This window comes from Natator depressus, chromosome 2, assembly GCF_965152275.1.
Source record: "Natator depressus isolate rNatDep1 chromosome 2, rNatDep2.hap1, whole genome shotgun sequence".
Classification (NCBI taxonomy): Eukaryota; Metazoa; Chordata; order Testudines; family Cheloniidae; genus Natator; species Natator depressus.
Genome location: NC_134235.1, coordinates 142,218,972 through 142,507,329, shown reverse-complemented (window position 1 = coordinate 142,507,329; position 288,358 = coordinate 142,218,972). Strand labels below are relative to the sequence as shown.

The window sequence follows — 288,358 nt, the reverse complement described above, 5'->3', positions numbered from 1 at the left end:
CTCATGGACCGAAAGACCTTTTAGCTACACTCCTGGTCATTTGGTAGAGACAGTTGGTGTAACTTACTCACAATGAGACATGCAATATTAATGAGTGCTAGCGATTGACGTCTCATGCACTCTTCCTCTCATCGCCATTCGGATTCTCGCCTGACCATGTGCTTAGAGAGCGGTTCGAGAGTTACTGGTAATGAGAAAGTCATTTTTGACAAGTCCAAGTGAAAACTTACTCCAGGAATGAGTCGTCAAAATGCTTTCGAGTCTCTGCTGGTGACTGGAAGAGTTCAGTTCGAGAAATGTTCTGAGAATGAGAAATTCACGCTTGAGGTGTACCAGGGATAACTAGGAGTCGGCATCTTCGTGAGAGCCCCTAGGATTCATTTCTCGTCATACGCTACTGATCGTTTCGTGAAAATTACTCCATCTGTGAAAGTCATTCCTCTTCAGGTCTCCTGATATAGTTCTCATAGACTCATCCGCCAAAAACCAACTGCGTGCTCTCTTGGGGATTTGGAAGCGTTCGGTTGGTTACAATTACCCAATTCATCATTGACAAGTCACGTGATCAAGTCTCCAGCAATCATCTTCCGCCAAACGTTTCCGTTCTCGGCTGGTGAGTTGGAAGAAATCATTTCGTGAACATTTCTGCAAGTGAGCACTTTATCATTGAGATGTGCGCCTGCTAACTTTCTCAAGGCATGTTTGGGACATCCGGTACAGCTCAGTTCGTGAAAATTACTAAAAAATGAGAAAGTGATTTCTCATGAGGGCTTCTAAGAAGTTTCTCGTGGTGTCATCCGACAAAGCCATAAGGTGTATTCCTGCTCGTTTGGTAGAGATCAACTGGCGAAAAGTGCTAAAATTGAGACAAGTATTACTGATCATTCGTAGTAATTGACTCCACGTGCACTCATCGTGCAAAAGCCTTTCAGATTCGCTTCTAGTGAATTGCCAGTGATCGATTCATGGAAAGTCCAAAGGATGAGAAATCATTTACCGGCTGGGGTAATCAGTCATTCCTCGTGATATCATCCTCTATCGTGCATTCAGATTCGCTCCTTGGAAGAAATGGGCTTGTGACAACGCCGAATAACGACAAGGAATTCCTCATCGGGGTTTCGAGTAAATTTCTCTTGACGACACGTGACATATTCCTCAGGTGTATCCCCATGTCATTTGGCAGACACCGGTTCGTGAACATTTCCAAAACCCAGCAGGTTATTGCTGAGCACGGCTGGTAATTTAACGCCATATGCAAATCATCCCCCAAAATCCTTTCCGATTCTCTCCTGGCGAGTTGGAGAACTAGCGGGTCGTGCAAAATTGCTAATCGTCAGCAGTTCATTCCTCCTCATTCTCGTGATACTTTCTCATGCAATCATCCACCAGAAAGCCAATTGCAGTCTCTCCTCGTCGTGAGGCAGGGATCGGTTCGTGAAAATGACTCTAAATGAGAAATTCTGGCTTGACAAGTGCTAGCGTAAAATCTCCAGCTTCCACCAAACTTTTCCGTTCTCTGCTGGTGACTTGGAAGAACTCGTTTGGTGAACATTCCTGAGAATGAGAACGTCATCATTGTTGTGTGCGACTGAAAACTTTCTCAAGGAATCTTCCTGAGAGCCCGTGGCAGTCTTGTTTGGTCATGGTGGTGGTGAGATTGTAACAATTACTACAAAATGAGAAAGTAGTTCCTCCTTCTAAGAAATTTCTCAGGGTGTCCTCGGACAAAGCCATCTAGCATTATATCCCCCATGATCATTCGCTAGATAGCGGTTACTGCCAATCACTCAACAGGAGACAGTTGCGACTGAGGACCGCTAGTAAGTAATTCCACGTTCGAGCATCCTCCAAAAGCCTTTCAGATTCATTCCTGGCGATCTGTTAAGGATCGGCTCATGAAAAGTCTGAAAGATGAGAAATCACGTACCGACTAGTGGTAGTCATTCATGCCTCAGGTAATCATCCTCTATAGTCCCCTCACAGTTGTTGCTGGTGATTTGGAAGCCCTCGGTTCGTCAACATTCCTAAGAAGGAGAAACTCAGTCCTCATCAGGTCTTCTGAGACATTGGCAGGGAATCATCCACGGAAAAGCCCATAGGAGTCTCTCCTGGCCACTGGGTAGCGATTGGTTCGTGATCATTACGAAAAATCAGACAGTGATTACTGCTCAGTGGTAGGAATTCGCAGCTCATGGACCGAAAGACCTTTTAGCTACACTCCTGGTCATTTGGTAGAGACAGTTGGTGTAACTTACTCACAATGAGACATGCAATATTAATGAGTGCTAGCGATTGACGTCTCATGCACTCTTCCTCTCATCGCCATTCGGATTCTCGCCTGACCATGTGCTTAGAGAGCGGTTCGAGAGTTACTGGTAATGAGAAAGTCATTTTTGACAAGTCCAAGTGAAAACTTACTCCAGGAATGAGTCGTCAAAATGCTTTCGAGTCTCTGCTGGTGACTGGAAGAGTTCAGTTCGAGAAATGTTCTGAGAATGAGAAATTCACGCTTGAGGTGTACCAGGGATAACTAGGAGTCGGCATCTTCGTGAGAGCCCCTAGGATTCATTTCTCGTCATACGCTACTGATCGTTTCGTGAAAATTACTCCATCTGTGAAAGTCATTCCTCTTCAGGTCTCCTGATATAGTTCTCATAGACTCATCCGCCAAAAACCAACTGCGTGCTCTCTTGGGGATTTGGAAGCGTTCGGTTGGTTACAATTACCCAACTCATCATTGACAAGTCACGTGATCAAGTCTCCAGCAATCATCTTCCGCCAAACGTTTCCGTTCTCGGCTGGTGAGTTGGAAGAAATCATTTCGTGAACATTTCTGCAAGTGAGCACTTTATCATTGAGATGTGCGCCTGCTAACTTTCTCAAGGCATGTTTGGGACATCCGGTACAGCTCAGTTCGTGAAAATTACTAAAAAATGAGAAAGTGATTTCTCATGAGGGCTTCTAAGAAGTTTCTCGTGGTGTCATCCGACAAAGCCATAAGGTGTATTCCTGCTCGTTTGGTAGAGATCAACTGGCGAAAAGTGCTAAAATTGAGACAAGTATTACTGATCATTCGTAGTAATTGACTCCACGTGCACTCATCGTGCAAAAGCCTTTCAGATTCGCTTCTAGTGAATTGCCAGTGATCGATTCATGGAAAGTCCAAAGGATGAGAAATCATTTACCGGCTGGGGTAATCAGTCATTCCTCGTGATATCATCCTCTATCGTGCATTCAGATTCGCTCCTTGGAAGAAATGGGCTTGTGACAACGCCGAATAACGACAAGGAATTCCTCATCGGGGTTTCGAGTAAATTTCTCTTGACGACACGTGACATATTCCTCAGGTGTATCCCCATGTCATTTGGCAGACACCGGTTCGTGAACATTTCCAAAACCCAGCAGGTTATTGCTGAGCACGGCTGGTAATTTAACGCCATATGCAAATCATCCCCCAAAATCCTTTCCGATTCTCTCCTGGCGAGTTGGAGAACTAGCGGGTCGTGCAAAATTGCTAATCGTCAGCAGTTCATTCCTCCTCATTCTCGTGATACTTTCTCATGCAATCATCCACCAGAAAGCCAATTGCAGTCTCTCCTCGTCGTGAGGCAGGGATCGGTTCGTGAAAATGACTCTAAATGAGAAATTCTGGCTTGACAAGTGCTAGCGTAAAATCTCCAGCTTCCACCAAACTTTTCCGTTCTCTGCTGGTGACTTGGAAGAACTCGTTTGGTGAACATTCCTGAGAATGAGAACGTCATCATTGTTGTGTGCGACTGAAAACTTTCTCAAGGAATCTTCCTGAGAGCCCGTGGCAGTCTTGTTTGGTCATGGTGGTGGTGAGATTGTAACAATTACTACAAAATGAGAAAGTAGTTCCTCCTTCTAAGAAATTTCTCAGGGTGTCCTCGGACAAAGCCATCTAGCATTATATCCCCCATGATCATTCGCTAGATAGCGGTTACTGCCAATCACTCAACAGGAGACAGTTGCGACTGAGGACCGCTAGTAAGTAATTCCACGTTCGAGCATCCTCCAAAAGCCTTTCAGATTCATTCCTGGCGATCTGTTAAGGATCGGCTCATGAAAAGTCTGAAAGATGAGAAATCACGTACCGACTAGTGGTAGTCATTCATGCCTCAGGTAATCATCCTCTATAGTCCCCTCACAGTTGTTGCTGGTGATTTGGAAGCCCTCGGTTCGTCAACATTCCTAAGAAGGAGAAACTCAGTCCTCATCAGGTCTTCTGAGACATTGGCAGGGAATCATCCACGGAAAAGCCCATAGGAGTCTCTCCTGGCCACTGGGTAGCGATTGGTTCGTGATCATTACGAAAAATCAGACAGTGATTACTGCTCAGTGGTAGGAATTCGCAGCTCATGGACCGAAAGACCTTTTAGCTACACTCCTGGTCATTTGGTAGAGACAGTTGGTGTAACTTACTCACAATGAGACATGCAATATTAATGAGTGCTAGCGATTGACGTCTCATGCACTCTTCCTCTCATCGCCATTCGGATTCTCGCCTGACCATGTGCTTAGAGAGCGGTTCGAGAGTTACTGGTAATGAGAAAGTCATTTTTGACAAGTCCAAGTGAAAACTTACTCCAGGAATGAGTCGTCAAAATGCTTTCGAGTCTCTGCTGGTGACTGGAAGAGTTCAGTTCGAGAAATGTTCTGAGAATGAGAAATTCACGCTTGAGGTGTACCAGGGATAACTAGGAGTCGGCATCTTCGTGAGAGCCCCTAGGATTCATTTCTCGTCATACGCTACTGATCGTTTCGTGAAAATTACTCCATCTGTGAAAGTCATTCCTCTTCAGGTCTCCTGATATAGTTCTCATAGACTCATCCGCCAAAAACCAACTGCGTGCTCTCTTGGGGATTTGGAAGCGTTCGGTTGGTTACAATTACCCAATTCATCATTGACAAGTCACGTGATCAAGTCTCCAGCAATCATCTTCCGCCAAACGTTTCCGTTCTCGGCTGGTGAGTTGGAAGAAATCATTTCGTGAACATTTCTGCAAGTGAGCACTTTATCATTGAGATGTGCGCCTGCTAACTTTCTCAAGGCATGTTTGGGACATCCGGTACAGCTCAGTTCGTGAAAATTACTAAAAAATGAGAAAGTGATTTCTCATGAGGGCTTCTAAGAAGTTTCTCGTGGTGTCATCCGACAAAGCCATAAGGTGTATTCCTGCTCGTTTGGTAGAGATCAACTGGCGAAAAGTGCTAAAATTGAGACAAGTATTACTGATCATTCGTAGTAATTGACTCCACGTGCACTCATCGTGCAAAAGCCTTTCAGATTCGCTTCTAGTGAATTGCCAGTGATCGATTCATGGAAAGTCCAAAGGATGAGAAATCATTTACCGGCTGGGGTAATCAGTCATTCCTCGTGATATCATCCTCTATCGTGCATTCAGATTCGCTCCTTGGAAGAAATGGGCTTGTGACAACGCCGAATAACGACAAGGAATTCCTCATCGGGGTTTCGAGTAAATTTCTCTTGACGACACGTGACATATTCCTCAGGTGTATCCCCATGTCATTTGGCAGACACCGGTTCGTGAACATTTCCAAAACCCAGCAGGTTATTGCTGAGCACGGCTGGTAATTTAACGCCATATGCAAATCATCCCCCAAAATCCTTTCCGATTCTCTCCTGGCGAGTTGGAGAACTAGCGGGTCGTGCAAAATTGCTAATCGTCAGCAGTTCATTCCTCCTCATTCTCGTGATACTTTCTCATGCAATCATCCACCAGAAAGCCAATTGCAGTCTCTCCTCGTCGTGAGGCAGGGATCGGTTCGTGAAAATGACTCTAAATGAGAAATTCTGGCTTGACAAGTGCTAGCGTAAAATCTCCAGCTTCCACCAAACTTTTCCGTTCTCTGCTGGTGACTTGGAAGAACTCGTTTGGTGAACATTCCTGAGAATGAGAACGTCATCATTGTTGTGTGCGACTGAAAACTTTCTCAAGGAATCTTCCTGAGAGCCCGTGGCAGTCTTGTTTGGTCATGGTGGTGGTGAGATTGTAACAATTACTACAAAATGAGAAAGTAGTTCCTCCTTCTAAGAAATTTCTCAGGGTGTCCTCGGACAAAGCCATCTAGCATTATATCCCCCATGATCATTCGCTAGATAGCGGTTACTGCCAATCACTCAACAGGAGACAGTTGCGACTGAGGACCGCTAGTAAGTAATTCCACGTTCGAGCATCCTCCAAAAGCCTTTCAGATTCATTCCTGGCGATCTGTTAAGGATCGGCTCATGAAAAGTCTGAAAGATGAGAAATCACGTACCGACTAGTGGTAGTCATTCATGCCTCAGGTAATCATCCTCTATAGTCCCCTCACAGTTGTTGCTGGTGATTTGGAAGCCCTCGGTTCGTCAACATTCCTAAGAAGGAGAAACTCAGTCCTCATCAGGTCTTCTGAGACATTGGCAGGGAATCATCCACGGAAAAGCCCATAGGAGTCTCTCCTGGCCACTGGGTAGCGATTGGTTCGTGATCATTACGAAAAATCAGACAGTGATTACTGCTCAGTGGTAGGAATTCGCAGCTCATGGACCGAAAGACCTTTTAGCTACACTCCTGGTCATTTGGTAGAGACAGTTGGTGTAACTTACTCACAATGAGACATGCAATATTAATGAGTGCTAGCGATTGACGTCTCATGCACTCTTCCTCTCATCGCCATTCGGATTCTCGCCTGACCATGTGCTTAGAGAGCGGTTCGAGAGTTACTGGTAATGAGAAAGTCATTTTTGACAAGTCCAAGTGAAAACTTACTCCAGGAATGAGTCGTCAAAATGCTTTCGAGTCTCTGCTGGTGACTGGAAGAGTTCAGTTCGAGAAATGTTCTGAGAATGAGAAATTCACGCTTGAGGTGTACCAGGGATAACTAGGAGTCGGCATCTTCGTGAGAGCCCCTAGGATTCATTTCTCGTCATACGCTACTGATCGTTTCGTGAAAATTACTCCATCTGTGAAAGTCATTCCTCTTCAGGTCTCCTGATATAGTTCTCATAGACTCATCCGCCAAAAACCAACTGCGTGCTCTCTTGGGGATTTGGAAGCGTTCGGTTGGTTACAATTACCCAACTCATCATTGACAAGTCACGTGATCAAGTCTCCAGCAATCATCTTCCGCCAAACGTTTCCGTTCTCGGCTGGTGAGTTGGAAGAAATCATTTCGTGAACATTTCTGCAAGTGAGCACTTTATCATTGAGATGTGCGCCTGCTAACTTTCTCAAGGCATGTTTGGGACATCCGGTACAGCTCAGTTCGTGAAAATTACTAAAAAATGAGAAAGTGATTTCTCATGAGGGCTTCTAAGAAGTTTCTCGTGGTGTCATCCGACAAAGCCATAAGGTGTATTCCTGCTCGTTTGGTAGAGATCAACTGGCGAAAAGTGCTAAAATTGAGACAAGTATTACTGATCATTCGTAGTAATTGACTCCACGTGCACTCATCGTGCAAAAGCCTTTCAGATTCGCTTCTAGTGAATTGCCAGTGATCGATTCATGGAAAGTCCAAAGGATGAGAAATCATTTACCGGCTGGGGTAATCAGTCATTCCTCGTGATATCATCCTCTATCGTGCATTCAGATTCGCTCCTTGGAAGAAATGGGCTTGTGACAACGCCGAATAACGACAAGGAATTCCTCATCGGGGTTTCGAGTAAATTTCTCTTGACGACACGTGACATATTCCTCAGGTGTATCCCCATGTCATTTGGCAGACACCGGTTCGTGAACATTTCCAAAACCCAGCAGGTTATTGCTGAGCACGGCTGGTAATTTAACGCCATATGCAAATCATCCCCCAAAATCCTTTCCGATTCTCTCCTGGCGAGTTGGAGAACTAGCGGGTCGTGCAAAATTGCTAATCGTCAGCAGTTCATTCCTCCTCATTCTCGTGATACTTTCTCATGCAATCATCCACCAGAAAGCCAATTGCAGTCTCTCCTCGTCGTGAGGCAGGGATCGGTTCGTGAAAATGACTCTAAATGAGAAATTCTGGCTTGACAAGTGCTAGCGTAAAATCTCCAGCTTCCACCAAACTTTTCCGTTCTCTGCTGGTGACTTGGAAGAACTCGTTTGGTGAACATTCCTGAGAATGAGAACGTCATCATTGTTGTGTGCGACTGAAAACTTTCTCAAGGAATCTTCCTGAGAGCCCGTGGCAGTCTTGTTTGGTCATGGTGGTGGTGAGATTGTAACAATTACTACAAAATGAGAAAGTAGTTCCTCCTTCTAAGAAATTTCTCAGGGTGTCCTCGGACAAAGCCATCTAGCATTATATCCCCCATGATCATTCGCTAGATAGCGGTTACTGCCAATCACTCAACAGGAGACAGTTGCGACTGAGGACCGCTAGTAAGTAATTCCACGTTCGAGCATCCTCCAAAAGCCTTTCAGATTCATTCCTGGCGATCTGTTAAGGATCGGCTCATGAAAAGTCTGAAAGATGAGAAATCACGTACCGACTAGTGGTAGTCATTCATGCCTCAGGTAATCATCCTCTATAGTCCCCTCACAGTTGTTGCTGGTGATTTGGAAGCCCTCGGTTCGTCAACATTCCTAAGAAGGAGAAACTCAGTCCTCATCAGGTCTTCTGAGACATTGGCAGGGAATCATCCACGGAAAAGCCCATAGGAGTCTCTCCTGGCCACTGGGTAGCGATTGGTTCGTGATCATTACGAAAAATCAGACAGTGATTACTGCTCAGTGGTAGGAATTCGCAGCTCATGGACCGAAAGACCTTTTAGCTACACTCCTGGTCATTTGGTAGAGACAGTTGGTGTAACTTACTCACAATGAGACATGCAATATTAATGAGTGCTAGCGATTGACGTCTCATGCACTCTTCCTCTCATCGCCATTCGGATTCTCGCCTGACCATGTGCTTAGAGAGCGGTTCGAGAGTTACTGGTAATGAGAAAGTCATTTTTGACAAGTCCAAGTGAAAACTTACTCCAGGAATGAGTCGTCAAAATGCTTTCGAGTCTCTGCTGGTGACTGGAAGAGTTCAGTTCGAGAAATGTTCTGAGAATGAGAAATTCACGCTTGAGGTGTACCAGGGATAACTAGGAGTCGGCATCTTCGTGAGAGCCCCTAGGATTCATTTCTCGTCATACGCTACTGATCGTTTCGTGAAAATTACTCCATCTGTGAAAGTCATTCCTCTTCAGGTCTCCTGATATAGTTCTCATAGACTCATCCGCCAAAAACCAACTGCGTGCTCTCTTGGGGATTTGGAAGCGTTCGGTTGGTTACAATTACCCAATTCATCATTGACAAGTCACGTGATCAAGTCTCCAGCAATCATCTTCCGCCAAACGTTTCCGTTCTCGGCTGGTGAGTTGGAAGAAATCATTTCGTGAACATTTCTGCAAGTGAGCACTTTATCATTGAGATGTGCGCCTGCTAACTTTCTCAAGGCATGTTTGGGACATCCGGTACAGCTCAGTTCGTGAAAATTACTAAAAAATGAGAAAGTGATTTCTCATGAGGGCTTCTAAGAAGTTTCTCGTGGTGTCATCCGACAAAGCCATAAGGTGTATTCCTGCTCCTTTGGTAGAGATCAACTGGCGAAAAGTGCTAAAATTGAGACAAGTATTACTGATCATTCGTAGTAATTGACTCCACGTGCACTCATCGTGCAAAAGCCTTTCAGATTCGCTTCTAGTGAATTGCCAGTGATCGATTCATGGAAAGTCCAAAGGATGAGAAATCATTTACCGGCTGGGGTAATCAGTCATTCCTCGTGATATCATCCTCTATCGTGCATTCAGATTCGCTCCTTGGAAGAAATGGGCTTGTGACAACGCCGAATAACGACAAGGAATTCCTCATCGGGGTTTCGAGTAAATTTCTCTTGACGACACGTGACATATTCCTCAGGTGTATCCCCATGTCATTTGGCAGACACCGGTTCGTGAACATTTCCAAAACCCAGCAGGTTATTGCTGAGCACGGCTGGTAATTTAACGCCATATGCAAATCATCCCCCAAAATCCTTTCCGATTCTCTCCTGGCGAGTTGGAGAACTAGCGGGTCGTGCAAAATTGCTAATCGTCAGCAGTTCATTCCTCCTCATTCTCGTGATACTTTCTCATGCAATCATCCACCAGAAAGCCAATTGCAGTCTCTCCTCGTCGTGAGGCAGGGATCGGTTCGTGAAAATGACTCTAAATGAGAAATTCTGGCTTGACAAGTGCTAGCGTAAAATCTCCAGCTTCCACCAAACTTTTCCGTTCTCTGCTGGTGACTTGGAAGAACTCGTTTGGTGAACATTCCTGAGAATGAGAACGTCATCATTGTTGTGTGCGACTGAAAACTTTCTCAAGGAATCTTCCTGAGAGCCCGTGGCAGTCTTGTTTGGTCATGGTGGTGGTGAGATTGTAACAATTACTACAAAATGAGAAAGTAGTTCCTCCTTCTAAGAAATTTCTCAGGGTGTCCTCGGACAAAGCCATCTAGCATTATATCCCCCATGATCATTCGCTAGATAGCGGTTACTGCCAATCACTCAACAGGAGACAGTTGCGACTGAGGACCGCTAGTAAGTAATTCCACGTTCGAGCATCCTCCAAAAGCCTTTCAGATTCATTCCTGGCGATCTGTTAAGGATCGGCTCATGAAAAGTCTGAAAGATGAGAAATCACGTACCGACTAGTGGTAGTCATTCATGCCTCAGGTAATCATCCTCTATAGTCCCCTCACAGTTGTTGCTGGTGATTTGGAAGCCCTCGGTTCGTCAACATTCCTAAGAAGGAGAAACTCAGTCCTCATCAGGTCTTCTGAGACATTGGCAGGGAATCATCCACGGAAAAGCCCATAGGAGTCTCTCCTGGCCACTGGGTAGCGATTGGTTCGTGATCATTACGAAAAATCAGACAGTGATTACTGCTCAGTGGTAGGAATTCGCAGCTCATGGACCGAAAGACCTTTTAGCTACACTCCTGGTCATTTGGTAGAGACAGTTGGTGTAACTTACTCACAATGAGACATGCAATATTAATGAGTGCTAGCGATTGACGTCTCATGCACTCTTCCTCTCATCGCCATTCGGATTCTCGCCTGACCATGTGCTAGAGAGCGGTTCGAGAGTTACTGGTAATGAGAAAGTCATTTTTGACAAGTCCAAGTGAAAACTTACTCCAGGAATGAGTCGTCAAAATGCTTTCGAGTCTCTGCTGGTGACTGGAAGAGTTCAGTTCGAGAAATGTTCTGAGAATGAGAAATTCACGCTTGAGGTGTACCAGGGATAACTAGGAGTCGGCATCTTCGTGAGAGCCCCTAGGATTCATTTCTCGTCATACGCTACTGATCGTTTCGTGAAAATTACTCCATCTGTGAAAGTCATTCCTCTTCAGGTCTCCTGATATAGTTCTCATAGACTCATCCGCCAAAAACCAACTGCGTGCTCTCTTGGGGATTTGGAAGCGTTCGGTTGGTTACAATTACCCAATTCATCATTGACAAGTCACGTGATCAAGTCTCCAGCAATCATCTTCCGCCAAACGTTTCCGTTCTCGGCTGGTGAGTTGGAAGAAATCATTTCGTGAACATTTCTGCAAGTGAGCACTTTATCATTGAGATGTGCGCCTGCTAACTTTCTCAAGGCATGTTTGGGACATCCGGTACAGCTCAGTTCGTGAAAATTACTAAAAAATGAGAAAGTGATTTCTCATGAGGGCTTCTAAGAAGTTTCTCGTGGTGTCATCCGACAAAGCCATAAGGTGTATTCCTGCTCGTTTGGTAGAGATCAACTGGCGAAAAGTGCTAAAATTGAGACAAGTATTACTGATCATTCGTAGTAATTGACTCCACGTGCACTCATCGTGCAAAAGCCTTTCAGATTCGCTTCTAGTGAATTGCCAGTGATCGATTCATGGAAAGTCCAAAGGATGAGAAATCATTTACCGGCTGGGGTAATCAGTCATTCCTCGTGATACCATCCTCTATCGTGCATTCAGATTCGCTCCTTGGAAGAAATGGGCTTGTGACAACGCCGAATAACGACAAGGAATTCCTCATCGGGGTTTCGAGTAAATTTCTCTTGACGACACGTGACATATTCCTCAGGTGTATCCCCATGTCATTTGGCAGACACCGGTTCGTGAACATTTCCAAAACCCAGCAGGTTATTGCTGAGCACGGCTGGTAATTTAACGCCATATGCAAATCATCCCCCAAAATCCTTTCCGATTCTCTCCTGGCGAGTTGGAGAACTAGCGGGTCGTGCAAAATTGCTAATCGTCAGCAGTTCATTCCTCCTCATTCTCGTGATACTTTCTCATGCAATCATCCACCAGAAAGCCAATTGCAGTCTCTCCTCGTCGTGAGGCAGGGATCGGTTCGTGAAAATGACTCTAAATGAGAAATTCTGGCTTGACAAGTGCTAGCGTAAAATCTCCAGCTTCCACCAAACTTTTCCGTTCTCTGCTGGTGACTTGGAAGAACTCGTTTGGTGAACATTCCTGAGAATGAGAACGTCATCATTCTTGTGTGCGACTGAAAACTTTCTCAAGGAATCTTCCTGAGAGCCCGTGGCAGTCTTGTTTGGTCATGGTGGTGGTGAGATTGTAACAATTACTACAAAATGAGAAAGTAGTTCCTCCTTCTAAGAAATTTCTCAGGGTGTCCTCGGACAAAGCCATCTAGCATTATATCCCCCATGATCATTCGCTAGATAGCGGTTACTGCCAATCACTCAACAGGAGACAGTTGCGACTGAGGACCGCTAGTAAGTAATTCCACGTTCGAGCATCCTCCAAAAGCCTTTCAGATTCATTCCTGGCGATCTGTTAAGGATCGGCTCATGAAAAGTCTGAAAGATGAGAAATCACGTACCGACTAGTGGTAGTCATTCATGCCTCAGGTAATCATCCTCTATAGTCCCCTCACAGTTGTTGCTGGTGATTTGGAAGCCCTCGGTTCGTGAACATTCCTAAGAAGGAGAAACTCAGTCCTCATCAGGTCTTCTGAGACATTGGCAGGGAATCATCCACGGAAAAGCCCATAGGAGTCTCTCCTGGCCACTGGGTAGCGATTGGTTCGTGATCATTACGAAAAATCAGACAGTGATTACTGCTCAGTGGTAGGAATTCGCAGCTCATGGACCGAAAGACCTTTTAGCTACACTCCTGGTCATTTGGTAGAGACAGTTGGTGTAACTTACTCACAATGAGACATGCAATATTAATGAGTGCTAGCGATTGACGTCTCATGCACTCTTCCTCTCATCGCCATTCGGATTCTCGCCTGACCATGTGCTAGAGAGCGGTTCGAGAGTTACTGGTAATGAGAAAGTCATTTTTGACAAGTCCAAGTGAAAACTTACTCCAGGAATGAGTCGTCAAAATGCTTTCGAGTCTCTGCTGGTGACTGGAAGAGTTCAGTTCGAGAAATGTTCTGAGAATGAGAAATTCACGCTTGAGGTGTACCAGGGATAACTAGGAGTCGGCATCTTCGTGAGAGCCCCTAGGATTCATTTCTCGTCATACGCTACTGATCGTTTCGTGAAAATTACTCCATCTGTGAAAGTCATTCCTCTTCAGGTCTCCTGATATAGTTCTCATAGACTCATCCGCCAAAAACCAACTGCGTGCTCTCTTGGGGATTTGGAAGCGTTCGGTTGGTTACAATTACCCAATTCATCATTGACAAGTCACGTGATCAAGTCTCCAGCAATCATCTTCCGCCAAACGTTTCCGTTCTCGGCTGGTGAGTTGGAAGAAATCATTTCGTGAACATTTCTGCAAGTGAGCACTTTATCATTGAGATGTGCGCCTGCTAACTTTCTCAAGGCATGTTTGGGACATCCGGTACAGCTCAGTTCGTGAAAATTACTAAAAAATGAGAAAGTGATTTCTCATGAGGGCTTCTAAGAAGTTTCTCGTGGTGTCATCCGACAAAGCCATAAGGTGTATTCCTGCTCGTTTGGTAGAGATCAACTGGCGAAAAGTGCTAAAATTGAGACAAGTATTACTGATCATTCGTAGTAATTGACTCCACGTGCACTCATCGTGCAAAAGCCTTTCAGATTCGCTTCTAGTGAATTGCCAGTGATCGATTCATGGAAAGTCCAAAGGATGAGAAATCATTTACCGGCTGGGGTAATCAGTCATTCCTCGTGATACCATCCTCTATCGTGCATTCAGATTCGCTCCTTGGAAGAAATGGGCTTGTGACAACGCCGAATAACGACAAGGAATTCCTCATCGGGGTTTCGAGTAAATTTCTCTTGACGACACGTGACATATTCCTCAGGTGTATCCCCATGTCATTTGGCAGACACCGGTTCGTGAACATTTCCAAAACCCAGCAGGTTATTGCTGAGCACGGCTGGTAATTTAACGCCATATGCAAATCATCCCCCAAAATCCTTTCCGATTCTCTCCTGGCGAGTTGGAGAACTAGCGGGTCGTGCAAAATTGCTAATCGTCAGCAGTTCATTCCTCCTCATTCTCGTGATACTTTCTCATGCAATCATCCACTAGAAAGCCAATTGCAGTCTCTCCTCGTCGTGAGGCAGGGATCGGTTCGTGAAAATGACTCTAAATGAGAAATTCTGGCTTGACAAGTGCTAGCGTAAAATCTCCAGCTTCCACCAAACTTTTCCGTTCTCTGCTGGTGACTTGGAAGAACTCGTTTGGTGAACATTCCTGAGAATGAGAACGTCATCATTCTTGTGTGCGACTGAAAACTTTCTCAAGGAATCTTCCTGAGAGCCCGTGGCAGTCTTGTTTGGTCATGGTGGTGGTGAGATTGTAACAATTACTACAAAATGAGAAAGTAGTTCCTCCTTCTAAGAAATTTCTCAGGGTGTCCTCGGACAAAGCCATCTAGCGTTATATCCCCCATGATCATTCGCTAGATAGCGGTTACTGCCAATCACTCAACAGGAGACAGTTGCGACTGAGGACCGCTAGTAAGTAATTCCACGTTCGAGCATCCTCCAAAAGCCTTTCAGATTCATTCCTGGCGATCTGTTAAGGATCGGCTCATGAAAAGTCTGAAAGATGAGAAATCACGTACCGACTAGTGGTAGTCATTCATGCCTCAGGTAATCATCCTCTATAGTCCCCTCACAGTTGTTGCTGGTGATTTGGAAGCCCTCGGTTCGTGAACATTCCTAAGAAGGAGAAACTCAGTCCTCATCAGGTCTTCTGAGACATTGGCAGGGAATCATCCACGGAAAAGCCCATAGGAGTCTCTCCTGGCCACTGGGTAGCGATTGGTTCGTGATCATTACGAAAAATCAGACAGTGATTACTGCTCAGTGGTAGGAATTCGCAGCTCATGGACCGAAAGACCTTTTAGCTACACTCCTGGTCATTTGGTAGAGACAGTTGGTGTAACTTACTCACAATGAGACATGCAATATTAATGAGTGCTAGCGATTGACGTCTCATGCACTCTTCCTCTCATCGCCATTCGGATTCTCGCCTGACCATGTGCTAGAGAGCGGTTCGAGAGTTACTGGTAATGAGAAAGTCATTTTTGACAAGTCCAAGTGAAAACTTACTCCAGGAATGAGTCGTCAAAATGCTTTCGAGTCTCTGCTGGTGACTGGAAGAGTTCAGTTCGAGAAATGTTCTGAGAATGAGAAATTCACGCTTGAGGTGTACCAGGGATAACTAGGAGTCGGCATCTTCGTGAGAGCCCCTAGGATTCATTTCTCGTCATACGCTACTGATCGTTTCGTGAAAATTACTCCATCTGTGAAAGTCATTCCTCTTCAGGTCTCCTGATATAGTTCTCATAGACTCATCCGCCAAAAACCAACTGCGTGCTCTCTTGGGGATTTGGAAGCGTTCGGTTGGTTACAATTACCCAATTCATCATTGACAAGTCACGTGATCAAGTCTCCAGCAATCATCTTCCGCCAAACGTTTCCGTTCTCGGCTGGTGAGTTGGAAGAAATCATTTCGTGAACATTTCTGCAAGTGAGCACTTTATCATTGAGATGTGCGCCTGCTAGCTTTCTCAAGGCATGTTTGGGACATCCGGTACAGCTCAGTTCGTGAAAATTACTAAAAAATGAGAAAGTGATTTCTCATGAGGGCTTCTAAGAAGTTTCTCGTGGTGTCATCCGACAAAGCCATAAGGTGTATTCCTGCTCGTTTGGTAGAGATCAACTGGCGAAAAGTGCTAAAATTGAGACAAGTATTACTGATCATTCGTAGTAATTGACTCCACGTGCACTCATCGTGCAAAAGCCTTTCAGATTCGCTTCTAGTGAATTGCCAGTGATCGATTCATGGAAAGTCCAAAGGATGAGAAATCATTTACCGGCTGGGGTAATCAGTCATTCCTCGTGATATCATCCTCTATCGTGCATTCAGATTCGCTCCTTGGAAGAAATGGGCTTGTGACAACGCCGAATAACGACAAGGAATTCCTCATCGGGGTTTCGAGTAAATTTCTCTTGACGACACGTGACATATTCCTCAGGTGTATCCCCATGTCATTTGGCAGACACCGGTTCGTGAACATTTCCAAAACCCAGCAGGTTATTGCTGAGCACGGCTGGTAATTTAACGCCATATGCAATCATCCCCCAAAATCCTTTCCGATTCTCTCCTGGCGAGTTGGAGAACTAGCGGGTCGTGCAAAATTGCTAATCGTCAGCAGTTCATTCCTCCTCATTCTCGTGATACTTTCTCATGCAATCATCCACCAGAAAGCCAATTGCAGTCTCTCCTCGTCGTGAGGCAGGGATCGGTTCGTGAAAATGACTCTAAATGAGAAATTCTGGCTTGACAAGTGCTAGCGTAAAATCTCCAGCTTCCACCAAACTTTTCCGTTCTCTGCTGGTGACTTGGAAGAACTCGTTTGGTGAACATTCCTGAGAATGAGAACGTCATCATTGTTGTGTGCGACTGAAAACTTTCTCAAGGAATCTTCCTGAGAGCCCGTGGCAGTCTTGTTTGGTCATGGTGGTGGTGAGATTGTAACAATTACTACAAAATGAGAAAGTAGTTCCTCCTTCTAAGAAATTTCTCAGGGTGTCCTCGGACAAAGCCATCTAGCGTTATATCCCCCATGATCATTCGCTAGATAGCGGTTACTGCCAATCACTCAACAGGAGACAGTTGCGACTGAGGACCGCTAGTAAGTAATTCCACGTTCGAGCATCCTCCAAAAGCCTTTCAGATTCATTCCTGGCGATCTGTTAAGGATCGGCTCATGAAAAGTCTGAAAGATGAGAAATCACGTACCGACTAGTGGTAGTCATTCATGCCTCAGGTAATCATCCTCTATAGTCCCCTCACAGTTGTTGCTGGTGATTTGGAAGCCCTCGGTTCGTGAACATTCCTAAGAAGGAGAAACTCAGTCCTCATCAGGTCTTCTGAGACATTGGCAGGGAATCATCCACGGAAAAGCCCATAGGAGTCTCTCCTGGCCACTGGGTAGCGATTGGTTCGTGATCATTACGAAAAATCAGACAGTGATTACTGCTCAGTGGTAGGAATTCGCAGCTCATGGACCGAAAGACCTTTTAGCTACACTCCTGGTCATTTGGTAGAGACAGTTGGTGTAACTTACTCACAATGAGACATGCAATATTAATGAGTGCTAGCGATTGACGTCTCATGCACTCTTCCTCTCATCGCCATTCGGATTCTCGCCTGACCATGTGCTAGAGAGCGGTTCGAGAGTTACTGGTAATGAGAAAGTCATTTTTGACAAGTCCAAGTGAAAACTTACTCCAGGAATGAGTCGTCAAAATGCTTTCGAGTCTCTGCTGGTGACTGGAAGAGTTCAGTTCGAGAAATGTTCTGAGAATGAGAAATTCACGCTTGAGGTGTACCAGGGATAACTAGGAGTCGGCATCTTCGTGAGAGCCCCTAGGATTCATTTCTCGTCATACGCTACTGATCGTTTCGTGAAAATTACTCCATCTGTGAAAGTCATTCCTCTTCAGGTCTCCTGATATAGTTCTCATAGACTCATCCGCCAAAAACCAACTGCGTGCTCTCTTGGGGATTTGGAAGCGTTCGGTTGGTTACAATTACCCAATTCATCATTGACAAGTCACGTGATCAAGTCTCCAGCAATCATCTTCCGCCAAACGTTTCCGTTCTCGGCTGGTGAGTTGGAAGAAATCATTTCGTGAACATTTCTGCAAGTGAGCACTTTATCATTGAGATGTGCGCCTGCTAGCTTTCTCAAGGCATGTTTGGGACATCCGGTACAGCTCAGTTCGTGAAAATTACTAAAAAATGAGAAAGTGATTTCTCATGAGGGCTTCTAAGAAGTTTCTCGTGGTGTCATCCGACAAAGCCATAAGGTGTATTCCTGCTCGTTTGGTAGAGATCAACTGGCGAAAAGTGCTAAAATTGAGACAAGTATTACTGATCATTCGTAGTAATTGACTCCACGTGCACTCATCGTGCAAAAGCCTTTCAGATTCGCTTCTAGTGAATTGCCAGTGATCGATTCATGGAAAGTCCAAAGGATGAGAAATCATTTACCGGCTGGGGTAATCAGTCATTCCTCGTGATATCATCCTCTATCGTGCATTCAGATTCGCTCCTTGGAAGAAATGGGCTTGTGACAACGCCGAATAACGACAAGGAATTCCTCATCGGGGTTTCGAGTAAATTTCTCTTGACGACACGTGACATATTCCTCAGGTGTATCCCCATGTCATTTGGCAGACACCGGTTCGTGAACATTTCCAAAACCCAGCAGGTTATTGCTGAGCACGGCTGGTAATTTAACGCCATATGCAATCATCCCCCAAAATCCTTTCCGATTCTCTCCTGGCGAGTTGGAGAACTAGCGGGTCGTGCAAAATTGCTAATCGTCAGCAGTTCATTCCTCCTCATTCTCGTGATACTTTCTCATGCAATCATCCACCAGAAAGCCAATTGCAGTCTCTCCTCGTCGTGAGGCAGGGATCGGTTCGTGAAAATGACTCTAAATGAGAAATTCTGGCTTGACAAGTGCTAGCGTAAAATCTCCAGCTTCCACCAAACTTTTCCGTTCTCTGCTGGTGACTTGGAAGAACTCGTTTGGTGAACATTCCTGAGAATGAGAACGTCATCATTGTTGTGTGCGACTGAAAACTTTCTCAAGGAATCTTCCTGAGAGCCCGTGGCAGTCTTGTTTGGTCATGGTGGTGGTGAGATTGTAACAATTACTACAAAATGAGAAAGTAGTTCCTCCTTCTAAGAAATTTCTCAGGGTGTCCTCGGACAAAGCCATCTAGCGTTATATCCCCCATGATCATTCGCTAGATAGCGGTTACTGCCAATCACTCAACAGGAGACAGTTGCGACTGAGGACCGCTAGTAAGTAATTCCACGTTCGAGCATCCTCCAAAAGCCTTTCAGATTCATTCCTGGCGATCTGTTAAGGATCGGCTCATGAAAAGTCTGAAAGATGAGAAATCACGTACCGACTAGTGGTAGTCATTCATGCCTCAGGTAATCATCCTCTATAGTCCCCTCACAGTTGTTGCTGGTGATTTGGAAGCCCTCGGTTCGTGAACATTCCTAAGAAGGAGAAACTCAGTCCTCATCAGGTCTTCTGAGACATTGGCAGGGAATCATCCACGGAAAAGCCCATAGGAGTCTCTCCTGGCCACTGGGTAGCGATTGGTTCGTGATCATTACGAAAAATCAGACAGTGATTACTGCTCAGTGGTAGGAATTCGCAGCTCATGGACCGAAAGACCTTTTAGCTACACTCCTGGTCATTTGGTAGAGACAGTTGGTGTAACTTACTCACAATGAGACATGCAATATTAATGAGTGCTAGCGATTGACGTCTCATGCACTCTTCCTCTCATCGCCATTCGGATTCTCGCCTGACCATGTGCTAGAGAGCGGTTCGAGAGTTACTGGTAATGAGAAAGTCATTTTTGACAAGTCCAAGTGAAAACTTACTCCAGGAATGAGTCGTCAAAATGCTTTCGAGTCTCTGCTGGTGACTGGAAGAGTTCAGTTCGAGAAATGTTCTGAGAATGAGAAATTCACGCTTGAGGTGTACCAGGGATAACTAGGAGTCGGCATCTTCGTGAGAGCCCCTAGGATTCATTTCTCGTCATACGCTACTGATCGTTTCGTGAAAATTACTCCATCTGTGAAAGTCATTCCTCTTCAGGTCTCCTGATATAGTTCTCATAGACTCATCCGCCAAAAACCAACTGCGTGCTCTCTTGGGGATTTGGAAGCGTTCGGTTGGTTACAATTACCCAATTCATCATTGACAAGTCACGTGATCAAGTCTCCAGCAATCATCTTCCGCCAAACGTTTCCGTTCTCGGCTGGTGAGTTGGAAGAAATCATTTCGTGAACATTTCTGCAAGTGAGCACTTTATCATTGAGATGTGCGCCTGCTAACTTTCTCAAGGCATGTTTGGGACATCCGGTACAGCTCAGTTCGTGAAAATTACTAAAAAATGAGAAAGTGATTTCTCATGAGGGCTTCTAAGAAGTTTCTCGTGGTGTCATCCGACAAAGCCATAAGGTGTATTCCTGCTCGTTTGGTAGAGATCAACTGGCGAAAAGTGCTAAAATTGAGACAAGTATTACTGATCATTCGTAGTAATTGACTCCACGTGCACTCATCGTGCAAAAGCCTTTCAGATTCGCTTCTAGTGAATTGCCAGTGATCGATTCATGGAAAGTCCAAAGGATGAGAAATCATTTACCGGCTGGGGTAATCAGTCATTCCTCGTGATATCATCCTCTATCGTGCATTCAGATTCGCTCCTTGGAAGAAATGGGCTTGTGACAACGCCGAATAACGACAAGGAATTCCTCATCGGGGTTTCGAGTAAATTTCTCTTGACGACACGTGACATATTCCTCAGGTGTATCCCCATGTCATTTGGCAGACACCGGTTCGTGAACATTTCCAAAACCCAGCAGGTTATTGCTGAGCACGGCTGGTAATTTAACGCCATATGCAAATCATCCCCCAAAATCCTTTCCGATTCTCTCCTGGCGAGTTGGAGAACTAGCGGGTCGTGCAAAATTGCTAATCGTCAGCAGTTCATTCCTCCTCATTCTCGTGATACTTTCTCATGCAATCATCCACCAGAAAGCCAATTGCAGTCTCTCCTCGTCGTGAGGCAGGGATCGGTTCGTGAAAATGACTCTAAATGAGAAATTCTGGCTTGACAAGTGCTAGCGTAAAATCTCCAGCTTCCACCAAACTTTTCCGTTCTCTGCTGGTGACTTGGAAGAACTCGTTTGGTGAACATTCCTGAGAATGAGAACGTCATCATTGTTGTGTGCGACTGAAAACTTTCTCAAGGAATCTTCCTGAGAGCCCGTGGCAGTCTTGTTTGGTCATGGTGGTGGTGAGATTGTAACAATTACTACAAAATGAGAAAGTAGTTCCTCCTTCTAAGAAATTTCTCAGGGTGTCCTCGGACAAAGCCATCTAGCGTTATATCCCCCATGATCATTCGCTAGATAGCGGTTACTGCCAATCACTCAACAGGAGACAGTTGCGACTGAGGACCGCTAGTAAGTAATTCCACGTTCGAGCATCCTCCAAAAGCCTTTCAGATTCATTCCTGGCGATCTGTTAAGGATCGGCTCATGAAAAGTCTGAAAGATGAGAAATCACGTACCGACTAGTGGTAGTCATTCATGCCTCAGGTAATCATCCTCTATAGTCCCCTCACAGTTGTTGCTGGTGATTTGGAAGCCCTCGGTTCGTGAACATTCCTAAGAAGGAGAAACTCAGTCCTCATCAGGTCTTCTGAGACATTGGCAGGGAATCATCCACGGAAAAGCCCATAGGAGTCTCTCCTGGCCACTGGGTAGCGATTGGTTCGTGATCATTACGAAAAATCAGACAGTGATTACTGCTCAGTGGTAGGAATTCGCAGCTCATGGACCGAAAGACCTTTTAGCTACACTCCTGGTCATTTGGTAGAGACAGTTGGTGTAACTTACTCACAATGAGACATGCAATATTAATGAGTGCTAGCGATTGACGTCTCATGCACTCTTCCTCTCATCGCCATTCGGATTCTCGCCTGACCATGTGCTAGAGAGCGGTTCGAGAGTTACTGGTAATGAGAAAGTCATTTTTGACAAGTCCAAGTGAAAACTTACTCCAGGAATGAGTCGTCAAAATGCTTTCGAGTCTCTGCTGGTGACTGGAAGAGTTCAGTTCGAGAAATGTTCTGAGAATGAGAAATTCACGCTTGAGGTGTACCAGGGATAACTAGGAGTCGGCATCTTCGTGAGAGCCCCTAGGATTCATTTCTCGTCATACGCTACTGATCGTTTCGTGAAAATTACTCCATCTGTGAAAGTCATTCCTCTTCAGGTCTCCTGATATAGTTCTCATAGACTCATCCGCCAAAAACCAACTGCGTGCTCTCTTGGGGATTTGGAAGCGTTCGGTTGGTTACAATTACCCAATTCATCATTGACAAGTCACGTGATCAAGTCTCCAGCAATCATCTTCCGCCAAACGTTTCCGTTCTCGGCTGGTGAGTTGGAAGAAATCATTTCGTGAACATTTCTGCAAGTGAGCACTTTATCATTGAGATGTGCGCCTGCTAACTTTCTCAAGGCATGTTTGGGACATCCGGTACAGCTCAGTTCGTGAAAATTACTAAAAAATGAGAAAGTGATTTCTCATGAGGGCTTCTAAGAAGTTTCTCGTGGTGTCATCCGACAAAGCCATAAGGTGTATTCCTGCTCGTTTGGTAGAGATCAACTGGCGAAAAGTGCTAAAATTGAGACAAGTATTACTGATCATTCGTAGTAATTGACTCCACGTGCACTCATCGTGCAAAAGCCTTTCAGATTCGCTTCTAGTGAATTGCCAGTGATCGATTCATGGAAAGTCCAAAGGATGAGAAATCATTTACCGGCTGGGGTAATCAGTCATTCCTCGTGATATCATCCTCTATCGTGCATTCAGATTCGCTCCTTGGAAGAAATGGGCTTGTGACAACGCCGAATAACGACAAGGAATTCCTCATCGGGGTTTCGAGTAAATTTCTCTTGACGACACGTGACATATTCCTCAGGTGTATCCCCATGTCATTTGGCAGACACCGGTTCGTGAACATTTCCAAAACCCAGCAGGTTATTGCTGAGCACGGCTGGTAATTTAACGCCATATGCAAATCATCCCCCAAAATCCTTTCCGATTCTCTCCTGGCGAGTTGGAGAACTAGCGGGTCGTGCAAAATTGCTAATCGTCAGCAGTTCATTCCTCCTCATTCTCGTGATACTTTCTCATGCAATCATCCACCAGAAAGCCAATTGCAGTCTCTCCTCGTCGTGAGGCAGGGATCGGTTCGTGAAAATGACTCTAAATGAGAAATTCTGGCTTGACAAGTGCTAGCGTAAAATCTCCAGCTTCCACCAAACTTTTCCGTTCTCTGCTGGTGACTTGGAAGAACTCGTTTGGTGAACATTCCTGAGAATGAGAACGTCATCATTGTTGTGTGCGACTGAAAACTTTCTCAAGGAATCTTCCTGAGAGCCCGTGGCAGTCTTGTTTGGTCATGGTGGTGGTGAGATTGTAACAATTACTACAAAATGAGAAAGTAGTTCCTCCTTCTAAGAAATTTCTCAGGGTGTCCTCGGACAAAGCCATCTAGCGTTATATCCCCCATGATCATTCGCTAGATAGCGGTTACTGCCAATCACTCAACAGGAGACAGTTGCGACTGAGGACCGCTAGTAAGTAATTCCACGTTCGAGCATCCTCCAAAAGCCTTTCAGATTCATTCCTGGCGATCTGTTAAGGATCGGCTCATGAAAAGTCTGAAAGATGAGAAATCACGTACCGACTAGTGGTAGTCATTCATGCCTCAGGTAATCATCCTCTATAGTCCCCTCACAGTTGTTGCTGGTGATTTGGAAGCCCTCGGTTCGTGAACATTCCTAAGAAGGAGAAACTCAGTCCTCATCAGGTCTTCTGAGACATTGGCAGGGAATCATCCACGGAAAAGCCCATAGGAGTCTCTCCTGGCCACTGGGTAGCGATTGGTTCGTGATCATTACGAAAAATCAGACAGTGATTACTGCTCAGTGGTAGGAATTCGCAGCTCATGGACCGAAAGACCTTTTAGCTACACTCCTGGTCATTTGGTAGAGACAGTTGGTGTAACTTACTCACAATGAGACATGCAATATTAATGAGTGCTAGCGATTGACGTCTCATGCACTCTTCCTCTCATCGCCATTCGGATTCTCGCCTGACCATGTGCTAGAGAGCGGTTCGAGAGTTACTGGTAATGAGAAAGTCATTTTTGACAAGTCCAAGTGAAAACTTACTCCAGGAATGAGTCGTCAAAATGCTTTCGAGTCTCTGCTGGTGACTGGAAGAGTTCAGTTCGAGAAATGTTCTGAGAATGAGAAATTCACGCTTGAGGTGTACCAGGGATAACTAGGAGTCGGCATCTTCGTGAGAGCCCCTAGGATTCATTTCTCGTCATACGCTACTGATCGTTTCGTGAAAATTACTCCATCTGTGAAAGTCATTCCTCTTCAGGTCTCCTGATATAGTTCTCATAGACTCATCCGCCAAAAACCAACTGCGTGCTCTCTTGGGGATTTGGAAGCGTTCGGTTGGTTACAATTACCCAATTCATCATTGACAAGTCACGTGATCAAGTCTCCAGCAATCATCTTCCGCCAAACGTTTCCGTTCTCGGCTGGTGAGTTGGAAGAAATCATTTCGTGAACATTTCTGCAAGTGAGCACTTTATCATTGAGATGTGCGCCTGCTAACTTTCTCAAGGCATGTTTGGGACATCCGGTACAGCTCAGTTCGTGAAAATTACTAAAAAATGAGAAAGTGATTTCTCATGAGGGCTTCTAAGAAGTTTCTCGTGGTGTCATCCGACAAAGCCATAAGGTGTATTCCTGCTCGTTTGGTAGAGATCAACTGGCGAAAAGTGCTAAAATTGAGACAAGTATTACTGATCATTCGTAGTAATTGACTCCACGTGCACTCATCGTGCAAAAGCCTTTCAGATTCGCTTCTAGTGAATTGCCAGTGATCGATTCATGGAAAGTCCAAAGGATGAGAAATCATTTACCGGCTGGGGTAATCAGTCATTCCTCGTGATATCATCCTCTATCGTGCATTCAGATTCGCTCCTTGGAAGAAATGGGCTTGTGACAACGCCGAATAACGACAAGGAATTCCTCATCGGGGTTTCGAGTAAATTTCTCTTGACGACACGTGACATATTCCTCAGGTGTATCCCCATGTCATTTGGCAGACACCGGTTCGTGAACATTTCCAAAACCCAGCAGGTTATTGCTGAGCACGGCTGGTAATTTAACGCCATATGCAAATCATCCCCCAAAATCCTTTCCGATTCTCTCCTGGCGAGTTGGAGAACTAGCGGGTCGTGCAAAATTGCTAATCGTCAGCAGTTCATTCCTCCTCATTCTCGTGATACTTTCTCATGCAATCATCCACCAGAAAGCCAATTGCAGTCTCTCCTCGTCGTGAGGCAGGGATCGGTTCGTGAAAATGACTCTAAATGAGAAATTCTGGCTTGACAAGTGCTAGCGTAAAATCTCCAGCTTCCACCAAACTTTTCCGTTCTCTGCTGGTGACTTGGAAGAACTCGTTTGGTGAACATTCCTGAGAATGAGAACGTCATCATTGTTGTGTGCGACTGAAAACTTTCTCAAGGAATCTTCCTGAGAGCCCGTGGCAGTCTTGTTTGGTCATGGTGGTGGTGAGATTGTAACAATTACTACAAAATGAGAAAGTAGTTCCTCCTTCTAAGAAATTTCTCAGGGTGTCCTCGGACAAAGCCATCTAGCGTTATATCCCCCATGATCATTCGCTAGATAGCGGTTACTGCCAATCACTCAACAGGAGACAGTTGCGACTGAGGACCGCTAGTAAGTAATTCCACGTTCGAGCATCCTCCAAAAGCCTTTCAGATTCATTCCTGGCGATCTGTTAAGGATCGGCTCATGAAAAGTCTGAAAGATGAGAAATCACGTACCGACTAGTGGTAGTCATTCATGCCTCAGGTAATCATCCTCTATAGTCCCCTCACAGTTGTTGCTGGTGATTTGGAAGCCCTCGGTTCGTCAACATTCCTAAGAAGGAGAAACTCAGTCCTCATCAGGTCTTCTGAGACATTGGCAGGGAATCATCCACGGAAAAGCCCATAGGAGTCTCTCCTGGCCACTGGGTAGCGATTGGTTCGTGATCATTACGAAAAATCAGACAGTGATTACTGCTCAGTGGTAGGAATTCGCAGCTCATGGACCGAAAGACCTTTTAGCTACACTCCTGGTCATTTGGTAGAGACAGTTGGTGTAACTTACTCACAATGAGACATGCAATATTAATGAGTGCTAGCGATTGACGTCTCATGCACTCTTCCTCTCATCGCCATTCGGATTCTCGCCTGACCATGTGCTAGAGAGCGGTTCGAGAGTTACTGGTAATGAGAAAGTCATTTTTGACAAGTCCAAGTGAAAACTTACTCCAGGAATGAGTCGTCAAAATGCTTTCGAGTCTCTGCTGGTGACTGGAAGAGTTCAGTTCGAGAAATGTTCTGAGAATGAGAAATTCACGCTTGAGGTGTACCAGGGATAACTAGGAGTCGGCATCTTCGTGAGAGCCCCTAGGATTCATTTCTCGTCATACGCTACTGATCGTTTCGTGAAAATTACTCCATCTGTGAAAGTCATTCCTCTTCAGGTCTCCTGATATAGTTCTCATAGACTCATCCGCCAAAAACCAACTGCGTGCTCTCTTGGGGATTTGGAAGCGTTCGGTTGGTTACAATTACCCAATTCATCATTGACAAGTCACGTGATCAAGTCTCCAGCAATCATCTTCCGCCAAACGTTTCCGTTCTCGGCTGGTGAGTTGGAAGAAATCATTTCGTGAACATTTCTGCAAGTGAGCACTTTATCATTGAGATGTGCGCCTGCTAACTTTCTCAAGGCATGTTTGGGACATCCGGTACAGCTCAGTTCGTGAAAATTACTAAAAAATGAGAAAGTGATTTCTCATGAGGGCTTCTAAGAAGTTTCTCGTGGTGTCATCCGACAAAGCCATAAGGTGTATTCCTGCTCGTTTGGTAGAGATCAACTGGCGAAAAGTGCTAAAATTGAGACAAGTATTACTGATCATTCGTAGTAATTGACTCCACGTGCACTCATCGTGCAAAAGCCTTTCAGATTCGCTTCTAGTGAATTGCCAGTGATCGATTCATGGAAAGTCCAAAGGATGAGAAATCATTTACCGGCTGGGGTAATCAGTCATTCCTCGTGATATCATCCTCTATCGTGCATTCAGATTCGCTCCTTGGAAGAAATGGGCTTGTGACAACGCCGAATAACGACAAGGAATTCCTCATCGGGGTTTCGAGTAAATTTCTCTTGACGACACGTGACATATTCCTCAGGTGTATCCCCATGTCATTTGGCAGACACCGGTTCGTGAACATTTCCAAAACCCAGCAGGTTATTGCTGAGCACGGCTGGTAATTTAACGCCATATGCAAATCATCCCCCAAAATCCTTTCCGATTCTCTCCTGGCGAGTTGGAGAACTAGCGGGTCGTGCAAAATTGCTAATCGTCAGCAGTTCATTCCTCCTCATTCTCGTGATACTTTCTCATGCAATCATCCACCAGAAAGCCAATTGCAGTCTCTCCTCGTCGTGAGGCAGGGATCGGTTCGTGAAAATGACTCTAAATGAGAAATTCTGGCTTGACAAGTGCTAGCGTAAAATCTCCAGCTTCCACCAAACTTTTCCGTTCTCTGCTGGTGACTTGGAAGAACTCGTTTGGTGAACATTCCTGAGAATGAGAACGTCATCATTGTTGTGTGCGACTGAAAACTTTCTCAAGGAATCTTCCTGAGAGCCCGTGGCAGTCTTGTTTGGTCATGGTGGTGGTGAGATTGTAACAATTACTACAAAATGAGAAAGTAGTTCCTCCTTCTAAGAAATTTCTCAGGGTGTCCTCGGACAAAGCCATCTAGCGTTATATCCCCCATGATCATTCGCTAGATAGCGGTTACTGCCAATCACTCAACAGGAGACAGTTGCGACTGAGGACCGCTAGTAAGTAATTCCACGTTCGAGCATCCTCCAAAAGCCTTTCAGATTCATTCCTGGCGATCTGTTAAGGATCGGCTCATGAAAAGTCTGAAAGATGAGAAATCACGTACCGACTAGTGGTAGTCATTCATGCCTCAGGTAATCATCCTCTATAGTCCCCTCACAGTTGTTGCTGGTGATTTGGAAGCCCTCGGTTCGTGAACATTCCTAAGAAGGAGAAACTCAGTCCTCATCAGGTCTTCTGAGACATTGGCAGGGAATCATCCACGGAAAAGCCCATAGGAGTCTCTCCTGGCCACTGGGTAGCGATTGGTTCGTGATCATTACGAAAAATCAGACAGTGATTACTGCTCAGTGGTAGGAATTCGCAGCTCATGGACCGAAAGACCTTTTAGCTACACTCCTGGTCATTTGGTAGAGACAGTTGGTGTAACTTACTCACAATGAGACATGCAATATTAATGAGTGCTAGCGATTGACGTCTCATGCACTCTTCCTCTCATCGCCATTCGGATTCTCGCCTGACCATGTGCTAGAGAGCGGTTCGAGAGTTACTGGTAATGAGAAAGTCATTTTTGACAAGTCCAAGTGAAAACTTACTCCAGGAATGAGTCGTCAAAATGCTTTCGAGTCTCTGCTGGTGACTGGAAGAGTTCAGTTCGAGAAATGTTCTGAGAATGAGAAATTCACGCTTGAGGTGTACCAGGGATAACTAGGAGTCGGCATCTTCGTGAGAGCCCCTAGGATTCATTTCTCGTCATACGCTACTGATCGTTTCGTGAAAATTACTCCATCTGTGAAAGTCATTCCTCTTCAGGTCTCCTGATATAGTTCTCATAGACTCATCCGCCAAAAACCAACTGCGTGCTCTCTTGGGGATTTGGAAGCGTTCGGTTGGTTACAATTACCCAATTCATCATTGACAAGTCACGTGATCAAGTCTCCAGCAATCATCTTCCGCCAAACGTTTCCGTTCTCGGCTGGTGAGTTGGAAGAAATCATTTCGTGAACATTTCTGCAAGTGAGCACTTTATCATTGAGATGTGCGCCTGCTAGCTTTCTCAAGGCATGTTTGGGACATCCGGTACAGCTCAGTTCGTGAAAATTACTAAAAAATGAGAAAGTGATTTCTCATGAGGGCTTCTAAGAAGTTTCTCGTGGTGTCATCCGACAAAGCCATAAGGTGTATTCCTGCTCGTTTGGTAGAGATCAACTGGCGAAAAGTGCTAAAATTGAGACAAGTATTACTGATCATTCGTAGTAATTGACTCCACGTGCACTCATCGTGCAAAAGCCTTTCAGATTCGCTTCTAGTGAATTGCCAGTGATCGATTCATGGAAAGTCCAAAGGATGAGAAATCATTTACCGGCTGGGGTAATCAGTCATTCCTCGTGATATCATCCTCTATCGTGCATTCAGATTCGCTCCTTGGAAGAAATGGGCTTGTGACAACGCCGAATAACGACAAGGAATTCCTCATCGGGGTTTCGAGTAAATTTCTCTTGACGACACGTGACATATTCCTCAGGTGTATCCCCATGTCATTTGGCAGACACCGGTTCGTGAACATTTCCAAAACCCAGCAGGTTATTGCTGAGCACGGCTGGTAATTTAACGCCATATGCAAATCATCCCCCAAAATCCTTTCCGATTCTCTCCTGGCGAGTTGGAGAACTAGCGGGTCGTGCAAAATTGCTAATCGTCAGCAGTTCATTCCTCCTCATTCTCGTGATACTTTCTCATGCAATCATCCATCAGAAAGCCAATTGCAGTCTCTCCTCGTCGTGAGGCAGGGATCGGTTCGTGAAAATGACTCTAAATGAGAAATTCTGGCTTGACAAGTGCTAGCGTAAAATCTCCAGCTTCCACCAAACTTTTCCGTTCTCTGCTGGTGACTTGGAAGAACTCGTTTGGTGAACATTCCTGAGAATGAGAACGTCATCATTGTTGTGTGCGACTGAAAACTTTCTCAAGGAATCTTCCTGAGAGCCCGTGGCAGTCTTGTTTGGTCATGGTGGTGGTGAGATTGTAAAAATTACTACAAAATGAGAAAGTAGTTCCTCCTTCTAAGAAATTTCTCAGGGTGTCCTCGGACAAAGCCATTTAGCGTTATATCCCCCATGATCATTCGCTAGATAGCGGTTACTGCCAATCACTCAACAGGAGACAGTTGCGACTGAGGACCGCTAGTAAGTAATTCCACGTTCGAGCATCCTCCAAAAGCCTTTCAGATTCATTCCTGGCGATCTGTTAAGGATCGGCTCATGAAAAGTCTGAAAGATGAGAAATCACGTACCGACTAGTGGTAGTCATTCATGCCTCAGGTAATCATCCTCTATAGTCCCCTCACAGTTGTTGCTGGTGATTTGGAAGCCCTCGGTTCGTCAACATTCCTAAGAAGGAGAAACTCAGTCCTCATCAGGTCTTCTGAGACATTGGCAGGGAATCATCCACGGAAAAGCCCATAGGAGTCTCTCCTGGCCACTGGGTAGCGATTGGTTCGTGATCATTACGAAAAATCAGACAGTGATTACTGCTCAGTGGTAGGAATTCGCAGCTCATGGACCGAAAGACCTTTTAGCTACACTCCTGGTCATTTGGTAGAGACAGTTGGTGTAACTTACTCACAATGAGACATGCAATATTAATGAGTGCTAGCGATTGACGTCTCATGCACTCTTCCTCTCATCGCCATTCGGATTCTCGCCTGACCATGTGCTAGAGAGCGGTTCGAGAGTTACTGGTAATGAGAAAGTCATTTTTGACAAGTCCAAGTGAAAACTTACTCCAGGAATGAGTCGTCAAAATGCTTTCGAGTCTCTGCTGGTGACTGGAAGAGTTCAGTTCGAGAAATGTTCTGAGAATGAGAAATTCACGCTTGAGGTGTACCAGGGATAACTAGGAGTCGGCATCTTCGTGAGAGCCCCTAGGATTCATTTCTCGTCATACGCTACTGATCGTTTCGTGAAAATTACTCCATCTGTGAAAGTCATTCCTCTTCAGGTCTCCTGATATAGTTCTCATAGACTCATCCGCCAAAAACCAACTGCGTGCTCTCTTGGGGATTTGGAAGCGTTCGGTTGGTTACAATTACCCAATTCATCATTGACAAGTCACGTGATCAAGTCTCCAGCAATCATCTTCCGCCAAACGTTTCCGTTCTCGGCTGGTGAGTTGGAAGAAATCATTTCGTGAACATTTCTGCAAGTGAGCACTTTATCATTGAGATGTGCGCCTGCTAGCTTTCTCAAGGCATGTTTGGGACATCCGGTACAGCTCAGTTCGTGAAAATTACTAAAAAATGAGAAAGTGATTTCTCATGAGGGCTTCTAAGAAGTTTCTCGTGGTGTCATCCGACAAAGCCATAAGGTGTATTCCTGCTCGTTTGGTAGAGATCAACTGGCGAAAAGTGCTAAAATTGAGACAAGTATTACTGATCATTCGTAGTAATTGACTCCACGTGCACTCATCGTGCAAAAGCCTTTCAGATTCGCTTCTAGTGAATTGCCAGTGATCGATTCATGGAAAGTCCAAAGGATGAGAAATCATTTACCGGCTGGGGTAATCAGTCATTCCTCGTGATATCATCCTCTATCGTGCATTCAGATTCGCTCCTTGGAAGAAATGGGCTTGTGACAACGCCGAATAACGACAAGGAATTCCTCATCGGGGTTTCGAGTAAATTTCTCTTGACGACACGTGACATATTCCTCAGGTGTATCCCCATGTCATTTGGCAGACACCGGTTCGTGAACATTTCCAAAACCCAGCAGGTTATTGCTGAGCACGGCTGGTAATTTAACGCCATATGCAAATCATCCCCCAAAATCCTTTCCGATTCTCTCCTGGCGAGTTGGAGAACTAGCGGGTCGTGCAAAATTGCTAATCGTCAGCAGTTCATTCCTCCTCATTCTCGTGATACTTTCTCATGCAATCATCCATCAGAAAGCCAATTGCAGTCTCTCCTCGTCGTGAGGCAGGGATCGGTTCGTGAAAATGACTCTAAATGAGAAATTCTGGCTTGACAAGTGCTAGCGTAAAATCTCCAGCTTCCACCAAACTTTTCCGTTCTCTGCTGGTGACTTGGAAGAACTCGTTTGGTGAACATTCCTGAGAATGAGAACGTCATCATTGTTGTGTGCGACTGAAAACTTTCTCAAGGAATCTTCCTGAGAGCCCGTGGCAGTCTTGTTTGGTCATGGTGGTGGTGAGATTGTAAAAATTACTACAAAATGAGAAAGTAGTTCCTCCTTCTAAGAAATTTCTCAGGGTGTCCTCGGACAAAGCCATTTAGCGTTATATCCCCCATGATCATTCGCTAGATAGCGGTTACTGCCAATCACTCAACAGGAGACAGTTGCGACTGAGGACCGCTAGTAAGTAATTCCACGTTCGAGCATCCTCCAAAAGCCTTTCAGATTCATTCCTGGCGATCTGTTAAGGATCGGCTCATGAAAAGTCTGAAAGATGAGAAATCACGTACCGACTAGTGGTAGTCATTCATGCCTCAGGTAATCATCCTCTATAGTCCCCTCACAGTTGTTGCTGGTGATTTGGAAGCCCTCGGTTCGTCAACATTCCTAAGAAGGAGAAACTCAGTCCTCATCAGGTCTTCTGAGACATTGGCAGGGAATCATCCACGGAAAAGCCCATAGGAGTCTCTCCTGGCCACTGGGTAGCGATTGGTTCGTGATCATTACGAAAAATCAGACAGTGATTACTGCTCAGTGGTAGGAATTCGCAGCTCATGGACCGAAAGACCTTTTAGCTACACTCCTGGTCATTTGGTAGAGACAGTTGGTGTAACTTACTCACAATGAGACATGCAATATTAATGAGTGCTAGCGATTGACGTCTCATGCACTCTTCCTCTCATCGCCATTCGGATTCTCGCCTGACCATGTGCTAGAGAGCGGTTCGAGAGTTACTGGTAATGAGAAAGTCATTTTTGACAAGTCCAAGTGAAAACTTACTCCAGGAATGAGTCGTCAAAATGCTTTCGAGTCTCTGCTGGTGACTGGAAGAGTTCAGTTCGAGAAATGTTCTGAGAATGAGAAATTCACGCTTGAGGTGTACCAGGGATAACTAGGAGTCGGCATCTTCGTGAGAGCCCCTAGGATTCATTTCTCGTCATACGCTACTGATCGTTTCGTGAAAATTACTCCATCTGTGAAAGTCATTCCTCTTCAGGTCTCCTGATATAGTTCTCATAGACTCATCCGCCAAAAACCAACTGCGTGCTCTCTTGGGGATTTGGAAGCGTTCGGTTGGTTACAATTACCCAATTCATCATTGACAAGTCACGTGATCAAGTCTCCAGCAATCATCTTCCGCCAAACGTTTCCGTTCTCGGCTGGTGAGTTGGAAGAAATCATTTCGTGAACATTTCTGCAAGTGAGCACTTTATCATTGAGATGTGCGCCTGCTAGCTTTCTCAAGGCATGTTTGGGACATCCGGTACAGCTCAGTTCGTGAAAATTACTAAAAAATGAGAAAGTGATTTCTCATGAGGGCTTCTAAGAAGTTTCTCGTGGTGTCATCCGACAAAGCCATAAGGTGTATTCCTGCTCGTTTGGTAGAGATCAACTGGCGAAAAGTGCTAAAATTGAGACAAGTATTACTGATCATTCGTAGTAATTGACTCCACGTGCACTCATCGTGCAAAAGCCTTTCAGATTCGCTTCTAGTGAATTGCCAGTGATCGATTCATGGAAAGTCCAAAGGATGAGAAATCATTTACCGGCTGGGGTAATCAGTCATTCCTCGTGATATCATCCTCTATCGTGCATTCAGATTCGCTCCTTGGAAGAAATGGGCTTGTGACAACGCCGAATAACGACAAGGAATTCCTCATCGGGGTTTCGAGTAAATTTCTCTTGACGACACGTGACATATTCCTCAGGTGTATCCCCATGTCATTTGGCAGACACCGGTTCGTGAACATTTCCAAAACCCAGCAGGTTATTGCTGAGCACGGCTGGTAATTTAACGCCATATGCAAATCATCCCCCAAAATCCTTTCCGATTCTCTCCTGGCGAGTTGGAGAACTAGCGGGTCGTGCAAAATTGCTAATCGTCAGCAGTTCATTCCTCCTCATTCTCGTGATACTTTCTCATGCAATCATCCACCAGAAAGCCAATTGCAGTCTCTCCTCGTCGTGAGGCAGGGATCGGTTCGTGAAAATGACTCTAAATGAGAAATTCTGGCTTGACAAGTGCTAGCGTAAAATCTCCAGCTTCCACCAAACTTTTCCGTTCTCTGCTGGTGACTTGGAAGAACTCGTTTGGTGAACATTCCTGAGAATGAGAACGTCATCATTGTTGTGTGCGACTGAAAACTTTCTCAAGGAATCTTCCTGAGAGCCCGTGGCAGTCTTGTTTGGTCATGGTGGTGGTGAGATTGTAACAATTACTACAAAATGAGAAAGTAGTTCCTCCTTCTAAGAAATTTCTCAGGGTGTCCTCGGACAAAGCCATCTAGCGTTATATCCCCCATGATCATTCGCTAGATAGCGGTTACTGCCAATCACTCAACAGGAGACAGTTGCGACTGAGGACCGCTAGTAAGTAATTCCACGTTCGAGCATCCTCCAAAAGCCTTTCAGATTCATTCCTGGCGATCTGTTAAGGATCGGCTCATGAAAAGTCTGAAAGATGAGAAATCACGTACCGACTAGTGGTAGTCATTCATGCCTCAGGTAATCATCCTCTATAGTCCCCTCACAGTTGTTGCTGGTGATTTGGAAGCCCTCGGTTCGTCAACATTCCTAAGAAGGAGAAACTCAGTCCTCATCAGGTCTTCTGAGACATTGGCAGGGAATCATCCACGGAAAAGCCCATAGGAGTCTCTCCTGGCCACTGGGTAGCGATTGGTTCGTGATCATTACGAAAAATCAGACAGTGATTACTGCTCAGTGGTAGGAATTCGCAGCTCATGGACCGAAAGACCTTTTAGCTACACTCCTGGTCATTTGGTAGAGACAGTTGGTGTAACTTACTCACAATGAGACATGCAATATTAATGAGTGCTAGCGATTGACGTCTCATGCACTCTTCCTCTCATCGCCATTCGGATTCTCGCCTGACCATGTGCTAGAGAGCGGTTCGAGAGTTACTGGTAATGAGAAAGTCATTTTTGACAAGTCCAAGTGAAAACTTACTCCAGGAATGAGTCGTCAAAATGCTTTCGAGTCTCTGCTGGTGACTGGAAGAGTTCAGTTCGAGAAATGTTCTGAGAATGAGAAATTCACGCTTGAGGTGTACCAGGGATAACTAGGAGTCGGCATCTTCGTGAGAGCCCCTAGGATTCATTTCTCGTCATACGCTACTGATCGTTTCGTGAAAATTACTCCATCTGTGAAAGTCATTCCTCTTCAGGTCTCCTGATATAGTTCTCATAGACTCATCCGCCAAAAACCAACTGCGTGCTCTCTTGGGGATTTGGAAGCGTTCGGTTGGTTACAATTACCCAATTCATCATTGACAAGTCACGTGATCAAGTCTCCAGCAATCATCTTCCGCCAAACGTTTCCGTTCTCGGCTGGTGAGTTGGAAGAAATCATTTCGTGAACATTTCTGCAAGTGAGCACTTTATCATTGAGATGTGCGCCTGCTAGCTTTCTCAAGGCATGTTTGGGACATCCGGTACAGCTCAGTTCGTGAAAATTACTAAAAAATGAGAAAGTGATTTCTCATGAGGGCTTCTAAGAAGTTTCTCGTGGTGTCATCCGACAAAGCCATAAGGTGTATTCCTGCTCGTTTGGTAGAGATCAACTGGCGAAAAGTGCTAAAATTGAGACAAGTATTACTGATCATTCGTAGTAATTGACTCCACGTGCACTCATCGTGCAAAAGCCTTTCAGATTCGCTTCTAGTGAATTGCCAGTGATCGATTCATGGAAAGTCCAAAGGATGAGAAATCATTTACCGGCTGGGGTAATCAGTCATTCCTCGTGATATCATCCTCTATCGTGCATTCAGATTCGCTCCTTGGAAGAAATGGGCTTGTGACAACGCCGAATAACGACAAGGAATTCCTCATCGGGGTTTCGAGTAAATTTCTCTTGACGACACGTGACATATTCCTCAGGTGTATCCCCATGTCATTTGGCAGACACCGGTTCGTGAACATTTCCAAAACCCAGCAGGTTATTGCTGAGCACGGCTGGTAATTTAACGCCATATGCAAATCATCCCCCAAAATCCTTTCCGATTCTCTCCTGGCGAGTTGGAGAACTAGCGGGTCGTGCAAAATTGCTAATCGTCAGCAGTTCATTCCTCCTCATTCTCGTGATACTTTCTCATGCAATCATCCACCAGAAAGCCAATTGCAGTCTCTCCTCGTCGTGAGGCAGGGATCGGTTCGTGAAAATGACTCTAAATGAGAAATTCTGGCTTGACAAGTGCTAGCGTAAAATCTCCAGCTTCCACCAAACTTTTCCGTTCTCTGCTGGTGACTTGGAAGAACTCGTTTGGTGAACATTCCTGAGAATGAGAACGTCATCATTGTTGTGTGCGACTGAAAACTTTCTCAAGGAATCTTCCTGAGAGCCCGTGGCAGTCTTGTTTGGTCATGGTGGTGGTGAGATTGTAACAATTACTACAAAATGAGAAAGTAGTTCCTCCTTCTAAGAAATTTCTCAGGGTGTCCTCGGACAAAGCCATCTAGCGTTATATCCCCCATGATCATTCGCTAGATAGCGGTTACTGCCAATCACTCAACAGGAGACAGTTGCGACTGAGGACCGCTAGTAAGTAATTCCACGTTCGAGCATCCTCCAAAAGCCTTTCAGATTCATTCCTGGCGATCTGTTAAGGATCGGCTCATGAAAAGTCTGAAAGATGAGAAATCACGTACCGACTAGTGGTAGTCATTCATGCCTCAGGTAATCATCCTCTATAGTCCCCTCACAGTTGTTGCTGGTGATTTGGAAGCCCTCGGTTCGTCAACATTCCTAAGAAGGAGAAACTCAGTCCTCATCAGGTCTTCTGAGACATTGGCAGGGAATCATCCACGGAAAAGCCCATAGGAGTCTCTCCTGGCCACTGGGTAGCGATTGGTTCGTGATCATTACGAAAAATCAGACAGTGATTACTGCTCAGTGGTAGGAATTCGCAGCTCATGGACCGAAAGACCTTTTAGCTACACTCCTGGTCATTTGGTAGAGACAGTTGGTGTAACTTACTCACAATGAGACATGCAATATTAATGAGTGCTAGCGATTGACGTCTCATGCACTCTTCCTCTCATCGCCATTCGGATTCTCGCCTGACCATGTGCTAGAGAGCGGTTCGAGAGTTACTGGTAATGAGAAAGTCATTTTTGACAAGTCCAAGTGAAAACTTACTCCAGGAATGAGTCGTCAAAATGCTTTCGAGTCTCTGCTGGTGACTGGAAGAGTTCAGTTCGAGAAATGTTCTGAGAATGAGAAATTCACGCTTGAGGTGTACCAGGGATAACTAGGAGTCGGCATCTTCGTGAGAGCCCCTAGGATTCATTTCTCGTCATACGCTACTGATCGTTTCGTGAAAATTACTCCATCTGTGAAAGTCATTCCTCTTCAGGTCTCCTGATATAGTTCTCATAGACTCATCCGCCAAAAACCAACTGCGTGCTCTCTTGGGGATTTGGAAGCGTTCGGTTGGTTACAATTACCCAATTCATCATTGACAAGTCACGTGATCAAGTCTCCAGCAATCATCTTCCGCCAAACGTTTCCGTTCTCGGCTGGTGAGTTGGAAGAAATCATTTCGTGAACATTTCTGCAAGTGAGCACTTTATCATTGAGATGTGCGCCTGCTAACTTTCTCAAGGCATGTTTGGGACATCCGGTACAGCTCAGTTCGTGAAAATTACTAAAAAATGAGAAAGTGATTTCTCATGAGGGCTTCTAAGAAGTTTCTCGTGGTGTCATCCGACAAAGCCATAAGGTGTATTCCTGCTCGTTTGGTAGAGATCAACTGGCGAAAAGTGCTAAAATTGAGACAAGTATTACTGATCATTCGTAGTAATTGACTCCACGTGCACTCATCGTGCAAAAGCCTTTCAGATTCGCTTCTAGTGAATTGCCAGTGATCGATTCATGGAAAGTCCAAAGGATGAGAAATCATTTACCGGCTGGGGTAATCAGTCATTCCTCGTGATATCATCCTCTATCGTGCATTCAGATTCGCTCCTTGGAAGAAATGGGCTTGTGACAACGCCGAATAACGACAAGGAATTCCTCATCGGGGTTTCGAGTAAATTTCTCTTGACGACACGTGACATATTCCTCAGGTGTATCCCCATGTCATTTGGCAGACACCGGTTCGTGAACATTTCCAAAACCCAGCAGGTTATTGCTGAGCACGGCTGGTAATTTAACGCCATATGCAAATCATCCCCCAAAATCCTTTCCGATTCTCTCCTGGCGAGTTGGAGAACTAGCGGGTCGTGCAAAATTGCTAATCGTCAGCAGTTCATTCCTCCTCATTCTCGTGATACTTTCTCATGCAATCATCCACCAGAAAGCCAATTGCAGTCTCTCCTCGTCGTGAGGCAGGGATCGGTTCGTGAAAATGACTCTAAATGAGAAATTCTGGCTTGACAAGTGCTAGCGTAAAATCTCCAGCTTCCACCAAACTTTTCCGTTCTCTGCTGGTGACTTGGAAGAACTCGTTTGGTGAACATTCCTGAGAATGAGAACGTCATCATTGTTGTGTGCGACTGAAAACTTTCTCAAGGAATCTTCCTGAGAGCCCGTGGCAGTCTTGTTTGGTCATGGTGGTGGTGAGATTGTAACAATTACTACAAAATGAGAAAGTAGTTCCTCCTTCTAAGAAATTTCTCAGGGTGTCCTCGGACAAAGCCATCTAGCGTTATATCCCCCATGATCATTCGCTAGATAGCGGTTACTGCCAATCACTCAACAGGAGACAGTTGCGACTGAGGACCGCTAGTAAGTAATTCCACGTTCGAGCATCCTCCAAAAGCCTTTCAGATTCATTCCTGGCGATCTGTTAAGGATCGGCTCATGAAAAGTCTGAAAGATGAGAAATCACGTACCGACTAGTGGTAGTCATTCATGCCTCAGGTAATCATCCTCTATAGTCCCCTCACAGTTGTTGCTGGTGATTTGGAAGCCCTCGGTTCGTCAACATTCCTAAGAAGGAGAAACTCAGTCCTCATCAGGTCTTCTGAGACATTGGCAGGGAATCATCCACGGAAAAGCCCATAGGAGTCTCTCCTGGCCACTGGGTAGCGATTGGTTCGTGATCATTACGAAAAATCAGACAGTGATTACTGCTCAGTGGTAGGAATTCGCAGCTCATGGACCGAAAGACCTTTTAGCTACACTCCTGGTCATTTGGTAGAGACAGTTGGTGTAACTTACTCACAATGAGACATGCAATATTAATGAGTGCTAGCGATTGACGTCTCATGCACTCTTCCTCTCATCGCCATTCGGATTCTCGCCTGACCATGTGCTAGAGAGCGGTTCGAGAGTTACTGGTAATGAGAAAGTCATTTTTGACAAGTCCAAGTGAAAACTTACTCCAGGAATGAGTCGTCAAAATGCTTTCGAGTCTCTGCTGGTGACTGGAAGAGTTCAGTTCGAGAAATGTTCTGAGAATGAGAAATTCACGCTTGAGGTGTACCAGGGATAACTAGGAGTCGGCATCTTCGTGAGAGCCCCTAGGATTCATTTCTCGTCATACGCTACTGATCGTTTCGTGAAAATTACTCCATCTGTGAAAGTCATTCCTCTTCAGGTCTCCTGATATAGTTCTCATAGACTCATCCGCCAAAAACCAACTGCGTGCTCTCTTGGGGATTTGGAAGCGTTCGGTTGGTTACAATTACCCAATTCATCATTGACAAGTCACGTGATCAAGTCTCCAGCAATCATCTTCCGCCAAACGTTTCCGTTCTCGGCTGGTGAGTTGGAAGAAATCATTTCGTGAACATTTCTGCAAGTGAGCACTTTATCATTGAGATGTGCGCCTGCTAGCTTTCTCAAGGCATGTTTGGGACATCCGGTACAGCTCAGTTCGTGAAAATTACTAAAAAATGAGAAAGTGATTTCTCATGAGGGCTTCTAAGAAGTTTCTCGTGGTGTCATCCGACAAAGCCATAAGGTGTATTCCTGCTCGTTTGGTAGAGATCAACTGGCGAAAAGTGCTAAAATTGAGACAAGTATTACTGATCATTCGTAGTAATTGACTCCACGTGCACTCATCGTGCAAAAGCCTTTCAGATTCGCTTCTAGTGAATTGCCAGTGATCGATTCATGGAAAGTCCAAAGGATGAGAAATCATTTACCGGCTGGGGTAATCAGTCATTCCTCGTGATATCATCCTCTATCGTGCATTCAGATTCGCTCCTTGGAAGAAATGGGCTTGTGACAACGCCGAATAACGACAAGGAATTCCTCATCGGGGTTTCGAGTAAATTTCTCTTGACGACACGTGACATATTCCTCAGGTGTATCCCCATGTCATTTGGCAGACACCGGTTCGTGAACATTTCCAAAACCCAGCAGGTTATTGCTGAGCACGGCTGGTAATTTAACGCCATATGCAAATCATCCCCCAAAATCCTTTCCGATTCTCTCCTGGCGAGTTGGAGAACTAGCGGGTCGTGCAAAATTGCTAATCGTCAGCAGTTCATTCCTCCTCATTCTCGTGATACTTTCTCATGCAATCATCCACCAGAAAGCCAATTGCAGTCTCTCCTCGTCGTGAGGCAGGGATCGGTTCGTGAAAATGACTCTAAATGAGAAATTCTGGCTTGACAAGTGCTAGCGTAAAATCTCCAGCTTCCACCAAACTTTTCCGTTCTCTGCTGGTGACTTGGAAGAACTCGTTTGGTGAACATTCCTGAGAATGAGAACGTCATCATTGTTGTGTGCGACTGAAAACTTTCTCAAGGAATCTTCCTGAGAGCCCGTGGCAGTCTTGTTTGGTCATGGTGGTGGTGAGATTGTAACAATTACTACAAAATGAGAAAGTAGTTCCTCCTTCTAAGAAATTTCTCAGGGTGTCCTCGGACAAAGCCATCTAGCGTTATATCCCCCATGATCATTCGCTAGATAGCGGTTACTGCCAATCACTCAACAGGAGACAGTTGCGACTGAGGACCGCTAGTAAGTAATTCCACGTTCGAGCATCCTCCAAAAGCCTTTCAGATTCATTCCTGGCGATCTGTTAAGGATCGGCTCATGAAAAGTCTGAAAGATGAGAAATCACGTACCGACTAGTGGTAGTCATTCATGCCTCAGGTAATCATCCTCTATAGTCCCCTCACAGTTGTTGCTGGTGATTTGGAAGCCCTCGGTTCGTCAACATTCCTAAGAAGGAGAAACTCAGTCCTCATCAGGTCTTCTGAGACATTGGCAGGGAATCATCCACGGAAAAGCCCATAGGAGTCTCTCCTGGCCACTGGGTAGCGATTGGTTCGTGATCATTACGAAAAATCAGACAGTGATTACTGCTCAGTGGTAGGAATTCGCAGCTCATGGACCGAAAGACCTTTTAGCTACACTCCTGGTCATTTGGTAGAGACAGTTGGTGTAACTTACTCACAATGAGACATGCAATATTAATGAGTGCTAGCGATTGACGTCTCATGCACTCTTCCTCTCATCGCCATTCGGATTCTCGCCTGACCATGTGCTAGAGAGCGGTTCGAGAGTTACTGGTAATGAGAAAGTCATTTTTGACAAGTCCAAGTGAAAACTTACTCCAGGAATGAGTCGTCAAAATGCTTTCGAGTCTCTGCTGGTGACTGGAAGAGTTCAGTTCGAGAAATGTTCTGAGAATGAGAAATTCACGCTTGAGGTGTACCAGGGATAACTAGGAGTCGGCATCTTCGTGAGAGCCCCTAGGATTCATTTCTCGTCATACGCTACTGATCGTTTCGTGAAAATTACTCCATCTGTGAAAGTCATTCCTCTTCAGGTCTCCTGATATAGTTCTCATAGACTCATCCGCCAAAAACCAACTGCGTGCTCTCTTGGGGATTTGGAAGCGTTCGGTTGGTTACAATTACCCAATTCATCATTGACAAGTCACGTGATCAAGTCTCCAGCAATCATCTTCCGCCAAACGTTTCCGTTCTCGGCTGGTGAGTTGGAAGAAATCATTTCGTGAACATTTCTGCAAGTGAGCACTTTATCATTGAGATGTGCGCCTGCTAGCTTTCTCAAGGCATGTTTGGGACATCCGGTACAGCTCAGTTCGTGAAAATTACTAAAAAATGAGAAAGTGATTTCTCATGAGGGCTTCTAAGAAGTTTCTCGTGGTGTCATCCGACAAAGCCATAAGGTGTATTCCTGCTCGTTTGGTAGAGATCAACTGGCGAAAAGTGCTAAAATTGAGACAAGTATTACTGATCATTCGTAGTAATTGACTCCACGTGCACTCATCGTGCAAAAGCCTTTCAGATTCGCTTCTAGTGAATTGCCAGTGATCGATTCATGGAAAGTCCAAAGGATGAGAAATCATTTACCGGCTGGGGTAATCAGTCATTCCTCGTGATATCATCCTCTATCGTGCATTCAGATTCGCTCCTTGGAAGAAATGGGCTTGTGACAACGCCGAATAACGACAAGGAATTCCTCATCGGGGTTTCGAGTAAATTTCTCTTGACGACACGTGACATATTCCTCAGGTGTATCCCCATGTCATTTGGCAGACACCGGTTCGTGAACATTTCCAAAACCCAGCAGGTTATTGCTGAGCACGGCTGGTAATTTAACGCCATATGCAAATCATCCCCCAAAATCCTTTCCGATTCTCTCCTGGCGAGTTGGAGAACTAGCGGGTCGTGCAAAATTGCTAATCGTCAGCAGTTCATTCCTCCTCATTCTCGTGATACTTTCTCATGCAATCATCCACCAGAAAGCCAATTGCAGTCTCTCCTCGTCGTGAGGCAGGGATCGGTTCGTGAAAATGACTCTAAATGAGAAATTCTGGCTTGACAAGTGCTAGCGTAAAATCTCCAGCTTCCACCAAACTTTTCCGTTCTCTGCTGGTGACTTGGAAGAACTCGTTTGGTGAACATTCCTGAGAATGAGAACGTCATCATTGTTGTGTGCGACTGAAAACTTTCTCAAGGAATCTTCCTGAGAGCCCGTGGCAGTCTTGTTTGGTCATGGTGGTGGTGAGATTGTAACAATTACTACAAAATGAGAAAGTAGTTCCTCCTTCTAAGAAATTTCTCAGGGTGTCCTCGGACAAAGCCATCTAGCGTTATATCCCCCATGATCATTCGCTAGATAGCGGTTACTGCCAATCACTCAACAGGAGACAGTTGCGACTGAGGACCGCTAGTAAGTAATTCCACGTTCGAGCATCCTCCAAAAGCCTTTCAGATTCATTCCTGGCGATCTGTTAAGGATCGGCTCATGAAAAGTCTGAAAGATGAGAAATCACGTACCGACTAGTGGTAGTCATTCATGCCTCAGGTAATCATCCTCTATAGTCCCCTCACAGTTGTTGCTGGTGATTTGGAAGCCCTCGGTTCGTCAACATTCCTAAGAAGGAGAAACTCAGTCCTCATCAGGTCTTCTGAGACATTGGCAGGGAATCATCCACGGAAAAGCCCATAGGAGTCTCTCCTGGCCACTGGGTAGCGATTGGTTCGTGATCATTACGAAAAATCAGACAGTGATTACTGCTCAGTGGTAGGAATTCGCAGCTCATGGACCGAAAGACCTTTTAGCTACACTCCTGGTCATTTGGTAGAGACAGTTGGTGTAACTTACTCACAATGAGACATGCAATATTAATGAGTGCTAGCGATTGACGTCTCATGCACTCTTCCTCTCATCGCCATTCGGATTCTCGCCTGACCATGTGCTAGAGAGCGGTTCGAGAGTTACTGGTAATGAGAAAGTCATTTTTGACAAGTCCAAGTGAAAACTTACTCCAGGAATGAGTCGTCAAAATGCTTTCGAGTCTCTGCTGGTGACTGGAAGAGTTCAGTTCGAGAAATGTTCTGAGAATGAGAAATTCACGCTTGAGGTGTACCAGGGATAACTAGGAGTCGGCATCTTCGTGAGAGCCCCTAGGATTCATTTCTCGTCATACGCTACTGATCGTTTCGTGAAAATTACTCCATCTGTGAAAGTCATTCCTCTTCAGGTCTCCTGATATAGTTCTCATAGACTCATCCGCCAAAAACCAACTGCGTGCTCTCTTGGGGATTTGGAAGCGTTCGGTTGGTTACAATTACCCAATTCATCATTGACAAGTCACGTGATCAAGTCTCCAGCAATCATCTTCCGCCAAACGTTTCCGTTCTCGGCTGGTGAGTTGGAAGAAATCATTTCGTGAACATTTCTGCAAGTGAGCACTTTATCATTGAGATGTGCGCCTGCTAACTTTCTCAAGGCATGTTTGGGACATCCGGTACAGCTCAGTTCGTGAAAATTACTAAAAAATGAGAAAGTGATTTCTCATGAGGGCTTCTAAGAAGTTTCTCGTGGTGTCATCCGACAAAGCCATAAGGTGTATTCCTGCTCGTTTGGTAGAGATCAACTGGCGAAAAGTGCTAAAATTGAGACAAGTATTACTGATCATTCGTAGTAATTGACTCCACGTGCACTCATCGTGCAAAAGCCTTTCAGATTCGCTTCTAGTGAATTGCCAGTGATCGATTCATGGAAAGTCCAAAGGATGAGAAATCATTTACCGGCTGGGGTAATCAGTCATTCCTCGTGATATCATCCTCTATCGTGCATTCAGATTCGCTCCTTGGAAGAAATGGGCTTGTGACAACGCCGAATAACGACAAGGAATTCCTCATCGGGGTTTCGAGTAAATTTCTCTTGACGACACGTGACATATTCCTCAGGTGTATCCCCATGTCATTTGGCAGACACCGGTTCGTGAACATTTCCAAAACCCAGCAGGTTATTGCTGAGCACGGCTGGTAATTTAACGCCATATGCAATCATCCCCCAAAATCCTTTCCGATTCTCTCCTGGCGAGTTGGAGAACTAGCGGGTCGTGCAAAATTGCTAATCGTCAGCAGTTCATTCCTCCTCATTCTCGTGATACTTTCTCATGCAATCATCCACCAGAAAGCCAATTGCAGTCTCTCCTCGTCGTGAGGCAGGGATCGGTTCGTGAAAATGACTCTAAATGAGAAATTCTGGCTTGACAAGTGCTAGCGTAAAATCTCCAGCTTCCACCAAACTTTTCCGTTCTCTGCTGGTGACTTGGAAGAACTCGTTTGGTGAACATTCCTGAGAATGAGAACGTCATCATTGTTGTGTGCGACTGAAAACTTTCTCAAGGAATCTTCCTGAGAGCCCGTGGCAGTCTTGTTTGGTCATGGTGGTGGTGAGATTGTAACAATTACTACAAAATGAGAAAGTAGTTCCTCCTTCTAAGAAATTTCTCAGGGTGTCCTCGGACAAAGCCATCTAGCGTTATATCCCCCATGATCATTCGCTAGATAGCGGTTACTGCCAATCACTCAACAGGAGACAGTTGCGACTGAGGACCGCTAGTAAGTAATTCCACGTTCGAGCATCCTCCAAAAGCCTTTCAGATTCATTCCTGGCGATCTGTTAAGGATCGGCTCATGAAAAGTCTGAAAGATGAGAAATCACGTACCGACTAGTGGTAGTCATTCATGCCTCAGGTAATCATCCTCTATAGTCCCCTCACAGTTGTTGCTGGTGATTTGGAAGCCCTCGGTTCGTCAACATTCCTAAGAAGGAGAAACTCAGTCCTCATCAGGTCTTCTGAGACATTGGCAGGGAATCATCCACGGAAAAGCCCATAGGAGTCTCTCCTGGCCACTGGGTAGCGATTGGTTCGTGATCATTACGAAAAATCAGACAGTGATTACTGCTCAGTGGTAGGAATTCGCAGCTCATGGACCGAAAGACCTTTTAGCTACACTCCTGGTCATTTGGTAGAGACAGTTGGTGTAACTTACTCACAATGAGACATGCAATATTAATGAGTGCTAGCGATTGACGTCTCATGCACTCTTCCTCTCATCGCCATTCGGATTCTCGCCTGACCATGTGCTAGAGAGCGGTTCGAGAGTTACTGGTAATGAGAAAGTCATTTTTGACAAGTCCAAGTGAAAACTTACTCCAGGAATGAGTCGTCAAAATGCTTTCGAGTCTCTGCTGGTGACTGGAAGAGTTCAGTTCGAGAAATGTTCTGAGAATGAGAAATTCACGCTTGAGGTGTACCAGGGATAACTAGGAGTCGGCATCTTCGTGAGAGCCCCTAGGATTCATTTCTCGTCATACGCTACTGATCGTTTCGTGAAAATTACTCCATCTGTGAAAGTCATTCCTCTTCAGGTCTCCTGATATAGTTCTCATAGACTCATCCGCCAAAAACCAACTGCGTGCTCTCTTGGGGATTTGGAAGCGTTCGGTTGGTTACAATTACCCAATTCATCATTGACAAGTCACGTGATCAAGTCTCCAGCAATCATCTTCCGCCAAACGTTTCCGTTCTCGGCTGGTGAGTTGGAAGAAATCATTTCGTGAACATTTCTGCAAGTGAGCACTTTATCATTGAGATGTGCGCCTGCTAACTTTCTCAAGGCATGTTTGGGACATCCGGTACAGCTCAGTTCGTGAAAATTACTAAAAAATGAGAAAGTGATTTCTCATGAGGGCTTCTAAGAAGTTTCTCGTGGTGTCATCCGACAAAGCCATAAGGTGTATTCCTGCTCGTTTGGTAGAGATCAACTGGCGAAAAGTGCTAAAATTGAGACAAGTATTACTGATCATTCGTAGTAATTGACTCCACGTGCACTCATCGTGCAAAAGCCTTTCAGATTCGCTTCTAGTGAATTGCCAGTGATCGATTCATGGAAAGTCCAAAGGATGAGAAATCATTTACCGGCTGGGGTAATCAGTCATTCCTCGTGATATCATCCTCTATCGTGCATTCAGATTCGCTCCTTGGAAGAAATGGGCTTGTGACAACGCCGAATAACGACAAGGAATTCCTCATCGGGGTTTCGAGTAAATTTCTCTTGACGACACGTGACATATTCCTCAGGTGTATCCCCATGTCATTTGGCAGACACCGGTTCGTGAACATTTCCAAAACCCAGCAGGTTATTGCTGAGCACGGCTGGTAATTTAACGCCATATGCAATCATCCCCCAAAATCCTTTCCGATTCTCTCCTGGCGAGTTGGAGAACTAGCGGGTCGTGCAAAATTGCTAATCGTCAGCAGTTCATTCCTCCTCATTCTCGTGATACTTTCTCATGCAATCATCCACCAGAAAGCCAATTGCAGTCTCTCCTCGTCGTGAGGCAGGGATCGGTTCGTGAAAATGACTCTAAATGAGAAATTCTGGCTTGACAAGTGCTAGCGTAAAATCTCCAGCTTCCACCAAACTTTTCCGTTCTCTGCTGGTGACTTGGAAGAACTCGTTTGGTGAACATTCCTGAGAATGAGAACGTCATCATTGTTGTGTGCGACTGAAAACTTTCTCAAGGAATCTTCCTGAGAGCCCGTGGCAGTCTTGTTTGGTCATGGTGGTGGTGAGATTGTAACAATTACTACAAAATGAGAAAGTAGTTCCTCCTTCTAAGAAATTTCTCAGGGTGTCCTCGGACAAAGCCATCTAGCGTTATATCCCCCATGATCATTCGCTAGATAGCGGTTACTGCCAATCACTCAACAGGAGACAGTTGCGACTGAGGACCGCTAGTAAGTAATTCCACGTTCGAGCATCCTCCAAAAGCCTTTCAGATTCATTCCTGGCGATCTGTTAAGGATCGGCTCATGAAAAGTCTGAAAGATGAGAAATCACGTACCGACTAGTGGTAGTCATTCATGCCTCAGGTAATCATCCTCTATAGTCCCCTCACAGTTGTTGCTGGTGATTTGGAAGCCCTCGGTTCGTCAACATTCCTAAGAAGGAGAAACTCAGTCCTCATCAGGTCTTCTGAGACATTGGCAGGGAATCATCCACGGAAAAGCCCATAGGAGTCTCTCCTGGCCACTGGGTAGCGATTGGTTCGTGATCATTACGAAAAATCAGACAGTGATTACTGCTCAGTGGTAGGAATTCGCAGCTCATGGACCGAAAGACCTTTTAGCTACACTCCTGGTCATTTGGTAGAGACAGTTGGTGTAACTTACTCACAATGAGACATGCAATATTAATGAGTGCTAGCGATTGACGTCTCATGCACTCTTCCTCTCATCGCCATTCGGATTCTCGCCTGACCATGTGCTAGAGAGCGGTTCGAGAGTTACTGGTAATGAGAAAGTCATTTTTGACAAGTCCAAGTGAAAACTTACTCCAGGAATGAGTCGTCAAAATGCTTTCGAGTCTCTGCTGGTGACTGGAAGAGTTCAGTTCGAGAAATGTTCTGAGAATGAGAAATTCACGCTTGAGGTGTACCAGGGATAACTAGGAGTCGGCATCTTCGTGAGAGCCCCTAGGATTCATTTCTCGTCATACGCTACTGATCGTTTCGTGAAAATTACTCCATCTGTGAAAGTCATTCCTCTTCAGGTCTCCTGATATAGTTCTCATAGACTCATCCGCCAAAAACCAACTGCGTGCTCTCTTGGGGATTTGGAAGCGTTCGGTTGGTTACAATTACCCAATTCATCATTGACAAGTCACGTGATCAAGTCTCCAGCAATCATCTTCCGCCAAACGTTTCCGTTCTCGGCTGGTGAGTTGGAAGAAATCATTTCGTGAACATTTCTGCAAGTGAGCACTTTATCATTGAGATGTGCGCCTGCTAACTTTCTCAAGGCATGTTTGGGACATCCGGTACAGCTCAGTTCGTGAAAATTACTAAAAAATGAGAAAGTGATTTCTCATGAGGGCTTCTAAGAAGTTTCTCGTGGTGTCATCCGACAAAGCCATAAGGTGTATTCCTGCTCCTTTGGTAGAGATCAACTGGCGAAAAGTGCTAAAATTGAGACAAGTATTACTGATCATTCGTAGTAATTGACTCCACGTGCACTCATCGTGCAAAAGCCTTTCAGATTCGCTTCTAGTGAATTGCCAGTGATCGATTCATGGAAAGTCCAAAGGATGAGAAATCATTTACCGGCTGGGGTAATCAGTCATTCCTCGTGATATCATCCTCTATCGTGCATTCAGATTCGCTCCTTGGAAGAAATGGGCTTGTGACAACGCCGAATAACGACAAGGAATTCCTCATCGGGGTTTCGAGTAAATTTCTCTTGACGACACGTGACATATTCCTCAGGTGTATCCCCATGTCATTTGGCAGACACCGGTTCGTGAACATTTCCAAAACCCAGCAGGTTATTGCTGAGCACGGCTGGTAATTTAACGCCATATGCAATCATCCCCCAAAATCCTTTCCGATTCTCTCCTGGCGAGTTGGAGAACTAGCGGGTCGTGCAAAATTGCTAATCGTCAGCAGTTCATTCCTCCTCATTCTCGTGATACTTTCTCATGCAATCATCCACCAGAAAGCCAATTGCAGTCTCTCCTCGTCGTGAGGCAGGGATCGGTTCGTGAAAATGACTCTAAATGAGAAATTCTGGCTTGACAAGTGCTAGCGTAAAATCTCCAGCTTCCACCAAACTTTTCCGTTCTCTGCTGGTGACTTGGAAGAACTCGTTTGGTGAACATTCCTGAGAATGAGAACGTCATCATTGTTGTGTGCGACTGAAAACTTTCTCAAGGAATCTTCCTGAGAGCCCGTGGCAGTCTTGTTTGGTCATGGTGGTGGTGAGATTGTAACAATTACTACAAAATGAGAAAGTAGTTCCTCCTTCTAAGAAATTTCTCAGGGTGTCCTCGGACAAAGCCATCTAGCGTTATATCCCCCATGATCATTCGCTAGATAGCGGTTACTGCCAATCACTCAACAGGAGACAGTTGCGACTGAGGACCGCTAGTAAGTAATTCCACGTTCGAGCATCCTCCAAAAGCCTTTCAGATTCATTCCTGGCGATCTGTTAAGGATCGGCTCATGAAAAGTCTGAAAGATGAGAAATCACGTACCGACTAGTGGTAGTCATTCATGCCTCAGGTAATCATCCTCTATAGTCCCCTCACAGTTGTTGCTGGTGATTTGGAAGCCCTCGGTTCGTCAACATTCCTAAGAAGGAGAAACTCAGTCCTCATCAGGTCTTCTGAGACATTGGCAGGGAATCATCCACGGAAAAGCCCATAGGAGTCTCTCCTGGCCACTGGGTAGCGATTGGTTCGTGATCATTACGAAAAATCAGACAGTGATTACTGCTCAGTGGTAGGAATTCGCAGCTCATGGACCGAAAGACCTTTTAGCTACACTCCTGGTCATTTGGTAGAGACAGTTGGTGTAACTTACTCACAATGAGACATGCAATATTAATGAGTGCTAGCGATTGACGTCTCATGCACTCTTCCTCTCATCGCCATTCGGATTCTCGCCTGACCATGTGCTAGAGAGCGGTTCGAGAGTTACTGGTAATGAGAAAGTCATTTTTGACAAGTCCAAGTGAAAACTTACTCCAGGAATGAGTCGTCAAAATGCTTTCGAGTCTCTGCTGGTGACTGGAAGAGTTCAGTTCGAGAAATGTTCTGAGAATGAGAAATTCACGCTTGAGGTGTACCAGGGATAACTAGGAGTCGGCATCTTCGTGAGAGCCCCTAGGATTCATTTCTCGTCATACGCTACTGATCGTTTCGTGAAAATTACTCCATCTGTGAAAGTCATTCCTCTTCAGGTCTCCTGATATAGTTCTCATAGACTCATCCGCCAAAAACCAACTGCGTGCTCTCTTGGGGATTTGGAAGCGTTCGGTTGGTTACAATTACCCAATTCATCATTGACAAGTCACGTGATCAAGTCTCCAGCAATCATCTTCCGCCAAACGTTTCCGTTCTCGGCTGGTGAGTTGGAAGAAATCATTTCGTGAACATTTCTGCAAGTGAGCACTTTATCATTGAGATGTGCGCCTGCTAACTTTCTCAAGGCATGTTTGGGACATCCGGTACAGCTCAGTTCGTGAAAATTACTAAAAAATGAGAAAGTGATTTCTCATGAGGGCTTCTAAGAAGTTTCTCGTGGTGTCATCCGACAAAGCCATAAGGTGTATTCCTGCTCGTTTGGTAGAGATCAACTGGCGAAAAGTGCTAAAATTGAGACAAGTATTACTGATCATTCGTAGTAATTGACTCCACGTGCACTCATCGTGCAAAAGCCTTTCAGATTCGCTTCTAGTGAATTGCCAGTGATCGATTCATGGAAAGTCCAAAGGATGAGAAATCATTTACCGGCTGGGGTAATCAGTCATTCCTCGTGATATCATCCTCTATCGTGCATTCAGATTCGCTCCTTGGAAGAAATGGGCTTGTGACAACGCCGAATAACGACAAGGAATTCCTCATCGGGGTTTCGAGTAAATTTCTCTTGACGACACGTGACATATTCCTCAGGTGTATCCCCATGTCATTTGGCAGACACCGGTTCGTGAACATTTCCAAAACCCAGCAGGTTATTGCTGAGCACGGCTGGTAATTTAACGCCATATGCAAATCATCCCCCAAAATCCTTTCCGATTCTCTCCTGGCGAGTTGGAGAACTAGCGGGTCGTGCAAAATTGCTAATCGTCAGCAGTTCATTCCTCCTCATTCTCGTGATACTTTCTCATGCAATCATCCACCAGAAAGCCAATTGCAGTCTCTCCTCGTCGTGAGGCAGGGATCGGTTCGTGAAAATGACTCTAAATGAGAAATTCTGGCTTGACAAGTGCTAGCGTAAAATCTCCAGCTTCCACCAAACTTTTCCGTTCTCTGCTGGTGACTTGGAAGAACTCGTTTGGTGAACATTCCTGAGAATGAGAACGTCATCATTGTTGTGTGCGACTGAAAACTTTCTCAAGGAATCTTCCTGAGAGCCCGTGGCAGTCTTGTTTGGTCATGGTGGTGGTGAGATTGTAACAATTACTACAAAATGAGAAAGTAGTTCCTCCTTCTAAGAAATTTCTCAGGGTGTCCTCGGACAAAGCCATTTAGCGTTATATCCCCCATGATCATTCGCTAGATAGCGGTTACTGCCAATCACTCAACAGGAGACAGTTGCGACTGAGGACCGCTAGTAAGTAATTCCACGTTCGAGCATCCTCCAAAAGCCTTTCAGATTCATTCCTGGCGATCTGTTAAGGATCGGCTCATGAAAAGTCTGAAAGATGAGAAATCACGTACCGACTAGTGGTAGTCATTCATGCCTCAGGTAATCATCCTCTATAGTCCCCTCACAGTTGTTGCTGGTGATTTGGAAGCCCTCGGTTCGTCAACATTCCTAAGAAGGAGAAACTCAGTCCTCATCAGGTCTTCTGAGACATTGGCAGGGAATCATCCACGGAAAAGCCCATAGGAGTCTCTCCTGGCCACTGGGTAGCGATTGGTTCGTGATCATTACGAAAAATCAGACAGTGATTACTGCTCAGTGGTAGGAATTCGCAGCTCATGGACCGAAAGACCTTTTAGCTACACTCCTGGTCATTTGGTAGAGACAGTTGGTGTAACTTACTCACAATGAGACATGCAATATTAATGAGTGCTAGCGATTGACGTCTCATGCACTCTTCCTCTCATCGCCATTCGGATTCTCGCCTGACCATGTGCTAGAGAGCGGTTCGAGAGTTACTGGTAATGAGAAAGTCATTTTTGACAAGTCCAAGTGAAAACTTACTCCAGGAATGAGTCGTCAAAATGCTTTCGAGTCTCTGCTGGTGACTGGAAGAGTTCAGTTCGAGAAATGTTCTGAGAATGAGAAATTCACGCTTGAGGTGTACCAGGGATAACTAGGAGTCGGCATCTTCGTGAGAGCCCCTAGGATTCATTTCTCGTCATACGCTACAGATCGTTTCGTGAAATTTACTCCATCTGTGAAAGTCATTTCTCTTCAGGTCTCCTGATATAGTTCTCATAGACTCATCCGCCAAAAACCAACTGCGTGCTCGCTTCGGTATTTGGAAGCGTTCGGTTCGTTAAAATTACCCAATTCATCATTGACAAGTCCTAGTGATCAAGTCTCCAGCAATCATCTTCCACGAAGAGATCGCCGGGAAGGAATCTGAAAGGCTTTTGGAGGATGCTCCCATGTGGAATTATTTAGTCGCTGTCATCATTCACAACTGTTTCTTCTTGAGCGATTTGCAGTTACCAATATCTAGTGAATGATCAGGGGAGATAATGCTAAATGGCTTTGTCCGAGGATACTTTGAGAAATTTCTTAGAAAAACCTTAGAATGGCTTTTAGAGGAAGAGTGCATGAGACATCAATCGCTAGGACTGATTAGTATTGAATGTCTCATTGTGAGTCATTTACACAAACTTTCTCTACCAAATGACGAGGAGTGTAGCTAAAAGGTCTTTTGAGGATGAGTCCATGAGCTGCAAAATTCCTACCATTGAGCAGTCATCACTGTCTGATTTTTCCAATAAATTTATAAATCTTAGATTTTTTCTTAAATTTCTTCATTCCTTCTTATTGTAAAATTACTTAAAAAATGAGAAAGTAATTCCTAATCTCACCACCTGACCAGAGAAGACTGCCACGGGCTCTCAGGGAGATTCCTTGAGGAAGTTATCAGTCTCACACAACAATGATGAAGTTCTCACTATCAGAAATGTTCACCAAACGATTTCTTCCAAGTCACCAGCAGAGAACGGAAAAATTGGGGGAAGGTGATTGCTGGAGATTTTACTCTAGGTCTTGTCAATCCTGAACTTCTCATTTGGAGTCAGTCTCATGAACAGATCTCTTCCTGACGACGAGGAGAGACTGCAATTGGCTTTCTGGTGGATGATTGCATGAGAAAGTATCACGAGAATGAGGAGGAATGAATTGCTCATGATTAGCAATTTTGCATGACCCGATAGTTCTCCAAATTGCCAGGAGAGAATCGGAAAGGATTTTGAAGGATGATTCCATATGGCGTTAATTACCAGCCGTGCTCAGCAATAACCTGCTGGGTTTTGGAAATGTTCAGGAACCGGTGTCTGCCAAATGACATGGGGATACACCTAAGGAATATGTCGTGTGTCGTCAAGAGAAATTTACTAGAAACCCTGATGAGGAATTCCTTGTCGTTATTCGGCGTTGTCACAAGCCCATTTCTTCCAAGGAGCGAATCTGAATGCACGATAGAGGATGATATCACAAGGAATGACTGATTACCCCAGCCGATAAATAATTTCTCATCCTTTGGACTTTCCATGAATCGATCACTGGCAATTCACTAGAAGCGAATCTGAAAGGCTTTTGCACGATGATTGCATATGGAGGCAATTACTACGAACGATCAGTAATACTTGTCTCAATTTTAGCACTTTTCGCCAGTTGATCTCTACCAAACGAGCAGGAATACACCTTATGGCTTTGTCGGATGACACCACGAGAAACTTCTTAGAAGCCCTCATGAGAAATCACTTTCTCATTTTTTAGTAATTTTCACGAACTGAGCTGTACCGGATGTCCCAAACATGCCTTGAGAAAGTTAGCAGTCGCACATCTCAATGATAAAGTGCTCACTTGCAGAAATGTTCACGAAATGATTTCTTCCAACTCACCAGCCGAGAACGTAAACGTTTGGTGGAAGATGATTGCTGGACACTTGATCACTAGGACTTGTCAATGATGAATTGGGTAATTTTAACCAACCGAACGCTTCCAAATCCCCAAGAGAGCACGCAGTTGGTTTTTGGCGGATGAGTCTATGAGAACTATATCAGGAGACCTGAAGAGGAACAACTTTCACAGATGGAGTAATTTTCACGAAACGATCAGTAGCGTATGACGAGAAATGAATCCTAGGGGCTCTCATGAAGATGCCGACTCCTAGTTATCCCTGGTACACCTCAAGCGTGAATTTCTCATTCTCAGTACTTTTCTCGAACTGAGCTCTTCCAATCAGCAGCAGAGACTCGAAAGCATTTGACGACTCATTCCTGGAGTAAGTTTTCACTTGTACTTGTCAAAAGTGACTTTCTCATTACGAGTAACTCTCGAACCGCTCTCTAGCACATGGTCAGGCGAGAATCCGAATGGCGATTAGAGGAAGAGTGCATGAGACATCAATCTCTAGCACTCATGAGTATTGCATGTCTCATTGTGAGTAATTTACACCAACTGTCTCTACCAAATGACCAGGAGTGTAGCTAAAAGGTCTTTCGGTCCATGAGCTGCGAATTCCTACCACTGAGCAGTAATCACTGTCTGATTTTTCGTAATGATCACGAACCAATCGCTACCAAATGGCCAGGAGAGAATCCTATGGGCTTTTTCGTGGATGATTCCATGCCAATGTCTCAGAAGACCTGATGAGGACTGAGTTTCTCCTTCTTAGTAATGTTCACGAACCAAGGGCTTCCAAATCACCAGCAACAACTGTGAAGGGACTATAGAGGATGATTACCTGAGGCATGAATGACTATCACTATTTGGCGTTGTCACAACCCCATTTCTTCCAAGGAGCGAATCTGAATGCACGATAGAGGATGATTTCATGAGGAATGACTGATTACCCCAATCGGTAAATGATTTCTCATCCTTTTGACTTTCCATGAATCGATCACTGGCATTTCACTATAAGTGAATCTAAAAGGCTTTTGCACGATGATTGCATATGGAGTCAATTACTACGAATGATCAGGAATGCCTGTCTCAATTTTAGTACTTTTCGCCAATCGATCTCTACGAAACGATCAGGAATACACCTTATGGATTTGTCAGATGACACCATGAGAAACTTCTTAGAAGCCCTCATAAGAAATCACTTTCTCATTTTTTAATAATTTTTAAGAACTGAGTTGTACCGGATGTCCCGAACATTCCTTGAGAAAGTTGTCAGTCGCACATCTCGATGATGAGGTTCTCTCTTTCAGAACTGTTCACGAAACGATTTCTTCCGACTCACCAGCTGAGAACGGAAACGTTTGGTGGAAGACGATTGCTGGAGACTTGATCACTAGGACTTGTTAATGATGAATTGGGTGTTTTCACGAACCGCACAATTTCAAATCCCCAAGAGAGAATGCAGTTGGTTTTTGGTGGATGAGTCTATGAGAACTATATCAGGAGACCTGAAGAGGAATGACTTTCACAGATGGAGTAATTTTCATGAAATCATCTGTACCATATGACGAGATGTGAATCCTAGGGGCTCTCTCGAAGATGTCGACTCATAGTTATCCCTCGTACACATCACTCATGAATTTCTCATTTTCAGTACATTTCACAACTCCAAATGAGAACTTCATCATTGTTGTGTGCGACTGATAACTTTCTCAAGGAATCTTCCTGAGAGCCCGTGGCAGTCTTGTCTGGTCATATGGTGAGTTTGTACAAATTACTAAAAAATGAGAAAGTAATTCCTCATCAGGGCTTCTAAGAAATTTCTCATGGTGTCCTCCCAAAAAGCCATTAGCATTATATCCCCTGATCATTTGCTAGATATCGTTTACTGCAAATCACTCAAGAGGATACAATTGTGACTGATGACCGCTAGTAAATAATTCCACATGGGAGCATCCTCCAGAAGCCTTTCAGATTCGTTCTTGGCGATCTGTTAAGGATCGGCTCATGAAAATTCTGAAAGATGAGAAATCACGTACCAATTAGTGGTAGTCATTCATGCCTCATGTGATCAGCCTCTGTAGTTCCTTCACAGTCGCTCCTGGTGATTTGGAAGCATTCGGTTCAGGAACATTACTAAGAAGGAGAAACTCAGTCCTCATCAAGTCGTCTGAGACATTCTAATGGAATCATCAATGAAAAAGCCCGTAGGATTCTCTCCTGGTGATTTGGTACTGATTGGTTTGCGACCATTACTAAATATCAGACAGTAATTACCGCTCACTGGTAGTAATTAGTAGTTCATGGACCCATCCTCCAAAGTCCTTTTAGCTTCACTCCTGGTCATTTGGTAGAGATAGTTTGTTTAAATTACTAAGAATGAGAGATTCATTACTAATGAGTGCTCGCGATTGATGTCTCATGCACTCTTCCTGAAGAAGCTATTCGGACTCTCGCCTGATAATTTGGTAGACAGCGGTTCGAGAGAATTACTCCTAATGAGAAATTCATTTTTGACAAGTACTAGTGATAACTAACTCCAAGAATGAGTCGCCAAAATGCTTTTGATTCTCTGCTGATGATTTGGAAGAGATCGGTTCGTGAAATGTACTGAGAATGAGAAATTCATGATTGATGTGTACGAGGGATAACTCTGAGTTGGCATCTTCATGAGAGCCCCTAGGATTGACTTCTCGTCCTATGGTACAGATCATTTCGTGAAAATTACTCCATCTGTGAAAGTCATTCCTCTTCAGGTCTCCTGATATAGTTCTCATAGACTCATCCACCAAAAACCAATTGCAGTCTCTCTTTGGGAGTAGGTACCGTTCGGTTCGTGAAAATTACTCAATTCATCATTGACAAGTCCCAGTGATCAAGTCTCCAGCAATCATCTTCCACGAAACTTTTCTGTTCTCAGCTGGTGATTTGGAAGAAATCGGGTTGTGAAAATTTCTGAAAGTGAGAACTTTACCATTGAGATGTGCGACTGGTAACTTTCTCAAGGAATATTCTGGAAATCCCATAGGTCATGCGGAACAGCGCAGTTCGTGAAAATTAGTAAAAAAGAGGAAGTAATTTCTCATTAGGGCTTCTAAGAAGTTTTTCATTAAGTCATCCGAATAAGCCATTAGATTCTTTCCTGATCATTTGGTAGAGATCGAGTCGTGAAAAGTACTAAAATTGAGACAGTTATTACTTGATCATTCCTAGTAATCGGCTCCATATGCAATCATCCCGTAAAAGCCTTTTAGATTCACTTCTAATGTTTTGCCAGAGAGTGCTTCATGAAAAGTCAAAAGGATGAGAAATCATTTACCAATTAGGGGTAGTCAGTCATTCCTCATGAAATCATCCTCTATAGTGCATTCAGATTTGCTCCTTGGAAGAAATCATGTTGTGAAAAGTACTAATAATGAGAAAGTAATTCCTCATCAGGGTTTCTAGGAAATTTCTTTTGAAGATACTCGATATAGTCATTAGGTGTATCCCCATGTCATTTGGCAGATACCGGTCAGTGAAAATTTCTAGAAATGAGCCAGTTATTACTGGTCATGGCTGGTAATTAACTCCATATGCAATCATCCTCTAAAAGCCTTTCCGATTCTCTCCTGGTGATTTATTAGAAATCTGTTTATGAAAATTCTGAAAGATGAGAAATTATTTACCGATTGGGGTAGTCAGTCATTCGTCATGTAATGATCCTCTGTCGTACTGTCAGATTCGCTCCTGGTGATTTGGAATAATCGGTTCGTGAATATTACTAATAATGAGACATTAATTCCTCATTAATTCCTCATTCTGGTATCCTCCATTAAAAGTCTACTAGGATTCTCGCCTGGTGATTTGGTAGAGATTGGTTCATGAATAGTACTAAGAATCAGACATTTATTACTGATCACTGTAATAAATGGTACCTCCTGGAATCATCCTCCAAAGACCTTTTAGCTACACCCCTGGTTATTTGGTATAGTTTGTGTAAATTACTAACAATGAAACATTCATTTCTAAAGAGAGCTAGCGATTGCTGTCTCATGCAATCTTCTTTTAAAAGCAATTCGGATTCTCACCTGATCATTTGGTAGAGATCAGTTCTAGAAAATTACTCATGAGAAATTCATTTTTGACAAGTACTAGTGATAAATTTCTCCTAGAATGATTCGCCAAAATGCTTTCGATTCTCTGATGGTAATTTGGAAGATTTCGGTTTGTGAAATATACTAAAAATGAGAAATTATTCATTGATGTGTGTGACAGATAAATTTGAGATGGAATCTCCCTGAAAGCCCCTAGGATTCACTTCTAGTCATATGATACGGATCAGTTCCTGAAAATTACTCAATATGAGAAAGTCATTCCTCATCAGGTCTCCTGATATATTTATCACAGAATCATACACTGAAAACCAATTATATTATCTCTTGTGGATTTGGTTGAGACTGATTTGTAAACATTACTAGAAAATGAGAAAATAATGCCACATCAGGGTTTCTAATAAATTTCTTTTAAAGAGAGCTGACAAATTCATGGGGAGTGTTCCCATATCATTTGGTAGATATTAGTGCATGAAAATTACTAAAATGAGACAGTTATTACTGATCGCTGAACTTAACTCCATATGGGATCATCCTCCAAAATCCTTTTTGATTCTCTCCTGGTGATTTTGAAAAAAAATCGGTTCCTGAAATGTACTGAAAATGAGAAAGTCATTCCTCATCAGGTCTCTTGCTATATTTCTCGTGGAATCATCCACATAAAAACCAATTATATTCTCTCTTGGGGATGTGATAGAGATCGATTCATGAAAATTACTAAAAATGAGACAGTTATTTCTGATCTATGCTAGTAATTAATTACACATGTAATCATCCTCGAAAATCCTTTCCTGGTGATTTGGAAAAAAATACAGTTCGTGAAAATTACTAAGAATGAGAAATTCACTCTTCTTCAGTCTTCTGGGAAATTGCACATGGAATCATTCACCTGAAAACCAATTGCAGTATCTTGGTTATTTGATACAGATCGGTTCATGCAAATTACTCAAAATGAGAAAATCATTATTTTCATGTACTTGTGATAAAGTCTCCAGCAATCATCTTCCAACAAACTTTTCCGTTCTCTGCTGGTGATTTGGAAGTAATCGGTTTGTGAAAGTTTCTAAAAATGAGAAATTCATCATTGATGTATGCGATTAATTAATTTCTCAAGGAGAATGCCCATACGATTCACTTCTGGTTAAGTGGTGCAGCTCAGTTAGTGAAAATTACTAAAATAATGAGAAAGAAATTCCTCATCAGGGCTTCTAAGAAATTTCTCATGGAATCATCCGACAAAGCCATTAGGATTGTCCCCTGATCATTTGGTAGGTATCGTTTACTGAAAATTACTAAAAATGAGAAAGTTACTACTGATCACTGCTAGTAATTAATTCCACATGGAAGGGTGGAATTAGAGATAGTCTTAGGGTTGCTATGGATTTGTGCCCATGCCATGGTGTTTGCGTTCCGACGGCTAAGCCACTTGGATGCGGGATAGTGTTTGCCTCTTTGGTAGACCACTTTGAATTAGGGTTATTGTTTCTGTCAGTAGCGCTCCCTGCCCGAAGTTTAGGGTTGCTACGGGTAGTGCCCTCCTCTCTAGGGTTAGGGGTACTGTGGGTAGGCCACTTGGCATTAGGGTTAGTGGTTCTAAGGCTAGGACTTCTCTCTCTAGGCCATTTAAAAGGAGGATGGACAAACACCTGTCAGGGAGGATGTAGGTTTACTTGGTCCTGCCTCAGCACAGGGGGCTGGACTTTTGTTCTTGAGGTCCCTTTCAGCCATACAGGTCTATGATTCTGTGTTGATTGGTATGAATTATATTGCCCTCTTTTAATTCTCTATCAATCAAATCCTCTATCATCCTCTCCCTTATCATCCCTTAGATCGATGTCAGGCTGAGAGGCCTATAATGACTCTGATCATCCCATTATACCCAATTTAAATTTAATACTGGCTGCCAAGTAGACTTAGCTGAGAGAAGAGTACGTGCTTCGGGAGGCGAGTGTCAGGCATACATACACAATGGGCATTTGGTATTTCATGACCTGCGCTTCTATACTATTGCTGCTGGCTGTAGAGAGAATTTTTTAAAAAGCCACTAAAACTCTATTTGAATCTCTCATTACAAGTTGCAACACTGACAGATCCTTGTGCCACACACCGGCAGCGAGTGTGATGCGTCTTTGCTATTTAGCATTTAGCCCTTTGGGTCTACTTCCATGTTTTTATGAAGTTTAATATCTTTTTAAATAAGGATGAAAGAGCGTGGCCCTGGCTGGCGCAGCCAGAACCAAGAGAATGGGGTGAGATTCTGGCTGTTTTTTGGTAATAAATAGCAGCTAAAAACTGCAGAAGAGGAACAAAAAGTTAAAAGACAGTACACCTCTGAAGCAAAGGGCGGGGGTGAAATGTACAAAAGAAGCAATGTCAGAAACACTGAGCCTTAAGATGGCTATGAATAATCAAACTGTCACAATGTTAAACGTTGGGGTAAATGCTCGTGAGTAACCCTGTAAAATGTGTATAATGTGTATGATTTGGGAGGGAAATTTTAAGCATGCTAAAAATGGTAATTGAAATCAAAACTCTTGTTCAAAGGGCTCATGGCAATACTGTCTCTCAGCTTTTATCTGTGAATAAACTTAAAGTCTGGCATAGCAGACAAACCATTACAAACCTGGTCTGTTGTACAAAAGGGGAAACTGAGGTACACCACTTCATGCATTTCATGGGATAACTCACTAGCCTGCCTATAGAACAAAACACAGGGTTGGGTATATGGAATCTGGGGGACAGTGGGGTAACCAAGAACTGATAAGCCAAAATATAAAACTTCAGCAGCAAATCAATGAGCTACTGGCACAGCAACTGTCTGTAATCGCAACGGGATGGTAGAGGGCAGCAGAGGTGAACCTGCGGCTAACTCAATGGACAAGAAACCTCATGACATGGGTGGAGGATGGCTTCAAAAGGCTAACTTGGGAAGGGGAGGTGTGTATGGGAATACAAAATGCTCAACTAGGGGGCTAGCACCTGTGTAATAGTTACCATGGTACCTTGGCAGGGGATGGCAACTAAGGTGGTCCCCATGAGTCCTGTGGAAAAAATGAGACAGTGAGGAGCTCGCTGGGAACCACAGTGGGATAGATGGGAAGGATGGAATGGTGTAAAATGGACAATAATTCAGTTAAGTAATAGTTTGTCCAGAGAAAATATCTGAAGGTGTCCCTCCCAATTGCCAGGGAGGGGCAGAATTAATGGCCTGTTGCCAATGGGGGCCATTTGGGGTGATGTATATGGGTTATGGGGTGTTTTGCTGGGAATGTACACAATACTAGGGGGCAAAATTACACCAGCACATGACCAACTTACACACATCTACACCTTGCCATTGGGTCTTTGGTACACAAATGGAACTGTGGCACTCATTGCTGTGAATAATCAAACCAGCGCAATATTATCTGATTTCATACCAAGCAGTCAAGCTAGTTTGGACAATACCCCGTTTTTTGTGTGACTATCCAGTGGACTTATGATATGGACAAGAGCACATGAACACTGCCGAAGCAGCTCACTGCAACTGCCAACAACTGGACACATTTAAAATATACACTCCAGAATAGTGTTACAAGATCTTAACCCTGTCAAAGGAGGAGAAGCAGTGTTTCTGGTGGTGGCCTGGATGTTGGACTATATTACAATGGTCAGGGCTCACAATATTACTGTGGATCATTATGGCTGTTGGCCTATTATTAAGTAACTGCTCTGCAGCATCAGAGCTGGGAATGGGATACCGGGAAACAAGGCTCTGTGGCGTCAGAGTTATGGTATACATGTTTGCTGGAAATTAACCCCAATAAACATTGCATTGCCTGCATTTTGGACTTCTGGTCTTCTGCTTTCTGCCTGTGAGACAAGAACCAGGGGAGAGGTTGAAGGGAAAGCCCTCTAACGTTCTCCATGAGGTATTTCTGGAGATGAATTTCCTGCCCTTCTCTGGTATGGTTGGGGAACTATTGGCAGATACTGTACCTTGCCATGATGTGGGCTTCCCCAAGACAGTAGAGGCAGCGCTGGTGGTCGTTGCTGACTAAGAAGGACTAAGACGAAGACAGAAAGTGCTGAATTTGAAGCCCAGAGTTCTGGGCGTAGTCCAGTACCTGAGCGGGGAACAGGGGAGTGGTTTTCCCCCTAAGGGAGTAAATCTGAACACTAAGATCTAAAAAACACTAACTACACTATAAACTATAACTCCTGCACAAAGTGTTAAAACTATTTACAGAGCTAAATCTAAAAAAAAATGGTTGCCCACCTTTTGTAACTGTTATTCTTTGAGATGTGTTGCTCATGTCCATTGCATTCTAGGTGCATGCGTGCCCACGTGCGCGGCCATTGGAGATTTTTGCCTTAGCAGTATCAGTAGGGCTGGCCGTGGCGCTGCCTTGAGTGCTGCGCCCATGCGCTGGTATATCAGGCACCACCGGCCCTACGCCCTCTTGGTTCCTTCAACTCCGACAGAGGAATAGGAGGGCGGGTAATGGAATAGAATCATAGAATCATAGAATCTCAGGGTTGGAAGGGACCCCAGAAGGTCATCTAGTCCAACCCCCTGCTCGAAGCAGGACCAATTCCCAGTTAAATCATCAATCATAGACATGAGCAACACATCTTGAAGAACACCAGTTACAAAAGGTGGGTATTTTTCTTCTTCGAGTGCTTGCTCATGTTGATTTCATTCTAGGTGACTCACAAACAGCATCAACGGAGGTGGGCTCAGACTTCACAGTTTTGCAGCTTGCAACACAGCTCTGCCAAAGCCAGCATTGTTTCAAGCTTCCTGGGTCAGTGCATAATGCGATGCAAACGTGTGGACCGACGACGAGATAGCGGCCATACAGAGCTCTTGGATCGACACCTGTTCCAGGAAGGCTGCTGATAATGTGCCTGTGCCATCGTTGAGTGCGCTGTCACGCTTGCTGTTGGGGGCATCCTTGCCAGTTCATAACAGTGGCAGGTGCAGGCTGTAATCCAGGATGAGATTCTCTGGGCAGACACTGGATGACCTTTCATTCTGTCTGCCACTGCAATGAACAATTGCATTGATTTAAAGAACAGCTTTGTTCTGTCTATGTAGAATGCCAACGCCCTCCTGATGTCCAGGGTGTGAAGCCCACGTTCCTCGTCAGACGCATGGGGCTTTGGACAGAAGACCGATAAATATATGTCCTGGCCAGTATGAAACTGAGAAATGACCTTGGGTAGAAACACCAGATGTGGGTGCAGCTGGACGTTCTTGTAGAAGACCATATAGGGTGGCTCCAAGGTGAGCGCTCTGATCTCAGACACCCTGCAAGCTGACGTTATGGCAACCAGGAATGAAACCTTCCAGGAGAGAAGCAGGAGGGAGCAGGAAGCCAGAGGCTCAAAGGGAGGTCTCATGAGCCTTGACAGCACAAGATTCAGGACCTGGGGGGACTGGGTCCCGCACGTGTGGATAGAGGCACTCCAGACCCTTCAAAAAACCACACCATCATAGGATGGGCGAAGAGAAACCTGCCTTGGAACAGAAGATGCACTGCCAAAATGGCGGCCAAGTGAAACTTGATTGAAGAGAGGGACAACCCTTGGAGTTTGAGGTGCAGCAGATAATCCAATATGTCCTGCAGCTAGGCTTGCTTGGCCCTAAGATGCTGCTATGAGGCCCAGCACTTGAACCTTTTCCATTTAGCCAGGTAGGTTTCCTGGTGGAGGGTTTCCTGCTACCCAGCAAGACCTGTTGGACATGGGTCAAGCACGCCCGCTCATCCGTGCTTAGCTGATGTTGATAAGGAGGACGAGATCATCCCACAGCCAGTGGCCCTGGGTGCTCAGCTTGCCCAGGCAGGCCCCCAAGCCCAGATCTGAAGCGTCAGAGACCAGGGTCAGCGATGGGATTGCAAAGGGAATTCCCTGCAGCACCAACTTGGAGTCCAACCACCAATGCAGGGAGGACAAGACATGGTTCGGCACCCTGACCATCCAGTCCAACCTGTGTCTGTTGGGGATATAGACCAAGGCCAGCCATACTTGCAGAGGTTGTAGATGGAGTCAAACATGGGTGACCATGTACATGCACGCAGCCATGTGGCCCATCAGACATAGGCAGGTGTGGGACGTAGTGAGCGGGTGGTTCTTTAAATGGGAGATCAAGTCCGACATGGCCTGAAAATGTGCTTCCGGAACGAAGGCTCTGGCTCCCATGGAGTTGAGGATCGCCCTGATGAATTCTATGTGCTGGAAGGGCGTTAATGTGGACTTTTTTGTTTTATTGACAGGCCCAGATCATGGCAGGTGGAACTCACCAGATCGAGGCTCCTCTGTACCTGCACCCGAGACCTGCCCTTGATGAGCCAGTCATTGAGATATGGGAAAATCTGGACCCCTCAATGTGTCAGGTAAGCCGCCACTGGTGCCATGCATTGTGAACATCCTTGGGGCCAAAGACAGGGCAGTGCTGTAAACTGAAAATGGCTCCCGCCCACTATGAAGAAGAGGAAATGCCTGTGACCCGGGAATATGGAAATGTGGACATAAGCATCCTGTAAATCGAGAGGATGATGGAGGCCAGGGAAACCATGTGGAACTTCAACTTCTTGAGAGACTTGTTGAGGCAATGGGAAGAACTGGGACTAGAACCCCTTCCCTTTCCTGTCCCGAGGAACCTCCTCTACCACCTCCAGCCACAGAAGTTTCTCAGCCTCCTGAACGAGAAATTGCTCATGAAAAGGGGAGGGGGCGAGAGGGAGGGGTAGCCAAAAATTGCAGGGTATAGCCCAGATATACCGTGTCCAGTACCCAGCTGTCCGAGGTGACCCGCGACCAGGCTGAACAGTAGCGGGGAAAGGTGGTTGAGGAAAAGGAACAGTGGATCCGGGGATTGGCTCCACACTGTTTCGCCAGGCCAGGCTGGGCAGGTGAGCAGGAGGTAGAAGGGCGAAGGCGACTAAACTGAGTGTCTCTGTCCCTTTTTCTAGCAGACCCCAGACAAGGCCTTGGCAGAGGCGGCTGGAACTGCTTATGAGCTGACTGCAGCGTGTGCATGCCCAGCGAGCAAAGGGTGGCTCTGGTGTCTTTCAGCCCATGCAGAACGTTCCCATCGAATGGGAGGTCTTGGATGACGGTCTGCACCTCCTTGGGGAGTTTGGTGGTTTGAAGCCAGGAGCTGTGCCTCATTACCACCGCGGACGCTACCACCCTAGCTGCCGCGTCCGCCGCATCCCACGGCATTTGCAGGGAGCATCGGACCACCATAGAGCCTTCCTGCACCAGAGTATCAAACTGTATGGCCAAATCCTGCAGAAGGGACTCCTTAAACTTACGGAGGGAGTTCCATAAATTAAAGTTGTAATGGCCCAAGAGGGCCTGATGGTTCGCCACCTGAAACTGTAAACTGGCGAAATAATAAATTATCCTCCCACACAAATCCAGTCATTTGGCCTCTTTATTTTTTGGGGTTGAGCTGGATTGTGCCTGCTTTTCTTTTTCATTGGCCGCTGAGATCAGCAGCGAGCCCGGGAAGAGTGGGTATACAAGTATTCAAAACTTTTGGCTGGGACAAAGTATTTATTTTCAGCCTGTTTTGAGGTGGGAGGGATGGAGGAAGGTGTTTGCCAGATGTACATGGCAATTTTGAGGACCCCGTCATGCACCAGTAGTGCGACGCAGCCCAAGGCAGAGGCTGAAAGGACGTTGAATAGGGTGTCCGTCAGCTCAGCCATCTCAAGTTCTCAGCCACCCGATGAAGCACGGCCTGGTGATCATTAAGGTCATCTGGTGGACTGGCCCTGGAGGGGCATGTGACTGCCTCATCTGAGGACAAAGGTTAGGACTGTACCGCAGGCAGGGGGCCCTTGTCCTCCTCCTTCGTGGGGGAGGGCGGCTTAGGAGTGGGGTCACAACCTCCTCAGCCTTGGCCTCTGGGTGTGCTTCCTGCACCGAGCCCGGTGCCATCAGTGCTGACAGCTGTTGCTCCGAGGCAGCAGCTGACGAGTGGAGCAATGGCTGCATAGCCATGACCGGAACTCCCCATGCGTTCCAAAAAGGCCACTGCATGGGCCACTGATCCGGCTGCCACTGCGCTGTTGCTGTTGACTCAGTTGCCCAGTCGTGCTGTTGGGTTCTAGGCAAGGGGCTAAACCATCCCTCCGTACCGGAGGAACCACCTTCCAGGGATCACGGAGGGGCCGCGGATGCCTGGGTCTGCTTAGAGACCACAGTTAACAGTGGAGATAGGTGTTGGTACTGGGGAGATCAGGGGCGGGATGGAGAATGCTCCCGCAGCATAGGTGCCCTGGATCGGCGAGGAGACGCAACCGACGGGGAGGCGATAGGTACTGGTAGTAAGGGGATCTACGCCTCCCTCTCGGTGGTAGACGTCGAGATGATGGGGACCATGATCACAGTGCCGGTGATCGCTGGGAAGCCCCAGATGATCTCGGTGGTGGATCCGGTGACTGGTGGTGTGGAGGTGGAGAGTGCGTCATTGTGTCGGGGATCAGTGGCGCTCCACTGCTATCTGAGGAGTTTTATTGGCTGACTTGCCCTCTGAAGGAGCCTTTGCTGAAGCCTGCAGCCCCTGCTGCGTCGGCGGCCTTTGGTTCCTTGATGCCATGGGCGTACGCAAGGGCATCGGTGCCGGCAGGGGATACTGCTCACAGGAGTTGGAGGAGGACCTTTCACGGGGCTAACGTCCCCAACGGGAGAAGGCCACGGGGCTCTGGACTATACGGATGTCCCGAGGCAGGTCTTTTGCCCGCTGCCACATGGTTCTTCTTTCCTGGCCCCAGGGAGCCTTCTTTCTTGTTTCTCTTTTTCAATACTGGTGACAGAGAACGGCACTGAACGGAGCTTGGTGCCGGGGGTGTACTTCGCACTGATGCCAAGATGCTTGGTGAATCATGCCGCGACGGCTTGGAGACCGGACAGAGGGCGGACTCTATCAGAAGAGCCCAGTCAAATGTCCAGCTCTTTTGGCGTACTGGGACAAAAGTTTTTGCAGATTCGGCACTTGTCTTTTACAAGTGCCTCCCCCAGCACTTGAGACAGCTGCTGTGGGAGTCGCTAAAAGTTATAGGCCTGTTACAGTCCACGCAGGACTTTAACCCCGGAGACTGCGTCATGCCCCGCTAGGGGCAAAGTCCCCGTTGGGATTCTAACTACTAACAACTAAACACTTAACAGGTACTTAACACTAACTACTGAAGAATCAACTATATACAAAGCCTTAAGGCATGCAGTCCAAAGGAGAAAAAACCACTAGGCCTTGCTAAGCAAGGAAAGGCGCTCCGACTAATCACCACGGACGGTAAGAAGGAACTGAGAGGGAGTAGGGCCGACTGTGCCGGATATACCAGCGCATGGGCACAGCACTCAAGGGGGCACCATGGTCAGCCCTTCGGATAAATCTCTGACAACCGTGCACATGGGTGCGCACACACCTAGAATGGAATCAACATGAGCAAGCACTTGAAGAATCTTATTTTGTAGGATAAACCTGAAGCTACAGACACTGGAGGTTCCAACCCAGACCATGAGGCAGTGAGAAGGAACTGGAGAGTGAGTTGGTTGGCCTCCCCCTATCCTCTGGGTTGGAGGCACGAGATGAGCCAGGGCGCATGTGTGGACCAATGGTCACGATATTCAAATTTGCCAACTCTGGGCACATGGTGTGCATGCATAAACCACAGTGGAATACAATATGGGGGTCATCACTCAAAAAAGGATCATAGATTGTGAGACGTGTGATAAAATCTTGGAGTTAGCAAAAAATTATTCTTAAATGCTACATAAATAGCAGATAGTCCCCTCTCTCTCTTCTCCTTTCGGTATGGAGCTCCCCCCCCAAAGTGTTTGTTTAAAAATGTTGACATGGAGGAAGAAAACTGCACCTGATATTTTAGAATTTGAGGCGAAGGGCCCCCCCAAGGTGTTCCATTCAAATATTTGCCTCCCTATGGCATTTTAAGACCCTCCCAATATATGTACGCCTACCTAAAAGTTTTCAAACAACTACAAAGCATAGCAATTGAAACTTAATTTTATTACAGCTTTATACATTAAGTCACCTATTACACCACTAAACTTGAAAAGATTCAAGTGATATAGATATATAGCTGTCACCAAATAACTTATTAAAAGAGTGTTTTAGAGCAATGTTCTTTTGCTTACTTCATCATGAGGCACATATTGTAAAACTGCCACAAAACAGTGGTCTCCATAGCTAATTTACACAGCAAGGATTTTAGATTATGCACAGATTAATGTACATTAAGCACGGAATAATTGGAGCACTTCTTAACACATTAAACTATTGAACAGTTACACAGACCCAATGCCAAAATTCTACCTGTATTTTATATACAATAATTTAAAAGCACTTGGTAAAGTTATATGTATTGTAACCAATTTGCCCTTCCTCACAGTTTACTTCAAAGACAATCTGTTTATTGTAATGTACTCAATACAGAACAATTTACAAAATACAGTATTGTTCTGAGACCTGTGCAATGTAATTGACAGACCAAGGATGGAATACTGGCTCCACTGAAGTCAATGCCACTGACTTCACTCTTTTTTCTCTTAGATAAATAGACTAAGAGCCAACTCAGAATAAGAAGAAATACAAAATGGTATATTAGAAAAGCATTCCCATCAGGCACACATATGCAGTAAAATGATCCAAAGCAAACCAGAAGAGAAGGGAGAACACCACAATTAAATCTAGCCGAATTCATTTTTAAAGCTGGAAAATTATACTTTGGAAAAAACTTGTTTTGGTATTGCTTCCCCAGGGAAGTGCATGAATGATTTTTTTAATGGAACTATTACAATAAGAAATTTTCAATAAACATTTGTGTGTCAGTGATTTTTAAAAAGCTGTTGTATAGGCTTTGACCTCCTTGGTATTAAAATAGGCTTAGACATATGTGAATATTCACAACTGAGCAAAACTTTTGTTAGACATTTCATAAGGGGTATTATGATTAATCCGTATGTATGAATTCACAATATTTATTGGCCTTATTTTGCAAACTGAAAATTCCCTATTCTTCTGATTAAAAGCTGGAAGTATTAAAAGATCTATTCAGAACCTGAACATCTTCTAGACTACTTCTCATCAGCCTCACATTTAAGTTGCAAATCATAATTTGTTAAAAATACCAATTAAAGTGCATGAACTAGACATACTGCTATGAAAACCTCATGCAAATTTCAAACAAGTATGTAGGTGATGTTTTAGCTATTTTAAATGAAGTCCTGTGTTAAAGTAAATTAATGTAGGGTCAAACTATGGGCCATACTGCAAACCCTCATTCAGTCATGCAGTGACACTGAAATAAATGAGACTCTTTCTCACATGTTAGGCCTACTTAGTTGTGTAAGTGTCTGCAAGATCACACTTCTAGAAAGATGCTGAGCAACCTATTCATCCACTGAAGTCAGCAGAAATTGAAAACATTAAGCACCTTGCAAGACTAGGGCTCAACTTGCTTAAGAATTTTGTGCACTGTCATGCCAAACCATAACAGCTAGTTCATTTAAGATTCATTCATTAAAAAAAGTTGATCTCTGTTCACCAAATGAAAGGAAAAAGGTAAAGAAAATTATTTTCATTGTATGTGAAACTCATTGTATGAAGACTCTAACACACAAAAAAGATCAACAGTCCTTGACACTGTTCTTTTAAGTGGAGAAGATGTATCTCAAACATTTAATTAGAAACATATTGCATTGTGTTGTCATTTCCTAAATGAAATAAATTTTAAACACATACATCAACAAAAAGCCATAAAAACTGTAACATCTTGACAATGTAGAATATTACAATTGTCTAAATCAATATGTTATGATACATATCCACCCGAAAATGAGCCTCTGCGGCTAATGGCCCTCAAAAGTTCCACAAGCTCTCTGGGACATGCAAACAGAGGCTGCCCCTGAGCACAAAGAGCTGCACAAAGAAACAACTTCAAGGCCTGTGTGCAGTCAGGAGGGGTGAGACAGACAGAGCATAGTGTGAGGAGTAAGGAGCTTATTAGCATAAGGGGCCAGATCCTCAACTTGGGTAAATTGTTGTAGCTCAAGTGAAGTCAATGGAGCTATAACAATTTACACCAGCTAAAGATCTGGTCCACTAGCATCTTCCCCAGAAAGGTCCTCAACTCTCCTCCCTCATGAGGACAACCATTAATGTGAAACAATCTGAAATCTAGGAGACTGTGTTGGCAACTGAATGGTGTAAAGTACAATATATTTAAAGTGTAATGTGATCATTAAAAGGCTGTTTTCATTGAGAGGGATTTAACATACCAGACTTTCTTATGAAGTTTTCAAGAATTGCTGCAAACTCAACCCATATTCCAACACAAGCCTAGCACAAACCTACTGCTCTAAGCTTGTACTGAGGAAAAGATTAAACTAGCGAAGTCAGCAGTTTAATCCTAGACATATGATTCAATCTCTATGGAACATCAAAGCCATATGTGGGGTTCTGACTGTTCAAGAGTTTGAATTAAATTTTTTTTCATTTTTACTTTAATCCCTCTATTTGGTTTAAATATACAAACTAAATAAAACACAAAGAAAACTAAACCATTATTCTTTTACTTAATAAAAACCAACAAACAAACAAATGACATTTTCCTCCTCCACCTCAAGAACAAGAACTGGAAAGTACCAAAATCCTCAAATGCTAGTGAACATGAGATGCACTCCCCATTAGCAAGTGTCAGTGTGCCTAAGCACTGGGAATATGTAACATATTGTAGAGTTGAGCTAAATTTTTAGTTTTATTCCATGTGGGAATAACTCAGATACTTCACTCCCAAATTCAATATATTTGCAATAGAAATGGAATGATTAAAATCACATGAAAACTCTTTGAAAATATATCCATTAGGATTATATGACAGCGATTTGTGATTTAATTGTTATTTTTTAACAATATAGTTGGATCCCTCAGTATAAATCTTTGGAATGTTTGCCACTAATATCACTACCCCAATAGAATCAGTTTAATTACCAGTTTTTTCAGCTACAAATTAATGGATGAGCAGGTTCACATCATTAAAGATATTCTGATTCCAAACAGAAGAAAAATCTACCAGCCTGAGGTGAAAAATACCTGCACCTGCAACTTATGTAAAAATATGCAAAGCAGCTGAATATTTGCAGTAAAATTTAAAATATCAGTTTCATTGATATAATAAATGATAAGCCATATTCTGGCTTTAGATGAACGCATGCAGTTCTCAGTGCATTCAATGAGAGCTGTGCACATCCACCTGAGGTCAGAATTTGGCTTTTAAGAGCTTATCTTGCAATATTCAGAGCTCATATTTTAGTTAATTTCTAGACAAAGCTATTTTGCTCATAAACTTAACTCACCCACGCTTTTTTACTATTTTAAACTTTGAATATATTGAATAGTTAATCATTTAATTAGCCACAAAGCATCTTGCATGATAGATCTGTATCTTCACCTCCATTTTTCTAAATAATATTTTAGGATTGATCATTTCAGTCTTGGACATCAAAGTAGTCAATCACTGGCTCCGCTTTTAATGTTTTCTGCAAGCCACTGTTTCCATTATTCCTGAAATTAAAACCATAAAATATTACAGAACACAACTCTCAGTTAAATGAAAGATACAGTTACATAAGACAGGATTACACACTGACTTTCTCAAACTAACAAACAGATACAAAAACACCATAACATCTCATGGTATATTATGCCATTGGACAGCAATATCAATAAACACCAGGCATTAGAAAGCTGTTACAAAGTTTTACAGAAATCAAATAAATCTTGTGTATTCACTCTAATGTACATTTCAGCGCCCACTGAACAAATAGCTTTTATTAACTGTGCTTTTCATAAATACTATTAGCAGCAATTCAGCCATTCCAACATTAAGACAGAATACCACAAGCAATTTACCTACAACACAATGAAATTTAGGTAATTTATTTTGCAAGTGAAAACTTTGTTACAGACAAGCCAATGTTCTAAATATTGTCCTTTTCAAAAATATATGCAAAAAACTATCTCTGAAGTGAGGGATAGTTGCAGGTCAAGTTTCAGCTACATATAAAAACAAAGGATAAAAATTAGTGAAATCACTGACTGTGTAGTATAGATAATTATTCAAATATGCTATTTAACAATATGCATCAGAAGACAGTCAAGGTATGTGAGGTAGTATCTTTTATTGGACCAAGTTCTGTTGGAGAGAGACAAGCTTTTGAGCTTGTCACCGACAGAAGATGGTCCAATAAAAGATATTTCCTCACCCACCTTGTCTCTCTAATACAGAGGTGGGCAAACTACAGCCCGTGGGACCGTCCTGCCTGGCCCCTGAGCTCCCAGCCGGGGAGGCTCGCCCCAGCCCCTCCCCCACTGTCCCCCCTTCCCTGCAGCCATGCTGCTGCGCGGGCAGCAGAGCTTGCGCCCACCCACGTCCCAGGCTTTCATATAAGCCTGTCCTGCCGCTCTGAGCGGCAAGGTAAGGGGGTGGGGGGAGGGAAGGTTGAGTAAGGGGTTGGGGGAGGGGGGGTTGGGTAAGGGGCAGGAGGTCCCGGGGGGCAGTCAGGGGACAGGGGGTGGTTGGATGGGGCGGAGGTTTGGGGGGGCGGTCAGGAGACAGGAAGCAGGGGGGTTGGATGGGGGTGGGGTCCTGGGGAAACAAGGGGGGGGGTTGGGAGTGTGGATAGGGGTTGGGGCAGTCAGGGGACAGGGGAGTTGGATAGGGCTGGGAGGCCTGTCAGGGGGTGGGGGTGTGGATCGGTGTCAGGGCAGTCAGGGGACAAGGAGCGGGGGGGTTTGGATAGGTGGGGGGTTCTGAGGGGGGCAGGAAGTGAGGGGGGGCGGATACGGGGTGGGGGCCAGGCTGTTTGGGGAGGCACAGCCTTCCCTACCTGGCCCTCCATACCGTTTCACAACTCCGATGTGGCACTTGGCCAAAACGTTTGCCCACTCCTGCTCTAATATCCTGGGACCAACATGGCTACAATACCACTGCATATATCTGAAGACAGCGACATGAGGGCTTTCAAAAACTTCTTTGTTTCCAATAAAATTTCAATGTTTCAATATTAAATTAATGCTTTATTTACAAATAATTCTAATCCAGAGGTGAAGAATTTCAAACCTGGCCACCTAAAATTAAGCTCCTAAATATAAGCAGGCTGGTTTTTCAGGAGGTGCTAATTTCCAATGAATCCCACTGAAGTAAATGGGAGATGAAGGAGCTAAGCACCACTGAAAATCAGGTTACTTTTATATATGCTCCTACGCTTTGATTTAAGAGCCTTGTTTTAGGCATGCCTGCAGGTGGTTTAGGCTGGATTTTAATCTTGAATCCGTTAGTTTACACTCTGATGAACTGGAGCTTCTCAAGGAATGAACTGCCTATTATTGTTATTCATTTGTATTCTCGTAGTCCCTGAAAGCACCAAGCAGAATTAGGCCCCCATTCTGCTAGATACTGTCAAAATCTAGAACAGAAGACATTGCCCGCATGTAAAGCCTGTGGTTTCCCAATATCCTTTTAAGAGTGGTTTCAGAGTAGCAGCCGTGTTAGTCTGTATTCGCAAAAAGAAAAGGAGTACTTGTGGCACCTTAGAGACTAACAAATTTATTTGGGCATAAGCTTTCGTGAGCTACAGCTCACTTCTTCGGATGCATTCAGTGGAATGTGTGAAGAGTGTGAGCATCTTAAATCCAGATTCAGCAAAACATTTTGAGAGCCAAAATTGAACAAATATAACTCGTGGTTGTGAAGCCCAGAACGTTAAAAGCCTATGCACACTCAAGGCCACTGTGTCTTACAAACACAGGAGCTGATATGTTAGATAAGACCATACAGTGAAAGAGTCTGGTATCTTGCCCCAGCAGCAGTCAGTACCCAAGGAATGTGAAGTCCCCACTTTTGCCCTCTTTGGCCACTATAGAGGAAACAATATTTAGTGACCCCCACAGACAACCATTATATGCCATGAACTAATTACCCATATCTCAGTTTGCACAAAATAGTTAGAAATAGTTATAAAAGTATCCAGTCTTTTAAAAGTCTAGCTACAGAATGTGTGTCTACCTCTTGCAACAATAAATTACACGGATTGACTATATAGCATAAGAGCAGTATTTATTTTTGCTGACACTAAACTTATTCCCATTTTATTTCAGTGAGTGACCCCCTGTGCTCATTATGAGAAAGGTAGAGAGAAGGGTTTATTCAGTTAAATTTTAATTCTGAATAACTCCTTTCCCTGTTAAATAGACACAGTCTCTGCAATTTTGGGAACTGTAACTAGGTAAATAGCTAAGATTTTTCACTGCTTTGATGCATTTTTCCCCCATTTACTCTATACCTTTCTTCTGATGAGGCAACCAAACTTGGACACAAGATTCATGTAAATTACATTTTTGTATAAAAGATCTTCTATCCCTTTCTACTGCTCCTATACATTCTATTTGTCTGTTTTTTAAAAAACTGCTGCAATGATGTGGGCGGACATGTTTAGTGAGCAAATCCTTTTGATTTCTAGTTTTTCCCCCCCAGAGGATCTTTGATGTTCAGAATGCATCAATATATACAAGATCTTTCAAAAATTGTTTATTGCACCAAAGTAATAAATAATATGCCACATAGTGTAAACACAACAAAAACACTCATGTAACATTTACTACTGCTCTTGATTAAAAACCAGAGTGGCATATGTAGTCTCTAATGAATGTCCTAGAATTATAATACATTTCATCATAATTTGTCACATTTAGTAATCTGTTTAAGAGATGCCCAGGATTAAAATAGCATGAGTATGGCAATTCAAAACTGAGATGCCCTGACAAAATTGTGAGGGCTCTGGCCCATACTGTCACTTTATTAAACATTAACTTAACAAAAACATTTAAATAACTAAATAGTTCTTACTTATCTGTTTGTCTGTAGTGAGGAATAGGTGGTGGAGGCCTTGTCTGCATTTCCCTCTCTAGCACAGATGTTAGGGTATTACTTGGACAAATGGATTTCCCTCTAAAGGATGAGAATGGTAACAAATATTATTTCTGATGTTATTGTCTACATGTTTAAATAGAAAAATCATGCACTATATTAAAAAAATCAAGACAAATATTAAGATTTAAATCTAGTGTAAATGACAGTTTGAGACTTGAAGATCCAATGTTATCTCACAGCAAATCCAATACTGAGGTGTTAGAAGAGCTTCTAACACACTGTGACTCAAAGCAACCCAGCATTCTGATTTAATGTTTTTCTTCTTTGCCTAAAACAATCTACACACACACACACACACACACACACAAGCACCATTTAAACTGAACAATGGAGACAGTAAATAGATTATTTTTCTTATTATAAATATGTCTTAACGTAAGAAGATACCCACTAGTCTGTAAGCTTTTGGGGTTGACTAGGCTAATAAAAGCCCATAGACAGTTCCCTGCATAACATTCTTGGTGCTTGAACTGCTCCCTTTGTGTGAGCCTGTAAAGCGGATCAAAGTCCAAACTTACAACACGTAAACCCTAAAACTACAAACATGTTGTGACGTTGCACTCCATATGTTTTATGGAAATATGCTTATAAGTATGAATATGATATAACTGGAATATGCCTTAGGCAAAAGGTCTCTTGTATGGTATCATTACAAAGCTTATCATCTATTGATCATGTTCATTGTATTTGTATGCATGTATCATTTTTGTATTTGAAGCTAAAAATATAAAGTATAATTCTAAGGTCCTATTGTAATTTTGCAAAGTGTGGGCCATTGATGGTGGTTTAGAATCTTGATGGCGCCCATTGACTAGGACAATTGGTTATAAATGGCTCTGTTTACTTGCAAGCCTTCCTATGTTCCTGGGAGCCAGCCCAGGAAGAATGGAGGCTGGGGTCTCACAGGACATGTGAACATGTCACCTGATACTGGAATCCATCTTAAACCTGGTGCTTTTCCATTTAGAAGGAGGGCTGGCGACCCAGAGAGACAAAAGATTCCCGCCTTGTGCCAAAGTTATAAAAGGGGGTGGAACAGAACAAAGGGGCTGCCAATCATGTGAACACCCCTGCTTTCCACCTAAGATGTTTGCTGGAACTAACAAAGAGTGTACCGGGGAAATGATTGGGCCCAGACTAGGAAGGAGTCTAGTCTGTGAAAGAAGCTTAGTGGAACATCTCTGAGGGTGAGATTTTACCTGTAATCAGTTTCTTAATATATTAGGCTTAGACTTGCGTGTTTTTGCTTTATTTTGCTTGGTGTCTTACTTTGTTCTGTCTTTTATTACTTGAAACCACTTAAATCCTACTTTTTATACTTAATAAAATCAGGTTTGTTTATTAGTAAACCCAGAGCAAGTGATTAACACCTGGGGGTGCAAACAGCTCTGCATCTCTCTCTATCAGTGTTATAGAGGGGGGACAATTTATGAATTGACCCTGTATAAGCTTTATACAGAGTAAAACGGATTTATTTGGGGTTTGGATCCCATTGGGAACTGGGTGTCTGGGTGCTGGAGATAACCAAAAACTGCTCAGCAGGTCACCTAAAACCTGCAGCTTTGGGGGTGTGGACCAGACCTAGGTCTGTGTTGCAGCAGGCTAGTGTGTCTGGCTCAACAAGGCAGGTTTCTGAAGTCCCAGGCAGGCAGGGAAAATGGGCTCAGAGGTAATTCCAGCATGTCAGGTGATAGCCCCAAGGGGGTCTCTGTGACTGAACCCGTCACACATGTATATACAAGGGTGGGAAAAATCCAGATGAGTGAATTTCCTGTTATGAGAAGTATGAGTAAGCTGTCTCTCTCATATATACTACACTGGAGGACGATTGGAAAGCAGCAAGCAATATGACCAGAAAAAAGGGAGGGACAGCAGAGCTGAGACAGGACAAAAGAAAAATAGTGGATGGTACCTATAGACCAAAAGCAGTATCTGATAAAAATGCAACATCCACTTTGTAGTCATGTCTGGTGAAGGAACAGAGATTTCCAAGTAGTCCATCTGCAGACTTCCTCATAAGAAACTTTCTTTTTGCCTAAAATGTGAATGCAGACTTCACTGAATGTGCTAAGGCTTTCAGAAGGAGTTTTTTTGGCTTACTTATATGCTTCTGATATAGCTGCCAAGATCCACTGACAATTTTGTTTTTTAAAGAGTTCAGATCTGTGATTTTTCCCATTATAAAGCAATAATTAATCCTGTTTAATTAGGATTTGATTGATCTGCAAACAGCCAGATGATGGCATCTGATATCATGAGGATGAGTAGGTTTAATAAAAAACAAAATGTAAAAAGTGATGTATTGATTAAGATGATAAGACAGAAGAAGTTCCTTAAATACAAAGTCTGGGTTGGTGCAGAATATCAACTCTGGAGAAAAAAGGAATTTTTAATAGACAATGCATTTAATTCACTAGTCATCCTAACAGAAATGGTTGTGATTAGAAAGGCAACTATAAGAGAAAGGAAATACAAGGATGTAGAGGCCAGATTCAAAAGGGCTGCTCCATCAGTTATTCCAGAGCTAAGTTAAGCATCCCGCTAACAATAGAAAATTCAACAGAACAAAAACTTCATTACTGTCTTGATGAATCATGAAATATGAGGTGCTGCTGAGTACCTGTGGGTACTCAAAAAGCTCTAACTGATACTATGAAGTGGTATGGCTGAGCCCTTTATTAAAGTCGTAACACAGGAAGCTGAAATTGACTTAACATTAAATTGAGAACAGTGGTGTCTGAAGATTTTTCCAGTTGTTGCTATAAAAATGTAGATATAGAATCCTTCCTGGATTGAAATTTAACATCTACTGGTTGATCAAGGTATCTAAGTCAGAGCTTCATCCATTCAAATTCCAAAAGGTAATCTGAAGCCTGCTTGGATCCTGACTTTGTATCAGCAGAGCTTATTTGTGGGTAGTTGCCAGGGAGGACATACAGACATCTCCTAGACCTAGGTCTGCAAGGCCAATAAGGAGCTATGAGAATTACCTTTGCTGTCTATCTTATGTCTAATGTAGAAGCATTTTCCCATCTTTTCCTGAAGCATGTGCAACTCACTCTGATCTGCAGTTTCACTGACAACTGTGTCCAAAAAAACCTGTCCCAAAAGCCCATTCAAATGTTGCTTGAAGTAGGCCAAACCTGAAAATAATGCCTGCATCCCAGGAGCATAACAAAAGGAGTCGCCTAACTATGTTGGAACAGAGGAGAAAACAGGTTGCATCTAAATATATTTAGATACTTAAACAGAGAAAGAGATATGGACAAGCAGTTCTTTTGCCTTTTGTAATGTAATGTGATGAGGGTTTCAGAGGAGAAGCTTGGATTGGGGTGACCATTATGGTAGGCATAGTTTGGACATCCAAAGGCACCGTAGGTTCACAAGGGCAGGTGGACTCTCTTTGGCGAGTGTCTGGCCATATGCCCCACGGCCTCTAAAGTAGCTCAGCTCCACTGACTGTTGATCCATAGTCTCAATTGACCATTGTCAAGCTGCAAAAGTCAACTCTGTTATTATGTGGATACCCTCAAGGGTGGAGCCTTTAATAGCCTGTTCACTTATGAGCTAAGAAGTGCCTCTTTCTCCACTGGTCACTGTGACTCCAGGTCGGGGTGAAGAATGGCTGTAGAGCCATGCTGTCAGAGGTGACAGTCACAGGCTTGCAGCAGACAGCAATGCTGACTATGATCAATTTCTCCTCTCTGAGGTCTGGAGGTACTGGGGGACGAGGTGAGGAAAAACTTCAACTGTCACAAAACCGTAAAGGTTGGTGGCCTTCCCTCGGAGTTCACAGGAGAAACATACAAAGAACTGCTTCTGGAGAGACAGAGACAGGAAACTGAGCCTGAGACATTTTTTTCCCACGCTCATACAGAGAGAGCAGAATCAATCCTCCAGATTCGTGGATTTGTTGTGCATGAAAACATATCAAAATATTCTTCTTAATCACATCAAATCCTTCTTTTAAATGTGACTTCAGATTCATTTCAAAATGGTCCATCTGGCATAGTAGAAAAATTGGAAATGATTCCAAAATCTGTTGACAATAGGGATAAGGAAAATTTTTCTTACTGTTAAGTGCATTTGTGTGCACGCGCACGCTGGTTATCAATCACAAGAGTTCTGAACTCAGGGTCACCTACTTCATATTCTCTTACTTTTTTTTTTTTTTGCAAATGCCTTGAGAATTCTATAGTACTGAAATTTCATGCTGTCAGACAAGCAAGAAAATGCATCTTACCACTAAATCCCTGCTTTAAAAAAAAAATCAACATTCATATTTTCAATCAATTCTCCAAATAAGATTGTGAATTCTTGTGAATTTTAGGGTTTTTTTTTAAAATATAAATTTTCAGGCTCTCCTAGTAGACCAAAAGCCTACTATAATATACAGTCTCTACCCCATATATAGCATTATGATTTTGAATCAGAAATTGATTATTTGTTCAAATGATGTAACAATGCAAAAGCACATGAGTAGCAGAAATCCTTGTAAAGCCAGCGATGAACAAACCCTAAAGGTTGAGCATTTGATAAATATCCTAAAATACAGATGCTTCCCTAAACCTATGGAGGTAACTCATCCACAAAAAAACAAAACAAAAACCAAAGCCAATCAACCAAAAATTTCCCATAAACAAGGCTTGGTTTCCCCTGCACTAGAAACTTTAATGACTTGGCTATCCACTTCCAGCATTGGCCTGATCCCTTCTGTGGCATCTTTATGAGGCAAACTCCCTTTTGTTTTTCACTCAATTTCTCTCCCTTTCTCTGATCCTAGTCCCTCTCAGGTGTTGCTCCCCCCTCACTTTTCACCTTAAGACTTCCCTTGTTTTGCCCCCATTAAAAGTTCCTCCCATTCCTCCCTGCATCTAGCTGATGCCTCTTTCCCTTCTCTTGAAAAGGTAAAACAGACAGTGGGGAAGCCGGCAAGAGAGGAAGTGATCATCATCAGGAGCAGGAGTTCATGCCTGTGGGTTACTCAGCAGTAGTGAGAGCAGCAACCTCTCGTGACCGGAAGTAAGAACTACAGCAAAAACACAGCTGGGAGTCAAAGGAACTATAATTGGATAGTCTTGTCATACTTAAAAATGGGAGACTGAGGTGAAATCAGAAGAAATACCCCAAACTGATGGAAATACAATCATGTGAGATTATGCATCCCCTCCACCCCAGCCATTTAAAAGCTGCTTCTATAGAACTTACAAAGTATAAAGGATGTATTTTGCAAGTTGTAAATAAAATAAACTCAGAACAAAATATAGAAAACACAATATTTGTATCTACTGAATGGTTGTTAATTACTCTGCAAACTAAAATAAAAAAGATTAATATAACATACTTCACTGCAGTGATAACAACATTACGCTTTGGTTCATTGTCATAGCTCACGCTTTCAATGCCATAAATTTGAGCTAACTCATGGATGATTCTGCGGTGATCTCTGTTCATGGGTGCATAACAGTGACTCTTTTTTGAATGCTTTCCCTGAATTTAAGAGAAAAATAAATGGCATGTTTATGATTATTTTCATAGACAAGATTACAATATATGATTTATTCTCTAGACTTCTCTAACAGTGACAAAGTCAGTTTGCAAGCACAGTGAGAACTAGATACTGTTGATGAAAACCATGTGCATACAAAATTCCTATTAATTCACATTATACACACACACACACTCACTCTACATTGGTTTGCACAGCTATAATTTTTAGATTCTGAAAAGGCATGAGGAGACCATGAATGGTTTGACAAAATCTTTTTTTTTTTTTAAACCATATTCCATATCCCTGCAGGGCTAGAACAACACATTGGAAGATAACTGTAGACTTGGTATTAGATTGGACAATTTTTGTTTATTTTTATTTCGGCTTTTCAACGTATATGCTGTATATAAAGAGGATTTGCCATATCCCTGTTGGTTATATCCCTTTTACAAAATATAGCAACACTGACATCTGATAAAACAATACTGTGTCAACAGGAAATAGACAAATGGATTAGCTTTTAGTTTAAGGTAAACAAAAAATTACCCAGTTGAACAGAGAGTGCTGAAGGAATTGGCGGCTGTGATTGCAGAGCCCTTGGCCATTATCTTTGAAAACTCGTGGCGAACGGGGGAAGTCCCGGATGACTGGAAAAAGGCTAATGTAGTGCCAATCTTTAAAAAAGGGAAGAAGGAGGATCCTGGGAACTACAGGCCAGTCAGCCTCACCTCAGTCCCTGGAAAAATCATGGAGCAGGTCCTCAAAGAATCAATCCTGAAGCACTTACATGAGAGGAAAGTGATCAGGAACAGTCAGCATGGATTCACCAAGGGAAGGTCATGCCTGACTAATCTAATCGCCTTTTATGATGAGATTACTGGTTCTGTGGATGAAGGGAAAGCAGTGGATGTATTGTTTCTTGACTTTAGCAAAGCTTTTGACACTGTCTCCCACAGTATTCTTGTCAGCAAGTTAAGGAAGTATGGGCTAGATGAATGCACTATAAGGTGGGTAGAAAGCTGGCTAGATTGTCGGGCTCAACGGGTAGTGATAAATGGCTCCATGTCTAGTTGGCAGCCGGTGTCAAGTGGAGTGCCCCAGGGGTCGGTCCTGGGGCCGGTTTTGTTCAATATCTTCATAAATGATCTGGAGGATGGTGTGGATTGCACTCTCAGCAAATTTGCAGATGATACTAAACTGGGAGGAGTGGTAGATACGCTGGAGGGGAGGGATAGGATACAGAAGGACCTAGACAAATTGGAGGATTGGGCCAAAAGAAATCTGATGAGGTTCAATAAGGATAAGTGCAGGCTCCTGCACTTAGGATGGAAGAATCCAATGCACCGCTACAGACTAGGGACCGAATGGCTAGGCAGCAGTTCTGCGGAAAAGGACCTAGGGGTGACAGTGGACGAGAAGCTGGATATGAGTCAACAGTGTGCCCTTGTTGCCAAGAAGGCCAATGGCATTTTGGGATGTATAAGTAGGGGCATAGCGAGCAGATCGAGGGACGTGATCGTTCCCCTCTATTCGACACTGGTGAGGCCTCATCTGGAGTACTGTGTCCAGTTTTGGGCCCCACACTACAAGAAGGATGTGGATAAATTGGAGAGAGTCCAGCGAAGGGCAACAAAAATGATTAGGGGTCTAGAGCACATGACTTATGAAGAGAGGCTGAGGGAGCTGGGATTGTTTAGTCTGCAGAAGAGAAGAATGAGGGGGGATTTGATAGCTGCTTTCAACTACCTGAAAGGGGGTTCCAAAGAGGATGGCTCTAGACTGTTCTCAATGGTAGCAGATGACAGAACGAGGAGTAATGGTCTCAAGTTGCAATGGGGGAGGTTTAGATTGGATATTAGGAAAAACTTTTTCACTAAGAGGGTGGTGAAACACTGGAATGCGTTACCTAGGGAGGTGGTAGAATCTCCTTCCTTAGAGGTTTTTAAGGTCAGGCTTGACAAAGCCCTGGCTGGGATGATTTAACTGGGAATTGGTCCTGCTTCGAGCAGGGGGTTGGACTAGATGACCTTCTGGGGTCCCTTCCAACCCTGATATTCTATGATTCTATGAGATGTCTTCTGAAATGTATTATAGTAGCTGTAATTTACAAATGCAAGTGCCTAATTAGCATATAGATTACACATTGAAAAGTGGTGTGCTAAAAGGCAATGGCTTTACAAGTGATGTAAAAATTCTTGTCTAAATCATTAAGTACTAGCAGAGATACCTGTTTTTCAAATAATGGGCAAAATATTATGATAAATCTGAGGACACAGCCAAAACTCTAGTGCAAATCTAGGCAAAATTAATTTGTTAACTGTGTTAATTTTTAGTTAATTACAGTATTGCACAACCTTCAATTCCTAATAATCTGGGAAGCATTCAAATCAAACTGTTCAATCCACAAATTTCCATTTCTATATAAGATGAGGTAGAGCAATTCCATAGCTAATGAGAATCAGATCTTTGGAAGAGATGTTTAGACAATTATGTTGTAAATATTAAGTTAAATTCTTAAATCTGTGCACTTTGAACTTTGCCTCTGATATTTAATTAATGGAAAAGACTTCTCAACAGCAATCTTATTTGTCATAGTCTTGTCTTGTCTTTGCCCATCCTACCCAGCAACAGATATGATGATCAGCAGATGTAGCAACTGGTGGAATCCAGAGATGAGGGAGCACTTGGAGTACTGCTCTACCAAATTCAGAGTCTGCCACAGACAAATTCCACTGACAGTAGCAGATAATATATGTGAAGCAGAAGTGACTATATGGCTGCTTTGCAGAAGGAGAGATACCTTGGCTCTCAAGCCCACAAGACAAATAAATTAGGAAGGATCTGATAAACTGTGGTCAAGGTCTTCCAGAAGCTAAGGTTTTCCAGTTTTATCATACTCTGTCAGGAAGCAGTCTTTTACCCACCAAGAGAAGGCAATCTGCCAAGGCTTGCCTTAGTTACAGTCCTTGAAGCAAAAAACAGAAATGTCTGGATGACAGACCTATAGAACTTTTGTACCCATTTTACTTTAAGGGAATGAAGTTTCCTTTTGAGAAAGTGAATGGCTTGAGGTATAAGGCTCAGAAAAGCGAGGTGAGTTTCTGGCCATATACAAAGGGCTTCTGGAAGGAGATGGGAATGCCCCCTTTTCTGTTCACACACCATTGCTGAACAATTGCTGCAATGGATTAGGACATGGTGGTGGGCTGGCAAAGGCTCCCAGACAAGCAGAGTCAGATAGATAATCTATAGCTAAGAATAAGATTATGTCACAGAGATTATGGATTCTGTGATTTACAGACACCTCTGTGACATTTTCCGCTTCAGCCCCAGGGTGGCAGAGCCAGAGCGGTCAGTTGGTGGGGACAGCTCTCAGCATACACAGACAGTAAGTGACCCCCCCACAGCTCCTAGCCACCGGTCCCAGAGCTGTGTGCCACTGCCGGAGGCAGAGAACACAGAGCTGTGAGCCTCCGTGGGTGATGTGGAACCTTGGAGCTGTGAGCCACTGCGGGCGGCGGGGAAACCTTAGAGTTCCGAGCCCCCGCCCCGCAGCAGGGTTTGGACTCTCATCCCTCGCCCCGCTCCCTCCCCGCTCCACTACCCCTCCCTCCTCCCCGGGTTTCAGTCAGCTCCTGTCAGCCTCCCCCACCAATTTTTTTCAGTAAAAGTCACAGACAGGTCACAAGCTTCTGTGAAATTTTGTTTATTGCCTGCAAACTGTTGGTTATTTTTACTAAAGATAACCATGACAAAAATCTCACCTTACCTATAACTCAAGCACATTGCTGCTATAGTTCCTCAACTTTTTACTGATCCTTTGTCCAGGTGAGATGAAGCAAATTTCCCAAAGGGTGCAAAAACTATAAATAAAAGTTATTAATGGGTAGTACAGATAAGAGGAGGTTACTCACCCTGTGCAGTAACTGACATTCTTCGAGATGAGTGTCCCTGTGGGTGCTCCACTTCAGGTCAAGGTGAGTCCCAGCGCCTTCTATTGGAGATTTCTACAGTTGTACCCCTACGGGCTGCGCACGTGCTGTGCCTGCCTCTTGAGCGGTCAGTGTTTGAATAGCGTGTGCACAGCCTGGGCTCCTCGGTTCCTTCTCTACAACGGAGTGCGTTACGAATTCCAAAATAGAGGGGAGGAGGGGGGTAGTGGAGCATCTCGAAGAATGTCAGTTACTGCACAGGGTGAGTAACCTCCTCTTCTTCTTCGAGAGATGTCCCTGTGGATGCTCCACTTCAGGTGACTGAAAAGTAGTATTCGTTAGGATGGTTGGGATTTTGGATGAGGCAAGAAGGCGGTTGACAAGACAGTGCTACCCAATCTGGTGTCGGACACTGCAGTGTGGATGAGAGCCTAGTGATTAGCGAAGGTAAGGTTCGATGCCCAGGGGGCTGCCTTGCATATGTCGGACCCTGGGACATTACGGAGTAAGGCCGTGGAGGTGGAGAGAGCTCTAGTGGAGTGTGTCCTAACTGATGTAGGAGGTTGTATTTGCCTGAGTTGCTAATAAAGGCATATGCAGTCAGCAATCCTTTTGGAAAGTCTCTGTGTAGAGATAGCATTTCCCTGTGAGCGCTGAGTAGTAGATACAAGAAGTCCGGGGGGTTTTCTAAACGGTTTTGTTCTATCCAGGTAAAAGGATAATGCTCTGTGCATATCAAGAGTGTGCATTGTTGTTTCAAAGGTGTTAGCGTGATGTTTTGGGAAAAATGTTGCGAGGTGTATAGGTTCATTGAGGTGAAAAGAATCTTAGGTAAGAACTTTGGATGCGTGCACAGTGTGACCTTATCGCGGAAGAATGTGGTATATGGAGGGTCCGCCATAAGCCCCCCCCATTTCTCCTACTTGTCTGGCAGACATGATTGCTATGAGGAAGGCGGTCTTCATGGATAAGTGGAGAAGAGAGCAGGTAGCTATCGGTTCAAAGGGTTTATCCATCAGGGCTTTCAGGACTAGGTGTAAATCCCAAGGTGTAGCAGGCGGTTTCACGTCTGGGTATAACGTATGGATGTCCTTCAGGAACCTTTTGGTGATTGGATGGGCAAAGACCGTAACATTGTCAATCTTATGATGGAAGGCGATGACTGCTGCGAGGTGGACCTTGAGTGAGCTTGTAGAGAGGCCAGATGTTTTAAGGTGTAACAGGCAATCCAGTATCAGTGGGAGCGAAGCAGAAGCTGGAGAGGTCTGTTTGTCAGCGCACCAAGATGTGAACCATTTCCATTTATGCAGGTAGATAGTGCATGTGTTGTGTGTTCTGCTGTGTAGCAACACAGTGCGCGTTTGGTCCGAACATGTTAACTCCGCATTACAGAACCATTGATCAGCCAGGCCCTCAGATGGAGACGTTGTATGTCGGGGGTGAAATAGTTGTCCCCGGTGTTGTGACAGGAGGTTGCTGAGTGGGGGAAGGATGGGAGGCTTGATCAACATGCGCAGGATAAATGGGTACCACGGTTGTCTGGGCCACGCTGGGGCTATGAGAATGATGTTGGCTCTGTCTGTTTGTATCTTCTGAATTACTTTGTGAAATAGAGGCATTGGTGGGAACACATATGAGAGTTTCAGTGCATGGGAGCATAAAGGCGTCCCCCCGTGAGCGTTTCCCCAGGCCTGCTCTGGAGCAGAATGTCAGGCATTTTTTGTTTGTTGCTGTGGCAAACAGATCCAGTTGGGGATAACCCCAGGTCTGGAAAATGTTGGAAAGAATGGTGTCATTGAGTTCCCACTCGTGTTGTATGGGGAACGATAGGCTGAGCTTGTCTTTGGTGGTATTCTGAGAACCTGGCAGGTATGAGGCGGAGATATGGATATTGTGTTAAAGGCACCAGTTCCAAAGTTTTACCGCCTCTGTGCAGAGGGAGTGTGACTGGGCTCCCTCGTCTGTTGACATAAAACATGCACGTGATGTTGTCGGTCATGATTCGAATTCCGCGGTTTTGGATGATGGGAAGGAAATGGAGACAGGCATTGCATACGGCTCAGAGCTCTAGCAAATTTATGTGAAGCTTCGTTTTCGAAGTGGCCAAGAGACCCTGAGTGGTGAGGTGGCCGATGTGTGCTCCCCATCCTGTGAGGGATGCATCTGTGGCGATGGTAATCGAAGGGGGATCTTGTCGGAAGGGAATCCCAGCACAGAAGTTGATGGGAGAGGTCCACCACAGAAGTCAGTCCTTGACTTTCTGGGGCATTATTATTAACTTGCTTCGCCTGTGCTTGTTTGGTTTGTATACCATGGCTAGCCAACCCCGAAGGCATCGCATGTAAAGGCCAGCATTTGCGACCAAAAATGTGCAAGCGGCCATATGTCCTAAGAGCTGTAGGGAGTCTCAGACTGTAGTCTGTGGGCTGGCACATATCTGGGTAATAAGGTTGCCCATTGTGTGCAATCTGTCCGGGGGAGAGATTCAAGACCGGTGGTGGAACTGAGGTGGGCACCGATTAAGTCGATTTGTTGGGTAGGTTGTAAGGTAGATTTGTTTTTGTTTATTTGCAGGCCCAAGGTGTGGAAGCAGTGAAGGGCTGCAAGAGTTGCGTGGTTCGCTTCTAACTGAGTGGGAGACTTGAGGAGACAGTCATCCAGGTAAGGAAATATGAGAATTCCATTTTTTTCTGAGATGTGCTATTACAACTGCTAGCACCTTGGAGAAGACGTGGTGTGGTGGAGAGACCAAATGGGAGGACTCTGTGTTGGTAGTGTTGTGCTCCCACAACAAACCTGAGGAAATGTTGATGGGCAGGGTGGATAGAGACATGGAAATACGCGCCTGGGAGATCGAGGATTGAAAACCAATCTCCTTGCTCCAGCGTCGGAATTATCATTGGGAAAGTAACCGTCCGGAATTTCTGTTTCTTGACGAACTTGTTCAAACATCAAAGATCGAGGATAGGGCACCAACCACCATTTTTCTTTTCTGTGAAGAAGTAGTGGAAGTAAAACCCTTTCCGTCTGTATTGAAGGGGTACCTCCTCTATTGCTCCGAGATGTATGAGGTGTTGTACCTCCTGACAGAGCAATTGTTCATGAGAGGGGTCCCTGAAGAGGGATGGGGTTGGAGGGTGGATGGGAGGTAACGAGAGAAAGGGGATGGCATAACCCAATCTGATAATTTCCGTACTTATGGTTTTCCAGTTGGCCAGGAACGGATGCAAACGGTGTCCAAAGAAATGGTTGATTGGAGTTGGCGCTGGAGAGGGTGCGAGTTTTTTTATACCCTCAACCAAGACTTCAAATTTGTTTATTTGGGTTAGGAGGGTGGGTCGCCGTTGATTGCAGAGGGTGACATCGTTGGTTCCTGGGCCTATGTCGTTGTTGTTGCGTATCATATTGACTTAAAGGTGGAGGTCGCGCAAAGGTATGGTAATGTGGTCGTTGGTATGGCTGATATCTATATGGTCTCCTCTTTGAGGCAGGTGGTTGGATGTCTAAGGATCGGAGTGTGGCACGTGAGTCCTTCATGGAGTGAAGGACCTCATTAGTCATAGAGGCGAAGAGCTTGTCTCCATCAAAGGGGAGACCTTCGACCGTATACTGTATCTCCTTTGGAAAGGAGGAAGAAACAAACCATGATGCCCACCGCATGATGACGGCCGTGGATCTGGCGGCTGCGTCCGGAGCATTGAGGGCGGTTTGAAGAGCTGTGTGGGAGATCAATTGGCCCTCGGACACCACTGCTTTAAATAGTTGTCGTTTATCCTCTGACACATCATCAATAAATTGCATTACCTGAGCATAATTTTTGTGTTCATATTTTGCTAAGAGCGCCGCATAATTCGCTACTCTAAACTGCAAAGTGAAAGAAGAATACACCTTTGCGGCTGAAGGAGTTCAGTCTCTTGTTATCTTTGTCCGATGGATTGGATTGGAAGTGTTGGTATTTGCTTTTCTAATTGGCCGCATTGACCACTAGCGAATTAGGTGAGGGATGCGTGAATAGAAACTCAGAACCCTTAGATGGGGGGGAGGGGAGGGATAGCTCAGTGGTTTGAGCATTGGCCTGCTAAACCCACGGTTGTGAGTTCAATCCTTGAGGGGGCCATTTAGGGATCTGGGGCAAAAACTGGGGATTGGTCCCGCTTTGAGCAGGGGGTTGGACTAGATGACCTCCTGAGGTCCCTTCCAATCCTGATATTCTATGATTCTATGAAATATTTGCGGTCCAGTCTCTTGCTAGTGAGTGTTATTGTGACTGGGGTCTGCCAAATAGTTTTAGCAGGTTTCATAATGGCCCTATTAATTGGTAGGGCTATTTTGGAGGAGGTCATAGCTTGCAGCATGTCGGTCAGCTCATGGTGTGTTTCAGGTACCTCCTCCAGGGTAATCTTGAGCTCTTCTGCCACTCTCTGAAACAACTCTTGAAAGTGAGCGAGCTCATCAGTAGTGGGAGGTGGTGGGGGTACTGTGGCATCTTGTGGTGTTATTGTTGTAGTGGAAGTGTGCGGGGTAGTGTCCTCTGTAGGGGTGGTGGCCACTTCAGGTATTATCTGGGTTTCAGTGTAAGCCAGCAGTGGGCAGTATCTGACAGCTTTCCTCCGGGCAGCCCGCGGAACACCTGAGTGTGGTGTGGTGTTCCTTGGACCCCAGTGTGGCATTTGCCTCGGGTGGGGGGCATAGGTGGTCCCATCCAGGGATTGCCATACCAGTGTGGATAGCCTTGAGGATATGGACATCATGCTGTAGTGCATCTCCCACTTGTAGGTAACTGAATCTGGGGAGAGTATTGAGAGGAAAACATCTGGTCATCGTATTCCTCTTCCTCCCACACTTCATTGGAGGGGCTTGAAGGTAAGGTGCTAAAGGTCTCAGTGATAGACTGGTGCCGAGAAGAGGAGACTCAGGAGCATGGGACACCCTTAATTCCTCTGGCTGTAAAAACTGCGGTGGAACTGATGGAGGCAGAGTCTGCTGGGGCATCTGCTGATGCTGGGGGTGCAGGCTGGCTCTGCGGAGTAGGTGCCCCTGTGGTAGGCACTGCAATAAACGCTGGAGACCTCAGGGGGCTCGGTGCCGAGAGCAGTGGCTGCAAAAGCGGTGGCGCAAGATCAAAGGATGGTGCCGCAGCTGCCACTTGTATTGTTGGCACCGTAGCAGCTCTCGGCACTGTACCGAGAGAGGTGGCTGAGGGAGAGCTGAAAGAGGTGGGCAACTGAAAGCCCTGAGTCTTGGCACCTTGTAGAGGGGCAGCCGACTCACGGTCGGTGCCTGAGGTACTTGCAACGTGAAAGGTGCTGAACTGTGGAGCAGGAGTTACTGGTTTTAACTTTTCCCCGCGGAATGACTCCTGAGGGGAGAGGAAGCTGGCTGTTTTTTGCTTTTGCTTTGCCTCTGGAGGGTGTCACAGAGGTTTGCTGGCCAGGGTCAGAAGCAGGTCTGAGTGAGTTTTCCTGGAACAGCATTTTAAGCCTGAGCTCCCTGTTCTTGCGAGTCCGCGCTTTCAATTTGCTACAATGGATGCCTTTTTGGGGTACATGAGACTCCCCCAAACAGCGTACACACTGTGAATGCCCATCTGAGATGGGGATGGCACCCTTACAGGAGGCGCATCTCTTGAAGCCTGGGGAGTCAGGCATGTCTGTAACGGCAGAGTTTTTTTTTCCCCCAAAAAATAAATGTAACAGTTAATGCAACTTTTCTAAATAGTAACTCTAATGACTAAAAACTATCTAACTAAAGAGAGAAACAAACTAGCTAGCTAATCTCAAAGAGCACAGCTGAACTCCGTCTCTAGCCAGGGACGGTAGAGAAGGAACTGAGGAGTCCGGGCTGTGTACGTGCTATTCAAACACTGACAGCTCGAGAGGCAGGCACAGTGCGTGTGCAGCCCGCAGGGGTACTGCTATAGAAATATCCGATCGAAGGTGCTGGGACACACCTTGACCTGAAGTGGAGCATCCACAGGGACACCTCTTGAAGAACACCAGGATCTGGACAAATGGAAATATAAAAGGTATGTATCCTTCTGAGCAAAGGAAACCACCTCGTGCATGGCCCGAAGGATGGACCTGAGGGTTTCCACATGAAACCTCTCTTTCCAGACTCTCAGACTGAGAAGGCACAAATATAGAATTCTTCCATGCATTTATACTGTGAAGTATCAGGAATAAAATCCCCATGCCAGCCAAAAAGGAAAAACTACAAAAACACCTTCCTTTGGCCAGCATTGTATTGGCTACAGTAAGGAACTTTATCACTTTTACTAAAATTTGCAGATGACACAAAGAATATTCGAGTGGTAGGGTAAGTCATTTGGAGTAATCTGGATATTTTGGCAAGGTGGGCCCATTCAAACAAAATGCATTTTAATACAGTCAAATGCAAGTTCATACATTTAGGAACAAAATGCAGGTCATAAAGCATGGGAAATACAGTGACTCTCAGAAGGATTTAGAGGTTATAGTGGACAGACAAAATGGAACAGGAACTGCTAGTGCAATGCTGCGGCTGAAAGGACTAATGTGATCCTTGGATGTGTAAACATGGGATTAATAAGGAAAAGTAAGGAGGTGTGTATGGTATTGGTGAGACTGATACTGGAATACAGCATTCATTTCTGATGTCCACATTTTAAAAAGGATGTAGAAAAATTGGAGAGGGTACAGAAAAGAGCCACAAAAATGATTTGAGGGCTTAAAAGAATCCCTTACAAGAGACTTAAAGAGTTCTTACCATTTAGCTTATCCAAAAGGTGGACAAGAAGTGACTTGATTATAGTGTAGAAATATCTTCATGGGGAGAAAATACCAGACACTAAAGACTTATTAAAGCTGGCAGAGAAAGGAATAACAAGAGCCAATGGCTGGAACATAAAGCCAGACAAATTCAAATGAGAAATCAGGCACGTTTATTTATTTATTTAAAACAAAAACAGAGACGGGGATTAACAATTGGAACAAATTATTAAGGAAAGATATCTTCAGATCAGGTCTGAGTGTCTTTTTGAAAGATATGCTTTGGCCCTGGCGGTACTGAGAAACTTTGAGGGGCAAAGTCCTGAAAGAAATTTAATGAAATATCCTAGGGAAATCCCCTTCTGTGGCAGGCACAAAAGATGAATGCAAGGAAGAAATGCTACAGTGGCACAGCTGCATCCATGCCACTGTAGCGTTGTAGTGTAGACACTTACTACAGTGACAGAAGGGGCTCTTCAGTAACTCTACCTTACCAAGAGGCAGTAGCTAGATTGGTGGAAGAATTCTCTCAATAACCTAGCAGTGTCTACACTGGGGCTTAGGTTGGCTTAAATGCATCAGAAGGGGTGTGTGTGTCTGTGTGAAATTTTTCACAGTCCTGAAAGAGGTAGTTAAGATGACCTACCTTTGTAGTGTAGATCAGGCCTTAAGTGCTCTACTTAAATCCTCAAATAGTTTTAATCCCCTAAGGGCCAAATCAGTTTAGACTTCGAACCCTCCACAGCCTCTCAGGGCTTGGCTACACTTACATTTTATAGCACTCTAACTTGCTGGCTCAGGGGTGTGAAAAATCACCCCCGAGCGCAGCAAGTCAGAGCGCTTTAAAGTGCTAGTGTAAACACGCTCCAAGTGCTGGGAGCCATGCTCCCAGCGCTCGGAGCTAATTCCCTCGTGGAGATGGATTACTAGGAGCGCTGGGAGAACTTGCATGCGACCACATTCACAGTTCAAAGCGCTGCCACGGGAGCGCTCCTGCGACAGCGCTTTGAAGTTTCCAGTGCAGCCATGCCCTCAGTCTTATATGTCTACAACCCACAGTACAAAGACTGTCTGGGTGTCATCAAAGACATAACATAAAGTAGGAAGTGTTCTAGGTGGCAATCAAACAAGATGCCAGACCTTCATGATTAGATCTTAAGGAAATTGGATAAAAGCTGAAACCCTCTATCTGTAGTGTCCTGGAAATGAGAACTGCATGGATGGTGAATGAGTGGAGGGATGAAGGAGGTCCAGAGACCAATTCTGGCAGAGCCAAGCAGGGGCCACAAGGAGAACTATCCCCTGATCCCAGCAGATTTTGCAGAGGATCTGGGGAAGTAGGGGAATGGGTGGGAAGGCATAATGGAGCTTGTCAGTCTTGGGAATGAGAAGGGCATTTCCCTGCAAACTGGGACTGAGGGCTCCCCTGGAGCAGAAGAATAGAAGTTTATGGTTGGTTGCTGTGGTGAAGAGGTTCCAGTGAGGCGTGCCCCACTCATGAAAGATGTAGCTTAGTGTAGGATCGTGGAGTTCCCACTCGTGATTCACATGGAAGGAGTGACTGAGCTGGTCTGTAAGGGAGTTGCTTGTGCCCAGAAGGTGTACGGCGTGGAGGGTGATGTTGTGCTGGAGGCACCAATTCCAAAGGAGGATGGTCTCCACATAGAGGGAGAGGGATCGGGCTCTGCCCTGCTTGTTGACATATACGACCACCACCATGTTGTGGGACAACACTTGGACATGGAGGTGGCAGAGAAGTGGCAAAAACAAACTGCAAGCACAGCGCACAGTTCGAGGACACTGATGTGCATCCTTGCCTCGCGGTGTGACCAGAGGCCCTCGGCCGTCCAAGTGGGCTCCCCAGCCCACCAGTGAGGCATCGGTGGTGAGAGTAGTGTGGGACATGGGTGGTGCGAAAGGAATACCTGCGAGGACTGCGGACGGATTGCACCACCAGGTCAGGGAGGCAAGAATGGAGGGAGGGATGAGTGTCCGTCTGTGGGTTGTAGACTGAGCAGAGACACAGTTGGAGGCAGCGCATATGCAAGCAAGCGAATGGCATGACTGCGGTGTAGGCAGCCACGTGGCCCAAGAGAGAGAGGCACAGGCAGACATGCATGCTTGGCCGATGGCATAGGCGTGCGATGAGAGTGCTCAGGGCTGCAAAGCGGTTCAGAGGGAGAAAGGCTCAGCTGAGTCCAGACACGAGCCAATAAAGGTGAAGGTGCACATGGGGACAAGCACCAATTTGTCTTTGTTGATACAGATGCCCAGGTAGTCCAGGAGGGCACAGGGGGTCCGGATGCTGTTGAGGAGAGTGGTGTGCGAGAGTGCAACTAGAAGACAGTTGACAAGGTAGGGAAAGAGGGAGGGCCCTAGTCGATGCATATAAGGTGCCACAGCTGTGAAGACTTTTGTGATGATGTGGGGGAGCAGTGGCAATCTTGAAGGGGAGGACCCAAAACTGATAATGGGAGGCGCCCACCATGAAATGTAAAAATATGCAGGATGGATGTCTATGGACAGATGGGCAGGATGGATGTCTATATGAAAGTAGGCCTATTTCATATCAAGAGCTGCAAAGCAGAAGCCACAGGGAAGGCATGGGAGGATAATGGGGAGTGTGACCATATGAAAATGGAAGTTACAAATGAATTTGTTCAGAGAGCGGAGATCCAGGATGGGGCAGAGGCCACCCCCTTTCTTTGGTATGAGGAAATAGGGGGAGTGAAGGGACTCATCAGTTTTATCACTGAAGAGTTTTTGATTGTTGAATGGGAGGCCTCAAGTGTGGTTTGGACCTCCTTTGGGAATCCACTGGACTGTAGCCGGGAGTCAAGCCAGAAGCCAGGGAGTGGGAGGTGGTATCAGCAGCATCGACCGTGGTTTGAAGGGCCACCTTGGCGACTAATTTGCCCTTGTCCATAAGGTGTTGAAAATCCTGCTTTATATTAGGGGGCAGGAAAGCTTGAAAGTCTGCAATTTTTGTGTAGGAAAGGAAGTTGTATTTTGCCAGAATGGCCTGGTAACTGGCAATGCGGAACTGAAGGCCCACGGAGGAACAGACTTTATGGCCAATAAGGTCAAGCTTGTTCACCGCCTGGTTCAGGAGGGTGGAATGGAGATGTTGCTGGCGGGCACGTTCTGTGGCCACCTGAGCCACCCAGGAGTTTGGAGGAGGGCGGGAGAACAAGAAGTCTGTCCCCTTTGCTGGGACAAAGTACCTGCACTCAGCTCATTTTGGAGTAGGTGTGGAGAAGGCAGGGGTGTGCCAAACAATTTGTGCTGGTTGGAGAATGACATAGTGTATGGGCAAGGTGGTGGGGGAGAGTCCAGGGGGCTGCAAAATGTCTACGAACTGATCGTGGGGGTCTTGGACATCTTCCAAAGGGAGGTTAAGGGACGTTGCCATATGGTGGAGAAGGTTCTGGTATTGAACATGGTCATCTAGAGGTGAGAGTGCAGGTGGAATGATGACATCATCACGTGATGAAGAAGCCCCAGTTGGGACCGAGAGAGCCAATGGTGCCAGCAATACTGGTGGTATGGAGGGCACTGGAAGAGTTGAAGCTCCGTGGGGATCCTCCTAGACAGAGGGCGGGTCCACAGAAGGCAAAGATGGGAGGTGGCGTGGGCGTGAGGAGAGGCCACGGTGGTGGTATGGGTCCCAGGCAGACCAGTAGGCAAGGCATAAGGGTTGCCTGGCATGGGCATCCCTATGGATAGGTGAGCCACGGTTTGGCTTCTGGATCATAGTGAGGCAGACAGGGCCGGCAGTGGGGATCTGGGCTGTTGAAATGAGCTGGCGAGAAGGCTGGGTCATGTTCTGAGGACCAGTCTGACACCAAAGATGGATCTGGTAGAGGCGGGGCTCAATTAATACCTGTAAACAGCTTTAAAGCTTATCTCAGCAGAGAAACCATAAAAAACCTGGCTTCCTGTGTGTGGGTGGGGAAACTGAGGTACACTGCCTCATGGCTTTAATGGCTGGATGCCAAGAGAACTATAACACAAACTGCCTTTGAGCTAATCAACGACTAACCGTCTTTCAGTAAACTAAGAGGGGAGGTGTGACGCTCGGGGGGACAACCAGCACCTCCATATTCATCCTTGTAAAATGACTGCATGGTATCCAATGCAAAATTTGTCATATCGGGTGTCTTTGGAAGGCTCATGATGCACTGAGCATTGTTGTTATAGTAAGGTTATAGGTTATAATTTCATGAATGTAGTTATGAGGTTGAAAATGTATCCTCATGGCTTAAAATAAGCCCAGGCAAAAAATTCTCCAAGAGCTGAGATGCAGTTCACACCTCATCAGGGCATGTATGGGACAAACCCAGCCCAGCCTCACAGGAACAAAGGATGCTGACCTAGACAGCAACAAAAGAATCTGGGAGACTCTCAAGGGAGTCACCCTCCTTCCTTTGGTCAGTTTGGAACTGCAATGAGGTAATGCTCACCTGACTCTGAAGGGTGGGGTGGGGGGGCCAAAGCCAAGAGGGAAAGAGGAAAATGATAAAAGGGAGAGACGTTTGCCATGCTCTTCCTCTCTCTTCTACCTACATCTACAGACACCACATCAAGCTACTGAAGCACTGATCAAAGGGGAGAGCCTGGCTGAAGAGCAACCAGCCAGCCTCTGGTGAGAAGCATTTAAGTTTGTAAGGGCACTGAAGGTGTTGAGATCAGCTTAGAATGCATTTTGCTTTTATTTCATTTGATCAAATCTGACCCGTTATGTTTTGACTTATAATCACTTAAAATCTATCTTTATAGTTAATAAATCTATTTGTTTATTCTACCTGAAGCAGTGCATTTGGTTTGAAGCGCGACAGAGACTCCCCTTGGGATAATAAGCCTGGTGCATATCAATTTCTTTGTTAAATTGACGAACTCATATAAGCTTGCAGCGTCCAGCAGGCATAACTGGATACTGGAAGACGGAGGTTCCTAGGGCTGTGTCTGGGACCAATGGTATTGGCTAGTGTCATTCGCTTGCAAGTAACTGGGAGCAGTTTACAGGCCAGAGGCTGTGTGTGAACAGCCCAGGAGTGGGGGTTCTCACAGCTGAGCAGGGTAAGGCTGGCTCCCAGAATCAAGGATTGGAGTGACCTAGCAGATCACTGGTCCAGACAACACCAGAGTGGAACATCACAGGGAGGTTGAGGTTGGATATTAGGAAAACCTATTTCACTAGGAAGGTGGTGAAGCATTGGAATGGGTTACTTAGAGAGGTGGTGGAACCTCCATCCTTAGAGGTTTTTAAGGCCTGGCTTGACAAAGCCCTGGCTGGGATGATTTATTTGGGGTTGGTCCATTGAGCAGGGGGTTGGACTAGATAACCTCCTGAGGTCTCTTCCAACCCTAATCTTCTGATTCCAAGGCCAGAAGGGACCATTGTAATCATCTAGTCTGATCTCAGGCCATAGAACCTCCCCAAAATAATTCCTAGCTTTTAGAAAATAATTCCTAACTTTTAGAAACACATCCAGTCTTGATTTAAATATTATCAGGGATGGGGAATGCACCACGAAGCTTGGTAAATTGTTCCAATGGTTGGTTACTTTCACTGTTAAGAATTCACACCTTATTTTTAGTCAGAATTTTTCCATAGCTCCAACCATTTTATCGTGTTATATCTTTCTCTGATAGATTGATAAGATGGGTGAACTAGAGTGCCTCGTGTTAAAGGAGGATATTGATATAACAGGCATCACAGAAACCTGGTGGAGTGAGGACAATCAATGGGGCACAATCATTCCGGGGTACAAAATATATCGGAAGGACAGAACAGGTCATGCTGGGGTGGAGGGGGTGGCACTATATGTGACAGAAAATGTAGAATCAAATGAAATAAAAATCTTAAATGAATCCACATGTTCCATAAAATCTCTATGGATAGTAATTCCATGCTCTAATAAGAATATAACAGTAGGGATCTATTATCGACCACCTGACCAGGACAGTGATAGTGATGATGAAATGCAAAGGGAGATTAGAGAGGCTATCAAAATAAAAACTCAATAATAGTGGGGGATTTCAATTATCCCCATATTGACTGGGTACGTATCACCTCAGGATGAAATGCAGAGACAAAATTTCTCGATACTTTAAATGACTGCTTTTTGGAGCAGCTGGTACAGGAACCCACAAGAGGAGAGGCAACTCTCGATCTAGGTCTGAGTGGAGCAAAGGATCTGGTCCAAGAGGTAACCATAACAGGACCGCTTGGAAATAGTGACAATAATATAACAACATTTAGCATTCCTGTGGTGGGAAGAACACCTCAACAGCCCAGCACTGTGGCATTTAATTTCAGAAAGGGGAACTATGCAAAAATGAGGAGGTTAGTTAAACAGAAATTAAAAGGTACAGTGACTAGAGTGAAATCCCTGCAAGCTGCATGGACACTTTTCAAAGACACCATAATAGAAGCTCAACTTAAATGTATACCCCAAATTAAGCAACACAGTAAAAGAACTAAAAAAGAGCCACTGTGGCTTAACAAGTATGTAAAAGAAGCAGTGAGTGATAAAAAGGCATCTTTTAAAAAGTGGAAGTCAAATCCTAGTGAGGTAAATAGAAAGGAGCATAAACACTGCCAAATTAAATGTAATAAGAAAAGCCATAAAGGAGTTTGAAGAACAGCTAGCCAAAAACTCAAAAGGTAATAACAAAAATGTTTTTTAAGTACATCAGAAGCAGGAATCTTGCTAAACAACCAGTGGGGCCCCTGGATGATCGAGATACAAAAGGAGCACTTAAAGACAATAAAGTTATCGCAGAGAAACTAAATGAATTGTTTGCTTCAGTCTTCATGGCTGAGGATGTTAGGGAGATTCCCAAACCTGAGCCGCCTTTTGTAGGTGACAAATCTGAGGAATTGACACAGATTGAAGTGTCACTAGAGAAGGTTTTGGAATTAATTGAGAAACTTAACAGTAACAAGTAACCAGGGCCAGATGGCATTCACCCAAGAGTTCTGAAAGAACTCAAATGTGAAACTGCAGAACTATTAACTATGTTTGTAACCTGTCCTTTAAAACAGCTACTGTACCCAATGACTGTAAGATAGCTAATGTAACGCAAATATTTAAGAAGGACTCTAGAGGTGATCCTGGCAATTACAGACTGGTAAGTCTAACGTCAGTACCTGGCAAATTAGTTGAAACAATACTAAAGAATACAATTCTCAGACACATAGAAGAACATAAATTGTTGCACAAAAGTCAACATGGTTTCCGTAAAGGGAGATCATGTCTTACTAATCTATTAGAGTTCTTTGAGGGGGTCAACAAACATGTGGACAAGGGGGATCCAGTGGACATAGTGTACTTAGATTTCCAGAAAGCCTTTGACAAGGTCCCTCACAAAGGCTCTTATGTAAATTAAGTTGTCATGGGATAAGCGGTAAGATCCTTTCATGGATTGAGAACTGGTTAAAAGACAGGGAACAAAGGGTAGGAATAAATGGTAAACATTCAGAATGGAGAGGGGTAACTAGTGGTGTTCCCCAAGGGTCAGTCCTAGGACCAATCCTATTCAACTCATTCATAAATGATCTGGAGAAAGGGGTAATCAGTGAGGTGGCAAAGTTTGCAGATGATACTAAACTGCTCAAGATAGTTAAGATCAAAGCAGACTGTGAAGAACTTCAAAAAGAACTCACAAAACTAAGTGATTGGGCAACAAAATGGCAAATTAAATTGAATGTGGATAAATGTAAAGTAATGCACATTGGAAAAAATAACCCCAGCTATACATACAATATGATGGGGGCTAATTTAGCTACAACTAATCAGGAGAAAGATCTTGGAGTCATCGTGGATAGTTCTCTGAAGACGTCCATACAGTGTGCAGTGGCAGTCAAAAAAGCGAACGGGATGTTAGGAAGCATTAAAAAAGGGATAGAGAATAAGACGGAGAATATCTTATTGCCCTTATATAAATCCATGGTACGCCCACATCTTGAATACTGCAAACAGATGTGGTTCCCTCATCTCAAAAAAGATATACTGTCATTAGAAAAAGTTCAGCAAAGGACAACTAAAATGATTAGGGGTTTGGAATGGGTCCCATGTGAGGAGAGATTAAAGAGGCTAGGACTTTTTACCTTGGAAAAGAGGAGACTAAGGGGGGATATGATAGAGGTATATAAAATCGTGAGTGGTGTGGAGAAAGTGAATAAGGAAAAGTTATTTACTTGTTCCCATAATATAAGAACTAGGGGCCACCATAATGAAATTAATGGGTAGCAGGTTTAAAACAAATAAAAGGAAGTTCTTCTTTCACTCAGTGCACAGTCAACCTGTGGAACTCCCTGCCTGAGGAGGTTGTGAAGGCTAGGACTATAACAGGGTTTAAAAGAGAACTGGATAAATTCATGGAGGTTAAGTCCATTAATGGCTATTAGACAGGATGGGTAAGGAATGGTGTCCCTAGACTCTATTTGTCAGAAGGTGGAGATGGATGACAGTAGAGAAATCACTTGATCATTATGTGTTAAGTTCACTCCCTCTGGTGCACCTGGCATTGGCCACTGTCAGTAGACAGGATATTGGGCTGGATGGACCTTTGGTCTGACCCAATATGGTCATTCTTATGAAGAGTCCATTATTAAATATTTGTTCCTCGGGCGCAATCACTCGAAGAAGAATTTCAGTAACAGCAGATAGAGTATTTTCAGAGAGATTGAACTAAAGATATTAGTTTGTCTCTGCTATACAATTCATCTTCTTTTGGCATACAAACAATAAACATTCTGTTAAATAACATTTTCCAAATGTCAAGTAAAGATGAGACAAAATATCACCAAAATGTTTCAGAATTTAGAACAAAGGCTTGACATACTGAAACAAAGAAACTATTAGATTAATTAAATTTAGCATTAGGAAATAACATACAGTTCAATATTGCAAATAAGCAAAATGAAATTTCTTTGAATTTTGATAAAAACGTGCTGAAAGAGCAAAATTCGGTAACCATGTAAAACAAAGTCAAAGAGTCTAATGCTCATATATTCATTGAAATGAAGATATACAATTATCATTACTTGATTATTTCCCTCTACCTCACAAAAATTATATTGAAATTCATGGATTTTTAAAACCAGAAGCAACCATTATGATAATGTAGTCTGACCTCCTGCATAACACAAGCCAAAGAATCTCACCCAGTGATCCCTGCATCAAGTTCATAACTTCTGGTTGCACTAGAGCATCTTTTAAAAACATATCCAATCTTTATTTAAAAGACTTCAAGTGATTGCGAATCCACCCTAGGTAAGTTATTCCATGGGTTAATTACCCTTACTGTTAAAAATTTGCACTTTATTTCTAGTCTGAATTTGTCTAAAATTCAATGGTTGGAAGTTGAAGCAACGGTGTCATTAACATTGACTCCAATAAACACACTATTTCTTTTAAATGAACACTCTGTGTAAAGCAAATTCTTTGGCCACCAACCTTATTTACAGCTTCCACGAGTGTTCTCATTTCCTTCTCAATATCACTGACGAACTTTAAATCTTTCCTGAAATAATAAAGAATTATAATTCACCTAGTATACAAGATAAGAGATAAATGCAGCATTTACCTACCACATATGTACATTGATAAATGCAATACCATTGAATAAATTAGGAGGGAGAGGGTTAGAGTGAACAGCCAATCAGCACAGGGCAGAGAATGTTCAGGCAGAACTGTAGGAAGTACTGTGTTTGGAGGTATCTGCTTTGCATGCTTCTGCTCCTACAGGCAGGAATGTATGGCTGGCTCTTCTTTTCAAAGGGGCACCACCTGGGTCCTATTCCCCCATGGAGGGAGGGAGGGTGTGGTGTGGTGTGGTTCCCTTGCACAGTTCTGGGTCCAGTAATGGATGTACTCTGGCTCTCTTTAGACACAGTCCCCACTGCCTGAGAAACCAGGGAGATGCCTGCTGAAGGATGTCTCCTTGTTTTAGGCTGTCTGTGCCGCACCCTGTGAAGGAAGGGGAGCTAAAGTGAATCCTGCTCCAGAGAGATCTATTGTGCGGGACCCTGTTTTCTGGTTGCAGAAAATACAAAAATTTCTGAGAATATGTCTACACTATGAAATTACGTCAATTTTATAGAAGTAGATTTTTAGAAATCGATTTTATATAGTCAATTGTGTATGTCCCCACTAAACACATTAAGTTGGCGGAGTGCGTCCTCACTACCGTGGCTAGGATCAACTCATGGAGCGGTGCACTGTGGGAAGCTATCCCACACTTCCCACAGTCTCTGCTGCCCACTGGAATTCTGGGTTAAGCTCCCAATGCCTGATGGGGCAAAAACATTGTCGCGGGTGGTTTTGGGTACATGTCGTCAGTCTCCCCTCCCTTCCTCCCTCCCTCTGCGAAAGGAACTGCAGACAATCATTTCGCACCTTTTTTTCTGGGTTACCCGTGCAGACGCCATAGAACGGCAAGCATGGAGCCCGCTCAGCTCACCACTGCTGTTGAGAGCATTGTAAACTCCTCGTGCATTATACTGCAGCATGTGCAGAACCTGGCTAAGAGACAGCAGCACATGGACGATTGTGAGGAGGACATGGACACAGACGTTCCTGAAAGCACAGGATGTGGCAATTGGGACATCATGGCAGCAGTGGGTCTGGCTGATACAGTGGAACGCTGATTCTGGGCCCGGCAAACAAGCACAGACTGGTGGGACCGCACAGTCTTGCAGGTATGGGATGATTCCCAGTGGCTGCGAAACTTTCGCATGCATAAGACCACTTTCCTGGAGCTCTGTGAGTTGCTTTCCCCCGCCCTGAAGCACAGGAATACCAAGATGAGAGCTGCCCTGACAGTTGAGAAGTGAGTGGCGATAGCCCTGTGGAAGCTTGCAATGCCAGATAGCTACCGGTCAGTCAGGAATCAATTTGGAGTGGGTAAATCTACTCTGGGGACTGCTGTGATTCAAGTAGCCAATGCAATCACTGATGTTCTGCTATCAAGGGCAGTGACTCTGCGAAATGTGCAGGTCATAGCGGATGGCTTTGCTGCAATGGGTTTCCCTAACTGTGGTGGGGCGACAGACGGAACGCATATCCTTATCTTGGCACCGGACCACCTTGCCAACCAGTACATAAACTGCAAGGGGTACTTCTCAATGGTGCTGCAAGCACTGGTGGATCACAAGGGACGTTTCACCGACATCAGTGTGGGATGGCCAGGAAAGGTGCATGACGCTCGCATCTTTAGGAACTCTGGGCTGTTTGACCAGCTGCAAGAAGGGACTTACTTCCCAGACCAGAAAATTACTGTTGGGGATGTTGAAATGCCAATAGTTATCCTTGGAGACCCAGCCTATCCCTTGCTCCCATGGCTCATGAATCCATACACAGGCAGCCTGGACAGTAGTAAGAAGCAGTTCAACTATAGGCTGAGCAAGTGCAGAATGGTGGTAGAATGTGCCTTTGGATGTTGTGACAGACCCAGAGCAGTGGGATACAGGAGTCTGGTCCTATTGGGATCCAGGAAGTGGGCGGGCAAAGCTCACCCACTGCTAAAGGATCCCCCCCGCAGCCTAAGGGGGAGATCCACAAGACCGGTACAAGGCAAATATACTGGCCACTGGATGAATAGTTTTCTGTTCCCTGAGTGACCAGAGCAGGGGCTGACCTAGAGCAATCAGGAACCTGCTAGAACCAATTAAGACAGGCAAGCTAATTAAGACACCTGGCGCCAATTAAGCACTTACTAGAACCAATTATGGCAGGAAGGCTAATCAGGACACCTGGTTTAAAAAGGCCTTCCCATCAGTTAGTGGGGGGGTACGCAAGGAGCAGGGAGAGAGAAGGTGTGCTGCTGGAGGACTGAAGAGTACAAGCGTGATCAGGCATCAGGAGGAAAATCCTGCAGTGAGGATAAAGAAGATGCTGGGGGAAGGCCATGGGGAAGTAGCCCAGGGAGTTGTAGCTGTCATGCAGCTGATATAGGGGACATTGTAGGCAGCTGCTATCCACAGGGCTCTGGTCTGGAACGCAGTGTAGAGGGTGGGCCTGGGTTCCCATCATCCCCGCAACTCCTGATCGGACACAGGACGAGTTGACCTGGTCTGTGAGAAACACCAGAACGGAAGGTCTATTTTGGAAAGGGATCTGGCCTGTCCCAGACCCACTAGGTGGGACACAGAGACTGCGGGGATTGTTCTCCATTTCCCCGATGCTGGCCAGTGATGAGGTTAGCTGAGTGAACGGCAGGTTTGAGCCTCTAGCAGAAGTGGCCAAACTGAGGGCTGCTGTGAACCTCTGAGGCGAGCAAATCCGCCAAAAAGCGCAGGACCCACCAAGGCAGAGGAAGAATCATAGAATATCAGGGTTGGAAGGGACCTCAGGAGGTCATCTAGTCCAACCCCCTGCTCAAAGCAGGAACAATCCCCAATTAAATCATCCCAGCCAGGGCTTTGTCAAGCCTGACCTTAAAAACTTCTAAGGAAGGAGATTCTACCACCTCCCTAGGTAACGCATTCCAGTGTTTCACCACCCTCCTAGTGAAAAAGTTTTTCCTAATATCCAACCGAAATCTCCCCAACTGCAACTTGAGACCATTATTCCTTGTCCTGTCATCTTCTACCACTGAGAATAGTCTAGAACCATCCTCTTTGGAACCACCTCTCAGGTAGTTGAAAGCAGCTATCAAATCCCCCCTCATTCTTCTCTTCTGCAGACTAAACAATCCCAGTTCCCTCAGCCTCTCCTCATAAGTCATGTGTTCCAGACCCCTAATCATTTTTGTTGCCCTTCGCTGGACTCTCTCCAATTTATCCACATCCTTCTTGTAGTGTGGGGCCCAAAACTGGACACAGTACTCCAGATGAGGCCTCACCAGTGTCGAATAGAGGGGAACGATCACGTCCCTCGATCTGCTCGCTATGCCCCTACTTATACATCCGAAAATGCCATTGGCCTTCTTGGCAACAAGGGCACACTGCTGACTCATATCCAGCTTCTCGTCCACTGTCACCCCAGGTCCTTTTCCGCAGAACTGCTGCCTAGCCATTCGGTCCCTAGTCTGTAGCGGTGCATTGGATTCTTCCATCCTAAGTGCAGGACCCTGCACTTATCCTTATTGAACCTCATCAGATTTCTTTTGGCCCAATCCTCCAATTTGTCTAGGTCCTTCTGTATCCTATCCCTCCCCTCCAGCGTATCTACCACTCCTCCCAGTTTAGTATCATCCGCAGATTTGCTAAGAGTGCAATCCACACCATCCTCCAGATCATTTATGAAGATATTGAACAAAACCGGCCCCAGGACCGACCCCTGGGGCACTCCACTTGACACCGGCTGCCAACTAGACATGGAGCCATTGATCACTACCCGTTGAGCCCGACAATCTAGCCAACTTTCTACCCACCTTATAGTACATTCATCCAGCCCATACTTCTTTAACTTGCTGACAAGAATACTGTGGGAGACAGTGTCAAAAGCTTTGCTAAAGTCAAGAAACAAGGAACTTTGTCACAAAGTTCAAAAGCTCGCTGGCACTGTTTGCTGATTAGGTTAGACCTCAACACAACCAATATTCCCATTGTTATTACTGCTTGCTGTGTGCTCCATAATATCTGTGAGAATAAGGGGGAGATGTTTATGACAGGGTGGGAGGTTGAGGCAAATTGCCTGGCTGCCAGTTTTGAACAGCCAGACACCAGGGCGATTAGAAGAGCACAGGTAGGCGCGCTGTGCATCAGAGAGGCTTTGAAAACCAGTTTCATGACTGGCCAGGCTACAGTGTGACAGTTGTGTGTGTTTCTCCTTGATGCAAACCCGCCCCCTTTGTTGATTTTAATTCCACATAAGCCAACCACCCTCCCCCCTTCGATCACAGCTGGCAAAGGAAATAAAGTTACCATTGTTTTGAAACCATGCATTCTTTTTTTATTAATTTAAAAAAAAAAGGGGGGGGGAGATAACTGATAAGGTAGCCCGGGTGGGGTGGGGGGGTGAGGGAGGCGGGGAGGAAAAGGGCACATTGCTTATTGTAGCCACACTGCAAATCAAAACTGTTTGAATGACAGCCTTCTGTTGCCTGGGCCATCCTCTGGAGTGGAGTGGCTGGGTGCCCGGAGCCTCCCCCCGCATTCTTGGGCATCTGGGTGAGGAGGATATGGAACTTGGAGAGGAGGGCAGGTGGTTGTACAGTGGATGCAGCAGCGGTCTGTGCTCTTATTGGCTTTCCTGCAGTTCCACCAGACGCCTGAGCATGTCCGTTTGCTCCCCCATTAGCCTCAGCATTGCATCCTGCCTCTTCTCATAGTGCTCACTTAAAGCTTTCCTGAACTCTGCTACTGAATGCCTCCATGAATTCCGCTATGCCCTATCAGTGTGGAAGGACTGCATGAGCTTGGAGAACATGTCATTGCGAGTGAGCTTTTTTCGCCTTCTAATCTGCGATAACCTCAGGGACGGAGATGATATGGGGAACACGGAAACATTTGCACCTGCAGGGGGATAAAAAGAGAGTGTAAAATTTAAGATGATACTTTTCTGAGAACAAAAGGGAGACTTTCACAGTGAATCAAGCAATTCACAGCAGGCAGCACATGTGCTTTAGGTACAAGGTCACATTTTGCCTTTTATATTGAGCGCCTGCCGGTATGGTGACACATCACATACAGCTGGGCAACAGAATTCGGTTTCCAGGCAGCCATGGTAAGCCAAAGGGTACTTGGCTTCTAATGCCTTCATAACATGTCGAAATGTTTTCAAACTGCAGTGCCTTGCTTTCCCATAGCAAGCAATGCTGGTTGGGTTTGCCATTTAAAAGGAGGGGCTGCGGTTTTCGGGAGGATGTGCAGCTATTTGGGATGATCCCTTCACCCTACCCCCACCGCATGGCTATGGGATGATGCCTTTTAGCCAAGCACAAATAGCCCGGCATGAACGGGGTCCTTTTACTGTTCCCTTACAAAAATTCCCCTATTTCAACAGGTGACCATGAATTATATCACTCTCCTGAGGCTAACACAGAAAGATAAAGACCGAGTGCTGCTTGAATGTGACCAAAACCCAGGACCATTTGCTGCCGTGCTTTGTGCTGCAACGATTCCAGACTACTACTGGCTTGGCGTGGTAAAGTGACCTACTGTGGAGGACAAAATAAGGCAGCCCTCCCCTGAAACCTTCTGCAAAGGCTTTCAGAGTACCTCCAGGAGAGCTTTATGGAGATGTCCCTGGAAGATTGCCACTCCATCCCCAGACAAAGTTAACAGACTTTTCCAGTAGCTGTACTAGCCGCGAATGCATCCCAAGTCTTCAGGGCAAATCAAACATGAAACACTATTGCTTTTAAACCCTGTACTGTAGTTACAAATGTGTACTCACCAGAAGCGCCTTCTCCGCCTTCAGGGTCGGGGATCCCGCCTTGTGAGGGTATTGGCTCCAGGGTGATGAAAACGTCCTGGCTCCCGGGGAGAACAGATTCACCGCTTGCCTGCTGTGCTTTCTCCTCCTCCTCGTCCTCTTCCTCATCCACAAAATCTTCCTCTGTGTTGCGTGAGACTCCCCCCTTGCAGGTGTCCATGGATAGCGGTGGGGTGGTGGTAGGGTCCCTCCCTAGAATGCCATGCAGCTGATCATTGAAGCGTCATGTATGGGGCTCTGACCCAGAGTGACCGTTTGCCTCTTTTGTCTTTTGGTAGGCTTGCCTGACCTCCTTGACTTTCACACGGCACTGCTGTGTGTCCCTGTTGTAGCCTCTGTCCATCATGCCCTTTGCAATTTTGGCATATATATTGGCATTTCTTCTTTTTGATCAGAGTTCTGTCTGCACAGATTCTTCTCCCCATACAGCAATCAGATCCAGTGTCTCCCGTTCGCTCCATGCTAGAGCTTGTTTGTGATTCCTCGGGGGACTGCATGGTCACCTGTGCTGCTGAGCTTGCCATGCTTACCAAACAGGAAATTAAATTCAAAAGTTCCCGGAGCTTTTCCTGCGTACCTGGCTATTGCATCGGAGTTGAAAGTGCTGTCCAGAGTGGTCACATTGGAGCACTCTGGGATAGCTCCCGGAAGCCAACAACATCTATTTGCGTTCGCACTACCCCAAATTCAACCCAGCAAGGTTGATTTTAGTGCTACTCCCCTTGCCAGGGAGGAATACAGAAGTCGATTTTAAGAGCCCTTTAGGTCGACGGAACAGGGTTGCTTGTGTAGACGCATTCATTATAAAATCGACCTAACATGGCTAAATTCGACCTAACCCTGTAGTGTAGACCAGGGCTGAGTGTAGAGGAATCAGTGCAAACTTGTGGCTTGTTCTTTCTGGGTTTATAGTGCACTCTGTGAACATGGGTGGAGTACCAAGCAATGAAGTTTTTTTTCCTGGTCTAATGCCACCTGGGACCCATTGTGCTCAGGGAAGTAGAGGCTGAGGTAAACCCTGCCTACAACAAGGCTGCATCCTATCTTTGTCCACCAAGCTGCACTCTGTGAAACAGAGCAGGGACTGAGGCCACTGAGTTCTCAGCCAAACAGAAAGGATGGATCTATTTCTGCTAAAAAGGACAACTCTTGGGCAGTACAGCAGTGATGAGGCAAAGTTAAGTTCTCACAACCATCCCTAATTCGGCACTTATTTTTTCAGTGTTTTACTCTGAAATCTTAATTGTTTGAATATTATTTTAAAATTCGTTTCCACACACATTGACTATCCATCACATTTAACAAAATGTTAAATTATCTTCTTTCCCTTCTTGAAAAAAAATCTAAAATGGTATGGTTCAAATAACGTTACCTAAGTGAAATACAATATATGAATTTAAAAGTTATATTAGATCTCCACTCCTTGCGTCATGCCTTACTTATGTGATTGAGTGTGGAATGTTTCAGAGCTCAAAATTCAAGCTATTAAACTACTTCAATAGCAGCTGGTGTGTTTACCTGCATACTAATGAGGCATAACAGGGGTTAACTGTTTCAGTCATCCCTTTGTTATGCAAAACAAGACAGAGAAATTACATCCCCAAATCTGAGGGAAAGGTGAATGAGTGGATGGGAATCCTAGAACTGCATCCTGTGAAGTCTCAAGTGCCCTCCCAGTGGGAGTTGAGGGCATCTTGCAGGCTTGAGCACATAGTAACCAATATATCTTCTAAGAACAAGAATTACGGTAAGTAATTTTCTTTTTTTCAAGGAAACTCTGGGGGGTGTCTGGAATTAGGAAGACAGCAAAACCAGCAATGGTGTCTACAAATCACAAACAGTGTGACATCAAATAGCAAGTAATAGACACAAAACTATAAAAATATTCTCTCCACTCAAAATTATGTACACAAAAGGCTAGAGAATGGGAATATTCATAACATAAAAAGGGGTTTGGGACACCAATACACCACCGATAGGCCAAACTTGGATTCTTGATATGACAGTGAGTCCAAACTGTAGTTCCTTAAAAGCATAATACAAAATAATGAACGTCCCATGCTAATCTCATGAAAAGGAATTGATCTGAGGGGTCCAGTTGGTAGAGTAAGTACTTTTTGATCTGCAAAAGGTATACCTAGTAGTCAAGGGGAGATTCAATAAAGCAGATCAGTCATTTGGTATTTGATTTGGGGATTTAAAACTGGGAATACAAATGGAATGAATACAGAAGGAGATTATGGGAGACAGGAGGGAATTAGGGAGGCAGTGGGGGATTGATATTTTTCTTTATGAAAATTTACAAGCAGATGTTTGTGTCATATGCACATATACAGTTATGAAAACAATACACTTAATAATAGGACATTTGCCATAAAGGGTTTATACGATCAGATAGCCTCTTCAAGTGTCTAATGCCCAAGAATTGTCTATGATCCAAAGCTCACTCAGGTGAATGGAAATACTTCCACTGACCTCAACAGGTACTGGGTCAGGGAAAAAAGTTAGTTGGTCTGATGATTTTAATGATAATCTATTCAAGATCAGACCTAAGGTGTATATAATGTGTATGTAATCCCCCCCCGCCCATATTTACATTTTGGATATGTCAAATTATTACCAGTTTAAAAGAGAGAGACACCGATATCTTTGAATGTTAAAGGATTGAACTAATGTAATAAGAAAAAAAAAGCACTCTTGGAACTAAAAAACCACTCATATTATATTACTTCAAGAACTAATTTTCAGAAAGGGCACATTGTAGACATGGAGAGTAATTCACAAAATTCCAACACCAAATAGGCAAGGAAACAAGGGCAGCACTAACCTATCTATCCTAATAACTTAATAGTTAGGCTGCTGAAGAGAACTGCACCCAGAGGAGCAAGATTATACATTTTATTCACATGTACATAATTTATATTTAATGTCTACAAAAAAAAATCACCATTTAAATCAGAGAAGGTTAAGTGCAATAAATTAGGATCTCAACAAGAATGTGCATCTTTGCTTCTGAAAGAGGATATTTTATATTTTATTTTAAAAAATTGGAAAAATAGTCACGACAATAGGACCAACTGACTTGGACTGCCTCTAAGACCAACATATTTAAAGGTCTATGAATTATTGGCTATTGTTTTGGAACTATGGGACAAGACTGAAAATCATCTGAACAGTATCATGTTGGGGGAATTCGATTAATGTTAGAAACTTGATTGAATTTTAAGAACTGAACTTTTGCTATATTTCAGATTGTGTCAAAATTGCTTAAAGTTACCTTGATTTTGAGTTAAGCCTGTCTGGGGAAAAAGAGCTACTGGAAAACTCAGAGGATGGCTGTTTTTTTGTTTTTTTCTAAAAAAAGACTCCAGGTAATTGGTATCAAGCCTAATGAATCACAGGGAATGATGTTTTTGAGATTTTATCAATATACCATAACCAGTCCTATATTTGATTTTGTCTGATCAGACACTGGCACCTATCACTGTGAGAGGGTACTTTGTCCAGCAATGGTCCTGGACACCCAATCCAGCTTTTCCAAACTGACCTCAAAGAGATCAAGAGATCTTGTCTATACAAAGAGAGGTCCACAACTCCATCTTGGAACTCTCAATAATCATATTTACCTTCCTCTGAACCAAAAAGACAATTTAGTCTCTTTTCCTTTTCCCTTCTCCTATCTTCCGTCTGTTTGGTAAGGGGAATTGTCTTGCAAAACAGTTTTGTAAGTAAGATTAGGACATTTTAGTTGCAACTTATTATTTCAAATGGAGGTTAAGAAATAAAACTGGTTTTGTAAACTTCCATTTTTTTTCTGCACGCTTAGATTAATTAACTGCTGAAAAACTTCATGAATGCATCAGTGTTAACAATGAAAAGCTAAACAGATTTTCACACTATAACTTGGTTAATATTAAGTATTCTATATACATAGTCCAACTTTTTCAAAAAGAGGGGCCTAAATTTAGGCTCCTAACCCCATATTTGAGGTATCAAAGAGAGGTTTTCAAAAGCATTTATGTGACTTATGAACGTAAGTTCAAATGATCTGAAGGTACAAACCCTGATGAATGGCTGTAGCCTAGATAAAGCATTCTTGACTTTTGGAAATTCAATATATTGGAAAGGATATTGATTGGAAATATGGCAGGTGCTACTGCTTGTCAGTTTTGTGTCTCTTTTGTATTGTTCTCACAGCAAGGGTGTTAATGAGACCCTGGACTTGTCTTTTTTAGCATAGATGACCATTGGGACGGATAGCTCAGTGGTTTCAGCATTGGCCTGCTAAACCCAGGGATGTGAGTTCAATCCTTGAAGGGGCCATTTAGGAATCCGGGGAAAAAATTGGAGATTGGTCCTGCTTTGAGCAGGGGGTTGGACTAGATGACCTCCTGAGGTCCCTTCCAACCCTGATCTTCTAAGATTCTATGATCTTAATGATTGACCTCGCTCCTCCCCCACTCTCAGCGCTGTGGCAGGTAGTGAGAGATGCCCAGTCTAAGTTCCCTGCCCCAGTCACAGCAATGAGCACTTGTGGCATGTATGGAGCATGTCCATTGTCAGCTCCCCACCCCATAGGAGTGACCTCAAAAGGAGGCAAGCTAACTTATTCATGTGCTTTTGTCAATTCCACTAGGTGCCTGTTTGTATATCTGAGTCATGGATTTTAAAGCACTTTCAAGCATTGTTTCTTAAGTTTGAGCAAAACTTCCATGTTAACTGTAGTATGACAAGGGCAACCCCATAACAAATTACAAGGGTTAACTGAATAAATATACACAGTTATGTCAGCCTATTTAGTAAAACCTTAAAACACAGTGACAGCTATGGGGTGCAAAAGCAACAATGTTGTAATCATGTATTCCAACATATACCTTGCATCTTCTTTTAAATTATCACTGTACTTTGATCCAGAAGAACGGATATTAAAAGGGTCAGAATTATCACGGATATGGAGAGCTTCAGCAAAGCGTCTGCAATTCAGAAAACAAAATTTTAAATGTAAAGATGGCTTTTCAATGACCAACTTATCCACTACAGAGGGACCAATGCTACAGATAAACAGCTTTTTGCAGAAAACTTCCTAGTTGATATATTTGGAGCTATTTCATTAAATTAGAAATAATTTGAGAAGACTTTTGATGGGAAAGGTGTAAGATTTTAGAACATGTTTCTAAAATTAATAGTTTATTGATCATCTAGTACAGAATGCTATGGGGATGATCTTGACATTTTATCAGTTCTCTGCTTCACATGGAAAAATGATCTTTTTCATACAGTTTAGATACCAACCCACCTGTTCCTTTCAAGGGCGAAACACTCTTCATTACACTGCAACCTGGATTATCAAAGAAAAAAATAACATTAAAACATTTCTGCATGCTTTTAAGTAAGCTTTCAAGGCGGGGAGATAGCTCGGTGGTTTGAGCATTGGCCTGCTAAACCCAGGGTTATGAGCTCAATCCTTGATGGGGCCATTTAGGGATCTGGGGCAAAAATTAGGGATTGGTCCTGCTTTGAGCGAGGCGTTAGACTAGATGACCTCCTTAGGTCCCTTCCAACCCTGATAGTCTATGATTCTATAATGACCCAATAAAATCAATCATGTTTTTATGGCAAGATTATTTGGTTACATTCACACAATTACAAGCAGTTAAAGGGTCTGAGTCAATATCCACTGAAAGCAATGGAAAAGTTTCCCTTGACTTCAATGTGTATTGAATCAGGTCCTAAACAATTAGCTCCTTGCTTCTAATCTAAACAAACTTTTACATTTAAACAAACACACACACATACACTCTCTCTCTCTCTCTCTCTCACTATGCTAAAAGAAGATTAAGGTTGCAAAGTTAAGGCGCTCAAAATCTAAGAAATGCTAGAATTAAAGTTGACTATGGAATCTTCATTCAGCCCCCTTGTATGTATTTCTTAAGGGCATGCTTCTGCAAAGCCTATGACAGAGTCCTATCCAATACCACATAGGAAGTCTGTGACAGAGCTAGAAATAGAGCGCAGCTATTGTGCATCTCAGTCTGTGCTACCTACATTCAACCTAAAGATTACCTTGGACTCCGTTCATGGGTAACTGTGAAATTCTATGGCCTAGGACATATAGGAGATCAGACTAAAGAGCATTATGTGTCTCTCTGCAAAACTAAAGTGGTCAATCTCATATGTAAGAGCAGGCATAAAATGAGAATAGGACTAACATTGGTGAACAGATGGCCTTGCTGTGCTGCAGAGTCCGGATGTGAGGTGGCAAAGTTTCTCAGTGCTCTGCTGATATTGTCAAGATTTGGTGGCTTTAACATTAATACAGATAATAAGCTTCATGAATCAGTTCATGATTTGATAGTCACCAAAGGCCTCTGTCAGGTAGTTACTGGTCTAAATGGTTGTTGCCTTTAACCTAGTATTTGGGTTGGGACTATGGATGAGGAAGTTAGCTATTCTATCCCTGTATCATTACCTCCGAAGGTTTAGACCTGGGACTTTGTTTTGATGATCCACCCTCTGAAACTGATGGATCCAGATCACACTATCAATGGCTTCTTTCTCACAGGTCACATTGGGGGTTTACAGAAGATCTGTGACTGATGAAGCAAGAAGGAAGATGAATTCTGCTAGCAGATGTCTTAGCTTGTCTCTGAACCCTCTTCAATTTATCATCATCATTCTTGAACTGTAGATATCAGAACTGGATACAGTATTCCAGCAGCGGTCACACCAATGCCAAATATAGAGGTAAATTAACCTCTCTACTCCTACTCAAGATTCCCCAGTTTATTCATCCCAGGATTATTCATTAATTTTTTTGGCCATAGCATCACACTGGGAGCTCACATTCAGCTGATTATCCACCATGATCCCCAAATCTTTTTCAGAGTCACTACTTCCCGGGATAGAGTTCCCCATCCTGTAAGTATGCCATACACTCTTCATTGCTAGATATATACATTTAGCCATATGAAAATCCATATTGTTTGCTTATGCTCAGTTTATCAAGCAAATCCAGATTGCTCTGAATCAGTGACCTTTCCTCTTCATTATTTATCACTCCCAACCAAACCAACCCTGATATATTGGGGTTTACAATAGCGGTCACTGCTCAGTGTGATCAATTTGTTGAAAGAGGTAATTGATTATATAACTGACTATTATTACTTGTGCAGCCATGTAGTTCCAGAATTCTTCAAGGTATCGACAAAGTCACATCATATCTTACTCTTTCCATCTGTTTTGTTTTTGATTCACACATTTCAGTTCCACGTTTCAATATATTGCCTTTTCACAAACAGTTTCCCTGGCAGTATCTGAGAAATGCCACCTTTAGCAGCAGCTTCCTGATAATTACTCTTTTGATTATAGTATCCAACAATACTGATAGTCTCTAAGGTGCCACAAGTACTCCTTTTCTTTTTGAGGAGAAAAGTGTGTGCTTCCTCAACAGCAGTGACCCAAAGCAGGCAATGGTTCTCTAACAGACAAGCAGCAGTGCTGCAAGCTTCCTCAGGAGCAGTGTCTGGCCCAAAGCAGGCACTGTGTCTATAATAAACAGACTCTCCTGCTGAGAGGATTGAGGGAAAGAAGCTCAGTGGCCTATCATGCAAAAGACTTGTTACAATATCTAACTTTCCTTTCTTCCACATAAAAGAAGAAGGAGATGGTTAACTTGTACAGATTTTTTCAATAAAAACCATTATGCTTCAAAGATTTCTATGGTTAATTGCCAAGAAGTTAATTAGGGCACTCCCCAAAGCTCATTTGTAGACCATCAATGGTCTGCAGATTACAGGTTGAGAATCACTGCCCTAATAAACTAGACAAAAAGTTAACTATATGCAAATGTGGGAATAATCCAAACCAGAGGTTTCTTCAGTTCTGAGAGGACACATTTGCAATAAGATCAAGTTGTTTGTTCTCACATACTGAAAAATTTTTTTGGAGACTGATGAGAATTAGCAAGCAGTCCATCCAAGAAAAAAAGAAAAAAGAAAAAAGGTTGGGGAGGGAAAAGAAAGAAGGAAATGAGATTTCAAGGGAAAATAGCAGATTGGAGGACCCAGTGACCAAGTGCAGTATCTGAAGAAGCCGTTACATATACTTTGTATTGCTTTGTACGTAGAAATTACCAGCTGGGTTGTGCCCAAGAAGCAGAGAGATCTTGTAAAATATTCTCAGACAAGACACTTTTTACCTTTTGTATAAACAGACTAATCTGGAGAGGGTTGTCCCAGTACTTTGAGTGTGTTCTTTCCAGCAGAGAAGACAAATATCTGCTTTTTGAAAAGGTTTAGTCTTGTCCAGGTACAATTTGATTGCTCTTTAACATTCAAATGGTGCAATCTGATCTCCTGAAGATGAAAAAGTTTAGGATAAAATGTGAGAGAATGTGGTCCTGATGAGGAGCTTTTCTTGGACTGTAGATTACTCAGTACCTTATGCTTCTGCTATTAGAGTCAGAATATCTTGAAACTATTTGAAATCTTCTAAGGGAGAAACTGGAGTACTCTATCATGCTATCCTTGGGAGAAGAGAAGGAATTCTGAGGATTCTGGCCTACAGGCACTGCTCCAGTTTGTTATCTAAACAGGAAGATCCTGTGTTCTCTACCTGAGGTGCTGATGAAACCATGACTGATGTTATTCTTGATACCACTGGAGCTGAACCTACTATGGTTTATTTATGAACTGTAGGTGCTCGAGGTATAATTGCTCTAGGGTTCTTTCAGTGATTGTGGTTCAGAAATTTTGCATTGACAGAAGTGGCATTGGTTGAGGCTCACGAAAGCTTATGCTCAAATAAATTTGTTAGTCTTTAAGGTGCCACAAGTACTCCTTTTCTTTTTTCATAACAGAGTAGTTAGTCTGGGGGTTCCTATGAAGGAGGGTCCATGCTGGCAAGACACCCCATCGAGGTCCAACTCCATAACGGTAAGGCAGGGGGAAAAGCTCTTACAGTGGGTAAGGGTAAGGAGATGAAAATCACATCAAATACCTGGATTCAGAGGGAGGAACCAAGTGGTTTTTTTTTTTTCAAAGGTTGAGATGCTTTGGAACAGGAGTCAGAGGTGTGGACAACCCGCACATTCGGTGTTGTATGTGAATTTTCAGAACTAATGAAACTATAGGCTTTGGTTTTGGGGTGAACTGAAATTTCCTCCTGTGAAACAAAGGACTCATTTGGATCATCACTAATCAATCAAGACTGGTGGTTCTAGGTAAGGAACTGATCTGAGAACCTATGCTGTGGTAAGAGATTGAGGCAAACCTTGCAACAGTAGGGAGTTCAATAAATGCACCAAAGTATACTTCCATACGGGGGAATACCTTCCACTGCAAAACCAGAGGCAACAATGTGAGCATCAGATTGTGTCTTGGTGCCAGCAATAGCAACTTGCTCTATGGCACTCGGGCCCCTTGTGTTTCCAAGGTATTTACAGTTCCAGCCTCCTTGGAATCATAACAAGGAGCCTTTACTATCTGTCTGACTTCCTCAAAAGAGGAGAGCCTCAGAAGTGAGACTGTCAAAATCCAAGAGTCAGCAAACAAAGCTGCAGTAAAAATCTGCTCACTGTGCAAAGAAACAGCAGACAGGCTGCCTCCCAGCGGCTCAGCAGGCACCACAGCTGAGAAACAATTTATGCAATCCCTACACCCTGGCCAGATAGGTGAGAGTACAAATAAGCTGTGGTGAGGTGGCATGTGCGGAGTGTAAATTGCCTGACACTTAGTAGCCCTGGGCTGCAAAAAAATTTTGACTTTTTTTTTTTTTGGGTGCTCTTAGGCTGGTTTTTTAATGACTAAGTGACAAACCCAGTTTTGAGATGACCACAAAGTTATCCGTCTGGGGTAAAAAAAAAAACAACACAGGAAATGTTAAATGTGTAATTTTCAGGAGCACACATCCTTGTTCCATATCTGAAATACAATTCGGACAGCAGCATGCCTGCATTCAATAAAGTAGGGAAATCATTCTATATAGTAAAAAAACCCAAAAAAACAAACAAACCCTACAAAAAAAGATTTGAAGATTCTTATGGAATGAGAATCCTAAAATACCAGTATTGTTAAATACAGACAGGCTGTTAGAAGTTTTCCTGATTTTATTTGGGACTTTATCCACAATGCTGCACATTTTTTCAGCAACACAGAATCATAGAATATTAGGGTTGGAAGGGACCTCAGGAGGTCATCTAGTCCAACCCCCTGCTCAAAGCAGGACCAATCCCCACCTAAATCATCCCAGACAGGGCTTTGTCAAACCGGGCCTTAAAAATCTCTAAGGAAGGAGATTCCACCACCTCCCTAGGTAACCCATTCCAGTGCTTCACCACCCTTCTAGTGAAAAAGTTTTTCCTAATATCCAACCTAAACCTCCCCCACTGCAACTTGAGACCATTACTCCTTGTTCTGTCATCTGCTACCACTGAGAACAGTCTAGATCCATCCTCTTTGGAACCCCCTTTCAGGTACTTGAAAGCAGCTATCAAATCCCCCCTCATTTTTCTCTTCTGCAGACTAAATAATCCCAGTTCCCTCAGCCTCTCCTCATAAATCATGTGCTCTAGCCCCTTAATAATTTTTGTTGCCCTCTGCTGGACTCTTTCAAATTTTTCCACATCCTTCTTGTAGTGTGGGGCCCAAAATTGGACACAGTACTCCAGATGAGGCCTCACCAATGCTGAATAGAGGGGAATGATCACATCCCTCAATCTGCTGGCAATGCTCCTACTTACACAGCCCAAAATGCTATTAACCTTCTTGGCAACAAGGGCACACTGTTGACTCACAACCAGCTTCTCGTCCACTGTAACCCCTAGGTTCTTTTCTGCAGAACTGCTGCCTAGCCATTCGGCCCCTAATCTGTAGCAGTGCATGGGATTCTTCCGTCCTAAGTGCAGGACTCTGCACTTGTCCTTGTTGAACCTCATCAGATTTCTTTTGCACCAATCCTCTAACTTGTCTACGTCCCTCTGTATCCTATCCCTACCCTCGCGTGTATCTACCTCTCCTCCCAGTTTAGTGTCATCTGCAAACTTGCTGAGGGTACAATCCACACCATCCTCCAGATCATTTATGAAGATATTGAACAAAAACAGCCCCAGGACTGACCCTTGATACCAGCTGCCAACTAGACATTGATCACTACCTGTTGGGCCAGCTTTCTATCCACCTTATAGTCCATTCATCCAGCCCATACTACTTTAACTTGCTGGCAAGAATACTGTGCGAGACCATATCAAAAGCTTTGCTAAAGTCAAGGAACAACACGTCCACTGCTTTCCCTTCATCCACAGAGCCAGTTATCTCATCACAGAAGGCAATTAGATTAGTCAGGCATGACTTGCCCTTGGTGAATCCATGTTGACTGTTCCTGATCACTTTCCTCTCCTTGAAGTGCTTCAAAATTGATTCGTTGAGGACCTGCTCCATGATTTTTCCAGGGACTGAGGTAAGGCTGACTGGCCTGTAGTTCCCCTGATCCTCCTCCTTCCATTTTTAAAGATGGGCACTACATTAGTCTTTTCTCAGTCATCCGGGACCTCCCCCGATTGCCATGAGTTTTGAAAGATAATGGCCAATGGCTCTGCAATCACATCTGCCAACTCCTTTAGCACCCTTGGATGCAGTGCATCTGGCCCCATAGACTTATGCTCATCCATCTTTTCTAAATAGAAAAAGCTAATGTACTCAATGCTTTTTTTGCCTTTGTCTTCAAGAACAAGGTCAGTTCCCAGACTACTGCACTGGGCAGCACAGTATGGGGAGGAGGTGACCAGCCCCCTGTAGAGAAAGTAGTAGTTCAGGACATGCACATTTCAGTTCAACATTTATAGACTGCTAGAATCCCTCCCATGCTTGATTCTTCATGATTACCTTGTTTGCTTCATTTCTTTTTTGGTAATCAGCCTACTAATTTCCACTGAGTCTCCAAGTTGCAGGTCTGTTAGTTTAGTGGCTATGGATATAGCAGCTATTCTGGAAGAAAAAAAAATTGGATTTTACTTAATTCGTATGCAAAAAGATCACTTGTCAAATAGCATGGAACTACAGACTAATAATCCAGGTGAGACACCAGAGAAATAAATAAGTTCAAGGAGCCTGCCAGTGTACTCCATACCACTACTTTAACGTTATGGAGTGTGGAAAAGGCAAGACTTTTTAAACTGTGTGGCCAGCTGGGATAGTAGGGGACATACACCAGCATAAGAGTCAGAGGCATTTGTGGGAGTGGGAAGTGGTGGCTGACATGCAAGACTCTAAGCTACACAAGAACAGGACTCCACTCCTAACTACCCTTTGTAGAGAAAACACCAAGAGAGACAGACGCAAAGAAGGAATGCATGCAGAAAAGCCGAGGAATGAAAGAGGTCAGGGAAATCATCATTTTTGTAGATTTTACACAAAACACATTTATGTTGCATCTTGGTAAAAATGTAATGTGTCAATTGGGAAGGTTGCATAATTACATTCTAAAGCTAAGTTGGATGAAGCCTGGTTTATGCTCTGATTGAAGATATCAAAGGAAACCCGGGTGTTCAGAAAGTGGTGTGGGAGATGCGGCAGATGGCATGCTATTGAATACATGCTACTGGAGGTGTTAACTTTAAAACGTGATGTAAAACTAAGACTCTTACCAGAGTCACTTAAATACCCCATGGCACTTTTCAGAAGAGTAAAGAAGTTATCCCACTTTCTGGTCAAATATCAGTATCATTTGGGGGGAGGGTTAGCTCAGTGGTTTGAGCATTAGCCTGCTAAACCCAGGGTTGTGAGTTCAATCCCTGAGGGGGCCATTTAGGGATCGGGGGCAAAAAATGGGGATTCGTCCTGCTTTGAGCAGGGGGTTGGACTAGATGACCTCCTGAGGTCCCTTCCAACCCTGATATTCTATCTGCCTAACTAATATCCCTAAAGTTTCATTTGTGAAAAAAATTCTTCATATCCCTGTTAAAAAAAAGTGTAAAACAACTGTCACATTTCAACCCTCATAACACTATATTTTAATTGTGAACAACAAACCCTGAAAATACAGTCAACACCACACTTTGGAAACATTTTAGGAAGAACAGCATTACACAAACACTAATGAAACAGTATCAACTCTATAGGTAAAAGTTCGAGACAATTTCCATTCTAATCCTAGTCTTGATCACCCTGACCACCAATATCTAACTTTCTGTGAAGAAAAAACAACAACACTGATTTTCTTCCTGAAATTTCTCATGTTTATAGTGAATCTTAACAGGTGAATTTCTGAAGAACAATTGAAGTTAATATGGCATGCCAATTTTAAAATAAATTTGAAAGGGAAGAATTTTGTCTTGAGAATTTTCTCTCTTGCCACTCTTCATGTCAGACAATCTCCACAGTGGAGAGCCACTGTCAGACTATCTGAGATGGAGAGCCCTAGAAAGAAAATACTCAGATAAGAGAATTTTCCCTTCTTCATTTCCTTCATATACCAGTTTTCACAGAGGCATGCAGAAAGCAGTTAATCATCCTTAGGGAGGGAGGGGAGGATACAAGTCAATTATGTAAAAAATTAAGACACTGGGAAGCACCATGTTCCATAACAGACTTCTACTAAATACATCAGCAGAGGAAAGGATGTTGATTATACTATTTTGAGAAAGTATGGATGGAAGGCCATATAATGGCCCTTACAGACCTCCTCACCCATGAAATTGTTGCTCCTTCCACAGAGAAAGCAGTATTGGAAGGAGCTTTGAATGCCTTGCGTATACCCAAACACCTTTACCCCACTGACAGCCTTTTCACATCCAACTTAAAGCTCTTCCATTACCTTAGAACAGGTGCAGTCAATTATTTTTTGTCAATGTCCAAATTTCTTGGTCAAGGTCCAGACTCCACAGAAAATAAAAAAAACAACCCTAACAATGATAAGTAAATGAAAAGGTTTTGGGGTCTGTTCAAAAGTGTCTGGTGGTCCAAATTTTGCCTGCAGTCCACCTATTGACTACCCGTGCCTTAGTGACTACCAGAGTGACACCACCACTTTCTATTATAGGAGAAAGATGATGGTGACCTTGGAAATGAAGTCTTGGTCAGTTCAAAGAACTATCATGTTTGACAAAATATGTGTAACTCAGGTATCATTGAGAGTTCAAAATCTCCTGGCCAAGGAAAGTGGTTCTTAAAGGGACAGCAAAATGTCTATACCATCTGTAAATCAGGCTATCCTCTTGCCATGAGGGCTCCCCTTGAAGTCTTAAAACCCCTCACAAGATGTTCTTCCCTGAAATATCTTCTAAAGAAAGGAAGAAACGTTTAAATGAGAAAGATACCTCAGGCTCTCAGAATTTAGCGCAGATGGGAATCTAACTTTGTAGGTTTGTGTGTGTTGTAGAAAACAAAACTTCTTGTTGAGTTGCAGAAGAGCTGTCTAATTCTTTCTTCCCTGTCTGGTTTTATGAGGATGTGAGTAAGATTCAGGAATCCTGCTGCACCCAAAGGACCAAAAGGACTTAATCACCCAGTCTAAGTTTGAGCCTAATGCAGCCTCCTTCATAAAGGAGCACAATCATACCATCCTGCCAAACCCACATATAAAAGAATTAATCAGACAGAAGTTGGATACAGGGGCCTTAGCCCTGGGAGTGTTGACTGTGACCTCTTATTTTGTAGAGTGATTCTCAAGTGGGAGCATACAGGAAAAAAAATGAGAACCTAAATAATACCTACTTGAAACTGGATTTCTCTAACTGCTTCTTTTGGGATTTATGCTTCACCTGACTCTTAAGATTTACTGAATGTTCAAAATTCTAATGTAGTTGCCCGGGGGCTACTGCAGCTCCACCTGCAGAAACTGGACTTGCAGGCTGACACCCTTCCACATATTCTATGAGTAAAATCTTTGGGTAGTATATAAACAAAACTGTCACTGAGGCTGTGAACAAGGGAAATATCCCCTTTCTCCTTCCAGTCAGAGAATCTTCAGACAACCTTGCTTCAGTAGGTTTTTCCTTTTGAAGCTGCTGCTGCTCCTCCAGAAGCTAGTGTAGCGATTATGCATTAGGAAGAAGATGATTTCTGAAAGTTGGAAAATCAAGGCTGGGTTTCTCTGGAAAATCATCCAACTCCCAAAGCCTCTCTTGACTTTGAGTTTTCATTTCCCAAATCAGTGGAGATCTTCCCCAGCACCACTCTCTCTTGATAGTCAGTCACCTCAAGAAAATTGATACTTGAGAAGATCAGAAAAAGGATATTCTATAGAATTCACTCACTGAATCCAGAACAAGTTTATTCCTTCCCTAAAGTTAAAACAAACAAAAACAATATTGTCAGCACCAAAATCCTTTGACACATCAGAAGATGAAGGATGAAATAGTCTATCTCCTACACATCACAACAACAAAGCCAGTTCTGTAGAGAGAGAGATTTTGGAAAGTGCATAAGATTCTTTGTGGAACAAAGAGAAAAGATCACATGCAGGCCATTCTAATTCTCAAGAAGTATGTAAAGGGATTAATATTCCAGATGGAAATAGTGAAATCCATCATTACTGCATTGCTCTCCCAGGACTTCAGAGTGTGAAGATAAACCTCCTTTAGGTCTACGGAAGATATGATCAAAGAGAGTTTCCACAGATGCTTCATCTTCTGCTACAGCAGGAAACTTTTTCACTACAAAGACTCAGCTTCTTGTACAGGTATTTCACAAAGATCATGTTATCCCTCCCTTTAAGTGAAAGGAACACGTGATTACCCTTGTCTGGATGGCCGTCTTCTAAGGTCCGATTCACAGGTCAGTACTATGCATGGTCTAGCACCTCTGCTAAATACCTTCAGGAACATGACCTTGAGCAAACTAGAAACAGCGAGCAAATGTACTACCCTCACAAAGCTGCATTATCTACAGTATGCACTGGTCATTGTCCAAGACAAAATCTTTACTTCAGAAGAGAGAGTAGTGAATATAGTCACTGATTCGTCAAACAATAGCATACCTCTCCTATGGTAAATTTCTTTACTCCTGGGCTAGTCATGCATGGATACTCTGCATAAATCTTGCTTCACTTCCAGCCTGCAACTGTAGCAAATCAGTATAAAAAGATCTCAGTCCAGAGTCAATGGTAGTATCCCATTTTGGAACCCACCATCAGGTAGCTCCGGAAAAGCTCATCATTGCAATGGATACCAGATTTGAGAGACCTAGATATATAGCTTTAAGCTAAAGTAGTATAACAATATTCATTTAAGAGGTCATGCATTTATTATAGATGAGCTGGTAGTGTCACCTATAGTTAAGGCTACCCACCACTTACCATTATAAGACCTTGGATTCAATTGCTTATAAACTTTGTCAAACTAACGGTTTGGGCTGAAATTTTCCACAGTGGGTATGTAACCCAGGTTGCTGCTTTTTTTTTTTTTTTTTTTTTTTTTTAAATTTCAGCCAAAACTGTTCAGTCATTTCTCAGAATCAGTTTAGGGAAAAATATTTTGTCCATTTTAAAAAAATTCTTACAACTGTTTAGTTGAGCAATTCCAGTGCCTCCATCTATTGGAGCATAGAATTAAAATTTGGCAGAGAGAGTTGCCTTGGTGCCCAAGATGTGCCTTTTGCTTTCACCATGAAAATCCACCCATATTTCACCAAGTTATAAGCATTTGAAAATGGCACTTTTCATACGCTCAGTAGAGACTTCCCAGAGTCTATATTCTCTGAAGATTGCATCTACCACGAGCATGCTCCAGCCCAAGGCTATAAAGCTGAGCAGGACTTTCCATGAACTTGCTCCTCCCAGATGCCAGGTGTTGCTGTGCCTGTGGACACATGAACTGAGAGCAGGGAGACTGTCACTACTGTGTTCTCAATACTCCAGGCAAATTAGAAGCGAAGCAGAAAAACGGTTATCTACCTTTTGTAAAAAACGGTTACCTATCTTTCATAACTATTGTTCTTCGAGATGTTGCTCATGTCCATTCTAATTAGGTGTGTGTGTGCTGTGTGCACAGTAGCCGGAAGGTTTTTCCCCTAGGGTTGGTTCAGGTGCTCTTAGAGCGCTCCATGGAGCCATATATAGGGTCCTTCAATTCCTTCTTGCCGGTATTGCTCTGACAGAGGGGTAGGTGGGTGGGTCTTGGAATGGACATGAGCAATACATCTCGAAGAACAATAGTTATGAAAGGTAGGTAACCATTTTTTCTTTTTTAAGTGCTTGCTCATGTTGATTCAAATTAGGTGACACCCAAGCAGGAACTTGGCGGTGGGGTTGGAGTTCATGGATTCACTAATTGAAGCACCGCTCTGCTGAAGGCCGCATCGTCCCTAGCCTGCTGGGTAATGGTATAGTGAGGGGTAAAAGTGTGGATTGATGACCACGTTGCAGCCCTGAAAATTTCTTCGGTTGGAACCTGGGTGACGAATGCCGCTGAAAATGCCTGCACCCTCGTGGAGTGCACTGTCAGCAATGGGGCAGATACTTTAGCCAGATTGTAGCATGTCCAGATACAGGATGTGATTCATGATGAAATTCTTTGAGAAGAGACTGGGAGCCCCTTCGTTCTGTCTACTACTGCGACAAGTAGTTGCTTAGATTTTCAAAACAGCTTTGTCTGTTCGATATAGAAAGCTAACGCCCGGCGAACATCCAAAAAGTGGAGTTTTTGCTCCCGGCTATTTGCGTGTGTCTTAGGATAAAAAAAACTGGAAGAAAAATGTCCTGATTAACATGAAACTGGGAGACAACCTTCAGGAGGAAGCTGAACCTTGTCCTTATAGTAAGTAGGTTCAGATGTTAGGACCTTAAGCTTGGGAACCCTGCTGGCAGAGGTTATTGCCAGCAGAAATGCTACCTTCTATGAGAGAGAGAGCGCGCGCGCGCAACGAGCATGTTGCTAGTGGTTCAAAGGGGGGCCCCATTAGTTTGGAAAGAACAAGGTTAAGGTCCCAGGCTGGGATTGGCTGTCGTATAGCCTTTCAAGTCCCTTAAGAAAGTGTCCAACTATTGGGTTGGTGACGGCCTATCGGCCAGATGTGCCTGAGTGAAAGGCAGAAATGGCAGCCAAGTGGACTTTTACTGATGACATAGAGAGCCCCTGTTGCTTCAACTGCAGAGGATAATCCAAGATATGAGGTATTGATGAGGGCATAGGAGACGTGTCTCTCTGCGATGACAAATTGTGAATCTCTTCAATTTGGCTAGATAGGTAGCCCTAGTAGACAGTTTCCTATTGCCAAGGAGGACTTCCCTAACTGGATCAGAGCAAGCAAGCTCAATCAGATTTAGCCATGGAGCTTCTAAGCTGTGAGGTGGAGAGATTTGAGGTTGGAATGCTGAGGACGGCTGTGGTCCTGGGTTATCAGGTCCGGGAGCAGTGGCAGAGTGATCGGAGTTGTAGTAGGAAGAGAGCATGAGACATAAGCCCTTGTATCAGAGGTCTGGTATGAAGCAGGACCTGCTCACAGAATCTGGCAAGAACAGGGCTGATATTACAGGAATACACATTCCTAAGAAGTGCTAGTCACAGAGTACTCACGCAAACATTTCCAGATATCAAGCGGTACCAGAACATCCTGATATCAAGGATGGTATAAAAACATTCCTCAAGGATAATAGGAACACACTGACCCCTCCTAAAAGATAAGGTCAAGGATGACAGTACATAATACAGATGTTTTGATCAAACCAACATGTACAAGATGATGAGTGATAACTAATGAGGAGGCAGTAACTACTGTAACTACGTCAGAGGGGCAGTACTCACATGCTTGTATCAAGGTATAAAGATGTATCTCAGAGGGAGTATCTTTGTCTAGCCTAGGGAGGAATGGAAAGTCCCGCTGTTCACTGAGCTGGTCCATTGTTACAGGCATACATGTATTAGTGGTTCGGTAGAGTCTGCGGGATACTAGTACTATGCTTCGTCGACAATAAATCTGGCTTGGTGCCTTCATCCCTTAACGGATCTTGTGATCATTGGGTGGTTCGCTTGAGCTCTGCCATGCTAGCTGTCTGCGCAGGGCTGGGGCAGCACACAAAGGGAACACACACACACACACGCAGCCAAACATCTACTGACAGCTCCAGAAGAGACGTGTACCAGTGCTGATGTGGCCAGCCTGGAGCTACCAATATCACAGAGGCTTCATCCCTCCAAACCTTGAGTAGCACTTGTGAACCAGTGGAATGGTGGAAGTGTGTAAAGGAGGTGGTCTTTCCAAGGGAGAAGGAACACGTCCACGATCGAGCCCGGGCTGTGATTCAGGAAGGAGCAGAACTGTGGACACTTCCTGTTGTTTCTTGTCATGAACAAGTTTATCTGGGGAGTTCCTCACTGTTGAAAGATGGTGTTCATGATGTCTGGGTGGATGGACCACTCGTGGTTGTGAAAGGACCTGCTGAGATGATCTGCCAACTCGTTCTGAGTTCCAGGGACATAAGATGCCTCCAAGTGTATCGAGTGGGCTATGCAAAAGTCCCACAGTTTGAGAGCTTCCTGGCACAGGGGAGAGGAGCATGCTCCCCCTGTCTGTTTATATAAAACATCGCTGTTGTATTGTCTGTCATGACTGACACACATCTCCCCTCCAGGTGAGTTTGGAAGGTCTGGCATGCCAGACGGACTGCCCTCAGCTACCTGACATTGATGTGAAGTGAGAGCTCTGCTTGGGACCAGAGGCCGAGTCCTGAGCTCCCCCAGATGTGCTCCTCACCCCATCGCTGATGGGTCCGTGACCAGGAAAAGAGGTGGTTGAGATCTGGAGAAGGGAATCCCTGCACACACAGCTTGCAAGTTGAGCCACCATAGGAGAGACTTGAGAACCAGCTGGGAAAGAGTAACTACGTTGTCTAGACTGTCCTGGTTTGGTCGATACACTGATGCTAGCCATGCCTGAAGGGGTCAGAGCCTCAGTCTGGCATGTTTCACTGCATAAATACAGGCAGCCATATGGCCGAGGAGCTTCAGGCAATTCCTTGCCGTGGCGGTATGAAATCATCCGATACCTTGTATGATGTTGCAAAGGGTCTGAAACCGTGACTCTGGTAGGAACACACTCGCCTGTCTTGAGTCCAACACTGCCTTTATGAACTCTACCCTCTGAGTGCGGAACAGGGTTGATTTCTGCACATTCAGTAGAAGGCCAAGGTTATCGAAAGCTGATCTTATCAGGCTCACACGCAACTCCACTTGTGTTCCGCCTTGAAGGTCTCAGGCGTGGAGGGTGCCTCCAAAGCTTCTCCGTGACTCTCCTGGGGAGGGGAGTCCTGCGGAGCCAGACTTGACTGACCCCTTGGTAGAGCAGGAGTCAATTGTGCCGGGGTAGGTGGTGCAGTACTTGAGTGGCCCAATGCAGGTCTCACTGTGCTTGAGTCTTTCAATCCCAGACTCAGTGTGGGTGAGTCTGGCTTCTTATTCTTGTGGAGTGGCGCCGCGCACTACCATGTGCGGAGCCCCTGTGCAGGGAGCCCTGACAGTGCCGAGTTTCTCTATCAGAGTCCTTTCTTGGCTCCGAAGTCTCCCGTATCGATGCCAGAGCACTGCACACAGATGTTGAGGTACTAGGCGTCAGTTCAGCTGAACTTGGCTCTGAGTGGGGACAGAGGATGGCCCCCCTCAGAAGGATTTTTAACTGTTGGTCTCTTTCTTTTTGAGTCCTGGGGCGGAATCCCCTACAGATCTTGCAACAGTCTTTCTGATGTGATTTACCCAGACACTTCAAGCAGGAAAAGTGAGTGTCACTGCTGGGCATAGGCTTGTTACAAGCCGCACAGGGTTTAAACCCTGGAGACCGAGGCATACCCTCATACCGGGGAGAGAGTAGGGAAAACGGGGGTAACCCCTAGAACAATTCCTTATTGGGATTTCAACTATACAATGACTAAACTAACTACAACTAACTGATTTAACTATTTACAGAGCACAGTCTGAAGACCACTACGGAGAAGGTTTGCTGAAGCAAGAGAAAATGAGTGTTCCAGCTAACAGGTGGTAAGAAAGAACTCAAGTGGCAGTGAGTTGGCAGTACCCTGTATATGGCGCCATGGAGGCACAACTCCAGGGAGCACCTGAACCGAACCGACTCAATGGGAACCGCAAGGGAAAAACACTTCCAGCTACTGTGCACGTGGCATGGACACACCTAACTGCAATAGACACGAGCAAGTACTCAAAGAAGAACTGTTGCTCTTTGAGATGTGTTACTTATGTCCATTCCATTCTAGGTTTGTGCATGCCTACATGCACCGTTGTCAGAATTTTTTGCCTTAGCAGTATCCATAGGGCCGGCTCTGGTGCCCTCTGGAGTCCCATACTCATAGAATCATATAAGATTAAGGTTGGAAGAGACCTCAGGAGGTCATCTAGTCCAACCCCCTGCTCAAAGCAGGACCAATCCCCAACTAAATCATCCCAGTCAGGGCTTTGTCAAGCCGGGCCTTAAAATCCTCTAAGGATGTTGATTCCATCACCTCCTAGGTAACCCATTCCAGTGCTTCACCACCCTCCTAGTGAAATAGGTTTTCCTAATATCCAACTTAAACCTCCCCCACTACAACTTGAGACCATTACTTCTTGTTCTGTCACCTGCCACCACTGAGAACAGCCGAGCTCCATCCTCTTTTGAACCCCGCTTCAGGTAGTTGAAGGCTGCCATAAAATCCCCCCTTACTCTTCTCTTCTGCAGACTAAATAACCCCAGTTCCCACAGCCTCTCCTCATAAATCATGTGCCTCAGCCCCCTAATCTCCAATTTGTCCACTTCCTTTCTGTAGTGGGGGCCCCGAAATTGGATGCAATACTCCAGATGTGGCCTCACCCGTGCCGAATAGAGGGGAGTAATCACTTCCCTAGATCTGCTGGCAATGCTCCTACTAATGCAGCCAAATATCCCATTAGCCTTCTTGGCAACAAGGGCACACTGTTGACTCATATCCAACTTCTCGACCACTGTAGTCCCCAGGTCCTTTTCTGCAGAACTGCCACTTAGCCAGAAGGTCCCCAACCTGTAGCAGTGCATGGGATTCTTTCATCCTAAGTACAGGACTCTGCACTTGTCCTTGTTCAACCTCATCAGATTTCTTTTGGCCCAATCCTCCAACTTGTCTAGGTCACTCTGGGCCCTCTAGCGTATCTACCTCTCCTCCCAGCTTAGTGTCATCTGTGAATCCATCCCATCATCCAGATCCTTAATGAAGATATTGAACAAAAACGGCCCCAGGACTGAACCCTGGGGCACTTCACTTCATACCAGCTGCCAACTAGATATCAAGCCATTGATCAATACCTGTTGTGCCATACGATCTAACCAGCTTTATATCTATCTTATAGTCCTTTCTTTAACTTGCTGGCAAGAATACTGTGGGAGACTGTATCAAAAGTGTTGCTAAAGTCAAGGTATATCACATCCACCGCTTTTCCCATATCCACAGAGCCAGTTTTCTCATCATAGAAAGCAATCAGGTTGGTCAGGCATGACTTATCCTTGGTGAATGTTGACTGTTCCTGATCACCTTCCTCTACAAGTGCTTCAAAATGGATTCCTTGAGGACCTGCTCCATGATTTTTCCAGGGACTGAGGTGAGGCTAACCAGCTGTAGTTCCCCGGATTCTCCTTCTTCCTTTATTTTAAAGATGGGCACTGTATTTGCCTTTTTCCAATTGTCCGGGACCTCTCCCAATTGCCACGAGTTTTCAGAGATAATGGCCAATGGCTCTGCAATCACATCAGCACCCTCGGATGCATGGACTTCTGCAATTCCAGCTTTTCCAAATAGTCCTTAACCTGTTCTTTCACCACTGAGGGCTCCTTCCCATATTGTGTTGCCCAGTGCAGCAGTCTAGGAGCTGACTTTGTCTGTGAAAGCATTGAGTACTTCAGCTTTTTCCACATAATCTGTCACTAGGTTGTCTCCCCCGATTCAGTAAGGGTCCCACACTTTCTCTGACCTTCTTGTTGCTAACATACCTGTAGAAACCCTTCTTGTTACCCTTCACATCCCTTGCTCTCTGCAACTCCAATTGTGATTTGGCCTTCCTGATTACATCCCTGCATGCTCGAGCAATATTTTTATACTGCTCTCTAGTCATCTGTCCACATTTCCACTTCTTGTAAGTTTCCTTTTTCTGTCTAAGCTCACCGAAGATTTCTCTGTAAAGCCAAGCTGGTAGCCTGCCATATTTGCTATTCTTTCTGCACATTGGGATGGTTTGTTCCTGAGCCCTCAATAAGACTTTAAAATATCATCAGCTCTCCTGGACTCCTTTCCCCCTCATATTAGTCTCCCAGGGGTTCGTGTCCATCAGTTCCCTGAGGGAGTCAAAGTCTGCTTTTCTGAAGTCCAGGGTCCATGTTCTGCTACTCTCCTTTCTTCCTTTTGTCAGGATCCTGAACGTGAATATCTCATGGTCACTGCAGCTCAGATTGCCACCCATTTCTACTTCCCCTACCAATTCGTCCCTGTTTGTGAGCAGCAGGTCAAGAGGAGCATGGCCCCTAGTTGGTTCCTCCAGCACTTGCACCAGGAAGTTGTCCCCAACACCCTCCAAAAACTTCCTGGATTGTCTGGGCACTGCTGTATTGATCTCCCAGCAGATGTCAGGCGATTGAAGTCCCCCATGAGAACCAAGCCTGTGATCTGGAAACTTCTGTTAGTTGTCCGAAGAAAGCCTCGTCTACCTCATCTTCCTGGTCTGATGGTCTATAGCAGACACCCACCACGACATCACCCTTCTTGCGCTCACCTCTAAGATTAATCCAGAGACTCTCAACAGGCTTTTCTCTAGTTTCATACTGGAGCTCTGAGCAATCATACGGCCCTCTTACATACAGTGCAACTCCTCCACCTTTTCTCCCCCGCCTGTCCTTCCTGAACAGTTTATACCGATCCATGCACTGGTATAAGGGGCACCACTGTCCCTATGCCCTCTCAGTTTCTTCTTGCCAGTAACTCTGACAGAGGGGTAGCGGGGGGGGGGGGGGAGAATGGAAAGGACATGAGCAACACATCTCGAAGAACAACAGTTACGAAAGGCAGGTAACTGTTTTTTCTTCTTCGAGTGCTTGCTCATGTTGATTCCATTCTAGATGACTCAGACGCAGCATTCCTGGAGGTTGGCTCAAAGTGCAGGTTGTGCAGCTTGCAACATTGCTCTACCGAAGCCAACATCATTGCAGGCCTGGCTGAGTGATCATGTAATGGGACGTGAACGCATGGATGGATGACCAAGTAGCAGCCGTGCAGATGTCTTGAATAGGCAGCTGAGCCAGGAAGGCTGCCAATGAGGCTTGCACTCTGGCTGAATGGGTGGTTATGATCACCGGCGGTGGCACTTTGCCTGCATCAGGTTTTGCTACGAACAGGCGAGTGATCCATGATGAAATATTCTGAGCAGACACATGAAAGCCCTTCATTCTGTCTGCCACCATGATGAAGAGCTGCATTAACTTATGGAATGGCTTAGTCCTTTCATTTTAAAAGGTTAGCGTTCTCCTGACCTCCAGAGAGTGTAGTCTATGCTCCTCATTTGACTTATGAGGCTTCGGAAAGAAGACTGGTAAAAATATGTCCTGGTTAGTATGAAACTGTAAAACAATCTTGAGCAGAAAGGCTGGTTGTGGCTGCAGTTGAACCTTGTCCTAATAGAACACTGTGTAGGGTGGCTCTGAGATAAGTGTTCGAATTTCAGAGACCCTATGGGCTGACGTTATCGCCACCAGAAAGGAGACCTTCCACGAGAGCAGCAGAAGGGAACAAGAAGCCAATCGCTCAAAGCAAGGACTTGTGAGCCTTGACAGCACAAAGTTCAGGTCCCAAGGTGGGACAGAGTCATGGACTTGAGGGTAGAGCCGCTCCAGACCTTTTAGAAACTGGACTGTCATATCATGAGCAAAGGCTGACCTGCCCTGAACTGGAGGGTGGAAGGCTGAAATAGTGCCATGTGAACTTTGACTGATGAAAGAGACAGGCCCTGGAGCTTGAGGTGCAAAAGGTAATCCAGGATCGACTGGAATGAGGCCTTTTTGAGCAGAAGATTTTGGTCCAAGGCCCAACATGCGAACTGCTTCCACTTGGCCAGGTAGGTTGTGCTGCTGGAGGGCTTTCTGCTACCCATCAGAAAGCCGGTTGAACGCGGGCAGAGCATGCCTGCTCCTCTGCAGTCAAACATGCAGCAACCAAGCCATCATGTGTGGAGCCACTAGATTTGGGTTCAGTAGCCGGCCATGGTTCTGGGAAGTCTGGCCAGAGTGGTAGTTGTAGCGGAGCCGCTACCAAGAGCTCCAGCAGTGTGCCAAACCAGTGCTGGAGAGGCCAAGCCAGAGCTATCAGGATTACCTTCACCTTATAGCCAATGATTTTAGTTTATTATCCATTTATTGTGTAATGTTATAATTAATCAATATGTTATATTACATATATTCATTGTATGTTAATTAGAGTTAATTTGTATGATTATAAAAGCGTAAGATTGATTAGTATTAAGAGGAACTAAGTATTAGACATGAGGAAGACAAGCTGAAACGCAAGAACCTGTAGGTTGAGGCCTACAAGACTTTAGCTTAGCTATTTTAGGCCTTGGAGACAAGAAATGATGACTTAAGCCAATGACGGATCACTGCAGACTACGTGGCTCTGGGAAGAAGGATAAAGGAGTTGGAGGCGCAAGTGGTGTTCTCGTCCATCCTCCCCGTGGAAGGAAAAGGCCTGGGTAGGGACCGTCGAATCATGGAAGTCAACGAATGGCTACGCAGGTGGTGTCAGAGAGAAGGCTTTGGATTCTTTGACCATGGGATGGTGTTCCATGAAGGGGGAGTGCTGGGCAGAGACGGGCTCCATCTTACGAAGAGAGGGAAGAGCATCTTTGCGAGCAGGCTGGCTAACCTAGTGAGGAGGGCTTTAAACTAGGTTCACCGGGGGAAGGAGACCAAAGCCCTGAGGTAAGTGGGAAAGCGGGATACCGGGAGGAAGCACAGGCAGGAATGTCTGTGAGGGGAGGGCTCCTGCCTCATACTGGGAATGAGGGGCGATCATCAGGTTATCTCAAGTGCTTATATACAAATGCACAAAGCCTTGGAAACAAGCAGGGAGAACTGGAGGTCCTGGTGATGTCAAGGAACTATGACGTGATTGGAATAACAGAGACTTGGTGGGATAACTCACATGACTGGAGTACAGTCATGGATGGTTATAAACTGTTCAGGAAGGACAGGCAGGGCAGAAAAGGTGGGGGAGTAGCACTGTATGTAAGGGAGCAGTATGACTGCTCAGAGCTCCGGTACGAAACTGTGGAAAAACCTGAGTGTCTCTGGATTAAGTTTAGAAGTGTGTGCAACAAGAGTGATGTAGTGGTGGGAGTCTGCTATAGACCACCAGACCAGGGGGATGAGGTGGATGAGGCTTTCTTCCGGCAACTCACGGAAGCTACTAGATCGCATGCCCTGATTCTCATGGGTGACTTTAATTTTCCTGATATCTGCTGGGAGAGCAATACAGCGGTGCATAGACAATCCAGGAAGTTTTTGGAAAGCGTAGGGGACAATTTCCTGGCGCAAGTGCTAGGGGAGCCAACTAGGGGGGGCGCTTTTCTTGACCTGCTGCTCACAAACCGGGTAGAATTAGTGGGGGAAGCAAAAGTGGATGGGAATCTGGGAGGCAGTGACCATGAGTTGGTTGAGTTCAGGATCCTGACGCAGGGAAGAAAGGTAAGCAGCAGGATACGGACCCTGGACTTCAGGAAAGCAGACTTCGACTCCCTCAGGGAACAGATGGCCAGGATCCCCTGGGGGACTAACATGAAGGGGAAAGGAGTCCAGGAGAGCTGGCTGTATTTCAAGGAATCCCTGTTGAGGTTACAGGGACAAACCATCCCGATGAGTCGAAAGAATAGTAAATATGGCAGGCGACCAGCTTGGCTTAATGGTGAAATCCTAGCGGATCTTAAACATAAAAAAGAAGCTTACAAGAAGTGGAAGGTTGGACATATGACCAGGGAAGAGTATAAAAATATTGCTCGGGCATGTAGGAAAGATATCAGGAGGGCCAAATCGCACCTGGAGCTGCAGCTAGCAAGAGATGTCAAGAGTAACAAGAAGGGTTTCTTCAGGTATGTTGGCAAAAAGAAGAAAGCCAAGGAAAGTGTGAGCCCCTTACTGAATGAGGGAGGCAACCTAGTGACAGAGGATGTGGAAAAAGCTAATGTACTCAATGCTTTTTTTGCCTCTGTTTTCACTAACAAGGTCAGCTCCCAGACTGCTGCGCTGGGCATCACAGAATGGGGAAGAGATGGCCAGCCCTCTGTGGAGATAGAGGTGGTTAGGGACTATTTAGAAAAGCTGGACGTGCACAAGTCCATGGGGCCGGACGAGTTGCATCCGAGAGTGCTGAAGGAATTGGCGGCTGTGATTGCAGAGCCCTTGGCCATTATCTTTGAAAACTCGTGGCGAACGGGGGAAGTCCCGGATGACTGGAAAAAGGCTAATGTAGTGCCAATCTTTAAAAAAGGGAAGAAGGAGGATCCTGGGAACTACAGGCCAGTCAGCCTCACCTCAGTCCCTGGAAAAATCATGGAGCAGGTCCTCAAAGAATCAATCCTGAAGCACTTACATGAGAGGAAAGTGATCAGGAACAGTCAGCATGGATTCACCAAGGGAACGTCATGCCTGACTAATCTAATCGCCTTTTATGATGAGATTACTGGTTCTGTGGATGAAGGGAAAGCAGTGGATGTATTGTTTCTTGACTTTAGCAAAGCTTTTGACACGGTCTCCCACAGTATTCTTGTCAGCAAGTTAAGGAAGTATGGGCTAGATGAATGCACTATAAGGTGGGTAGAAAGCTGGCTAGATTGTCGGGCTCAACGGGTAGTGATCAATGGCTCCATGTCTAGTTGGCAGCCGGTGTCAAGTGGAGTGCCCCAGGGGTCGGTCCTGGGGCCGGTTTTGTTCAATATCTTCATAAATGATCTGGAGGATGGTGTGGATTGCACTCTCAGCAAATTTGCGGATGATACTAAACTGGGAGGAGTGGTAGATACGCTGGAGGGGAGGGATAGGATACAGAAGGACCTAGACAAATTGGAGGATTGGGCCAAAAGAAATCTGATGAGGTTCAATAAGGATAAGTGCAGGCTCCTGCACTTAGGATGGAAGAATCCAATGCACCGCTACAGACTAGGGACCGAATGGCTAGGCAGCAGTTCTGCGGAAAAGGACCTGGGGTGACAGTGGACGAGAAGCTGGATATGAGTCAGCAGTGTGCCCTTGTTGCCAAGAAGGCCAATGGCATTTTGGGATGTATAAGTAGGGGCATAGCGAGCAGATCGAGGGACGTGATCGTTCCCCTCTATTCGACACTGGTGAGGCCTCATCTGGAGTACTGTGTCCAGTTTTGGGCCCCACACTACAAGAAGGATGTGGATAAATTGGAGAGAGTCCAGCGAAGGGCAACAAAAATGATTAGGGGTCTAGAGCACATGACTTATGAGGAGAGGCTGAGGGAGCTGGGATTGTTTAGTCTGCAGAAGAGAAGAATGAGGGGGGATTTGATAGCTGCTTTCAGCTACCTGAAAGGGGGTTCCAAAGAGGATGGCTCTAGACTGTTCTCAATGGTAGCAGATGACAGAACGAGGAGTAATGGTCTCAAGTTGCAATGGGGGAGGTTTAGATTGGATATTAGGAAAAACTTTTTCACTAAGAGGGTGGTGAAACACTGGAATGCGTTACCTAGGGAGGTGGTAGAATCTCCTTCCTTAGAGGTTTTTAAGGTCAGGCTTGACAAAGCCCTGGCTGGGATGATTTAACTGGGAATTGGTCCTGCTTCGAGCAGGGGGTTGGACTAGATGACCTTCTGGGGTCCCTTCCAACCCTGATATTCTATGATTCTATGACCGAGAAATAACCCAATGCTTTAAGATTATGGGAAAAGTACCACCAAGGGGTAATATTGTGCAAAATTACCCAAATTAATATTAGATCATAAAAAGGCACATCTGTCTCAGACATGTCTTAACCATGGGATACAGGTTGTGCATCAATGCTAAAGAGAACAAAGGGAACTTACACAGCCTATAGAAAATTTGGGTCCCCTAAGTTTCCAGGGCACACAGACCAATAAGAGAAAAAAAGAGAGTTGACACTTTTATGGACATGCAGAATGTAGGTATAGACAGAATCACATTACAAAAAGGGAATGCTCAGAAAGGGAAAATTGAGCTCCCTATGGGACACTCCAGCAGGAATCACTCTCTACTGATGATCAAGCCATGGAAGACCCATCAGACCCTAACACTATTGTTAAGGATGTGAGTATAACTATATTTGTAACTTGTGCATAGGTCTGAATAGAATTTATATATGCTTGGGTGATCCTAATTTTGATAAAACTTGTAAAACAGACTAGACTTTGTACTTGTGAATGTACGTGGGGTCATTACCCTTGGTCTGTGTGTGTTCCTAGAGACTAACTCTGAAGCAAGTAGCAGAGGTAACTTTCACCCTTTTAAGCTTGAAACTTTAGCCGCCAGAGCCGAACCCACGGTGATGTAATACTACATTACAAAATTCTCTTTAAATAAAATAAAAGGCTACAATCTTGTCCTGCTTGATCTTCATGAGGACTCTGTGGATTATTGGCACTGGTGGAAAGGCATACATCAGAGCCCCTGATCACAGGACCAAGATGACATCAGACAGGGAGCCTCTGTCAATCCTGCGAATTGAGCAGAAGCCATGCACTTCCTGTTTTGCCTGGATGCAAATAAATCCACCTGGTGAGTCCCACCTCTGGAAGATCACGCTTACCACCTCTGGATGGAGTGATCACTCGCAGCAAGACGAGAAAGTCTTGCTGAGGTGATCTGCTAACGTGTTCCTGGCCCCTAGAAGGTGCAAGGCTACAAGATGAATGGCATCCTGAACACAAAAGTCCCACAACTTTGCTTCTCTGCAAAGAGTCTGACAAAAAGGCTCTGCCTTGCTTGTTGATATAAAACACTGCAATGATATTGTCTGTTAGGATTTGGACCACCTTTCCCCTCAGGTGAGGCAGGAATGCCTGGCAGGCCAAGCACACCGCTCTGAGGTCTCTGACATTTATGAGGAGAGAGCAATCATCTTGCAACCAGTGACACTGCATGCTGAAATTGCTGAGGTGAGCTCCCGAACCTAGTCCCACAGCATCGGAGGCCAGAGTCACTGATGGGGATGAGGCCAGGAGGGGAACTCCCTCTAACACCGAGCTGGTGTCCAACCACCACTCCAGGGATGACCAGGTATGATTCGGTACCATGACTGACCAGTCCAGATTGTGTCTGTTGGGGATGTAGACTGACGACGCCAGCCATGCTTGCAGGAATCTGAGATGAAGCCACGTGTACCATACCACGTAAGTACAACTTGAGGCACATGCGGGTGGCAGTGAGACAGTGGGTCCTCATGTGAGAGATCAGGTTGAACACAGTCTGGAAACGGGCCTCCAGGAGAAAGGCTCTGGCCTGTGTAGAGTTGAGTATTGCTCCTATGAACTCTATAGACTGCACGGTGATCAGAGTTGATTTCTTTTGGTTTATTAATAGACCCAGATCGTGACAGGTGGTGCACACCAGATTGAGACTCCTTTTCATCTAGGCCTGAGAACTTTCTGTGATGAGCCAGTTGTTGCGATACGGATAAACCTGTACACCTTGACTCCTCAGGTAAGCAGCCACTGGCACCATGCACTTTGTGAATACTCTCGGGGCAGATGAGAGGCCGAGGAGTAGCGCTGTGAATTGGAAATGGCGCTAGCCCACCACAAATCAGAGAAACCGTCTGTCGGTGCCCTGTCGAGGGGGCCCCCAGGACGTGGGCAGAGGAGCCAGCTGGAACTGCTTTTTTGCAGCTTGCAGCATGTAAAGGCCTAGTGAATGCAAGGTGGCCTAAGAGACCTTCAGGCGACGCAGCCTCACATCTCTCTGCTCCTCCTCTTGGGGCATCTTGCTTTGTAGTCAGTCCATGTAGCTTTGGGAGAGGTAAGGCCTGTCTCCCTCTCGGCTGACCTGTCTCTGTTGTCAGCAACCTCTGAGGTGGAGTAGCCCTCCTATTCACTGCCTCTTCCTGTGGCAGATTTCTGTTTTTAAGCTCCCCCCTTTTCCAGGCAGAACAAGTCTTACAGGTTGTCTCATTAATGCTGAACAGGCCCAGAACAGCTAGTTAGTCTCCTCTCCAACAGAGTGAGAGCGTGTCCCTTCACACCCTGTCAGTATGCTAAAAAATGTCTTTCCAATTTACATATATTGATTTATAAATCTCTTTGGACCAGTAAATTTTCTCTTATATTCTTTCCAGATGAGAAGAGTGTATTATTATATGTCTCTTTACCTGTTAAAGGCATGTGTGTATTATCATCGAAGTATTCCTTCGTCAGTTTCATAGAATAGGAGTCACTCAGTAACAAACCACTAGATATTCAGATAGTTGCAGTTTCTTGTCCCTAATAATCAATTCATATCAAATTGATGCATGCTTTGATAATGTCACTGTTCTGACTTTGGTATGGGTTATTTTGTCTATTAAAATGTTGGTGATAAAGGTAACAGTTGCTGATAGTTTTTGCAGTGTGAGAATGGAATGTGTAATCTTTTCCTTGTATATTATATTCTCTCCAACTACCAGTCCAATGCCACAACTAAAAACACGTGGGAGATGATCCTGTGTTCCTTCAAGGAAGCAACTGCGATCACTAAGACAGATGACCCTGGCATGTGACACACCATTCTGGACAGTGATCCATTATAAAAAGCTGGGGACCTGATTCAACACATAATCTTTAGCATATGAGTAGTTTCATTGAAGTTAATGGGACTAATTAAACAATGTTTGGCACACGCTTGCACCTTTTTGGTGGTCTGTGTGACACATACTGTATTATGAAGTACAGGGAATGGCCCCGCAGCCTGTTCCAAGAGCTCGATGGAGACTTGATCTACATGATGACTGGGAACTACATGCTCCTCTTTCTGAAGACTGCAAAGGCATCTAGCTTTTCCACACACTTTAGGGATCTCTTCCCCATGCATTTCAGGTACTCTGAGACCTGGCAGTGAGGGAAGAAGCTACACAGACACAATTTGCACCCCTTTATTTTTCAGGCCTTCTCATGGTTTTGAAAGGAAGAGAAAAGAGTGCTGCCCAGCAGTAATTGTACCGTAGGATTTAAAAAGTCCCCAGTCTCCTGTTTTTTCCAATGTAATCCAAATGTAAATAAATAAGAGAATGAAGAAATTTACAAGTAATTTAGAGCCAAGGTCATTGTTATAAATGAAGACCTCTAGTCTGCATCTAAATAGTTCTGGATGACTACAACTCTGTACAGTTCCAGGGATGGGAGATCCTAGCCCTGATATGCAACCAAAGTTCTGCTCTACCTCCAATCAACAATGACAGAAGGAATATCTTTCAGTATATACTCGTGAGCATATAAGTTCAGAAGACTAGGGAGGGGAAAAAAGAACTATAGGGTAGCTCATTTAATTTGGGGAAAGTGTATATAACAGGGCAGGTGAATCCAATAGGTTACCATATAAAAGTCAAACTCAAAAACCCTAACTTTGATGAACTGTAGAAGAAAGTAAGTCGAGAAAAGGACAAATAATAAAATAACCAGTACAAACCTTTGATATGTACTAGATGCTTCTGAGCAAATCATACTCTCCTTTCTTCTGCCACATTCACACTGAAGATCAACCTGTTATGCCATAAACGCAGTAAATCAATTTTTTCTCCTTATTTGTAACAAATACATTGGAAATCTAGTCTTCCAAAACATTATACTGACTTAATAAAATGCTAATATTGAAAACTTGTTTTTTTACTAAAAGTTCAATTGATTTCTATATATAGTTTCTATGGTAGACATGAGCTAAAGAAAGAAAACAAAGATTACTTACCTTCTGTAACTGGAGTTTTTCTTCAAGATGTGTGGTCCCTATGTGTACTTCACTGTGGGTACACATGCGCCCCAAGTGACCAAGACTGAAGATTCTTGCTAGTGGCATCTGTTGGTCCGTGCCTGCACTCTTGCTTGCCTCATGCTCTGACCCGAGGGCATAAGAGGCGGTACGGACCAACTATCTCTCCACTTCCTTCTCTACCACATATTGTCTATGCCTTGTAGCAGAGGGGAAGGAGGACAGGTAATGGAATATAGAGAGGGACCACATATTGCAAAGAACTCTGGTTACAGAAGATAGGTAACCATTCTTTCTTTGAGTGCTGGTCCCTATGTGTATTTCCCTGTGGGTGACTGACAAATAGTACTCAAGAAGAAGGGGTGTGTGAGATGGTATTGAGGCTCGAAGGACCCTGGTCCCAAAGGATGCAACAGCTGAGGTGGTGTGCACCAGGGTGCAGACTCCTGTGATGGTATGAACAGAACTTCATGTGGCTGCTTTACATAAGTCAACAAGAGGTACGGCCTTAAATGAAGCTACTGAAGCAGCATTTGCTCTGGTGGAGTGGGCCCTCACTCTGTGCAGTGGAGGAGTTTTCAGTAACTGGTAACAGAGCAAGGTACACCCCGATATCCACTTCATCTTTACAACGAGATCACTTGCCTCCTCATGCGTTCTGCAATGCCAACAAAGAGCCTGGGTGACCTCCTAAAGGATTTTGTTCTTTGAAGATACAATACCAATGCCTGAGACACATCCAGGGAGTGGAGTCTGTTCCTCATTGGTGGTATGAGGCTTAGGGACAAACACAGGTAAGCGTATGGACTGATTCATGCAGAAATTGGAGACTACTCTGGGGACAAATTTAGGGTGGAGTCTTATGGAAACCTTACCTTTATGGAATATGGTCTAAGGTGGATTGGCTATGAGGGCCCCCAATTTGCTTACCTTTCTAGCTGAAGTGATGGCCACCAGAAAGGTTTGAGTAAACCTTTCAAAAAGCAACCAGTAACTGGATGCATGAAGATGGATCAGTTGCTGATTGGAGGGTGGCAGGAACTGATCACTGCCAGATGAATGCATAGCAAGCTAATGGAAAGCCCGGAGGATTTCACGGTCAGTAGACAGTCCAAAATAGTAGGAATATCATTTCCCCTTAGGACATAAGATGGTGTAGGGCCCAACCATAGAATCTTTTCCACTTAACGAAGAAACACTTGCTGGTGGACTCTTTCCAGCAGTTACTAAGAATGACTAACAGCTGCCCAACATTTCTACTCTAGGTTTGATGCCTGTCTAAATACTGCACTGTGAGTTGAAGCCGTCCCTGGATTTGGATGTCTGAGCCTGCTCTTGTCCTGATTCAGGATATTTCGGAAAGGTTGAACGCTGACTGGCGGATGGGATGACAGCTGAAGAACGGGAAACCAAAATTGTCTTGGCCACCTGGTAGTGATGAGGATGATTGCCTCATCCTCTCAGATCTTCCTGAGAATTTGAAGTAAGAGTGGGATGGGGGAAAGGAGTACATCAGACTGCCTAACCATGAGATTAGAAGGGCATCATCTCTGGAATTCTGTCCCTTTGCCCCCTTGAGCAGCACATTGTTTGTTGTCCTGCAACACAAACAGGTCTAGAAATGGGGATCCCCATTGTTGGAATATGCATCCTACCACTGAGTCATGAATCTCCCAATTGTGTTCTGTCGAAAAGTGACAGCTAAGGCTTTCTATTAGAGTATTGTGTAATCCAGAAAAGTGTACTGCTGACAGCATAATTTGGTGATGAATACACCAATTATTGGTGGACCATCTTTATACAAAGAGGTGCAGATCTTGCTCCCCCTGCCCTTTGCTTGTTCATATAGAACAGTGTTTCCCAAACTTGGGATGCTGCTTGTTCAGGGAAAGCCCCTGGAGGGCCGGGCTGGTTTGTTTACCTGCCGTGTCTGCAGGTTCAGCCGATCGCGGCTTCCACTGGCCACGGTTTGCCGCTGCAGGCCAATGAGGGCTGTGGGAAGCGGCCAGTGGGAGCCGCGATAGGCCGAACCTGCGGACACGGCAAATAAACAAACCGGCCCGGCCCACCAGGGGCTTTCCCTGAACAAGCGACGTCCCAAGTTTGGGAAACACTGATATAGAATACAGTCATGTTGTCCATTACCTGAACATGTTGGGAGAGGATAAATGGTAAGAACCATATGCAGGCCTCCTGAACTGCTTTCAGTTCCAGGAGATTTATATCAGAGGGGCAGCCATGTTAGTCGGTATCTACAAAAACGAGGAGTCCGGTGGCACCTTAATGACTAACAGATTTATATGCATCCTTGACTCATGAGGGGTCAATGTTCCTTGTACTGTGTGTTTGTTCAGATGAGTGCCCCAGCCTTTGAGATAGGCATCTGCCATCAATATCTTCTGAGGAGTAGGGAGTGAGGGAACTCCCATGCACAGCTATTCTTTGTCCTGCCACCAAGCTACAGAGTCATGTACACTGTGAGGGATCATAACAAAACTTGTCCAGGCAGTGCTTACTTGGCATGTAAACTGTCTGAAGCCAGGCTTGTAGGCAGCAGAGTTTTAATCTTGCAAATGGGGTCAAAAGTGCAAGATGCCATGTGACCCAGTAGGATGAGGCATATCTGAATCAATGTCAGTGGACTCTTTCTGAGCTGATTAATCAGAATGTTCATGAACCTGTCCATGGGGAGATAAACTCTGGCTCTGAGTAAGTCTAGAGTTGCTCCGATGAAATCTATGGTCTGTGTTGGAGTTAAAGAGGACTGAGGGTGCCTTCTGACAAGACTTTCCCATAAGAAAGATATGGATATGGGCTACTGAGTTCTGTTACTACTGAATATGGATATGGACGGAAGCGTGCTGCTGCTACTGAAAGCATTTTTATGAATACTCTGGGTGTTGTTGCTAATTCTAAGGGAAGCAACCTGTGTTGAGAGTGGTTCGTACTTACCACTGAGGAACCTCCTGTGGGACAGAAAGATGTCTATGTGGAAATAGGCATCATTGATGTCAAGAGTTGTGAATCATTTGTTTCTGTTCAGACAGGATTATTGATGCCAGAGTGACCATTCTGAATCTTAATGTTCAGACAAAGAAACTGAAGTGATGGAGGTCTAACTTGGGTCTCCATCCTCCTGTTTTCTTGGGGATCATGAAACATTTGGAATAAAAATGGTTTCCCTTGTGCTGAGGTGGCACCTGCTCTATGGACCCTTGATGAAGTAGAGAGTGTACTTTCTGTAAGAGTGCTCTCTCATGAGAGTGGTACCTGAAAAGGGAGAGGGAAGGGGATTTTGAAGGGGGAGGGGAAAGGAACCATTGTGTAATCAAAGCAGATGACATAGAAGACCATTCTGTCTGCTGTGCTTGCCATATATGGAAAAATTGGGCCAGTCGGCCACCAAATCGAATTTCAGGGGTGGGAGAACATGGCCTCTGGGTGAGCTGGCTGCTCTCGGAGGTCCTGTATTTCTTGACTGATAGTTGAGGATGGAGTCTGGAAGAAGCAGCATTCTGCTTGGGTCTTTGCACATACTGCTTGCAATTTGTACCCTTTCCAATGGTTCAGGGGCTGAGCTGATGGTCTAGGTTTGTAGGATTATTTGCTATATTTCCTTCTGAGAGCTGGTCTATATAAACCCAGGGAACAGAGGGTTACCTTCAAGTCTTTTAATGGGGGTAACGACTCATCAGTCTTTTGTCTGAATAAGTTGTCTCCTTCAACTGTAAGTCCTCCACAGTGGCCTGGACTTTTCTGGGGAATCCTGAGGAGTGAAGCCAGTTTTATCCTCACACCACAATGTTGATAGCCATTGATCTAGAAGCTGTATCAGTCATGTCTACTGCTGCCTGGAGGGATGATCTAGCCACCAGTCTACCTTATTCAATAAAGGGCCTGGAATTGCCCCCCCAAGGAAGGCAGAGCACTTGTCTCTAAACTCCTAAAACTTGGAATAGTTGGCAAAATGATACTTTTCCAGAAGTGCTTGGATACTGGCTATGTGGAATTGCAAGCTAGTTGATGTAAATTCCCTCCTTTCCAAAAGGTCCAGACATTTCACTTCCTTTTCTGAAGAGGCAGATCTGCTTTGCTGTTGTCTACTCCTTTGTGTGGCAGCTTGCACCACAAGCAGTTTGAGGCATGATGGAGTAAAGAAGAACTCTGCTCCATTAGATGGGACAAATATATTTTCTCTGCCCTCTTACATGTAGGTGCACATATAGTTGGAGTATGCCACACCACCTGGGCTGTCTCTAGGATAGACTCATTCACTGGGTTCACCATCTTACTCCATCCAACACTCTGGAGAATATCCAGTAGTTTGTGGGATAACTCCCTCCTCCTGAGGGAATCATCTCAGCCACCCTTAATAGGCTCCTGGAACCATCTGCGGTCCTCTGATGGAGAAGACAATGACACAACGACCACTTTGTTAGGAAAGGAAGATGATATACCCGATGGGATGGGTAGTACCACAAGATCCAGTTCTTCTCCCCTCTTCTTCCATGGGTTCTAGAAGGAGCTCAGGCTCGTCTCTTGTGGAACGGAGGTGGGGGGAATGATGTGATTCTCTATGTGACTGCACTGGCTCTGGATAATGGGTAAATGGGTTCCATGGTCCCCATTATGGACAGTGATAAGGATCCACTATGGGTTGTGGTAGTTCCGAAGGCATGACCAATAGTCCTGGTGAGGTATGCCACCTTATGGTCTAGTCGAGAAACCCAGGAGGTCTGGATCCTGTGTCTGGGGTAACCTACCTCAGTGGGGGTGATGATGGTCTTTGCTCAACATTTGAAACTTCCAATGAAAATGTGCGGTCCATTTCTAATGGCGGTGCCCTTGGTATCATTGATGGTGGATGGTAGCAGAGAAGGATCTCTGTCCTTGTAGCAATCCTGCACCAATGTTGTCAACATCTCCCTGTTGAGAACCAGTGCTGAAATGATGGGAGAATGTGGACTGGACTAGATAGTGATATGCTCGGTAGTGATATACTTCTTTCCAGATGGAGGATGATGGTACTTGTTTCCTCATACTTGAGCTGGTATAGGAAGTCTTAGATTCCAAATGCAAACATGACAGTACCATCAGTGCATATAGCTCTTAGAATTCTTTGGTAGTGGAGGTCGAGACTCATGGCATTTTTCTTTGCTCAGTAGCGATGGCAAAGTGGTAGTGGCCAGAGAAGTGTTAGTCTTCTGAGCCTCAGAATAAATATGATGGGTCTTTGGGGATTTGGAACCAGAGCATGATGATTCAAATGACAGCTGGGGAGGGGACTTTGAGGAAGAGTATTCTCTCGAGCATAGAGATTGCTTCTCTTGAGTGGAGGAGTCCTTAACTGTATTCCTATTCACCCAGGTATCAAAAATGATGGTAACTGGGGACGTGCTTTGACCAATATATGGGAGGGCTGTCTGGCCTGCATCAGACGAAGGTCTCATTGCCTGCTCCATAAAATGTATTCTGAGCCTGAAGTCCTGCACCTGGCAGGTCCAGCTAGGAAAGGAGCAGTAGATACTGTACCTGGTAGAGAAATATACTTCTCCCAGGCAGCATAGACACCTCTGATGATCTACTGACCAGGAAGGCTCATGGGTAGGAGAGGCAGTTTTTGAATCCCAGTACTCCCAACATAGTTCAGTCTTCATGCTGGGAAGAGGGTGGAGAGATAGGGTTGGGGGAAAGCCTCTAAAGGGGAAAAAGGGCTCCCCATTCCCTAACTAATTATACTAAAATAATACACTATCTAATAAAAAATATTTTAAAACTATTTACAGATAAAGTTGAAGAAAGAACTTTGAGGACACTAGAGTGTTCCGTCTCAGACCACGCAGCAGTAAGAAGGAATCAGAGAGGTGGTTGGCTGCATGGTCTCTTACAACGTAGGTTCAGAGCACGAGGAGACAAGAGTGCAGCTACGGACCAATGGACACTAGTAGCAAGATCTTCCAATCTCAGGCTCATCAAAAACATGTACTCACAGTGGAATACACATAAGGACCAGCACTCGAAGAACCACCATTTTTATTGGGAGATTTGGGTGGTTATTTTGTTCACATCTACTATAGTGAAATATATACAGTTTGATTTTCCCTGCTTCTGAGCAAAGATCAGATGATGTGGGTGTGTGAAGGAGTCTGTTCTATGTGGTTGCCCCCAGCAGGCTGCTCTATGTTATGTCACTAGCTTAAGGTCACTACGATTTTATATCAAGCGAGGACAGATACAACTCTCCTCCGCCACATTTCCGTACCCATATCAAATCCCCACAAGCAATAGAGAGCTAGCTTATGCAGGAGCAAAAAGTGAATGGATCACATTTGAGGATCTGGGACAAATATTTTAACAGATAGAAATCTGGCAGGTACTTTTGCTCAAACTACCAGCCATTCTAATAGTGGCAATTTTGAAAAACAAAATAACCATAAAATACATAATGCTTTATCACATATTAATATAATAATTCATATCAAAACTTGCATACTGATAGTATTGCATTATCTTGAAAGTTTCAATGTCAGTATTTTAATTTTTTTTTTAATCTTTCATTATTGACTGAAACCTGTTAGTGTACAATTTGTCTGTCTGTGAATTATGTTCTGCGTTCCAGAGCCATCACCTTTGTGTTGCAAGAAGTTGAAGGACAAGGTAAAGACGGATGGCATGGAGCCATACAGGGATGATTACAGTATAGTCTCAGATTAGTACATGGCTGTTTGCACTCTTCATCTATGAGACACACCCCTTTGTGACAAATCCTTTTACATTTGTGCATTCCACATTTTAACATTTGATTGCAGCGAAGACCACAAGAGATGTCAGTGAGATGACAGGGAATATTGTTCCGCAGCTGGAAAGGGAAAAAGACATCATAACTAACAGTGAATGTGTTATTGTAAAGTGTGTATTCTCAGATACTTTTAATCATGTCCATATTTTAATAGAGCATAGATTTTTAGAAGAAAATTATCTATGGTTTTGCACTAAGCTCTTTGCAATCTATTTTAAACACAAACCTGAGTGTGTGTGTGTGTGTGTATATATACATATATATATGTTATGTTATCCCTGGAAATACTGGATCAAGTCTGTACACATGTGGTCTAAAGAAAGCAAAAGTGCATCTCATCATTTTAAACTGCATGAAACAGTATACTTACAAACACCTACAAACACCATCAGCATAGTTTCTGTGGGTATCAATTTTGTGGCTACTTGGGAAGTAGCCTTAGAGAAGCAAATATCAAGTCACAAAGTAACATGTAGTTTAGAAATAACAGCCCACATAAAGCGATCGCTCATTTGTAATTAAAAATGTCATTGTAATTTGGTCAATAGCAGCCACACTTACTTCATGCTTGCCCATACACCATTTTTGAGTGAGGTATGTACAGGGTGGGCACTTCTCTTCACTATGACACGTATGGTACACTGCAGACATAGGAATATAAAATCAGGAAACAATTCTTAAATACTTTAGTTCACTCAGACATTTTATATTACAGAGCCTTTTATATTCTAATTTCTTCTTTCAGAACCACACAATTTATGTTTGTGTGGTATTCTATTATGTTTAAATTCTTTAACGTCAGGATGACTTGTTAGCTGCATAGACATTCCTTCCTTCCTGGAGTTCCTGTGCTGAACGGTAGGACATTTTGAGTATTAGCTTTAAGAGCCGTGGTTTTCAACCTATGGTCCTTGGACCATCAGGGGGTCTGCAGACAATGTCTAAGATTTCCAAAGGGTCTGCAAATGAAGAAAGGTTGAAAACCACTGTTCTAGAGCATGGCATAAGAAAGCATTTGTCAGTAATTTGATCAATTTGTTCTGTACTATGCTTTGTATCAATTTTCTGCAGATCTACTACTAATTATAGTAATCCCAAATAATAAAATGAGATATTACAGTTGTAGTGAAGACACATTCTTCTCATTTTTTACAAGAAGGGGAGGTCACCATGTGCTTACTTTTCAGAATATGCTATTTAATCTCAAGGTTAAAATGAGATTTGATTATTTGAATGGGTAAAAAATTCTTCAGACACTTTGGATGATGTGTAAAACCCCAACAATTTTACTTGGAAAAAAAGTAACATTATATTAATGGAAATGAAAGATTTAAATATACCTAAACTGGTTCATCTTTCGAACACCAAACAATAAATCTGAGAACACAGAAAAACGTAGATACTGGACAATTTAAAAATGTTATGTGGGCGTACCTATGACTTACCTGGATGATCACATTCATGTGGTCTGGTACATGAGTTTTTACATTCTGGTGGCTGAGTACCACAAGGAACAGGAGGATAAATTACCGACTCACCACAGTAACAAGTTAGCTCATCAAAACCTGACAAAGCAAAACAAACCAAACAACTAATAAACAGAGTTGAAGTTTAGTCACGTGGAATTAAGTTTTGAGTTGCTTAAAAAAAAAAAAGCAAATGTTTTAAAAAGTTGATATTAGAGATTCTATTTAGCATAAAGCACCCTAAAAGCCAGAACTCCTACATCATAAAAAAAATATTACCTTGGTTAAAAAAAAAATCCAGTTTAAGAAAGTTAAAGGAACAATAAAAAAATAAGAAATTATGTAACAAATGGGAAAAAAAGAGAAAAATTGTAATTAATACAAATCAGTTAAAAATATAGGCAATTGATATTAGAAGTTAAAGGTATCAATATACCTATGGCCAATATGGTTAAAAATCAGTAAGAAAGGGTTTTACAAAAATCAGGAACAAAACATGTCAGCAATGATATAGATCCATTACTAGATGAAGATAAAACTGAATAAGGAGGTACACAATACAAACATGTTCAATAAATATTTCTGTTCTATATTTGGAGTCAAGCTGGATAATGTATTCATACTATATAATGACGACGTCCTTTTTAATCCAACAGTAACTAAAGGGCATGTTACACAGCAGCTACTAAAGTTAAAGATTTTTAAAATGGCAGGTCCTTTAAATTAGCAGAACTTACACCCAAGAGTTTAAAAGCTTTAGTAGGAGTGCTCTCCAGACTGTTAATATTAACTTTTTAATAAATCTTAGAAAACTGGTCACAGGAAAAAAGGCCCTGAACAAAAATTTTAAGTATTGTACTCATGTTAAGACCTAAGGCAAAAGGGAGAGGCTAAGGGGAGTTTGAGTAGCAGCTGCAGAACCTGCGATTTGATTTGACGTAGTGAGTGTATGTTTGATCTGTTTGTCTCTCTAAGGGCCATGTGACTGGGGATCTTGACCCTTTGTTCAGGCTATGTGATTGAAGTCTGAGCTGTTAATCCTTCCCTGTGTGACAAAGTTCCTCCTCTGCCTTGGTGGGTCCTGCGTTTATTGGCAGATTTTCTCGCCTCAGAGGTTCATGGCAGCCCTCAGTTTGGCCACTTTCGTGGCTCAAATCTGCCGTTCACTCAGTTAGCCTCATCACTGGCCAACATAGGGAACGGAAGAAGAACAATCCCCGCAGTCTCTGCTGATCCACCTAGTGGATCGGGGAACGGGTCAGAGACCTTCACCCTCTGGTGGAACCCACAGTCCAGTTCAACTCCTCTGGTATCAAGTAGGGAGTTGGGGGGATGGAGGGATAGGAGGAACCTGGGCCCGCCCTCTACTCCGGGTTCCAGCCCAGGGCCCTGTGGATTGCAGCTATCTATAGTGGCTCCTGTAACAGCTGCATGACAGCTACAACTCCCTGGGCTACTGTCCCATGGCCTCCTCCCAACACCTTCTTTATTCTCACCACAGGACCTTCCTCCTGATGTCTGATAATGCTTGTACTCCTCAGTTCTCCAGCAGTATGCCTTCTCACTCTCAGCTCCTAGTGCCTCTTGCTCCCAGCTCCTCACACGCGCACCACAAACTGAAGTGAGCTCCTTTTTAAACCCAGGTGCCCTGAGTAGCCTGCCTTAATTGATTCTAGCAGCTTCTTGATTGGCTGCAGGTGTTCTAATCAGGCTGTCTGACTTAATTGTTTCCGGAAAGTTCCTGATTGTTCTGGAACCTTCCCTGTTACCTTACTCAAGGAAAAGGGACCTACTTAACCTCGGGCTAATATATTTGCCTTCTATCATTCTCCTGTAGCCATCTGGCCCGACCTTGTCACATATCCCCCCCTCTGCTCAACACCACAGGATTGGGCAACTTGGGACGTCAGGCAGTGTACCCGTGACAAGCCATCTGCATTACCACTGTGGCTTCCAGCCCGGTGTTGTATGGTGAATTGGAAAAGTTGTAGGGACGGGAACCATCTGGTCACCCTTGCGTTCTTCTCTTTATTTCGTTGCATCCACTGGAGGGGTGCATGGTTGGTCACAAGGGTAAACCGTCATCCCAGAAGGTAATAACATAGTGTTTCCGTGGCCCATTTCACAGCTAGGCACTCTCTTTCAACCACAGCATACTTCTGCTCTCTCGGGAGGAGTTTCCTGCTGAGGTAGAGGATTGGTTCTTCTTCATCTCCGACCATCTGCAATAGGACAGCTCCCAATCCTACTTCAGATGCATCTGTCTGTAAAATGAATTCTTTGTTGAAGTCTGGGGCTATAAACATGGGGTTACTGCAGAGGGCTGTCCATAGATCCATGAATGCTTTCTCTGAGGCATCTGTCCACTTCACCATGTCCGGACCCCGGGCTTTTATCAGGTCTGCCAGGGGACTCGCTCTGTGAGCAAAATGGGGAATAAATCGTCAGTTGCACCCCATCACACCCAGGAATGCCCGGACTTGCTTTTTCCAATTAGGCCAGGGCCAATTTTGGATAGCCTCTAGTTTGTTTAGCTGGGGCTTGACCATGCCCCTTCCTACAATGTAGCCAAGGTATTTAGCCTCGGCTAGCCCTATAGCACACTTGGCTGGGTTGGCTGTGAGGCCAGCCCGTCTTAGCGTGTCCAGAACCGCTTCCACCTTTTCCAAGTGGGTTTCCCAGTCGGGGGTGTGAATAATCATATCATCCAGGTATGCCGCTGCATAACTGGTATGGGGCCGTAGAAGCTTGTCCATAAGACACTGGAAGGTGGCAGGTGCTCCATGCATTCCAAAAGGAAGAACAGTATATTGAAACAGACCCTCTGGGGTAGAGAATGCCCTCTTTTCTTTCACAGCTTTGGCAAGGGGAATCTGCCAGTATCCCTTTGTTAAATCAAGGGTGGTCAAAAATCAGGCATTGCCCAGGCGGTCAACTAACTCATTGATACGGGTTATGGGGTATGCATTGAATTTGGATCTCTCATTCAGTCGGCGAAAGTCATTACAAAACCTAATGCTGCCATCGGGTTTGGGCACCAACACAATTGGGCTTGACCACTGACTGTGGGACTCTTCGATGACTCCCAGCTTCAACATCCCTTTTTACCTCTGCCTTGATCTCCTCCCTTTTTACCGCTGGGACCCAATAGGGCCTTAAAGTTACCTTTGCCCCAAGGTCTGTGATAACGTGGTGATATGCTTTGGTGGCCTGACCTGGTCTGGTTGAAAACACATCCGGGTATCGGTTGATCATCTGAGTTACCTCCTTCTTCTGGTTTGGTGTCAGATCAGTGGATATCCTGATCTGCTCCTGCACGTTATTTCCCTGGATCAAGGTCTCTTGGGCCACTACACAAGCCTCTCGTTGGTGCCAAGGCTTTAAGAGGTTAATGTGATAAATTTGTTCTGGTTTCCGGTGTCCTGGCTGCTGCACCTTGTAGGTTACTTCCCCCATGGGTTCAACCATCTGATAGGGCCCCTGCCATTGGGCCAAAAGCTTGCTTTCTGACGTGAGTACCAACACCATCACCTGATTCCCTGGTTGGAACTGTCGGACTTTTGCCTGGCGATTGTAATGGGTTCGCTGAGCCTCCTCCGCCTTTTCCAAATGTTCCCGTACAATGGGGTGACCTGGGCTATCCGTTGTCGCATCTGCAACACATGGTCAATTATATTTCTCCCCTCATTGGGTTCCTCTTTCCAGATTTCTTTTGCAATATCTAGTATGCCATGGGGGTGGCGTCCGTATAATAACTCAAAGGGGGAAAACCCAGTTGAGGCCTGAGGTACCTCCCGGATTGCGAAAATAAGGTAGGGTAGTAGGGTGTCCCAATCCTTCCCGTCCCAACTTACCACTTTCCTTATCATTGTCTTGAGGGTTCGGTTAAACCTTTCTACCAGCCCATCGGTCTGCGGATGATAGACTGAAGTTCTAAGGTACAGATATGGGGCAGCGTACAGAGGTCCTTCATTAGCTTCGACATAAATGGGGTACCTTGGTCTGTTAATATTTCCTTTGGTAGCCCCACTCGGGCAAAGATCCCCACCAACTCTTTAGCTATCGTTTTAGAGGCTGTGTTTCGCAGGGGGACGGTTTATGGGTAGCAAATAGCGTAATCCAGAACGACAAGTATATATTCGTGGCCCCAGGCTGTCTTCTCTTCTCGAATCGTCGCAGGACCCATGCCAGGGTCTTCTCTACCCCCAAATGCCCCCCAAAAAGAGGACTATGGCCAAGACTTAATACAGCATTCTGGTGTTTTTGAGGTACTAGGATCTGCTGTACCGTCTGCCCCTGTACTGGTGCAACCCGGTATAAGAGATTCTTCTTCATTATGAAGTAGGGTCCTGGTCCCTGGGTTTTCACTTCAACAGGGACCCCATCTATTTTGGTCACCTCCTTCCTAACGTTATCGTACCTTGAGTCTTCAGCCTGGTCCAGTCCAAAATTTCCTCTCCCAGGGCTAATCTGCCCGAGATCTAGGGGCCCAGTCTCTGTTGCCTCTACTGGTTCAGAGGCGTTACGGTGTGGGTCAGACTTGGGTGCTTCTCTCTCCTGGGTGGCCTCCTTTTCAGCTGCTCGGGTCCACCTACCTACGAGAGCAACCCTCTGGCTTTGGGTCAGTATTCGGGTTCCCAAGGCCTTAGCTGCCCTCCTTTCCCTTTTTGACTCTCTATCCTGTCTGGGAGTGGAGAACAAATCTGGGGATATTTCAGAGAAGACTGGGGGTTGACAGTCTAGTGTGGATGCCTCACTGACTTCAGGGTTTCCCCCTTTCTCCAATTCCCTTATCGGGAGTAAGTCTCCAAGCCCTGGGAAGTCCCTCCCTATGAGCCCCGGGTATGGGAGTTTAGGGACTACACCTGTTGCTACCTCAGGAGTGTTCCCCTGAAACTCGGTTTTTACTGGGATGGTGGGGTAATAACCAACTGTCCCATGGACGCATGTTATCCCCATAAGCTTAGCCCACGGCAGCTGACTATGCTTCACGAGCTTCCCCGAGACAAGCGTGATAGCACTCCCCGAATCAACCAGTGCCGTGGTCTCTACCCCATTTAGCTTCACTGGTCTGGTGTACATATGTGGGGTTAGTGAGACCCCCCACAAGGTGGATTAGGGAGCATGGGACTGCCCAGTTTCCCAGGTTACACTGCATAGGCTCCTCAGCATTGGGACACTGTGCAGCTATGTGTCCCCACTCCCAGCAGGCATCTGTATGGAGTCCTAGGCGTTCCCTGGTCTCTTGGTTTGGGCAGTCTAACATCATGATCCTCTTCCCCCTCAGTGCTCTGACTTTTTGTGGCTTCTGGTGGGCCTTCAGCCCCTCTCTTTTTCCACCTGGGCTCTCCTGGTGGCCCAGTCACGCGAGCTCTAGGGCTTGGTGCTGCTAGTTTAATAAGGGGTGCTTCTTCCTTAACTGGTCGGGTCAGCTCCCTCGCTGTCCTTCGCCTCTCTACCACTGCAACAACCTCGTCGTAGGTGGAGGGTTCGTTCTGGCTAATCCAGGCATGAAGGTTTGGCGGTAGTCCTCTCATGTACCGGTCGATGACCAGAACCTCTAGTACCTCCTCCGGACTCCGGGACTCAGTTCGCAACCACTTTCGTGTGAGATAGATGAAATCAAACAACTGGGACCGCGGGGTTTTGTTTTCCTGGTACCTCCACTCGTGATATCGCAGGGCCTGCACTGTGGTCGTTACCCCATATCTGGCCAGGATCTCTGCTTTCAGCTGGGGGTAGTCTGCTTCAGCTTCTTCAGGCAGATCATAGTAGGCCTTCTGGACCTCTCCACACAGGAATGGGGGGAAGATGCCAGACCACTGATCTTGAGGCCAGGCCTCCCGTAGGGCTGTCCTCTCAAAGGCCAGGAGATATGCCTCAATGTCATCCTCCCCCGTCATTTTCTGCAGCCAATTGCTGGCCTGTATCATCCGCGTCCCATCATGGCCATAGTTCAACTCGGTAAGGGCCTTCCTTCACTTGATTTACCAGTTCCTGCAACATAGCCCGGTCTTGAGCAGCCTGGTCCATCAGCAGGCGATTAGTCTCTTGCTGCAGCCGCACTGCCTCCAGTTGGGCGGCTGCCTGGACATGGGTAGCCTCCTGCTGGGCAGCCGTGACTTGTATCAGTGCCTGCACTACCTCCTCCATTGTGGTGAAAAAAAAAAAAAAAGTCTTTCTTTCTCTCTCTCTCTCTTTTTTTTTTTAAACAACCACCTCCTTCTTCCGCCGCGCTGTGTACACCAAATCTCACCCCTGACACCAGTTGTGACAAAGTTCCTCCTCTACCTTGGTGGGTCCTGCGCTTATTGGCGGATTTTCTCGCCTCAGAGGTTCACGGCAGCCCTCAGTAGGCCACTTTCGTGGCTCAAATCTGCCGTTCACTCAGTTAGCCTCATTACTGGCCAACATGGGGAAAGTAAAAAAAACAATCCCTGCAGTCTCTGCTGATCCACCTAGTGGATTGGGGAACGGGCCAGAGACCTTCCCCTCTGGTGGAACCCACAGTCCAGTTCAACTCCTCTGGTATCAAGTAGGGAGTTGGGGGGATGGAGAGATGGGGGGAACTCGGGCCCGCCCTCTACTCTGTGTTCCAGCCCAGGACCCTGTGGATTACAGCTGTCTACAGTGGCTCCTATAACAGCTGTGTGACAGCTACAACTCCCTGGGCTACTTCCCCATGGCCTCCTCCCAACACCTTCTTTATTCTCACCACAGGACCTTCCTCCTGATGTCTGATAATGCTTGTACTCCTCAATTCTCCAGCAGTATGCCTTCTCACTCTCAGCTCCTAGTGCCTCTTGCTCCCAGCTCCTCACACGCGCACCACAAACTGAAGTGAGCTCCTTTTTAAACCCAGGTGCCCTGAGTAGCCTGCCTTAATTGATTCTAGCAGCTTCTTGATTGGCTGTAGGTGTTCTAATCAGGCTGTCTGCCTTAATTGTTTCCAGAAAGTTCCTGATTGTTCTGGAACCTTCCCTGTTACCTTACCCAGGGAAAAGGGACCTACTTAACCTGGGGATAATATATCTCCCTTCTATCACTCTCCTGAAGCCATCTGGCCCGACCCTGTCACACCTGTTAACAAGGAACCATACTGACCTGCTATGCTAGGTATATAAACTAGCTGCAAAACAAACTCCTCAGTGGGAAAACACCACATGCTAACAGGAGTCTGAGGCCAGGTCTACACTACCCGCTGGATCAGCGGGTAGCGATCCATCTATCGGGGGTTAATTTATCTAGACGTGATAAATTGATCCCCCAAGCGCTCTGCCGTCGACTCCTGTACTCCACCGCTGTGAGAGGTGCAAGCGGAGTCAACAGGGGAGCGGCAGCAGTCGACTCACTGCTGTGAAGACGTCGCAGTAAGTCGATCTAAGTACGTCGAGTTCAGCTACGCTATTCTCGTAGCTGAAGTTGCGTATCTTAGATCGATCTCCCACTCAGTGTAGACTAGGCCTGAGTGAGTGTAGGAGCTTTTTCTCCAGGTACAATTCTACATAAGCTGACCAGTGATGGAACAGTTATTATGACACATCCCTTACAAGCCACATTTTGTTTCCTGCCTGTTGACAGAAGAGGCTTTCTGTGCATAAAGTTCAAGTTGATGGCTGCATTAGAGAAAAAGTTCTGTCGTCTTGGTGTGTAGCTGATAACCCACTGTACTAAGAGAGACAGAAGAATTGCTGGACAACTGAGGGCAGCACCACCACAGATCCACTAGAGAATGAATTGGTTTTAAGGGAACATGAAAGAGTGGAAAATAGAAAGGATAATCAGAAGACATTCATCCAGTTTATGTCAAACAAAGAAAGAGAAGCAAGAAAGATTCTGTACAGACAGAAGCTAAGACATTCTCTCCTGCTTCTGACTCTGTAGAAAGTCTCTTGCTGCTTGCTTTTCCCCTTCCTTAGAAAAGTGATATCAAATTACTTTTAAAGAGATCTTAAACAAGACTACAATTCTGGTTGATACAAGTTCAGCAAGTACATTCAATATGTGGATTTTGGTTGTGACCAGAAGGGAATTAAGGGGATACAGGAGAGAGACTGAGGGGGATCCAGAGAAATGCACAAAGGGAAGTTACTTACCTTTATAACTGGAGTTTTTTGAGACGCATGGTCCCTATCTATATACCACTGTAGGTATACAAGTGCCTGAGAACAGAGAATTCTTGCAAGCAGTGTCTGTTGGTCTATGCCCAAGCCTCTGCTATCCTTTGCTCTGTACTGAGGGTATAAAGAATGAGCCAGGGCAGACCAACTGGCTCTTCTGTTCCTTTGTCTATGGCAAAGCCAGTCATGATCAGGGGGGAAGGATAGCTCAGTGGTTTGAGAATTGGCTTGCTAAACCCAGGGTTGTGAGTTCAATCCTTGAGGGGATCTGGGGCAGAAATTGGGGATTGGTCCTGCTTTGAGCAGGGGGTTGGACTAGATGACCTCCTGAGGTCCCTTCCAACCCTGATATTCTATGATCTGAAGGAGAGTGGGTAATGGAATATAGATAGGGACCACATACCTTGAAGAACTCCAGTTACTTCCCTTTCTTCTTCGAGTGCATATTCTACTGTGGGTGACTGACAAAATAGTACCTAAAGAGGAGGAGGGTGCAAGTATATTTGTAGAATCACTTCCACAAAGCATGCATCAGCGGAGCAGTCTTGGACCAAGGCATAATGTCCCGTGAATGTGTAGATGGAACTCCATGTAACTGCACCACAAATATCAAGCAGGGATACCTCTTGAAGTGATGCCTCTTATGCATATGAGCCCATACCCCATACGGGGAGGGAGTTGTGTCAACTATAGAGTACAATACAGCCAGAGACCGACTTAGAGATTCTCTGGAAGGATACAGCTTGACCTTGAACTCGTTCTGCTATGGCAACCAACAGTCTAGGAGTATGTCTACATTGTAATTAAACATCCACAGTTGGCCTGGTCAGCTGACTTGGGCTGAGGCTATGGGACTGTAATTGTGGTGTAGATGTTTGGGCTCGGCCTTGAACCCTGGGACCCTCCCGCTTCACAGGGTCACAGAGCCAGGGTTCCAGCCCAAGCACAAACATCTACACCACAAATTAAACAACCCTGTAGCGGAGTCAGTTGACAAGGGCCAACAACAGGTGTTTAATTTCAGTGTAGACATACCCTAGGAGGCTTTCTGATCTGTTTTGTTTTCAGCAGGTAAAAATCACACATCAATGAAATGAAGAATCCTCTCCTTGCCAGAGGCATGGGGCTTCAGGGGAAAAAACCAAACCACCCCTCCCCCAAAACAGGTAGGTGAACTAGCCAATGTAGGTGAAATTCCTAAATTAACCTAGGAGGGAATTTTGGGTGTAGTCACAGCAAAAATTTGTCCTCATGGAATATTGCATATGGAGGATCAGTTGTCGGTGCCCCTAGTTCACTTACCCTTCTGGCCAAGGTGATAGCAATGAGGAATGCTACCTTCATCAAGAGGTGAAACATGGAACACATAGCTAGTTGTTCAAAGGGTGATTTAGTGAGTGCCAAAAGTATTAAGTTAAGGTCACGTTGAAGATTTTGTTTGTTTACTGGTGGAAAGGTTCTCATCAGGCCTTTCAAGAATTTGGTTACTGGCTGGGTAAAGATCTGATGGCAGGTGACACATGCTGATTGCCACCAGGTGAACTTGCAGTGAATTAAGGGAAAGAACTGATGCCTTCATAGTAAGTCTAAAACAGCGGGACTATCTGCTGTCTCTGAAGATATATGCTTTTGCTGGGCCCAGATAGAGAAATGTTTCCACTTAGCTAGGTAGCATTTTCTGGTGGAGTCATTTCTGCTATTATTAAGAATGGTTGCGTGGCCTCACAGCAGGTACTTTCTAGGCTTGACACCCATCCAAATGCCAAGCCATGAGATGAAGTGCTTTGGGGTTCGGATGGTAGATGCTACCATTCTCCTGAGTCAAGAGATTTGGAAAGGATTGCATGCTGATTGTTGGATGGGGTGACATTTGTAGGAGGCTTAGAAACCAGAACTGTCTGGGCCATTTGGGAGCAATGAGGATGACTTGTGCTTTGTCTTGCTAAATCTTCTATAGAACCTGAGGTGGTATCATGATGGGAGGGTAGGCATAGCTCAAGTAATCTGACCAGGTCAGAAGGAGAATATTGCCTCTGGAGTGCTTTTCTTGAGCTCCCCTGGAGAAGTACATGTTGCATTTCCTGTTTGCCTGCCCAAAATGGGGGTTCCCCACTGAGTGAAAATGCTGTTCACTACTGGCTAAGGCTGTCTTCCAATTAATTCTGGATTTCTGGAGAGTACACTGTCAATAGGGTAATATGATTTTTGATCCACCAGTTCCATAAGGTGACAGCTTCTACACACAGGGGGATGGATCTCACTCAACCCTGTTTATGGTGAAACTGGATGAACGGTAGAAAGGCTTCACAAACTTTCTGGACTGCCCGGAAGTCCACAAGACTGATGTGCATTCTGGGCTCTCGAGGCATCCAAGTCCCTGCACCATCTGACTGTTCACGTGAGGTCCCCAGCCTATCATGGAGGCATCTGTAATGATCATCTTTTCAGGTGTGGGGCTAGGAAAGGAATACCTACACACACACACTTAGGATTTTTCCACCAATTAATGAGGTCCTCAACCAGGTAGAAAGTGTCACTATGGTGTTCATGCTGTGACTGGTTGGTGTATATACTGTTTGGAACTAAGTCTGTGGGCAATGGAAGTGGAGACTGGTAAATAGTGTGACATAAGTCCATGATGCATTCCGGGAGAGAAAGGAAAGTCTGAAATTATGTTCAAGAGGCACACATTACCTGGTCTATCACATTACTCATGGTGTGAAATCTATCCATCGGGAGATAAACCCTCACCTTGACTGAGTTGAAGATTGCTCCTATAAATTCTGAAGTCTTAGTTGGAATCAGGGTAGATTTTTCCATGTTCACACAGACTCCTAGGGATGAGAGAAGGTGAAGCAGAGATGATGTTGATGTAAGAGCTTTTTCAGGTGTCCTTTCAACAAGATGCCAATAGTCTAAATATAGGAAAATAGAAGCTGCTGCATCTGAACTTTGCTGCTACTACTAGAAACAATTTGAGGAAGATGCTGGGTGTGGTTGCTAGGCCAAATGGATGTAACCTGTATTGGTACTGGTCAGGACCCACCATAAACCTGACAGAAATATTGTGTGGAAGGGGTCAATGTCCACATGGAAGTATGCATCTTTCATATTGAAAGCTGTGCTCCTTTTGAGGGATGAAAATATTGATGCCAGTGTAACCATATGGAATTTTAGTTTGCAAATAAAAAAAAAAAAGACACTGAGTTGGTGCAGATGGAGAGTGGGTCTCCACCCTCCCTTTTTTTTGGGAACTAGTAAACATTTTTAAGGAGGGATTCTACCTCTGGGCAAAGGATCTCCTCATGAGAATGGTCTCAAAGAAGGATGGGGAAGGGCATTTTGGATGGCGGTAAGAAGAGAAACGTATTGGTATAGCCAGAATGGATGATATTCAGCACCCAACTTGTCCACTGTTATTGCACTCCAGTTGTGGAAAAAGAGCTACCAAAGTATATGTGAGGATTGCGTGGAGATGGTATCAATAGTATCTTATGCCTGGGAAATAAGGTTGGATTGATGTGACGGATGTGTAGGATGTAGGTATCGTGGCTTTTGTGTACACTGCCCTTCACAAACAGGTTCATAGAATCACTGATGGCAAAATGGCTGAGGCACAGCTCTTGTTTTGCCGGGATGTTCGTGGATCTTTGGGGCAGGTGGATATATACCCAGAAAATGGAGGGTTGCCCTGAAGTCCTATAGCGAGGGCAAAGACTCCTCAGTCTTTTTGCTGAAAAGGTTGGTCTTGAAGGGCAAATGCTCCATTGTGTTATAGTTTCTCTGCAAATGCAGTTCTGGACGCCAACCTGCCTTCATCAATAAGGGCCTGAAATTGAGCCATGTCTTGCTTGGGGAAATTTGTTCTTAAAATCCAAGAACTGTCAATAATTCAGAAAATCATACTTGGCCAACAGCACTACATAGCCTCCAGTTCAGAATATTGAACTGGATGATGTAAAAACCTTCCTTCCCAGCAGGTCCAGTCACTTGGGCTCCCTAATTTCAGAGTGGGTGGCTACATCTTCCTGTGGCAATCTGAACAAGTAGGGAGTTTGGTGCAAGGTGGTTAAATGGAAACTCTGCTCTCTTAGCTGGGACAAAGTAGTGCTTCTTAGCCCTCTTGGGGGTAGAGATACACATTGCCAATATATGCTGGACATATCTGGCTTTATTCACCAGTACTCTCTGGCTGGACCCTGTGTGATGTAGGATGTCCAGGAGTTGTGTTGAGTTGTGTGTCCTGAACCTTCTCCAGGAACATCTGGAGCTCCTCTGCCACCCTAAGTAGCAGCTCTCAAAATTGCTTATGGTCACCCAGAGGGAATGGTGAAGCTGGGATGATTGCCTCATCGGGAGATGAGGAGGATAACCTTGCCAGTACTGGCAGAACTAGAGGATCCAGCTCATGGGGATCAAGTGGAAGTTCTAATTACTCTCTTGCAGTAGGGAGAGTGATTCCCTGTTAGATTGCTCTGACCTGGAGTATCATGCTTATGGGTCCCATGGACTAGGGCCAGTAAGAGGGATTGAAGGTGGGCTCAGGATGTCCCCATGCATGGGCTGAATCATGCAAGCTGCTGTGTACACTGATCCCTTAGAGACAGCAGACCTGATATTTCTGGGAGTGTTCAATGGATAAGGGGTGACTGGAGTGCATCTATTGTTAACCTGCAAAGCAAAGTAAGGGCTAACATTGCCCAGAGGAGAGTGTTTGGGTGATATCAGGAGAGTGTTTGGGCTAGAGGGGTAGCACCCAGATAAGCATAAGGAAGGCATCCTCATGCTGGAAGGAGGGAATTAACAAGGTGACTTATGGTCCTGGGTACCCTAATAACCTTCATAATGATGTAATTGCCAGGATTTACACAGTTTACTGGTTAGCTAAGGGTCAGACCCCAAGCACTTGTAAACTAGATTCTAAGAGATTCACAAGTGAGAAGGTTGGGGAACAGACAAATAAAAGGTTACAGTTATTTTCCATTAGTTTATTTCGGGTAAAGAAAAGAGAACTAAAAGTAAAAAATGAGCCAGCAGGATAAATGGTCCAAAGATCAGACTGATGCAATAAAAGGTCTTGAGGGCAAAGGCTTAGAAAATCAGCCTAAGGCAGCCATCAGCAGAACAGCCATGAAGTTACAGTTTGCCAAGTTAGAGGTGGCAAAGGAACGAGAATTCCAGATGTAAGCAGCCAAAGAGAAACAGGTAGCACAAGAGGAAGCCCACCAGAGAACCCTGTAGGCAGAAAAGGAAAAGTGGGAGTCAGAGGAAGCAGCACACCAAAGAGCCCTGGAAGCTGAGAAGCAGAAACAGGCAGCAGAAATAGCTGCACATTAGTGAGCCACAGAACTAGAGGACTGGAAGTGGGAGGAGAAATCATGAACACAGGTTGCTGGTGCTATGGATACAAAACCCTCAGGCAGCAAGCACTCCTCTCCAAGGATCACGACTGGGACAAATTCTACCCTAGTTACAAGGAAACTGATTGCACTGAGGAATATTTGACCATCTTTGAAAGGATTACTAGGCTACATAACATCCCTGAGGGCCAGAGAATAACTGTCCTGCTCTCTAATTGACAGCGAAAGCATTACAGGTGTTTAATTATGTACATGTAATTGAAGCTATGACAGGAAACAAAGGGTAGGAATAAATCATCAGTTTTCACAACAAAGAGCGGCAAATAGCGGGGTACCCCAGGGATCTGTATTAGGACCAGTGCTGTTCTACATATTCACATGTTCTGGAAAAAGGGGTAAACAGCGAGGTGCAAAGTTTGCAGATGACACAAGACTACTCAAGATAATTAAGTCCAAAGCAGACTGCAAAGAGTTACAAAGGGATTCATAAAACTGGGCAACAAAACGGCAGATGAAATTCAACATTGATAAATGCAAAGTAATGCACATTGGAACACATAATCCCAACTATACATACAAAATGATGGGTTCTAAATTAGCTGTTACCACTCAAGAAAGAGGTGTTAGAGTCATTATGGATAGTTCTCTGAAAACATCTGCTCAATGTGCAATGGCAGTCAAAAAAGCTAACAATGTTAGGCATCATTAGGAAAGGGATAGGTAATAAGACAGTAAATATCATAATGCCACTATATAAATCCATGATATGGTTATACTTTGAATACTACGTGCAGTTCTGGTCACTCCATCTCAAAAAAGATATATTAGAAATGGAAAAAGTACAGAGAAGGGCAACAAAAATAACTGGGGGTATGGAGCAGCTTCCATATGAGGAGAGATTATGAGGATAGGGATTTTTCAGGGAAAAAAGGCAACTTAGGAGAGATGATAAACGTCTATAAAATCATGAACGGCGTGGAGAGAGTGAATAAGGGAATGTTATTTACTCCTTCACATAATACAAAAACCAGGGGTCATCTAATGAAATTAATATGTGGCACGTTTAAAACAAACAAAAGGAAGTACTTCTTCACACAACGCACAGTCAAACAGTGTAACTCATTGCCAGGGGATGTTAAGGTCAAAGCTATAACTGGCTTCAAAAAAGAATTAGATAAGTTCATGGAGGATAAATCCATCAATGGCTATTAGTCAAAATGGTCAGTAATGCAACCCCATGCTCTGGGTGTCCCTAAACCTCTAACTACCAGATGCTGTGACTGGATGACAGGGGATGGATCATTTGATAATTGCTGTCATAAATATAAAGGGAAGGGTAAGCACCTTTCTGTATACAGTGCTATAAAATCCCTCCTGGCCAGAGGCAAAACCCTTTCACCTGTAAAGGGTTAAGAAGCTAAGATAACCTCGCTGGCACCTGACCCAAAATGACCAATGAGGGGATAAGATACTGTCAGATCTGGAGGGGAGGGAACAAAGGGTTTGTCTGTCTGTGTGATGCTTTTGCCGGGAACAGATCAGGAATGCAACTTACAACTCCTGTTAAGTTAGTAAGTAATCTAGCTAGAAATGTGTTAGATTTCCTTTTGTTTAACGGCTGGTAAAATAAGCTGTGCTGGATGGAATGTATATTCCTTTTTGTGTCTTTTTGTAACTTAAGGTTTTGCCTAGAGGGATTCTCTATGTTTTGTATCTGATTACCCTGTAAGGTATTTACCATCCTGATTTTACAGAGGTGATTCTTTTACGTTTTCTTTAAATAAAATTCTTCTTTTAAGAACCTGATTGCTTTTTCATTGTTCTTAAGATCCAAGGGTTTGGGTCTGTGTTCACCTGTACAAACTGGTGAGGATTCTTATCAAGCCTTCCCCAGGAAAGGGGGTGTAGGGCTTGGGGGGATATTTTGGGGGAAAACATCTCCAAGTGGGCTCTTTCCCTGTTCTTTGTTTAAAACACTTGGTGGTGGCAGCATACGGTTCAAGGACAAGGCAAAGTCTGTACCTTGGGGAAGTTTTTAACCTAAGCTGGTAAGAATAAGCTTAGGGGGTCTTTCATGCAGGTCCCCACATCTGTACCCTAGAGTTCAGAGTGGGGAAGGAACCTTGACAATTTCCCTGTTCTGTTCACTCCCTCTGAAGAATCTGGCATTGACCACTGTTGGAAGACAAGATACTGGGCTAGATTCTGGTCCACTGGTCTGACCCAATATGGCCATTCTTATTTTCTTACGTTCTTAAAGATGGTGGGTTGTGGAATGGACATATGCAACACAGCTCGAAGAACAACAGTAAAGAAAGGTAGGTAGCCATTGTTTTCTTTGAGTGATTGCACATGTCCATTCCACTGTGGGGGGCTCAAGCAGTTGAAGCTGGAGGTGAGTTCAGAGTCTACTTGAACAGGGATTGCAGGACCACGAATCCAAATCTGGCATTGTCTCTAGACTAATGAGTGATGGCATAGTGGGAGGTAAATGTGTGGACTGAAGACCAGGATGCCACCTTACAAATGTCAAGGATGGGCACCCAAGCGAGAAAGGCCGTGGAAGCCGTCACTGATCTAGTTGAGCTAGTCACCACTTTAGATAGAGGTTCTGGATCCACAGAACGGTAGCACAGACATATACATATAGACATATACATCCAGAAATCCAGGAGGAGATTATCTGAGTGGACACTGGGTGGCCCATTACTCTTTCTGAAATTACAACAAATAGCTGTGAGGATGATCTGAATAGGCTAGTCCGATACAGACAAAAAGCCTGGATCCGACTAACACTTCTAACATCTAGAGAATGGAGTTTCTCTTCCCACCTACTTGAATGAGGCTTTGGAAAGAAGGGTAGTAAGTAAATTTCTTGACTAATGTGAAAATATCAGAAACCACTTTAGTCAGGAACTTTGGATAAGATCGAAGGAAAACCTTATCTTTGAAAAATACTGTGTAGGGAGGTTCTGACACCAGGGATCATAGCTCTCCTACTCTCCTGGCCAAGGTAATCATGACCATGAAAGCCACTTTCATAGATAGGTGTAACAGGAATATGTTGCTAGTGGCTCAAAGGGTGGAGCCATCAAACTTTATCAGAACTAAACTGCAGAATTGGGCTACGGGTCTGTGGGTATAGCGCATCCAATCCCTTTAGAAATCTAACGGACATAGGGTTTGAAGAGAAAAGGGTTGAAGGTGGAAAACTGAGACAGCCACCAGGTGGACTCTGATGGAATTAAAGGCAAGTCCTTGCTTCAGGAACAGGAGATACTCCAGGATATGTGGAATTGAAGCTTGGGCTGGGTGGACACCTCTTTGCATAGGCCAAATAGAGAATTTCTTCCATTTTGGAGGGTAAGTAGACCTGGTTGAAGCATTAACATTCAGGAGAATTTCTTCTACTCTAATAGAGCAACACCATTCAGAGGAAGTCAGCCATGAAGCATCCACGCTGACAGGCCTATAGATTGTGATTGAGGAGGCAGCCATTGTCCTGGGAGATGACATATGCATCTCTCAGGAGCGACAGAGGGGGTCTGACCAATTGGGCTAGTAGAGATGAAAACCAATATCGTCAAGGCTACACTGGGGCTATTGGTATAATGGGAGCACAGTCTTGCTTGACCTTGGACAAGACCTTGTAGCAGAACTGGAGGGGAGGGATATAGCAGGGCTTTGGACCAGTTTAGGAGGAAATTATCCCACCCAGGAACAAAACAGATATTTTTTGTTTTCATTTGTTGCGAACAGGTCCACTAGGGGAGTACCCCACTATTGGAAAATGGCCTCGGACACATCTGGATGAAGGGACCATTCATGGTGGCCTGCAAACAACCTGCTTGCATGGTCTGTCAGAATGTTTTGAACCCCTGGATGATAAGCCACTTTGAGGCTGATGCAAAAGCTCCAAAGCAAGACTGCCTCCTGGCATAACTTTGTCGACCGGGATCCTTGTCTATTTACATGAAACATGGCTGTTGTGCTGTCATTAAGTATTAAAGCTCTGCCCCATGATATGTGGGGGGAAGGCCATGCAAGCCAAACAGCTGGACCTGAGTTCTCTGATACTTATATGGAGACTTAGGTCCTGGGAAGACAAAAGCTCCAGAGTTTGACAGGGACCTAAGTGAACTCCCCAACCTAGATCCAATGAGTGTCTGCTGAGGAGGAGCAAAGGGGACTCCTGTGCCAGTGTTTGATGGGTCTATCGATCAGTCATTGGAGGACAAGACTCAAGCAGGTATCTCAACTACTGTATCCATATGATGGTGGACTGAAGAGTATACTAAGGTGAGCCAGCCCTGTAGTTCTCTGAAGTGCAGTCCTGCATGCCAAACTATGTGCCCTAGAAGTTTGAGGCATTTTTGAACTGTAGTGAGAGGATGAGCATTTAGATCTAGTACAATGAGCTGCATTTTGGTGTCACAGAGTCATCGGGGTAATGCTCTGGAACTACTCCATACAAAGCCAGTCAGAAATCTGGGGGAACATGCCTCCTCTCTCGGAGCATACTGTCTCCAGGGCAAGACGCTTACACAGCTTCGACCTTCTTGGGTCTGACCTCGGAGCATTCAGTATCCCCTTCCACACTGTGCGCTTCCCGCAGCAAGTGTGCCTGGGTGGGGCTCCTGGGGAAGCCAGGGGGCCCTGCACCCCAACTCCATAGTCAGACACGACTCTCTGCCAGCCAGTAAAACAGAAGGTTTATTAGTTGACAGGAACACAGCGTAGAACAAAACTTGTAAGCACAGACATCCACGATTTTCAGCCAAGTCCATATTGGCGGGAGGGAAGCCCAGAGCCAGGGCTCCAGTCCTCTCACTGCGCCCCAAGCCAGCCGAGGCTGACTCACTTCCAGCTGCCTGGCCCCTGCCCTGCCCATTGCTCCTCCTCCAGCCTTTGTCTCGCTTCCCGGGCCAAGACTCACCTGGTCGTATCCCCCTCCCTGGTCTCAGGTTACGAAGGGGTGGCCATAGCATCTGTGCAGGCAGCTGGAGCAGCCACTGCAAAAATCACACACCCTTATTCCCACCACCTAGACATTGATGCAATACACAGGGAAACTGAGGCACACACAGCATTGATGCAAAACAGTAAGACTCACATAGGCTCACATACAACATAAGGGAAAATCCCCACTTCGTCACACTTGGACCCTCTTTTGTGGCAGGAATGCACTGGTCAGTGTGGTGTCCAGGAGTAGAGAGGATAGATTCTTGTTCAGAGAATAGAGAGTCAGGATAGATTTTTCTGCGCTGATTAGGAGTCCTAGTGTGTGGAAGGCTGACTGGATAGTGGCCTTGCTGGAGAGTATCTGGGACCTGTACTGGCCTCTCAATAGCCAATCATCCAGGTAAGACAACACATGGATTCCTTACTTGCGCAAGAATGCAACCACTACTGCCATGCATTTTGTAAACACGGGAGGGGCTGCTGACAGGCCAAATGGGAGAACTGTAAGCTGGTGGTAGGATTCATTGACCATGAATCTGAGGAAATTTCTGTGCTGTGATGAATTGCCCCATGAAAGAAAGTGTCCCTTAAGTCAAGAGCAGCGAACCAGTCCCCAGTCTCTAAGGAAGGGATATCAGAAGTAAAAGAGTAACCATCAAGAATTTTGTTTTCTTCATAAACTTGTTTAGTTGCTTTAGATCAGTGGTTCTCCAACTTATTTGATCAGGGCCCCCTTCTCTGTGTCTGTAGTCGTTAACTCTCTTCCTTCCCCCAAGTACATATACCGAGCCACTCAGTTTTGAAGGCAGCACTGACCAGCAGCAGTACAGAAGTAAAGGTGGCAATGTGAAAAATGATATTCATCAATATCACTTTTCACAGCAGACTTAGAGGTAAGGATGCAGCAACACAGAAGTAAAGGAGAGAATGTGAAAAGTGATATTTGTCATCACTTTTCATAGCAGACTTAGTGCCGCATTGCCACCCTTATTTCTGCGCTGCTGCTGCCACCCCATAGTTTGAGAACAGCTATTTTAGATCTAAAGTAAGCCGGAGACCCTCCTTTGCCTTCAGGATTTGGAAGTATCAGGAATACAATCCTCTTCCTCTATGGCCCCCACAAAGAGGAGAGACTGAATATCACGCTCTTGTGAGTGTGATTCTGAAGAGGAACAGGAAAGGGGTGTGTGAAGTGGGGACAGAAGTAAAGGGTGTATCCCTGTATCTCTGTGCTTAGGACCCACTGGTGACAGGGGACCAAGCACTTAGGAAATGGGATAGGTGATTGGCAAAACCAGGGAAAGGGAATGATGATACTCTGGTAAGTGATAGGCTGCTTTCAACCAACAGGTCAAAATGATTGCTTTGATGATCTGTTTTGTCTCGATGAACTGGCAGTTGCAGAGGAGGAAGAGGGTAGAGGCCATCTCTTATAACCTCTAGCCTTCTTCTCGACAGATCCTGACTACGAGGAATGAATGGTGGAACCACTCTGATTGCTGCAGGAAGAACGGCTTGCTCTTCACCGCCAGCATACAGGTTCCCAAGTGTTGCTCTTAAGTCCTTAAGGCTATGAAGCCTCTCATCTGTCTTCTCAGAGAAGAGCGAGGAGCATTCAAATGGGAGGTCCTGTATGGTTTGCTGCATCTCTCGGGGTAGACCTGCCAATTGCAGCCAAGATGAACACTGCATGAAAATGGTGGAAGCCATAACAAAAGCCGCTGAGTCAGCTGCTTCCAGCATGATCTGGCCGCTAATTTGCCCTCATCTACCAGAGTGGTGAACTCCTGCTTAGCCTCATCTGAAAACTTGTCAAACTTTAGGTAACTTTCCCACAAGTTAAAATCAGACTGACTCAGCAGAACCTGCTGGTTCGTGATTCTCAGTTGTAACTCTCTTGTGAAATAAATCTTCCCACCAAGAGGTCCAGCTTTCTTGCTTCTTTCCCTGTTTGCAGCAGACACTATCAGGGAACCAGGTGGTTGTAAAAATATTCATATCCATAAGAAGGAACATATCTCCTTTCCCCCCTTTTAACAGTGAGAGGAAAGGAGGATGGGATATGCCATAAGATCTTGATGGGCTCTAGGATAGCCTCATTTATAGGGAGAATTACCCTAGAGGGCCCCACAAAGGTCAAAATGTCCACCAATCTGTGCAACTTTTCTTGCACATCCTCTGGTTGGATAAGCAGAGCCGCAACCACCCTTTTTATTAAGTCCTGGTGGGCCCTGAAATCATCTGAAGGGGGCGAGGTAGACTCCGAGAGTACTGCCTCATCTGGTGATGAATAGAAAGAGACCAATGGGCGTTGAGGCAGATCCTCATCTAACAAGAATTGGACAGGGAAGTCCTAAGTAAGCAATTGCCCTTGCATATCCCAGCAAAGGGGGAATGGGGACCATGTTGTACACGCTTCTAGTGCCTACTCAATGTGGGAGGGCAGGAAGGGAATAGGGATGCTGTAGAGCATATGGGGATGCCTCATGGACTCCAGAAGAGCCAATTAGCATGGTGGTGGGACCCTGCTATGCATTGGCCGTTGGTCCTTGGGCTGAGATCTGGAGCAAAGTGGGTAGACACTCCACTGGGGCTGCTCTAGTCTGGAGGCATGTTGCTGAGAGTCATAGTCCTGCATAGCACTTGCATGACAATGTCCCCTATGTGCATTTTCCAACTCCAAAATGATTTCCCATTGGCCAGTAGCAATCTAATGTTGCTGTGTGTCAGAGGGTGGACACTGAAAAGTGTCACGTGGGTTTGTGGGATTTTAATAAAAAGACATGAAAATTATAGGCCATGGATGTCATTACGGGATGGAGAAAATTACATTTTGGGAACTTGACCCCTAAGTCCCAGACATCCTGGCATGACTCATTTCTACCCCACAACACATTGTCAACATTTTGCAAAAGGCATTATGCCAGAAGGCAATGCATAGCGCACTGGCATACCTACCTGTGGTGCACTGCACTTTGCATCTACACAAGCACTCCTGGTAAGTACATCCAGTGCCAGTGCAAGCAACTAAGTATGCACGTGCCTGAGGGATATGCAAACGTCTGTTGCTGTTCGCCGACATAACTTGGGTCAACCGAAGTTTTTAGTGTAAACATAGCCTTAGTAACAGAGGTCTGTCCTGTGGTCTATAGGTTCTGATTCTGCCGATAACCCATGTTGTATGGCTCTACATTAAATAAACTCTTTTTTAAGAAATCAAGCAAGTTACACACAAAAAGCCCAGGTTGCAAAGTCAAGCACTCAGAAGTTAGGATATGCCAGAATTAATGCTGCCTGAACAACATTAATTTGTCCCACTGGTGTGCATGTATTATGATACAGTCTTTAATTACATGATCAGGTGCTATTTTTCCCCCCACAGGATCCCTGTCATAGTGCACAGGATTTACAGTGCTCAGGGAATGAATCAGGGTTATTCAGTGAATAAGGCTGTTGACTTGCATCATTTGTTGCAGAAGTTGAAAGGTGTGTATGAACAAGGGAAGGAAATGCTGGAAGAGAAATAATGGTCTTGTGTTTTAGACAAATGAGAATGCTGCCCTGCAGATTAGGATTCTATCCCTGCCTCTTTGTCTTTTCCCCCCAACCCCCGCCTCCCTTCACCAGGGTATTTTTAGTAAAAGTCAGGCACAGGTTGCGGTCTTCCATGAATTTTTGTTTATTGCCTGTGACCTGTCCCTGACTTACTAAACATACCCTTGACAGAATCGTAACCTTAACATAAGGAAAGAAAGGGAAGGATTGTGCTAAACAAATATTTGAGATGAAACTATTAGGAAAGGGAAAATATATTCACAGTTTACAAAGAAGTGATGCCCTTATCTCAAATTTGTCCTTTGGTTTTAGATCAAAGGAAAAACTTAAATGAAGTGAGAAATAAAATAGCTGCCAGTAGGTAGGTAAAGCACCATCAATGAAGACACAGGATTAAAAAGAGATTACCTGTTCACCTGAGTATAATGTAAGAGAATACATGGCCAAATTGAAGGAGGTGAACTGCATGATCCTTCCCCTCCTGCCCTAACTTCTATAATTTTGATTTGTAAGCAAATAATGGTAAGTTAAAGATCTTTTCGTCCAGAACAATTTCACACAATGCAGCCAAGAGAAGATGAGCACCATCACTACGAGGCGGCGTTGGAGATGGATCGGCCATGTGCTTTGGATGGAAACTGATTCCATCACCAGAATAGCAATACACCTGAAGGCAAGAGAAAATGTGGTCCCCCGTAAACAACATAGAATCATAGAATATCAGGGTTGCAAAGGACCTCAGGAGGTCATCTAGTCCAACACCCTGCTCAAAGCAGGACCGATCCCCAATTAAATCATCCCAGCCACGGCTTTGTCAACCCTGACCTTAAAAACTTCTAAGGAAGGAGATTCCACCACCTCCCTAGGTGACACATTCCAGTGTTTCACCACCCTCCTAGTGAAAAAGTTTTTCCCAATATCCAACCTAAACCTCCCCCACTGCAACTTGAGACCATTACTCCTTGTTCTGTCATCTGCTACCACTGAGAACAGTCTAGAGCCATCCTCTTTGGAACCCCCTTTCAGGTACTTAAAAGCAGCTATCAAATCCCCCCTCATTCTTCTCTTCCATAGACTAAACATCCCCAGTTCCCTCAGCCTCTCCTCATAAGTCTCGTGTTCCAGTCCCCTAATCATTTTTGTTGCCCTCCGCTGGACTCTTTCTAATTTTTCCACATCCTTCTTGTAGAGTTGGACCCAAAACAGGACACAATTCTCCAGATGAGGCCTCACCAGTGTCAAATAGAGGGGAATCATCACGTCCCTCGATCTGCTGGCAATGCCCCTACTTATACATCCCAAAATGCCATTGGCTTTCTTGGCAACAAGGGCACACTGTTGACTCATATCCAGCTTCTCGTCCACTGTAACCCCTAGGTGCTTTTCTGCAGAACTGCTGCCTAGCCACTTGGTCCCTAGTCTGTAGCGGTGCATGGGATTCTTCTGTCCTAAGTGCAGGACTCTGCACTTGTCCTTGTTGAACCTCATCAGATTTCTTTTGGCCCAATCCTCCAATTTGTCTAGGTCCCTCTGTATCCTATCCCTACTCTCCAGCGTATCTACCTCTCCTCCCAGTTTAGTGTCATCTGCAAACTTGCTGAGGGTGCAATCCACACCATCCTCCAGATCATTTATGAAGATATTGAACAAAACCGGCTCCAGGACCGACCTTGGGGCACTCCACTTGATACTGGCTGCCAACTAGACATGGAGCCATTGATCACTACCCGTTGAGCCTGACAATCTAGCCAGCTTTCTATCCACCTTATAGTCCATTCATCCAGCCCATACTTCTTTAACTTGCTGGCAAGAATACTGTGGGAGACCACATCAAAAGCTTTGCTAAAGTCAAGGAACAACATGTTCACTGCTTTCCCTTCATCCACAGAGCCACTTATCTCATCATAGAAGGCAACTAGATTAGTCAGGCATGACTTGCCCTTGGTGAATCCATGCTGACTGTTCCTGAGCACTTTCCTCTCCTCTAAGTGCTTCAGAATTGATTCCTTGAGGACCTGCTCCATAATTTTTCCAGGGACTGAGGTGAGGCTGATTGGCCTGTAGTTCCCAGGATCCTCCTCCTTCCCTTTTTTAAAGATGGGCACTACATTAGCCTTTTTCCAGTCGTCCAGGACTTCCCCGGATCGCCATGAGTTTTCAAAGATAATGGCCAATAGCTCTGCAATCACATCCGCCAACTCCTTTAGCACTCTCGGATGCAACGCATCCGGCCCCATGGACTTGTGCACGTCCAGCTTTTCTAAATAGTCCCAAACCACTTCTTTCTCCACAGAGGGCTGGTCACCTCCTCCCCATGCTGTGCTGCCCAGTGCAGCAGTCTGGGAGCTGACCTTGTTCGTGAAGACAGAGGCAAAAAAAGCATTGATTACATTAGCTTTTTCCACATCCTCTGTCACTAGGTTGCCTCCCTCATTCAGTAAGGGGCCTACGCTTTCCTTGACGAAGAAATGTGGAAGCTGAGCTGAAAGACCTGGGGGACAGCTGGGGAAATACTTGCCAGAAAAAGACAGGAGTGGAGGCGTAATGGGTACTACCTAACTAACTAAAGATTCATTTCTGTAGCAAAATGCATTTAAATACAGAAAGATGGAGACTGGGTTAATTGGGGACAAGGAAGAAGATGAAAACCTTGGATATGGCTACACTCTGGAGATTACACCAGCATAGCCATGTTGGCATAGCTATTCATGCATTACCCTGTAACAGACACAACCTACAATGACAGAAAAGGTTCTTCTGTCTATGTGAAACACCACCTCCTTGGATTCAGTAGTTACATGGTTGGAAGAAGCTGGATCTACACTGGGAGTTAGGTTGGCATAGCTATGTCGATCATGGGTGTGGGGTTTTTTCATACTCCCAACTGACACTTATTTATGTTGATCTAACTTTTAAATGCACATCCAACCCCATCACATACAAGACATCTGTCTGAATCTGTAGGATTTTAGTAATCACCAAAAATTGTTACTATTTGATGGCTGTGTGTTGGTCTCAGTGCAGTACCCAGTGGACAGGTGTTGATTCCACAGAAGTTTCCATAATTCAACACCTGAGCAGAGAGTTCAAGAATTCAAGAGGCATGGAGATGACATAACTTCCATTCCTACTGGTGCTCCCACTCAGCTAGGGTTAAGGTACATGATTGGGCCAGTATGGGGGGGGAGGGATAGCTCAGTGGTTTGAGCATTGGTCTGCTAAACCCAGGGTTGTGAGTTCAATCCTTGAGGGGGCCATTTAGGGATCTGGGGAAAAATTGGGGATTGATCCTACTTTGAGCAGGGGGTTGGACTAGATGACCTCCTGAGGTCCCTTCCAACCCTGAGATTCTATGATTTATACAGTCTGGTTCTGTAGCTAAACAAAGACTTCAGTCTGCAACACTTTCAATTTGACACGTTTTAAAATAAATCTAGTGCTTGTGAAAAGAAACTGGTGAAACACAACTGGGACCTTAATTCTTATGAAGAACTGCTTGTGTTTATGAAGTTAATCTTGTTCCTAAGTGACTGCAGGATCAGGGCCTTGAACTGTAAGTAAAGTTTACTGAAATTAATTTTTTTTTAAATATAAATTCTGTAGTGAAATTATTAAATCTAACAAATAAAATAAATCCATCTAATTCAATTATACAACTTCGTTACCTATGGCAAAATATGGCAATCATGATCATCTCCATAACTGAGTATTTGAATTTTTATTATAGAAAAATAATGCACTTTCAATAATACATCTACTAAGAGAATAAACCTCTTAAAGGATCAGAGTTTAAAATGTCTACAGCGCACTAATCTTCTAAAGATGAACATATGTAGTGCAGTATACTCACTTGTCTGCCAGCATGTTTGACAGTTGCCACGGTGACAAGGTTCTTCACATCTATGAAGGCTACAATTGAGTTTGCGTCCACAAACCAAGGGACACTTATGTTCTTTGTCCTGGGAAAAATATTTATGAAAAATTACTACATTATCAATGCTTTCCCCCTCCCAAAATGCCCCCCAAAATGGCAAAATATGATTAAAATCCACTACTGGCCAGGGCCATATTACTGTACCCAAGAATAGAAGAAATTAACAGTCATTAAGATTCTTTTCATACCACATGCTGAGCATCTATGACTAAGTGGGAATTTTCTGCAATATTTTTATGAAGACTATGTATACCTCAGTTTCCCCACATACTGCAGTGTTACCTAGTTTTTTTTGGGGGGGGGGGGCAGGGGGGAGAAGAGTCTGTATGCTCTCAGGGCAGACTAAAGAGACAGGTGTTAGTGGAACCTTTTAACCTGCTTGTCAGCAGCCTAGCTGTCTGGGACTAAGTGAGCCTTAATCCCTGTGTCAGTGGAGAAACCATAAAGACAACAGCAAATCACCGGGATATTGAAACCTGGCAACCAATGACCACAGATTGTCCCACCTGTCTGCAGGAAGCCAAGCAGCGTTTCCTCAGTTCGGGAACAAAGGACCAGGGAGGTGTGAGATGGGAGCTAAGTGCTAGAGGGTGAAGATCTCCCTGCAAGCACAGCGGTGCAGGGGAAGAGCAAGTCCTATCCCTCCCTAGCCTCGCTGGGACTAGCAGCTAGCAGCCCCCAGCTGGGGCACTCCCAGCAGCACAGGAGAGATCAGACCCATCTCCACCTCCAGGAACCTCCTGTGGCTGCAGGAAGCTCCAGGGGTGCTGCCTTCAGAGCCCAGCTCTGAACGCACTGCAGAAGTGAGGGTGGCAATCCCGTGACCCCCCTACAACAGCTTTGCAACCTCCCCAGAACCCCCTTTTGGGTCTGGATCCCCATGGCTACAACACCATGAAATTTCAGATATAAACATTTTAAAGAGTGAAATTGACCAGATTGGACCATGAATTTGGTAGGGCCCTATTCATTTCTCTTTGCTAACCAAGGTCTTCCTATGCTGCATTCTAGTCAACTATTAAACCCTACAGTTTGACAACACTGGCTGAGTGTCACTGCAGATGCTGGTGGAGGTGCACTGCTCCCTAAGATTGTACAAGTCTCCCTCAGGGGTCTGTCTCAGTGGGACTCGCTAAAATGGAGCTCATGGTGTGATGAAGGCCCAGAGGTCAAGTCTAAGGAGGCAGTGAAACCGCATGGCTTACCCTGGAGGAAGAGTGAGACCCCAAGGGGGTCTGGCATACTGAAAGGATCCTCCCTGAGACTACTCCAAAGCTGGGGTCATAGCACCAATCCTGTAGATCTATGAGAGTCTCTCATTGATCAACTGGAATTTTATCAACCTAGGACTAGTATACACGAAGTTTTGTGCTGGTATAGGATTTGCATTTGGTTAGGGGAGTGGTTTTTTTTTAAAAACCAAAGTTGTTATTTTGTACAACCCCTAGCATGGTCACAGTTATACTGATATATAGATGTCTTACATCAGTATAGTTTACTCCGCTTCCCATATGGGAATAGCTATACTGGCATAAAGCACATTTATACTGGTATAATTGTATCCATACTAAGGGGTTGTACTGCTTTAAGTATACTAGTATGGTTAAAGTGGTACAGCTTGTGTGTTGACAAGCTCTTAGTTCAGTGGTTCTCAACCTATTTTCATATATGCAGCCCAAAATATGTTACCTGGGCTGCAGGTTGAGAACCACAGTGTGCCCCCCCAAAACTCCTTCACAGACCCCTATCCCCAGCAACCCCACTCAGAGACCCCTCCAGAAAGTGGGGCCAGGAGTGGAACCCTGAGCTTGGGGCCGGGCGCCAGCCCCATGGCTGAGCAGCCAGGCCCCCAGAGCCGGCCCCGCAGCGGCCAGGTGGCAGTGCAGCTGGGACCCGAGAGCCCGCCCTGTGGGGCCCAGGCAGCAGGGCAGCCGGGACCCGAGCCCTAGGGCCTTTAGCACTTCTCTGCACTGCAGCGGTGTGCTAATTGGGCTGCATGTGACCTGCGGGCCATGGGTTGAGAACCACTGTCTTAGTTACACAATCACACTTGGGTGCACAGCATTAATCCTAAAGACTTTTTGAACAAAGTGCAAGGATGAATATTTTACATTACAAAACAGGGAATCTACATCTCAGCAGCCTTTTCACATACTATTTAAAAAAAAAAAAAGAAGGTATAGATGTAGCATTTTACACTGAACCATTTCTTATACTGTATAAATGAACTTACCACACAGCAAATTTCATTACACTTGTGTCGTCCACATGACCGTTTCTTGTTACATCGCTTGTCACACATAAATGTAATATCAGCTGTTCCAGTAGAAAAAATGTGTTTATATTTATTTAAACATTCAACCTTTGACTACATATTATACGATTGTAATAAGTAAATGTGTGTAGCAAGACCACACTAAAAATAATATGATGAAATGAAGAAAAGAGAGTACATTCTTACAGAGGCAGCACAAATCACTGTATAGAGAGGCTAATATAATGAGACACTGGACCAAACTGTCTTTTATAATTAGTTTGAGATATAAGCCTGGTGGTTGTATATTGGCTTCTTGCTTAATAGCGTCAGTATTAAAATGACCACCACTAGTCTTTAATTAAGGGGAACGTTCCTGGTAAGAAAATACCACCATTTGATTCTTAGACAATTCAAACTGGCGACAGATTATAAACTGACAATATACTGATTAAATGTTCAGAGCAAAAAGTCCCTGTAAACAGCAAGTTACAAGAGAAGTGGAATCACTTGTGAGGTACCTCCAAAGTGGGTGCATTTCAGTTTACATCCAAATACCTACAGCAATATCTAAGCATGCCGCAGAATAGTGACGAGTACTGATACAAACATAATTTGGAAGTTTACATTAACATACTTAGAACTACTTAAATATATTAAGAAAGTGGTTTATGAAACAGCTAATAGATTTTAAAAATCTGAAAATTTGACCATCTTTATGTTGCCACATAAAGTAGGGAATGTTAGTTACCGGTGACACTGTTGTAGTCTCCTCAACTCCCATCCTACAACACTGAATTCAAAGACAGTGTTATGGTGACACCTACTGGAAGCAGTGAGGCAAAGCATTCTAAAGCCCTGCCCCTGATTCCATAAGTCTCAGCCACAACTGCATCCCATCAGGAAAAGAACTTCCAGATCTATAGAGAAGGAAACAGTATGAAAGACAGAAAGAAATAAAACAAGCAGCAAAACAAACCCAAAGGGGAGGTGGATGAGATATAGTATAGAAGAGGAGAAGACAGACAGAATTACTGGTAATTTTTGCCTTTGTTGTAAGTCTCTCTCTTCTATCCTACAACACTGGATTAAGGCACAAAAAGAGGATGCAGCAAGCAGTAACCTGAGGAGGTGGGACTACCTTAACATGCCACTATCAGGTCCTTGCAGCCAAAGGAAGTATCCTGAGAAGTGGAGATACGTAATTGATGACAATTTATAAAGGAGTGAGGAGATGATCATGCTGCTGTCTTACACACCTTGTTCACGAAAGCTTCAGCATGTTCACTGCTCATGAAGATTTATCTAGCTACGTGGAATCTGACAAGTTTATCTGACAGTCTGGGCATATGCTTTAAGAATACAGCATAAGACCCACCTAGCAAAAGCTATGGTAGATGCAGCATTACCTTTGTAACCCTGCTTTGACTTTCTAAACTCTCAGAATAGGATAAAAGTTGACAACATACTTAACATCCAATAAATGCAGCTTCTAGTCATGGGTGGGGAATACTAGATTAGGATTGAAGGGAGAAGAACAATAGATAGAACTTGGTATTCATCTTGTGAACAAATTCTGAACAAAGCCAAAAAATATCCTTCTGGAAAACGAGGGAGATAAGGAGGAGAGAAGATGGGAGTTCAACTCATTCACTCACTCTGGAAAGAAAAACCATCTTAAAGGAAATAATTTTGTCCTAAGGCCTCTCATGGGAGTTGGTTGCATCAAAATCGACGTGGATGAGGATCAAGTTCCATTGAGGATCACAGGATGAATCACTCATCTTTGAAACCATTTCTTGAATAGCGACAGAGGCAAATCCAAAATATCTTGGTGCCACATCAGGCCACAAAGAATTTCCAGCTCTGAGAGCAGGAGAGCATACATTCTGCTGCTCTCCAGACAGTGGAGAAGCCTCGCTTTGAGAAATGGCTCCCTTCAAGCTGAATGAAGCCAGACTGAAATGAAGGCAAATGTAAAACAGAACCTGGAGAAAATAGGTCCAGGATACTGGGAAGCACTAATCACTAATAAGCTCATCAAATCAAAACCAGCAACAGAAGAGTGGTTGTGAAACAGAATCACAAATCCAGTTCATCAGCCTGAGCAGCAGGAAAAGCAGCACTACAATTTCCTACTCTACCTCTCGGTTGAGGGACACAAACACATGCAGGGCACAGGCACAGCCCCAATGGATAGTGCAGGTCAAAAGATTTCAGTCTTGTGCGCATGTGAAGAACAGTGGTACTGCTGTTCTTTTTTCTTCTAATGGTCCCTTGGCACTAAGTAAGAACACTGCAGAACTCTGCGGCCTAGTGGACAATCCAGACCCCCTGAAAACCAAGAATTTTTCAGCACTGGACTTTGGAGTCTCCTAAGGTTGAAAGTGTGCAAAAGAGCCTGGAATCAGTTCTTATTCTGAACCTGTCCTCAAAACTCTCATGGCTTCCTGTATCACGTGGATCCTAGTTGGGACATGCAATGCTTCTGACAAATGAAAATCTAGAAAAAGCAGCACTAAATTGGCAAATGCCAAGCATGTCAAGAATTGAATACAAGTGTCTGAAATGGGAAATGTTGAGCCACAAGATGAACAGCCTTCACTATTCCTAATGGTTAAACACCAGTGACTAAAGCCTCCCCCAACCACACAGGAAATTTCCTCTAATAAAACAAAGAGAAGATTAAAAGATTGAAAAGTTAAAAACCGCTGTATTGGTCTAAAATCGACCACTCAGTAGAAATAAAAGGGTAGACCCACTACCAATAAGCAATTGGCTAGACGTATTCTGTGAGTTTTTTATTTTTGCCTTCCTCTGAAGCATTAGAGATGGGGTGGACCAGTGCTCTGAGGTGGTACATAGAATTCATTCTAGAAAACTGACTAGTGTCTCTTGCTCATAACGGTCAGTGTTATGCTGATCATGAGATTTGGGGTTGGGAAGGAATTTTTCTCTAGGTCAGTTTGGAAGGGACCTTGGGTTTTTTTTTTTTGCCTTCCTCTGTAGCATGGGGTTCACCTGCTGGGATCATCTGGGCAGATCTCACCTAATCAATTCCCTTCCATTGCAGGGGCCTCTGCCATTGGTGGCAGCTTGGTCTCTCCTGTTCTATGCCTGTGGGACACAGTATAGTCTGATGAGGACTGAAACGTTTTGGACTATATGAAGTCTTTGGGCTTAATATGGATTGGAACTACAATCCAATTAGAAAATATTGCTTATGAAAACTTGAAACATTAAGAATTTCAGGAGGAGAAACAAACTCAGATACATTTTATGCTGCACACTTTGTTAACTTTTTTAAACAACTATTCTGATCTAAAACACTAAACTTAGGGTTAAGATTGCACAAGTGCATTTGACACAACAGTGAAAATACTAGAAAAAGGGGGAAAAACTTTAGAAAATAAGGTTAAGTAATTGGTGGAGACTTTTTTTGTCTGAAAAGTTCTAACGGGCTTCCCCTCCATGAGGTCACAAGTATAGATTTAATAAAAGATCTATTCAGAAGGAGAATAAACCAACTATTTGCATTGGAAATTTCCAACTCTGAAAGCACATAGAAAGGTATATTAATGTATTTACTATTATTTGAATCCTTCTACCAATTTGATGAATCAGCATATAAATATATACACACCCATGCTTTGATTCCAAAGAATTTAAAGATTTTGACCCTATTTAAGTGAACAAGAGTGTTAAATATCTAAATTAAACTTAAAAAGAGCAATCAAAGCAAATAATATAGTACAAAAAGGTAGCAAAAATATGTAAAACCCAAGACCACCAACTTTGCACATGAAATCAGAGTATTCTGTAGTGGATGAAACTGACACTATACTTCATACAACCTCCACCGGCATCTGATCTCTTCATCCACATACTTTCATTCAATATATGAAGTAACAAACACAAAAAATACATCAGTTTGAGTAGAATGTTTTTAAAGCTTCTATTTCACGGTTAGTATATTACAACTATTTACCTTTATTTTTGAGGAGGGCACATGGGACTTCCTAAGAAACAGATAGGAAAAGATTAAATCACAGCAAATGATATGTAGTGAGAGCTTAATGTTCTAGAAAGCGAACAACTACAGACAGTATATCAAATGAAAAAAAAAAAAGTCAAGCAATTGGTTTTTAGCTACTACAAATATTCGCATATGCAGTAAGTGGGACAAAAAACCTGATCATAAAAGGAGGGAAAAAAATGGAGGCTACTGACCTGTAACAGGATGGTCTGGTCTCTATCTGTATTCCACACAAGGGTAGGTGTGCACACCATGTGCCTGTGATCAGAGATTTCTAGCAAGTAGTGCCCATTGGTCCTGCAAGTTTTTCTCCTCATGCTCCGAACTGATGGTAGGGGCATCAGACCAATGCCTCTCCAGTTCCTCTCTTATCACTAAGCAGAAGAATTTGAAGCAGAGGGGAAGGAGGCTGCGTAGTGGAATACAGATAAGGACCAGATATTTTGAAGAACCTCCAGTTACAGGTCAGTAACTTCTGTCTCTTCTTGGAACACGAGTCCCTATGTGTATTCTACCTGTGGGTGATTGATAAGCAGTGTTTAACAGGAGGGGGTATGAGGATGCAGTTGGTATAGATGCTTGTAATACCACAGTCCGAACAGCTACATCTGTAGAGGACACTTGAACTAAGGCCTAATATTTTGTGAACGTATCACAGAACTCCAGGTAGCCGATCCATGGATGTCCAGTATAGGTACCTCTTGAAGAGATGTTGTCGAGGTTGCTTGTGCTCTTGTGGAATGGGCTCTCACCACATTCAGGGGAGAAGTGTGTCAACTGGACAAACAGAATGATGCAGCCAGAGATACAGTTAGAGAGTCTTTGAGCAGATAATACCTGCCCTCACAACCATTCCACTATAGTGCCAAACAGCCTTAGTGATTTATTAATTGATTTTGTCCTTTGCAAGTAGAACACTACAGCTTGTCTGATGTCCAAAGAGTGAAGTCTCCTCGTCTCTTTGGAAGTATGAGATTTTGAAAAGAATGCCATTAAGCAGATAGGTCAATTGATGCAAAGCTCAGAAATTTCTTTAGGGATGAATTTCAGGTGAAGGTGAAGGCAAAGGGAAACCTGCTGATGAAAATAGCAAAACCACAAGTGCTCCCAGTTGGCTCTGGCTTCTGGCCAATGTGATAGCAACTAAAAAGGTGATCTTCATGGGAATGTGCATCATACAACATGTTGCCAATGATTCAAATGGTGACTTGGTAAGTACTGACTGTACAAGGTTGAGGTCCCATTGTAATGCAGTTTTCACCACTAATGAGAAGACCGTACCTAGACCTTTCAGGAATCTAATTGTTGTTGGGTCAGTAAAAATGGAATATCCTTTTACTGGAGGACAGAAGGCATGATTGCTGCTTGTTGGACCCACAGGGGAGACACTAAGATTTACTAAGATTAAAAACTCAAACAACACTAAAATATTAAAGCAAAACTATGTACAATATATTTACAGGTTTGAAGAAGAAAGCAGCACTGAGAAATCTGTGGATATAGCAGATTCTGACTCAAGCCATGCGGCAGTAAGAAGGAAATAGAGAGGTGTCAGTCTGCCCCACCCCTTGTGCAATTGATTCAGAGCACGGGTCAATTGCACAGGTGCGGGCCAATGGACACTACTTGCTAGAAACCTCCAATTTCACGCACATGGGGTGGACGTGTACCCATGTGTGGAATACACACAGGACAAAGCAGTCAAAGAAGAACCTCAAAATACCCATTTTATTTTATGTTTACATATCACACCAATTTTTAACTACTCTTTTTCTTAGAGGTTCTTCAACACAAACAGTAAAGTAGTGCACCGTTTTTTTACCTCCTCACCTCATTCCCAAAGAAATATTAGCTATATTAATGGTGACAACATCTATGAAGGGAACAGACAATGCAAAGCAAACACTAACAGAGCATCCCTTTTACCTATCCAGAAGACTATTTTATTTTCCTGCTTCTAAAAAAAAGCTACAGCACATCTGACTGTTTTTGTCTATTATTTTCAAAGATTCAAGTGATAAATCCAAATCCATTTTTTAAAAAATTAATGGGGGAGAAAATGGAGGAGATATTTTGCACTTTCACCGGAGATCTATTAATAATAATAAAATAATGCACTCATTTTAAAAAATTCTACTGTAATCTGTTGGGGTTATTTTGCTTCAGTACCATTTTGCTGCACTGTTGGGAATCCTATTACATATCCCAGAACAAAAGTTTCCATTAATAGTCAATTTAAATCTTACCAGAAATATGACATCTCGTAACAAGAAATTCTCAAGTCTGAAATTCATGACTGAAGGGTTAACCACACCCGTATGTCCACAGTGGCAATCAATACTGTCAGAGTTTTGTTGCTTGAACTACCTCCCATATGCACCCAACAAAAGCATCATAGTCCAGTCAAAAAACTTTCAAATAAGTTGTGATAACCTTTAAATTGTCTACTCTCATATTAAGTCCGAAAGCCATGCCAGATGCAGTAGCAAGCAGTCTATCAAGAAAAGAAGGGATGGGAAGCAGAGGCGACGAGTGGGGAGGGGGCATGCTGGGTCATATACTACCCCCACCCCCGAGATTGCTCGGTCACATGGAGCAGTGGGCCTCCCTCCCTGTGGAGCAGCTGAGCTTCGCCAGGCAGGTAGAGGCAGAGGCAGGAAGCTGCCTGGAGAGGCCGCTGCTTTCCTGGAGAGGGGAGGGTGGCCATGAGGGTGGGAAGGGGGTGTTCCAGGGCTGTGTCCCCACACTGTCAGCAGGCTTGGGTTGTCTATGAGGAGAAGAGGGGATCTCTTCTCAGAAGATGCTCTAATTCTTGCTATCCCAAGAAACAGATGTTTGGAATGAGAGAAAATGGAGACTTAAATGGGAGAAAAGAAGCAACTTGATCAGTATCCCTGCTATTGAAGGGATAGACTCATAGAATATCAGGGTTGGAAAGGACCTCAGGAGGTCATCTAGTCCAACCCCCTGCTCAAAGCAGGACCTAATCCCCAACTAAATCATCCCAGCCAGGGCTTTGTCAAGCCTGACCTTAAAAACCTCTAAGGAAAGAGATTCCACCACCTCCCTAGGTAACGCATTCCAGTGATTCATTACCCTCCTAGTGAAAAAGCTTTTCTTAATATCCACCTAAACCTCCCCCACTGCAACTTGAGACCATTACTCCCTGTTCTGTCATCTGCTACCACTGAGAACAGTCTATATCCATCCTCTTTGGAACCCAATTTCAGGTAGCTGAAAGCAGCTATCAAATACCCCCTCATTCTTCTCTTCTGCAGACTAAACAATCCCAGTTCCCTCAGCCTGTCCTCATAAGTCATGTGTTCCAGTCCCCTAATAATTTCCGTTGCCCTCTGCTGGACGCTTTCCAATTTTTTCACATCCTTCTTGTAGTGTGGGGCCCAAAACTGGACATAGTACTCCAGATGAGGCCTCACCAATGTCGAATAGAGGGGAATCATCACGTCCCTCGATCTGCTGGCAATGCCCCTACTTATACATCCCAAAATGCCATTGGCCTTCTTGGCAACAAGGGCACACTGTTGACTCATATCCAGCTTCTTGTCCACTGTAACCCCTAGGTGCTTTTCTGCAGAACTGCTGCCTAGCCACTTGGTCCCTAGTCTGTAGCAGTGCATGGGATTCTTCCGTCCTAAGTGCAGGACTCTGCACTTGTCCTTGTTGAACCTCATCAGATTTCTTTTGGCCCAATCCTCTAATTTGTGTAGGTCCCTCTGTATCCTATCCCTACCCTCCAGCATATCTACCTCTCCTCCCAGTTTAGTGTCATCTGCAAAGTTGCTGAGGGTGCAATCCAAGCCGTCCTCCAGATCATTAATGAAGATATTGAACAAAACCGGCTCCAGGACCGACCCTTGGGGCACTTCGCTTGATACCAGCTGCCAAGCAGACATGGAGACATTGATCACTACCCATTGAGCCCGACGATATAGCCAGCTTTCTATCCACCTTTTTGTCCATTCATCCAGCCCATACTACTTTAACTTGCTGGCAAGAATACTGTGGGAGACCACATCAAAAGCTTTGCTAAAGTCAATGAATAACACATCCACTGCTTTCCCCTCATCCACAGAGCCAGTTACCTCATCATAGAAGGCAACTAGATTAGTCAGGCATGACTTGCCCTTGGTGAATCCATGCTGACTGTTCCTGATCACTTTCCTCTCCTCCAAGTGCTTCAGAATTGATTCCTTGAGGACCTGCTCCATGATTTTTCCAGGGACTGAGGTGAGGCTGACTGGCCTGTAGTTCCCAGGATCCTTCTCCTTCCCTTTTTTAAAGACGGGCACTACATTAGCCATTTTCCAGTCATCCGGGACCTGCCCAATCACCGTGAGTTTTCAGAGATAATGGCCAATGGCTCTGCAATCACATCTACCAACTCCTTTAGCACCCTCGGATGTAGTGCATCCGGCCCCATGGACTTGTGCTCGTCCAGCTTTTCTCAATAGTCCCGAACCACTTCTTTCTCCACAGAGGGCTGGTCACCTCCTCCCCATGCTGTGCTGCCCAGTTCAGTGGTCTGGGAGCTGACCTTGTTCATGAAGACAGAGGCGAAAAAAGCATTGAGTACATTAGCTTTTTCCACATCCTCTGTCACGAGGTTGCCTCCCCCATTCAGTAAGTGGCCCACACTTTCCCTGACCTTCTTCTTGTTGCTAACATACCTGTAGAAACCCTTTTGTTACGCTTAACATCCCTTGCTAGCTGCAACTCCAAGGTTGATTTGGCCTTCCTGATTTCACACCCGTATGCCTGAGCAATATTTTTATACTCCCCCCGGTCATTTGTCCAATCTTCCACTTCTTGGAAGCTTCTTTTTTGTGTTTAAGATCACTCCTCCCCGGCAAGGGGAGTAGCGCTAAAATCGACCTTGCTGGGTTGAATTTGGGGTGCTGACTCAAATGGACGGTATTGGCCTCTGGGAGCTATCCCAGAGTGCTCCAATGTGACCGCTCTGGATAGAAATTTGAACTCCGATGCACTAGCCAGGTATACAGGAAAGGCCTTGGGAACTTTTGAATTTCATTTCCTGTTTGGTCAGCGTGGCGAGCTCAGCAGCACAGGTGACCATGCAGTCCTCCCAGAATTGCAAACGAGCTCCAGCATGGACCAAAAGGGAGACACTGGATCTGATTGCTGTATGGGGAGAAGCATCTGTGCAGGCAGAACTCTGATCAAAAAGAAGAAATGCCAATATATTTGCCAAAATCTCACAGGGCATGATGAAGAGAAGCTACAACAGGGACACACAGCAGTGCCACATGAAAGTTAAGGAGCTCAGGCAAGCGTACCAAAAGACAAAGGAGGCAAAGGGATGCTCTGGGTCAGAGCCCCACACCTGCCGCTTCTATGATCAGCTGCACGGCATTCTAGGGGGGACCCTACCACTACCCCACCACTGTCCGTGGACACCTGCAAGGGGGGAGTCTCATGCAACAGGGAAGAGGATTTTGTGGATGAGGAGGAGGAGGGGAATGCGCAGTAGGCAAGCGGTGAATCCGTTCTCCCCAGTTGCCAGGACCTTTTCATCACCCTGAAGCCAATCCCCGACCCTGAAGCCGGAGAAGGCGCCTCTGGTGAGTGCACATTTGTAACTACAGTACACGGTTTAAAAGCAATAGCGTTTCATGTTTGATTTGCCCTGAAGACTTGGGATGCATTCGCGGTCAGTACAGCTATTGGAAAAGTCTGTTCACATGTCTGGGGATGGAGCGAGAATCCTCTAGGGACATTTCCATGAAGCTCTCCTGGAGGTACTCTGAAAGCCTTTGCAGAAGGTTTCTGGGGAGGGCTGCCTTATTTCGTCCTCCATAGTAGGACACTTTACCAAGGCAAGCCAGTAGCAAGTATTCTGGAATCACTGCAGCACAAAGCATGGCAGCGAATGGCCCTAGGTTTTGGTTGCATTCAAGCAACATTCGGTCTATATCTTTCTGCGTTAGCCTCAGGGGAGTGATATCATTCATGGTCAACTGGCTGAAATAGGCAAATTTTTGTAAGGTAACAGTAAAAGGACCCCGTTCATGCTGGGCTGTTTGTGCTTGGCTAAAAGGGATCATCCTGGAGAATAGCCAAGCGGTGGGGGGGAGGGTGAAGGGATCATCCCAGAGAATAGCCATGCGGTGGGGTGGGAGGAGGTGTGTGCTGCACATCCACCCAAAAGCAGCAACCCCTCCTTTTAAATGTGAAACCCAACCCATTGCTTGCTATGGGAAAGGATGGCGCTGCAGTTTGAAACCATTCCCACATGGTATACGTAAGAAGCCAACCCCGCGTACCCTGTGCCTTACCATGTGTCACAGGAGTCCCTCCCCACGCTGAACTCTAGGGTACAGATGTGGGGACCCGCATGAAAGACCCCCTAAGCTTATTTTTACCAGCTTAGGTTAAAAACTTTCCCAAGGCACAAATTTCGCCTTGTCCTTGAACAGTATGCTACCACCACCGAGTGATTTAGACGAAGAACAGGGAAAGGACCACTTGGAGTTCCTATTTCCCCAAAATACCGCCCCCCAAGCCCTTACCTCCCCTTTCCTGGGGAGGCTTGAGAATAAACAAGATGAGCACAGACCAGCCTTGGATTTTTAAGACCCAAAAAACCCAATCAGGTTCTTAAAAAATAGAACTTTATTATTAGAACAAAAAAAGATAAAGAGAACAACTCTGTAAGATCAGAATGGAAGACAGTCTTACAGGCAGTCAGATTCAAATCATAGAGAATCCCTCTAGGCAAAACCTTAAGTTACAAAAAGGCACAAAAACAGGAATACGCATTTCCTCCAGCACAGCGAATTTCACAAGCCAAAACAAAGAAAACCTAACGCATTTTCTAGCTAGATTACTAACTAACTTTACAGGAGTTGGAGGGCTTGCATCCTTGATCTGTTCCTGGTTCCCGGCAAAGGTATCACACAGACAGACAAAAACCTCCCCCCCCCCCTTTATATTTATGACACCATGGCTGCCTGGAAACCCGAATTCAGTTGCCCAGCCGTGTGTGATGTGTCACCATACTGGCAGGCTCTCAATATAAAAGGAAAAATGTGACCTTGTACCTAAAGCACATGTGCTGTCTGCTGTGAATTGCTTGATTCACTGTGAAAGAGTATCCCTTTTGTTCTCAGAAATGTATCATCTTAAATTTTACTCTCCCTTTTTATCTCCCCCCCACCCCCAGGTGCAAATGTTTCTATGCTCCCCCTATCATCTCCGTCCCTGAGGTTATTGCAGATTAGAAGGCGAAAAAAATGCACTCGTGATGACATGTCTTCCAAGCTCATGCAGTCCCCCCGCACTGATAGGGCACAGCTTAATGCATGGAGGCATTCAGTGTTAGAGGCCAGGAAAGCATTAAGAGAGCATGAAGAGCAGAGGCAGGAGGCGATGCTGAGGCTAATGGGGGAGCAAACGGATATGATGAAGCATCTGGTGGAGCTTCAGAAAAGCCAACAGGAGCACAGACCCCCCACTGCATCCATTGTATAACCGCGTGACCTCCTCCCCAAGTTCCATATCCTCCTCACCCAGATGCCCAAGAACGCAGTGGGGGGAGGCTCCGGGCACCCAGCTACTGCACTCCAGAGGATGGCCCAAGCAACAGAAGGCTGTCATTCAAACAGTTTGATTTGTAGCGTGGCTACAAAAAGCAATGTGGCCTTGTCCTTCCCTCCCACCCCACCCAGGCTACCTTGTCAGTTAACTCACTTTTTTATTTTATTAATAAAGAAAGAATGCATGGTTTCAAAACAATAGTTACTTTATTTCAAAAGGGGGAGGGACAGTGGTTTGGTTACAGGGAATTAAAATCAACTAAGGGGAGCGGGTTTGCATCAAGGAGAAACACACACAATGGTCACACCCGTAGCCTGGCCAGTCATGAAACTGGTTTTCAAAGCCTCTCTGATGCGCAGTGCGCCTAGCTGTGCTCTTCTAATCACCCTGGTGTCTGGCTGCTCAAAATCGGATGCCAGGCAATTTGCCTCAACCTCCCACCCCGCCATAATCGTCTCCCCCTTACTCTCACAGATATGATGGAGCATACAGCAAGCAGTAATAACAATGGGAATGTTGGTTGTGCTGAGGTCTGACCTAGTTAGCAAACAGCACCAGCGAGCTTTTAAATGTCCAAAGGCACATTCTACCATCATTCTGCACTTGCTCAGCCTATAGTTGAACTGCTCCTTACTACTGTCCAGGTTGCCTGTGTAAGGCTTCATGAGTAGGCTGGGTCCCCAAGGATAACTATTGGCATTTCAACATCCCCAACAGTAATTTTCTGGTCTGGGAAGTAAGTTCCTTCTTGCGGCTGCTCGAACAGCCTGGAGTTCCTAAATATGCAAGAGTCATGCACCTTTCCCGGCCATCCCATGTTGATGTTGGTGAAACGTCCCTTGTGATCCACCAGTGCTTGCAACACCATTGAGAAGTACCCCTTGCAGTTTATGTACTGGTTGGCAAGGTAGTCCGGTGCCAAGATAGGGATATGCGTTCCGTCTATCACCCCACCACAGCTAGGGAACCACACTGCAGCAAAGCCATCCACTATGACTTGCACATTTCCCAGAATCACTACCCTTGATAACAGAACGTCAATGATTGCACTGGCTACTTGGATCACAGCAGCCTGCACAGTGGACTTGCCCACTCCAAATTGATTCCTGACTGACCGGTAGCTGTCTGGCATTGCAAGCTTCCACAGGGCTATCGCCACTCGCTTCTCAACTGTCAGGGCAGCTCTCATCTTGGTATTCCTGTGCTTCAGGGTGGGGAAAAGCAACTCACAGAGTTCAAGGAAAGTGGCCTTACGCATGCGAAAGTTTCACAGCCACTGTGAATCATTCCATACCTGCAACACTATGCGGTCCCACAAGTCTGTGCTCGTTTCCCGAGCCCAGAATTGGCGTTCCACTGTATCAACCAGCCTTACTGCCACCATGGATGTCCCAACTGCCACAGCCCGTCCTTTCACGAACTTCTGTGTCCATATCCTTATCAAAATCGTCCTTGTGCTGGTGTCTCTTAGCCCGGTTATGTATATACTCCAGGATAACGCGTGAGGTGTTTACAATGCTCACAACAGCAGCAGTGACGGTGAACTGAGTGGGCTCCTTGCTTGCCGTGGTATGGCATTCTGCAGGAAAGCTGAGCTGCAGCAGAAGCGGTGGATGACGACAACATGGAGAAATTTGCTATTGAGACTGAGCTCATTTACAAGAGCAGGAGAGTAGAGTTGCAGCGGAAGTGGTGGATGATGACGGTTAGCAGTTGCACCGTCTGCTAACAACAGCACCCAGGACACAACAGCAGCGGTGACGGTGAGCTGAGCAGGCTCCATGCTTGCCGTGGTATGGCGTCTGTACGGAAAAAAGGCGCAAAACGATTGTCTGCCATTGCTTTCACGGAGGGAGGGGCGACTGACGACATGTACCCAAAACCACCTGCAACAATGTTTTTGATGAGTTTCATGAGGTATGTACATGCTGGACTGCCAGTAAAGGAGGTCCATATGAATTTAAAAGAGATAGGGGGAAGAAACATGGAATGGAATCCGTAAGGTTGGGCAGAGACTATAGCCTTAGAAAATAATAAGAGTAAGAAATGTACACAACAGGCCACAAAATTGGCAGGGCAACTAACAGAAACAGAAACAAAAACAACAACAAAAAAAGCAGCAAGAGAAGCAACAGAGATCTGAAATGCTTCTGCTCTCCTAGCAGGGTGGCAAGCAGTTCAGAGACATTATACGTTACAGAAAGCACAGGAACAGAATAAATGTTGGAAATAGCTGTAAAGAATCTTCAAAAAATAGAAGTGCCATCCTCGGTTATAAATATTGGTCAGCAATGGGCTTCGGGTACCTATACAGTGCCTGAAGAATGGAAACAGAAATGGAAAAAGGTGGCCTGACAAAAATTAAAAGATGTAACATGGAGTGATTGGAATGGGTGCTGCAATGGGGACATTGGGAATGACCCAAACTGGCCACGGGCCTCTTGCATTGTCTGATAAAAGCCAGGTTCCACTAAAAGCTAAACTGAGTCCTAGACTGGTGTCTGTCAGAACAGGAAAAGTAAGTGCACAGGAGGGAGAAGTAGCAAACAATACTTTCACTGGATTGGTAAATCAGATGAAGGAAAAAATGGAACAGTTCACAGAGCACATTAGGAAACTGGAGCTGCGACTTTATCATGGGGGAGTGGATAAAAACGAATTACAAAGTGAAATACTGAGAGTGAGCAGTTTAATACCTAAAATTGATGCATTAATACATGGAGTTGCCCCAAAACAGTTAACTGTAGCAAGGCAAGGGCACTCTTGCAATCTATTTGGCATGAGGACAAAAGCAACAGACACTGGGGGAACAAATTCAGATATTGCAAGAGCAAGTAATGACCCCTACTCTCATCTCAGAGCCAGGATAAAAACCAGGGGTGCAGGTTCCCAACTGCTTTAACCCATGGAGCCTCAGCTCAGAGCTAATAATATAATCTTCTTTCTCAAATATTTTTACTTCAGTTAAGTTTTCCCTTATATCCTCTCTCAGTTTGCTAAACTCACTGCTGCTGCCTGTACTTTAAGATAATTTGATAGAGTTAATCTCTCTTGGCTCAGGTATCCCTCCCTTCCTAGGTTGTACTTCCCCACTCCCTTCCCCTGCACTCCCCGCCTCTTCTCACTTCTGCTTTCTCTCTCTGTTTTAAAAGTTAAAAGTTATAGTTATTCCAGAAACCACCATTGCTAAAAAAGACAAAAACAACTGAAAACAGAATAAAATAAAGAGAAAATTAGGTAAAAGTTTTACTTTAAATAAATCCAGTAAATTAATTATTTACACTCTTCAGGAATCAACAGCTGGAATCACTCCTAATTTTCTTGAAGATATGGCTGCCAAGCAACAGAAATGCAGACTCTGCTTCTAATTCTAACCACTGACTAATATTTGAAACATTTCCATATAGAAGAGTTTTTAAAGTAAAGTAATATAAAGAAATGGAAAATGCCTTAACTTATGAATCTAATACAACAAAGGGGGAAAATATCTTCATATGAATTTTTATCAATTCTTATTAAAAGTTTAAAATGAAACGGTAATAACTTGCTTATTTAGATCTTTAACTCTTTTGCTCACCCGTTTATTTTCTATAATGCATTGCTTTAATACCTAAGGTTCTTAATGCCTTATCTTGTATAGTTATAAATATAATTCTGGTGCCATTAATTTTGTCCTGTATGTTGCTCTGTGCTGTGTGTCACGTGACCACTTTTGTCTTTTATTTTGTTACAACAAAAGTCAATTTTATACTTTTTAAAAATATAAATGGTACCACATTATTTTAATATTATGGTTGGGGTATAACCATCGTAACAGTATTAACCAATTAATTTTTTTTGCAAAAGCTCAAAAAGGCCTCAGTTATAAATATATGTACATATATTTCTGCCTCAACAAATAATGCAATTGCAAACAAAAAGAATTCTCTTTTAGTAATCACAAGGGGATTTTTTAGTCAAAAGAAAAAATGTAAAGCGAAACATCACCAGTAATTCAACAACAGTAATATTAACAAAATGTCAATTTCTTGTTTGGGTTTTTATAAACTTGTTTGCACCTTTATTAAGTATTAAAATATAGTTATAAGAATGTTATAGCAAAAATGGTAAAAAAAGATATCAATATAAACTATGTCTGGTTATGTTCCAAAATGTTAAAGCTAACCAAACAATTTCAACACATTAACACCTTTTTTTCCCAAATACATCTAAGTGTTATAAAAGTTTAATACTCTCAATGTGTTTTCATAGACCAGCATTTAAAATTCAGTTTGGTTTAATGTTTACACTCTTTCTTTAATGTTATGTTAAAGGGAAGTAGTGGTGGTTAAAGTTTGTGCTTCTAAACAGTTAGCAGAAGTGGAATTGGTATCACAAGCAAATTAACTCTAGAAAGCTTGGATAAAAATTCTGTTACTAACTCTTTTGCTAAAACAGAGTGCTCAGCAGAGGAGAGCAGTACTCCTTCTCACAGAAGATCGTGTACATCTATTTCAGCAGTTAAGCACTATATTTAGTATATAAAAAATTAATAATGCACACTAAGTTAATCTGTGTATTAAATCTGGGTTACTGAAAAAAAGAGGAATGTAAAAACTTTATTCTGTTAATCAACTTAAGCTGTTTATGGTTGCATCCCACCGACTGAAGACACCAGAAGACATCAGTACACAGTGAAGAAACCCCCAGGCATCAAGAAAAGAAAAATGAAGTGCTTTATAAACAACAGACTAGCCAACTACACCTCAGTCTACTATATATGGACAATTAGGTAGGCAATCAGCTAAATACCACTAGCTGGACCAGGTCTAACTGTCATTTAAACTGTATATTATTAAGTAAAGTGAGTTCATGTGCCGGTGGTTTTAAATCTTTACCATTGAAATATGAATGAATTTAGCTACTGTGTAAACGTCACTGTATTATTGTTTATATTGCTAAACGGTTTAACCAACACACAGGTAAAAATTAAACTAATGGCAGCCAACAACAAAGCAAGGAAACAACAAACCAGTAAAGAAGTTATTTGTACTGTTTATGGAAGTTACATAGTAACTACCATAACCAACTCATTAGGAAATATTTTTTAATCACCTAACCTTATTAGTAACAACCAGCTAGCTGGCATTGGCATTGTTGGTGTATAACAAAAACAGTAATGAGTTAGCAATATGTCAAATTGTGCAAACAAATTCCCTGTTAGTAACAGTCAAAATTTGGGGTCAGTGACACTGCATCCAAAATGAAGCAGGTCATTCAAAACAATCTTGTTCGGTGTCTGGCTAACAATTAAATTCTGACACAGCAATATTTGGTAAATTGGTTACTGTCCATTCAGTAGGTTTATCTGGAAGACAGCATCTATAAGAAATAACTGGATCTACGTCAACTACTGGTGTATCAGAGGTATGCAACAAATGGAAGACAGAAGCTAGCTGTTCCTGTTTCCTGCCCAGCGAAGCTGATCAGAGGATTACTCCTGGGGGAATTCTATGCCACTGCAAACATGCAGAATTCATGTCTGATACAGAATTTCCCCCCCACCCCCTTGAAAATACAGTCCACTGAAAAAGTGCTGCAGTTCCACCTTTTGCCCACCAGAGGCCGCTGTGGCACCAGAACAGCCAGCTGACCAGCAGTAACAGCTAGCCGCTGCGTTCATCACAGCAGCCTGCCTGTGGAGCCAGGTTAGGAGGCAGAGTGGGGCCCACAGGGCTGCTGGGAGATCACAGACTGGAGTTCAGAAGGGCTAGTGAGGGGAGCGGGACAGACTGGGTCACGGGCACAGGAGCTTGTGGGGTGACAGTATTGAACCAGGGGATGAATGGAGGGGCACATGGAAACAGTGGGTGCAGGCACACTCAGGGACAGGGACAGACGTGCCTGACTGAATGGAAGAGCCAGGGTCTGCATAGTTGGGCTTCCCAACTCCCTAGCAATCCCTCCAAAAAGAAAATGTTCCATACTTCTCCTATCCACACCCAACAACCCTCCTGGTTCACTCCCAGGCTCCTTCCTTCTCCCTCAGTTCCTCCATTACCTCTGACTCCCCCGAGCCTTTGTACTTCTTCTGAGGGGTGCAGGAAATAGATTTCTTTTTTGTAGTTTAATTTAAAGTTCTGTATTAACATGCCTAGTAAGGAATCTATTTGTCAAACACATTTCCTGAATCTTTTTTGTCTGTATTGTTACAGACATACTTGCTGACAAGTATTTTGAAATAAAATTACCAAAATATTGAAACTCGTGTGATTATATTATGTTATTTTGACAAATAAAATATGCAGAATTTTAAAATATTGTCCACAGAAATTTTTAATTTTTTGGTGCTGAATTCCCTCAGGAATAGAGGGTGACAACCAGCAGTAAGGGTAACCTGTAACATGGATGTACAGTATTGTGTAGTTAGTAACTAATTACAAAAAATTTATATATAAAGGCCTCATTTGTGATGTGTCTACTCCAAACTTCTGTTTTACTTCTTATATACATAGCACTGTGGGACACCCTGAAATAATGCCTATCCCAGTATTCCAAAACACTCATCCTACTACTAATGATAATACAGATGGTAACTGTAATTGCCCTAATATGAGTGTGTTGCTATCTGCAGAACCAAAGTAAAAGGGCCAGACGACAACACCAGATTAGAAAAGGATTGTGATGCTCAAATATGAGGCAGTGTCACATGTACACGAGGGGGAGGGGGGGCCCAGGGATAGCTCAGTGGTTTGAGCATTAGCTTGCTAAACCCAGGGTTGTGAGTTCAATCCTTGAGGGGGCCATTTAGGCATATGGGGCAAAAACTGGTTGGATGATTTAATTGTGGATTGGTCCTGCTTTGAGCAGGATGATCTCTTGAGGTCCCTTCCAACCCTGATATTCTGTGATACCCATATTATATATATGGGAATATATGTATAGTATGTGTGCCCAAATCTCAAACATAAAATTACATTCCTCAAAGTTCCTGAGCTAACATTCCCAGGCCCACCGTAAGGGACTAAGACATAACTGGAACTTAAAATCTGTCCACCAGTCATACGAGGGAATGTGAAGACCAAGGAGCAGATGGGGAATGAATGTGGAGAAGGTAAAATAAGGTGGCCATATAACAGTGTTTAGCCCACTGGGACATCTTCAGTCCATGCATTATGCTTTTTTCGTGACAATGGTTAAAATATCCTCCCCATAAAAAGACAAAAAGTGGGGGAATGTAGTAGAAAGAGAGAGCCTGAGATATGAGGCCTGGTATAAGGGCCTGGTGTAAGACCTAAGGCCCAAACAAAAGTCAAGCCCTGCCCTGTTACAAAGCAGATGCCAGCCTGCAGGTTCACCGTCCAATACATGAACTTGGCAAGAACAGGGCTGGCGTTGCAAAAACACAAGCACGCCTAGGAACTAAGTAGTCATGTAAGCACATTCTAGAAGGGTAGTGCCAGAAAACCCCAATACAAGGTTATGGTGTAAACACACTCCCTGAAGATGGTACAGGGACTTACTGACCCCTCTTAAAGATACAGTCAGGATCATAGGATGATGGATAGAGATGCTTTGATTAAACCAAGAAGTACAATGTAAAGGGTGGTAACTAACCACATCAGAGGGGCAATAGGTAATTTATTTGTATCAGTGTATAAAAGAGGGGTCACAGACAGGGTGTTGTTGTTTAGCCGAGGGGGGAATGGAAAGTCCCGCTGTTGACAGAACTGAATCCATTGTAATGGGCATACATGTGTTAACGTACCTGTAACCATTGAGCCAGGACTCTAGGACAGTGCTTCGTGGACAATAAACCTGGCCAAGTTCCTTTGCTACTGAATGGAGCCTGTGGTCTTCTTGGACTGGAGCCTGCTGGACAGGCTATCTGGCCAGAGCAAGAGCAGCACACAGCGAGAACACACACACACAGCCAATAACTGATGACACACATAAGGAGAGGTAACTCATCCTGTGCAGTTAAAAACTATTTTTTTGAGATGTGCCCCCCATAGGTACTCCACTTCAGAGGGGGGTGGGTGGGTGGGTGTGTATGTGTGTGTGTGCATGCGCGTGCGTGCGCGCCCCATGCAACTTCAATTGGAAATTTTCATTAGCATCCACTTGGCCTGTTCATCTGTCCCATACATTCTTGTGCTCCACACAGAGGTCTGTGCAGGCAAACCACCCTCAACTCCTTCTCTACCACAATCTTCCATAGAGGAAACTCTGAAGCAGAGGGGAAGGAGGATAGGTAGTGATCATCAACAGGGGGACAGAGCTCGAAGAACCACAGTTACTGCAAAGGGTGAGTAAATGGAGGTTACTTACTGTACCTGGAGATTTTTCAAAGTGTGTGGTCCCTATCTGTTGTATTCCACAAGTGGGTACACGTGTGCCATGTGCCCGAGTCCAGAAATTCTTCAAAGCAGCGTCTCTTGACGCTCACATGCGCAACAGTTTCTCTCGTGCTCCCGACTGAGGGTATAAGAGGCAGTATGGATCAGTGCCTCTCCTATTCCTCTTTTTACAGAATCCGAAGCAGAGGGGATGGAGGGCAGGTAGGGGAATACAGTTAGGGACCACACATCTTGAAGAACCTCCAGTTACAATAAGTACCCTCTATTTCTTCCTCGAGTGATTGTCCTTGTGTTTATTCCACACGTGGTTGACTAGCAGAGAGTGCAAGGAAGCTGGTATACAGTTGCAGCTTGAGTTAGAGCATAGTGTGTCATGAACATTTGGACAGACCTCGAAGTTGCTGCTCCGCAGCAGAACGTCCGATGAGGATGATGTGAAAGCAGCTTCTGCTCACATGGAGTGAGCTGTAATACCCCCAGGAGGGGGAAGTTTTGCTGCAGGTATTGTTATACATGTTTCCATAGGTTCAAAGGGCGGACCTGAGAGTGTTGTCTGGACACGGTTAAGGACCCATTGAGAGGTAAGTTTAATGACTGGTGGGAAGGTTCTGATCAAGCCCTTCATACATCACACAGTAGCCACGTGCATAAAGACAGAACATCCCTTCACCGGAAGGAGAAAGGCACTAATCAATGCTAGGTGTACTCGCAGCAAACTTAGAGCCAGGTCTAAAGTCTTTAAGCAGAGGAGATAGTTTAGGATAACTGGAATGCACATGGTGGTGGTGACGTACCTAGGCTGAAAAGTACCACCATTTAGCCAGGTAGCAGGCTCTAGTAGAATCCTTTTTAGTTTGGATAAGGATTTCCTGAACAAGGACAGAGCATGAATGTTTTATTTCTGATGCCCATCCAAGTACCAGGCCATGAGGTGGAGTGAGCCCAGGTTAGGGTGCTTGATCTCCCCCTTACCCCCATCCTGAGCCAGGAGATCCTAAAAGAGTCATATTCTGATAGGTGAGTGTCCTGACATCATTCGGAGTTCCATGAACCAGAACTGTCTGGACCAGTGGGGTGCTAGGAAGATAATGGTGGCTCTTTTGTGACAGATCTACTGTACATCTTGAGGTAGTAGGGGGAAGGAAGGAAAGGTCATCCATCCAGGACAGCAGGAGAGCATCGCCCTTGCATTCGCAGTTTATGGCTTCCCTGGAGCAATACGTGGGAAGCTTTTTGTTCATCTGGGATGCAAAGAGATCTCAGCGGAGTACCCCACTATGCGAACATGTTGGTTAGAAATGTGTTGTGGATCTCCCATTTCTGGTCTGCAGATAAGCATCTGCTTAACCTGTCTGTCAGGGAGCTGTGAATCAATATAACTGTCCACCTCTCTCTAGAAGTGCACAATACCGAAGAATTAGAGCACCCTGAGGTGGGTGCTGATGGAGGTTTAGCCTTATATCATAGCAAGGAACCCATCACGGGAGGTACCAGAGGTAGAGCTATGTCCAACTGTATCAGTCTGGAAGAATGTCTCTCTTTGCTATCTCTATCATGTCCAGATGGAACCAAAGCTTGCTTGGAGCAGTGTTTGCTCTTAGAAGAGCTTCAGGGTTTTCCAGTCCCGCTGGAACTAGAGGAGCCCCTTGTTTCTACAGTACCTATTCAAGAAGTTGAATTTTTTGAGATGGTTGACCTACTGGAAGACCAAGGACTTTTCAGAGCAGACTGTTTACAAGGAGAGTCAGAGCTCTTCTTCCAGAGACCTTCTGAAGAGGCCTCTGGAGTCTCTCTCTTTCTGAGGGGGAGTGCTGAGCCGAGGTTGAAGGGATGCTGGATCTGCCCGGAGATTGCTGACCTGGCTCTGAAGCAGGGCAACGGGAACGCTCCATCATAAGTAGCCTCAACTTGATCTCCAGGTTCTTCTTCACCCTGAAATTAAGGGCTAGGCAAAAGCCATACTTATGTGGGATGTGTAACTCTTCTAGGCAGTGAACACATTTGCAGTGCTGCTGCTAATCAGGTTGGGCTCCTGGCAAGCAAGGCAACATTTAAACCCTGGTGAGACGGGCATGCCCTCCTGAAGACGACAAGCCTCCCCAGAAGGAGGGGAGAACAAAAAACAATCTTTCCAGCTACTAACCTAAGCTAATCTAACAAACTAGACTGAACTAAACTAGCAACTAGGAAAAAATTCTTTTCTGAGGCACACTTGAGGTGGACCTGCTAAAACTCCATCTCAAGCCAAGGTGGTTGAGAAGGAACTGAGGGCGGTTTGAACAAGCAGACCTATTTAGCCTCATAGCGTGGCATGAGGATATATAGGACATGTGGGTCAAACAGACATTGTTAACGAAGATCTTCAATTGAAGAACCATGGACACCTGTACACCTGAAGAGGAACACCCATAGGGACACTAATCAAAGAAGAACATGTTCTAGTGACAAAGAGGCAGCCAGACTGGACCTGTAATGCATTTTGTAAATATAGAGGAAGCAGTCCAGATGCCAAGATGTTTGACCAATCAGCTGCCACTATGGCCAAGATTAATTCCATGACTGGGACGGTCTTGTCTATGAGAATGCCATTTTCAGGACATGTGGTATTTCATGATGGGCTTCAATCACATTGGTGATTTACCACTCTTACTTTTCAAGGACGGGATCTTGAGTTCTCTGAGGAGCTGCAAAAGCTAGAAGATGCTATGCTGGAACTCACAGCAGTAAGAGATAATCCTAGGCCTCTCACCCAAACATTTATCAGGAAAGCAAGTTTGCAGGGACCATATTGGACCCTGGCGGCAAAGTCACAGAAACATCAGATATACATGGTTTGAAGATACTACTGTGAACACATGAATGTCACATTCATTAAGGCTCCAACACTATCAAATTGCTTCAAAGATGGGGTTCCACAAAATAATAATAAAACAATTGGCCTGTTACTGGCAATATACAAACTGACAATCTGCTGGATCACTGTACAAATGTATAGAGTGAGGAAGAAATGGAGACTGCTAAACAAATGACTCCCCCGTAAGCCTTGCGGGAGCCCTAGGCATAACTAACAGTGTGAGCCAAAGGCTGTGAACCAGCATATGCCAGGCCTTGGCAGAATGGCAACACACTAGGTATTAGAAAGCACATTCCTGACCTGAGAGGATGGTACAGAAATGCCCAGAGTTCTCAAGTAACTGCAGAAACACATTTCTAGGAAATGCTACACTCATGGACCCACAGACCCCTCATAAGGTAAGGACGGAAGGACAGGAAAATGGATGAAGACGTTTTGTTCGAACTGGCAGGTACAAGGTACAGGATTATAATGAAAAGCATATGGAATGTAATATGTAACTTGTCTGTATCAATATATGAAAAGAGAAGTCATGCAGGGCATCTTTGTACTATTTTAGGAGATAGCATCCTTTTCTGTTGATTGAACTAGTACCTTGTAAGGGGTATACATGTTTAATTCCATGACTGAGCGCCTATGGGGCACTAGAACTGTACTTTGTTGACAGCAAACCTGGTTGAGTGCCTTTGCCACCAAACTGAGCATGTGGTCTCTCTTTAGGAATAAGACCGAGGTCTAATGAATCAATACGCTGCATTTTGTTCTAGTGCAGCTAAAATCAGAGCTCCAAGAAGAGCAGCCCTAGCAGCATTAATATGGCAGCACTAGCAACGTTCCACAGCACAAACACCACTCTCCAAAATTCCACATCAAATCACCATGCACATGACATACTTCTAATGCTTTTGGTGGAAGTAACATTCACTGAATTGTAGTAGTTTTGTGGGAGAAGATGGGTTTTCCACAGCTAAATTAATGAATAAAATCATGTACATATAAACTGAAAAGCACACTCCTGAACTTGATGAAACATATAAGTAAATGACCCTCATGTTGAGCTAGCTATTTCCTACTGGTTCTACAAATCTGGCGGTACTACTTGCCACTACAGTGTATAGCGCCTCTTTCCCCCAGATAATTTTTAAGAGAGCTTGTTACTAGAGATTAGTGTTTAAAGTTTTACCTTTGTTTTGAAGGCACACCTACAGTAAATATTTGATGTACGAGAGCATGGTCCACATTCTCCTTCATGGCAAAGATTTTCACATGTATGAATGAAATCTATCAAAAATGAAAATGTAAAAATGATTTGTAAATTAAACCTTTTAATTTAACATATTGGTACTTTATATATATGTCATATGAACATCAGTGGTCACACTGCGGCTTCTGCATGAGTTCGGAGCTGCAGGCACAAGACACTGACTTCAAATCATCCTCCCTTAATATTTCTCATGGACGTGTTACAGATTTTATATTAAAAAAAATAATACAAGAATTAGGTGCATTATAAGATTTGCAACTTAAAGTTGTGTATTGCTTTGAAATATTTTTAAAAAAGGTTAAAATTGTGCTTGTTCATTTTAGTAAATCTATGGCCTGTAGAGTTTCAGTTCCACAATTTTTATACTAGTAGTATTAAAAATAGACACTTTGCTAAACACTTTTCATATAAATATATAGAATCAATAAACTTGTGATTTAATGTGGTGTGATTTAACAAGATGAACAATTGAGGAGCACTATGTTAAAAACCATTTTAAACACAAGATTTCCCTATTTGTATAATCTGATTTTTTTTTTTAAACTGAGAAAAATTAAACTAATTCATTTTTCACTATGTATACTGACCTTCTGTAGGTTATTTAGCTTGGAAAAGGAAAACAAAAATTAGCCATTTCCCATCATATCTGTGGTTCTTCATAATGATTGCCTGCATGGATCCAAACTGTATGAAAGATATAGTGCTCGTGTGCATGAACTTGGCACTCTTTAGAGAGACGCATCTACTGGAGAAAAAAGTTTGCCCAGTTCTAAAGAGCAAGTTGCTTCATGTGAAGAATACCGAACAGACACAAAAACGTATCTGAGTTTACCTGAAAATTTCCTCTCTCCAAATAATAAGGTCCATAGATCCATTACAGTGGGACCCCAGCCTAATTTGCAGTTTGAAGACTAAACCAGACCTGTCAGTCACTGGAAGAAAATGATCCCACCCCTAAATAGCTTGCCAGTTTGAAATAAAATCCACAGCAAAAGATAACCAAACGGTCAGAAAACTAATATGGAATTCACTTCAAGAATAACTATTTATGCACCTCATAGCTTAAGCAAAAACTTCAAAATTTCTCAGCTGAATCAAAAGATACAGCGAATCCCAGTTTCCAACAGAACATCAGCCCCAAGAAGTTCACAGATTGAATTTAAGTATTTGATATAGCTGAGGCTCAATCCATTAATTACTTTGAAAATTAGGGCCAATGACTTAAATTGGCATTGAAAGCTGACCAGGAGCCAGGGGATGTATTTGGTTCCTGATGTGCTCACAATAGCCTCAGCCACAGAACAGGCAAGTACACCCTTCTGTCCCAGCTAGAACCTATGCATCATCTTCACATTCAGTTTCAGATACAGTTAACTACAGTGATCTGCACCCTCAACAAGTTTGCGGATGACATTAAGCTGGGGGAAGAGGTAGATATGCTGGAAGGTAGGGATCGGGTCCAGAGTGACCTAGACAAACTGGAGGATTGGGCCAAAAGAAATCTGATGAGGTTCAACACGGACGAGTGCAGAGTCCTGCACCTAGGAAGGAAGAATCCCATGCACCGCTTCAGGCTGGGGACCGACTGGCTAAGCGGCAGTTTTGCAGAAAAGGACCTGGGATTAAAGTGTACGAGAAGCTGGATATGAGTCAACAGTGTGTCCTTGTTGCCAAGAAGGTTAGCATATTGGGCTGCATTAGAAGGAGCGTTGCCAGCAGATCGAGGAAAGTGATTACTCCCCTCTATTTGGCATTGATGAGGCCACATCTGGAGTACTGTGTCCAGTTTTGGGCCCTCCACTACAGAAAGGATGTGGACAAATTGGAGAGAGTCTTGCGGAGGGCAACGAAAATTATTAGGGGGGCTGGGGTACATGACTTATGAGGAGAGGCTGAGAGAACTCGGCTTATTTAGTCTGCAGAAGAGAAGAGTGAGGGGGGATTTGATAGCAGCCTTCAATTACCTGAAGGGTGGTTCCAAAGAGGATGGAGCTAGGCTGTTCTCAGTGGTGGCAGATGACAGAACACGAAGCAACAGTCTTAAGTTGCAGTAGGGGAGGTCTAGTTTGGATATTAAGAAAAACTATTTCACCAGGAGGGCAGTGAAGCACTGGACTGGGTTACCTAGAGAGGTGGTGGAATCTCCATCCTCAGAGGTTTTTAAGGCCCAGCTTGACAAAGCCCTGGCTGGGATGATTTCATAGAATCATAGAATATAAGGGTTGGAAGGGACCTCAGGAGGTCATCTAGTCCAACCCCCTGCTCAAAGCAGGACCTAATCCCCAACTAAATCATCCCAGCCAGGGCTCTGTCAAGCCTGACCTTAAAAACCTCAAAGGAAGGAGATTCCACCCCTCCCTAGGTAAAGCATTCTAGTGCTTCACCACCCTCCTAGTGAAAACGTTTTTCCTAATATCCAACCTAAACCTCCCGCACTGCAACTTGAGACCATTACTCCTCGTTCTGTCATCTGCTACCACTGAGAACAGTCTAGATCCATCCTCTTTGGAACCCCCTTTCAGGTACTTGAAAGCAGCTATCAAATCCCCCCTCATTCTTCTCTTCCGCAGACTACACAATCCCAGTTCCCTCAGCCTCTCCTCATAAGTCATGTGTTCCAGTCCCCTAATAATTTCCGTTGCCCTCTGCTGGACGCTTTCCAATTTTTTCACATCCTTCTTGTAGTGTGGGGCCCAAAACTGGACATAGTACTCCAGATGAGGCCTCACCAATGTCGAATAGAGGGGAATCATCACGTCCCTCGATCTGCTGGCAATGTCCCTACTTATACATCCCAAAATGCCATTGGCCTTCTTGGCAACAAGGGCACACTGTTGACTCATATCCAGCTTCTCGTCCACTGTAACCCCTAGGTGCTTTTCTGCAGAACTGCTGCCTAGCCACTTGGTCCCTAGTCTGTAGCAGTGCATGGGATTCTTCCGTCCTAAGTGCAGGACTCTGCACTTGTCCTTGTTGAACCTCATCAGATTTCTTGTGACCCAATCCTCTAATTTGTCTAGGCCCCTCTGTGTCCTATCCCTACCCTCCAGCATATCTAGCTCTCCTCCTAGTTTAGTGTGATCTGCAAACTTGCTGAGGGTGCAAACAGCACCATCCTCCAGATCATTAATGAAGATATTGAACAAAAACAACCCCAGGACCGACCCTTGAGGCACTCTGCTTGATACCAGCTGCCAACTAGACATGGAGCCATTGATCACTACCCATTGAGCCCGATGATATAGCCAGCCTTCTATCCACTTTATAGTCCATTAATCCAATCCATACTTCTTTAACTTGCTGGGAAGAATACTGTGGGAGACCATATCAAAAGCTTTGCTAAAGTCAAGGAATAACACATCCACTGCTTTCCCCTCATCCACAGAGCCACTTATCTCATCATAGAAGGCAATTAGATTAGCCAGGCATGACCTGCCCTTGGTGAATCCATGCTGACTGTTCCTGATCACTTTCCTCTCCTCTAAGTGCTTCAGAATTGATTCCTTGAGGACCTGCTCCATGATTTTTCCAGGGACTGAGGTAACACTGACTGGCCTGTAGTTCCCCAGATCCTCTTCCTTCCCTATTTTAAAGATGGGCACTACATTAGCCTTTTTCCAGTTGTCCGGGACCTCCCCTGATCGCCATAAGTTTTCAAAGATAATGGCCAATGGCTCTGCAATCACATCCGCCAACTCCTTTAGCACTCTCGGATGCAGCGCATCCGGCCCCATTGACTTGTGCTTGTCCAGCTTTTCTAAATAGTCCCGAACCACTTCTTTCTCCACAGAGAGCTGGTCACCTCCTCCCCATGCTGTGCTGTCCAGTGCAGTAGTCTGGGAGCTGACCTTGTTCGTGAAGACAGAGGCAAAAAAAGCATTGAGTACATTAGCTTTTTCCACATCCTCTGTCACGAGGTTGCCTCCCTCATTCAGTAAGAAGCCCACACTTTCTTTGACCTTCTTCTTGTTGCTAAGATACCTGAAGAAATCCTTCTTATTACTCTTAACATCTCTTGCTAGCTGCAACTCCAGGTGAGATTTGGCCTTCCTGATTTCACTCCTGTATGCCTGAGCAACATTTTTATACTCCCCCCTGGTCATTTGTCCAATCTTCCACTTCTTGGAAGCTTCTTTTTTGTGTTTAACATCAGCAAGGATTTCACTGTTAAGCCAAGCTGGTTGCCTGCCATATTTACTATTCTTTCTACACATCAGGATGGTTTGTTCCTGTAACCTCAGTAAGGATTCTTTAAAATACAGCCAGCTCTCCTGGACTCCTTTCCCCCTCATGTTATTCTCCCAGGGATCCTGCCCATCAGTTCCCTGAGGGAGTCAAAGTCTGCTTTTCTGAAGTCCAGGGTCCATATTCTGCTGCTCTCCTTTCTTTCTTGTGTCAGGATCCTGAACTCCACCATCTCATGGTCACTGCCTCCCACTTTAGCTTCCCCTACTAATTCTTCCCGGTTTGTGAGCAGCAGGTCAAGAAGAGCTCTGCCCCTAGTTGGTTCCTCCAGCACTTGCACCAGGAAATTGTCCCCTACACTTTCCAAAAACTTCCTGGATTGTCTGTGCACCACTGTATTGCTCTCCCAGCAGATAGCAGGGTGATTGAAGTCTCCCATGAGAACCAGGGCCTGCGATCTAGTAACTTCCATGAGTTGCCGGAAGAAAGCTTCATCCACCTCATCCCCCTGGTCCGGTGGTCTGTAGCAGACTCCCACCCCGACATCACCCTTGTTGCTCACACTTCTAAACCTAATCCTCCTATTAACCTATTACAGACTGAAGCACCCTCCACCCCAAGGGTCAGCTAAAGACTAGACATTAATCTGAACTCTGAATAGGTAAGACGATGACCTGATGACCACTCCCATGATACATGCTACCGCTCTTCCCCCAAGCCACTACTGCACAGAGCTGAAATTGCTCTGGCTCTTCTTAGGTAGTTTAGGCCTTTTGCCCCACCCATGTGGCAAGATAGAGAGGATTAAAGGAGGGGACTGTACTGTACAACGTATCAAGGAGTGAGTCTAAGGCAACATGCCCCAGAGGGACTTGTGACTGCAAAAGAAAAAAAACTCTCTATCAATCCACTGAAGGATGCAGAGAAATTGATGCCGCTCATAGCTCATTCTTCTTTGTATTACCCACCATGAGGGTTAGCAGGAATACCAGACACTGCAGTTTATTTAGCATGCCTTTTTGCCAGTCTAATGACATCTGAGACCATTTGTATGGTAAGGGGGTCAAAGGGTCCCCTGCTCAGACTGGCTGCTTGCAAAGGGTCTGTAATGTGTATTCTGTCTTCTTCCTGGGCTCGACCATCAGATACTGCTCCATAAAGATAAGCATGGGGTCAAGCTGCGAATACTCAGGCAAACACAAAGGCGGGCTTTCCCTCTGTAAGAGGGCAAAACTGACAGCACAGTTTTAATCATTCTGCAGCTGAAGTTTAAAGATTTTTTTTTCCTTTCGTTTTCTCCTCTGCAGCAGAGTGTGTCTGTAACTGCCTGCAGAGGTACAGGCAGAATAATAAAGAAAAAATGGTTGGATCTTCATGGACTGGGCCATACACCTTCTTGCCAGAGACTGGCAGGACTGGCTCTGCCTTCAAAATGACAAATAGGCTGATGACTTATTCTCCACAGATCTGTTATACTACGTGAATTTAAGCTGGCCTTCAAAAGTTCAAGGTTTATTGGGAGACTAATGGAGACAAACTCTTAAAAACCCTTGAACAGAACAGGGAGGAAGAGCGTGCCAACACTGACAACCGTTTGACAATAAAGGTAAGGTTGTCAGTAGCGTAAGTCAGTTACCTTTTTGCGTAACTGGTGTTCTTCAAGATGTGTTGCTCATGTCCGTTCCACAATAGGTGTGCATGCTCGCCACGTGCACCGGTGCCAGAAGTTTTTCCCCTAGCAGTACTCGTAGGGGAGCGCCCCAGCAACCCCTGGAGTGGCGCCTCCATGGCGTGGTATAAGGGGAGCTGCGCACTCCACCCACCCTCAGTTCCTTCTTGCCAGACAACTCCGACAGGGGAAAGGAGGGCGGGATGTGAAATAGACACGAGCAACACATCTCGAAGAACACCAATTACGGAAAAGGTAACTGTCTTTTCTTCTTCGAGTGATTGCTCATGTGTATTCCACAATAGGTGATTCCAAGCTATATCTGTTCGAGGTGGATAGGAGTTCACAAGTTCTCAGGACGGAGTACAGCCCTGCCGAACCTGGCGTCATCCCTGGTTTGGGAGACGATTGCATAGTGCAAGGTGAACGTGTAAACTGAAGACCATGTGGAGGCCCTACAAATGTCCTGGATGGGGATGTGGGCCAGGAAGGCAGCCAACAAGGCTTGAGCTCGAGTCAAGTGCGCCTTCACAATCAGTGGCGGGGGAACACCCGCCAGATCATAACAAGTGCGAATGCACGAAGTGATCCAGTTGGAGAGACACTGAGTGGAGATCAACCGACCCCTCATGTGCTCAGCTGAGGCGACGAACAGTTGGGAGGACTTCCTGAATGGCTTAGTCTGCTCGAGGTACAAAGCCAGAGCCCTCTGCACATCGAGCGTGCGGAGGCGGCATTCCTCACTGGACGTGTGAGGCTTGGGGCAGAGGACCAGCAGGAAAATGTCCTGACCGATGTGTCAGGTGGAGACCACCTTAGGGAGGAACACAGTGTGTGGGCAGAGCCGAACCTTGCCCTTATGAAAACCGTGCACGGGGGCTCGGAGGTCAGGGCCCTGAGTTCCAAGACCCGCCTGGCTGATGTGATAGCGACCAGGAAGGCCACCTCCCACGAGAGGTGGGACCAGGAGCACATGGCTAGCGGCTCAAACGGGAGCCCTGTAAGATGGGACACCTCCAGGTTCAGGTCCCACTGCGGGACCGGGGGCCTAGCATACGGGAAAAGACGGTACAACCCCTTGAGGAACCGGCCAGTCATAGCATGGGGGAATACTTGTGCCCCTGCACTGGCGGATGGAAGGCCGATATGGCCGCCAGATGTACCTTGACTGATGAGGGTGCCAGGCCCTGGGCTTTAAGGTGAAGGTAATCCAGGATAAGCTGGATTGGGGCGGCCACCAGGGAGACACCCTGTTCGGACGCCCATCTGGAGAACCGGGACCATCTTGCCAAGTAGGCACGGCATGTGGAGGGCCGTCTGCTTTCCAGGAGGACACGCTGGACCCCTTCCGAGCATGTCCTTTCAACTCTACTTAACCACTGAGCAACCACACTATGAGGTGGAGAGCTGCTAGGTTGGGGTGGTGGAGGCGGCCCCGATCCTGGGAGAGCAGGTCTGGGTGGAGCAGCAATGGCTGTGGCACAGCAACCGCCAGGCCCATGAGGGTCCTGTACCAATGCTGCCTGGGCCACACTGGGGCAATCAGGAGGACCTGTGCCTTGTCCGTCTTTATTTTCTCCAGGACCCCGCTGATCAGTGGGAATGGGGGGAAGGCATAGAGAAACTGGCCTGACTAGGACAGGAAGAAGGCATCAGAGATAGCGCCCTATCCCAGTCCCCGCCTGGAGCAGAACTGGGGACAGCACCAGTTCTGCTGCATCGCGAACAGGTCCACCTGGGGAGTTCCCCACACGCGGAAGAGCTGGTGAGCCACTTCCGGGAGGAGAGACCACTTGTGTTGGGAGGAGAAGTCCCTGCTCAAGCGATCTGCCAGCGGGTTCCAGGCGCCCAGCTGATGGAAGGCCCTCAGGCAGATGTCGTGGGCTATACAGAAATTCCACAGCCTGAGGGCTTCGCGGCAGAGGACCGGTCCCTGCCTTGCCTGTTGATATGGAACATCGAGGCAGTGTTGTCCATGAGGACCCTGACCACCTTGCCTTGTGAGTGGAAGGCCATGCACGCCAGGCGTACAGCCCTGAGTTCCTTGACGTTTATGTGTAGGGATAGATCCTGTGGCTGACCACAGACCTTGGGTCTGAATGTTCCACACGTGGGCCTCCCAACACAGGTCCGATGCAGCGGACACCAGCTCCAGCGACGGGGTCCTGTCCCGGAATGGGACCCCTTGGAGCATGTTGCTTGGGGTTGACCACCACCGCAGTCAGGCGATCACCAAGTCGGGCACAGTGAGAACCTTGTCCATCCTGTCCCTGGCCTGGGAGAACTCTGAGGCCAGCCAGAGCTGAAGGGGCCTCACTGGGAGTCTGGCGTTGCGGACCACATATCTGCACACCAACATGTGACCCAAGAGCTGGAGGCACGCTCTGGCTGTAGTCACTGGGAACCTTGTGAGTGTCGATGAGCCCTTTCAGGGTCTCGAACCTGTCTGTTGGGAGAGAGGCTGTGGCCGACAAGTTGTCCAGGAGCGCCCCGATAAATTCTATGCATTGGACCGGGACTAACGTGGACTTGGCGTCATTTACCAACAGGCCCAGGGCAACGCACGTGGACAGTAGAAGCATCAAGTGATCCCTCACCTGCGACCAGGAGCTGCTCTTGACCAGCCAATCATCCAGATAAGGAAAGATCTGGCCCCCCCCCCGGTGGCTGAGGTAGGCCGCTACCACTGATATTCATTTTGTAAATACCCTGGGGGCAGTGGATAGGCCAAACAGGAGGACCATCAGGAGGTAGTGATTCTGCCCCACCAGGAAACGGAGGAAGCGACTGTGCCCCTCGAAAATGTGAAAGTGGAAGTACGCGTCCTGCAGACCGAGGGCAGCGTACCAGTTGCCTGGGTCCAGGGAGGGGACGATGGAGGCCAGTGAGACCCATGCGGAACTTAGGCCCACCCTGGACCTGCGGGATCTAAACCAGTTCATGGTGAGGCTAGAGTCCTCCTTTGGCCTTTCAGCCATGACCACGCTGGGAAGAAAGCACACACCCGATTGTAGAAGGGAAGCTTCATTGAGGGGGGAACCCTGGGGAGGACTGGCAGGGTGCCCCCGAGCGTCCCATCAAAACCGCCTTTTCCCGCTTGTTTGCCCTTGGAGTACCCAGGTTGTGGGGCAGGCCGCCACTGCCTCTGAGGGTGCCTTTTATAGACCCTTGAGTTGTTATAGGCAGTCTCGTACTTCGACTGGGTGGCCTGATTGGGAGCCTGCTGCGGCCTAAACTTAGATTTGGCCGGAGCCGGGACATAGAGACCCAGAGTCTGGAGGGTCGTGTGGGAGTCCTTCATGCCATGCAGCTTTGTATCCGTTTGTTCCGCAAACAGAGTTTTGCCGTCAAACGGGAGATCCTGCATGGCAGCCCGTGCTTCACTAGACTGCCCGGACAGCAGGAGCCACAACAGCCTTCTCATGGACACCGCCAAGGCCATGGACCATGCTGCCATGTCCGCCACATCCGAAGCCACTTACAGGGATGCCCTGGCAGCCGGTGTACCCTCCTCCACCAGCGCCTTGAACTCTTTCTTATCGCGCTCCTGGAGGGAATCCTCGAACTTGGGCAGGGAACCCCACAAATTGAATTCATACCTGCCCAGGGGCACCTGGTGGTTTGCCACCCGAAACTGAAAACTCGAGGAAGAATAAAGCCTACTCCTGAAAGAGACCAGCCTCCGTGAATCTTTTATTTTTCAGGGTAGGGGCTAGTTGGCCCTGCCACTCCCTGTGGTTGACCGACTCGACCACTGTAGAGGTACTCGTGCCCCTTGGTGGGTACAAAGTACTTGCGATCCGCCCTCTTAGAGATTGGGGCCAGCGAAGCTGATGTTTGCCACAAGACATTTGAAATTTTGCCACCCCTTAATGGAGGGGTAAAGCTACCTGTCGGTGCCAAAGAGGACAGCACATTGAAATGGGAGTAGGAGGGTTCCTCCAACTCCTCTACCTGGAGGTGGAGGCTTGATGCCACTCTTTTTAAAAGTTCTTGATAGGCCCTAAAGTTCTCCTGCGGGACAGAGGGGGGCGGGGCCATTATCACCTCACCTGGAGAGAGCGAGGGGGCTGGCACGGTGCTCTGGGTGTCCGCCGGCACCAGAGGATGCACCACTTGGTCAGACTCCAGGCATGGTGCTGAGGATGTATGTCCCACCAACCCCCTCCTCAGAGGTCTGGAGAGGGAGGCCGATGGTGCCTCTGAGGCTCCAGCTGCCGAGTGGGCCCCCACGGTGCCCACTGGTATCACTGGGCGGGCCACAGAGCCCAGTGCCACTGCACTGGCTGTGGCACTGACGGGCCTGGCTGTTTGGCCTGGCTGGCCTGTCCCATGGAAGGGTGACTGTGAGCAGAGGTCGGGCTGACAAATGACTGCCGCTGGCTCGGGACTGGGAGGAACGGCGGTGCCGGAAGCGATGTCGCCCCAGGGACCACGACCTCAATGTGGAGGACCGGTACCATCTGTAGCTGCTGCTTCGCAATCGGCTCCGACGGGCAGACCCATGACAGCGAGGTGCCGGCAATCAATGCCTTGGGCTGCGAAGGTGATGCCTTGGCGGAGTCTTAGAGCAGGATTCCGAGTGGGAATGGTGTCAACGTCCATGCTGTGACCGGTTGTGGTAATCCCTATGAGACGAGGACCTCTGGCGGGCTTCGGTCCTGTCAGTACTCACTCCGTGATGTGGAGCGGTGCTGAGTCTCGGTCGGATGACACCCAACCAGACAGTCTGGTGGGAGTTGAGGGCGATCCGCGCGGGCTACGCGCTGAACTGTTGCTGGCGGCGAACGGCATTGGGAATGTTCCCTGGACGAAGACCGGTGCCGAGCTGGAAGCGACTGTGGAGAACCCAGCGGTGGCTTGCCCTTGGAGCATGGTGCCGACTTCGGCAGCACTCCTGGTACATTCATAGAACATTCATAGAATCTCAGGGTTGGAAGGGACCTCAGGAGGTCATCTAGTCCAACCCCCTGTTCAAAGCAGGACCAATCCCCGATTTTTGCCCCAGATCCCTAAATGGCCCCCTCTAGGATTGAACTCACAACCCTGGGTTTAGCAGGCCAATGCTCAAACCACTGAGCTATCCCACCCTACCCATGTACCAGAATGGATATGACGTCCCGGGCCACCTGCAGGGCCTCCAACGTTTCCGAAGAGGCCGGGCTAGTCCGCGCCACGTGAGTCGGAGGCCTAGAGGCTGGAGGGGATGGATCGAGGACCACCCGACATGAGTCTAGTCTCTGCCCCTGGTTTCCCTTGGTGCCGCTGCGAAGAAGGCATTTTCTTTGCCTTCTTGTGCCCCGTGGACGGGGAGCGGTACCGACTGGTCAAAGGCGCCGGAAGGTTGCAGCACACAGGAGGGCATCGGACATCCAGGGAGGCTTGGTCCGAAGTGGCTGGGCTACTCCGCTGTACGTGAGTTGGAGGCCTAGCGGCCGGAGGGGGTCGAGGACTGCCCGACATGGGTCTAGTCTCTGTTCCTGGTTTCCCTCGGTGCTGCTGCAAAGAAGGCATTTTCTTTGTCTCCTTGTGCCCCGTGGATGGGGAGCGGTGCCAACTGGTCAAAGACGCCAGAAGGTCGCTGCGCACCGATGCCGCAGTGCCCAATGCTGACGCGGAGCAGTGCACCAGATTCGGGGTCAGCGCTGACACCATCAGAATAGCCCGGAGCCTAATCTCTCAGTCCAAGGTTTAAATGACTTGCAAATCTTGCAATGATCACTGATATGGGTTTCTCCCAAACAGCGTAACAGTCTGCGTGTGGATCACTCCTTGGCATAGATTGCCTGCAAGTGTCGCACGACTTAAAACCCGGGGCGCAGGGCGTGCTCCGGCCCGGGCACTCAAACTAGCTGAACTAACCGAACAGCTGAATAACTACAGGTACTAACACTGAATGAACAAAAAGTTCTGGGGACAAGCTACAGCAAAGCTGGAGCAGAGTAGTTCCGATGCACCTTCACTGGCGGCAAGAAGGAACTGAGGGTCGGGGGAGCGCGTTGCTCCCTTTATACCGCACCATGGAGGCACCACTCCAGGGGTTGCTGGGGCGCTCCCCCCTACGGGTACTGCTAGGGGAAAAACTTCCAGCACCGGTGCACATGATGAGCACGCACACCTATTGTGGAATACACATGAGCAATCACCCGAAGAACTTCCTATTCCCGTTACACTGATGATAAAGAGGGCTGGAGAAGAGAATTGCTGGTGAGAAGGCTCTTAGGCAAAGGAGATCTTGCTGATATAAGCCTTTATTCCTCTCTTCTCTTCTGCACAATTGTCCTTGGGTCTTCTGCAATATGGGCAACTGCGCCCATGGAGCTCAACAAATCTAAGATAGGTTTATTCCCTATGGATATAGTGGACTTATCTCTGGAGGGACCCATCAGCAAGGAGTCACTCAAGTAGTAGATGCTGCCGCACCTGATCCATGGTGAACAGAAGGACGCTCAATAAGTGATCTCAGAATGCACCTTGGACCCTATCCCTGGGAGCAGAGAGGCAAAAAGTGCAAGGCCCTCATCGGCAGGCCCATAAGAGCACCAGAGCTAATGCCATTTAAAAGTTTTATTTTTATTGTATATACATGTTTGCCTATAGTTAACTTTTCTGTAAAGGATGAAGGGGACTGACAGGGAAATGACACACTGTAGAACTCAGCTGGCTGGCCAGAAAGATCTGGAGGAACTAAGGACATGGGGACACAGGCAGGGTTCATATGCAGTCCCATTGGACACTTGTTTTCTAGAAATTTCTGCACTTGCCTCCTACAACATGTGTACCACCTACAGTGGGGATCCACAAAGGCAATGCTGAAGAAGCTGGTCAGTTTCATTTGTTTCTAGACAGCGGATTTTCTGGTTCTCAAGTACAATTACAATTATTCAAGATTTGGGTTGCAAATTCTACGGAGGCTTTTATAAATTCAACTTGACTACAACCACGCAGTCATGAACACTTTCTACTCATACTGGATTTTTGTTAATTCTGAATCTATTTTTTAAAGAAATATGAATCTGGACTACCTGCCTCTTTAATAATGGAATGCATTTGTAAGTGTTTAAAGCAGAAAGTTCTAGTTACCACGGCTCCCACAAGGTAGAGGTTTGCCACATGTTTTTCCACACGATGGGATCGGATCCGTGCACAGTTTACGCTCAATACATCCTAGTTTTAGTAATCTGCTAAGAGGAGTCTGCCCACAAGGACAGCAGTGCACTACTTGGGGAAGTCGTGGACAAAGTTGGCAGGGCTCAGGATGGCATATCTGCATACAGCTGTGCCTTCCACAATTTAATTTTCTAAAAAAGAAATATATAAGGAATTATAAGGATATCACAGTCACTAAGTGTTGAATAAAATGTAATTTTTGCTTCAGGTTTTTGGGGAGAAAGAGGCCCTTACTTGTCACATGTCTTCTGGCAGGAGAACTTTCCAAATCCATCAGAAAACTCTTCATTTGTTCCACACAATACATCTCGAAAGGTACTCCCACAGTAGCAGACTAAGGGAGAACAAATAATAAGAAAAAGAAAAGAAAAAAAACCAGTATTACCACAAACAAGGAACGCTCAACACTCTATATGCAGGACAATACTAAATTTGAAAAACTGAACTTAAAAATTCAAAATGTATTAAAACAACCTTTAAAAGTGTACTTTAGTTCTATTTAGACTTGACTTAGCTGTGTACATTTCTGTAGCTGTATACAGGCTGAGTTTCTATATTTCTTTTATTAGTGTCTTTTGCTAATAAAAATGAGGAGCAATTAAAAGGACAAACTACTTGCAAAAGAGGGCTTAATCAAAAAATAATGCAAATTAATCTTGAATGAGAACTTTTATCTTAAACTAAACTTCAAAAAATTTACATAAAAAAGAAATGCAAGCATTTTCTTTGTAAATATCACAAAGAAATGTACCAATATTATACTGTACTAGACATCTGGACACCATAGGAGCCACATGGGCTATCAGACCAGAGGTAAAATACTTTTAGCCATTTGAAAAGTGTGGGTGCTTATTTAAGTATGCTACTTTAAATGTGCTTTTATATAGGTTTTCTGTTACTTTTCAAAACTACTGATTAAAAAAGTCCTAGGGGTCACACAAGTAATATTTTCCTATTCAAGAATAAATTAGTATTTAAAATATCCTGTAACAGTGGTATATCACCTGTTTTGATTTATAGAACCCTTGCAGATGCATTTTTTTTTAAAGTAAAAAAATTAAAATTAAGTGCCTGTCTGAAGCAAGACTTCTCTCAATTTTGGAAGTAAACTCACTGATAAAAGATAAGGATGTATTCAGCCTTTAGATGGAAAGGTGTTCACTGTACTCATCGTACATATAATTTATAGAATTACTAATTTATAGAACTTGCCATGATAGCAAATCCTTTACAACATTAATTAAAAGAGGCACAGCACCAACCCCTATAATTAGGATGCCACTGTCCATTACAAAAAATTCTTTTGACTTTTTTGGAACCACTCAATCTCCCATTGGACATTAAAATTGTCAAGGGGATAGTCTTCAGGCAGGCTGTGCTTGACCCTAACAAAAGTGAAGATGTCTTTTAGGTTCCAATGTAATGAAGTAAGGACACTTAAGCAACGACAGTACAGAAACAACTTGAATGACAAAGCTAAACAGGTAACAGCAAAATGGGTTAGAGCATAAATATTGAGTGGAGCTGAGATTTATAAAAAGAAAACTCCTGTCCCATGAGTTAAAATGCTTGTCAGTGGGGGATTAGTATACACTTGGGGAAAAGAAGATCTCACTTTTAAGCAAATAGATAATTTTCCCTAAAAAGTTGGATGCATGTACCATTTAAAACCCTTTTTACCTTCCACATCTTCAGGGGAAGCTGACTTCCTTTGTCTCCTTCCCCTTGTTCATTTGTGCTCATCCCTAAAATTTGGGCCAGCAAGAAAAACTGGCCAAACTCACCATCACAACTTCTTCTTCACTGCAATATTAAGTAGGAACAGGAGTTGCCGTGATGTAAGCAGGGGCAGAATGGAGACTGACTATTGGCCACTCACTGGCTGCTCTATCTGCTCCACTCTTGTCCACATACTTTTGGAGGTCCACAACAGGAGAAGGCAGGCTGGCTGAATTTCCCCAGCTGTAGAGCTCTGAAGATGCACTGAAGCAAAGTTCCCTACTGCCAATATTAAAGAGGATGAAAGCAGCTCTGTTTCCACCTTTTGGCACCATCAGTACACTTTTTGCTATGCAGAAAACTAGTCTGTGTATGTGCTAATTGCCTTCCTTAGCTGTGCATTTTACAAATTTAGTGGAAAACCAGTCTTTAAAATGTACTGCATATATTCAAGATTGTGATTTTAAAAAGGCTCATAACTTAAGGAACACAAAATCAAATTTCAGTGGAACAAAGGCATTTCTCTTTAATATAAACTATTTCTATACTATAATTCAACTTCCTACCGTTTTTACTGTTGAAAGTAATCAAAATAATATTCCAGTGTTTTTGTTTTGTTTTTTAATTTTGTTTTTCCACTCTCAAAAGTGGCTGAATCATTTTTTGCTTAAACTTTCCCCAAAATATTTAACTTCAGGAAAAGATTGAGCCTGAAAAATTTAATCCCAAAAGGTGAAATTCAAGATGTTATAAGCAACTGAATGGTTACAAAGCTATGGCAGTCACCACTCCCACTATACCTGAAGAGACTTTATGCACTATCCAAATTTTAGATTAAAACCCAGCAGGTGAAGTGCCTAATTCTGGGTTTTACTGGAATAAATAAGTTCTTTATATAGCTGCATCAGCAAAAGGACAAACCTGAGACATGTTCCTGGGGAATATTAAAATGAATTTTAAGTTGTTTCAGTGTTCAGGAAATAATCACTAAATAAAAAGGTTTAAGATGTACTTGCATATATTAAGAATAAGGGCTACTGACCTGTTTTAAATTAAGTGCAACTACAGTAGTCTTTTTTTTAAATCTTGGCCTTAATCATTACCTGTTATTTTGCTCACTATTATACTCTAATTTATTTGTTTACTTGCAGCTAGCTAACTTAAAGAAATTGAAAAACAGCTCTACTGAACATACAAATCTAAGTACATTTCCACATGTCTGATACCTACCTTGCTGTACTGTAAGCTGACAAGGATGACATTTTCCCACATGGCACACCTGGGCACAGTTATGCCTACCACAATTTAAAGTATTCCCACATACATTAGAACAATGAATTGTGGTGGATTGGCCGCAGCGAACTGAATGACTGTAGATAAATATGATACTGTAGTTAGTATAGTATCTTTTAGCTGGATTTAAGCATTTCACATATTTATATATTCAAATAACCTCTTTACAATATATGCTGCAACATTCAAAGTAAACAAGTTCTATTTGTTAATGACAGATACATAATTCTGTTCAGGAATAATGCTGTGGCCTTAGACACTTCTTACATCTCAACATAGAGAAAAGTGTTCGACATCACACTAACTGGGTGTAGTGTAGTATTTAAAATGCAGAATATGATTTTGCACTTGATTTGATATTCTGGGGGAAAACAGTGCATTACCTTAAGATATTTGAATTTCTTTTAAGTGTGGCCTTAACTCTGAATTTGCTGAGTTTATAATGCATGGTTTTGGGATAGTTACCACATCCCTGTGTAGCCTAAGTATTTGCTAAGTAAAGCACAGGCATAAGTTAAGGAGTAAAACAATGAGCCTACAGGTCTACATCCTGTAAGACGTTAGCTTGAGCAGTTAGCATAAGGCTTTGAGGCCCATGGCCTTAGGAAGAGCAAGTTACCAGACAGTTTTGAGGGAACTCGGAAAGGTGTGTTTACAGGGGAAATTCGTACAAAATGATACCAGGTAACTGCAAGAACACTGAACTGATACTAGGCTTGGATATTTTAGGATTAAATTTTGGCAAATGCTTAACCGCAAGTTTGTCTTGACAATGACTTAACGAATATGGTAATAAGCTAAAACCATTAATATTATAACCTATGGAGTAAGAACACCCCACATTATTAAGGTGAGGAAATACAAATAAGGAAGAGTAGAGAAACCCTTACTGAATATGCATTAGGCATAGTGGTGTCACCACAGCGTATTATAAAAGTTGTATACCAGTCTATGTGCTTGGAGAGGGAGAGATGTAGCCCTTGGGAGGTGCCATGATTACAGCCACTGGTGATGGTAATGAGGAATATAATGACTAACATTGCAGGTTGTTCTACAAGGGATAGTGTAAGTATATGGATGCTCAGATGTACATTCCATCAACTTTGCTGGGTCAGCGTGTTGGTGACTTTGTTAACTGTACTAATCAAGCTATTACAAACCCAGAAGGGTATTCCTGTGGGTGAATGTTGAAACTGTGCACATCAGGGCTCCCAACTGAACAGTAATGTTAATACTAGGCCTGATCTTGGAACAAGAACCTATCAAACTTCAGAGCGTTAACTAGAAATTCTTAAGTAGTCAATATAATTAATACACAATCAATCAGGCAATATCTGTAATTTTTTTTTCTCTTAAATTAGATACATTCTCTAAGCTTTAACTTTTTGTCTGGGATATATGCAAAGGTTAGTAATGCTAATATTATAGTGTCCTAGCTGTAAAATCCACTGATTACAGAATTCTAGATGCACTGATTTTGCACAATTTGGTAACTGACTTTACGCTTACAGTCATCTTGAATCCATATCCGATGTCCAGATGAATGGTCATGTGTATAATCTTGTCATGAATATAGGGGAAAGGGTAGCAACCTTTAAGTATCCTTGGCAGCTGTACTGGATTGCCTTACCTGTAAAGCGTTAAGCAGTTCAAATAACCTAGTTGGCACCTAACCAGAAGGACCAATGAGGAAAAAAAAAAGATACTTTCAAGAGGGGAGAAGGGGGAGAAGCCAAGCAGGTACAATATCTTCTGAAAATACATGTGGAATAATCCATCTAAAACCACAGAAACTGCGAGTAGGGCAATGAAATGCGTTAGGTTATTTTTTATTTTGGCTTGTGAATTTTCCTATCCTACAAAGGTAGTTTCATTCCTGTTTTTGTAACTGTGAAGCTGAGTCCAGAGGGAAATCCTCTGTGTTTTAAATCTTTTTATTACCTTGTAAAATTACCTTCCATCCTGATTTTGCAGGTGTGATTCTTTTACTTATTTCTTTATCAATAAAGTTCTTCTTTTAAGAACCTGATTGATTTCAGTGTCCTGAAGACAAAGCGTCTGGTCTGTGCTCACATTGCTAAGGCAACTGGTTGGTAGTTTATTCTCAAGCCTCCCCAGGAAAGGGGGTGAAGGAGCTTGGGGGGATATTTTCGGGGGATAGGGATTCCAAGTGACCCTTCCCTGAATATTTTGTGTAAATCACTTGGTGGTGGCAGCAATATCAGTCTAAGGAATTAGTGCCTTAGAGAAATTTGTACCTAAACTGGTAAAATATAAGCTTAAGGGGTCTTTCATGTACCCCAGAGTTCAGAGTTGCGTGGGGGGGGGGGGGGGATCCTGACAAAACATTTTTTTTTAAATGGCTAGGTATAGTACCACAGGAGCAAGTTGCAGGCTGGACAACTTGAATACTGAAAGAGTACAGCGTGTCAGAACAACAAATGAAATGGATCTGGAATTCTGAGAGAAATACTGTTTATAACTCCCCAGTGAAATTAATGTTGCTATAGCAAATTTAAGTGAATTACACATCCCCTTCCAGGTTAGCCTGCTAACAAGCTGACCTCAAACCCTGACTATAACTGTATCCGCAGAATGGTAGCTGTTTTTAATCTTTTCTTCCATCTCAAAAATAACCACTTTTAAATCATGTTTGCACATGCATTCTGTGTTCTGGATGCTGAGATGACAGTCTGAGAATGCTAAACTTTACATGACTTTATATGCTGACATAAATAGTACAAAAAACCAGTGACCTGGTATCATGAAATCCAGGACTGATCATATCTTTCCTAACCTTTAGTACCAAGCTGGAATAAAATTCCTTCCATATTTCACCCTGTAGAGTAGGTTCAATAGCATTTTGTGAGAAGGAAGTGGATTTCCTGTGGTTCCCCCCCAAAAAATTCTGCAGTATTCTAGAGCATTCCTAGACAAATTGGAGGATTGGGCCCAAAAGAAATCTGATGAGGTTCAACAAGGACAAGTGCAGACTTCTGCACTTAGGAACGAAGAATCCCATGCACCGCTACAGGCTGGGGACCAACTGGCTAAGCAGCAGTTCTGCAGAAAAGGACTTGGGGATTACAGTGGACAAGAAGCTGGATATGAGTCAGCAGCATGCCCTTGTTGCCAAGAAGGCCAATGGCATAGTGGGCTCTATTAATAGGAGCATTTCCAGCAAATCAAGGGAAGTGATTATTCCCCTCTATTTGGCACTGGTGAGGCCACACCTGGAGTATTGTGTCCAGTTTTGGTTCCCCTACTACAGAAGGGATGTGGACAAATTGGAGAGAATCCAGCAGAGGGAAACAAAAACGATTAGTGGGCTGGGGCACGACTTATGAGGAGAGGCTGAGGGAACTGGAGTTATATAGTCTGCAGAAGAGAAGAGTGAGGGGGGATTTGATAGCAGCCTTCAATTACCTGAAGGGCCGTTCCAAAGAGGATGGAGCTAGGCTGTTCTCAGTGGTGGCAGATGACAGAACAAGAAGCAATGATCTCAAGTTGCAGGGGGGAGGTATAGGTTGGATACTAGGAAAAACTACTACTTACCTTCTCGTAACTGTTGTTCTTCAAGATGTGTTGTTCACGTCCATTCCACATTAGGTGTGCGCGTCGCGTGCATGAGTGTCAGAAATGTTTTCCCTTAGTGTCTCTCGTCGGGGCCCTCTGAGTGGCGCCACTGCGCCGGGCATATACACCCCTGCCACCTGACCCCCTCCGGTTCCTTCTTGCTGGCAACTCCGACAGAGAGGTAGGAGGGTGGGTGATGGAATGGACCTGAATAACATCTCGAAGAACAACAGTTACGAGAAGGTAAGTAACTGTTTTTTTTCTTCGAGTGCTTGTTCACATCCATTCCACATTAGGTGAATCACAAGTTTACCTCTGGAGGAAGGTAGGAGTCATGGAACAACTGATTGGAGGACCGCTCTGCCAACTGCCGCGTCCTCTCTGGCCTGCTGGTTGACCGCGTAATGGGTCGTGAAGGTGTGCACCGAGGACCAGGTGGCTGCTCTGCGGATCTCCTGGATCGGGACCTGTGCCAGGAAAGCCGTGGAAGTCGCTTGCGCCCTGGTCGAGTGGGCCGTGACCGCCAGGGCTGGAACACCTGCAAGCTGATAGCACGCCCAGATGCCGCTTGTAATCCAAGACAAGATATGCTGCGCCAACACCAGGAGGCCTTTCATCCTCTTGGCTATGGCCACGAACAGCTACGTGAATTTACGAAAGGGCTTGGTGCGCTCGAAACAGAACGCCAGCGCTCGATGGACATCCAGGGTGTGTAGGCTGCGATGGCTCGGGTCCGTATGGGCGTTTGGAAAAAAAAACGGCAGACAAATGTCCTGGCCCAAATGAAATTGTGAGACCACCTTAGGGAGGAACTTGGGGTGTGGTCGGAGCTGCACCTTATCCTGGTGAAACACTGTATACGGTGGCTCAGAGGTGAGAGCCCTCAGCTCAGACACCCTTCTGGCCGAGGTAATGGCCACAGAAATGCCACCTTCCAGGAAAGGTGGAGGAGGGAGCAGGTAGCGAGGGGCTTGAACGGAGGTCCCATGAGCTTAGAGAGAACCAAGTTAAGGTTCCAAGGAAGGATTGGGGAGCGTGAGTATGGAAACATCCTCTCCAATCCTTTAAGGAACTGTACCACCACTCCGAAAACACCGAGCCCCCCGAAAACCCTGGATGGAAGGCGGAGATGGCTGCCAGGTGCACTCTGAGTGAGGACGGGGCCAGCCCCTGCTGCTTGAGGTGCAGGAGGTACTCGAGGATGGATTGCACCGGGGCCTGGCATGGCCGCACCTGTCGGGGCTCACACAAACATGAGAACCTTTTCCACTTGGCCACATAGGTAGCCCTGGTAGAGGGCTTCCTACTGCCAAGCAGAATCTGCTGCACAGGAAGGGAGCACTGGCTCTCTAAGGCTTTTAGCCACAGAGCTTCCATGCTGTCAGGTGTAGTGATTGCAGGTCGGCGTGGAGAAGCCGCCCGCCGTCCTGCGTGATGAGATCCCGGTGTAGGGGCAGGATTACCGGGGCCTCCACCGACAGCTCTAGAAGTGTTGTGTACCAGTGCTGGCGGGGCCACGCCAGGGCGATGAGGACCACCGCCACCCTGTCCCTGCGTACCTTGAGCAGGACCTTGTGTACCAAGGGGAGCGGGGGAAAAGCATACATCAAGCCCCCTCCCCACGGGATTGCAAACGCGTCTGCGACTGAGCCTGGGCTGTGGCCCTGGAACGAGCAGAACCGTGGGCACTGGGCATTGGCCCTGGTGGCAAACAGGTCTACCCGGGGAAACCCCCACCTGCGGAAGAGCGAAAGCACGACGTCTGCTCTGAGCGTCCACTCGTGCATGTGATACGACCTACTGAGGTAGTCTGCCAGCTCATTTTGCACCCCCGGGAGATACGCCTCGAGGTGAATGGCATGGACTATACAAAAGTCCCAGAGGAGGAGAGCCTTGCAACAGAGCGGCGAGGAATGGGCCCCGCCCTGCTTGTTTATATAAAACATGGCAATAGTGTTGTCTGTCAGAACTGTCACGCTGTGACCACTCAGAGTGGCGTGAAAGGTCTGGCAGGTTCGACGAACCGCCCTGAGCTCCTTCACAATGATATGGAGCGACCGCTCCACTCCGGACCACAAGCCCTGAGTCCTGAGGTCCCCCAGGTGAGCGCCCCCATCTGTGGTCTGACGTGTCCATCACCAGAATCAGGTCCAGTTGTGGGGCAGCAAAGGGGATGCCTTCGCAAACCACAGGCTTGGACTGCCACCACAGCAGGGAGTCCAGCACGTCCCTTGGGGCTGTCACTACCAAGTCCAGGGGGTCCCTGCCTGGGCGGTACACCGGAGCGAGCCATGCCTGCAGAGTCCTGAGTCTCAGTCTGGCATGCCTGACCACGTGCGTGCATGCTGCCATGTGGCCCAGCAGCCGCAGGCAGCACCTTGCCGTTGTCTTTGGAAACTGGTGCAGGGAGGCCACCACTTGCTGGATAGCCCGGAATCGGGATACTGGAAGGCTTGCCCTGGCCTGCACCACGTCCAGGACCTGCTCCTATGAATTCCACTCTCTGAGTTGGCACGAGGGAGGACTTGGGGACATTGACCAGGAGCCCTAGCTCGTAGAACAATCAGAGGGCCACCTCCACGTGGCCCTGCACTTCCACTTCGGATCGACCCGCCAGGAGCCAGTCGTCAAGGTACGGGTAAACCCGGAGGCTGCCACCACCGCCATGCATTTCGTGAACACCCGTGGGGCCGCGGCTAGACCGAACGGAAAAACCGCAAACTGGTAATGGCCCACGGTGAAGCCCAGGAACCGCCGATGTGCTGGGTGGATGGCAATATGAAAGTACGCGTCCTTCATGTTGAGGGCAGCGTACCAGCCTCCCGGATCCAGGGAAGGGATGATGGTGCCCAGAGAGACCATGCGGAACCGGGCCTTGACCAGGAACTTGTTGAGCCCACGCAGGTCTAAAATGGGACGAAGGGCCCCTTTGGCCTTGGGAATGAGGAAGTACCGGGAGTAGAAACCTTTCCCCCTGAGGCCATACGGCACAGCCTCTACAGCCCCTGCCTCTAGCAGCAAGCATACCTCCTTCTCTAGAAGATGCTCGTGAGAGGGGTCCCTGAAGAGGGACAGGGAAGGGGGGTGGGAGGGAAGAGAATTGCAGCAAGTACCCGTTCCGTACCGTGTGTAAGACCCAACGGTCCGATGTAATGCTGGACCACGCATAGGAGAAACGGGACAGGCAGTTCACGAAACAAGGGGACAGATCTGGTGACTGGTCCGGTACGCTGTCCTCGAGCGCACCTTCAAAAGCCTGGCTTAGTGCCTGGCTGGGATTTGTGCTGACATTGGTTCTGACCCGGCACATTATTGTTGTTATTATTGCGCCGTTGCCTGTTATCCCTGCCTTGCCTACAGTAAGGCTCATGCCTATGACGAGGCTGGTACTGGCGCTAAGGGGGAGGCTGCGGCTTAAAGGGCTTCCTTTGCGTCACTGGGGTGTGCCTACCCAGCGACTTAAGTATAGCCCTCGAGTCCTTGAGGCTATGCAGCCTCGCGTCTCTCTGGTCCAAAAGGAGCCCGGACCCTTCAAAGGGGAGGTCCTGAAGCATACTCTGGACATCAGACGGCAGGCCAGACTCCTGCAGCCACGCCGAGTGCCTCATAACCACCCCTGACGCGATTGTTCTGGCCGAATCCAAATTGTCTGCTGAATCCAGGGAGGCCTGGAGAGAGGTCTTAGCTACTGCCTTGCCCTCGTCCACCAGGGCTGTGAACTCCTGTTGGGAACCTTGCGGGAGGTTGTCCTTAAACTTCCCCACCACCACCCAGGAGTTAAAATTATACCTGTTGAGGATGGCCTGCTGGTTAGAAATCCTCAACTGAAGGCCCCTCATGAGGATACCTTTCTGCCAAAAAGGTCCAGGCGTTTTGCCTCCTTGGCCTTAGGTGCCGGGGCCTGTTGTCCATGGAGCTCCCTTTTGCTTACCGCGGAGACCACCCGGGAGCATGGACTTGGGTGGCAGAACAAGAATTCGTAGCCCTTTGACGGGGCAAAGTACTTGCACACCACACCTTTGGCTGTTGGAGCGCTGGAGGCCGGGGTCTACCATAAAGTCTTATAATTCAATTGGATGGTCTTAATGAGTGGAAGCGCTGTTCTAGATGGACCTTCGGGGATCAAAATGTCCACCATGAGGTCCTCCTGCTCAACCGTCTCCTTGACCTGCAACCCCAAGTTCTGGGTGACCCTACGCAGTAGCTCCTGGTGGGCTCTGTCGTCTATGGGTGGAGTGCCGGACACCGATGTTTTCGCCACCGCCTCATCCGGGCATGACAAGAAGGTTAGCAGCTGCTCATCCCCCTCTGGCTGGTCCTCCTGCTCCCCTTCTCACATGGGAGGGGCCTCCGGCTTGGACCGGGGCGGGAAACCTTGGGGCGGCACCGGACTCGGTGCTGGTCTCTCCAGTTTATCCTCGGGGGATGCTGGAGGCCTGGATACTGTAGCTTCCAGCGCCGTCGGACGTCGGTGCAGGGATCAGGACCACTGCACCGAGTAGCTCGCCCTGGATGGGGCCCCTTGGCGCTGTTGATAGGCCCAAGGAGTCCAGAAGGGCCAATGACCTGGCGGCCCCCATTGGGGGTGCCACCCGATCTGAGGGTCCTTGCTGTCCAGGGCACGTTGCAAGTAACTGTAACGGCTGGAGTTGGCGCTGGACTGTGGCGACACCGACCGCAAAGGCCACGGCGGTGCCAACAATCTGTGCTGTCGGGAGGTCGACGAGCGGCTCCTAACGGAATGGGAGCAAGACCGGCACTGATATTCCCGGGACCGGGATCAGCGCTGGCGTTCTCGGGACCAGGATCGGCGTCTGTGGCAGTCCTCCAGCAAGGGCCGTCTCGACCCCTCCCAGTGCCAGTCTCTAATCAGAGCTAGAGAGCGTTGTGCCTCTTCTGTTACTTCCTCGCGCCGAACGACTCCCAGTACTGTGACTTCCTTTGAGCCGCAGGTAACTGGGAATCCGCAGACGTGGAGCTTGACCGGGACCAACTCCGGGAGCAATGCCAGGACGGTGTCCTCAAACAGCACACCATTGCTGGCTTACCCCTCAATGGCACCTGTGGCATGGGTGCCAGCGGATTCTCCCTGTACAGGAGGGGGCTCGTCGCCAACAGCTCAATGAGGTCCTTTGCTGTCTCAAAGGTGCCAGGAGTGGAGGGCTGATCCACTAAGTCCTCGAGCCCGTCGTCCGCACTGAGCTCACTTAGGCCTGGGCTCAGTAGGACTTGTGGTGCTGCAGCCACCGGTGCCAGCGCCGGCACCGTGGCCTTCCCACTCTTATCGGTGCTCGGGGCCTTGGAAGGTGCCGGCCTCCTATGCGGGGAACGTCCGCACCTTCCTTTTGGCCGTGCTGTGGGCCACACTGGGGAGGACGAGCGGTGCTGGGGCCTAGTCTGGACCTCTGGGGCCGACAGCTCTCGGTGTTTAGCCGGTGCCAGGTCTCCCAACGACTCCGGGGCACTACGCACCAAGGAAGCTGGAGCTGACGTCAAGCACTCCAGGCCTAGTGGCTGCAAGGTGGCTTCCATCAATAACTGCTTCAAAGGAAAGTCTCTTTCTTTCTTTGTTCTCGGCTTGAACGCCTTGCAAATCTTACACCGCTCAAGTTTGATGTTCTTCCCTCAGGCAACATAGTCACGAGCCATGGAAGTCACTAACTGGCATAGGCTTGTGGCACAAGCCTTAAACCCGTGGGCCTGCGGCATGCCCCGCAGCCCGGGGCGGGTGCTGGAAGCCTCCAATCACCTAATCACTTAAGTGTCCACAACAAAGGTATGCTAACTAACTGATAACAGCTATCTATGAGAAAGGCTAAGGGACTGCTCTCATACGAGAGAGAGGTTGTTCCAATGCAGCCACGGACGATAAGAAGGAACTGGAGGGGGTCGGGTGGCAGGGGTCCATGTGCATGGAGCATGGCGCCACTCAGGGGGCCCCGCTGGCCCGACGGGAGCTGCTAACAGGAAAAGTTGCCGATGCTTGTGCATGCGTTGCGTGCACACCTAATGTGGAATGGACGTGAACAAGCACTCGAAGAAGAAACACTATTTCACTAGGAGGGTGGTGAAGCACTGGAATGGGTTACCTAGGGAGGTGGTGGAATCTCCATCCTTACAGGTTTTTAAGGCCCAGCTTGACAAAGCCTTGGCTGGAATGATTTAGTTGGTGTTGGTCCTGCTTTGGGTAGGAGATTGGACTAGATTACCTCCTGAGGTCTCTTCCAACCCTAATATTCTATGATTCTGTGATTATAAGAGCTGTCTCAAGTGGGACAATTTGACATGACAAACTGGTGAGACTTTCAAAACTAATTTGTAGCTTTGCACACAGGAACATAGGACTAGAAGAGACTTCCTGGGTCACCAAGTCCAGTCCCTCATGATCAGAGGTAACCCCTTCATGTAAGTTTATGAATGGGATTATCAAACTCCTCCTTAAAACCAGTTAAGTGCTTTGCCCCCCACTACTCCTTTTGAAAGGCTGTTCCAGAATCACACTCCTCTGATGGTTAGAAACCTTCTAATTACCAGCCTAAATGAATTCATGACCAGTATATACCCATTATTTCTTGTACCAAATTGGCCATTGTCTTAAACAGGTCTTCTCCCACCTTGCTGTTTATGCTCTATAAATACATCAGGGTGTAATCAGATTTGGAGCAAGAAGTGCCATGCAAATTTGAAGCATAGGAGACAGGCTTTGTGCCAGGACAGTGATTTGACCAGCTACAGATGAAGCGTCTGTGTCACCAATACAAAGTTGTGAGGTGACAGATTCATCAGTTTGCATGAGATGAAGCTGAGGCTGGGATTCAGGGATCTGTATTAGTAAACATTGTTAGAACTGAAAGAAAAGGAGTACTTGTGGCACCTTAGAGACTAACCAATTTATGCTCAAATAAATTGGTTAGTCTCTAAGATTGGCACCTTAGAGACTAACCAGTTTATCTGAGCATAAATTGGTCTCTAAGGCACCACAAGTACTCCTTTTCTTTTTGCGAATACAGACTAATACGGCTGCTACTCTGAAAACTGTTAGAACTGGAGTTACTGGAGAGTTTGAAAAGTCAACAGTAAAAATCAAGGTTAAAAGAGGTATGGCTGAAAGAATCAAGCAAGTCTGGCCAACAACCCAACACATCCACTTTTCCACAGTGGCAAGAGCTGTGAAAGGGCATTCACCTAACATTAATGGTGGAAAAAGTTAGAAGCAATAGGAAGTTGTTGTACTTGCTCTGAAGATATATGCTGTCCACTAATGATGTGGTGGAACAGCTCTGGAGTTCTAAAGCTACAGAACTTTCAGTCATGAACTAACTAGAAGCCCAAATCTTGGTTCTGATTAGGATTTTTACTACTGAAATGCCAGAGTATATATTAACATCTAATTCTTACTTCACAAACACAAACTTAAAAAAAAAAATCCTAAAAACTCTTGTACACATTTTGTTTCTCACATTGAGCGTCATGACAAGATCTTAGTAATGCAATTTTGTTAAAATATGGCACTAATTGAATTTTTTAAAAATAGCAACACATTTTTTCCTTCTACTGAAATTTTAAAGACTGTTTACAGGGTTTAGAGCAGTGGTTCTCAGACTGTGGGTCAGGACCCTAAAGTGGGTTGTGACCCTGTTTGAATGGGGTTGCCTGGGCTGCTTAGACTTGTCAGGGCCCAGGGCCGAAGCCCAAGTCCAAACCCCACCACCTGGGGCCAAAGCCTGAGGCTACAGCTTTGCCCCTCCAGGGAAGTGGGGCTCAGGCTTTGGATCCCCTCCACCCACCTACCCAGGGCAGCAGGGCTCGGGTGGGCTCAGGCTTCGATCCCCCCTCCTGCGGGTCATGTAGTAATTTTTGTTGTCAAAAGGGGGTCGCAGTGCAATGAAGTTTGAGAACCCCTGGTTTAGAGCAACATGTTTACATCAACTAAAAATTATCTCAATCATTTACCTAATACAAATAATATTTAAGATTACTGTAACAATTAGAATTTTTTCTCTGTATATATCAATTTCAGTTTCCATTCCCTGTTTCTGTGGATCTCTCATACAAAAGAAGGGAAGAGAATTTAAGAATATATGAAAATGTAATTGTAAAAATGAAAAATTACCAGGATGACTCTATTTCAGATATTACTTCTGTCCCTATTTAGATTTTTTAAGAACAGAGTAGATTTCAAATATATTGCATCTAGTTTTCAGCAAAGTTGTAAGAAATAGCTTTGGACATTCCCAATACACAGACTGGAAGTATACCTCAAAGAATGGTTTCAGAGTAGCAGCCGTGTTAGTCTGTATCCGTAAAAAGAAAAGGAGTACTTGTGGCACCTTAGAGACTAAATTGCCACAAGTACTCCTTTTCTTTTTACCTCAAAGAATGGAAATTTATTACAACTTGTATTTATAAAATTCCCTCCTATTGTTTGTACAAAAAATAATCAAAATAATCTCACCTTGTTTGCCCACATTCGCATGTTTTTGTCATAAAGGCAGGGCATGATGGGCAAGGACCTGGATGGCAGAGGCTTAAAAATGAAAACATTTTAATAAGTCACAAAAAACGTATGGTATCTTTATTTTTAAACTTGTTTCACTTGTCAGAGAAAAAGTTTCTACAGTCTGCAGTGTTACAAAAGGCTTCTAAATTTAAAACACAACACTACATTATCAGAATATTTGTATATTAATATTTTTCCTAAAGTGTTTTACAAGGTTATATTTACACTAACAAAAACTTAGTGACAATTCAGGATCTACACCACTCACCCAAATCCCTGAGAGAATAGAAATAAGTTAAGGGCTAGGTCTCCAGTATTCTTTGCCACCTTCACATCAACTACAACACTGTTGATGATACACTCCTGGACTCTAGCAAAAGGTGTGCCTACCTTTCAAATCTTCTCTTCTGTGACATCAACCCTCTAAACCTTTTAGACATTTGGCATACATTTTAATAACATTTTATTTCAGACTCCACAGTTGTTTTTAACTCTCATTAACATTTACCTTTGGGTATGTGTGTAATGCCAACAGACCATAGGCAGGCGGGATTGAACCTGGAATCTCTGAAGTTTTGTGTATGAGCCTCTACTGCATGAGCTAAAAGCCAGATGGCTATAGCTAAAGCTGTAGCAGACTCATCAATCTCTAGCTGGGCTAGGTGCCACTAGAAGGGGACAGAGTGCCACACCCAAGCAGGCATGGGTAACGTGTACACTAGAATTGAAGTGAAGAGATGATTTCAGACTGTGTAAAGATACTTAGTCTAGCTTTAATCTAACTCACTCATAACATAGCTAAAAATAGCAGTGAAACCATGGCAGCACAAGTTTCAGCATAGGCTGTACAAGCCCACCTGGGACCCTGGGTATATTCTTACATTCCTAGCATGCAATGAAGCTTTTGCCACCATGGCAGCACTGTTATTTTTAGCTGTGCTAGCTAAAGTTGTGTGGGTTACACACAAGCTGCAATCACACCTTTGATTGGAGTGTAGGCATACCCTTTGTGAAATCTGTTTTTAACTTGAAGGCTCTATCATTTAGCTCAAAGAATAGTAGCTGATTCTTTTAAATCCAGAAATCCAGGGTTCTTTCCATACAGCTGTCCTGACTAGGGGCATCATTACACAATGCCAAGTTACTAAGGAGGACAAAAAGCCATGCTGTGTCATTGTAGATTGTACGCTTGCTTTGACAGGGAACCTCTCATTCTAAAGTCCAAATGACCATAATACTTTAAATCCTATAAGTAGGCATGAAAGAATTAGATTTGTATCTGTAAATTTCAGTAAATATTGACTTCACTGTACTCACACAAACTGATGAAAAAATATTTCCATCATAATAATGAAATTTACTGATAGACATTTACAGTAAAATAAATGCTGCTTGAGAACTTTGTTTGATTTAATATTTATTGTATATATGTTGACATATGATCTTGACAGTTTGTGTTTGAATTTCAACACCGACTGTCATTAAATAATTGTTGTTGACCCATCCCCAATTGTCCGACCCTCCTATAGTTTCCTGCATCAGTGAAAATTTAAATAAAATAAAAATAAAAAATAGAATGCTTTAAAACAACTTTGCACAACCATGAAAATTTAAAATCAATAAAAATTAAAAATGCTTAAAAACAAAAATCAAATTCAGCCAAGCCCACTTGTGTCTGTAGGGACTGAAACAGGGATCTCTGAATCTAAAAGTATGAATCTCTAGTGCTTGAAATACAGAACCAGGTGCAGACTCAAGCTACTAATTGTGCTCTAGTCCCTAAAGGTCACTAAAGACTACACTTTGTCAGGGTGGGTTACAACATCGTCTTCTAAAGTTCTCTAGTATACTTGGTGCACTATGTTCTCCTAATCCCTCTGCCGTTGTGGAAATAATGCTAATGTTATAATTATAGCTTGTGTCCTCAGCAACACTGTGTCAACATTAACTTCCATGTTAACCATTATATGTCATCGGTAACAATGACAACCTTGAATAGTAACACTATGTCAATATCAACATTCAAGACAACTTTCATATTTAAAGTTTAAAAACATGTTGCAATCTTTAGCAGACATTTTTCTAATGTATTCAGAGAAAAGTATGACAACTTAAAGCACTAGATCGTAGGAAAAATTTTGTCACATGGCATATTTTAAAAACAGTCAAAACTAACATTGTTAGTTGTTTGTTTTATAACAATGCAATGTTAGAATTAGACATTAAAATCACAAAGGTAAGGAAATGCAAAAGCTCAATGTCCCAGTGACATTAACTGATCTCCAGCGCACATATATGTTTTTGATTAGCAATTAGACTCTTAAACACTCACCCTTAACTGGAACCCACTTAGACTGACAATTCCTCATGTACCGAGGTTGCTGCTCTCCAGGGGAGGAGAAACTCTTGGGAGACTAAAAAAGGCCATGGTCATAGGAGATATGGGAATATATTGGGTATAAGGTGACTGAGAAAACAGTTGGGAAACTTGCCTGCCTGTGAGAAGTCTGTGGACATCACAAGAAACCTAGATGGACTTCTGATGATTGCTGTGGAGAAGTCTGTGGTCATGTTACGTGAGAGATCCTGGAAGCTAAATTTAGACTACTAGGAAGAAGGTTTACATCCAAGGCCTCCGTGGCAGTCTTCTCTGAAATGCTTTCAAGTCCATGCCTGGTCCAACTAGGCACAGAGAACTTCAGTGTAAAGAGGACAAGTTTAAGTTTACTAGGCACTTGGGAAGATTTTTTGGAAGGGGAAGCCTGTAGAGAAGGGATGGGGGCGCCACTTTAATTAAAATGAAACCAGACTGCAAGAACGTAAAATAGGATACTGGAGGAGTGTTTAAACTATGAGGTGGGGGAAAGCTGACAGGAGTTAAGGAGCACATCGATGGACAGGGACACAGTACAATTGCATCTGTATATCCAGTAAATTATAGGAAGCAAAATTACAACTGAACTAGAGGATAAGAACAGGACAAGAACACATGGAATTTCAGTAAAATCATCAAGCTGTCAGATTAGGCAGTTAAAACAGATGCTTCGTAAAAAATAAAAATGACAGATTAAAGCAAAAATTAAAAGAACAAGAATATCTTTCGCTGGCACTGTGGAAATATGGTGGAATGTCAAAAATCAGTTGGATACCATAATACCTGGTTACAACACAGTAAAAGACAGACTAGGACAAATAAATGAGGGAGCAATATCTAGATATTAGGAAAACCTTTTTCACGAGGAGGGTGGTGAAGCACTGGAATGGGTTACCTAGGAAGGTGGTAGAATCTCCTTCCTTAGAGGTTTTAAAGGTCAGTCTTGAAAAAGCCCTGCCTGGGATGATTTCGTTGGGGATTGGTCCTGCTTTGAGCAGGGGGTTGGACTAGAAGACCTTCTGGGGTCCCTTCCAACCCTGATATTCTATGATTCTAAAGGATTCTCTAGAATGTTACCTATGCTCTTGGGGAACCAGGGCACAGCACCCAGCCTGTCTGACTCATGAAAGACCCCCCCTCCCCAACCCAGCCTCTGCTTGAACCAAATCTGCATCAGAAGAAAGACTTACAAAAAGCAATGAAAAGGCAGTAGGAGACACACCTAAATCCCTGGGACAAGGATGACAGGATTAAGGAAACTCCCCTAGCCTCATTTGCATCAAAGATGGGACAAGGAGGCATCTCCATTAGCATACAGAATGGAGAACAGAGATTCCAAGGCAAGAATCCCATGGAACTCTGGGACCAGAAAAGCACGGAAGCACTGCATGATGGGCAATCTCTGCTCCAGATATTAATGAACCCACGCCTACACACACCCAGCTCAGTAGTTATCAGACCAATTCTAGTAATAAATCCTTTACTGGTATCCAAAATAGCGAAGCTCCCTAATTGCATTGTGAGCTCCCTCCAAGGAACGACGCCCAAAGCCAGGAATGATCAGCTCCCATGGTATAGCCTGAACACAACTTTGGTATACTCCCTTGTTTACACATAAACATATCTAGTATTCTCCCTTGAACCATTGTTTCTTCTCTACAAAAACCACATTGTAGTAGAAAACCCTCCCTTGCTTCCCAGGTCACTCTCAGCAGCGAGATATCTTCTAGGACGAACTCCTGTGGAAAATGTGGGGACAGTGTTCAGTATAGGGGTCCCCTGCAGCTGTTGGCTCTCCCCAAGGCACAGAACCCCAGAGGACAGTATGACCGTGAAACAATCAATCAGTCTCCCCTGCCCTTGTGCTTACTCACCATTTTGGGGCTCCTGTGGGTTATGTGTGCTCGCTTTCGGACAGGCAATTTCTGCTACTGTGCTTGTCTTTAAGTACGGCCGAATCATTGATCTGTCTGGTGTGAACCATGCTGCCTCTGTTAAGTGTTGCATTTTGGCTTTACAGATGTAACCTTGAGATCCCAGCTGTCTTTGTTATCAACAGCCAAAAGACTCCAAAGAATCAGGAAGCATATTCAAAAAAGCTAAGAGGACATGCTGCATGAAGTGATGCAGCAGTCCATTAATGAAAATCAAAAAGTGCAAGAGTGGCGGGAGAGCGAAAGGAGGATCTGCCAGCAGAATGCGGATCGCCAGCATCAAATCACAGAGCAGCTGATAAGCATCATTGAACATCAAGCGGACTCAATACAGGCGCTCACAGCAATGCAGGTGGAGCACTTCCACGCCACGCCCCCTCCCCCCCCATGCAGCCCTTGTCCCAAAACTCTTTCCCTTGTGCTGCTATGTCACCGCCAACCCACTTTCCCCAACATCTGGGTTCCTATCATCACCAGCTGCTTTCAACACCTGTGGCTTCACCACCCAACCCTGCAAACTACGACCCTTACCCACTGCCACTCAACCCCCATTACTATGCATTTTAGCCAGCCTGAAGTGCAGCACTCATTGCGCGGCACTCCAGACAGGAAGACTCATTATTATAACGGAACATACGCAAATCTGTGATTGTCCCATTCCCCACCGCACCCCCTTCCCTCATTCCACACAGCACAGATGTGTCATGCCCTTTCTGTTTCCCAAGAAGTTTTGTTTCTTTTCAGTAAATGAATTTTCTTTTCAATAAATGAATTTTCTGGCTTTGAAAACATTCTTTATTATTGCATTAAGTAAAAGATACCGTAACCCATTAAAGCAACAGGCACTGCAAGTCAGTGCATCATACGTAGCAAACACAGATTCCTACTAACATTGGAACCACTGCACTTCATTCTTGTGCAGGGCACCAAACATTAGTGGTGGCTTTCAGCCTCAAATTGCTCCCTCAAGGCATCCCTAATCCTTGCAGCCCTGCGCTGAGCCCCTCTAATAGCCCTGCTCTCTGACTGTTCAAATTCAGCCTCCAGGTGTTGAACCTCCAAGTTCCATGCCTGAGTGAATCTTTCACCCATCCCTTCACAAATGTTATGGAGGGTACAGCAGGCGGATATAACCCTGGGGATGTTGGCATCGGCCAGGTCCAGCTTCCCATACAGACAGCACCAACGGCCCTTTTAACGGCCAAAAGCACACTCCACAGTCATTCTGCACCGACTCAGCCTGTTGTTGAACTGCTCCTTGCTGCTTTCAGGGCTCCCTGTGTAGGGTTTCATGAGCCACAGCATTAAAGGGTAAGTGGGGTCTCCAAGGATCACAATGGGCATTTCAACTTCCCCTACGGTGATCTTTTCTGGGAAGAAAGTCCTGGCTTGCAGCTTCCTGAACAGGCCTGTGTTCCAAAAGATAAGTGCGTCATGCACCTTTCTGGACCAGCCTGCGTTAATGTCAATGAAACGCCCCCGGTGATCCAGAAGGGCTTGGAGAACCATGGAGAAATACCCCTTCCGATTAACTTGCTTGGAGGCTAGGTGGGCTGGTGCCGGAATTGGAATATGTGTGCCATCTATCGCCCCTCCGCAGTTAGGGAAAGCCATTTGTGCAAAGCCATCCACAATGTCATGCACATTACCCAGAGTCATGGTTCTTCTGAGCAGGATGTGATTAATGGCCCTGCAAACTTGCATCAACACAATTCCAACGGTTGACTTTCCCACTCCAAACTGGTTAGCGACCGATCGGTAGCTGTCTGGAGTTGCCAGCTTCCAGACTGCAATAGCCACCCGCTTCTCCACCGGTAGGGCAGCTCTCAATCTCTTGTCCTTGCACCGCAGGGTGGGGGTGAGCTCATCACACAGTCCCCTGAAAGTGGCTTTTCTCATCCGAAAGTACTGCAGCCACTGCTCATCATCCCAGACTTGCATGACAATGTGATCCACCACTCAGTGTTTGTTTCCCAAGCCCAAAAGCGGCATTCTATGGTAGTGAGCATGTCCATGAATGCCACAAGCAATCTCATGTCGTATGCATTATGCGAGTCGACATCATCCTCGGACTCCTCACTGCTAGTTCATAGCTTAAGGAGTAACTTGACTGCAATTCGTGACGTGCTGGCAAGACCCATCAGCATATTCCTCAGCAGTTCGGGATCCATTCCCGCAGACCAAAAGGAAAGACATAGTGCGCAGTACAAAAAACGTTGAAAGATGGCGCCAAATGTGGACGGAAGCACAGGGATTGCTGGGATGCGAACCGATGCAACACATTGGGACATGACCGAGAATGCCACACATCCTCACACCCCCTTCCCACTAGCCACAGTGCCAGAATGGGAAGAGGTGCTCTTTGGGATAGCTGCCCATAATGCACAGCTCCCAATGCTGCTGCAAGTGCTGCAAATGTGGCCACGTCAGTGCACTTGCAGCTGTCAGTGTGGACATACTGCAACGCTTTCCCTGCTGCAGTCTCCGAGGGCTGGTTTAACTCACAGCGCTCTACATCTGCAAGTGTAGCCATGCCCTTAGGAACATGATTTGGATGGAGCTGGTGAAGTTGGGGGAGGATATGGGAAAATATGATAGTCAGCCCCTCAGCATTCTAATTAATGCTTAGTCTCAGATCATGCAGAGAACAGAGTTAATGCAGGGAGCCCTACTTGGCCCACTGCCCCAGTACAGAGTGCGTCCCCCACGTCCACTCCCTGTTAAAACCAAATCCCTGCCCCCTCTTCTGAGTGGAGGCTCTTGAGAGAGTCGGCCGATCAGTAGGTGTGCCTGGTTCCCCTGGGCCTCCCCAGCTGATCGTAAGACTTCAGTGTGACGTATGGGGGAGACCCACTGTGAAGGCTACAGTGGGAAAACCCAGGGATATTAGCCCAATTGCTAGTGGACACCAGAGCATCAGTAAACATTCTAAGTCCCCAGTGGCTCTCCAGAGGGAGACCCACCGCTAAACAGGTTCAGCTCAGCGGGTATGGGGGAGAAATCCAGGAAGCTCCGGTCTGGCAGGATGTTCCCTTGCAAATTGACAGACTACAGGGGCAAGTAGAATGCTGGGCTCATGAGAGAAATGAGAAGGGAATCCTAGGTGTACCTTTCCTCCGAACATTTCAGCTAACTGTGGCTCTAGCTAATGGTGTGTTATGGAGGTTAGAATGGGGGCCTGCAGAGATCTCTGCTGTGCATCGTTGTGCTGCTATAAAGGCACCCACAGCGACCCTAACCTCCATTAGTGATTAGTGGGTACAAGAATTTCCTAGGGTATGGACTAAAAATAAGGCAGAGTGTGCAAAAATATATGTTGAAGTTTTGATTGAGGAAAAAGATCCCCCTCCTCAAAGGCAATATAAGTACCCAGCTGCAGCAGAGGAAGGCATTACAAATACTAAAGACAGTCTCTTGGAACAAGGGGTGCTCGTGCCTACGCAAAGTATCTGCAATTCACCAGTATGGCCAGTCCTTAAGGTGGACGGGGTCACTTATGGAATGACAATAGACTTCCGTACATTAAATGCAGTCACCCCGCAGCAGCTCTTGTAGTAGCTAAATACAATGAAATCGTAGCAGCTGACTCAAAATGGTTCTCTGTGATCGATTTGGCTAATGCTTTCATGGCTATACTCCTCCATCCTTCATATTGGTATAAGTTTGCTTTTACCTATAGGGGACAGCAATATGCCTTAAGCTGGACTCCCCAAGGTTTCCATTCTTCCCCTAGTATTTGTCATGCCCATGTCACTAAAAAGTGGAACCATTTGTGCCCTGACCACCACTCACGCGTAATTTCATATGTGGATGACATTTTAATACACACGCCCCACTTCGGAAATGATCAAGGAAATCACCAGGGAGGTGTTGACTATAGTGTAGGAAACTGGATTGAAGGTAAATAGAGAAAAGGCTCAGTCAGTATAGCAACAAGTGAAATACTTGGGGGTGTGTCTTGGGGAGGATGGCCGGACTCCCGATCAACAAAGGGTAGAAATGATAGGAAAGCTACCTGCTCCCACTGACGCGCACTCCCTATGACCTCTCTTGAACTTTTAATTTTTCCAGAGAGTTCACTGAAATGTTCTCTTACAAAGCCAAAACTCTGTATCAATTATTTAAAAAAAAACAGGATTTGGGAATGGGAACCAGACCAACAGACTGCCCTGGCCACTTTGAAATAAGGTTTGGCTAGTGCTCCTACCCTGGCTTAACCTGACTCTGCCCTGTCCTTTGTGATTCAACTGGCCTCCTCAGAAACAAGAGTCGGAGCTACTCTCAACCAAAGGCAATGCAAAGAGCTCAGAGTTATTGCATATGCCTCCAGGCTCCTGGATCAAACAAAGCCAGGCTTTACCCCCTGTGAAAAGGAGTCTCTTGAACTGATCTGGATCCTCATGCACTGGGAATTTATTCTTGGACGGTCAAGGTCATTGTTCAGATAGTGCAGTCCCCTCTCAACTACATCATATCGGGGAAAATAGAGGATGGCCAGGTCTCTAACCCACGCATTGCTCAATGGACCCTCACCCTAGTAAACCAAGGAGTCGAGTTTAAAAAAGAGCAAGGCATTTCACCAGCCCCAGGTGGGCTAATTATAGAAGGAGGGGAGCATACCTAACCCTTCCCCCAGTAAAACACCAGTCAAGGGAGGCATGAAGCTTGCAGATGCTAAAGAGAAGGAGGTTGCAATTTAGTTTACAGATGGCTCAAGTTTCTACCATACGGGTCATCCCCGAAGAGGGTATGGAGCCATCTGTGTAAATGATGGAGAGATGCTCCAAGGACTAGTTCACCCCCATTCTGCCCAAGCAGCCCAGCTGGAAGCAGTTAGAGCTGTCCTAGCTTATGAAACCTGGGACACTTCTGTTACTATTTACACTGACTGGACAGCCAGAGTAATCACTGCGTGGCTTCCCCTTTGATTGAATAGAGAAATGATAGCCAGAGATGGGCGCTCCATTTCTCATTCAGACAAATGGAGACATAGCAAATTTGATCAAGGAAAGAACTGGGGACACCTTGCTGACGCATACAAAGGGACATCAGAAAAATCACTCAGAAGAAGCACACTGGACCAATAGAGCTGATGCCTTAGCCAAAGCTGCTGCTACTCGTAACCACACTAGAGACACAGACCAGGTAGAACAAATAGAGGCAGTAACTACCTGGGGAAAAAAATTAGGCAAAGGAATAGATACCTTGGACTTAAGTACCCTTCAAGATGGTGATACAGAAATCCTGTCCTTAGCCAAGACAGTTAAAGATCCCACAAGAAAATACAGGATTGAGCAGGTTGGAGATGTCCGGTGGGCAGTGGATGCAGGTGGTCAAAGGCACTGGATAGTCCCCAGCCAGGTACGGGGGGACTTGATTCTGTTTGTGCAAGAGCAAGGGCATAAAGGAAAACAGGATGCTTTAAATAAGGTTAAAGATACAGGGTGGGAGCGAGGCATGAAAGCCAATATAAATCAGTGGTGTGATAATTGTCTGCAGTGTGCCATGGTTAATGCTAATCGCCAGGTTTGAAAAAATGCATTGAGGAAGCAAAGAATAGAGAGTCCCTAGTCCCAGATTCAGACAGATTATATAGGCCCTTTACCCACCACCAGTAGAGGGAATAAATACTGCCTGGTAATAGTAGATTCCTTCTCTAAATGGGTGGAAGCCATCCCTACTAAAACCAACATTGCCTCAGTCACTGCTAAGCAGCTCTTTAACACAGTTTTCTCAAGAATAGGAATTCCCAGAGTAATTGATTCAGATTTGGGATTTCAATTTGTGGGAGATGTTATGTAAGAGCTATGTAAGGGTTTAGGCATTAAGCAACATTTCCACATAGCTGGACACCCTGAGTCCTCTGGACAAGTTGAACAAACCAATCACCCACTAAGGGAAGCTTTAAAAAAAACCAAAACCCCAAATAAAGAGCTCATGGGGGGACTGGGATGAAAAACTACCAATCATCTTAATGGCTAAGAGGCTCTAAGGCGATACATGGGTACACTCCCTTTGAAGTTGTGACTGGAAGGCAAATGCGCATGCCTGAAAGTTGGTGGATTGGGAGTGGCAACAGATGAATGGGTACAAACCTTAGTAGAAGTGAGAGCTGCATTACACAAGTGAGTGGCAGCACAGCTAGACATAATACAGCAAAATATGGACAAAAATTAGGCTGGGGAAAACCTCCGTTAATATGGGAATTAGTCCAACCAGTAATGTACAGGAAGTTTTCAGCAAAGGAGCACTCTTTGACACACACCTGGGATGGCCCCTGCCTTATTGTGAATCGGGCCAGCCCCAGGGTTTATCAGGTAGAAATCCTGAATGGAAAAAACGGGAAACCATGGCAGAAATGGTTTCATTCCACAGCTCAAAGAGCAGAAGGGTAAACCACTTGACCCTCAAGGATTATTATAACTGTCTTCTCCATCTTATTAGCCACCCTTCTTGGTTAGCAAGAAGGAATGGCTTGGGGCTGTTGGAAAATACGCGTCGGGTGGGCTTGTCAGTGCCTACCCCAGTGTTGAGGCAGGAAAAGGCCAGAGAAGTCCTCGACTTATTATGGCCACCCTCACGTAGGTCACTGCTTCATATTCACCCTGTAATATTGGTCCCAGACTCTCCCAGTATATACCGGGGGGGGGGGGGGGTGGGAGTTTGTTCTCTCTTCTCTTCCCCCTCACAGGTCCCGAACACGAGCCATGACATCCCACCTTTACACCAGAACTCTGCTGTTCATAAGTGTCTGGAGTCCGATGCTGTCCAGGCTCTATGCTGAACCTGTGATCCCTCTGAACTCTGGAGGTGCTTGCCAGCTGGAGCCCAGGAGGTAAAATTGCTGTGCCACATGCATGGATTCTATAGGAATGGAAGCAACCCCCTACGCTATTAGCAGCTCCCCGGGTTGCCCCTGGAAAAGTGTTGCCAATTGTACGCAGAGTGCCACCAGGGAGTCACTCAAGTTTTGTTATGAAACTAAGACCGCACCAGACTCCGTCCCATTCTTCTGTAAGCCATTGTGGTCTCGAAAGGGACATACACCATCAAACGCAACCAGTAACAGCTTCCCAAGTGGCAGGATAGTCCTGGTCTCCTCCGCTGTTTGGGGAGCAACCACGCCCCTATGTGTCATCGTTGTCATCAGAACCCAGACACCTCCGTTACCCAGAGATGAACTGCAGCGGTCTCTGATCTTGCCAGCAGGCAAGAATATTGTCACATAGTTCCTCATAAACTGGGAACCGCTGAACTGGACTTTAGCTGGACATGACTTGATTCAGCCAGGTCCCCCAGACTGGGTAGTTCCATTAAAGGGCACACGTTGTGATAAGCTCATGCCAACAATTTGGTTTAAATTCTATGGGCACACTGCCATTTCGGAGGGATTCCATGAGCCTGGATTGTACAGAATGGAATTGGGCCAACAACAAAAAAACATTTTAAATTTTGACCCTCTGATCACAAACCTCACTCCCCTCTGACGTTTAAGAGCCCCAATTTCAGGACCTCTGTGTTCAAACTCGATCAACAAGACCATTTGGTTCTTCAACCGCAGACTTCTCTGAAGGAGGTTCAAATCCACTTAAAAGGCATGAATCTCTCTCACATAGCACCTGTATGCACTCCCTTGATTGGAACTAGCCATAAGGGTTGGGATGAATGGGTAAAAATATGGCACGGGGCTGACCATGTAAATAGAGTAAAAAGGGATTTAAGTGATTGGATTGCACCTGTAGGAACAGGAATCTCTTTAGTTGACGCCGCAAACATAGACGTTCTGGCTAACAAAATATCTGATGCCACCGAAAATGTAGGAAAGATGGGAACCCCATTAATAGCATCTTTGAAACAATTCAGTGAGGAACAGCAATTAAGAAGTGAGGTATTTCCTGGGTGGGAAAGACTCATAGAAAAAGATGAAGAGTTAATGATGTCTGGTGTACAGTCCCTCCAGAATAATGTCACATTGACCTCAGCGTGTGAGCAAGCTCAGGCTCTTACCCAGAATATAATCATGGGAATGATTTGGCAAGCCAGAGCAGGACAAATTTCCATAGAGGCAATCAACTTGATTCGGCCCCATGTAACGGAGGAAGAATTAGTCCTCTGGCCCTGGTGGAGACTAGTTAATGCTTTGTACAATTACCACCAGCAAAGCTTTCAGTTATTCTTGATAACCGTGGCAGGTACAAGGAAATTAGAGTAATCCACCCAGTAGTCTCACTGGGATTACAGATTAATCAGGGTTAGGGAAACTAAGGCCCGTGGGCCGGATCCAGCCTGCCAGCCATTTTAAGCCGGCCCTTGAGCTCCTGCTGGGGGGCAGGGTCTGGAGCTTGTCCCACTCTGGCGCTCCAACCAGGGAGCAGGGTTGGGGGGTCGTTCCACGCGGCTCCTGGAAGCAGCCACATGGTCCTGCTCTGGCACTCTGTCCAGGGCACAGGGTCGGGGGCTGCTCCACGAGGCTCCTGGAAGCAGCCGCATGTCCTCCCTCTGGCTCCTATGTGCTCCAATGGCTCCACTCCAAAGGCCCCCTCCAGCACTCCAATGGGAGCTGCAGGGGCAGTGCCTGAGGCTGGGGCAGCATGCCAAGCTGCCTGGCCATGCCTCTGCATAGGAGCCGGAGAAGGGACATACCACTGCTTACGGGAGCCGCTTGAGGTAAGTGCCACCCAGATCCTGCACCCTTGAGCCTCTCCCCATGCCTCAACCCCCTGCCCCAGCCCTGATCCCCTCCTACCCTCCGCACCTCTTGATCCCAGCTCAGAGCATGCTCCTGCACCCCTCATCCCCAGCCCCACCCCAGAGCCCATACCCCCAGCCGAAGCCTGCACCCCTTCCCACATCCCAAACCCCTGCTCCAGCCCTGATCCCTGTCCTGCCCTCCAAACACCTCAGGCCCAGCCCAGAGCACCTTCCTACACCCCAAACTCCTCATCCTCAGCCCCACCCCAGAGCCCTCACCCCCAGCCCGAGCCCTCACCCCTCACCTCACACCCCACTCCCCTGCCCCAACCTGGAGCTCCCTCCCACACCGTGAACTCCTCATTTCTGGCCCCACCCCTGAGCCCGCACCCCCAACCCCAATTTTGTGAGCATTCATGGCCCGCCATACAATTTATATTCCCAGATGTGGCCCTTGGGCCAAAACATTTGCCCACCCCTGGATTAATGATAACTCAGTAATGTACTCCAGAGATCCTAACACTTGGGCCTGGAAGAAAGATAATCTGTGGAACATAGTAAATGTAGTAAGTAAGGCTGTAGTAAGACTAGGAGTGGCTGGGTCCACATAGTAAGACTGGGAGTGGCTGGGTCATTACACAAATTGAATCTATTTCCCCATGTTAAGTATCCTCACACCTTCAGTCAACTGTCTGAAATGGGCCATCTTGATTATCACTACAAAAGTGTTTTTGTTTTTTCTCCTGCTGATAATAGCTCATCTTAATTAATTAGCCTCTTACAGTTGGTATGGCAACTTCCACCTTTTGGGGGGGGGGGGGGTGTGGTGTGGTGTGGTGTGGTGTGTCTTCTTACTATATGTTCCATTCTATTCATCTGATGAAGTGGGCTGTAGCCCATGAAAGCTTATGCTCAAATTTGTTAGTCTCTAAGGTGCCACAAGTACTCCTGTTCTTTTTGCGGATACAGAGTAACACGGCTGCTACTCTGAAACCCATCCTATTACTATTACTCTAGTTTACAAGGTCATCCAGATCTTCCTGTATGCTATCCCGGTCCTTCTGTGTATTGGCAATACCTCCCAGCTTTGTATCATCCGCAAACTTTTTGTGCCAAGGTCAGTAATAAAAAGATTAAATAAGATTGGTCCCAAAACCGATCCCTGAGGAACTCCACTAGTAACCCCCTTCCAGCCTGACAGTTCACCTTTCAGTGTGACCCATTGTAGTCTCCCCTTTAACCAGTTCCTTATCCACCTTTCAATTTTCATATTGATCCCCATCTTTTCCAATTTAGCTAATAATTCCCCAGGTGGAACCATATCAAATGCCTTACTGAAATCAAGGTAAATTAGACCCACTGCGTTTCCTTTGTCTAAAAAAAATCTGTTACCTTCTCAAAGAAGGAGATGAGGTTGGTTTGACATGATCTACCTTTTTTGTAAAACCATGTTCAAATTCAAGCTAATGGTATCTAGTTTGCAATGAAAGGTGACATTTTTGAAGGGATATTAGAGAAAGGGATATTAGAGAAAGGGGTCCAAGAAATTATCAAGATTCAAAATGAGATTGGACATCTATATGGTTAATTTCTTGGCCTCCACAATTTCATATGGCAATAAGTTCCAGTCTAATTAGGTACTCCATAAAAAAGTATTTCTTCAACCAGTTTTGAAGTTGCCACCTTTTAATTTAATTGAAGGTCCCCTTATTCTTAAAGGGACAGAACAGAAGATCCTGATCTACCTTCTCTGTATCATTTATTTTATACATATTATCATTTGTCCTCTCTTATTAGTCTCCTTTCTAAGGTAAACAATCCCAAATCCTTTCACTCTCTTTGTATGAGAGTTTTTCCATGTCCCGAATCATTCTAGTTATTCTCATGCTCTTCTCTACAACCATGAAGGTTAGAAACTTACTTTTAAAATGAAAGCTGAGATTCTCAGGTAAAGAGAAGGTTATTGCTGAGAAGCTAAATGATTTTTTTGCACCATTCTTCTCTAGAGAGGAGGTTGGGCAGATACCTATCTCAGACACGCTCTTTTTGGGTAATAAAGAAGAGGTGTTATCAGAGACTACATTAGAAGAAAAAGTGTTGGAACAACTGATAATTTAAAAAAGCAATAAGTCACCAGGCCAGCTGGTGTACATCCAAGAGTTCTGAAAATGCCTCAATGTGAAGTGGCTTAGCTGCTAACAAAACTAGATAGTCTCTGAAAACAGTTTCAGAGGACCGGAGTGTAGCAAATGTATCTGTATTTTAAAAAATTCTACAGGTGATCTGGGGAACTGGACACTGGTAAGCCTTACATTTAATACCTCGCAGAATGGTTGAAATCATCATTAAAAATAGAACAAAACATCTGGAAAAATCACATTATAATATGGTCTAATCAGCTTTTGCAAAAGGAACTAGTGTTTCACTAATCTCTAATTATTCAAACATGTCAGTAAAATAATGGATAAAAAAAGAACTGGTTGACACCATTTATTAAAAATTACATAAAGCTTTAACAAGGTCCTTCACCAGAGATAAGTAAAATCTCTCAAAATCACCTGGGAGTCTATGTTTAAAAAAAAAAAAAAAAAAAGAGCTATCAAGCGTTTCTAAAAACGGTAAAAACCAACAAGAAATACATGATAGCAAATGGAGGCTATAAGATGTAGTCATGTTAATATACAGCGAAATGTTACCATAACACAGAACATTTTACTAAAAAATCTAAGATAAAATCTGTGGGAATACTGTTCTGTAAACCATCCAAACCCTCACTGTATTTCATTCACAGTATTCAAAAACGACCTAAGAAAAGCCTTAGCTTCCTCAGAGTAAAAAAAAAAATTTTCATTCTAATGTTGTGCATGTAAATGACAGCTTTAAACATTCATAACTTAAGAAATTATGAAACAAATGGGAAAAGATTGGATGTGGATGACAATGGATATAAATCAGAAGTTAAGAAATCTAAGCAACTGATAAGAAACATCTATTGTCAATAGAGATAAGGATAATTATACAGTAACTCCTTGCTTAACGTTGTAGTTATGTCCCTGAAAAATGCTACTTTAAGTGAAATGATGTTAAGTGAATCCAATTTCCCCATAAGAATTAATGTAAGGGGGGGGGGGGCGCGGCGGCAGGGGTTTAGGTTCCAGGGACATTTTTTTTTACCAGACAAAAGACATTGTGAAAGATGGTGGGATACTTCCCAGGCAATGTCTTGCTCCTAAATGATGAACTAGCACTCTGCTGAGCCCTCAAGGGTTAACATGTTGTTAATGTAGCCTCACACTCGACAAGGAAGCATGAATGGAGGGAGGAGACACAACAGATGCATGGCAGCGCCTGCAAACATTCCCTGCGGAAACTGAATGTGATGATGAACCCATGCTATCCCACTGGAGCGCACCACTCCTTCCACTTTCCAAAGTGCTGGGAGGGGTGGGGTGTGTGTGTGTGTGTCACACACACACACACAGGTCACAAGTCTGCTGCTTGCCAGGAGCTAGGATTCACGATGTGACGGAGAGACCGCCAAGACTCATCAAGCCCTCGGATAGCTACCCCTTCCTGCTTCTCCACGTGGGCACCAATGATACTGCCAAGAATGACCTTGAACTGATCACTGCGGACTACGTGGCTCTGGGAAGAAGGATAAAGGAGTTTGAAGCGCAAGTGGTCTTCTCATCCATCCTCCCCGTGGAAGGAAAAGGCCTGGGTAGAGACCGTCGAATCGTAGAAGTCAATGAATGGCTACGCAGGTGGTGTTGGAGAGAAGGCTTTGGATTCTTTGACCATGGGATGGTGTTCCAAGAAGGAGGAGTGCTAGGCAGAGATGGGCTCCACCTAACGAAGAGAGGGAGGAGCATCTTCGCAAGCGGGCTGGCTAACCTAGTGAGGAGGGCTTTAAACTAGGTTCACCGGGGAAGGAGACCAAAGCCCTGAGGTAAGTGGGATACTGGGAGGAAGCACGAGCAGGAGCGCATGAGAGGGCAGGGCTCCTGCCTCATACTGAGAAAGAGGGACGATCAGCGACTTATCTCAAGTGCCTATACACAAATGCAAGAAGCCTGGGAAACAAGCAGGGAGAACTGGAAGTCCTGGTACAGTCAAGGAATTCTGATGTGATTGGAATAACAGAGACTTGGTGGGATAACTCACATGACTGGAATACTGTCATGGATGGATATAAACTGTTCAGGAAGGACAGGAAGGGCAGAAAAGGTGAGGGAGTTGCACTGTATGAAAGGGAGCAGTATGACTGCTCAGAGCTCAAGTATGAAACTGCAGAAAAACCTGAGTGTCTCTGGATTAAGTTGAGAAGTGTGAGCAACAAGGGTGATGTCGTGGTGGGAGTCAGCTATAGACCACCGGACCAGGGGGATGAGGTGGACAAGGCTTTCTTACGGCAACTCCCAGAAGTTACTAGATCGCAGGCCCTGGTTCTCATGGGAGACTTCAATCACCCTGATATCTGCTGGGAGAGCAATACAGCGGTGCACAGACAATCCAGGAAGTTTTTGGAAAGTGTAGGGGACAATTTCCTGGTGCAAGTGCTGGAGGAACCAACTAGGGGCAGAAGGAACCAAGTGCTGGAGGAACCAACCTGCTGCTCACAAACCGGGAAGAATAAGTAGGGGAAGCTAAAGTGGATGGGAACCTGGGAGGCAGTGACCATGAGATAGTCGAGTTCAGGATTCTGACACAGGGAAGAAAGGAGAGCAGCAGAATACGGACCCTGGACTTCAGAAAAGCAGACTTTGACTCCCTCAGGGAATCATAGAATATCAGGGTTGGAAGGGACCTCAGGAGGTCATCTAGTCCAACCCCCTGCTCAAAGCAGGACCAATCCCCAATTAAATCATCCCAGCCAGGGCTTTGTCAAGCCTGACCTTAAAAACTTCTAAGGAAGGAGATTCTACCACCTCCCTAGGTAACGCATTCCAGTGTTTCACCACCCTCCTAGTGAAAAAGTTTTTCCTAATATCCAACCTAAACCTCCCCCACTGCAACTTGAGACCATTACCCCTTGTCCTGTCCTCTTCTACCACTGAGAATAGTCTAGAACCATCCTCTCTGTTGCGGAGGGCAACAAAAATGATTAGGGGTCTGGAACACATGACTTATGAGGAGAGGCTGAGGGAACTCGGATTGTTTATTCTGAGGAAAAGAAGAATGAGGGGGGATTTGATAGCTGCTTTCAACTACCTGAAAGGGGGTTCCAAAGAGGATGGAACTAGACTGTTCTCAGTGGTAGCTGATGACAGAACAAGGAGTAATGGTCTCAAGTTGCAGTGGGGAGGTTTAGGTTGGATATTAGGAAAAACTTTTTCACTAGGAGGGTGATGAAACACTGGAATGCGTTACCTAGGGAGGTGGTGGAATCTCCTTCTTAGATATTTTTATGGTCAGGCTTGACAAAGCCCTGGCTAGGATGATTTAGTTGCGGATTGGTCCTGCTTTGAGCCGGGGGTTGGACTAGATGACCTCCTGAGGTCCCTTCCAACCCTGAGATTCTATGATTCTATCATACTACCTCTGTACACACAACTGTGGTGAGACCGTTGCTGGAATGGTATGTCCAGTCCTGGTGTCCACACTACATAAACGTTGAAAATTTGGAAAGGGTTCTGAAGAGAACTACAAGAATGATCTGAGGTCTGCAAATCCTGCCTTAGAGCTTTTTAAGTCTTTCACTGTATCTATTTAGTTTACCAAATACAAGGTTAAAAGATTACTTGATCATGTGTCGTAAGTACCTCCATAAGTATGTACATGGCTCTTTAATACAGCAGACAAAGACATAATAAGTGCTGATGTGTGGAAGCAGAATTAATCTAATTTGAGGTTAGGAACAACGTACAACATTTTAACAATGAGGATAATTTTCTATTGGAACAATTTACCCAGCGATTTGGTGGATTCTCCATCACTTGAAATCTTTGAATTAAGACCAGCATTCCAAAAAAACATGCTCTATAAGATATGAGCTTGATGCAGAATTCCACCCAGAATTCATATGACCTGTACTATGCAGGAAGTCAGGCTAGGTGATCATAATGGTCCCCTTCTGGTCTTACAAAGGTATGAATTTGTACAAGACTAGGTATACACTGTTAAAAAGGTGAGGAAGATATTTGATTTAATAATGAAAACCTAAACAAAGCTACTTAGTTTGCATTTCTATATAATCGTATATTAATTTTCCTTGTTTTCATTATTATGTATTACTTCTACTTCAAATGCCCAAATAAGGATTTGAGATCCACCGTGCCAGATACCACACAAACACGTAGAAAGAAAAATCCTTGCCCCAGAAATTTACAAACAATATTAGACCACTAACACGTTTTAAATATTTGAGGCAACACTGGGTACACATTTGCTTTTATTCTCTTCTTCCCCATTATGTGTTCCTCTGAAAGTTCTTGAAACTAATGTGTTCAAGCTGGATCAGTTCCCATTACACAGAAATACCACAATGCTTTTAACTGGTTTCCTTTCCATCTTCTGAGAAGGTCTCATATTACATCTGTATTGACATATAAGGATATTGGCGTGTGGGGAGGAGTTTTAGCCATGTGTTCTCAAATAAATACAAGCAAAATATGAATACCATAATGTTATATAGAACAGAAATATTTAATATATTTTTAGTTCTTGATATTATTGGAGATTTATTTTAGTTTTACTTGCAAGGTCACTTAAAGGGATATCATGCATTTGGAAAATCACATTTCCATCTGATGTTTTGCACTCACTATTGTTATAAGTAACCCTTAAGATTATCACAACTAAGACAGACTAAAGAAAAATTTATTTAATCAGTGTATTTATTTATTCATAAGGTGCTGCTAAATGTACAGTCAACATGACTGTTTTGATGATGGTGCATGCCTTTCCTTGGGCTCAGCCAGAGCAGATCTACTAGTAACAGCAGCAGCAAAGCTAAAAAGCAGCAGGCATTCTGGGCTTGCCCAAATGACCCTTTTAAATATCCCTACCTTTTAAAAAAAGAAGTTTCAGGAAATACTGTTTAAAGGTTTTTCTGGGAGAACATTTTAAAGTCAGTCAATATAAAAAAAGATTCAACTTGACAATAGCTCTATAGCACACTAACTTGCACAGATAGTTTCATACATTTTAAAGCCAGAACGAAGCATTATGATCTCGTTTTTTGACCTCTGAACAACATAGGCCATAGAACGCCACCCAGTAAATTCTGCATGAAGCCCGTAACTTCTGTTCGAGAAGCCACACAGCAAGTCAGTGGCCAAGGTGAGACTAGAACCTAGGTCTCTTGATGTCCAGTCCAGCACCTGACCCACTGACCATCTTTCCTCACTTTTTAAGGGGAAACAAACCTGCAGCTACTAATGATCATTGTATTATGAAGCTAGAAATGCCTTTTTCAAAGCAGTTTTAGAAAGTGGGGAAATTATAGATTTACCTACTAAGTTTATCTTTACAACAGTAAAGGGGCACACAGTGGTCAACATTTTTAAGTTGTTTTTCTTTAATAAAACAGGGTGCACAATCTTTGATCTTGGTGGCAATACTTAATGTTAAAGATACTATTTCAGCAGATTGGCCCAAAAACTAACCAATCCTAAAAAATTTGATTTTATTTTTCATTCCCAATACAAAAAACATATCAGTTCTATGAAAGATGGGCTGTTACACTTAAAATCCAAAATTTTCAGCCATAAGCACAAGCCTTTAAACAAAGATTAATATTTCTAAAAATTTCTATCATTTGTTATATCTGGTTACACTGTAATTTTATTTCTTTTACAATGAGATCAGAACTGAAAATTCATTTATTATTTCCCCTCTCTATAAAACAGAGTGAAGAGGAACAACAAGCGCCACTATACTAACTTCCACGCTTCTACTGAAAAATATACTCAATCCGGTGATGTATAAAATGTAATATATTTTATGCTCAGAATTAAAGACATTGAAAAAGTTTAAATTTTTACACTTTCCTAAAGGAACCTGAAAAATGTCTAACAAATAGTAGCTGGCATTAGTCACTGAAAGCCTGAAACTTTTTCATACTGGTGAAGAAAACCACATTCCATAATAATCAATTTCATACAAATCTTTTGTTCATTCACTAAACAGCCATCAAAACAGGGATTTTAAGAATTAAGCGACCGACAAATTGAAAGAAAAAGACAAATATCCAAATATCTGTTTCCACAGATTTCACAAATGCTTGTAGATCACTACAAAACCTTCTGAAACACTCTTACTTACATATTACAAGAATGTGGACAGTCCTGACCTGGTCTTCTTTTTCTACAAAGCTCTCCACAGCTGTGTGGAATTTCATTTCTATTCCATTCGGGGTTGTTTACCTTACCTAAAAAGCAAAACAAAAACAAAAAATCTGATGCAGAAACAGCATTGTATACTTCAATATAATAATGAACTTAAAGGCAAGATAAGGTAAACATACTGAGAGTGATGAGGGAGGGACCATCTTGGACTTTGAGGTGTCACTTTTAGTGAGGTGATATTCCACGTTTTTTAGAATATAGGAGGCAACTGTTCCAAGACAGGCTGATTTTAAGAAGTGGAAGCTGATTGAAGCTGCTCGGAAGTTTGGAAATTGAGTGTAAGTCTCAAACATAACTGCATACCTTTAGATATCTCATAATTCATTTATCTCATGATTCTGCAATGTTTTGTGCATCAGCCTACATATGGTAAAGTAGAGATCTAGGCTCTGGATCTACACAGGAAAGTTGCACCTGTTTAACGTAAATCTTTTCTTCAACTGATATAATTAGAACTAGTGCAAGCCCCTATGTGAACACTTATTTCAGTTTAATTTAATCCTGTTTCTAATCAATTTAAATTAAACCAATAAAGCCACTCTTATGCCAAAATAAGAGTGTCCAAACAGGAGTCTGAATTGGTTTAACTATATTGGTTTAAATTCACACATTAGAAAAGTTGCACCAATAGAACATATGTAGAGAAGGGCCTATAATACATGTAATTACCTGTACCTTAGAAACAATGTATGCTAGCAGTTTTCTAGATTTTTTCCTACTAAATGTCTTCATATCAATACTGATTCCACAACATTCCTAATAAAGGTTTTATTTTAACATTTATCTAAATATTTGTTATATGTAATTTTTATATAGTAATGAAACATCACACAAATTAGGCAGTTATCTTCCAATATCATTAACAAAGTAGCCATGAAAGAGAGCTTTTGGGGATGTAAGGAAAGATTCTTCAACAGTATTAGAACTTATCAATTAAAGAATACCAACTGTAAATATGAAATACACTCACCACAAAAACAGGTGTAAGTAGTAGGAACTTGTGTTGAAGCATTTTGACAAGCAGGACATCTCCAGCCACTATTGCCATCTGTAAAGAAATTAATATACAAGAACTTAAAATATGTTTAAGACAGATGATAAATAATTTAGAATAGTGGCACAGGACAGAAAACTTTTTTTTAGACTTTACTAGTTTCACCATTTCAAGTAATACTATACCAAATTATAGAAATCTGATTTTGTAATGTGTCACATTCTGTTTAATAAGTTAGTGCTATACAAAAATTAGTCACTCATTTTAAATAAAATAAAAATGAATGGATAGATCTCAAAACAGAATTGCTCATTCAAGATCATCAATGAGTGGTAGTGTTCTTACGGGGGTCCCGCAGGGATTAGTTCTCAGCCCAATGTTACTCTATTTTTAACAATTACTTGGAAGAAAATATAAACTCATTGCCAGTAAAGCTTGCAGATAAAACAAAGATTGGTGGACTGGTAAATACCAATGGGGACAGCATATTACCAAGTGATTTGGATCACCATCAAAATACATTTTAAATACAATCAAACACAAAGTCACACATTTAGGAACACAGATTACAGGCCATGCTTACAGGATGACAGCCTTTATTCTGGAAAGCAATACTGAGGAGGACTTGAGGTCAGAGTAAATAATCAATTGAACACGAATTCCTGACATAGCAATGTGTCAAAATGAGCTAACATGATCACTGGATGTATATATAGGATAGTATATAAGGAAGGTAGTAATCCCAGTACGTGGTATTGGTGAGACCATTATGGGAAAAACTGCATCCAGTTCTGGTGTCCACACCTCAAAAAAAAAAAAAAAAAAAAAAAGATGCTGAAAAACAGGAGAGGGTTCAGAGAAGAGCCACAGGTATGGATATGTGGTGTGAAAAAATACTTTATAATTAGCAATGGAGTTCAATACATCACTTTATTGAAGTAAAGGTTAGCAGATTACTTGGAAACATTTTATAAACACCTAAACAGAGACAAACCACTGAATTGTAAAGAGCTCTTAAGCAGCTAAAGCATAACTAGATTCAGCTGGTCTGAGAAAGATACATGGGCAATGATGCTTTTGTGGGTAAGCAAGCAGCAATATGGTCTTCTGAACTCAGTCATCCCCAATAGCTTAGTGTATGACTGGAGTGTCATGTGACTGTGATATGGGCAACACCCTGAGTGGTAAGCAATATCACAGAACATAAGGCCCAACTGTAGGTAAGTCACAGAGCAGAAAAAATATCCCAAGGATTCAGTCCCTGTATGAGACTGAGTGCTTCCATGATAGCATGAAGGATGTGAATGAAGGAAAACCAAGAGAAAGACTTTAAAACCTTTCATCCAAATGCCACATTGGACAAACACCATATCCATTTTATAGTGCTTGATAAAGATGAGCACTGAAAGGCAGAAAGACACACAGCAAATTCCTTGAATTAAGCTGTGTGCTGTTCTAGCCAGCAACTAGCCAAATGCTTGACTTAGTGAAACCTCACAGAAGGGGAATCTTTTATCAACAATTTGTAGTCCTGAAAAGGTTCTTGAATATATCTGCCTAGAAATAGTGGATACGGATGCTTGTGCCCTTTCTTATATTCCCCATATAACCCTAAACTCTATGACTCAGTTGTGCAAAGCAGCACACGAGGATTGCTCAACTCTGACTCAGCAGGCCCACTAGTACATGTCTGAGCCAGTATTTTTCCAGACACATGAAGTGAGAGTATAAAATAAGGGACAGTGGCATCATGAGACCACCTCTCTCCACTTACGCTGAAGACAACAAGAACACTGAGAAGACAAAGACTGAACTGAGAAGGCTAGTCTCAGACTGAGAAGGAAATTCAGCCTGTGCATTAAGAACTATAACCTACCTGCTACATTCAGTGGGATGAGAAAAACTATTTGATTCAACTCTTGCTTAGTTTAAAAATTTAGGATTTAGAACGCATAGTTACCTTTAGAAAAGAAAAAGTAAGCATCTCTAACCTTTATGCCTACCACTTATCATCACTTGAAATCTATCTTTTTGTAGTTAATAAACTTATTTTAATGTTTTACCCTTACCAGTGAGTTTGTCTGAAGTGCTTGGAGAATCTGCTCAGTTTACAAAGGCTAGTGCACATCTACTTTCCTTTGATGAAGTGGCCAACTAATGAGTTTGCACTGTTAAAGAGAAGGTCTTGAGCAGTGTAAGATGGTATATTTCTGGAGTGCAAGCATAGGTGCTGGAATTAGGGGTGCTGGCCGAATCCCCTGACTTGAAGTGGTTTCCATCATAAACAGGGTTTACAGTTTGGTTCAATGGATCTCAGTAACCCCACTATACAAATTGTTCCAGCACACCTGGGTGCAAGGTTAGTGGCTTGGGAGATTTGCTGATGTTTCCCTGTGCATAGTTCATGAGTGACTTGGAGAACATGCATGCAATTTAGCTGGGTGTGCCTCTGCATGGTGGTGGCTGAGTAATAACAGCACCTAGAGGGGTTTGCTGCTTGACACTAGCAAAGCATTGTGAGAGACAACCCAGGCTGGAGAGTTATGGGTGCATAGCAGTCCCACAGTTCCAGGTTGTACTCAGAGGTCCCGTCACATACACCTTCTGCATGAGATGAATGCATCAATACTACATAAGATGACTTCCCGGAATCTGGTATTGAACAGAACCTTTTTCCTGTATTATATCATTATTGGCTTATAGCAGTAAACCTAACACTGGCTATTTCATCTCTTGAATATATTTCATAAGGAACCAAAATGTAGTTAAGCAATTTACTAGACAATTTACCAACAAGCTACACCTGACATCGACCACACTCACTTTACCTGGAATATATGCAGATAATAAATGCATAGATAATTGTCAGTAGCAAGCTGGGATATGAAAGCACTCTATTAAAACACCTGTGCCCTGCTAATTACATAATGTACACAACTATACATTGATGCACAGTAGATCCTGAAGACTCACATGCAGCTCTTCCATTTGCTCACACACAGAAGGTGCAAAACATCTAACCGCAACTCCATCACACAGCTCAAAGTTATCTAGAAGTCCTCATATCACCAACACAACTTTACCAAACAGGGCCTACTACTGCCTTCACCATTTCACATAGATACACCTGACACAAAACTGACTACACCTGGAATGTACATACATAAATTACCCCTAGCTGTTGCCACCTCCAGAGGAACAGAAAATGGCAAGACCAACCTTTTCCTTCCTTCCCTCTTTTTCTAATTTAACAGCGCTAGATGAAATCCTATGGGTGAGTGTGAATGGGCTGTAAAAGGATGTGAACAGTGGGGTTGGCAAACTAAAGATGTGTGATGTTCTATGGTTTGGATGGTCTCACCTCAGTCACACAAAGGGGAGTCCAATTTTCCACTTGTGCATCCAATTAGCTGCATCTTCCATGGTTTGTTCAGATGTAGTTTAATGTGGCACAAAGTCTGCGTGGCAGGTTAAAACCAAGAGGGCAGCTTGTTGGGTCAGTAACGATGTGCTTGTTTGGAAGGTAGATGAGGTCCAGAACTTTGCCATTCCCTGGCCAGATCCAAAGACATTAGGTGGTCATTAAATATTGCAATTTCAGGCATTGTTGGGATATGTTATCCATAACCTACTGAATGGGAAGTTCTGGGTGCTCTTTGGCACATTTAAGTTCTTGTCCTGTGGCTATATCTCAGCAGATAGCAAACATCGAACCTCAAGCTAATACAGAAAGCCGTGGTAGAGACGTTGATTTTAAAAGTTCCCGTGATGATTCGCATGTTCTGATTCAGCTGCCCAGCCACAAGTTGGGTTCGGCAGATTCTTGTCTACACAGGTGCACAGTACTCTGCAAGTAGTACACTAGGGCCAAGACTGATGTTTGTAGCACCGAGGCAGTTGATCCACAGCTTGTTCCCACTAACTTCTGAATAATGTTGAAGCAAGTCTTCGTGTTAGAGGCTACTTTCTTGAGGTGATCATGAAAGGTCAGTCTACAGTCAAGGATGACACCAAGATATGTTAGTTTTCGGTATAACGCACAGTTTCGCCACACAACTCCACAGTTAGAGCATTTTGTGCAATTCTATTATCAAGGTGGAAAGTAGAGACTACTGATTGGCTCAGATTTGGTCTCTGTTGCCACTTCTGGAAGTACTCCTCCATGATCTTAAGATCAGATGTAAGGTTCACTTCAAGTTCTTTAAATCTATGAGCCCGAGTTGCAAGTCATCAGCATACTCAAACTTCTGCGCTATCGTTTCATGCATATCACTGGTGTATTCATTGAAGAGTGTTGGAGCAAGTACAGAGCCTTGTGGTAGCCCATTATTCTAAGTGCATGGCCTGCTGGTTTGATTTCCGAAGTACATGCACATCCTTTGGCTGCTAAGCATGGCACTCTGCAGCCTGAGAATCCGCACACAGGGGATCCCTTTGGCCAGTTTCGGTAGCAAACCATCCTTCCAAACTGCATCTTTGCCACTCACAGATTGATAAAAGCAGTATTGGTCTTGAGTTTTCATCAGAATCCAGTCTCAATGTTTGTAGCAAGAGCCAGGACCTGATCACAGCAACTTCTTGGTGGTCAAAAAACAAACTTGCTCCTTGAGTAGGCTGGCATCCATAGTGGGCCCAATTCAGTTCAAAATCATACTGACAAGTAAGACAAGCAAGGAGAGATGTCATTTTTTGCATCCATAACTAGATAGAAAGGAACAGCTGCAAAAAATGGGTCCTTCAATTAAAGGGGGGTTTGAAGTATCTAGAAATTGAATACAGATGAGAAACAATCCTAGACCAAGATCTTTCACCCAAGACGACAAGGGAAGCCAACCCTTGTGCTTCTGGGGAAGGTCCTTGTAGTAGAAAGAGAGCACAAAACATGAGGCCTGAATTAAAGTAGTATTTTGGCCCTGCTGATATGAAACAAAGTTATCAAAAGTCAGGTTGTAAGCAGAAGTCAGGCCCTGTTATAAAACATGCCTGCTTGCAAGTTCAGAGAACCTGGCAAAAACAGGGCTGGTATTGCAAACACATACACATTCCTAAGAAGTGCTAGGCACAGGACACTCACGCAACCACAGTCCATAAGGGAGGTAACAGAACACCCCCGATATCAGGTGTGGTACAAACTCATTCCTCAAAGATAACAGGAACACACTGACCCCTCCCTAAAGATAAGGTCACGACAACAGTGTGATGGATAGAGATGTTCTGATCGAATCAACATGTACAAGGTAAAGGATAGTAACTAACTAGGTCAAATGGGCAGACTTGAGCACTGTCAAGGATGGGCATAAACTGTTCAGGAAGGTCAGGTGGGGGAGAAAAGGTGGAGGAGTTGCACTGTATGTAAGAGAGCAGTATGATTGCTCAGAGCTCCAGTATGAAACTGGAGAAAAGCCTGTTGACAGTCTTTGGATTAATCTTAGAGGTGAGAGCAATAAGGGAGATGTCATGGTGGGCATCTGCTATAGACCACCAGACCAGGAGAATGAGGTAGACTAGGCTTTCTTTGGACAACTAACAGAAGTTTCCAGATCCAAGGCCCTGGTTTTCATGGGGGACTTCAATCACCCTGATATCTGCTGGGAGAGCAATACAGCAGTGCACAGACAATCCAGGAAGTTTTTGGAGAATGTGGGGGGACAACTTCCTGGTGTAAGTGCTGGAGGAACCAACTAGGGACTGTGACATGTTATTGACATGAACTGTGACCGTATAAATCATTGTTGAAACCAAGATCCTATAATTGCACCAAATCTTGTAAAAAGGAGGCCAAGCAAGGTGTCTATGAAAAGGTTGTAATTTGCTGGTTATGATTATGCTGTCTGTATCTTTTCTGTATGTGAAGTTATGAATATGGGCTATGTACTTGTATCTCAATGTGTTTGATTCTAAGTAGCATTAGTGAAGCATTTGGTCAGCTTCTTGAGAATTATTCAGATTAGGTGCCCAATTAAGAAACACTTAATTGACAGTGGACCTTGGGAGACTCCAATCCACATCTGAGAACCTTCCTGGAGATGTTCAAGGTAGCATGTGAGCAATGGCTGCCACCTGCTAACTGAGTCATGCATGGATACGTGACTTGCCCATGTGACTCCAAACTCCATCTTACTGCTGTGATTTCCCATAGTAAGAACAAAGGGGTTTCCTTCCACACGGCAGGGATATAAAAGGCTGTGGAAACCCCTCCATTTTGTCTTCAATCCTGCTTCTGACCTCTAGAGGAACTGTGCTTGAAACTGAGGCTCTGAACAAAGGACTGAACGACCCCTCCAATCTGGGATGTTTGTACTAGAGAGAGACTTGATTGGCTTAAATCAGCAGTAATCCCATCAAGCCTGAAACAAGCCTGAACTAAGAACTTGGCAATTGTTGTACATATTTGATTCCATTTAACCAATTTTAACTCTCATCTATATTTCTTTCTTTTTATGAATAAACCTTTAGATTCTAAAGAACTGGCAACAGCGTGATTTGTGGGTGAGATCTGACTGGTATATTGACCTGGGTCTGGGGCTTGGTCCTTTGGGATTGGGAGAACCTTTTTTCTTTTACTGGGGTATTGGTTTTCATAACCATTCATGCCCATGAGTGCCGCTGGTGGTGATACTGGGAAACTGGAGTGTCTGAGGGAATTGCTTGTATGACTTCTGGTTAGCCAGTGGGGTAAAACCGAAGTCCTCTCTGTTTGGCTAGTTTGGTGTGCCTTAGTCGTGAAGGACCCCCAGCTTTGGGCTGTGACTACCCTGCTCTAAGCAATTTGTCCTGAATTGATACGCTCAGTAGCGTCCCAGCAAAGGCCGCTTTGTTACAGGCCGTGCTTCTCTTGACCTGCTTCTCACAAACAGGGCAGAATGTGTAAGGCAAGTAGAAGTGGGTGGCAACCTGGGCAGTAGTGACCATGACATGGTCGAGTTCAGGATCCTGACAAAAGGAAGAAAGGAGAGCAGCAGAATACGGACCCTGGATTTCAGAAAAGCAGACTTTGACTCCCTCAGGGAACTGATGAGCAGGATCCACTGGGAGGCTAATATGTGGGGTATAGGAGTCCAGAAGAGCTGGCTGTATTTTAAAGAAGCCTTATTGAGGGTGCAGGAACAAATCATCCCAATACGCAGAAAGTATAGCAAATATGGCAGACCACCAGCTTGGCTTAAGAGAGAAATCGTCGGTGAGCTTAAACACAAAAAGGAAGCTTACAAGAAGTGGGAAATGGGACAGATGACTAGGAAGGAGTATAAAAATATTGTTCGAGCATGCAGAGGTGTAATCAGGAAGGCCAAAGCACAATTGGAGTTGCAGCTAGCAAGGGATGTGAACAGTCACAAAAGGGTTTCTACAGTATGTTAGCAACAAGAAGGTGGTCAGGGAAAGTGTGGGAGCCTTAGTGAAAGGGGAGGCAACCCAGTGATGGAATTGGCTGATGTGACTGCAGAGCCATTGGCCGTTATCTTTGAAAAGTTGTGGTGATCGGGGGAGGTCCCGGACGATTGGAAAAAGGCAAATATAGTGCCCATCTTTAAAAAAAGGGAAGAGAGAGAATCCGGGGAACTACAGACAGCCTCATCTCGGTCCATGGAAAAATCAGAGCAGATCCTCAAGGAATCCATTTTGGAGCACCTGAAGGAGAGGAAGGTGATCAGGAACAGTCAACATGGATTCACCAAGGGCAAGTCATGCCTGACCAACCTGATTGCTTCTATGATGAGATAACTGGCTCTGTGGATATGGGGGAAACAGTGCACATGATATACCTTGACTTCAGCAAAGCTTTTGATATGATCTCCCACAGTATTCTTCCCAGCAAGTAGTATGGATTGGATGAATGGACTGTAAAGTGGATACAAAGCTCGTTAGATCGTCGGGCTTAATGGGTAGTGATCAACGGCTCAATGTCTAGTTGGCAGCCAGTATCAAGCGGTATCATCTGGATGATGGAATGGATTGCATCCTCAGCAAGTTCCCGGATGATACTAAGCTGGGGGAAGAGGTAGCTATGCTGGAGGGTAGGGACAGGGTCCAGAGTAACCTAGACAAATTGGAGGATTGGGCCAAAAGAAATCTGACGACGTTGAACAAGGACAAGTGCAGTGTCCTGCACTTAGGACGGAAGAATCCCATGCACTGCTACACGCTGGGGACCAACTGGCTAAGCGGCAGTTCTGCAGGAAAGCACCTGGGGACTACAGTGGACAAGAAGCTAGATATGAGTCAAAATTGTGCCCTTGCTGCCAAGATGACAAACGGTATATTGGGCTTCATTAGTAGGAGCCTTGCCAGCAGATCGAGGGAAGTGATTATTCCCCTCTATTCGGCACTGGTGAGGCCACATCTGGAGTACTGCGTCCAGTTTTGGGCCCTCCACTATAGAAAGGATGTGGACAAATTGGAGATACTCCAACAGAGGGCAACAGAAATGATTACGGGGCTGGGGCACGTGAGTTGTGAGGAGAGGCTGAGGGAACTGGGCTTATTTAGTCTGCAGAAGAGAAGGGGGCGGGGGGGATTTGATAGCAGCCTTCAACTACCTGAAGGGGGGTTCCAAAGAGGATGGAGCTCGGCTGTTCTCAGTGGTGGCAGATGACAGAACAAGGAGCAACCGTCTCAAGTTGCAGTGGAGGTGGTCTAGGTTGGATATTAGGAAAAACTATTTCACTAGGAGGGTGGTGAAGCACTGGAATGGGTTACGTTGGGAGGTGGTGGAATCTCCATCCTTAGAAGTTTTTAAGGCCCGGCTTGACAAAGCCTTGGCTGGGATGATTTAGTTGGAGTTGGTCCTGCTTTGAGCAGGGGGTTGGACTAGATGACCTGAGGTCTCTTCCAACCTTAATTGTCCATGATTCTATGATACGTAACTTGTTTGTATCAGTGTATAAAGAGGGGTTTCAGAGGGAGTGTCTTTGGCTAGCCAAGATGGGGGAACGGAAAATTCTGCCATTTGCTGAGCTGAGCTCATTGCAATGGGCATACATATGTTAGTGTACTGGTAACCATTGAGCCAGGGCATTAGGACAAACCTGGCCAAGTGCTTTCTCTACTGAAACAGGTCTATGGTCTTTTGGGCAATTTTATCAAGGTCTGTTGTGTCAGCTATCTGAGCAGAGTTGAGACAGCACACAAAAACAATACACACGCACACACCCACACGCAGCCAACGACTAAGTACAGTTCTGACTGAGAAAAAGTCTGTCATGGCTAGGAAGAATGATGATTGGTGAGAGAAACCATCTTGAACAAACCCTGAACCCTGCTAAAATTAAGTTTTAGACTCAGGTGTGTATTTTCGCTTTTATTTGCTTGTTACCCTTTCTAACTTTCTCTCTTATACTTGAACTCACTTAAAATCCTATCTTCTTTTGTTAAAGAATTTGTTTTACTTTTAATCTGAACCACCAGTACTGTATTTAAATTAAAGTGAATGTGGAAAGCTGCCAGGTTGTGTGCTTTTAGAGGAACAAACAAACCCTATTATTTCTCTGAACTGTCCAGGAGAGAGTTAGACATTACGGAGCACATGGCTTTTGAAAAATTCATGATTGGGAGTGTGTTGGGGTCACCCTGCAAGCAGTACCCAAGGCTGGTGGAGACCAGGGAGAGCATATTTGGTGTGCTGCTGGCAGGCTGCTGGTGCCAGAGCTTCTAAACCAGAGCTGTCTAGCCTGCAGACACTTAGGCTGTGACCTGCGTACTGACAGTTTGGCTGTGAGCATCCGAGGCTGGGAAATACAGCTGCAAAGCATTGAGAGCCACCCCGGGTTACAGGGTCACTGGTCTGGATTGCACCCCCAACCCCGTAACCCCTCTCCCCTTCAAGAAAGCACTCTCATGTCTAATTTCTTCCTTCCAAAGATTTCTGTGGATGCAGGGTGGTTGGGGTCCATGGGCTGGGCTGGGAGATGCAGGGGGGTTGGGACAACTGGGGTGGCAGGGGTGCACTGCCAGAGTTGGGGTGCATGGTAGGTGGCACAGCTCTGTGTGCAGGATATTTGGGGTCCACTAGCATAACTGGGAGATGCAGGGCGGTTGAAGTGCACTGGCAGAGTTGGGGAGGTGCAATGCCTCCCTCACCTAAGCCCCCAGCATCTCTCGCCTCCCCTTAACATCCATTCCCATTTATCCTTCTCCCTAAAATCCCCCACCATTCCCTCACTCCTCCACCCCCTAGTACTCCTTCCCTCCCAAGAAGCATTCAAGTGTCTAATTTCCCCCACCCACCACACATAAAATAGTATGATTACTACCATTTGTGAGTCGGGGTGGCAGTTTTATTTGCGGGTTTGTAATGTCCAGCCACTCAGTTCAAAACTCCTTTTGTCTTAGATGAGGGCTTGTGATTAATTTAACCTTAGTTTAGTTAATTGAAGGCTGAGTTCAAAGCCATTGATGGTAACTTCAGTCATCAAATTCAACAAGGCCTGTGATTCTACCAGTGATTAATACTTCTTCATTTAACAGTACAAGGAAGCAGAAGGAAGGTGGTGGGGGAAGGGACTGGGGAAGGCCCCATAACTCAGGAATCCCAGAGTCAAATGACCTCAAATTTGGATCACTAACACACACTACCCTGCACCCCATCAGGCACCCCAAACTTTAAAGCAATCCAATTAAACATTCAGATTTTAGACAGCTTACAAGCTTTGAGTTTTAAACCATATAAAACGACAAGAATAGAAACCCTCTAGCTATTTTTCTGTATTGGTATGTGCGCAGTGCAGAAAATGCACATTTTAATTTTCTCAGGCTGCCATCACTACGTTGGGTAAATCTTAGCAGATTGACTCCATTCTGATCCACTAATCAACAGTTTGATCTCAAACACTGAGTGGAAAAAAAACCCCACCCATAAGTTTCTTTAAAAATGGCTATTTTTTTCAGGGCTCATATTGCCAGAACACTACATACACATGTCTCCAATATATGGGTGACTAACCCTATCCTGCACCCTCCTGAAGCACAGCAAATTTCAAATAAATCCAACTAAGCACATCAATTCTAGAGAACTTAGAAAAGGTAACAGTTAAACAAATGTCTTAATGCATCTGTAACCACAGCAGTACTGGCATGCCACTATCATTCTCACACACACTTTCTCACTCTCTCGCTCTCTCCTGGAAGTTCATTCAGCCAAAAGTATAGAAAATAACATTAGCGTTGTAATGTGAAGAACCATAAAATTTGCCCATCTCTGATTTAAAGCTTGCTTTATTCGGAGGCAGTTGTACTAATCAACTTAAATGCATAGGTAATTTAGGACTAGAATTTGTCTTCTTCCACATACCCATGAAAAATGTGAACTTCTCTGTACATCTGATAAGAAAATACCTACCTTCGGCTTGTGATGCTGGTGATCTTGCCCACTTCTTAATGCAGTTCAGATGAAACACATGATAACAATTCTGACAGCTCCATACCGGGGCTATTTTTCGGATCACCTCACAGCACACCATACACTCATATTTCTCTGTGGTCAGCTGCTCTATCAGAGAACCTGAAAAGAAAATTCAATACATACACACCTAAATTAATAAAGACAATATGCACAAGTTATACACACTCAAAATGGCACCAAAATATGCTACACTTTAAATGCAATTTTATAATTTATTTCTTCCTGTGGATATAATGCAAAGCTTTTTCCTTCTGTTAGAAAAGCTGAAAGATTCCAATCCAAAAATTTGGTACAAATTTTCTGCTTTTTTGTGTGTCAGTCTCTTAAATTTGGGCAAAAGCAATAATAAATTGTTCAGGTGTTTCCTTTAAACCTATTAGTGATTCTTATTTGGCAGAAAAGAAAATTTTACAAGTCTTTTGTTCCAACTACCTTAAGTGGGAGAATTTAGCTTTTTTCTACTATTTACAAAGAACACCGCAAAATATACATCACTATACAAATCTCAATCTAAACGAAGTTAAAATCCTGTACTTGTGCATTATTTACAGACCAGCTGAATGATGCAGTACTGGGAACATGCAGAAGGCTTCATACTCCACCCACAAGAGGAAGCATTTTCTAACTGGCTGTTTTAGGAACAGAGTGGTGGGCTCCAGACAGAGCCACATTCAACTACTCTAGCCCAAAGGGATGGTTGCCATAATGTGGGACCCTTTTAGTAGGCAAATTAGCATCAAAGACTACCCTGAAAACAAAGAGGGAAGTGCACCTCAAACACCAGCTGGAAGAAACTAAAAACAGATAGTGGGAAAAGTCTGAAAATACATTAAGGTGTGCAAATATAGTTAGGGCAGCCAAACAACCTTAACTCTGCCCTATAGCTAACCCATGGGAGTAGGGGGAGGAGAGGAGAAGAAAAAAAAAAAATCAAGGGCATCTTTAGAAGTCAATTTAATCTAATCTGAGTCCACAAAACCTAAAATACTTATTCATAGTTGAGTGGTTTTGCACTGTGTCATTACAGGGCACATTTAAGGTTTCTTCTGAAGGAAAATTTACTATTTTTAAGTTATAAAAAAAATGAGCAAAAACGACCATTAAACCTAAAAGAAATATTACAATGCTGCCAATGCACAGAATTTTAATATGGGAAGTTTGAAAAGTTGGTGACAGGGCAATAGTTAGTGTAATTTGAGCTCCCTAGCAGCACACGCATACATGGTACTTTCACGTTTCCTTCTGGCCTATCTGATGACGGGATCCAGTCCAATGGGTGGCTTTTGAAGACATTTAGGATTAATGGTTATTTTTTACTTTTATTTGTCAAGTTACCTGGCACAAAAAAATTTTCCCTTCCAAAATGACCATTTCCCACAGTCCTCAATGGGACTGATGCCACATCCTGCCCTTGGGGATGATGGTGGAATCAAGATGCTCAGTCCCACTGAAAACAGTGAAAGAGATATCCCTTTCAAGAGGGCCACCAAACACCACAATGGCTTCAATCTTATTAAGACTTCCTTCCCTCTTAAGTATTTTTATGTGGTTGTGTAGAACACTGGCTCATGTATGGTGGGGTATCATCTAATAGTGGGTCTGCTTTAGAGGAGGACAGCCTGCTAGTGCAAGGCCACATTTACACTACAAACTTTGGTCGACTCAAGTTATGTCAGCATAAAGCCGCCGCAGTTCCAGTATGGCTGCTTGGGTTGGTTCTACACATCCTCACCAGAAGTGCCCGTCCCAACACAAACTTCGGTGCAAGAGAGGTACACCCAGGGTGCTCTGCATCACCCTTCGGTGAAATACCTTTTGACAAATTGTTGCAACATGCTGTGGGGTACACACAAGCTGCATGGGCATTGGGGTGGCTGAGGGCAAGAGTCAAGCATACACCATGTAACTTTCTCCATCCCATAATACCATCCCTATTCCATAGTTTTTAAGCCTTTTTTAAATACCACAAACCCGCTGTGACAGGATCCCTAGGGCACAACCTGGAACTGGGGTACTGCTGTGCCCCCTTAACTCTCCAACCTGGGCCATCTCTCACAATGCTTCGCTAGTGACAAGCAGCAAACCCCTCAGGCACTGCTATCACTCAGTACAACAGCATGTCGAGCGCCACATTTCAGCTAGATTTCGTGAATGCTCCCAAAGCCACTCACGAATCACACAGAAAAAGGCACCAGACAATTCCCCCCACCTCCCCAGCTTTGCACCCCAGAGCTGTAGCGTCTTGCCCTGGTCAGTGTAAGTTTATTACCCAGTCTGCCCCTCCCTCAATGTGGAGAGGACATACACCAGCCTTTGTAACCTGAGCTGAGATTTTCCCAAGCACCTCAACCAAAATACAATTTTAGGTAAAATATAAAACAGATTTATTAACTAGAGAAAGACTGTAAGTGATAATAAGTGGTAGGTATAACGGGTCAGAAATAGTTACCAAAGAAAATAAAAGATAAGCACACAATCTAAGTCTCAAACCTTATTACACTAGGCAGTATTTAGATCAAGCAGTTTTCCCACCCCACTGGATGTTAGGGTTCTTAATACACAGGCCTCTCTCTCTCTCAAACCTGGGACCAGTCTCCTCAGTTGAAGTCTTCGTCTTCTCAGTATTCTTGTTGTTTCCAGTGTAGGTGGGGGAGGAGAAAGGCAAAGACATGATGCTACTGTCCCTTATTTTATACCCTCAGTCCACGTGCCTGGAAAATACTAGCCCAAAACACGTCCTCGTGGGCTTTGCTGAGTCACAGGGTTGAGCGATTCCGCTGGTGTGGTCTTGTGCAACTGTCACTGAATTGTAAAAAACTTTTATTACAACTCCCCTGCTAATTAATGGTTGTGGAACATCCTCCTAGGCTGGGATCACATCCTTTGTATGTCACTAGCAAATTTACAGCATATTTCAGTAACAACCACTCAAAGTCTCATAACTTGATGCACACTAACAATAGACATAGTTTGACAGAATGGGTTTCAGCAGATCATGACCCTTCATAAGGTATCTTACATGACATGCTTTGTGTGAAATATATCAATTATACAACATGTGAATATGGGGGTTCCAGTGTGCTGCTTGGAGGTAAAGTGTGCCACACCCACATAGCACTTTTTTCTGGCCCTCACCCTCCAGTGCATGAACACCAGAATAAGAGCTGCATTGACGGTTAAGAAGTAAGTGGCAATCACGCAGTGGAATCTTGCAAAGCCGGATTGCTACCAGTCAATGGGAAATCTTTTAGAGTTGGAAAATCCACAGCAGAGGCTGTTACCACACCAGCGTATATGGCCATTTAGCATATCCTGTTACACAGAACAGCAATTCTAGGCAATATGCAGGACATCGTGGATGGATGTGCAGAAAAGGAGTTCCCGAACCGTGTTGGGGTGATAGATGGCACACACATCCCTAATTTCGCACCAATCCATCTTGACAGGGTACATCAACGGAAATGGTTCCTTTCCTGTGGTTCTGCAAATGTTGGTGGATCATGGGGAATGCCTCACCGATATCAACATGGGCTGGTCAGGGAAGGTACGGGATGCTCACATCTTTAAGAACAACAGGACTGTTCACAGGAAGCTGCAAGCAGGGACATGCTTTTCCAACCAGCATATTACACTGGCAATGTTGAAATGTCAATAGTGATCCTGGGGGACCCATCCTACCCCTTCCTCATGAAGCCTTACTCTGGCCACCCTGACATACCAAAGTTTCAACTACCAGCTCAGCAGGTGCAGAATGACATTTGAATGTGCTTTCAGCAGACTGAAGGGACACTGGCAGTGTTTACTCACTAGATTAGATCACAGTGAGAAAAATATCCCCCTGGTTATAGCTGCCTGTTGCGTCTTGCATAATATCTGTGAAGTAAAGGGGGAAAAATGCCACCAGGATAGAGGGCAGAGATGGAGTGGCTGTCTGATTACTTTCAACAGGCAGACACAAGGGCCGTTAAAGATCTCATTGAGGATCTATGCACTGAAGGAGCACTTTAATGGTCACTCACAGTAATGTGCTGTGCTGGCCAGCGCTGGCCCTGGCCTGCAGTTTTAGAGGCTGTTAGAAATTGTGTACAGCTTGGTGTACCATTTATGAACATCACATGGTCTTGTAATGCATCTATGAATTTTGCCATGTTTGCTGTACATTTGTAATTAATACACTTTTTTTAAAAAAAAACTGTACCTATGAATTCAGTGGCCCTGTACATTTACAAGTAGCAGATGCTTTGAGTAGGACTAGGCATCCTGGAGTACATGCTCTGAAGTAATAAAGATGAACTTATTTTCAGTAAATAAAAATTTATTGCATACCAAAAAAAGTGCAAAAAAGACAAAAAGTACAATTAAAAACAAATACAATTCAAACTGCTAAAATTATCAAAACAGAACTTTAAAATTAGAACAGTAGAAAACATTCCTGCCCATTTCAGCTACACGTACGCTGACCTGAGAGCGCCATGGGGGATGTATGTGACGTTCTGGTTGTCCTTACTTCATGCCTGGGGACAGTAACAGGGATAGGGGTTCAGCCCACGATGTCACCTGGAATGTTGAGGGGCTGTAAGGAAATGCAGTGGGTTAGCGGTGGGTCCTCCCCCTCTGGGTCAGTGGGAGGCCATTCCACCTCACTACGTCAGTGGGCATCGCCCACAGTCAGAGAACTACAGTAAACAGCTTAGGGCTCTGGCCCTTAGGCAGGGCAGAGCTGCAAGGATGTATGGCTTGGGCCTTTGGCAGGGCAGAGCACCGAACAGTCTAAAAGCTTCCGCCCTCAGGCAGGCAGGGCAATGAGCAGTGTGTGAGCCTTTAGGCAGAGGCAGAGCCGCAATTAGTTTCAGGACCGGGTACCAAACAGCCTCAGGCCTCAGGAGAGGTTTCTCTGACCTCTGAGATGGGGCAGAGCAGTCGGCTGTTTATTGCCTGATGTCTTGGCTCAGGTAGACGGCAGACAAATGCAGGCCTCGTGGCCTAAGGTGGGGATGCTGCCAGGAATCCTGCAGGGGGACCCGGGCCCACGCAACTCCACCGGGTCCCAGCCCAGTGATTGTTCCACCAGTGGGTCAGCGGGGAATCCAGCCACAACACGTTGACCAGGTTTCCAGCAGCAATGCAGCCAGACTGGGTCAGCTGTCCCTTGGCCACTTCCTCCCCTTGGGGTGTATCTGCATTCGTGGGAGTACACAGTTTCCTCAGGGTAGATGCTGGGACTGCCAGTAGCTGAGTCCTCAGTGCCTCGGTCGGCAAGCAGCTCTGGCCAGTCCTCAGCTCAGCCGGGCTCCTGTACGGTTTCCAGCATCAGGAAAGGGTGGGGTGGGAGGCGTCTGTCTCCTCCAGTGGCTGCAGCACAACTGAGCTCCAGGACCTGCCCTTTATACTTTCTGTTTTGCCTCCTGACTTCCAGTGGGAGGGATGGGCACAGCCTGGCTCCACCTACCTGGGCTCAGAGAGTGGTCCTGCCCCCTCTGGCTCAGTGGGAGGCCACTCTACCTTCCTACAGGGAGGTGCTAAAATGGAGTTCTCCACTGACTGCGAAGGGAAGTGAGCTCATGATTGTTGGACCTGTAGGTCAACAAGGGTCTGCTGCATTTGTATTTCCTGCCTAAAAAGACTTGTGTCCCGGTGCATCTCCCTCTCCTTTTCCCACTGAGACTTCTGGGCTTTTCTATGCGGCCTGCCACATTCACACAGCAGGCCCCCCATTCACAGTCCAATGCAGCACTAGCTTGGAGGATCTCAATGAACATATCCTCCACAGTCCCCTTCTTTCCGTCCTCATCAGAGTCAGTCATTCCATCGGTGTGGAAGGGGTACTCCACAGGGCCCCAACAGCAGTAGCTACAGATAAAACAGACAATGTATCATCGGATTTACAGTCACAGTGGAAAGTGAAAGATACATTTCAGAACCCCATTCTCTTAATCCCATAAAACCATGCTTGTTGACACTTCAGCTTTGGAGTCCCTCTGCACACCCTAGCTCTCCAGTCCCAGGCATTGGGAATATGTCCCACCAAGGGCATAGAAGCTGGGGGGCGGGGGGAAGGGTGAGGAGGGAGGAGAAAAAATGAGGAAGGAACGTTTCCATTATATGAAACAATGAAACATCAGCCTTTATTTCCATGGGTACAACCATAGGGCAATGGTACAGAGTACTGGCACTAATTTTCCACAGGCGGTAGTGATTTTAGCTGATATCTCACTCCTGAGGATAACAAAGGCACGGAAAGCACAGCTGCTACTGATGTCCCAAAGCTGCCCAGAACTATATGCCGCTAGCCTGTGAACTGCAATGATGCCAGGCGAAGTCATTACAGAGTGGCATGGAAAACTGACCTACCATTGAGGAATAAATAAGGCAGCCACTCCTAGAAACCTCCAGGAGGGGATTGCAGAGTACATCCACGAAGCCTTCATGAAGATTTCTTTGTATCTTCCTGAGAGCATTCCTATGAACTGCTCTGCATGCCACTGCCGCCGCCACCACCACCACCTAACCATACAGGGGATTGAGAAGCAGACAACTATCTGGTTGGTATACCGCTACCTCGTCTCATACAAGGAAAACAATGAAGAGTCAATACCTGCGTCTGGCTAACTTCATCAGGTTTCTCCGTGCTCAGCTGGCAGGACTGGCAAGTCTGCGGTGGAGTATTGGAAGTACATGGCTCGCAGCATAGCTGGATTCCCCTACAACGTCTCCCATCTCCACCTCGCTGTTGATCACATGGGTCTCTGTCTCAGGCTCCTCTAAGGTATCCACAGTGGTCTGCAGATGCTCGTGGGTTCTCTGCCAAGTATTGCATGTAACTCGTAGTAAAAGCAACAAGTGTGCAGCTTGGCATCAGCTCAATTGTCGGCCTCCATGGCCTTGTAGTATACCTCCTGCAGCATCTTTGCTTTCATGCGGCACTGCTGCTGCTACTTGCATCCCCTATGTAATGTTTTCATACATATCCATGTCTCTATGACTAGTCCATAGCTCTGCCTACACAGCCTCTTCTCCCCATACATCTAGGAGATCCAATAACTCATGTCTACTACAGGCAGACATACATGGAGCCGGCATGGTCGGTTGAGCAGCTGTACACAATGAGGGAAAACTGCTGAAGTGGGAAATGAGGAAAAGGCATTTTAAAGAATTGGTGAGGGTTTAAAAGGCGGAAAGCCATGTCTCTCCAGTCTCTGTGACCCCTGAGCAGTGGAGTTCACAATTGTGACCAGAGCGATCATTGCTGGACAGCTGCTGAAGGACAGTTAGGGTCAAGATAGGTCACACAGCATTTACACTCGCTCTGCATCAATCACAGTACGTCAAGCATGGCTCAATGCCATTTGGGCAGGGGTGTTAATATGTCACCCTTACGAGGGCGCTTACATAGGTAGCAATCAAATTTGAGTTTAGACATACACACATGTAAGTCGATGCACGGTAACATCCAACCTATCTTTGTAGTGTAGGCCAGGCCTGAGTGAAGGAGCTATTTCTTTAGATGAAAAATAGAAATCAGTGTTGTGGTTTTGGAGGGTAGTCAGCCCCCTCCACATCTGTTTGAGTTCCAAAGCCTAGAACTGAAGACATTCCACAAGTTCCATTACAGAGTCTGAACATTGTGCTGGTGATCTACTCATTGAAGGTCAGTGCCACACCTTTCCACTCCACTGTTTCAAAACTAAGGCCTAATATCTTTTTCTGTATTTCCAATATTACATATTATTGGTACCATATGCTTGATCTCAACAAACGGAGTCCAGCAATAGGAGGTTCATTTTACTCATCCCTTAATTAGCTCCTCTCTGTGTGCAACAAAACATTAGAAAACTTTTGCAACTTTGACAATAATTTCATTTAAGTATGCTCCAGCTTTAGAACACTTGTTCAAATCACTTCACATTTTCCCCCCAATTCTACTCTTGTCCCTGACGTGACCTCCATTTTGAAGTCTGATTTACAAAAGATGCAAAATTCAGCTTTAAACAAAACCTGTGAAAAGGCTGCCACCTTTCTATAAGGAAGTGGGAATTATGGAAAATCACCAGACACATAGCAAACAGATGCATTTAAATATAACACAGGAATGTTAAGTATCCTTTGCATCCTTTGAAACAGACCCTGTGAGGTGTTCAGCAACTCCTGTGAAATGCCAACAATCTTCAACCAACAAACATCAATATCCGTTGAAATTGTTCATCTCTCACAGGACCAGACCGTTAATTTGAAGGTCTAAACCAATCCAGGAAACTTACCTGTATGAGTTTCCTTGTTCCTTGGTACATTACTCTGCTTTTTCCAATACCGAGTCCAATTGAAGTGAAGGGAGGTTGTGTGTCCCACCTGTAGGTGAAGCTGTCTTCCACCACATTTGACTGATTCCCCTAAGTTTTGATCATTGTTGTGAACACCTGATTCTTTGCTCCTCTCACTAATTTTATCTTTTTGAGTATAAGTAAGAGGCGGCTTCTTAACTGCTTTTGTATTTTTACTGCGGTGAGTATCTTGTTTTTTCTGGATTTCTTTACCTAACTGGGGTTTACTCCACATGGACTTCCTGGAGTATTTCTTGTTCGCAAATGGATATCTTTTTTGTTCATCACTATTGCCAGCATATCCATCGTACAATGCTTTGCCAAAAGATGCTTCTGAAGAGTCAGACTGAGTCAGATCCAGAGATGGTATGTTTTCAAACATATCATCCTGCTGTTTAGATGTCACTCTCTTATCCCGCTCATGTAACTGCTTCCCCTTCTCTTTGAGGCCTCTTCCAGATACAGGCATCAGGTGTGTTTTCTTTGGCTTTGCCCCTCTATTATCTGCACTAGATACCTCCTTGTCACTCTCTGAAGAGCAAAAGTCATTGTATTCGTTAGGATTGACTCTCCACCTTGGTATTAATGTGGTATCTACACTTGTCATGTTGGTTGTACCATCAGATGATTGCCTTATCCGGTTTCTTGTATATGTCCTATCACTTCTAGATCTGTGCCATCGCTGGCTTTGAAAACTAGGATTCTTATGAGGTTTACTGGTACTAGCAAGCTGGAAAAAATCTTGCTGGCTACAGTACTGGCTTTCTGGACTATAAAAGCTGTGTTGCTTTGTGGAAGAGCTTACATAGTCTGTGCCTCTATCAGAAGACTGACTAGGAAGTGGTAGAGTATCATTTCTGTTCTGATTCCTATTGGATTCCAATCTACCCAGACTTCTCCAATTTACATCAGGAGTCTCTCTCTCTCTTGGAATGAAATCAGCTGCATCCGGATTGAAGTTTAATACACCTAAAAAGTAAAACAAAAAAGAGAGTTACTGAAGTTCAGAACTGCATAAAGTATTAAAATTCCTCTAATGATGTACCACAGCAAAATCTACTGCATACACAATGGGCTGAATAGTGCAGCTGCTCCAAACACTAAATTGCAAAATAAGGACCAATATCCAGAAATTTGATTTTTTCAGGGAGTTTTCATTGCTTATATGAAAATAGTTATTTTCTATTTGCCTTACAGGCATGTTAAATTTGTTCTGCACCTTCTCAGTTTTGGGCTGAGTGTAAAAATTTCACTAGGAAGAAAATTCTGCAGTCTTCTGAGTGCAGCATCCTTTAGCTAGCCAAGTAAAATACCAGATTTAAAGACTTTTCACAAGAAACCCTTTGTATTTCTGAAACCTCCTTTCTTCACCCCATGACCTCCACTCTTTATGTGAATGTCCCCTCTTTTCCCTACCCATTGTCCCACTTTGGACATTCACAACACCTCCCCACCCAACCTCACTTTAGCATTCTCCCCCCAGCCTTGTGTCCTCTTCTTCTAATCAACTTACTTTCCCCCATAGCCGCTTTTTCCTACCCTCTCGTTCCTCTGCCCTACCCAATTTGTTGATTCTTCTCCCCACTCTTCCTCCTCCTCCTTTCTGCCTGCCAGGTTCTGGTTCCTGGATGAAGGTGGGAGCGTAGTAGTAGTAATAAAAACTTCCTTTTCCTTGTGCTTAGTAGTATGAGGCCCTTCAGCAATGGCAATGAGGGAGAAGTCTGGAAAGAAGATTCTTCTGATCCCAGTGCTGGGAGATTGGTGGAAGCAGGAACTGAGTGGGGTGAGGGAAACAGACAAGGGGTGACCCATGTGGGCAGCGAGCCCTGGGAAGGACCCTCTCCTAAGCCAAAGCTGAGGGGCATATTGGCACTGATGCGGAGGGAGGTAGGATAGGGGCTCAGTCATTATCTCACTCTTCCACTCCACCCACTTTGACTAACTCCCTCCCAACCCTTTTATACTGTGGCAGAGCTATAGGCAGATTCCTTTGTTAATTTCTACAGGAGCTGTGGGTCCTTTGGGCAGGCAATATGTTTGCCACTCCTGTCTTATATGATGAAGAGACAGTAGTGTCTCTATAGTTAAAGTTGCAGCCATGTTCTATCAGAGATATGGCTGCCAAGCGATTAAAAAAAATTAATTGCGATTAATCGCGCTGTGAAATAATAGAATACTATTTATATAAACATTTTTGGATGTTTTTCACATTTTCAAATATATTGATTTCAATTACAACACAGAATAAAGTGTACAGTACTCCCTGTATATTATTTTTATTACCAATATTTGAACTGTAAAAATGATAAAAGAAATAGTATTTTTCAATTGACCTCACACAAGTACCGAAGTGCAATCTCTTTACCGTGAAAGCGCAACTAACAAAGGTAATTTTTTTTGTTATATAAATGCACTCAAAAACAAAATAATATAAAACTTTAGAGCCTTCAAGTGCACTCAATCCTACTCCTTGTTCAGCCAATCACCCAGACAAACAAGTTTGTTTAGATTTGCCGGAGATAATGCTGCTAGCTTCTTGCTTACAATGTCACCTGAAAGTGAAAACATGCGTTCACATGGCACGGTTGTAGCTAGTGTTGCAAGATACTTACGTGCCAGATGTGCTAAAGATTCGTATGTCCCTTCATGCTTCACCCACCATTCCAGAGGACGTGTCCACACTGATGATGGGTTCTGCTCGATAATGATCCAAAGCAGTGCAGACCAACACATGTTCAATTTCATCATCTTAGTCAGATATCACCAGCAGAAGGCTGATTTTCTTTTTTGGTGGTTTGGGTTCTGTAGTTTCCGCATCAGAGTGCTGCTCTTTTAAGACTTCTGAAAGCATGCTCCACACCCCATCCTGATCAGCTTTTGGAAAGCATTTCAGATTCTTAAATCTTGGGTCGAGTGCTGTAGCTATCTTTAGAAATCTCACATTGGTACCTTTTCGTTTAGTCAAACCTGCAGTTAAAGTATTCAACATGCTGGGTCATCATCCAAGACTGCTATAACATGAAATATGTGGCAGAATGCAGATGTAAAACAGAGCAGGAAACAAACAATTCTCCCCCAAGGAGTTCAGTCACAAATTTAATTAACGAGCGTCATCAGCATGGAAGCATGTCCTCTGGAATGGTGGCCAAAGTATGAAGGGGCATTTGAATGTTTAGCATATCTGGGATGTAAATACTTAATGATGCTGGCTACAAAAATGCCACGCAAACCTCTGTTCTCACTTTCAGGTGACACTAAATAAGAAGCGAGCTGCATTATCTCCTGTAAATGCAAACAAATTTGTTTCTCTTAGCAATTAGCTGAACAAGAAGTAAGACTGAGTGGACTTGTAGGCTCTGAAGTTTTACATGGTTTTGTTTTTGAGTGCAGTTATGTAACAACAACAAAAATCTATATTTGTAAGTTGTGCTTTCACGATAAAGAGATTGCACTATGGTACTTGTATGAGGTAACTGAAAAATACTATTTCTTTTGTTTATCATTTTTACAGTGCAAATATTTGTAATAAAAATAATATAAAGTGAATATGGTACACTTTGTATTCTGTGTGGTAACTGAAATCAATATATTTGAAAATGTAGAAAACATCCAAAATATTTAATACATTTTAATAAATTTCAATTGGTACTCTATTGTTTAACAGTGCAATTAAAACTGTGACTAATTTTTTTGTGTTAATCGCATGAGTTGGCTGCGACTAATTGACAGCCCTAATCAGAGACATATTTCAGTCTCACTAACTCTTGCTTAGAAGACTGGTTTAGTCAGAAAATTGCTAAAATTATTCTGAAGATAAAAGGGAATGTTTTTAAGAAGTATGAAGAAAACTCAAATTGTTTGATAATGTTACAGGTCATTAAGAATTTAGCCTAAAGTAAAAAATTCAAATCTGGGTGTCATTTGACTTTAACCCTCCAGATTTACATATATGTATCTCCTTGAAAACTCTTGCAGCTGCTTTATTCATTGAACAAATCGGGTTGTGACTAAATAAGGTTAACAGCTATTTTTGTTGTGGGTGGTTTGGGGTGTAATAGGCAAAATACTGATTTCCAATCCATGGAATTTTTTGTCATTGAATTCACTGGAGCAAGAGTGGGTAAAAAATTTGCACGAGCATATTGCAGCTTAGAACATTAAAAAAGGTCCTTCCCTTGCTAAACAGAGAAGTGGTAAAGACAAGTGGCAGAAAAGGGGTGTATTCTAAAGCTGTGGGTCTTGTCTTCTAATTCTATCTCTGCAGGTGTGTGCACTTTGTTATGGAAAGATAACCTCTACACAGTTGAGGTTGAAGCAAGGGTCATGTAAGGATGATTTTTAATTTCCTTTAATCCACCCTCCAGCGCAAAAAAAAAAAAAAAAAAAAAAAAAAAAAGCAATACATACTATGACATAGAGGCATGTGATCAAAATGGCCAGTGTCCCAGAAATTTACAGCTTAAACATTTCAGATACACAAACTCTGCCTAATCTACTTTCTTTTATGAAAGACCTGAAAGAAAAAAGGGCAAAAAGTTCCTTACTATAGTTTTCAGCTAATGAAGTATATTAACTTATTCCCACACCCACCTTGTGAAAGAGATAAACCTATGGGTTTGTTTTTAAACACACGTTTAAGAATATTTGAAGTTAGGTAACATTTGTAGGAGTTGTTAGCTCATGCTTTACTCTAAAATGAAAACATCAGCTTCTTATGATTCAGGATGAAATAAGCTTGTATATTTTTAAACTTAGCAACTTGCAAGCCTTTCATTTTTAAAAAGCATTCTTTAGTATAATTCCTTTTTGCCAGAGGCTGGGAATGAGCAACAGGGAATGGATCACTTGATGATTGTCTGTTCTGTTCATTCCCTCTGGTGCACCTGGCATTAGCCACTGTCGGAGGACAGGATGCTGGGCTGGATGGACCTTTGGTCTGACCCAGTATGGCCATTCTTGTGTTCTTAATATGTTTATGTCAAAAACAATACACTATGTATGCATAAGTACAAAGATAATTTTTAAACATGCTCATTTCTTAAGCAGTAATCAGCTATTCAAACCAGATATATTAAATAAGTGGCATGCTCAGAAAGACAAGACGATCATTACAAATACTTTTTACAGTGACCTAGACTAGGGGTTCTCAACCTTTTTCTTTCTGAGGCTACCGCAACATGCTATAAAAATTCCACAACTCACCTGCGCCACAGCAACTGTTTTTCTGCATATCCAGTAGATTAAAAGCCAGGGCTGGTGGCAGGGGGTAGCAAGCGGGGCAGTTTCCCAGGTCCCCAAGAAGCTAAGTTGCTTGGGCTTTGGCTTCAGCCACGGGAGGCGGGGCTTCAGCTTCAGCTCTTTGCCCTGGGTCCCAGAGAATTTAATGCCAGCCCTGCTTGCTGATTTATTTTGGCGGACACCCTGTTACCTGCTCGTGGCCCCCCAGGGGGTCCCCATTGGCGTTAACAAGCACCTTAGGACCCGCTGTATCCAACTGGTCAATAAGTCATTTGCCACCATAATCAGTGCATATGCACAACATTTCATGCTGAAGAAGAACCGAAAGAATCCTTCTACGCTGACCTTGATAGATTTGTCAGTCATCTATTCCAAAAACAGATAAGGTAATCCTCTTAGGGGACTTTAACGCAAGAGTTGGCCAAGATTCTAATGTATGGAGTAGCTGTATGAAAAAAGGAGTGGGCAAGACCAATTCCAATGACATCCTTCTACTCAGCAAATGAGCAGAGCACAACCTTGTGATCACAAACACCATCTTCAGACAAAGCAACAAGTACAAAACAACTTGGCAACACTCCCGCTCAAAACAATGGCACCTCCTAGACTGAGTCATTGTAAGAACACAGGCTCTAAGATATGTCCAAATCACCCACATCATGAGAGGAGCCAACAATTAATGGACTGACCACCGCCTGTTGAGGTCAGTCATGTTCATCAAGATTGCATCAAAACATAGAAAGCAATCCAAACCATACAGATGGCAATACAACATCCAAAGACTTCAATCTACAGTGCGCCAAGAGAACTTGCAAGCACTCCTCAGTGAAAAACTGACTATATGCACCCCTTGAAATGACAAACACAAGTGTGTCTAAGAAGACTGGGAAGCCCTAAAACAGACCATCCATGAGACTTATGAGGAATCCATCGGCCTTGTTATTTGTCGTCAAAGTCCTGATGGCGGCCAAGAACATTGAGATCACAGCCCTTTTGGACCAGAAGAGAAAAGCTTTCTGCATCTGGCAAAACCATCCATTATCCAGTCTGAAGCAAAGCTCTTTCCATCAGCTCAAAGCTAAAAGTTCAAAGGAGGACCCGAGAAATCAAAAAAGACTGGTGGGAGGACAAAGTACAAGAAATCCAATCATTCATTGACAGACATGATATACGGAGCTTTTTTGGTGAGACAAAGACCTTTACAGACGAAGCTCATGTGGCCTCACACCACCGAGATCTGAAGATGGTAGTATCTTTCTTAAAGATAACGAACCCATCAAAAAGCACTGCAAGAAACACTATCAAAAGTTTCTAAATTGAGAATAGACTGTGACTGACAACACCATCAACTCCATCATTCAGCACCCAATCCGGGAAACTCTTGCCAACCCACCAACACCTGAGGAGGTCCACAAAGCAATTAAGCAAATAAAGAACCAAAAAGCATCAGGTCCTGATGGAATACCAGCTGAAGTACAGAAAATGGGGAGGAAACACTGACTAACAAGCTTCATTTGCTGCTGCTCAAAATCTGGCACACCAAAGAAATCCCTACTGACTTACGTAATGGTAACATAGTCATCATTTTCAAAACGGGAGATAGGGCCGTCTGTGGCAACTATCGAGGCATTGTCCTCCTCTCCATGGTTGGGAAGATTCTTGCTAGAATCTTACTGAATCGCCTGCTCCCTCTTGCAGAGGAAGTACTTCCAGAGTCCCAGTGTGACTTCGGACCATCAAGAGGCATCACCACCATGATTTGCGCAGCCAGGCAGATCCAGGAAAAACGTCAACACCACCAGGAGCTGTATATGGCCTTTATCAATCTGACCAAAGCCTTCAACTCTGTCAACCATGAGGCTCTGTAGAAAATCATGTCAAAGTTTACTCATGTAAAAAGATATCCCCTTCAACAATCCTGTTGTGGGTACAAAGTGGAGAGGAAAAGGGTGGTCAGTGTAACTGGACTAATGGTCACTTACTACACACAGACAGCACACAAACTGCTTTGTGAAGGGCAAAGCACAGCAAGAAAAAAAGGCAATTTGAGAGTGAGGGCAAAGATTGATAAATCTGTGCTAGAGTTATTCACATGGATATGAGGACCAGTTCCATGAACGGCAAGGTAGTGTGAGCTCCTATGTATCTGTGGAGGGAAATCATGTATTTCCCCCATAATATGATTGCAAGGTTTGAAAAATTGGTTTCTGAAATGTTTCAGACATCCAACCGACGATTGGGGAAAGTAAGTCTTAAAATTGGTATCTCTGCTAGATTTCCAAAACTTTACTTTGGGTTTGGCAACTATCAGGATAGGAAATGTAGCTCTCTCTCTCCCTTACTTTCATGTGTCATCCCTTTGTTACCATTATATGCCTAGGACTGTTTTTTAGGCATTAAATTGGAAGAATTTAAATTGTGGCTACTGTATAACTACAATAATCTTCCCTGTTTATCCACCATTTTGAGTCTGTACATGACATATGGCTCAGCCAAACAACATGTAGACTGACCGAGGCACTTCAATCTTAACTAGGAACAGCAGCTCATGCATCAAAAGGGAGAAAAGAGTTAAGGAAAAAGTCGAGATTTGGAAGCCAAGATGGATTTAAAAAAAAAAAAAAAAAAGATATGCTTTAGGAATTATTTTGGGGAAGTTCTATGACCTGCATCATACAGGAAGTCAGACTAGATGATCACAGTGGTCCCGCCTCATCTTAGAATCTATGAAAGTTTGGAAATTACAGAAGAACCAGATTAGAAATGCTGGGCCTGGCAGCTGTTGATAATGTCAGGAAGGTAGGGAAAACTGTGAAGGCAGAGCAGAGTGGGAAATGGCAAAGCAAGTACAAAAGGGGATACTTCCACTCCGCTCGCTTACCAAAACACTAATGGCAACATTCGTAACAACTCAGAAAACTCTCTCTGGCCTCAAAGCTTGAAAAAACAGCTCCAATCTGTCCATAGTATAATCAAACCTGCATATCTAGTACAGAAAGTTTTGTCAGTATTCCCCTCCTTCCTGACAAAATCTCAGCTGCCATCTCCACTGCCATGTCTGGATGCTGGGATCCCACGAAGATCTCAGCAACACCACTGACACACTGCAGTGCAGCTCTTCATCCCTCTGATCCACCAGTTTAAGAGAGCAGTTATTTTTCTATTTCACCAACACACTGCGTAAGTTGCCTCTGTGCTATCTTGTAGCATTTAGGGCAGCTTGGAAGTGCAAGCACTAAGGATTCTGTGTAGATTACTACAGAATAGATACATTTTCAGCCTCAAGCCAGAGCTGCTATTGTCGTAGGCCTCAAGTCTCTAAAGTATCTCTGTGCTGCTCAAAGTTATACGCCTCTCAGCTAATCATATTTTTATATACTAAAGTCTTGAGAGTGACAGTTCAGCTGGTCCTGATCCTCCTTATCTCCTCAGATGGCCACCAGCAACCAAACACTGGCTTCAGGCTAGCTGGCAGTACATTAGTATGATGGTTTTCTCTGAGTAGCACTACTGATAGTAGCACAAAGTTGAAGAGAAAGGTACATGTCTTCTGGCCTACTAAATCCTTGTGCAGCGGAGTTCAGAAAGCAGTGGTATAACACCTGTGCATTGTTGGAAGCAAAATGTGTTATAGATGTACTGTGAGTTCAAATTGTAGTTACTACATCAAGTATCTCTAGTGTAGACAAAACCTCTGGCATAGCTGTAAGATGAAACCACAATACAGAACTTGGGGGGGAGCGGAGAAAAAACAATATGTTTCAGTTCAAGGACAAAGTCTAGTTACCTATGTGAAAAGTAAATGTGCTGCCACATCACGTGGCCCAACACTTCAAGCAAAACAGTTGTGCACGTTTGAGTACCCACAGTTAAATGTAATATTGTCAAATAATGTCTTTTTTTTTTTTTTTTTTTTTTAATATGTAACTTACCACATCTTTTCTGCTTCTTTTACAACTTCTTTCCCTTCCTGGTTTCACTTCACTTTCCTATTTCAGATCATGATTTATCTTTTCCTGAGCAGTTTCCACTATCATTTTTCTTTTCTTACACTCTCATCTTTCCCAACTTTGTGCCCTCTACCTCCTCCCTCATATTTCCTGTCTTTCTTTCTTCCTTCCTTCCCTCCCTCCCAGAATCTCCTCCCACCATTCTTATGAACATCTTCTTCGAATCACGCATTTTTCCACCTCACAAACATCCACTCGTATACTGGTGAGCTTTTCAAGCCCTGTCACCTAGATCTAAGTGTACTCTAGCAACATTCAGACTTAATTCACCAACAGTGAACCTCCACTAAATGCCAGAGCTCTGTGTTGAGTAACGATTCCACAGTGACAAGTTATAGATATCATTAAACCTACTACTCAACGTATGACACAAAAGATGGAGGAAGGAAAGTTTACAGGCAATGCACAGGTGATAAGCCAGCCACCATGCTCCCAAGCTGCTGGGAAAAAATGAAACTGCTGGGACTTCTGCCAGGGAAATGTCCCTGGACCCTCACCAGGCTCCATCTTTCCATTAGACTCTGGCTAGAAGATGACTGAATTTGAAGCCTCCCTTTGCCTCTCGTCACAAGCTTTGGCTTCTAGAAAGTAGAAGGAATATTCTCTCCCATCCCAGAGCCTACTAGCTGCTACATAGTTGGATTGGGAGTGCCCTGTTTCACCCCTTAGCTTTCCAGTACTGCAAAAGAATGCATTCAACTCAGCATTCAAGTCACCTAGAGTGGAGTGGCCATAGGGACTTTACTTGAAGAAGAGAGGGTTACTTACCTTGTCAGTAACTGTGGTTCTTAGATACGTGTCTCTGTTTGGTTTCAGAGTAACAGCCGTGTTAGTCTGTATTCGCAAAAAGAAAAGGAGTACTTGTGGCACCTTAGAGACTAACCAATTTATTTGAGCATAAGCTTTCGTGAGCTACAGCTCACTTCATCGGATGCATACTGTGGAAACTGCAGCTCACGAAAGCTTATGCTCAAATAAATTGGTTAGTCTCTAAGGTGCCACAAGTACTCCTTTTCTTTTTGCGAATACAGACTAACACGGCTGTTACTCTGAAACCAAACAGAGACACGTATCTAAGAACCATTTCTTGGTTGTGGTGAATAAATCTATCTTTGGGACTCCCCAACATAGAAATATGCTGTGGAGAATGGAGGGTCTATTTCCCATTCATGAGCCTGAGAAAAATTCCCTTGGAGAGCATCAACTGTAGCATTCTGTATGCCTGGGAGGTAAGCTGCTGAGATGTTGATGCGGTGGCAAATGCACCAATTCCAGAGTTTCACTGCCTTGCCACACAGGAAAGGTGATCTTGCTCCTCCCTCACGGTTTATGTGAAACCTATCTATCTCTATATGCTTGCCCCTGATGAGCGGCAAGAAACATGAGCAGGCATTAGTAAGTTGACATGTAGTGTGAATTTGAGAGGGGAACATTTGCCTTGAATAGTGTGGGTGTCCATGTGGGCTTCCCATCCAAATAGGGATGCATCTGTTGTCAGTATTAATGTTGAGGGTGGTTGAGTGAAGGGAACCCCTGCACAGATACTGTGAGGGTCTTTCCACCAGTCAAGGGAGTTTTTCCACAGATGGGGGCATCAACAGAAGTTTGTTTTAGCTGTGTTTGCTTGGTACGTATACTGTTCTGAGCCATCCTTGAAGGCAGTTCATGTGAAGTCTTGAATGATTTATTACAAAGGTGCCTGCTGACATATGTCCCAGTAGATGAAGACAGTTTCTGGCAGAGGTCTTATAGCTGGCCTGGATCGTTGAGATTAAGTTGGCTAAGGTGTTGAATCTTTGTGATGGAAGGCAGGCTTTGGCCGCTACCACTTCTAGGTAGGCTCCTATGAATTCCAGATGTTGTCCTGCACTACTGTGGACTTGTGGACATTTACCTATAGTCCCAGCTGAAGGAATAAGTCCATGGTCTTTTTTGTGGCCCTCAAAGTGTCGAAGGAGAGTGCTTAGAGCAGGCAATTGTCTAGATATGAGAATATCATAATCGCTTTTGTGCAAAGGTGTGGGGCTACCACAGAAAGGACCTTTGAGAACACTCTTGGTGCAGATGATAGACCAATGGGAGTATCTTGTATTGAAAGTGGTCCTGCACCAGATCGAACTGTAGAAACCTTCTATGGGATGGATGGATCGTGATATGCATAAGCATCTTATATGTCGAGGGCCAAGAACCAGTCTCCTTGGTCCAGAGATGGGATTATTGCTGCAAGAGTAACCATCTTGAAGCTTTGTATCTTTACAGATCTCGAGTGATCTTAGATCCAGAATGGGTCTCCAACCACCGTTCTTTTTCGGTATCAGGAAGAACTTGGCGTAGAAGTCCTTCCCTCTGTGCGAGTGGGAACTGGTTCTACAGACTAGTGTTATACATGGCTAGAAAGGGTTAAACATTCTGCAAAATAAATGACCCTTAAAAGACATGTGGGGAGATAATGTCTGTGTTATTGTGTATTTAGCAGCGTGGATAAAAATAAATGATTTTTTTTTTTTTAAAAAAGGGATTTTTTTTAATTTAAATCAGGTTTTTTCCTCAAAAATCAATCTAAAGATAGTTTTAATTAACATACATTATAGTTCAAAGATGTCTCATCATGGAATAGGGATTATAAATTCTAATTCTATAGTATGAGACAATATATTCATGTAATGTTTAAGAAAAGTTTTGTAAATGAGTTCCAGTAGTTCATGGATTAGGGACCCAATCTTATGGAGTTTCAAGGGCTTCTGAAAAGATTATGTAGGTTAATCTTTCTATCTACCCAATGGGACTCAGTGCTCACTCTGGAAGATACCATCAGAGATGCTCAGTTTTGCAGTTCTCAAACTGTGGATTTGTGTCTCCAGAGATAACATGCTTGTTAACAGAAAAAATGTTTTAAAATAAATAAATAATATATAGAGGAGAGAAACAACAACCTTATTGTCCCTCTGCAAATTTGTGTACACAGAGTCAATCCCTTACCTCTCTCTAAAAGTGCAAAGTTTCAAAAAGATCAATGAATAGAAGATTGTTGGGGGCTGAAGAGATCTGGACAAGAAGTCTGTAGATAAATGTGAGAAGCGAGTAGGCACTAAAAACAAAAGTGAAACTGTTTGAACAGCATATTCCAGAAGTCTTGAGGTCTTTTCTGAGTGTAGCCTTCATTGATCTGAGATCTACCATACCATTCTCTAACTAGAAGGGAAAACCTATAACAGCAGCAGGCTGTAAAGAAGACCCAGTTTGGGAATATTTTAATGAAGTTCCTCTACCTATGGGTAAAAACAGACATGCGTGCAAAATGCAAACAGCGCAGCAAAGAGATGCAAGGCCTAGTTGCCCGAGTGAAACAACATCATGAGAAGTGTACCTTCTCAGGAGGCAGCCGAGTTGGAAAGGAACATGTCTGAACATGCAGGATCTTCAGGTTTGTAAACTTTTTTATTTCATACTTCTTTCTCAAGGATTGCCTGTCTTCCTTCTAGACTATTCTTGAATTCTCATGTTTGAGCAAAAAATATAATTGTTACTCTATGGAACTATCATTTTAGATACAGTTGTGATAAAAAAAAAAAAAGCTGAAATAGGCAGATCTTCCGTTTACAATTTCACCTTTAAAAGCAGTACTGAGTGTCAGCGAATACAATGAGCAATACCAAACGAGCAGTATGGTAATAATAATTAAATAACTACATTAACTTATTTTGTTTAGGAGAATCCATCCTCATCATACAGGATTCTGAAGACTATCCACCTTCAAGATCACCGTAATTTTATATAGGTTTCAGAGTAGCACCCGTGTTAGTCTGTATTCGCAAAAAGGAGTACTAGTGGCACCTTAGAGACTAACCAATTTATTTGAGCATAAGCTGTAGCTCACAAAAGCTTATGCTCAAATAAACTGGTTAGTCTCTAAGGTGTCACTAGTACTCCTTATTTTATATAGTTTCAGAGTTATCTGCCAATGATAGTGTTTCAGTCACATTATGTATGTCACATAGCTACAGTATATCACCTGTAGCAAAAAGAATAAAAAAATCTCCATGATCCAGAAACAACCATAGATAAATTTGTGATAAGAACCAGCAGATTACAAAAAGAGGTAACTGGGTAGTAATTTCAGGTTTCAAAATTCTGAACATAATAATTTATTACCATAACAAATTCATGTATTTGTTTGCAGACAAAGCTAGCAGAACCTGATGACCTCCTACAGTCACTAGGACCTCTTCCCCAGAGGAGCATATGAGAAGTTAAAAAAATTATTTAACAAAAAACTAACTAAAAGCCATCTCCAATCATACCAAATTACAAGAGCTTTTGACCACCCCCAATCAGGTTTCAGACCAATACAACACTGGAACAATATCAGTTGTACTAGCTAATGCCTTTGTTCACTGACAGGAAGAGGACAGGAGTTATCATATGATATTGAACAAAAACGGCCCCAGGACCGACCCTTGGGGCACTCCGCTTGATACTGGCTGCCAAGTAGACATGGAGCCACTGATCACTACCCGTTGAGCCTGACAATCTAGCCAGTTTTCTGCCCAGCTTATAGTCCAGCTTAAAGATTTTAATATTTTGAGCTTTACCTCCATCACCAGAGTCTTTCATTTTTTATGACCGTAGGACACCAACCTAACTACTTACGTGCAACATAATATTAAAAACATAAAGGGAGAGAAATAACAACTAATATTTTCAGAATATACAATATAACTCTTCCATAGAAAGCTTAAAAACAACACCTAACATGAAATAAAATAAACTCACCCCACACATCCATAGGTTGCAAGACCAGAAGGAACCATTGTAATCATCTAGTCTAACCTCCAGTATAACATAGGCAACAGAATGTCGATAAAATTCCTAGAGCATAGCTTTTAGAAAAGCATCCAATCTTTATTTAAAAGTCGTCAGTGAAGGAGAATCAACACTAACCATTGTAACAATTCCCCTCACTGTTAAAAATAGACACCTTATTTCCAGTCTGAAGTTGTCTAGCTTCAACTTCAGCCATTGGATTTTGTTACACCCGTCTCTACCACATCAAAAAGCCCAAGTTGCAAAGCAATACTCCTGAGGGAATTTTGCACCAAAAAATCAAAAATTATGCACACCATATTTTAAAATTCTGCAAATTTTATATGTCAGTAAATAAATGTGGCTTCAGCATGGCAGTGGGGAGCATAGGCCCCTGGCTGCATTTAGGTGGGAGATCACCAGAAGCCCCAGGGTAAAGGGACTTGGCAGTGAGACTGCACCTGACCCTGACACAGGTCTGAGCCTGCCCCAGAAACACCCTGGGCCTGCCCCAGAAGTGGTTGGGCTGGCTCAGCCCAGCAGGATCCAAGTGAGGAGGGGCTTAGTGTGGGGGGGATACAGGTGTGGGGCAAGAGGTTTCTGCGTGGGGCAATCTGAGTGCAGGCAGCTCAGTGGGAGATCTGGATGTACAGGGGCTCGTTGGGGGGTTGTGGGTGCAGGGAGGTTCTGGGTGCAGGAGCAATGGGATGCTGCATGGGATCCAGGTGAAGGTGGTTGGGGCTTAGCCGGGGGGGGCAGGGTGGGGGGAGGTGGCGGGTGGCTGGATGTGGGGAGATGGGGCCCAGTAAGGGGTCCAGGTGCTGGGGGGGTAGGGCTTGATGGGGTGGGGGTCGTGGTGCAGTTGCTTGGGGATCAGTGGGGGGGGGGGTCTGGGCTCATTGGAGGGGTCCAAGTGTAGGGCTTGTCACGGTAAGGGTTCGATGGGCCTGCTGAAGGAGGCAGCCCCAGCTGTTGCCTAGGAGAGGCCACATGCTGGGCTCCCGCTTCCCTGTGCAATTTCCCTATCCCCTTTCCTTCTCCATTCCACCCCTCCCTATCCCTTCCCTTTACCCCCTCACCCAGCCCCACCACCCACACTCACAGTTGCACTGAAAACAGGAAGGCTCCCAGCATACAGAAGGGGAGCTCCACTGGCACTAGGACGTAAGAGGCGGCGTTCAGCTGCAGAGTCAGCAGCAGCCTCTTTCAGCTTGGCAGTTCTGCTGCTTGCAGAAATGAGGGGGGGCAGTGGCATGTAACCCCATGCCTCGCCTCTGTTGGGGGAGCAACCCCTGAAAAAAACCTGCACCCATGGTTGTTCCCTGCCCCCCCAGCACGGGTTCCCTTTGCTTCCCTATTGTTTTCTGCAGGGAAGCACAGGAATTTGGGGGAGAAGGTTGTACATTTTCTGCAGGCATGCAGAATCCCCCTAGGAGTAAAAGCGGAGAGCTAGGCCCAGTCCCATGGGTCAGGATCTCCTGCTGTGTGGTAAGGATGAGTCAGTCTCCCTCTGCAATACAACCCCCGCCCCCCTCTGCCCCACCCCCCAGGGCCTGCTCCTCCCACCCACCACCTCACACACATACACTCCCTCATATAGATAAAATTCCCAGATAATAAAACAAATATTTAAAAATGAAATTTAGTAGCCTCCACTAATACCTCACTACTTACTAGATTAGAAACAAATGTTTATCCCATCACGAAGAGGGACTGCCTTATGCACCAAGGTTGCTGTAAGGATAAGGACATCTGAAGATTCCTGACTTTGAAATACTCAGTTTTATAACTGTGTTCCTAAACTTTTGCATTTGTTTGTCTTTGCTTATGTTACATGGTGAAATCATACTTTGTGCCCACCGATAAGATTTCGCAATACAGCAAAATTACAGTTAATTCAACTTAGAAAAAACTCACTTTTCCCCCAAATTGACTATAATTTTTTATTAGGAAAAAAATTGCTGGCAGGAGCTGTGAAGCGAGCTCAGAGGCGTAGAAATTGCTCTAGGAGACCAAATCACTGATCCCCTATAGCTTTCCCAGGAACATTTCTCTCCCGGCGCCGGGGCGCAAGGCCCGGTGGGGGAGAAGGGCCCTGCCAGGAGCAGGCTGCTGCTCGGACAGACATGGGGAGGCGGCTTCGCTGGTGCCCGCGCGGACAAACTACCCCTGCCACGAGCTCGCGCCGCGCACAGGGCCGCGTGCCGGCCAATCTGGGTTCCCGCGCCGTCGGCGGGGCTGGTTCTGCCCCCAGACCCCGCAACGGGCAGGCTCTAAAGACAGGCAGGTCCCCGAGCCGAAGTCCCGTCCCCAGCCCTTCCCCGGGGAGCGCTGTCACAGCCAAGACCCGCGTAAGCCCTACCTGAACCCGTCCGCGCCTCCGCCATGCCGGCCCCGCGCACGCGCCTAACCAAACGGCGTCCTACTCCCAGCCAAGGGAACTCTCGGCACCGCGTAGGCCACACCCACAACCCGGGGAGGAGGCAGGGCCAAGAGCGCGCGGCAGGGGCTTGGCCTGGCGCAGCTCTGGGACGGGAGCGTGCTGCCCTGGAGCCAGTTGTAGTGTAGGAAATGTGTTAACTGTAGCAGTTACTGATACGTAATGGATTGTAAGAAACTGCTATGGTAAAAAAACTGCTATCTGATAGCAGTTTGTCCCCTGCACTCTTTTGTTGTCCCCTGCACTCATGGTAGGACAAAGTTATCTAGACCATCGCTGACCCGTGTTTGTCCAACCCGCTCTTAAAAATCTCCACTGATGGAGATTCCCTTCCCTAGGCAATTTATTCCAGTGCTTAACCACCCTGACAGGAAGTTTTTCTTAAACCTCCCTTGCTGCAATTTAAGCCCATTGCTTCTTGTCCTATTCTCAGAGGTTAAAGGGAACAATTCTTCTCCCTCTTCCTTGTGACAACCTTTTATGTACTTGAAAATGGTTATTATGTTTCAGTCTTCCCTCATAAAGGTCTAGAAAACTTGATCTTTAATCATTTTTATTGCTCTTCCCTGGACTTGCTCCAGTTTCTCCACATTTTTCCTGAAATGTGATGCCCAGAACTGAAAACAATACTCCAGCTGAGGCCTAATCATGGCTTGCTTACGACACTCCTGCTAATACAGCCCAGAATGACATTCCCTTTATTTGCAGCGGAATTACACTGTTGACTCACATTTGGCTTGTGGTCCACTATGACCCCCAGATCGCTTTCCACAGTACTCCTTCCTAGGAAGTAATTTCCTATTTTGTATGCGTGCAACTGATTGTTCCTTCCTAAATGGAGTACTTTGCATTTGTCCTTATTGAATTCCATCCTATTAACTTCAGACCATTTCTCCAGTTTGTCCAGATCATTTTGAATTTTAACCCTATCCTCCAAAGCACTTGCAATCCTTCTCAGCTTGGTATCGTCTGCAAACTTTATAAGTGTACTCTCTATGCAT

The 288,358-nt window shown here is 44.7% G+C and overlaps 1 protein-coding gene across 1 annotated transcript; it reads right to left on the bottom strand.

Annotated features, from left to right (window-relative positions):
• Positions 1-68,799: 68,799 nt before the first annotated feature.
• Positions 68,800-287,365, bottom strand: NFX1 (nuclear transcription factor, X-box binding 1). Its single transcript, XM_074945080.1, has 24 exons — positions 287,280-287,365; positions 270,807-271,835; positions 262,486-262,647; positions 251,127-251,204; positions 250,074-250,179; positions 228,765-228,836; positions 216,671-216,810; positions 213,956-214,055; positions 213,635-213,852; positions 200,617-200,714; positions 180,618-180,648; positions 176,609-176,691; positions 174,292-174,400; positions 148,424-148,543; positions 147,540-147,619; positions 146,808-147,038; positions 139,883-139,956; positions 119,145-119,246; positions 112,562-112,603; positions 112,140-112,238; positions 101,341-101,407; positions 81,049-81,194; positions 75,621-75,722; positions 68,800-72,277 (listed from the first exon to the last, which is right to left on the bottom strand). The coding sequence occupies exons 1-24, from the start codon at positions 287,302-287,304 to the stop codon at positions 72,202-72,204; spliced, it is 3,390 nt and encodes a 1,129-aa protein (XP_074801181.1). The 5' UTR covers positions 287,305-287,365; the 3' UTR covers positions 68,800-72,201.
• Between the last annotated feature and the right edge of the window lie 993 nt (positions 287,366-288,358).

Bases quoted from the DNA above. Each gene is read 5' to 3' on its own strand.
- NFX1 (XM_074945080.1), bottom strand. From the start codon at position 287,304: ATGGCGGAGGCGCGGACGGGTTCAG. The intron at 147,039-147,539 runs GTAAGTGTGGCT...TTCCCTTTCCAG, and splicing joins GGTGTATGGGCAAGCATGAA to CTGCGGAACAATATTCCCTG. The intron at 112,604-119,144 runs GTAATCATGAAG...TTGATAATCCAG, and splicing joins AAAGAAATGAAGCAAACAAG to GTTGCAGTGTAATGAAGAGT.